This window comes from Ovis canadensis, chromosome 3 (genome assembly GCF_042477335.2).
Source record: "Ovis canadensis isolate MfBH-ARS-UI-01 breed Bighorn chromosome 3, ARS-UI_OviCan_v2, whole genome shotgun sequence".
Classification (NCBI taxonomy): Eukaryota; Metazoa; Chordata; class Mammalia; order Artiodactyla; family Bovidae; genus Ovis; species Ovis canadensis.
The window spans coordinates 180,929,340-181,217,697 of NC_091247.1; the positions used below are offsets into that span (position 1 = coordinate 180,929,340).

A 288,358-nucleotide genomic window follows, 5' to 3' on the forward strand; every position below is an offset into this window, starting at 1 on the left:
ACCTCAATTGGAAAATGGACAGGAGTGGGTCCAGGAATCTGTGTTTACAAAGCACCCCCAACTGATTCTCATATACAGCCTTGTTTGGAATCCACTTGCCAATCCAGCTAACCTCTTCACTTTCCAGACCAGAAAACTGAGGCCCAGAGAGTTCTAGTATCATGCCCAAGGTAATCAGCCTGTTGGCAGCAGAGCCAAGCCTAAAACCCAGGGCTTGCAATATGGCGCTCCTGCAATCACATCATACATCCTAAATGAGGGATCTTTCTCTCCCACTGAATCAACAGATATGCATCACATTCACCCATCTCTAATCCAAACCCTTCAACTCAACTCAGCACAATTACACAAAATTTTGCTGAACACCTGCAGTGAGCTACACACAATCCTTGCTGCTAGGAATTCCCCAGTGAATAAGACTAACATGCACTCTTGCCTCCCTACAGCTGAAAATGCAGCCAAAAAGAACCATCTTTTGAAATATAACCAGCTTCCTGAATGAACTGAAATCAATCAAAAGCAATTCAATTTTCTCATCACTGCCTCCACAAACCTACTCCATCTTCCCATTCCTTGGAAATCTTAGGTGCTGTCAATTGATCCTATGTTTATTCTGGCCACTCTTAGGTATTAAAGAATAACTTCACATTTCAGGTAATTTATAAAGTCCCATTTAGTCTAATGGCAAATTTCCAATCTTTCATCCAATTAAAGATTTCTCCCCAAGCCTCATCTTGGGACCAACTCAGGCTGGGAAGATTCAGCAGGGAAGGGGAACGTCTGAACTCCTTTGCTGGGTTCTTGGGCTTCCCAGGTAGCACAGTGGTAAAAGAATCCACCTGCCAATGCAGGAGATGCAAGAGACTCGGGTTCGATACCTGGGTGGGAAAGATCCCTTGAGGGAGGAGGGCGATCTCCTCCAGTATTCTCGCCTGGGAAATCCCATGGACAGAGAAGAGTTAGACACAGCTGAGTGACTGAGCATGGACGCATGCATGCCCTTCTCTTCCACCCACTGCTTTGTTGGCAGGAAGGAGGGGTGAGAGAGGTAAGGAAGATGAGAAGATCTTAAGGAGCCAGGGTCACCTGTCTTGGTCAAATGTCCTCATTAATGCATATGTGCAAACACTTGTTTTTCCTCCTGGCCTTCTCTAATTCCCTGATATGGGCCATGCTTTCCCCAGCTGACCTCTCAATCCCTTACTTCCAGTCACCTGGACTTTCTAGTGGAGTCACAAGGGATCTCTTGGCTAGAGACCCTCTCAGCGTGACTCAAGTCTGGCTGCTTCTTCTCAGGCCCATACCCAGCTCCCATTGCCACTGGGAGGACTGTTTATACCAGTCCGGCATTGCCATTGGGAGGACTGTTTATACCAGTATGGTCCTTATACCTCTTTCTCATCAAGGTAGAAAGTCAGAGGAGAAAGTCAGACCTCCCAGGCATAGTTGTGCACCAGTCATAAGTCCCTTCAATGCCAGGGATTTTTCCAAGTGATTCTCTGAAGTGATTCTCCAAAGTGATTCTCCTCATCTGGTGTGGAGGAAGGAGAGAGAATCATTCACCCTCCTTCTCCCCACTCTGACTACTCACTCTCCAGTCTCTCCGGATTCATCCCCACTACCACCTCAGTGTTTGTCCTCCAAGTGTCTTAACTCATGTGGGTGATGTACTAAGAATCTTTTTTAATAAAAACTGATTTCACAATCCCTTAGCATGTACTACACAGATGGTCTCAACCTTGGGGACTTTGCCAAAACACCAAAAAGTCAAATTTCACATCCTGTTATATGAGAAATTACAGACTCAGGGTGCCAAGACAACATACAGCAAGGGCATTTGGAGCCAGCCCACTGTAGTTTACTAAGATTTTTCCCTCATAGCCCTCAGCTAAGGTACCAAGTCCCTCCTCTTCTAGGCTTCAAGAGAGACAGGCTTTCCAGGGAGCAAACAAGCAGGTCTTTGCTACAGCTCAGGATTCACCCTTTTCACTCCATCAAAATAATCGCTGCTTTGCATTATACAGTATATATGTAGCTTTATACAAGTGTGGACTTCTGTCCGTATCTTTAAAATCATCGATTGTAAATACTTATGAAAGTAGTACAGGACATCTCTAGAATGATGATGGTCATAAGGATGATGACAATAACCATGTCAGTTAACAATGATGATGACAATTAGGAATGAAGAGGCAAAGAGAAATGATTAGCTCCTACTTCCTATCTTTTCTAGCTATTAATATACTGTCCAGCCTTCCAGGTCCAACTCAGAAACCTACCATTTCATCAATACCATTCCAAAGATGTGAAATACCTCACCAAGTACTTCCTGTGTGTTGAAGAGCACACTGTAGCAGCCAGCCTCCAAGATCGTCCCCAGTGACCTTCAGCTTCTCTTATTCACACCTTTGCGCAGTTTTCATTCACACTGAATGGGACTGCCCTATGTTACCAAATGAATATTGGCAACTGTAGCCCCAGCTGACACTTTGGTTTTTAACCTCACGAGGGACCTTTAGCACCCAAGATGAATAACTCCTGAGTTCCTTACTTACAGAAACTGTGTGAGATAATAAATGTTCGCTGTTGTTTTAAGCTGACACATTTGGGGGTAATTTGTGACATAGCAATAGATAACTAATATATTATGATGGCTAAAAGCATGAGCATGCCTTCAAATCTTATCTCGATCACTGATTAGAGATAAGTCCAAGATACTGTGTGATCTTGGACAAGTTATTTAATGTCTCTGAATGCCAGGTTCCTCATCTGAAAAATGAGGAAACAAGAATACTTGCTTCAGAGATACAGAGAAGATTCGATGAAATGAAATGAGCCAGGAAGGCACTTAGCACAGGATCTGGCATAAAGAAGGCACCAAATAAATATTAGTTATTAGTGTTAAGCTTTGCAGAGGTTTTCCTGATGTCCCACATGAAATGATCTCTTCCTTCTCTGAATTCTGAGAATGTCCGCTATTATTCTGTGAAAACAGAAAGGGAACAGAGGACTTCCCTGGTAGTACAGTGGATCAGAATCTGCATGCCCATGCAGGGGACATGGGTTCAATCCCTGGCCCAGGAAGATCCCGCATGCCACGGGGCAACTAAGCCCATGCACCACACCTACTGAAGCCCTTGCTCTAGGGTTTGTGCTCCGCAACAAGAGAAACCACTCCAAGGAGACGCCTGTGCACTGCCACAAAAGCAGCCCCCACTCGCCACCACTAGAGAAAGCCCACGCGCAGGAATGAGGACCCAGTGAAACCAAAAATAAAACAGTCTTTTTTTAAAAAGAGCGGGAATGGAAATGGAGTTGACATCTGACCATTATGTATTATCACATCCGATCTTTGCATAGTCCTAGGAACGTGAGGGAGTTGCAGCCAAGTCATATAAGTCATGTTCAACCTACTGTGTTGACATGTGTGGCTTACTCAGCAGATTGATGGGACTAGCCTGCCAGAAATCGATTTGCATGAGGGACCAGGGAGCACCCTAGGAAATAGGCCACTTTAGGGATCAAAGATTTTTAACCTGGTGTGACAGGTGAAAGATGACCATAAGTTCTTTTACACTTCACCCATCAAGAGGCGGGTACTATTTCACCTCCCCTAAATCTGAGTTGGCCTGTGACTGTTTTGACAAATAGAATACAGTGAAAGTGACACCACGCCAATTTTTGGTCTAACCATCGACGAGGATGAGAGCTTCTTAGGTTCTTGGAGCCTCCTGACCAGAACAGTCAGCAGGCAAACGCCATGATTCTAGTTCACACCATGTGGAACAGCAGAATAAAAGTGTTGCTTTAAGCCACTAAGTTTTGAGGTAGCATAAGATATATCTGGGACATCCGGGGGCCACATATCCCAAATGCCTAAATAGAAGTCAGGGAGTACAAAAATCTGGAGAAGGAAAAAAAAATGCATCTTTATTTTTACTAACCTAGAACTGAAATATATTTTTCATTTAGAATGTAAGCAGCTAACCACAGTAACATTAGCTGTGTCTAATACTTTAGCTTTGATACTGAAAAGGGATTTATGGGCTTTTTCCAAACCACCCAAATGGGTTGGGGTGTGGGTGCATGTGAAAGTGTGCATGCACAGACATACACACACAGAGATACACACACACATAGCTTAAGGATAATGGAAGACAGTGAAAGCACAGCAGAGAGGGTCCAGGGCGACAGGCCAGTGTTATGCGGGGGGGAAGGTTGATTCTGAGCGTGAGGTCCTATCCCCGCATTGTCTCTGACTCATGCCTGAGCCCCGGAAACAAGGGGGCTATGTGGCACTAGTGGTAAAGAGCCCACGTGCCAGTGCAGGAGACCTAAGAGATGCAGGTTTGATCTCTGGGTTGGGAAGATCCCCTGGAGGAGGGCGTGGCAACCCACTTCAGTATCCTTGACTGAAGAATCCCATGGACAGAGGAGACTGGCGGGCTACAGTCCACAGGGTTGCAGAGTCAGACACGATTGAAGCATCTTAGCATCTACACAAAGAAGCTGTTTACTGACATAACTGCAAGACTGAAAGTCCACAGTGGGGACTTCCCTGGTGGTCCAGTGGTTAAAAATCTGCCTTGCAAGGCAAGGAATGAGGGCTCGATCCCTTGTTGGGGAACTAAGCACAGATGCTGCAACTCCTGAGCCCAGGTAACACAACGAGAGTCCAAGTTCTACAATAGAAGAGCCCGCATGCCGCAACTAAGACTGGAGGCAGCCAAATACATTCATAATTTAAAAAAAAAAAGAGCCTCTGGTGGCATTTAATACAGCAGCGCAAACAGAAACAGACAGTCCAACAAGAGCCAGAAAGAAAAGGAGAATGCAGCCAACGTCTCCACTTGGCTGCAAGGAAGCTGTGAACACAGGCTTGCTCTGGGGGCAGTTATTTGGAAATCATGGAGGAGAACTCTAAACTGGTCTGTAGTTTCACAAAATAAAAAGGGGAAAGAATAGACAGTGATTCTTTGGGACAGTTCAGGGACACCTTTTTTCTCTCATGTGCTGTATGACACAGGCAAAAGCATTACCCTTTTGCAGGGGCCCTAAAAGTTTCCATCATTTAGCAGAGAGCATCCAGGCAGGAAGCGGCAGAATCAGGATTCGAACTCAGGTCTGCCTGGCTCCAGCATGCACATTATTTCCACAAAATTGGCCCAGCCTCGCCTCCTCTGATTCCAAATCTTGGTCTTCTTAGACACACCCTGAGTTCCCAAACATTTGTGTCTTTGCTCATGTTGTTCCCTTTACTGAGGATTCTTCCTCTGTCCCTCCTACCCTGACTCCCGCCCCTGAAAATCCCCTTTCACATGAAACTTTCTTGATCCATCAGAACTTATTGTTCTCAATATTTCCATAAGTCTTCCCTGGTGGCTCAGTGGTAAAGAATCCACTTGCAAGTCAGGAGATGCTGGTTCGATCCCTGGGTAAGAAAGATCCCCTGGAAAAGGAAATGGCAACTCACTCTAGTATTCTTGCCTGGAGAATCCTCTGGACAGAGAAGACTGGCTGGCCACAATCCATGGGGTCTCAAAAGAGTCAAACATGACTTAGTGACTACACCATCACCACCATGTTTCCATAACCCTTCATTCTAGACTGTATCACATTATGAGATTTGGCCTATTTGTCTCCCTGGTTAGGTTAACAACAGAATTATTATTAATAATAATAGGAATTTACTGAACACTTACTGGATACTATTCCAAAGACCTAACATTTAGGTCATTTAATAACAGCAACCCTATAAGATGGGGACTATTGTTATTCCTAGTTTACAGACACGGAAACTAAAATACCAAGTTGAATCAACGTGCCCAAGGTCAACTAGCTACAAGGAGACAGGTCTGGGATTTGAACCCCCCAGCTCATGTTCTTAACCACTAGGTTACAAGGTAAAGATTGCGTCTTATCAATCTCTGCTTTCCTTGCACCCAGCCCAGGGTCTGGCCCTCAGTGTACACTAAGTAAATAATCATTAAATGAATGACAGGAAAAATACATCATCTCTATTTGTACACTGCTGCACCCAGTTCCAGGTCTGGTGCCTGGACAAATGGAAGATGCCATGTGTTGATCTGATTGACTAAATAATTTCATTTTTAGCTGTGATGCCCTGTGATGGTGGGGTAGGAACACAGAAATAAAATCCACCTCCCAGATAAGAGCTGCCACAGCTTTTGATTCTGAAGCCGCTATTCTTTTCTGCAGCCATCACTTCCAGCACCTTTTTTTTCAGTGCTGCACAGTTTGCAGAGCCTTAGTTCCTTGACCAGGGATTAAATCTGGGCCCTTATGGCTCAGACAATAAAGAATCTGCCTGCAATTCAGAAGACCCGGGTTTGATCCCTGGGTCGGGAAGATCCCCTGGAGAAGGGAATGGCTACCCACTCCAGTATTCTGGCCTAGAGAATTCCATGGACAGAGGATCCTGCTGGGTTACAGTCCATGGGTTGCAAAGAGTCGGACACGGCTGAGTGACTAACACACATAGCAGTGAAAGCGCCAACTCCTAACCACTGAACCAACAGGGAATTCAACAGTGATTTTTAAAAGCCTTGTTGTTGTTCAATGTCTCAGTCGTGTCTGACTCTTTGTGACCCCATGGACTGCAGCACGCCAGGTTTCCCTGTCCTTCACCAACTCCTGGAGCTTGCTCAAACTCACGTTCATTGAGTCGGTGATGCCCTACAACCATCTTGTCCTCTGTCGTCCCCTTCTCCTCCTGCCCTCAATCTCCCCAGCATCAGGGTCTTCTCTAATAACAGAACCCAAGCCCCACCAAGTTCTTAGACTTACCCCTTCATACACTGGGGAGTTGTGTGAGCAGGTCCAGGAAGAACTGAGCACGTAGTCTGTGAAGTTCACGCTCAAGTTCCTTTCCAAGCCAGCCCCAGAGGCCTGACCTTGAAGCAAGCCAATGTTCATAAAGGACAGGCTTAGCATTCTCAAACCACTACTTCAATAAATCAATAATAATAGCGAGTTGAAAGAATAAGCACTCTAGGCCAGTACGTATGGACCTGTGGATCAGCCAGGCAGCTTCAGCACCAAAACTTCTAGGTGTCACGTGTGACAGGGAAGGATGAGGTGTGAATATAGAGAGAAAAGGGGGCCCATTCAGCCCTCTTGGTGTTGCCTTTTCTGATTTTGCCAGGGGCGCTGCTCTCAACCAGACCCATGTAACAGCCCACTTCTCCTAAGCTGGTTTTAATCAACCACAGGGGCCTCAGGAGCACCTTCTTACCTGCCAGGTGCACTACTAATGGGGGTGTAGAGAGAGGAAAGAGGAGGCCCAGAGGAAAAAGAATGCTGGGGTGTGCAACTTGGGATTATATGAAATAAAACAATAGAGACCATAAAGTTAAACAAACTAATAGGCCCAGCCCAGGACTGCATCAGATGAAATACTTGTAGGTGTGAGTTCCACTTCCTTCAGCTAATTACAAGGACAAGACGTTAGCCCTTGCAGTGCCTGTTCCCAGCACGTGCCTGTACTGCTAAAGCATATGATTCTCAGTGTCACATTCTCAGATTCTGCATTTAGCGTCCCAGTCAAGGCTGATATTCAGCCAAAGGTTCCCATGAGACTGTGCTGCTGCTGCTATGGTTAAGTCGCTTCAGTCGTATCCGACTCTGTGCGACCCCAGAGATGGCAGCCCACCAGGCTCCTCCACCCCTGGGATTCTCCAGGCAAGAACACTGGAGTGGGTTGCCATTTCCTTCTCCGATGCATGAAAGTGAAAAGTCAAAGTGAAGTCGCTCAGTCATGTCCGACTCTTAGCGACCCCATGGACTGCAGCCCACCAGGCTCCTCCGTCCATGGGATTTTCCAGGCAAGAGTACTGGAGTGGGGTGCCATCGCCTTCTCCTGACTGTACTGATAGTTTGTAACAAACATCCATCCCAAGTGGACCACACCTTTACTTTCTATTAATGACATATTTTGAATATGACATCCAGCTCTACATATTCATTTATTTAATATGCATGCATGCCTACTGTATGCCAGAAGCTGATCACACAGCAGTGAAATCCTGGACCAAAAAAAGAAACTGAAAATGCCCCCTCTCTTTAGGAAGCTTACATTCCAATGGGGGAGACCAGTACAGTAGCACCATATGTACATGGAGATACATGCCAAGCAGAAGACGGAGGAGAGGCAGCAAGTACAGGGGGACAAGTTCTGAACCTTTTTTTTCAATATTTATTTATTTAGCTGTTCCTGGTCTTAATCGTGGCAAGTGGGATCTTTTGTTGTGACGTGTGGTATCTAGCTCCCTGCCCAGGAATCAAACCCTAGCCCCCTCCATTGGGAGAATGGAGTCTTAGCTACTAGACCACCCGAGGGAAGTCCTAAGAACATGGGTTTTGAAGTCAGACAGACCAGATAGCGCATCCTAGCTTCACTGCTTTCTTGAATATATTTAAAGTCCCCTTCGCCTCGGTCTTCTTTGTTGTAGCATGGAGCTAATAGTTATCCCTACTGCATGGGGCTTTGCAAATGATTTTGTGAAGCTGGGCCTTTCATCATTTACCATAATCGTTGCACAAAGTGATACCCAACATATAATTTTTTAACCAATCCTTCCAGTGCCATCTGACCTGTCTCATTGCTTCCTCTTTAAGAAGGCTAAGATCTGCATGGCAAGGATCCCCCATCTACCCTCAAAAGTTCACTCTTAAATCCGAATACCGTGGTAAGACAGGAGTCCTAACTAGGATTTGAGTCACATCTCGGTCAGTGACAGGTTCTCTGACTCAAAGCAAGTCCCCTGTGTCCTCTGGGTCTCAACACATGACTTAAGGCAACTGCCTTTCTGAAACGCCTGTGACAGACAGAATAATGGTCCCCCCAAAGATCCCCACATCTTGATCCCTGAGGCCTGTGAATGTGCTACCCAGTGTAGCAAAAAGGACTTTGCAGAGGTGATTAGGTTCAAGATCTTGAGATGGGGAGTTTACTGGATCAGCTCAGTGAGTCCAGTGTAATTACAGGGGTCCTTAAAAGAGTCAGAGATGCTGTGATGAAGCAAGGTGTCAGAATGATGTTACATACATTTGAAGATGCTACATTGTTGGCTTTGAAAACAGATGGCAGGGCCATGAGCTTCTGTGAGCTGGAAAAGGCGAGGAAACAGAGGCTCCTCCAGAAAGGATACAGTCCTGCTGATACCTTGATTGCAACCCAGGGAAATCAATTTCACACTCCAATTTCCAGCACCATGAAAGAAGACACCGGTGTTGTTTTCAGGCACTACGTTTGCTGTCATTCATTAGAGCAGCCACGGGGAAGCAATATAAGGCCCCTCTGTGCATGTTCTCTAAAAGTGTCCCTGCCTGCCTGCTTTCCCATCCCTAACTCTCCACCGCTAACATCTAAGATATGTGACCTGGCAGGTCAGCAGGTAGTTGAAGCTCTCACAGAGGGGAGAAGCATAAACACTGAGCTTTATTACCCAGGAGCCAAGGGTCACTGAACCTCCGTCAGACCAGAGCCAGATGGCGCAGAAACTGAACCAGGAGCTTCAGAATCACCACTCCCAGAGCCCCAGAGCCCGGACAGGGCCAAGGAATTTATGATCTTTCCAACAAACACGTATTATGCGTTCCACCCTTACTCAGAACCAAAAGATTTTGCCCTGACCAGATCCATCCTGGTAAAAGACGGGACCGTCCACAGGAATGTAGCAGAGCCTGGCTCTTTTGCCTCCAACGTGAAAAGTACTAAAGGGGAAAAAAAAAGACAGCCTTCTTTCACCATCACTGACAAAGTCTCACTCACCCTCTATAATTACCCAGTGTCGTTGGTGGTTTCGTGTGGTTTTCTTTTTTCTCCATAAACAATGTCATTTGCTTTTGCTTTTGAGAATGCTCCTTCGAGAAAGTGAAAAAAAAAAAAAAAAAGTTTTTTGGGATCCCTCCTCGTGGTTTAAAACTGCCAGGTGCCAGATCAGATCTTTCTGAGGATAAGTTCCATAAACATTCTGCAACTCGGAGAACTCCCCCCTCGCAGTAGGAGCTGTGTTTTTAGCAGCCAGGCGGGTCACCAGGGGCACACCTGCTAACGGGAGCCCTCCTTGTACTTAGCCAGAGCTGAGGCGGATGGAAAGAGAGGGACGGGGCAGGGTAGATGGGCAGGACAGAAATGAGAGCTGGGGGCGGGGGCTGGGCTGGGGGCGTCCTGGCCTTAATAGGAAACAGTCTCCCAAGGGAGCCCTCGAGTCAGCCAGGCACTTTTTAAAAGACAGTTTTCCTGTGCTGGATCTTCATTGCTTTGCAGACCTCTTCTCTAGCTGTGGCGAGCAGGGTCTACCCTCTGGTTGTGGTGAAGCGAGGGGGTCTACTCGCCAGCGGCGGGGTGCAGGCTTCTCGCTGCAGTGGTTTCTCTCGTTGCGGAGCGTGGGCGCTAGGACATGCGTCTTCATTAGCTGGGGCTCCCAGGCTCAGCAGTTGTGGTGCATGGGCTTAGTGGCCCTGTGCCATGTAGGGTCTTCCTGGACCAGGGATCGAACTAGTGCATTGCATGGTGTATTCCTAACCACTGGACTACCAGGGAAGCCCCAGCCAGGCACTTTTTAAGACCATGTGCTTAAACACTACTGACTGAGAAACAGTGATGATAAAGAAAAAAAGAAAGTCTTGAATAAGGAGAAGAGAGGGCGTGCCGGTGGAAGTGGGTGGAGAAGGACAAGGAGTGGGAAAGAGAAACCATCACGGGAGGAAGGGAGGGTGGGAAGAAGGGAAGAGAGAAAACCACAAATACTGGGATATATGCATCATTTTTCAGGTTTGGACCTTAGTCGTGGCAGTGGGGAGCAGGAAAAGTTCTCGAGAAATGTTTAGAAAGATGTATCGGGGAGATCTGGTGACTGGATGAGAGAGTGGGAAAGAGGGGAGGTATAAGATTCATGCTTCTGACATGAGAAACCAGGGAGCTGAAGAAACCTTTACTCTGTTACGGCTCACTGGAGGAGGAAAGAGTTTCAAAGGAGTAGATCATTTGGGGCACAATGAATTCAGTAAGCTTGAACCTTCCATAGATCTTGGCTGCAGGCTCTCCCCTGGGTTGGAGAGATAGTTGGTGGCTCACTGGTGCATCTGAAAGGCTAGAGACCCAGTCACTGGAAACATTCAGACAAGAAGGAAGCAAAGTTCATGTGAAAACTGCACATTACGGATGCTGCCAGGGGCACTGTCACCCGTGGATGCTTGCTATCTCAACCCTGGATGATCAGTTTCTTCAGCAAAAGTGTAAATGACCTCTGATGATCTCTGCACCTCAAAGAGTCCAAGCTCTGGGCTGAGAGTTTGTGAATGGCTGAGAACTAGAAGAGAGAACAGCTTGTCTCATCTCCCCAAATAGAAACTGGGTTCCAAAGACAGATAGTCTGCTGCAAGGTCTTTAAACACCAAGCGTGCCCTTAACCAGAGCTGGCTTAGAACTCAGGAGAGAGTTCAAGGCTGGAGATGAAACTCTGGTGTCCTCAGCCTATGGAGGTGGTATGTTAAGCCCAGGAACAGAGGGCATCACCCAGGAAGAGAGGATAGAGCCAGGAGAGAGGATTGCCCATGGTCAAGCCCTTAGGTCTGATTGAGATGGCACATATCCCAAGAGGGAGTGGCCAGGGAAGTGAGAAGAAAACCAGCAGTGTGCGGTAAAGTGGACAGCAAGGGAGGGAGCAGGCATGGCTAGTGGACACAGACCAAGGGAAATGAGAATGGAAAGATCTCAGAAACCACTGGTGACTTCCGCAGGAACCGTGTGACCACACAGAGGGGAATTCAGATCACTGGACTGAGATAAGGTAGGGAGACAAGCACAGGTGACTCCGAGAAGGTGGCCTGTGGGCGGAGGCAAGAGGTAGGATAAGCACTGGAGGTTTTCTCTTCTGTTCTTTTCTTTCTGAATAGGAGAGAGAGGAGCGTGTTCCAGACTTGCCTGGGCAGACCCGAGGAGGAAGAGGCTGAAGAGAAAAGAGAGGAAGGGGAAGGATGGAGACGGTCCAGATGGCTGGGGTCAGTCATTCAGCAGATATCACCAAACACGTGGCAGGCTGCAGGCCTAGACATGATAGCATGGTCCAGAACACAGCTTCTAGAATGTTCAGCTCTTGATTATTCCCCTGACTGACTAGCTAAGTGACCTCAGCCAAGTCATGGAACCTCTCTGAGCCTCAATTTCCTTGGCAGTAACATGAGGCTAATAGTTTAACAGGCTTCACACACTTTTTGTGAGCAGGGAGTTGAAGCATGAAAACAATAACCACAGCAAACATTTAGTAAACACTTATTGTGTATTAGTATTTAGTTGTTTCAGACAGGTGAGCAAATCCAGTCCCTCTATCCACCTCAAGTAGAGACAGTGATTTTTAAATACGTTTTCTTCTGGGACTTTTTTCCTCTGCATCCATGAGTCTCTGCAATGTAGACCTGAATCTATATATTCCACAAATCTTTACCAAGTGCCTACCTATACTAAGTACTAGTAGTATAGGTGCTAAGTGCTTTCATCCTCATAGTATAAGTGCTAAGTACTTTCATCCTCACACATACTCTGTGAGGCAGGTACTATTATAATCACCCCCATTTTACAGGTGAGGAACCAAGGCAATGAGGAGTTAAGGAACTTGCCCTGAGTCACACACCCAGACAGCTGAGGTCCAGAGCCTGTGTTCCTAGCCCCTAGGCTATCCTGCCTCCACCAGCTCCAAGAAATTCAAGGGTAATAACAGGAAGTGAAGCAAGAGGTCCACAGCCAATGGATGTAGGAACAGGCTGGGAGATGGGAAGCTTGGTAAGAGGCTTCTGAACAAGGCACCCTGCCCAGAGTTTATGCTTTTGCAGCTGGCTTTTTAGTGAGTCTGGCAGAATTAGAGACCAATAGAGATGCATAACGGAGAAGGCAATGGCACCCCACTCCAGTACTCTTGCCTGGAAAATCCCATGGACGGAGGAGCCTGGTGGGCTGCAGTCCATGGGGTCACGAAGAGTCAGACACGGCTGAGTGACTTAACTTTCACTTTCCACTTTCATGCATTGGAGAAGGAAATGGCAACCCACTCCAATGTTATTGCCTGGAGAATCCCAGGGACAGCAGAGGCTGGTGGGCTGCCGTCTATGGGGTCACAAAGAGTCGGACACGACCAAAGCGACTTAGCAGCAGCAGCGATGCACAATAGGTGGAGCTAGTAGTAGAGAATCCACCTACCAATGCAGAAGACATAAGAGACACAGGTTTGTTCCTCTGGAGAAGGAAATGGCAACCCACTCCAGTATTCTTGCCAGGAGAATCCCATGAACAGAGCAGCTTGGCAGGCTACAATCCATAGGATCACAGAGTCAGATATGACTGTAGCAACTTAGCATGCACACAGGCTCCTAATGATAAGCTCTCCCTTGGTGCTCTCTTAAGATATAACTTCATTGTCTCTGACTTCTGAGAGCACCAATCAAATGACTTCAGTGGAAAATATCCCTGCCCCAAATCGTCAGGGTCTCACAGGCCTCCCATGGGGCTTCTAAATCCTAGCAAGCAAGGCAACTTCATGGAGCTGCTGAGCCAGAAAGGGTTTTGCCTACTGACTTCACTTTTTAACCTCTGCCAAGGGGCACCCTGAGGCCACTGCAGGCTCTGCATCAGCCATTATTTCTGGAAAGAATTTCCATCAAGAAAAAAATAGGCTCTGGCTATTACACAATGCAGAGATGGGAAAACCACCAGTGATGAGTGCTGTTTGTAACTGTAAATGTTTTTGGGGGGATTAAGCTTTGGCACCAACAAGGACAGGAGCAGGGCATGGTGATCCATTCCAGACTCCTTGGGGTGGTTTGATGGGGCCGCCCAACCTGAGCATGTGATCCTAAAAGAGCTGTTTTAAGGCTTTTTCCACCTGCTGCTTTCAGTAGAGAGGTTTTCAGGCATGCTCAGTCACTCAGTCATGTCCGATTCTTTGGGACCCCATAGACACCCAGGCTCCACTGCCCATGGAATTTTCCAAGTGAGAATACTGGAGTGAGTTGCCACTTCCTTCTCCAGGGGATCTTCCCAACTGAGGGATCAAACCCTTGTCTCTTGGGTCTTCTGCACTGGCAGGTGGATTCTTTACTGGGAAGCCCCATAGAGAGGTTTTGAATCCCCCACAAAAGAAACTTCTTAGCTGTGCACACCACCCCCCCATTTTTACCCCTCCCCCACTCCCCCCCCCCATTTCTGGTTTCTTACTTACATAAGCCAACTTGGAGTTCTTGGCTAGTTCATCCTATTCTCTCCTAATAGAACCGCAGAACCTTAAAGCTGAACATCAGGGAAAATGGGGCCAAGCTTATTGTGCAGGTCACTGCTACTTCCAAGCAGAGTCTGAACTAGAACCCTCCGCTCCAGGAATTTATCTCCTCTCAGTGCTCTACACTACACTGCCCCCTTCTGGCAGTGGAGGGAAATTGCCCTTTTGGTCTGCGTGTAGTTTTCAAGACTCTTGCTTTGACACCTCACAGGGCAGACTCTCTGCAGAGTGACTCCAGGGATTGGGGTTCTAGGTGGCGTTTCTCTTTACAAATTGTACTCACTTTTTCTAGCACCCCTTCTGACCTCTGGGAGCTAGTTCCTCCCTGAGAGGGACGGAGAAAAGTAGACATCTGTGGAAAGAGGTAAGGAAGGTGAAGCTAGAGCTGGGCCTAGTTCTTGGCTAGCAGAGCCCTTGTTCTTGGCAGGAGAAACCATGCTGCATGACAAGAGAACCCAAAGATCTCCAACATGAGGTTGCAGGCCTTAAAAGAGATTTACAAAGAGCCCAAAGTTTCCATTTCTCAGAGTGACAGTTTCCATTAGTTCATCTCATACACAGCAAGGATCAAAATCCCAAATACCTTTGAGAGCCAAACAAGGGTCCTAAATGGATATAGAAGCAGACTTGAGTGAATGGTGGGACTTTCAAGGATCTCAGAACACAGGCCCACCTGGAGATGTTCAGACTCAAAATTCTCAACATGCATTTTGCTGTCCAACTACAAGTCAGTTCATTTCGTAAGACTTATATTTTCAGATGACACCACCCTTAGGGCTGAAAGTGAAGAAGAATTAAAGAGCATCTTGATGAAAGTGAAAGAGGAGAGTGAAAAAGTTGGCTTAAAGCTCAACATTCAGAAAACTAAGATCATGGCATCCAGTCCCATCACTTCCTGGCAAATAGATGGGGAAACAGTGGAAACAGTGAGAGACTTTATTTTGGGGGGCTCCAAAATCACTGCAGATGGTGACTGCAGCCATGAAATTAAAAGACGCTTGCTCCTTGGAAGGAAATTTATGACCAACCTAGACAGCATATTGAAAAGCAGAGATGTTACTTTGCCAACAAAGGTCCATCTAGTCAAGGCTATTGTTTTTCCCGTGGTCATGTATGGATGTGAGAGTTGGACTGTGAAGAAGGCTGAGCGCCGAAGAATTGATGCTTTTGAACTGTGGTGTTGGAGAAGACTCTTGAGAGTCCCTTGGACTTCAAGGAGATCCAACCAGTCCCTCCTAAAGGAAATCAGTCCTGAATGTTCATTGGAAGGACTGATGTTGAAGCTGAAACTCCAATACATTGGCCACCTGATACGAAGAGCTGACTCATTTGAAAAGACCCTGATGCTAGGAAAGATTGGGGGCAGAAGGAGAAGGGGACGACACAGGATGAGATGGTTGGATGGCACCACCAACTCAATGGACATGAGTTTGAGGAAACTCCAGGAGTTGGTGATGGACAGGGAGGCCTGGCGTGCTACAGTTCATGGGATTGCAAAGAGTCGGATAAGACTGAGCAACTGAAATGAACTGAACTGAACTGATATTTTCAACTCCCTGCCTTACAGTCAATTTTGAAGTAATATTTACGGAGCACCATATTGTGTGAAGGGCACTGTTCTCAGCACCTGAGATGTAATGACTCTGTTAAGGGTCACACAACCCTATGAAGTAAGAATTCTTAGCATCATCCCAATTTATAATGGGAAATGGAGGCTCAGAGCCCATCAGTATCTTTCTCTATGTCCAACGGATCTAAACTCAGGTAATCTGGCTCCAGAACCCAGTTTCTAACCATCAGTATCATATACACCATACAAGTATGTAGAGTTGTATCCTTGGATTTGTTGTTGTTTTTCAGTTGCTAAGTCATGTCCAACTCTTTGTGACCCCCTGGACTGCAACACACCAGACTCACCTGTCCTTCACTATATCCAGGTGTTTGCTCAGATTCATATCCATTGAGTCGGTGATGCCATCCAACCATCTCATCCTCTGTCATCCCCTTCTCCTCTTGCCCTCAATCTTTCCCAGCATCAGGGTCTTTTCCCATGAGTTGGCTCTTTGCATCAGGTGGCCAAAGTGTTGGAGCTTCTGCTTTAGTCTCCGTCCTTCCAATGAATATTCAGGGTTGATTTTCTTTAGGATTGACTGGTTTGATCTCTTTGCTGTCCAAGGGACTCTCAGGTGTCTTTTCCAACACCACAGTTCAAAAGCATCATTTCTTCAGCACTCTGCCTTCTTTATGGTCCAACTCTCACAGCTGTACTTGACTACTGGAAAAACCATATCTTTGACTATACACGCCTTTGTTGGCAAAGTGTTGTCTGTGCTTTTTAATACACTGTCTAGGATTGTCGTAGCTTTCCCTCCAAGGAGCAAGTGTCTTTTAATTCTATGGCTGCAGTTTGTCTGCAGTGATTTTGGAGCCCAAGAAAATTATGGTTATTATGGGATGTCAATTGTATTATTTTGGCAAAAAAAATGTGATTTTTAGTACACAGAAAACAGTTGTTAGAGACAGACCAATGTGAGTCTGAATCCTCTCCCCAACAATTACTGTATAACGTGAAGGCAAATTAATGAAACTTTTTCAACAGCAGTGAATGATCAGCTAGTTAGAGACTGTCATTCTTACTCCCTAGGATAATCACCAGGATTGAGTGAGATAAGAAATGTGTTTTAATTAATGCATGACATAAAACTCAGATACTTATGTTAACAACTAAGCATGCTTTAAGGGTCAGTACCTGCCCTCTGAACTAGCTGGATGTGGGAAGGATAGAGCCTTAAGGACTTTCTAAGCTTCTGCTAACAAAAGACTCCTGTTAACAAAGCCCTTTATTGTTATCTCAGTTTTCAGAGGGAGCTAAGTAGGGGGAGAATATACATATTACAATAATGTTCATGTCACATGTAAATACGTTCATGAGTCTTTTAAATAGTGGGTTTTCTTGGTATATTTTAATTGGCACAACTGGATTTATCACTCCTTTATGAAACAGAATACCTAGAAAAATGAAGAAATCATTCCTGTGATCCCCAGTTCAGACACTCGGTCTGTTCAGTCGTTCAGTCATGTCTGACTCTTTGTGACCCCATGGACTGCAGCACGCCAGGCCTCCCTGTCCATCACCAACTCCCGGAACTTGCTCAAACTCATGTCCATCGAGTCAGTGATGCCATCCAACCATCCCATCCTCTGTCCTCCCCTTCTCCTCCTGCCTTCAATCTTTCCCAGCATCAGGGTCTTTTCCTATGAATCAGTTCTTCTCATCAGGTGGCCAAAGTATTGGAGTTTCAGCTTCAATGCTGAAGCTGAAATTCAGACACTAGATGGCGCTAAATTCTCACTTCAAGTGGCATCTCTGCTTCTTACAGCCTTCAGCCTCACAGGTTTGGGGTTACACCTCCGCGGAAACAGTTCAAGAGAGTGAGCTACTTTGGATTTGCTCCTGGTGCATCAGGGAGTCTTCTAAGTAAACAGACTTCGGATGAAATTACCCACTATGTCAGGCTAGTCTAGCAGCTACTGCCAATAGCAAAACTGACAAGTCACTATCTCCACCTTGGGAAGAGAAAGTATTTGTGCACCTACTTTATGCCAGACACAAATGAGAGCTAGGAATACAGCCTTGGTTAACACAGAAGTCGTATCTGCCCTTCAGGGATTTGCCCACGCTCAAGTTCTTTTTCCCTCAGCTCTCCTACTACCCACAATATGCTCCCAAAGAATCATGTAAGATGATGAAGTCAAGGGAAGCTGGAGCTGGAAGAAAACTTGGAGATCATTTTATCACCCTCCTCACTTTACAGACAGGAGGGCAGACAGGGGTCCAGAGAGAGAAGATGAATTATCCAAAGAAAAACAGGCCAGCAGATGGAACTAAACCAACTTTCTGATCCCTAGGTCCTTTTCCTCCCTGCCTCCAGTCCTTAAAATTTCAGCTGGGTAGAATTCCCTGGCAGTTCAGTGGTACGGACTCCACATTTCCACCACAGGGGGCATGAGTTTGATCCCTGGTGGAGGAACTAAGATTTGGCACGACCAAAAAAATAAAACTTCAACTGGGAACCTCCCAAGGAGAATAAACCAGGACAATCCAGTGCATGAGAAATGTAGACCTATGTTCCTGAGTTTCTAAGAGTGACTCTGTAGGACAGTAAGGATCTTAACTGGTGGTTCAGTGGAAAAGAATCTGCTTGTCAATGTTGGAGACACAGGTTTGATCCCTGGTCTGGGAAGATCTCCTAGAGAAGGAAACGGCTACCCATTCCAGTCTTCTTAACTGGGAAGACTTCTATGGGCAGAGAAGCCTGGCGGGCTGTAGTCTGAGCGAGTGAGCTCAGTGACTTCAGTCATGTCTGACTCTTTGCAACCATAGGGACTGTAGCCTGCCAGGCTCCTCTGTCCATGGGACTCTCCAGGCAAGAATCCTGGAGTGGGTTGCCATGTCATCCTACTGGGGGGTCTTCCTGACCCAAGGATCAAATCCATGTCTCCTGTGGCTTCAGCTTTGCAAGTGGATTTTTTTTTTTTTTTTACCACTGAGCCACTGGGGAAGCCTGGGCTACAGTGCGTAAGTGGGGTCTCAAAGAGTTGGACACAATGGTAACTAAACAATAACAACAAAAGCACCATCACACTGGGCAACTACACCCAATTAATAACAGGCATGTCAACACTATCAGGTATTTACACACAGACAGGCTGAGGTTTCCCCACAGCCCATTGCCCAACAGGTATTGCTCTTGGCTGCTCAGGACCAATACGCTGAGCACCAGCCAAGGGGCCACTCCCCTTCCTGCCAGAATGCAGTTCCTGCTTGCAAGGACTCAGCTTTGCTTGTCTCTGGACATTTCAGACATTTGCTTAGGCCTAGGGTGGAGCCCAAACAAATAGAGAGAAGAGAAGAAACTAGCTCTGTCTCCTTAACAATTAGTTTCTGAACTTGGGGAGCAAGTTCCTCTCCCTGAGTCTCAGTACCCCTGCCCTTGGTCTGTAAAATAAGGGAGGTCAGGAATACTTTTTTAGCCTGAGCTCTCCAAGGCCTGCCATGTGGCTATTTAGCTTGACTATCATGAAAAGTAATTAATCATCTTTAAATATAGCTCCTCATGAAACATACGGAGATGGTCATTTGTTTTCCTATCTCACACTCTCACATCATTCTGATAGTCAGAATGGCTATCATCAAAAAGACAAGAAACAACAAGTGGCAGAAATGTGGAGCAAAGGGGAGCCCTTCCACTGTGGGTGGGAACATAAAGTGGTGCAGCCTCAGTGAAAAATAGTATTGAGGTTCCTCAAAAAATAAAATAAAAACCAGAGCTCCCAGGTGATCCAGCAGCTCCACTTCTTGGTGTTTACCCAAGGGAAACAAAAACGCTAAGTTGAAAAGATATGTGCACGCGTATGTTTAGTGCAGCATTATTTTCAGTGGGCAAGAAATGGAAGCAACCTGTCTATCAATAGATGAATGGATAAAGAAGACGTGGCATGTATATGCAATGAAGTATATGAAATACCCTATGATCTCACTTAGTTGTGGAATCTAGAAAGCAAAACAAAATAAAACAGTCACAGATGCAGAGAACAAACTGGTGGTTACCAGAGTGACAGGGGACGGAGGGAAGAGATGGAATAGGTAAACGGGAATAGGAGGCACAAACTTTCAATTATTAAATAAGTAAATCATGGGAATGTAATGCACAACATTGTGTGTGTGTGTGTGTGTGTGTGTGCGCGTGCATGCTCAGTTGTGTCCCACTCTTCAAGACCCCATGGACTATAACCCACCAGGCTCCTCTGTCCATGGGATTTTCCAAGCAAGAATATTGGAGTGGGCTGCCATTCCCTACTCCAGGAAATCTTCCTGACCCAGGGATTGAACCCACATCTCTTGCGTCTCCTGCATTGGCAGGCAAGTTCTTTACCACTAATGCGACCTGGGAAGCCATATAGCATACGGAATATAGTCAATAAAATTGTAACCACTTTGGGCAGTGACAAATGGTTATTAGACTTCTTGTGGTAATCATTTCATAATGTATAAAAATATCAAATCACTGTAACACCCGAAACTAATATAGTGTTTTCTGTTAGTTATAATTCAATTTTTTTAAAGTATGAATGTTTCCCTTGGTGTTTCTTCCTTTTTAAAAAATTTTCATTGCGAAACATTTCTGACATACAAAAAACTATCAAGAATACTGAGAGACTGAGAGCTTCCTGAGGGCCAAGTGGTTAGCAAAGAGTCGGACACAACTGAGATGACTTGGCATGCATGCACGCGTGGGAAATATATGTGATAGTAAAATATTCATTGTAGTATCTCAGTAGTAAAAGTATGAGTGTTCACTGGACAATTCTTTCCATTTTTTGTTTAAATTTTCATAATAAATTGTTAAGAGAAGAAGAAAGATATTAAGAACAATATAATGAATGCCCAGGTAATCCCCACTTACCCTAAGAAACCAATCTGAATTTGGATAGTCAGTATCCTAGCTACTTTTTGATCCTTGTACTATAATATAAAGTATTATTTTGTATGCGTTCTTAATTTTATTTACAAGTTCTTATACTATGTATTTTCTTTTCTTTTTTTTTTCCCCACTCAGCATTTAGTTAAGAGATCCATTCACATTGATACACAGGTTCTGATTTATTCATTTTTATTATTGTTTTGGAGTACATTGGTTGAACAAGGGATAAAGTAGTCATTGATTAGGTTACCAGACTTTTTAGGTATTTACAGTCTTTTACTTATTTGCTTGTTTTGCTTATTTAACTTATATGCAGAGTACATCATGAGAAATTCTGGGCTGGATGAAGCACAAGCTGAAGTCAAGATTGCTGGGTAAAATATCAATAACCTCAGATATGCATATGGCACCACCCTTATGCCAGAAAGTGAAGAACTAAAGAGCCTCTTGATGAAAGTGAAAGAGGAGAGTGAAAAGGTTGGCTTAAAACTCAACATTCAGAAAGCTAAGATCATGGCATCCAGTCCCATCACTTCATGACAGATAGATGGGGAAACAATGGAAACAGTGAGAGACTTTATTTTCTTGGGCTCCAAAATCACTGCAGATGGTGATTGCAGCCATGAAATTAAAAGACACTTGCTCCTTGGAAGAAAAGCTATGACCAATCTAGACAGCATATTAAAATCAGAGGCATTATTTTGCCAGCAAAGGTCCCTATAGTTAAAGCTATGGTTTTTCCAGTAGTCATGTATGGATGTGAGAGTTGGACTATAAAGAAAGCTGAGCACCAAAGAACTGATGCATTTGAGCTGTGGTGTTGAAGAAGACTCTTGAGAGTCCATTGGACTGCCAGGAGATCCAACCAGTCCATCCTAAAGGAAATCAGTCCAGAATACTCATTGGAAGGACTGATGCTGAAGCTGAAAGTCCAATTCTTTGGCCACCTGATGCTAAGAACAGACTCACTGGAAAAGACCCTGATGCTGGGCAAGACTGAAGGCAGGAGGAGAAGGGGACGACAGAGGATGAGATGGTTGGATGGCATCACCAACTTGATGGGCATGAGTTTGAGTGAGCTCCGAGAGTTGGTGATGGACAGGGAAGCTTGGTGTGCTGCACTCCATGGGGTGGCAAAGAGTCAGACACGACTGAGCAACTGAACCATGTTTTACAGGGATTCCCTCCCTAGTGGCTCAATGGTAAAGAGTCCATCTACCAAAGAAGAAGTAGGTTCGATCCCTGGGTCAGGAAGATTCCCCTGGAGAAGGAAATGGCAACTCACTCCAATATTCTTACCAGGAAAATCCCATGGACAGAGGAGCCTGGCACAGTCAATCCACGGAGGTCACAAAAGTGTCAGTCATGACTTAGTGACTATTATGCTCATCATTTGCATGGCTCCACGTCACTTTGTGTCCATGTGAAAGTTGGCATTGCTTAGTCACTAACTTGTGTCAGACTCTTTGTGACCCCATGAACTGTAGCCCACCAGGCTCCTCTACCCATGGGAGTCTTCAGTCAAGAATACTGGAATGGGTTACCATTTCCTTCTCCAAGGGATCATCCTGACGTAGGGATTGAACCCAAGTCTCTTGCACTGCAGGCAGATACGTTACCACTGGCCACCAGGGAAACCAAAAGTTGGCAAAATGGTATACGATTCCATGTAGTAAAGAACGTGGCTTCTGGAGCTTTGGGGCACAGCTGGATCCAGGTTCTCATTCTATGTCATCAGGAACCAGTTACTGCCATCCCTTGGATTTGCTCTCCTCTATGCCAGCTTCATTCTCAGTGATCTCTCCACATAAGATGGCCCCTAGCAGCTGTAAGCTTATATCCAGCCAGTGGACAAAGGGCACCCCTTTCTAGAAAGTTCCAGCAGCAATGGGTGAGATTGGGACATGTGTTTGTCAACTACAAATTGACACTTGCCAAGAGCATTTGCCAGCCACTGAACAACAACAAGGGCCTTTGCCATCGGCCTCTGTGGAGACTGAGCCCTGTGCTGCTGCAGCTGCCAACCTTCAGCACCCTCTGAGCGGAATTCAGGGTCGGGAGCGAGGCACTCTGTGCTCCAGGGAAACTGGTAGAACAGGTCTTTAGACAGATATTTTCAGGAATTGATTTCATGATCCCAATCCTCTCATCTCTTCATATCTAGAAAATCACCAAATCCCTTCGTGGTGACATCAGTTCCTTATGACTAGGAGAAAATCATTTATAAAACAAGCACTTGATTGCATTAAGCTCCCCCTTCACCAAAATCTTATATGTCGACCCTCCCCCATTGCCTCTTTGGAGCAGTCTCTCGGAGCTGTCCATCTGAGGTGCTGTCTCTGGGCTGCAGTCCTCATTTCGCCCCAGATGAAATTTAACTCTCATGTTGGGTAGGGCTTCCCTGGTGGCTCAGATGGTAAAAAATCTGCCTGCAATGCAGGAGACCCCAGATTGATTCCTGGGTCAGGAAGATCTTTGTGTATCTTTTTAGTGTAGTCCTTGGGGGTCTACATGAGTAGTATTTCTTTGTGTATCTTTTCAGTCGGCTTGTTCATCTCGAACAAGTGAAACCAGGAGAATGGGATCTCTCACTGGCCAATCCTGGGTCATGTGTTTATCACGGTCAGTCTCATCAAATGGCAGTGGACTGAGAATGGGAAAGGGTGATTCTGTGAATAAAAACAGAAGAGCTGTTGCCAAACACGGGAGGACTGATGCTGGGCAGGCAACAACAGAGGTCCAGGGCCTCATCTGTCCCTCCTGTGTGCAACCCTTTACCATTGCATGCCGTACTACATGTGATCCTGCATACATGTGTGGGAATCTCTCAAGGAAAGGAGACCTCAGCCTTCATCTTGTCTCCCAGAGTGAATACAGTTCTGCCCTGTTCATAATAAACGGCGGCCTGTGGAATCCAGTCTTGACCAGATGCAGCCGGCGGAGGAGGACAGGCAGTCAAAGCCCCTGCCTCTGTGGTTTTCACTTCCTCCCCTCTGGACCCAGCCTGAGAGGGGAGTGGTTGCTACCACTCTTCACACTTCTTTGTCCTCTCAGAGTTGTTGACTAGCAAGATGGAGACCCTAAAATTTTTTGTCCAGTTCAAAAAACCTTATGAATGCAAACAGATGCTGTTTATTGAACACCTACTATGCGCATTTTTTTAAAAGTATGTGACAGGGGCAAGATTTAGCAAATAAGAGTGTCTTCAGCTTTCTGTAAATGTACTAAGAGCAATTGTATGTTTTAATAAATTTTGTACTGTGTGAATTATATCTCAATGAAGTTTTTTTTTTTTTTTAAGGAATTCCAGGTCTTATGTGGTATGATTCAATCTATATAAAAGTCAAGAATGGACTAAAGTAATCTATGGTGATGGGAGTCAGCAGAGTGGTTACCTTGGGAACAGATGACTATGGGGCATAGGAAGCTTGTGAGGTACTGGAAACGTCTGTCTCGATCTGGTGGTTAGCACGTGGTGTGTCATGTGTAAAAATCCAATCAGCTGTGTATTTCTGATGTGTATGCCTTAAAGCTCACATGTTACACTTCAATAAAAGTAAACTCAAGAAGTACTGGGTATTTTTCAGTGAAGAAATCAGTTCTAGAGTAATTCAGAGCACAAGATTTTCCTCTGTTTATTTTTGTTTTTTCCATTTTTTAAATTGAGATGAAATTCACATAACAAAGGTAAACATTTTAAAGTGAATCATTCAGTGGAGTTTAGTATGACCACAGTGTCGTGTAACAACCACCACTATTATGGTATCATTTTCATCACCCCAAAAGAAACCCGGTGCCTGTTAAGCAGATGCTCTCCACAACTCCTTCCCCCTCCCTCTGCCCCCACAACCATCAGCTTGCCTTCAGTCGCTGTAGATTTATTCTAGATATTTCATATATGTGGAATCATACAGTATGTGACCTGTTGTGTCTGTAAGAGCACAGGTTTTTAACTGGGATATTCTTCTGAAGCCAAAGGGAAGACACTGAAGGATTAAGTGGGGGAAAGGACACAGGCTGACTTTTGAGACATTCTCTTTCTCAAAGCTTCTGAGAAACATCACACCAGTTACCCACTGGGGATTTCCTGAATGGGAACCAGGCTGGGGACAAAGAGGCCAATTGGGAGCTTCACATCCCTCAAGAAAGGGACTGCAGTTTGTACAGGTAGCTCTGTTTCTTTCCACGTGTACTGCCTCCCCAGAGCTGGACTGTAAACCTCATGAAGGCAGGACCCACATGTCTCGTTCCTCGTCATCTCTTTGTTCCACAAAAAGCAGTGCTCTCCAAGCAGTGAATGAACAGTGAGTGCACAAACCAGGTTTCTGTATTAATAGGCAGAGGGTGCAGTCAGCGGTTGCTGCTGGAATTCAGGGACCATCCAGTGATGGAGTAAAGGCTGGGGGATGTGGGACAGAGTGGCTGTGTCTAGGCTTCTATCCAAGAGGATGTGGAAGGACAGGAAAAGGGAGAGTTGAGAAGACAGGAGGGATCCTTGAGCTTCAGTTCAAGCAACGAGGGAGCAGTGGTTACACTGATTCCAGGGAAAAACAATGACTTTAGTTTTGAACCCTGTGAGATGGCGGGGGGTGGGGTGGGTGGAGGTGGGGGTGCAGTGTGTCCCGATGTTACTGGATATTTAGATCCATAGCTCAGAATCATGCTTTGAAGAAAACATTTTCTTGTTGCTCAGTCATGTCTGACTCTTTGTGACCCCATGAACTGCAGCCTGCCAGGCTTCCCTGTCCTTCATGATCTCCCAGAGTTTGCTCAAATGCATGCCCATTGAGTTGGTGATGCCATCCAACCATCTCATCCTCTTGATGCCCCTTCTCCTCCTGACCTCAATCGTTCCCAGCATCAGGGTCTTTTCCAGGGTCTTTTCCACAGGCTCTTGTGGAAAACATAGGGTGATTTCTAAATATTTAACCACTGTCAAAGCATGCGTGCACAGTCATCAGAATTAATGCTGGCCGTGAGGCTGAAGCACTGTCCTAGAGGTTCCAGAACATCCATATTTTAGCCAGTTGCCAGACTGTAGGAAGGTTAGTGGTCCCAAAAGAAGGCACTCGGGGCCACAGGTGTTTACCAAGCAGCACAGAAGTATTTCAATCTTTCACCCTCTGGTGTGGCTGCACATGAATGAGCCCTGGAGTTCTTGCTATAGCCAGATGCTGTGTTAACCTAAACCCTCTCCACCCATGGCCCCTGGCAACCCTCACAGTCATCCTGTTAGGTATCATCATCACCCTCACCATCATCACCATGCTAAGTGCCATGCGACATGGTAGCACTTTCCTTACCAGCATGCTGCCAGTCTTGCCTGGGGAATTTCACTGCAGTCGATTATCCTGGTGCTGGGTCGTCCACAGTTTTTTATGTTTTTTAGTATTTATTCTTATTTATTTGGCTGCATCGGGGCTTAACTGCAGCATGCAAGATCTTTGATCTTCGTTATGGCATTCGGGATCTTTTTAGTTGTGGCATGTGGAATCTAGTTCCCTGACCAGGGATCAAACCCGGGCACCCTGCACTGGGAGTATGGAGTCTTGGCCACCTGACCACCAGGGAAGTCCCTGAATCACCCACAGTTTAATCAAGGCCTTCAATAACTTTTGCCTATCCCCTGTTCAAAGGGTGGGGCAGCCTCATGTTTCCTGAGTGTTCCCATTATTCACGGACACATTCCAATTGATTTCCCGCAGGCCTCTGCAAGTCTATTCTAACCACCCTAGCCCAACTCTCGCAGAACTTGCCACTCTCTCTTCTGTACTCCATTAGACCTGGCTATAGCACCTGTGAGTCCTTATGCCATCTACCAGCTTTTAGGACTGTTACTCCCATTCCACTCAGCTATAGGTCCTTGAAAGACAAGGATCTTGTCAGGTGCATCTTGCATTCACTGATATTTGGCAAAATGTTTGGCTATGGGCTCAACAAATGTCCATTGAATGAATAAGTGAGCAGACACATGAATAAGACTGAATTGTGATTGTTATTTGGGGAAAGATCTCATAGTGCATTCCTTTTATCTTTACCACTTGAATTTATATCTAATTACTTCTCTGACCCTAGTAGATGTTTTCAACTATGAATATTAAATGAGAATATATTAAACTACTCCACAGTCGGAGATTAAGGACTGCAGAAACGAAGGTAAAAGAGCAAGAAATTGCCTGATGCAACCAATCGACCTGAGAAAGAATCAGAATTTGCTCCAAACGTGCGGGTTTACCTTGCTCAGCACCCTCCCCAAAGAGGGCAAAATGAGTTGTTAAAACATACATATCAACTCTTTGACTTTTAAAATAAAAATAGATGCGATAGCTAACACTAATAAAGGGCCCATCTTGATGTGCAAACTGCTTTGGAAAAAAATAAGAGTCGTGAAGGCTTAGGGATGTGGACCCCAGGATGCAGAATGACTGACGGAGAAGTTCAGAGATGAGGGGCCCTCCAGTCAGAGCGGAAGCTTGAAGCTCCGTATGCACTCAGGTCTTGGTCTCCCCCGCATCCTCTCTCCCTTTGGGAGAGAAAAGAGCTAATGCAGTCTCTGAACCAACAGACAGCAGGTGTTGCACAGGTCAGTGCAGCCCTGCCCTTGTGCTAGTGGAAGGTGGAGGATGCTGTTACAGTTAAGAGCAGGGACTGGGTTCAAACCTCAGCCCTGCCCTTTCCTAGCTAACGACTGTACGTTGTGCTTGTTTATAAGCCTGTTGTTCCTTTATAAAACTGGAAATGATAGTGCCTACCTCCGGGGAGTACTAGAGGGAATAAAGAGGCCTATGAAGTGCTAAGCACCATGCCTGGCAGACAGGTACTCAATTCAATAAACAGTATCCTTTGTTATAGAGTGGTAGGTATATGGCAACCTGAGAAGTCAACATTCCTAGGTTTGCACAGGGGCCAAAGGTCACACAGATGAATCAACACACTGGTTCTCAAACCTGGCTGCACATTAGAATCATCTAGGGAGCCTTTAGTGATTTTTTTTAACATTTATTTTTCCTTATTTGGCTGCACCAGGCTTCCCTGGTGGCTCAGAGGTTAAAGCGTCTGCCTCCAATACAGGAGACCTGGGTTCGATCCCTGGGTCAGGAAGATCCCCTGGAGAAGGAAATGTTAACCTACTCCATTATTCTTGCCTGCAGAATCCCATGGACGGAGAAGCCTGGTAGGCTACAGTCTATGGGGTCGCAAAAGAGTTGGACACGACTGAGCGACTTCACTCACTTCAGGTCTTAGCTGTGGCCTTCAAGCTCTTTTAACTCTGGCATTTGGGATCTAACTCCCTGACCAGGGATTGAAACTGGGTCCCCTGCACTGGGAGTGGACAATCTTAGCCACTGGACCATCAGGGAAGTCCCTCAGCTAGGAGGCCTTTAAAATGCTAGCGCCACGGTGATGACCCAGAGAGATGTTACAGGGAGGGAGGTGGGAGGGGGGGGTTCATGTTTGGGAACGCATGTACACCCATGGTGGATTCATGTCAATGTATGGCAAAACCAATACAGTATTGTAAAGTAAAATACAGTAAAAATAAAAATTTAAAAAAAAAGGGTTGTAACCCTCTGCTATAGTTAAGCACTGGGATCAAGCAATGACCTATAAAGAAAACTGCTAATAGTCAAATCAGAACTAGGTGCCCAGTCCTAACAGGGAGGACATCTTGATTGAATAATTAAAAAAAAAAAAAAAGCTTACAATTGAAAACTACCCATCTTTCTAATTCTGAATACTGCACATTAATACATCGTTAGAAGTTATCAAATTCTCAGAAAACCACCACTCTGGAAAAGTCATAACAAAGCTCAAGTGTTTATTAAGAATTAAAAATACTGTAAATAAGCCATACAGTTCATTTCACAGTAAACTAAACAAACCTTTTTTTTCTTTTTCCTTTTTTTTTCTTTTTTTCTTTTTTCTTTTTTAAAGGGCAAGACAGCCATTAAAGAACAGTACAGCTCAAAGGGGGAAGGGAAACAGCAAAAGGCTACAGAAAATGCACACGTTCCTCACTGATGGACGGGGTCTGCTAACAGCAAACCTCTTCACGAACATTGTGATAAAAGAGAGACAGTGGCCTCCATTCCCTGGGGAGGCAGTCTATGCCTTTATGAGCAGCTCTCGTAATACATTTCCTGAAGGAATCCAAGGACTCTCAGGGATTCTAAACCCTTATTCTGAACACACTATTTGGGGCCTTATCAAGAGGTGACACAGGTCAGCCACAGGGGACTCTGGGGGGGGTTGTGCCTTCACATTCAGAACCGTCTGAATTCTTTGCATAGTTACCACTGAGATCGTGAAATGGTTCAGGAATGGAAAAGACACCTTTCCCCACAGAAGGCGACCATCAAGCAGCTGATGCAACTAAAAATGGAGGGCTTGTCCCCCTCTCAATTCAGAGTTGACCTTAATGAACTGTAACCAGTTTGAAGTGGAAGACAAGGAGTGACATCTCATGAACCTCGGCCAGAAGTACTAAAATAAAATAAAATAAAATAAAATAAAATGAATTTTCCTTAAAGACAATTAGAAAGAAAAGTTCCTCCCCCCACATTTTGCTTGAAATCTGCCAGCCAGGCAGGATTTTTGAGGTTAATCTGCTTCTGTTAATCCTCAACTGCAGCCACTACAGTTCTTCCCTGACACTAGGGAGAGACATCCCTTCTAGAAGGTGCCTCTGAGGCACAGAAGCCGTGCCTTCAGGAAACCCCCGGCCCCAAAGCTGAAGCAGAAGACTTCTGCACAACCGGTGGCGCGTGATAACCATCATAAATAAGTTAACCGGGCACAAAAATGTGGAAGGCCCGGGAGGTCCTGGTGGTGTGGGTCGTGGAGGGACCTGGCTGTGGGGGGAGAGGTAAGGGGGAGGTCATCAACATTTTTTTTTTTGGTCATGAAAAACTGCACTGGCCATCCGTGCCCTGCACACGCAATCCATTTAGACTTTCTCGTGAATCTTTTCCACTTTCACAAACAACCTATCCAGGTCATTCCTCAGGTCCTCTAGCAAGCCCTTGGCCGACTCCAAGTTGTTCTCGTTGGTCTCGATCTTCACCGAGTACGCGACCAAACTGTCCACAGCAGTCCTGAGCATTTTCAAGTCCGACTCCACCTGGCCCACAGAGGCTCTGAGGTTGTCGAGAGAGGAGAGTCTGTCCAGCAGGTCCTGGGGGGGCGCGGCGGTGGCCTCGCGGCCCAGCAGCGTGTGGACCTGCTCCTGTACCTTCTGCAGAGCCTCCACAGCGCCAGGGAGCTCGGCCATGCGGCGCTTCAGCTCGTCCACATCACCGGCCAGAGAGAGCTGGGCCTCACCGAGGCCACGCACTGTGCTTGCCAGGCCTCCCTCGGCGTCGGCGGCGGGGCCCAGGTCGGCCACGCGCTCCTGCAGCTCCGCCAGGCGCCGTGCCTGCTCCTCGCTCTGCATGCGCAGAGCCTCCAGGCTCTCACCCTGGCGCGCCCAGGCTGCCCGCGCCGCCTGCACCCCATCTTCCACGCTCTGCAACCGCGAGTCCAAGCCTTGGCTCTCCTTTTGGAGCGTTTCAAAGGCCTCGGAGGGTCTGAAGGCCCCATCTTCTTCTGGCCGGAGGGCTGCGGCCTTGAGCTGGCCAAGCTCCTCCTCGAGTCTCCTGATCTCCTTGGGGAGGTGGGCGGCAGATTCCTCAGCCCGGAGGATCTTCTCCGTGAGCGCCTGAAGGGTGTGATGTTCTGAATCAGCTGCCTCCTTGAACCTCTGCTGCTCCTGCTTGAGGCTCACCAGTTCTTTGACCTCCGTGTAGACATCCGACTCCATGGTCTGGATGGTGCTTCTCAGGGCCTCCATGTCCTTCTCTTTGGACTTCACCGAGGTTTGTATTTCCTTAACCACTTCCTTCAAGGCTTTCAGATCCTGCTTATATCCCTCCAAGTCTTCTAGAGAGGCGACCTTGGCCTTCACGTCATTGATTTCCTTCTGGCTCCTCTTCTGGACATCTGTGAAGATGGCGATGTTGTCATTGATGGACTTGGTGAGCTCCGTCAGCCTTTCCTCTACTGTGTTCTCCAGGGAGGTGAAGTCCCGCTCCCTGGCATCCTTGACCACGTGGATCCCATCAGAGAGGTCTTTGAGGATCTCATTCTGGAGTTTTTGTAAAACTTCACTGATGCGGTTGATCTCGCTCTCCCCCTGCTTCACGGCTTTCTCTGTGAGATCATGTTTATGTTGGGAGCTTCTCACGAGGGACTCAAAAGTACCGAACGTGGCTTGTAGGGACTGCACCTGTAACCAAAATCCAGATGTTAACCACAGAGAACTGCTGAAGGGTTTTATCCGATTCAGCTATATTTCTTTTGATCTGCCCAGCTTAAAAGTCCCTCCGCCAACAGAACAGCACCATAATTCTCCTTTGGGGAACCATCCTTAAACACAGCCCATATGGTTTGGGGGACCAACCCAAAGGCGCCAGTGCAAGCCCTCTAGGCCTGACCAATCAATGCTTTCCATCCACCCACTTCCCCACCCAGGCCTGGAACTACAGTGATTAGGGGATGGGCATGTGGCCTAAACCAGGCCAGCAAGTCAATTGCATAACTTCTCTTAAAACTACTGGGAAAAGAAAGCTCTTTCTACTGGAACTGCTAGCTATAGGATGAAGGAAGCCTGGAACAGCTAAGACCAATGATCAATGCCTGCCTACAGATAAGCCAGCACAGAAGGAAGCAGAACTCAGCGAGGGCAAGATCAAGTTCTGAAGATACAATTTAAATCCCTGGAGACAGCCATACTGAAGGCATTTACTCTGGAAGGAATCTACTCTGGAACTGGTAAATTTGAGCCAATAAATTATCTCTCTTCCTCCCTCCATCTTTCTTTAGGGCAGTTTTAGCTGAATTTTTAGCTCTTGCAACTGAAAGGTCTCAAGTTTTCATAGAAACAAAGCTGAGGCACATGGGAGACACTGAGCAGGAAGGCAGGAGACCAGGTTCAGGTCTCTGCTTGGTAGTTCTCACTCTTTGGCTCTGAACAAGTTACGTCCTCAACTGAAAATGTGATCAGTGGACCAGTGGCCCTCAGCAATTTCTGGCTTCTGAACACATTATGACACTGATTGCCACTATACATTCATTCTAAATAAATTCTACCCTAAACAGGGTCTGACCTGGGAACCACTCCAGGGAGCAGGTTTCATGTCCTGAGAGGCTGAGAGTATGATGATTAACGGCCTGCCATAACAGTCAGAACTGCTGAGCAGAACTAAGCACAACAAAATGAGAGGAGGAAGGGGTGGTGAACGGATTAAATAAAATAGCAAAAAATTGATGATTATCGGAGGTAGGGTTCACTATATTGATCTCTTCTTTTCTTAATGCTTGAACATTTCCATAATGAAGGGCTTAAAAAGAAATAGCATGGGTTCTAGAATGGGACCACCTATGCTCAAATCCTAGCTTGGACACTTCCTAGCTGTGTGGTCATGGGGGAGTAATTTAGCTTATCTATGCCTTGGTTTCCTTAGCCACAGGATGGAAACAAAGATAGTATCTAACTTGTTAGTTTGTTTTGTGAGAATAAAGTGAGTTAATATATATAAAGCACTTAAATTGGGCCTAACACATAGCTGTGCCTAGTCACTCAGACTCTTTGCGACCCCATGGACTGTAGCCCTCAAAGCTCCTCTGTCTATGGGAATTTCCAGGCAAGAATACTAGAGCCATTTCCTCCTCCAGGGGATCTTCCTGACCCAGGGATCAAATCCACATCTGCTGCGTCTCCTGCATGAGCAGGTAGATTCTTCACCACCATGCCACCTGTAAACAGTAACTGTCACCTTCATTACCACTGCATCTTTCTGGAGTAGCTCAGCCGTCTGCAGATTCCTAGCCCACCCCTGGCCCAATGACAAAGGGCAAACACTACAGGACTATGAACAGTACCCTGGGCTCTAGTTCCAGTCCCACCAATAACCAGCTCTGTGAGCACAAGGAAGTCACACTCAAACTCCAAGTCCCAAGTTCTTCATCTATTAACAAATTGGTTGCTAAAGTCCTTTTTTGCTTCTACCAGTCTGTGATTTTAAAGCAGATTAGAATAAGGTTCTCAGACTCCAGAATACTAGACAATTTGCCTGCTCAACCAAATATAACCTGAGTCATTAAAGGACACCTTGAGAAGGTACCAGAGACAGCTCTCCTCTGAAACTAGGTTATTCAGTCACAGAATCTGCCTGTTCTAAGCACAGATTTCAGAACAGAGGTGTCAACAGGTAGGCACAGTACCTGAAACATGGTAGGTGTTCATCAGTGTTTTCTGAATGAATCAAAAAATGAATGAATTTACAGAGCAAGGCCTGATGAAGACTAGGCTGGTCCACTTCCCCCAACCTGTCTGTCACTCCTAACCTGGACTGGCTCTTTACAGATGGCTAGGAAGGGGACTAGATCAGAAACGACAGATGAAACCAATGAAAAGAGCACAGAAAGTGTCTCCCTGCGTTGGTACTGTTCATCTTCTGAGCTGTTCATCTTCACATGCAAAACCCCATTATAATCAATATGCAGTGATATTATGTTTCCCTAACATATGTGGGATTGCCCACTAAGTGGTGGACAAGATGCCCGAGCAGAGTGACACTAAGACAGGATCCCTGCCCCCTAGGAGCTCACAGCAGAGGCAGGGGTAAGAGACTAGTTAGCGGTGGCTGATATTCAACAGGAATCTGATGTAAATAATTATGCAAATGTAAGAGATATCATCTCAATCCACCCTCATAATAATCTCATGGCAGCTCCTATTGATCCCCATTTTACAAAGCAGGAGCCTGGGAAGTGGTAGAGCTGACCATCAGAATCCAAGAATATCTGAGTTTAGAAACTGCACTCTTGGCCTCCAGTGATACACCCGGGCAGAAGCATGTTCAAAGTGCACTCAGTGCCAAGAAATGCTGCTCAGCCTCAAGCCATGACTCCTAGCCCAGAGCAAGATGAGAGAACAAAGAAATACGACCAGAGAACTCACTCGCCCACAAACAGCTCTTAGCCTCATTCAACTGACCCCACCGGCCTTAAGCCCACTCCTAAAATCACTGTATGCCACCCTGGATCTGCCAAGGCAACCCAAGCCCTTCAGAGGGCCTAGAGCAGAACCAGGGTTTCTGAAGCTCTGCGCCCATTTGTGCCTGCTGAATCTTCAGGCTAAGAACAGGCCAGCCTCTCAGCCCATTCAGCAGACCTGGGCCATGCCCCAGAACTGAGAGAGCATCTGAGAACGAGATCAGGTGGGCACCCAAAAGGGCAGTGGAGTAGCATGCTTCAAAGTCACACTGCTCTGATTCCAACCCCAGCTCCACCACTGAGGGTCTGCATGTGACCCTGAATGAGTAACACAACTGCTCCAGACTCAGCTGGCCTATCTGTGCAATGGTGCTCATGTCTCAGAGGGGAACTGGGAACACCTGGCCCTCAGTGAAGACTAATTATGAATAATAATAATACAGTAAGAATACGTCTCTGAGAAGAACCAAACCCTCATCCTCAGAGGAATAAGGTGCTCAAACTTAGTCTGTCAGAGGACCATCCATCACTACTCACTCCTTAAGGCAAAGTAAAATCTACTGGCCACCCTGGAGATCCAGAGAGAAGTGATCACATGCAATGGAAGTTCCAAGTCAATGAAATGAACATTAATTGAGCACCTACTAAGTACTAAGCAAGGCATGGGAAAGATGGCAAAATGAATAGGTAAGTGGTGAACCGTGTTCCAGGAGTTCACTGCAGTTTGAATCCTAGCACTGCTGCTTGCTGGTTGTGTAACCATGTAGAGTTACTCAGCCTCCTGCTGTTCACTCTTCCGGTCTGTGGAAAGGGGATCATATCAGTACTTATCAGTACCTGCTGGCACCGTGAGAGTCAGATGAATGCACAATAAACATGAGGCATCAGATATGAGCCTGACTACACTACTAAAAAAGAAAGGTCGTAATTTCAATGGTTTACAGCCAGGAGGATTCTTGAAAACCTGGAAAGAGTCCTCCCCTTACTGTGGAGATGGGAGAACTGAGTACCCAAAGAGGAAAGGGAATCTGTACAAAGCTGAGATGGAGCAAGAATGGGAACCAGATGGAAGAATAAGGGAGGGGCAGGGAGGAAGCAGAGAGAATAAACCTCAATTTCTCCTGCCTCAACTCAAGACCTCCAACATCTGGGCCTCAACTTCAGCCTCCTCTCTCACAGCCTCCTAAATGTTACTCTGCTGTGGGCAGGATGGCCATGTAGTGTCCACCAAACAAGCCTGTGTGTTCCTCATGCCGTCTCTCAACAGTTATCCACCACCATACAGAGTCTAGACTGGTACCATGCTGGCCACTGGGTCACAGGCCTGGGCAAACTCCACCTTCTCTCTCTTCTGAACTCACACAGCAGTTACCCTCAACCAAAACCTACCTGCGGGCTGCTTCACAAATAGGATTTGTCCTTTGCACCCTCGCACCCTCCACAGGGCCTACCAGGAGCCATGTCACTATCACCAAATATTATGATTGATTGGTAAGTGGGTGGATCAAGAGAGGAAACAGAGAGCCTACTGATGATACTTCAGCAGTATGTCTATTTTTTAAGAATGATTTGACATTCCAGATAGGCAAAGCAGCGCTGCCTACTTAGTTCCCTTCAAAAAGTCACCTCCCTTGGCCTGCAGCATGGAGCAAAATGACTCACTCCAGTTGCTCCGCCAGTCTTAAGAGGAAATTCCTAGTCCTGCATATTCTACACAGTCAATAGAAACTTGGCAGGGCCGGCAGCATGCTGGGAAAAGGAGGCAGCAATTCCGGGCTCAGAAGTGGTGGCGGGATTTTTTGTTTCAATCATGCAACCAAGTTTCATTGAGCAATGACATGAGGACGGAGGAGAGGGAATGAGGCTGAAGGAGCTGCGCTTGGTGTAAAAAGAAAAATCAGAAAAGGCAGACCCTAAGCAGCTTCCTGTTGAAAGGTGGGTCCATCCAAACCTGAAACAGGCCCCAGTGGCCTCAAGGCTGTCATGCAAACTGCCACTCACCAGTTGCAGTCTTTATCAATTAAGCTCTAAATCTCAATTTTCTGGTCTGGAAAACAGAGTCAAAACTGCCCGTCCTCTCTCCTTCCCTCCCTCCCAAGGTTGCTATGAGGATTAGATAATAAGTGAGTAAGCCCTCTAAACACCATATAAATGTACCTCTGTATTATTCACCAGTGTGACCTAGTATCTTTGGCCGTTCCTCTCCTCTAAGGCTGAAATATGCTATCATATACTTCCAAGGCCCACTTAGGTACACTGGTCTAATAAAGCGCAGGGGGCCTAACGAGATGAAATATTTCATCAGAACTATACAAATGAGTAACAATACTAGCTTCTCTTTCCCCGGGCTCTGGGTCTATTAAAATCTGGCTCAGATGTCTCCCACGGGGAGAGCAGAGGTGCGGCCTTGCCCGAGGCTTCCAGGGATGCGCTGGTTTCCCTTCCAAGCTCCTCTCCAGGCAACTCTGCCCATTCAGCGGTTCCTAATCCAAAAAGAATGAGCTCCCCAGAGCCTGCCGGCTTCCTTACAGGTCACCGCTAATGTCCTGTGACAGGCCCTTGGCCCACCCTCCCAGGCGGCCGGAACATCCTCGAAGCGGTCCATCCCTCGGGGCGATTCCTCAGCGGCCATTAACAAAGAGGGTCTGGGGGCTGCCTCGGAGCCAAGGGCCGGGGCGAGGGGACCCCGGGCAGCTGGCAGAGGACACCCGGCCTGGGCCGGCGAGGGCCCCCGCCGGGAGGGCACGAGGGGGCCTGGCTGTGGGTGCGGGGGCCGCCGCCGCCGGGAGCACGGCGGTTGGGGGGCCTTGGTACCCACCTTCTGCTCGACGCCCTGCAAGCCCTGACCCAACTCCTCCCGCTGCCGAGAGAAGTCCTGGTGGCTGCGCCGGACGTGCTGGACCTCCTCCAGGACGTGGTGGACACACCAGCCCGAGAAGGCGGCCGCCGCCACCAGGGCGAGGTAGAAGAGAAAGTTGAGCACCCGGCCGAGCCTGCGCGAGCAGGACGCGGAGGACGAGGCGGCGGCAGCGGCGGCGGAGGAGGAGGACTTGCCGCCGCGGTGGCCGCCCTTGCCGTGCGCCTGGTTCTGCGGATGCTGCGGCGGGTGCTGCTGCTGCGGGTGCGGCGCGGGCGGCGGCGGGTGCTGCTGCGGCGCCGGCGGCGGCTTCTTCGCCACGTCATCCGCGCCGCCCGACGGGTGGGCGCCCTTCTCCGAGGGGCTCGCGGCGCCGTGGCCGCCCTTGGAGCCCCTTTGTTTGGCCGAGGGCATGGCGGGCGCGGCGGCGGCTGAGGCCGCGGGCTGCGAGGCGAGCGAGTGGGGCGCGCGGCCGGGGAAACTTCCTCGGGCTCCCCCGGGGCTGGGCGAGCAGCACGCGGGCGCTGTTGGCGTCGGAGCGGCCGAGAGCGAGAGAGCGAGAGCGGGCGGGCGGGCACGGAAGGAGGCCGGGCGAGGGAGGAAGGAGGAGGGGGCCTGCCTCCGCCGCCGCCGCCGCGCGCCGACCCCGCCTCCCGGGAAGGGAGGCCGGCAGAGCCGAGCCCGGCGCGCCTGCCACGCACGCTGGGGCCGGCGGGCGGCCCCTCCCCTTGCCGCCACGACCCCAAAGAGGGAGGGCCGAGCGGGGGGCGGCCCCGCGGGGTCTACGGAGGCTGGGATAGGGCGAGGGGAGTTGGGGGAAGGCGGCGGCCCAGCCTGGCCTACGGGAGCCGGGGTGGGAGGAGGGTGGCTGAGGAAGAGGGGCGGCCCAGCAGAAAGGTCCGGGGCTTGGGGGTTCGGCGGAGGGGAGGGTGGTGGCCGAGCAGGGTCTCCTGGGGCACGGTGGGGGCGGGGGGCGACGATGGTGTCCCAGCCGGGTCAGTGGAGGTCAGGGCAGGCGGCTGTAGGGGGCGAGGTGGGGGGCGGCCAGGCCCGGTCTAAGGAAGCGGGAAGCGGCTGCCGAGGTGGCCACAGGGAGGGGGCGAAGGGCTGGGTCAACTGGGACCCGGACTGGCGACTGAGCTGGGGCCCCGGGTGCCCCGGGGAAAGGCGGCCGGGCGGGTCGGAAGTGGAGGAGCCGGGCAAAATCTGGTGTTGAGGACTCAGCGCGAGCCCCACTCCCTTCTGGACCCTTGCGAAGAGAGGAAATGATGGGGGGCCCCCAGGAGCCGTACTCCTGGGAGTGGGAGTAAAGGGGCAGGAAGGGACCCCCATTCCTTTTCCCGGGGAGCTGGGGAAACCCCCAATCCCCCTCACTCTTCCCCGATCCCACCCTCTACGCCTCCGGGGGTTGGACCTTTTCTCTTTTGGGGGGTTTGAAGGCGAGGCAGAAAGGGCTTTCTGAAAACCAGTTGGCCCCAAAGGCATGTTTAGGAAAAGTTAGCAGATATTCTCGGGCTGCGTGGACTGTTCAAGGGAAGAGTCATGAGCGGCCCAATTTAGCCCAGCCAGTTCGCTGTCGACACTGTTGACTTTTTTCTGAAGCCCGTTCAACTCCATTTTCTCTTTACCTCCCCCGCCCCGCACTGTGTCCACTGCCCCCACTAAGGACAGGCTCTGTGCTGCGTGCTGGCGACCGGCAGCGGCCGCAGTGAGAGGACGGCAGATCAGGGCTTCCACGCCTACTTTGGTGGAAGGAAATAAACTAATGCCAGGCTCTGTGCTCCGCAATTTACATATATGTTCTACCAAACCTCACTGATATCTTCTAATACAGAAATTATTTTACCTGCTTAATGGGAGACAAACTGAGCTTGAGCCCCACCCCAACTGATTGTCCCAAGATCTCCCATAACCGTAATTTGAACTTTGATCTGCTTCTTCCGGAGCCTGTGCGGCTTAGTATTGTTTAGTCCCTAAGTCGCAGTCTGACACTTTGCGACCCGGTGGACTGTAGCCCACCAGGCTTCTCTGTCCATGAGGTTTCCCAGACAAGAATACTGGAGTGGGTTGCTATTTCCTTCTCCAGGGGATCTTAGGCCATGGAGAAATTAAGCCGTTTGTTCACGCTCAATAAAGCCAGTTAATACTGGGGCAGGTGCTGAGCTCCACTTTACAAGCTCCTTTCCCCCTAATCTTGGTGTCTGTGTGTGTGCTTGTGAGTTAGCAACCCTGTTTCTTTTCCCTGGAAACGTCTCTCAATTACTTCTTTAAAAAAACACTCCCTATCCTTAAGGCCTAGTTCAAATACTCTTTCTTGAAACCTTCCCTGTAAACCACATGATACCTCTCATGAAACTTAGACACAGAAGACAATTGCAAACCATTGTGTACGTTAGTTCAACATAGCAAACCTTTGTTGAGGGTCTGCTATATACAAGGTCAATATTTGCAAAGTACTAGAGTCTCCTGTCTTTGAGGATAGGAAGCAACCATAGCCTATGTCTCTATGAATCTCACTTTATAAGATACTTTAAAAAATCTCTAGTGAATGAATGAACCCGTGTGCTGGCCCTCAAAGGGCCTGCATTCCATTTGGAGAAATGTGTAGAAACATTTTGACGGCTAAATTGTGTCATCCAGACTTATAAATGGAAAACAAACTTGGAAAGCAAACCACTGGGCTGCACCTGGGGAAGTCTGAGGTACAAAGTTCTTGAACAAAGGCTTGAAGAATAGATTTGCATAGAGGGAGAGCAGGGAGAATATTTCTGTGGCGGAAATGGGGGTGAACCCAGGACACCTGTCTGACATCAAGGGTGTGAGCTGCAATTAGGAAAGAGAGAGATGAGCTGGGTGGAGTGGGTCCAGGTTGCAGAGGTTCACAGAAGCTGGCCAGGCCGGCACAGGAGTTGCTATTAGTGTGGGAGGCCAAAGTAGATTAAAGCAGGTTCTGGACTAGAAATACAATCATTTGCCCCAGAATGTCCCCACTCCACCTAAATACTAGGAGCTCTGATAGAAAACTCCCTGCTCAACAAGGCCTATGACTCTGACCTAGGAGGGGAGAGAGGAGATGGCATAAGAAAGCAGAAGACTAATATCAGAAGATACTAGAAGAACATTGTTTAAAAACTTCCGCAGATTGTGTTTCAAATTTCTAGTGCACAAAAAAGTAACCATCCTTCAAGCAATCATCCATGTTAGGGCAGAGGTAATAATAATTTGCAAAGCGGCTTTGGGGGCTCAGCCAAGCTCTGGCCTAGGAGGCAGGAGCTCTGCTTTTTAGCCTTACTTCTGCCACCAAACTCTGTGACCTTGAGAAGTATACTTCTCTTCTCTGGATTTCAAGGTTACCATTTCTGTATCTCTAAAGGCCTTTCTTATTATTAATCTATTTCTTATAGAAAATAGTCATCTGATTTTTTTCAATCAATTATATTTCCTTTTTTATTTTTTTTTAAATTTATTTTACTGTCCCAGTTCTTAGTTGCAGCATGAGGGATCTTTAGTTGCTAACACTTAGTCATAGCACGTGGGGTCTAGTATCCTGACCAGAGGTTGAATCCCAGGCACCCTGAACTGGGAACTCAGGGCCTTAGCCACTGGACCACCAGGGAATTCCCAGTAGTCTGATTATCATGAGAAATAATTGCATTTTTAAAATTTTAAAAGTTGATTGAAAACATAGGCCTGCTTTAAAAATGACAGATTTCTTAACTTTCTGCCTCCACCGAGCCCTGGAAGAATGAAAGGATGGGAGATGGGACTGTTATTAGTGTGTACCTGTCACCCTTTTCCTTTTGGGAGGTAGTGAAGTATAATGGTTAAGACACAGGCTCTGGAATAGACTAATTCGAGTTCAAATTCAGCTCCATGACTGATGGGGGAATGTGAACTCTCTGAACCTCTGTATCTTCAGAGGTAATAAAAAACTGCTTCACCTGGTTGTTGTGAGGGTTAAAGGAGAGACACTGTATGATCCTGGGCCCATGGCAGGACTCAGTGAATAAAGAGTAGGTAGAGTCACTGAAAGTCTAGCTGCACACAGAACTTCTATGTCTAGATTTCAACATTTTTCTTTCATCATTATTTCTTGGAGCTCCCAGCACCATTTGTGGCTTATAGACCACAGGCTCTGATGGGTTTAACTGGAAAAAGCAGCACTGTTTCCCTCTGGATTGTGGTTCCACCATGGTGTTCGGATATACCCAGAGGAGGAGGTTGGTAAGTAGTCGTGGAAGCACACCTTCTAGGACAAGAAGACTCCAGCGGTTCTTGGGGATTTCCATTCTTTTATCCTGTTTTCTTTGTCAACACAACAAGCATTTAGAGGAAGTTTCCCATCTCCTCCTGATTTCTTCTCTGAGCCTTTTTCATTTCACCCTCCATAAAGTATGTTCGATGGTCAGGAATGTAGGTAGGAAAGAGGAGGAGCTAAAGACATCTCTTCCTTTCCCCCAGCTTGTGCAAAGATGCTTCTGAACACCCTGAACTACAAGGATCTTCAACTACCTAGAGCTCTGTAAGCCTTCAGCCCTTTGGTTTTCTGCATTTCAGTTAGAATGGCTGAATAGAAAGCCCCTATTACTTCGATTGCTTCTTCTCTATTCCAAATTGACAAGAGGCCAAGGCATGAGGCTCAATGCCCCTCAAACAGGGTGTCTGTTAATCTCAGTGGTCCCCAGTCCCAGGAGCTCCCCAGCTCCAAAGCCTGAGCTCCATGCAGTAGGGGAATTATTTCTTGGAACTCCCAGCACCATATGAGGCTTCACTTCACTGAGTCCTAGTTTTTATGGAAGAAAACCATAATCCCGACCTCACAGAGGCAATATGAATACTCATTTGATCTTGTCCACTCATGGTCTTCCTCGTCCCAGCACGTGTCAGTAACATCCGTCCAGTTGCTCAGGAATCATCCTTGACTCCTCTGCTCTCACCCATCCCCCCACACCCAGTGCAATATATTAGCAAATTTTATCTAGCATCTCTGTCTTCTTGTGACCTGCACCATTATCCCATGGATCCAAGTCACCATCCAACATACACTTGGGTTATTGAAATACCCTCCTACTGGACTCCTTGCTTAAGCACTTGCTGCTTCCCTGTGGTCTTTTTTCAATATAAAAGCCAGAGCAGTCCCTCAAAATATAAGTCAGACCCTCTCACACCTCTTTCCAAAACCCTGCGATGACTTTTAAAGACACTTGGAGCCAAAGGCAGTTCTTACAATGACCTCCAAGGGTCCCTGTGTCCTGGCCCCCTGCTCCCTCTCATTCCTTCTTAATTGCCCCCTCATTACTGCCATCCAGCCACACTGGCCTCCTATTGCTCCTCAATATGCCAAGTTATCTTCCTATTTTGTGGGCCTTTGTAATTTTGTCCCCTGTGCCAAGCAAACTTCAGCCCCAGGTATCCACCAGGTGGTGGCCTTCCTCTCCTCAATTCAAATGTCACCTCTAGGCCAGCTCTTCCTGACCATCTGATATAAAATAACAACTGCCCAATCTGAGACACTGCCTATCCCTCTTTCCCTGGTTTATTTTTCTCTGATATACTATATATATGCTTATTGAATCATTGCTGTATGTCTCTTCTCATTAGTAAGTGCCATGATTGGGAATTTCACTTAGCTCATTCTCATATTCTCAGTACTCAAGACGATGTCTGACACATAACAGGAACTCAGTGAATATGATGAATCTCGTTATTTAAAATTTATCTACGTAGGGCCTTCTCTTTCATAAGATAACCACAGTGTCTTAAGAAAGGAAGGACAGTGGAGGGGAGGAACCCAGTGAGAAATGACTTCCTAGAACTTCAGCATCAAGAAGATGGAGATGATGAAGGTGTTGATGATGATGATGGTAACAGTGATGGGAATGGGCATGACAAAGACAGGATGGTTGCTAACACTGGGAGGCTCAGAGGTGCTGCAGTATTCTGTTAGCTGACATTTACTGCTCGCTCATCCCACGGCACCGTGCCAGGAGCTTCACTTGCTTTACCTCCTTTCATGCTCAGTGAGCCTTTGATGTAGGCACCATGGTGGTACTGATCCAGGTTGCTGAAGAGGGTGAACAGCTCTTATACAAGGTGACATAGCTTGAGAATGGTGGGTGTCGTTTGGGCTAAAGACCAGGCAATTGATCCTGAGCTCATACCCTCAACCAGCACATGCGTGTGTAGACCAATAAGAAGACAAAGCTTAGCAGGATGAGGTAATTGACCCAAGGCTAGTCAGACTTCTGAAGAAATCTAGACTCTTAGTAAGCACCATGAATCTCAAACTGGGAAGGGCAAGGGAGGGCTGTATTTCAACCTGACACAGGCGATTTACCTGCACAACTGTTCCCTCTCACCGTGCTGCTGATGGACCTACTTTTCATCCCTCTGGAGTGTTGTAGGAAAAAAAGAATTCTGAGAACCAGTGCCTTAGCATGACGTTACAAACCCTTCATAATCTGGCCCCTACTTCTCTCTCTCTCCACCTTCCCTTCTTCCTCAAATCTCTTCTTACCCTCTGTTTAGCCAGGCTAAGCTTTCCTAGAGTTGCCCTAATTTGCCATATTCTCTTAGGTACTCAGCGTCCTTTTCCTGCCCCACCCCCAGCCTGGAGAAGATGTCCCTCCCTGGTGCTGTCCCAGCTCCCAGATGGGTCATAGCACTTACTGTGTGTGATGTGCTAGAATTGCCCGTTTGCTTACTGTCATTCACGCTGAGGCTTTCAGGGCAGAGACTGTCATCCATTCCTTTTCTCAGCCCTAGTCCCAGGCAGTTTGCCTGGATTGTAGGAGGCACTCAGTCCACGATGGACTCATTGGATGGATATGACAGTCTGTCGCCGAGGATGCTAGACCTCTGATTCTCAGCATTCCCCTTTCAGGGTACTTACTCTTAGTGGATGGGGGTGTTAGGAAAGAAAGTTTTGAAAGCTTAGAGGTGGAAATGTGGAAATGCAATGTCTTATAATAGATTTAGATAATTTGCTAATTTAACCAAAAAAGCTGAAGAGATGTGTAGACGAGATGTATTCTTCAGTGAATGGGATGGAGAGGTAGCTGCAAAAACTGTTCTTCAGAGACCATTTTCATCCTGCCCCTGGCTCAAGAATCTCCCATGTCTCCTTGTTAGAGTCAGACTACAATGACCAGGAGTGTGTCAGGGGATGGGAGGTTGAGAACAATGCCTCCTCACTCACCTAGGATTCTACTCAGCCCACCTCTCCCTGACTTACAGCCACCTGCAAGCTTTTATTTTCTATTCAAGGTCTTCTCCTCAGCCCTTCAGCCTGGAAGTCCCAACTGCCTCCTTCACTAGCAAAATCTAGTCCCTGACTACCCCATACCCCAGTTAGTCCCTCCATCATTTGGGTTGTTCAGAATGAGGAAGAGTGGTGAGGATACAGACTGGGTTTGATGCTATCTGGTAGGGTCCCTCCAGCTAGTTGTTTAACTTCTCTAGTCCTCTTTCACAGAGCAGGGCAAATACATCACAAGATTCATGGGAAGTAATGAGTATGAAAAAAAGACCATTTTAACTAAGTTACACAGAGATAGGGCTTCCCTGGTGGCTCAAATGCTAAAAAATTCACCTGCCAATGCAGGAGACACAGATTTGATCCCTGGGTTGGGAAGATGCCCCCATAGAAGGAAATGGCAACCACTCCAGTCTTCTTGCCTGGGAAATCCCATGGACAGAGAAGCCTGGTGGGCTACAATCCATGGGGTCCCAAAAGAGTCAGACACAACTTAGCAACTAAACAACAGAACATATAAGTGATTATCATTGATATATGCCAACTAGATAAATCCAGCCTTTCTGTAATTCAGAGCCTATCTGTGTATTTTCAGCTAGAAAATAAAAACTAAAATAGCATCCATAAACTGTGACTTATAGTACCAACGACCTAAGGTTGCGGTGAGATTTCAGTGAAATAATATCAGTAAAGCACCTGCTATGCCATATTTCAGCAAGATGGAGATTTTATTGTGTAATTAGTGTGATATCTTATCCCCACCAGGCCATACTCTTCTGGAGCAGTGATTGCCAACCTTTTTGGCACCAGGAACCAGTTTTGTGGAAGACAGTTTTTTTCATAGACCTGGGGGTGGGGATGGTTTCAGGATGATTCAAGCACATTACATTTATTGTGTACTTTATTATTATTATTATTATTATTACATCAGCTCCACCTCAGATCCATAGGCATTAGATCCCAGAGGTTGGGGACCTCTGCTTCAGAGGTCTCCAGTATTCTTGCCTGCAGAATCCCATAGACAGAGAAGCCTGGCAGGCTGTGGTCCACAGGGTTACTAAGAGTTGGACATGAGTGAAGCGACTTGGCACACACACACGCTTTAGAGGGCAAAAACTGTTGTCTGACTCATTCATTGCACTATCCTTAGTACTTACTGTTGGGTGGATAATTGATACTAAGAAAGCATTTCATTTGATTCATGCATTGGGCAGATTTGAGCATCTGACCTCGGCGTGGGGGCAAGAGCAGTGAACAAAGCTGCCCAAAGTCCCTGTGCTCATGGAGCTCTTATGCCAGCAGGGAGACCAGGCAGTAACACACTAGAAAAGGCCCTGATGCTGGGAAAGATTGAAGGCAGGAGGAGAAGGGGAAGACAGAGGACAAAATGGTTGGATGGCATCACCAACTGAATGGACATGAGTTTGAGCAAGGTCCGGGAGATGGTAAAGGACAGGGAAGCCTGGCATGCTTCAGTCCATGGGGTGGCAAAAAGTCAGACATAACTGAGTGACTAAACAACAACAAACAGCATGCTGGATAGTGCTAAGGGCAAAGAGGAAAGAGAGAAAAGGACCAGGATGGCCCTGAGATTGAGAGGGTGGTTGCAATTTTAGGTTAGGTGGTCAGGGAGACCTCACTGAGAAGGTGACATTGGAGTCAAGATGTGAAAGAGTTGAGGGGATCACTCATGCAAACGTCTGGAAGAAGAGCCTTCCAAATAGAGAAAAGAGCAATGCAAAGGCCCTGAGGTGCATCTGAGGAACAGAGAAGAGCCCAGTGTAACTGGGGCAAGTGAATAGTTCATTCAACAAGTATTTATGGAGCCCCTACTATCTATGAATAAATGAACAAATGAACCCAGTGCCTGGGGTACGGCCAACTCTTTGCACATGTTTATTATCACTGTCATCACCAATCTTGTTGGGTCTCTCCCACCTCCACCCAGTACCCAACCCAAGACCCAGCGCCTAGTAAGAGGTCAGTGAACTGAATCCCACTATGTCCCTAACCATTAACACCTGGTTATCCCTTGAAGTTTAGCTGCATTGGAGACTTGCTTCCTTACAGTTGGCCTTATGCTCTGAAAATTAAGTCTTAAAGTGCTACCAGAATTGTATGTAAGTGCAATATTGTATCACTTGGGTTGAACTCGTCAACCTTTAGAAAGGTAGACAAGGGAGTCTATAGTTCAGAGTCTGTGACTTCTGGTCAGTCTCAGCCCCTCATTTTCTAGGAACAGTTAGTGTCTGGGCTCAGAGCACAGCATCTCCACTGGCTTTGGGACATCTCCTGGAACCCAGCAGCCAGAGTTAGCAACCTGCTGTCTGTAACTCTGAATTAGCCTCTGAAAAGTTCTCTGCTGGGAGGAGGGTAGATCAGAGTGAGGAAACTAGGAGCTTACCATGAAACTTTCAAACACAATGATCCTCACGGTGATTTGGTAGGCTTGTCCAGTGATGTAGAAGAGCTTGAGAATCACTAATGAACGAACAAACTCCTCTGAGTCTCCGCCAGCCAGGAGATTCCAAGTCACTCAGGAAAGAGACTCCTTGGTGAGCTAGGATAATCTTGTACTTTTCTTATAGTGAGGAAGTCAGTATTACTATCTAATTTAAGCCCCTCTTGCTTCAATAAGCCTAGGCTCCCTTGTTCTTTCAAGTTAAAAAAAAAATAAAAAACCATCCCTCTCTTGCTCTGTTTCTCTGACACCCAATGAAGGTGATGCAGATAAGAACTCTACTCATAGGAAGCTTTCAATTCAGTTATAATATCAGTCTTAGTGCATTTATCCCCCTGTAGCTCAAAGCCCCTCCATCAACAGGGACTTCCCAGCCACCTGTCCTAAAGTGGGCTGTGACCAGGGGGCAGAAGGGCCTATCTTTTGCTCTCCCAATGTTATCTCTCCTTGTTCCCAAACACACCCACCTTGTAGGCGGTTGGGCTCTTTCTCTCTCCTCTCTGGTACCACACAAGTTCCTGTCTTCTAGAATGAATGAGCTCTTTCCTCCACTTCACCCAAGAAAATGCTGTACTTCTAAGAAGAGAGCACTGGCTTTAGAGTAAGAAAGTCAGTCTCATTTTAGAGAAAAATAAGGCTGGATCTCAGAGTGTTTTTGAGATTGGCCTAAAGTCACACAGCTCATCCCTAAAGACAGAGTCAAGGTTTGAACCATGTGTGTCTGATTCCAGGCCCCCCTCCTTTCCACCAGGCCCCACGGCCTTTTGGATGAATGACCTCCAAGGAATACTGATTAGCACCCAATCCCAAGGTAAATATTTGGTGTTGATTTGAAATGCAGGGAGGCATGGAAAACTAGTTGTAAATGAGCCCTATGTAGAGGCCAGTTCCAAAGTAGTTGTCAAACAGAAATGATATCAATAAATATTTGTCAAGTCACCAAATGAATATCAATGAAATGAAGTTAAGGCAGGTAGATCTTCTGAGAAGGAAGGGCATTTTCCATCCTTGAGAAAGGAGATTCTTTGCACTGTCAACAGATTTGTATTAGGATTTTCTTTTTTTTTTTAATAAAATGACTACGCCTGTGTTGTTTTCACAACAGCTGTCCTTGGTTTACAGGCTAAGCTGCCCAGGGGCTGGGATTATCTGCGCTGCTGAGTAGAGGTGGCCTCTAGTGGAGCCAGATTTTGTCTTTGCCTAGTTTACGAAGGCAAGGCCTTGGTGAAGTTCAAAACATCTCTCCATTTCTCTAAGGAAGAAAGGTTCCTCTCCTAAAAGGTACAGGCTCTTTGAAGGTTTTTGGAATTTCTGGGCTTAAAGGACAACCTGGACCTCTTTCTGTTTCTCATCCTGACACGTATTTGCATGTTTTCTCTGGCAATGCCTTACATCAGTTTATCCCGAAGCAGCCCTGTGTGGGCCAAAGATTCATTCAAGAGGAAGAGGGGCGAATTAATGTGTCAGGTGCTGAGCCAGGCATTTTATGCTTAATTTCCCATTGAATCATCCCAACCCTATTAGGTAAATGTTATTAAGTCTGCTTAGGGCCGGAAAAGAAGACTCAGTGCAGACCAGTGATCTGCCCAGATAACAGTCTGTCTGCAAGTGGCAAAAATAGGATTGAAACCTATATCGGCTGGAATCCAGAGTCCACCATATTCTTTCTACTCTTTCCCCAGAGGCTTCCTGGGCCTGCAACTGCATTCAACTTGGCATTGACAGTTCTCTCAATCTGCTCCCTAGTTATCGAACTAGCTTTATTCTTCACAATTTTCTACATCATCAGTGCCTGTTGTTCAGTCGCTGAGTCACATCCGACTCTGCAGCCCCATGGACTGCAGCACGCCAGGTTTCCCTGTCCTTCACTATCTCCTGGAGTTTGCTCAAACTCACGTGCACTGAGTCAGTGATGCCATCCAACCATCTCATCTTCTGTTGTCCTCTTCTCTTCCTGCCCTCAATCTTTCCCAGGATGGGGGAGTTTTTTTAAAGATACGTGAACCCTGACCCACTGTGTAAACTGCTAATGGTCAGCACATTAATCTTGGACTTCTTAGCCTCCAAAACTGTGAAGAATTTCTGTTTATAAAACATCCTCAGATTATGGTATTCTGTTATCACGTCTACAGTAGACATACTATTATTTTTGAAAGTCACTCAGTCGTGTCTGACTCTTTGCGACCCCATGGATATGGAATTCTCCAAGCCAGAAATACTGGTGTGGGTAGCTGTTCTCTTCTCCAAGGAATCTTCCCAATCCAGGGATTGAACCCACGTCTCTCACATTGCAGGTGGATTCTTTACCAACTGAGCCACAAGGGAAGTCCAAGTATTGAGTAGACTAAGGCACTCTTCAAATTCTCCCTCTATTGTCAAGAGAAAACATTTACTATTTGAAGGGAGATTTGCTCCAAATGTGCAGACATGTATCAAGATGTGGTTATGAGGTAGAAGAATTGATTTTCTCCACGTGCAGGGCAGAAAAAAACTATTCATTTCCAACTGCATCAACTTATTCCCCGAGTACAGCATTGCAACATGCAAGATTCAAGATTTCGATGCAAAGAGCTAGATTCAGAAACTCTCAATATTGCTCGCAAATACTTGAGAGTTGGAATATCAAGCATGGCAGTTCAAGGGTTTATGGTAGCAATATGAATGGTCCAATCAAGTTTGTCACTGTAAAGTAAGGGTTAGAATATTCGTGGTTTGCTGTATTGGTTGTATCATGGGGCAAAATCTTTGGGCAATGTGTTTTGAATTAACACAGTAGAGAAGAAAGAAGCTGACCTGTTGAAGGTTAGTAAAAATTAATTTTTTTAATGTCTCCATTTCTTTGTTTCTTAAAAAAAAAAATCATCAACAGCAACAAAAACCCCTGCTAATGGTAGGGCCCAGGCATGAGTACTTCTTTAAATCTCTAGTCAATAGGTATGTCCATCCCTGGTTAGGTATCACTACAATATATGAACCCTTAATTCCAAACAACCCTCCCCATTAATGCCTTATATGTTCCCCTCTTCCTCAACATTTCCCATACGAGTTCCCTAAACTGAGCAATTCCAACTGTCCTTCAATATCCCCTATCTCACCTCTCCATTAATCACAGTTCTGTCATTTTTAGAAATCAGTAAAGAAGAATTAGTGTTAAATGTTTGGAAAAAGTGATCAATTTTGGCGTTCAGCTCACCCACACACTTGTGACAAGTTACAAATGAAATTAGTCATTAAATACAAAAGTTTCAACTTTAGACAAGTAGAAAAGAAAGTGAATCATATCTTTAAAATTTTGGTGAGGAAATGGAGTTTAAACATAGAAGAAAAAGATTTTATTAAAACGGGAAAGTGGATCAGATTTAACTACATAAAATATAAAAGTACTATATTAAAAAATAAAAAAATATAGGAAAATATTTCTTGTAAATATGGCAAGCAAATGTTAGTATATTATTATCTAAAAAGGTCGTGCAAATAGAGTAAGTGCTCTGAAGACCAGAACACTATCTTGTTTGCTATTGTATTTCCTAAGTCTATAGATCAGTAAATACTTGTTGAATGAAGACATTTAAATAAAAAAACTTAAAACCTCAGGAGATAAGTGAGAAAATGACATGAAAATAATTCACAAAAGAAGAAATGCAATTATTCAATATGTAGAAACCTATTGCTAACCTCACTTGTGATATAAGAAATAGAAGTATTTAAAATGCCAATGGGTTATTATTTTGTCTATAAAATTAGCTGAGTTTTTTGTGTTTTTTTAACCATGGCATATAATGACAAGGCAGGCTCCTTCATGCTGTCATTGATTCGCCCACCTTGGAGGCCACTGGGACAGGTTCTGATGGTACTGAGATGGTCACTGTTACAGGAATCATGGGTTATATCTGACCAGCATCCCTCCATCCCCCTTTCTGACACACCCATGATGCTCAGGCAGTGCACTTACCTTCTGAGCCATGAGGGAAGGACACAATGAAAGGCTGCTTAGCCCTTTGCTGGTAATTTCAAACCAGCGCTGGCTGGAAGATAAGCCCTTTCTTTTCTCTGGTTGTAATTCAGTAAAGATGTGACTCTGGAAGCTGCCAGCAGTCATGTCTGTTGAAGCATGCAGAGAGTATGTCTGTACTAGGCCAAAAAAAAAAAAAAAAAGAAAAAAGGCTAGTTTGCAGAAAGGATCTGATTGGCACTAGATTCCCCAGTTCCCATCATTCCTGAGGTCATTTTCTGTGTCCCTGCCCTCCCAATGTGTCAATGACATGAGCCAATCAACCCTCTTCCTTAGTTTACACCAGAGTGGGGCTACTCTGACTTGCAAGAGCCTATTAAATTGTTAGGAATTTTATGAATGAGTTGTTAGAGTTAAAACTTGAAATCAGCCCAGATAGCAGTATTAACTCTACAGCCACAGGGGCATTTTCAGCCCATCCAAATTTGCAAACACTGTGAATCAGGGCTGATTTTTTTTTTTCCCCCTAAAGAGCCAGTTATTAAACATTTACTAGCGTGCCACTGTCTGTAAGCTACCCAGGCTGGATTTCTCTAGCAACCCAGAGAACTTCCTGCAATGCAGCCAGAGATGCTGAATCCCACCTGAAACTTTTATTATCCTCCCTTTACAACGGAAGAAATCTCCCCAAGGGGTCCCCAAAGGAGGGAAAACTCCAAGGGTGAGTTTTATTTTTAGCTGGGCTTTTGTCTCTGCACCTCAAAGCAGGATTCTGATGCATGAAACTGTTCAGCAAGGTCACAGCCAGACACCTAAGGGGCAGTCCTCTCCCCTGACCTGAATATCAGGTCAGACCTTTGCGAGGAAGGGAGATTCAATGCCCATCCATCAGTGCTGGGTGAGATGGAGACACAGAGAAAGAGATTGCAACAAATCTTCGTGTTTGCCTCTGACCCCAGCAAGGAGGGTCTCAGGCCCGCTTGCCACAGGAGAGTTTTGAGAGCAAAGGAAATTCCCAGGCATCCTTTGGGAGTTCATGCTCTGGGTCGCCTGGTCTCTGAGACTGCATTCAACAGATTGGCAGCAAAAAGAGAAACTGTGTCCATCGCCAGACTTCTTCTGGCACAGATGACCCAGGGAGTGCCTGGGCATCTGGTTAATCACTTCCCTCCTTTTCCTCCTGCTTTTGGAAAAGAGACAAGAAAGAGGACTATAAAGGAAGAATCAGGAAATAGGACCTTCCCTCCAGATACCCTCAGAAGTCTCTTGACAAGTAGGAGCATTAAAACTATCTGTACCTTCTACAGCAGGAATTTCATTTTAAGGAATCATTTCTAAAGAAACAATACAAAATAAAGGAAATGATTTATGCCCAGATTTGTTTATTAATGAACTATTTTGAATAGGGGAAAAATCTGGAATCCACACAAATATCTAACAATAGGAAAATGATTAGGTGAATTACAATACATCAATTTAAAACTACAATACAGTCATTTAACATGTTTTGAAGAGATTATAAAAGATGGGAAAAAATTCTTCAGTTAACTAAATAAAAATTAGGGTTTAAATTTTACATTTAGAATGACCAGCACTACAAAAAGAAAAAAAGGTAAACTAAACTAAGTAATAACTGAAAACTGGAATGGTGTACTCTCAAATCTTCTTAACTGTGGTTTTCTCCTTTGGGTGGTGGAACTATTGATGGTTTTCAGTTCTGCTTTCCCATGTATTTTCCAAATTGCATTCAATAAACATACTTAAAAATGGATATTACATATGGAGTATTCCTGAATATTTATCTTGTGCCAGGCCCTATGCTAAGTACTTTTATAGATTAATTTATTTAAATCTCCCAGCAAACCTATGAGGTGGGTACTTTTAGTGTCTCCAGTTTACAAACTGAGGCTCAGAGAGCTTAAGTAACTTGCCCAGAATCACACAGCTGATAGCCAGGAGGTAGAGCTCGGCCTGTTTGACTTCAGAACCAAAGCCCACAGTGTACCCCACCCTCCCCAATAAGAGAAGAAAATAAATAAATAAATATATTTAATATATATGAAATAAGCTTCTTTTAAGCAGCAGATCCAGGTTTCAAGGCTGGTTCAGGCTTACCTCTCTCGTGAGAATTTCTGCACCTGTCCCATGTCCGTAACTCTGGGACTGATGTCCACTCGCTTCTTTGGCTCTTACACAGCTGCCTATCTTTTCTCCTTCTCTTTCTCTTTCCTTCTTTTCATCCTTTCCTTCCTTCTGCATCCTAGATGTCGGCTGCAATCTCTCTGCACCGTAAGATAAAATGAGCCAGATGCTCCCAAATTCATGTCCTAAGAGAAGTTTAAAAGCCTTACCCAAGATTTCTGCAAATTCCCTGGGAGCTTTCTTTCTTAAGATTACTTTCTTAAGGCGGTTTCTGCCTCCAGCTCCTGACTCCACTGAACTAGTTCATTCAGGAAATGGTCTCACCTTTCCGTCCCTGACCCAGATGGAAACTCAGCTCCTTCCTTGGTTTCTACAGAAAACCTGCTCTACCAGGTGATCTGAACATGGGTAGACTTTATGAAAAGTATTGGAGAGCTTTCCACAGCTGAACTCAAGCAACTTCAATAGTAATAGTTAACATTCCTGTGAAAACAGAACAGGACACAACACTCCGCTCATAGGCCCTGGAAATGTATTATTTATTGGCTGCTATGCTCTGTGAGTATCCTACTGGATCCTGTCTCCCCCCACCCCCTTGCCACTTCCATTTGCTTTCCTGCCCTGCCCTCACCTCACCCCCAACCCCAAACCCTTCCCTCCAGTGTGTATAGTACATTCAAGCCCCAACCTCCAAACTCAACTCCTGACCCTTCCAGGCGCCCAGCTGAACAAAATGACCTGTAATCAAAGTTGAATCCACTTTTCTTACAAGGCAGTTGTATTGCTGCTGCTGCTGCTGCTAAGTCGCTTCAGTCGTGTCCGACTCAGTGCGACCCCATAGACAGAAGCCCACCAGGCTCCCCTGTCCCTGGGATTCTGGATTGGGTTGCCATTTCCTTCTCCAATGCATGAAAGTGAAAAGTGAAAGTGAAGTCGCTCAGTCATGTCCGACTCTTAGCAACCCCATGGACTGCAGCACACCAGGCTCCTCCATCCATGGGATTTTCCAGGCAGGAGTACTAGAGTGGAGTGCCATTGCTTTCTCCGCAAGAGTAATGGGAGAAGTATAAAAAGTTTGCTATCCACTAATACAATTGCCTCGGAGAAGGCAATGGCAACCCACTCCAGTACTCTTGCCTGGAAAATCGCATGGATGGAGGAGCCTGGTGTGCTGCAGTCCATGGGGTCGGTAAGAGTCGGACATGACTGAGCGACTTCACTTTGACTTTTCACTTTCATGCATTGGAGAAGGAAATGGCAACCCACTCCAGTGTTCTTGCCTGGAGAATCCCAGGGACAGGGGAGCCTGGTGGGCTGCCGTCTATGGGGTCGCACAGAGTCGGACACGACTGAAGTGACTTAGCAGCAGCAGCATTACTCTTGACTATGTAAACAGAATTGAGACCATGCTTTGTGCCAGATGCTGGAGATATAAAAAACTGGAAAAATGCACAAGTGACAATTCTTAAGAGATTAGTTATTAAGTTCCTTAGGCTTCACAGCTTACTGAACAAGTAATCCCCATACTCAGCTTCCCTGGTGGCTCACTGGTAAAGAATCTGCCTGCAAAGTAGGAGACGCAGGTTCTATCCCTGGATCGGGAAGATCCCATGGAGAACGACATGACAACCCACTCCAGTATTCTTGACTGGGAAATTCCATGGACAGGGAGCCTGGCGGGGTACATACAGTGCATGGGATCACAAGAGTTGGACATGACTTAGCAATGAAGCCATTACCACCACCAATCCCCATACCAGGGGGATTATAACAAATATAATAATAATCCTAATAACAAAGGTGCTAATAACAAACAATGAGGCAAAGTGTCCTGGGACTTTAAGGATGGAGCAACCTGTAGATTGGGGCCCCTTAGAGTTTCAAAGGTGAGATCCACAGGAATCCTCAGTTCTGAGTTCCTTTCTATAGTCATGTGTTCAGCTTGTGTTGACATATTTCTCTTCTAAAACCTTCTCTTTGACTGTGGCTGCCAAGGTTCTTTCCATTGCATTACACAAAGTACAGCATTTATGATGGACATTAACCTCAATAACATGATCTTGAGAATCACCCTGACGTGAAGAACATTAGGTCTGCTCTAGCACTGCACCAACCTGCAGGGCAACGTGAACGTCTGTCTACAAGACCATTTGGTGGGTTGAGGAACAGAGGATATTGAGGGCTCTCCAAGGAAGTCAACATCTGCTAAAATACTCAATAAAGTCCATTTTCAACCTAAGTTTCCTGTTTCCTCTGTGTGTGTGTTTTCACCCTGCTTTCAAAACCAAGTGCAAACCAGAGCTCTTTTGTCAGATTCTTTCCAAACAAATGTGGGCAAGGGAGGGCTGATCTCTGTTATCACAAAGGATGTTGCCTATCTTGACACAGGTTTCAACAGCTCCTTTACAAAACCCTGTGACTGTGCTTTATTTAGTCCTAGCTTGAATTTTGAGCATGGACCCACTGGTGGTCAAGACATTCAAACTGCTTGTCATGGACGTTCTAATATTTGTGGAACAGGCTTCATGCTAGTCATTGTGTTAGATATAACATAATGTCAAATTCAATCCCCCCAAATCAGCCTATGAGGCAAAGGATATGTCAGAATTTTAAAAAGAAAAAAGGAAACGGAAGCTCTGAGAATTCGCCCCAAATCACACAGCTGATAAACAGGAGAGCTAGAATTTGAGGTCAGGTTCATTTGAGTCTAAACTCAGTTCAGTTAGTTCAGTTCAGTTGCTCAGTCACGTCTGACTCTGCGACCCCAAGGACTACAGCATGTCAGGCTTCCCTGACCACCACCAACTCCTGGAGTTTACTCAAACTCATGTCCATCCCGTCAGTGATGCCATCCAACCATCTCATCCTCTGTCATCCCCTTCTCCTCCTGCCTTCTCTTGCCCAGCATCAGAGTCTTTTCCAATGAGTCATTTCTTTGTATCAGGTGGCCAAAGTATTGGAGTTTCAGCTTCATCATCAGTCCTTCCAATGAATATTCAGGACTGATTTCCTTTAGGATTGACTGGTTTGATCTCCTTGCAGTCCAAGGGACTCTCAAGAATCTTTTCCAACACCATAGTTATAAACTAGTGGGATCTCTTAAAAGCAATAATCTAGTGAAATACAAATACTGGTTTTAACCTAGATGTCCATCAACAGATGAATGGATACAGAAACTGTGGTACATATATACAATGGAATATTACTCAGCTATATGACCCTGATTCGATTTCTGGATGAAGAAGATCCCCTGGAGAAGGGATGGGCTACCCACTCCAGTATTCTTGGGCTTCCCTTGTGGCTCAGCTGGTAAAAGAATCTGCCTGCAATGCCAGAGACCTGGGTTCAATCCTTGGGTTGGGAAGATTCCCTGGAGAAGGGAAAGGCTACCCACTCCAGTATTCTGGCCTGGAGAATTCCATGGGGTCGCAAAGAGTCGGACACGACTGAGCCACTTTCACTTTCACATATGTATATGTAAAAAAAATGCACTGGAGTCAGTCCTAATGAGATGGATGAACCTAGAGCCTATCATACAAAGTGAAGTAAGTCAGAAAGAGAATACACAATATTGCGTATTAACAAATATACAAATATTGTGTATTAACACATGAGTATGGTATCTAGAAAGACAGTACTGATGAATTGATTTGCAGGGCAGCCATGGAGATGCAGGCATACAGAACAGACTTGCAGACACAGTAGAGGAAGGAGAGGGTGGGATGAATGGAGAGAGTAACATGGAAACATATATATTACCATATGTAAAATAGATAGCAAGTGGGGATTTGCTATGTGACACAGGGAGCTCAACCCAGTGTTCTGTAAAAACCTAGAGGGGTGAGATGGGGTGGGAGATGGATGAGGGGTTCAGGAGGGAGGGGACATATCTATACCTGTGACTGATTCATGTTGATGTGTGACAGAAACCAGCACAATATTGTAAAACACTTAGCCTCCAATTTGGAAAAAAAAAAAAAAAGAAAAAATATCAGCTTTGAGTTAATTTCCTAGTAATTTGAAATTGGAAACCAAATATTTTATTTAAAGATACAATCAGGATTTGCCTTCACTATCATCATATTCTACCATTAAGTTTGAAGTTCAGATTGCAATTATTACTGTACTCTGGATTGAGATCATTTAGTTTTATCATAAAAGAGATATGTGGTCATTGTAAAAATTTTTAATTTTATGAAATATAAAGTGAAATAAAAATGTCAATAGCCCCACAAAAAACTGAATGGATACTTCACCAAAGGAGATCTACTGATGGCAAATATGTATATGAAAAATGCACATTGTTAATCATAAATGAAAATTTAAACCACCCATTAGAAAAGCTAAAACGTCCAATCATGCCAGATACTGGCAAAGATAGAGAAACTGGAACATTCATACAGGGCTGTTGGTATATAAAATGAAGCAACCACTTTGAAAACCAATTTTGCAGTTTCTAAGGTTAAACATATACCTAACACATGATCTAGCTATTCCACTCCTAGGTATTTACACAAGAGAAATGAAAGCACATGTAACTACAAAGAGTGGTATGTGAATGCTCAAAGGAGCTTCATTTGTAATATCCCTAAACTATTAACACTCCAAATGTCAATCAAATGAATGTATAAGCAAGCTGTGGTACATCTATACAACAAAATGCTATCTAGCAATAAAAAGGAATTAATTACTGATACACTTTACAGATGAATCTTAATGTCTCTAAATGAAAGAAGCAAGACCAAAAATAAGACACATTATTTGATACCATTTATGTAAAATTTTAGAAAATGCAAACCTTTACTGACAAAAAGCAAATCAGTGGTTTCCTGGAGATGGGGGGCGGGTAGGGCAGGGAAGGATGGGAAACAGGTATTGGGAAAGGGAGTGTAGAAACTTTTGAGGGTGATGGATATGTTCCCTGTTGGGATTGCAGTGATGGTTTCATAGGGGCTTATACGTGTAAAACATTAAATTGCACATTTAAATATGTGCAGCTTATTGCATGCCAGTTATACCTCCTAGAACTGTTGCTGCTGCTGCTGCTGCTGCGTCGCTTCAGTCGTGTCCGACTCTGTGCGACCCCATAGACAGCAGCCTACCAGGCTCTGCCATCCCTGGGATTCTCCAGGCAAGAACACTGGAGTGGGTTACCATTTCCTTCCACACGCATATAAACACACACAAGCATACACATACACACAGTAAGCCCAAAACCTGCTCTCGAACTTACCTCTGATACCAATTTTACATTCATCTTTGGAGACATTTGCACAATCATATTATACACTACAACTTGGGGTCACATTATACACCCAATTTGTTTTTTTCACTGGGAGTCTTTTATTGTGGGTACACACAGTTCTGCCTCGTTCCTGTCAATAGCTTACTGGTAATCCAGTGTGTGAATGTTTTGTGATATGTAACGTGTCCTGTATTTGAGGACTTTTAACAGATTTTCAGTTTTTGCTGGATAATTTTTTCAAATCACTACAGTTCTTTTCTGAGTCATGGGCACCTGACTTAGAAGTTTTCTGTCCATGAAAACAAGCCCCTTGCTGGTGCCTTCTCCTGTTCTTTCTCCACGCACCCAGCCAGCAACCAAGCTGTTCTGGCTTACTTACTCCACCTGGTGGACAGTGTGGAAAATTGCCAAAGCTTTATTATTTTTCCAGTTGAGTGGGTCTTGTGGACCTGAGTTGGCCATTCTCAAATCCGTTTTGTCCCTGGATGCCAGAGTGATCTTTCTAAACATAAATCTTATCCTCTCACTCTCGGGATGAAAACTCATCACCTAAAATAAACCCAGAACTCCTTACTGGAACACACAAGGTATTAATACTCTGGCCTGTGCCCAACTCTCTGGCCTCAATTTTGGTAACTCCCATCCTGGCACTTTGTACTCCAGAAATACATGACCAATTATAATTCTCTAAACACACAGTGCTGCTTCCTACATCCGCATTTTTGTATCTGTTAGTTGCCCTCCCCAGAGTGTCATTCTGCATTTCCACATTTGCCTGGTAAACTATTTAGCCTTCACAACCCTACCAAAGAGTCCCCTCCTCTCTGCAGTGGGATTTGCTTTGCAGTTTACAGTCTTGTCCTTTTGGAGGCTACAAGGATACTATTTCAGCAAATGGAGAGTTTCTTGACTTTTTTCCCAGGGGAGAAATTGTGAAGTCCTTATGACTCTTCTTTTTTCCTCAGCAGTCCATGGGGTTGCAAAGAGGTGGACAGGACTGAGCGACTGAACTGAACTGGGATCCAAAGGAAGATATTTCATCCATTCACTCATTCACTCACTGTTCGAGGCACCAACATAGGCACTTAGGATACATAAGTGAATAAAACAATGATCCCTGCCCTCATGGAGCTTCATTCTGACAGAGGAAGAAAAACAGTACTAATACACATGTGTATGCAGGCTGTCACTCAATCGTGTCCGACTCTGCGACCCCATGGACTGTAGCCTGCCAGGATCCTCTGTTCATGGGATTCTCCAGGCAAGAATACTGGAGCGCATTGCTGTGCCCTCCTCAGGGGATCTTCCTGACTCAGGGATCAAACCATTGTCTCTTACCTCTCCTGCACTGGCAGACGGGTTCTTTAGGTTTTGTAGTATTCCAGAAGATGTTAGGGCAAAAACAGTCAAGCAAATCAGAGAGTTCTGTCTATAAAGATATACGTATCAAAATGTACAAGCAAACAGACTATCACTGCTATGGGAGATGATTTCCCTGCTGTTTAAGGCTCTTTGAATTGGATTTCTGCTCCTCGAAGCCAAAAACATCTGAACTAAACCAAGGCACTCGCCTTGGCGTGCCTTCCTTAAGAGCAATAGTTGATATCCTAGCTCCATCTGTTCCTTTCACAAGGAAAAATTAATTACAAGGAGATGCCACAGCCTCAGATTCCATTTGGGGATTTTCCTGAGGGCCTCTGATGACACTATGTTCTTATTCAAGCACCATTCAACTATTTCCACCCCAGGTAATCTCCTTCTCGATGTCAGACATGGAATTAAGAAAACTGCACCTCAAAGGGAACCGCCAGGTCAGGATTCCAAATGAGCATAACCAACCGCTATTCACTGATATGATCTGTGCAGAGGACCAGGCCACCAGCACAGTCCCAGGACAAGCGGCATCATCTCCAGCCTGAATCATTACCACAACTTCTCAACTCTTGCGCTGCTGGGCAGTTATCCTCACACAGCCAGGGTGATTCTTAAAAACATCTATCACATCCTGTCCCTTTTCTTCGATCACTGTTGATCACTTCCAGGCTCTCTGTGAGCTGGCCCTGGGTGACTTCCAACCTCGCATCCTGCCCCACTCCTCCACCGCAGTCCAGCCACACTTGCTTCCTTGCTGGTTTTTTACGTACGCAAATCTGCTTCCACCTCCTTTGCATTTTTCTCTAACATCTCTTTTTTTCTCTCCCTTTTTCTATACAATTAAAAAAGTAGATTGGTGAGTCTTAAAGATAAAACAACTAAATAATGTAGACTGTAGCCATTTGCTTCTTCTTCTTTTTTTTTTTAAATTTGTTTGGCTGTGCTGGGTCTTAGTTGTCAAAAGCAGGATCTTTAGTTGCTGCACAAGAACTTAGTTGTGGTATGTGGGATCTAGTTCCCTAAAGTGAAAAAATGAGAGTGTTAGTCACGCAGTCGTGTCCGACTTTTTGTGATCCCGTGGACTGTAGCCAGCCAGGTTCCTCTGTCCATGGGATTTTCCAGGCAAGAATGCTGGACTGGGTTGCCATTTCCTACTCCAGGGGATCTTCCTGACCCAGGCATCGAACCTGCATCTTCTGCACTGCAGGTGGATTCTTTACCATCTGTGTCACCAGGGAAGCTCCTGGCTAGTTCCCTAACCAGGGATCAAACTTGTGTTCCCTGCCCTGGGACAAGGAATCTTGGCCACTGGACCACCAGGGAAGTCCCTGCCCTTGCTTTTTAAGTCTGCACACATTCCAATTTCTCCCCTCTGTGCCTTTTGTCATGCTGCCCTCTTACCCAGAACACTGACTCCCTTCTTGCAGCTAACACACTCACTCCTGGACTCAGCCTTAGGGCAGTTCATTCATTCGACAAATATTTATGAGGAGGGGAATAATGCACCAGGCACTATACCCAGCACTGGAGAGACAGCCATGAAGAGTGAAGCAGCCCTTAGCTGCATGGGTTCCAGTGCGAGGAACAGATTTAACAGGATAGTTAATGAGACAGCCATGGCATCAGTTTCATCTGCATCCCCAAGAAAGTGACTGACAACTACTTCCATGTCCCCAAGAGAGATGTCAGACTCCTTACAAATGAGGGGGTCAAGATAAGTTTTGTGACTGGTGGCTTCTCATCCACTCAGAAGTAGAAAGACTTAAACTTAGAGAGTCCAGGGGAGACACAACATCTGAATAGTCAGGGACGCCATGGGAGCGTACGAGGGTGCCTGTGAAGAATTACGGGAAGGATGGGGACAAGAGGGACAAGAAGTTTAAGCTGATGGCCTAAGATGACATAGCTAGTAGGTAGTAAGGCTGGGATTCCAACCTAGAGTTATTTTAGTAAGCCCACTCTCTTTTATGTTAATTTAATTTCCACTAATTTCTCCCACTCCAGATGCCTTGTTGTTGTTTAGTCACTCAGTCATGTTTTTGCAACCCCATGGACTGTAGCCTGACCGGCTCCTCTATCCATGGGATTTTCCAGGTAAGAATACTGGAGTGGGTTGCCATTTCCTCCTCCAGGGGATCTTCCCAACCCAGGGATCAAACCTGCATCTCCTACATTGGCAGGTGGATTCTTTCCCACTCAGGCAACAGCAAGGCCCTCAAATTGGCTACTAACCTATGGAAAGGGTCAACTCTCCCTGGCCTATCAGGAGGTATCGGCCCGATGTGCTTGCTGTACCCATATTATCTCTGCTCTTTGTTCTTAATTAACTCACTCTTTTCTTCAATACTTTGTGTCTGGAAATTCTTTTCCAACCCATGTTCGGACTGCCATGACAGATAAGATATAAGTATCATAAGTGGTATAGATGAGCCTTCTGGTATGTATGAATCCAAGGCATTCCCCCTTTCCAGCAGAATACATTTGTTCTTCATAAAGAACTAGTTTGTACCTGAACTAATTTGCTCTTTGAAAACTTTGATCTACATACATACACTTGGAAATCATTTTTTAAATTTATACTCTATCACAATAGTCTTCTTTTAAATAACGAAGTCAGCTTGAGCATTAAAATTCTTTTGACCATATGTTTTACTCAGATTTCCAGGATTTGCTGATTATGTACTTAGAGGTATACTTGTATATACTTAAAACCCTGAAAGTTGAGAGTTGTTTTCTTGGGTGGGAAATTTTTAGGACTTCAAGCCTGGGAGACAGCATCTCAAGTAGCCCTGAGAAACTGCTCTGAGGAGGCAGGGGATGGAGTCAGGTTATATAGAAGTTTGCAACAAAGCAGGCAGATAGTCTGAACATCGAAGATTATTGTTAAGAAAACCAGATATCTCAAGTTTAGGAATTTAGCGCTCTCTAAGTATGGGAAGATGGACTCACTGAGCTCATTCCTTTCATACGCATCTCAGCTCTCTGGGGTCAGCATCCTTCATTTTCACATCTCCCCTACCACCTCCCATTGTTCTCCCTTTTGGGGGCCCTCACGTTTGGAGGGCTGGAATCACGGATGGCTGTGACATTCTTGTTTACAGACATGGCAGGAGACACTCCATCACACACTTGTAACGTGAACAATCTCTATCAGAGAATCAACCAGAAGCACTTTGCTGCTCTTCTTGTAGCAGAATTTACTTGTTTTTTGTTCTTTCTCTGACTGCTTCATACATACATATGAGAGACACATAGACAGCTTCATATTTTAGGAGAGTTGGCACCATTTCATTCTTTTTGCTATTTGGAAGGCACAGCCAGCCACCCCAGTACCTGGTCCAAGCAACCTTCCAGAATAATGGACTGTGATTATAAATACTTTGGGCACTTAGTTGATACAGTGCTGGTATGCTTGTTGACATGTTATGGAAGTTAGATAATTATGCCAATAGGTAATACCTTGCATGTCACTCTGTGTGTGTGTGTGTGTGTAGAGAAGCCATGAAATGAGTTTTGGTTTCTATTCTTGACCAGTTCAGTGAGTCACTGAATATCTTTTTGGTCAGTCATAAACCCTACAATACTTTCCACTAGAACCCCCTGGAACTTGGGTAAAAGCTGTTGTACCGACACTTAAATTTTCAGGGCTCTCAATTTTTTATCCTCAGAAATAGTCCAATTATTTAAGTTCCATACCACTTTGCTTTATTATCAAAGGGAAGAAACCCTTAAGTGGTTGTTGGTGGGGCAAACATCTTTAAAAGACAAAGTGAACTCCTTGCTCTTTGACTAAGAATTGGGCCTGAAGGAAACAAGTTGAGAAATAAATATTATTATTCCACCCCCACAGCATAAATAATTTTGACATACCTTACTGAAGGGCCTTTTGCAAATCTATTGCTTTCCATAGTTTACATAAAAAACTCCTTTTCTTATCATGACTTTAAAGAATATGAATACAAAGGAGATGGGAAGATTACTGTGTGGTGTTAATAGCCCTCCATCAGTAAGATAGGACATTCAATGATAAGAGCAGTATCACTGTGAGGCATGTGAAATTACATTAATAATGTATGAATGAATACATTCTCATTGTTAAAAAAAAAAGCGCCATTTGTATGCATGTAGAATAAATGAGAAACATCTACCAACTTGCTTCCTGAACAGTTGAGAGGCTAACTTTTCATCTCATTTCTATGCATTTCATATATACAAAATACTTATAGCCACCTTCTACTGACAGCTCTCATTCAAGTATAAATGGTATCACAACACAGTGACTGTTCTATAATTCATGCTTTTATGTTGAACACTATCTGAAGAGTCATGTTTCTTAATCTTTTCCTTGATGTCTTCTGGGCTTTGCCTTTATTTTTTTTAATTTTTAAAGATTTTTTTTTTTTACATGGACCATTTTTGAATTTGAATTTGTTACAAATATTGTTTCTGTTTTACGTTTTAGTTTTTTGGCCATGAGGCAAGTGGGAATTTTAGCTCCCCAACCAGGGATTGAACCAGCACTCCTTGCATTAGAAGGTGAAGTCTTAACCACTGGACTGCCAGGGAAGTTCCCTTCTATTTTAGAAGCCCTTTCCCCACTCCACTGGGTGCTTATTTTTCTATTTTTTATTTAAATATATTTTTAAAAATTTTACAATGGTGTTAGTTTCTGCCTAAATCTTCATCCATGGTTGAACAGGACTGGGAAGACATTTAGAAAACAGCTGCCTGCTGGCCTGGAGGTGGAGTAGAAGAGCAGGACCGTCTTGGCTGAGCCATCACCTCTTTGACCTCTCACAGGCCTCCTTCGAGCTTCAGCTCCCTTTGGCCCCTCCCACTTCCTGCCCAGAGTCGTCTTCTCTGTTGGCCCTCACAGTCTTTTTTGTTTTCCAGGAGAGGACTGTGTTTCCCAGGTAAGTGGAAAGGACTCATGGAGGAGGGTAAAGGAGAGTATTAAGGCTGGTTTTCTTTTTAGTATGCTATGTATGATGGTAGAGGCAACTGGAATGAGAAATAATCTCCAGTTTTACACCAACTCAATTCCGTGGAGTCAGGGGAAAAACTGGTTTTGGTGTTTTGGAAACTTGATCAAGAATCAACATTTTGTATGCCTATGGCTGATTCATATTGACGTATGGCAAAAACCATCACAATATTGTAATTACCTCTAATTAAAATAAATAACTTTTTTAAAAGAATCGATATTTTGATTCACTCTCAAAACCAATGATCTAAATCTGCCTTATATTCAAGACCAAAAGAATAAATAATGACAAAATCTGTCAAAAAGTTGTGGTTAAATTTTGAACATGCAGTGATCAATCATCTAATTCATATTTTAGCCAAATTATTTTCATCCCTTCTACTTTCTATTGCTTTTTTCCCCACTTTATCAATTTTTAGTGCTTCTTAGTACCTTAAAATGGACAAGTGAGAGAAAAAGAGATGAAATTCCATTCAATAAAGCTTTCTGTTTACTGCAGTCATATATTATGTGAGGGGTTAGGTTCTAAAGAGAGACCATAAGGTAAAAATCATGTAAAGTCAAAGTTATCCTTGAAAATTCCTCAAATGAACCATAAGACCTAGGAAACACCTTGTCTTGTTTTGTTTTGTCTCCAGAATTGAAGCTGATTTATGGGTTGGTTTGTTTGTTTTTGGCCACGCTTGTGGTCTGTGGGATCTTCCCTAATCTAGTGTCCAACCTGGGCCCAGGGAATCCCTGGAAGTCCAGTGGTTAGGACTCTGGGCTTCCACTACGAGGGACCTGGGTTTGGTCTCTGGTTAGAAAACTAGGTTCACACAAACCACTTGGTGCAACCAGAAAAACCCAAAACAACAACAACAGAAACAATATGATTTGGCTAGGGAGTGAAAAAAATGAGTCCTAAACACTGGGCAACGGGAATTCCTGGAAACGGATAAATGTTTCTTCACTTGAGCATTAGATAAAATAAGTGACTTGTATTGGGGGATGGATTAAAAGGAAAGATAAGTACCTTCAAACACTAGGCTCATATTCTGTATGGTGAAGTCAAGACCAGTGACACCATTTTCAAGGTCCCATGCAAAATGAAAATGCAGAGCTCCTTGTTCAAAAATGAGTGAGAATTTCAAGTAGGCAGCAGCAGAGCTTTAAATTAAGTATGAGGCTCCTCTAAGCATAGGGTCATGAGCCACTGCATGCCCAAGAAGCTAGCCTTGGATAAGGAGCTTGGACCCGTAATGAGAAACTTGGAAACTGACATCAACTCAGGAAGTGAAGCCTCACAACTCCCATAAAGAGAAGAAGGGGTTAACATCACTGCCGGGGTTTCAACCATGCTTTTGTGCTCCCTACTCCACATCTCATTGATGTCAGGTTGAAATTGCATTACGTTGATGCTGGGAAAGATTGAAGGCAGGAGGAGAAGGGGAAGACAGAGGAAGAGATGGTTGATGGCACCACCAACTCAATGGACATGAGTTTGAGTAAACTCTAGGAGTTGGTGATGGACAGGAAGGCTTGGTGTGCTGCAGCCCATGGGGTTGCAGAGTTGCACATGACTGAGTGACTGAACTGAACTGAGATCAGCACACGATGCAACCCCACTATAAACGTTAAGCTGCTAAGAGGTTGCAAATCCACATCAAAATTACATTTTTGGATCTTCTGATTTATTCAAGGATTCACTGTAACTTAAAACTCAGATTTAAGATGTGTCAAAAGAAGTCTTTAAAATTTTGCCGAGTAAAAATGTCGATCTGCCTTGAGTAATCCGCCAAAGGCAATAGATCAAATTTAATCTATTGTGTAATTTACAGGGAAAGCAAATTGCATTACCATGAGCTCTCGAAGTGCTTCAAAAAAGAAAAGTTAAAAAAATTAAGTGTGACAATATGTCTTCTTCACATAAACAGCTAATTATTTTACTTAGTAAAGAGGTTGCCTTTTCAGAGTTGTTTTTTTTTTGTTTGTTTGTTTTTCTGGAAGGTCATGAACTAATCTGTGCAAAGAGGATTTTATTTTATGACTGCCTGGGCTCTTTGGGTAAGAATATGATACAAGGCTCTCTCTGATATTTTAAGGAAGCTGCCTAATTTTTACAGGACTATATTTCTTCATAGTGCTTTTATATACAAGCCAGTCTAAGGGCAATTGGTCAGGAGGTTTCCTGACCAAGAGGTTAACTGACCAAGAGGTTTCCAGATAGCAAGTTATTTAATGTTGATGTAATAGATTATTTTCCCAGGAGATTTTTCTCTCTGGCATGGGTCTCTGATGTTACCCTACCTTTTATGCCTCAAAGTTCTCACCCCAGCAGATGCTGAAACTTGACTCATCTGTTTTGACAAAAATTGCTTCCTTGTGGCTTTGAGAATCACACATTTGAGCTTTAAAATATGTGCCATGCCCAGGATCAGGCAGCTGGTGACCCAGGTAGATTGGACAACTCTCCTGACTCATGCTTACCTGCTTCACATTATGTAATATGACAAAACCATACTTAACAAGCTCCTGCAAAGCTAACAAAGAAAGCAAAGCTGCCATGTGTCATTGTCACAGTGTCCAGAAGTTTGGGGGATATTTTTAGTTAATCTTTCTATTGTGGAGTCTCTAGGGTGGTGATAGCAGTTGTGTGGTGGTGGTTATTTGGCAAGAATTGAAATTAGAGGCTTCTGTCAACCTGACTTCTGATTCCAACAAACGGCATAAGCTAGGTTCATAGGAAAGAACCTGGGTGGCAATAGCATTTTCTCTTTAATCTCTTGATTTGTACCAAGTTGTGTATTTTAGGAGAAGGGAGGAAAGAGTGGCATTAGGAGACACAAATACAAATTTATTCAGATCACCAGCTAAGGTTGTTCAGAGTGGTTTGCCAAATAGTTTCAGCAACTCACACTGATTGAGTGCTTACTGTGTACAACCTTAAGCACTTTACATGCTTTATCTCATTCCATCTTCACAATAGCCCAGTTAGATGGTTATAATATTTTCTCACTGACCAAGATCTCATAGTAGTAAATGTAAGAGGGAGGGTTTGAACTCAAGATAGGGCCATTTTTAACACTGAATGATTCCATCTAGGTTAACTGACTTTCCATCTTCCTTTAAAATGTTGCCTTTTTTTTTTCTTTTCCTACTAATAGAACCAATTTTCCCTCCACCAAGTGAAGTGAAGTGAAGTGGCTCAGTCGTGTCCGACTCTTTGCGACCCCATGGACTATAGCCTACCAGGCTTCTCCATCCATGGGATTTTCCAGGCAAGAATACTGGAGTGGGTTGCTATTTCCTTCTCCAGGGGATCTTCCCGACCCAGGAATCAAACCTGGGTTTCCTGCATTGCAGGCAGACACTTTACCCTCTGAGCCACCAGGGAAGCCCTCCCTCCACCAAACCAGACATGATTTCAGCACTAAATGGAAGTATTTGAGCCTATACAAAAGTCACTTACATTCTTGCATGAAACTCTCTCTCAAATAACCCCCAATTTACACCTGGCAGAAGATGCAGTTTTCCTGTGTGCAGTTGGGGGAAGGGTGTTTCTGTAGACTCCGAAGCACACCCACAACAGAGCAGAACTGTAGGCCTGACCGCACAGAGCTCCTCTGGGACTGCTTATTTACATTAACCACTGTCGAAACTTCTGAAACTTCTCTCGGAGATAGGTGTTGCCAAGAACCCTAGGGGAAGTTAGATGCTTTATCTTTTGCGCGCACACGAAGTTTACGTCTTCAGAGATCCTGGGTGGGTGTGACTCCCAGGAGCTAATCGTCCTGTCCAGTCATATGCAAATCTGGACTCCTGTTTCTGTGGAGGTGCAGACACAAACATAGGTGACAATTTGGTTGCTGACGTGCGTGGGAATGCACTTGCCCAGTAGTGGGTTAGATTGTCTCTGTGTAGACCGTGTGATAGTGGGAACTTAATTTGGATCGCCTGGTCTAGATGAGGGGTGTTTGGGTCGTAAAAGTTCCACCTGCGGCAGCTTGCTGCATTGCTCACGATGGTGTGGGGCCCTATAGACCAGTGGGGTCAATCCAGGGCTTCACGGGACTGTCCGCGGGCGGCTCCGCCCCGCCCCCAGAATCCCGGCTCTGCTCTGTCCCCCAGCGCCCCGACTGGCCCCGCCCCCAGAGCCCCAACAGGCCCCGCCTCCAATACCGGGCGCTGGGGAGGCACGGCTGTCCCAGTTCCGTAAACACTCCTCTCCCCGCCCCTAGCAGTACCCGGACTGCACCACTCTCAGCCCACGGGGGGGAACCGTTCCCTCTGGCATCCAAAATACCCCCAATCCGAGCTCTCCAGGGTCTCTTTCATTCGAAGTTGAGGCAGATGTTTTCTATGAGGTCAGGTCTGTCAGAACTCTGACATCAAAGCTGAAGTGCCCTAGATTTACCCCGCTCCTTGATGCGGTCTTCCCCCCGCTCTCCGCTTACGTGGTGGCCACTCCGTGGCTGCCTCTCTAGAGTCCCTCCCGGCCCTTTAAATACCGCGTGGGGGGGCCGGGGAGGCTGAGGGTTGTTGGACTCGCGAGTTTCCCAGGTGTTTGTGCGGTCCTGGGCGAGGGAACACTCAAAGGCCCCTGACGAGGAGTCCCTCAGTCGCCGTTCTCCTCAGCCTGTGTTCGTGCCGGACTCGGTGCGTACCATCCCCGGGGAAGAGGTCGCGGGCTCTGAGGTGACGGGCCAGATTGGCAGAGGGGGACGCGTCACCCCAGTAGCCGCCCGACAGCCTCCCCCACTTCACCTCGGAGCTGCGTCCTGGGACCCGCGGCCAGGGGCGGTAGAGCCCGGCTTCTCACTTCCCCAACCCCCTCCCCATATCCCTTGTTTGACCTCGAACCGCCGTCCCACGTGGGAGCGGGGCGCGGGGACCGAGTGGCCGCGGCGGGTGTTGGGGTGGCCGCGGGCTTCGGGCCCTGGAGGGGCCGGGGTCGGGGTCGTAGCCGCTTGCCCTCTGTTTACCTCCCGCTGGACCCATGCCAGCGGCCGCGCCACGAGCGGCGTCCCACCATCCAGGCTCCGGGAGGGGGCACCTTGTAGCCTGCGACCGCTGGCCGGGCTGGGGTGGGTGAACCGAGCCGCGGTCAGGGCTGGGAGGGGCTCCGATCGTGTGTTTGGGGTTTGTTGCCGGGGTTTCCTCGGTACTCGCTTCGGCCTCCGCTGTCCCCTCCCCCAAGGGTTTGTTTTGACAGGAAACGTGCTGCTGAAGGGGAGGGGCGCCCCGGGGACGTGAGCGAGGGGTGTGTAGATACGTTCCCGCGACGGTACCCTCAGTTACCGGGAGGAGGCGGGACATGTGGGTCAACCCCAGGTTGGAACCCCTGAGGCCCTCCGGGGTGGCTTGTGCTTCCCAAGGCTGCTACTTTGGATGGTGCCACTCCAGGTCACAGCGATGATTTGGGGTGGCACGTGGACGAACGTGGTTAAGTGTTTTCATTAGTGTTAAGGAAAACTGTTCCGTTAAACCGAGCGATTTCACAGTGATACAAAGTTTCCTTTCAAAACAAATCTATTTAAATCCAAAAATCTCGTCCAGATAAAGAGAAGTGTTTGCTAGAGCACAGGTGAGGATGGAGATGTGGAAACAGTCGTGAAGAAAGGTCGTCAGGTGACTAAGTCTTGGGAAACATCTTCGATGGTTATCCTGTTATTGTCCCCAGTGGGCCCCTGGGCCCCCAAGATCCCCGTGGTCCCATGGTCTCCAGCCCAGTCAAAAACCTGGCTCTGTCCAACCTGCCAAATTTAATGAGGTTATGACAGTGGTTCCCATTTTAGGGGTGCCCAGCCTGCCTTTTCGTCCTGCCTTGGGGGATTTCATCTATCATCCTGGCAGCCCCTGGAGGTTGCCTGACTTAAAGTAACCCAGGGCTGAAGATACCCAGTCGTGTATGAAGCAGCTTCAGTGCCCTTTTGTGGAGGGTTGAGGGCCCAGAGGAGGAAACAGGTACTAAAACAGGTCAGCCAGAGGTGGGAGAAGTGTTTTCAAGTGTGCACAGTCCCTAGAAATCCTTTCCCTGATGCTGTAATGTTATGGGCGGCGTGAACATCTGCTTTTTTAGACAATGACTGGCTTTGTTGGCCTTTATCTAGCTCTTTGTTGGCTCTAATTTGATGAAGACCAGTATTCTGTAGCTGAATGGAGCAGACACCTACCTCTCTGTTCTGTTTTTTGCTTTGCTGCGTGTGGATAGCTCTTTAGCACTGCTAGTGTTTAGTAGTGGTTCTAAAGCAGCACTTTGCAGAAGATGAAGATTTCCCATATCATCTGCAGGGTTTTCTTCAAAGTCCAACCTGACTCCTGTGAGTCCCTACCCTTTACTATAGATATATGAATGCTTGTCCTTGCACCCAACCTTGATCAGGTCTTGAAGGATGATACCTGCTAGATGTTTCTTGAAATTTTCTTTTTCATGACTTAACCTTAATTGGCTGGGTTCCCATTCCTCAGAGCCCTGCTGGATAATCTGAGTAATTCACTTCAAAATGCTTCTGACTCATGCTAGCTGTAAGCAATTAACCCTTTTGATAATATTTGGGTTTTACAGAGGGATTTTGCCGTACATAAAGAAAGGCTCCCTGATGGAGGATTTTCAGTCACTCTGGTGTGGTGGGTGAGAATGATTTTGGTCAATGAACTCTTTCAGTGATGCCCTTTGTGGTATGGCACTGTAGCAGAAACCCTGGGGGAAGGTCAGCTTGTTATCACATGTGCAAGGGTCCATGTGGTAATGGATAGATCAGTTCAGCAGCGTGGGAGTGGAAAGAATGAATAGTTCTCTGCATTTTCTATAGGCATCCTAGAGTGGTAAAGAGCACAGGCTTTAGGGATCCACTGCCTGGATTAGAGTTGTGCCTCTGCCACTGCTTTGAACCCTAGAGCAAATTATTTAACCTCTCTGAGCCTCAGGTTCTTCCCTCTAAAAAGAGAACAATGATGAAGGTTATAATGAAGATTCCAGAAGATAAAACATCTTAAGGTCTAAAATGATTGAGGGGCTGAATCATAGTAAGTACTCAATAAATGTTACCTCCAATTGTTATTTTTTGCTACCAGTTTAGCATTAGGAAGGTGGAAAGTTACAATGTGAAAGTTTCCTTAAGCTCTGGGACTGTGAGTCTTTGCTAATTTGAATTATTGCTGCCTTGGAAATGTGTTGAAATAGGCACTGGAAATTGGAGGAAGAAGACATAGTTTCTTCCTGAAAGGAGTTTAAAATTTAGTGGGGAGACAGATTTGCAGACAATTATCTTTCAGTGACCGCATAATGGGAATATAAACAATGTGACTGAGGCAGAGGAGAAAGGTAACCCAAGTTGTCTTGTGAATAGTGTAACTTAATTTGTTTGTCAGTGATGCTCACTGAGCTCTTGCTCTATCCCAGGCAGCATTCTGAGCTCTAAGATGACTAATAAATGCAATGAGTAGGGAACTCAAGGAAGGTCACTTTGAAGTTGTAACATTTGCTTTCAAGTCTGAATGACAATAAGGCTCCAACCACGCAGTGATCAGGGAAAAGAACATCCCACTGGAAGGGAATAGCAGGTGCAAGTGCTCCAAAGAAGGAAGTTTGGCATGTCAGAGTAACCCAAAGAAAGCCATTATGTTCAGAATATGAAGAACTAGGGGGAGAACGGAAACAGAATAAAGGGTTACTGCTGCTGCTGCTAAGTCGCTTCAGTCGAGTCCGACTCTGTGCAACCCCATAGATGGAAGCCCACCAGGCTCCCCCGTCCCTGGGATTCTCCAGGCAAGAACACTGGAGTGGGTTGCCATTTCCTTCTCCAATGCATGAAAGTGAAAAGTGAAAGTAAAGTCGCTCAGTTGTGTCCACCTCTTTGCGACCCCATGGACTGCAGCCTACCAGGCTCCTCCATCCATGGGATTTTCCAGGCAAGAGTACTGGAGTGGGGTGCCATTGCCTTCTCCGAGAATAAAGGGTACAAAGGCCAAATCACAGAAGGATTATAAACCACTGCCAAGAGACCTTGTAGGAAAAGGGGACCCACCTGGAGAAGAACACTTAAAAGGGATTTCTTTTGCCTTTTCTGAAGGGTTCTGGACAATTTCTTGTTTTATTCATTAGGCACTGTTCAAGAAGGACATTGGGAAAGTTTGATTGTCTAGAAGAGTTTTGTAATAGAGTGCTATCTAAGCTAACATCACAGTGGGAACAATCAAGATCATAAAACTACAGGAGACTGGACTGTTCTGAATTAGACTCGAACTTTTGGTACACTACTTCTTCTTCTAACCTTTTACTTTGCAGTAATTTCAAACTTACAGAAAAAGTTGCAAGAATAGTACAAAGAACTCCCTATTATCTACCTTTTACTCATATTCACCTATTAGCATTTTCTTCCATAGGCTTCATTGTTTTCTCTTTTTCTCTCATTTGAATCATTGGAGAGAAAGTTGCATATATCATAGGCCTTTATTCCTCAATGGAATAAAGGACACTTTTTCCTTGTCCTGTGCAATGGAATAAGCACACTTATCAACTTCAGTAAATTTGACTTTATAATACAGACAGTAGATTCAAGTACTGTAACCGTGTTGTCAACTGATGCAATAATGTTTGTTATAGCATTTTTAAATTTGGTACAGGATACAATCTGGGATCATCTACTGTACTCAGTTGTCAAGTCCCCTTTCATTATCCTCAACCTTTCTTTGTTTTTTTATGACACTGACATGTTTTAAAAATTTATAATTTCTAATAAGAATAAAATAATATTTCATATCTGTCAAGCACTTAGTAGGAGTTTAAATACATAAACTATTTCAATTACAACAGTTCTATAAAGTAGATAATACTGCTGTCCCCAATTCACCTAAGGGTAAGTTCCCTGTCTCCAGTCTATAGGTATCACGAGTTGAGATAAAGAATCCAGTCCTCCTGGCTCCAGAGCCAATGTCCTTACTGCCTTGGAGACATGTGCATGGTGGCTGGTGCATCTTTGCAGTTCTGAACCAGTGCCAGATCATTTGCAGGTAGATCTTGCTGCAGAAAGAAAATAAGAAAGTAAAGTCAGTTATCTGGATGCAGCCTAAGGATCACTGGCAAATTAAAAACTGATTTCCCCCTTATATGTGGTGAAATGCAGGATGAGCCCCTTCAGGTCTCTGTAACTTGTTCCTTCTTCTCTAAAATGCCAGTGGTCATATAGTTATTTATTCCGCAATAAATATTTAAGTGCCTCCTGCCTCCCTGTCATTGACCTTGGAAGGAATGATTATACTGCCTTCATTATTACAAAATGTGGAACAGTACAATGAAAAATGTGATTATTCTCTTTGAATAGTGATACACCATAGTGCTCGAGGCTTTGTTTTGGTGTTACCTCCGCTCTTCACATTGACTTTACCTTTGGCCGTTGAGTAAATCCTACCATGTGGGATGAGATGTGGTGTTCCCAGAAAGTTGTCTAGTTTGTTTGTGAGTTACACTGGTGAAGGTTAAGTAGATCTAGTTTGTTGGTATTAGAAGCATTACATTTCTTAAAGAAACAACCTGCTTTTGTTGTCACTATTCTAAGAGAGAATCCAAAATTTAAAGGCAGTCTAATTACCCTTAATGCTTTTGAGCCAGTTAGCTTTGTCCCCACATGACCTATGTGGACACCTGAGACCAAGAAAGGTAAGAGCAAGTATGAAGGAACTTGCAGAAGACTGTTTATACCATGATGCGCCATTTGCTTTTGATTTTTGTATTTCAAACAAATGCAAGAGTTCTGTCCTCGGTCAACTCCCAGTCTTTGTTATCTGTAGGGGAACATGCTTTTATCACCACAGAATGAAACTATTCTTCCCTCCAGAGGTTCTAATGCCTAAAATGATGATAACAACAACTACCAAAGCAAATAACACTAACAACAGCAAACATCTGTATCCTGTTTACTCTGTATCAGACATTGTTCCAATATATACTGCCTGAATGAAATCTCTTACCAACCCTATGAATTAGGTATTATTAATTTGAGAATGCAGGCCATTTCTTTTGGCCTCAAAGAAAAGTTTCTGCTCAGATCCATGAAAACCCAGCTGTCATGTAGAGGCTTCTACCAATTAAACAGGATTTCTGAACATTTTGACGCTTTTACATTTTTTTTACATCCCCTATGCCAGAAACTCTACTTCCAGTGAATTGTTGAAAGAAAGCAAGCTGTGTATGTGCTATGCTCAATCACTTCAGTTGTGTCCAACTTTTTGCCACCCCATGGACTGTAGCCCACCAGGCTCCACTGTTCATGGGATTTTCCAGGCAAGAATACTGGAGTGGGGTGCCATTTCCTCCTCTAGGATATCTTCCCAACCCAGGAATTGAATGCTCGGTTCCTGCACCTCCTGCATTGCAGGCAGATTCTTTGCCCACTGAGCCAGCTGGGGAGCCTGGAAGAAACCATAGTTGCATGTTATTGAGCATGTCTGCCATGAAACATTTGATTTCTCAGAACTTCTAGGGATGTGATGCTTCACAGAACTCTGGGTTTATATAGCATTTTAGCACTTCCTCATAAAAGGCACCTGATATCTGGCCCAACCCCCTCAGAAAAATGAGGTGAAGAGAGCAGATGCATTGTGGGTGAAGTCATGCAGCAAATCAACTGCAGAGTCAGGCCTCACACCCGGGACTTCTACCTCCCAACCTTTTCATTTTTTTTTCCAAATCTTTGTACTTACCTGCCTCGTTAAACACAATTAAGAAACCTATGAGGTGTACCATTCAGCTGGAGTATAAAAATGAAATGGACAGTTTTAGCTATTAACCTAGTTCATAAATTCCAATGGATGAAAAGCTTTTATTCACTTTTACTTAGAAAAATAGCCAAAGTGAAGAGAAATGATCTCAGAGCATCATGGCACAGTTGTCACAGTTGAATGAATGAAAGAAATAATGAAGTGGAAGCAGAGCTTAAGGTATTCTAGTTTAAGAGTATGACAGGACCAGGGAATATTGAGTCCTAAAGCCTCAGAAGGCAGGTAGAGCTGGTAGGTTCTTTGCTCCAGGCCTTAATGTGTAACAGCAACAGGTCTGTAAATGTGGAATATCAGTTTGCGAATGTTCTGGTTGCAATTGTACCAGATGGGATTCGGGATTCCGATTCAGCTGATACCGAATGAATGCTTGTCACACACTTGACACTGATGGTGGACAAGACATAGTTTCTGCCTTAGTAAGGGGAGTCAGAAGTAGCCAGGGGAGGAAAATAACTATGAGGGTCTAAGTACTATTGGGCAGATACCAGAGATGTGCTGCAGGTAGACAGAGAAGAGTGCCCTTAGCTCTGGCCAGGCGTAGAGGGAGGGCTTCCTGGTTTCCTTTCCTTGAAAACCAGCATTTTCGAGAAATGCCATCCATGAGAAGTAAAACGCTGGCAAAGAGAGAAAGCCAGAGGGAAGGGCAAGCACTCCATTTTGGGACTTGGGGTTCGGTGGAATTGAAAGGATTAGAGTGGACCATTTTCTTCTTCCTCTAGCGCCAGCCACACCCACACCCCCTTCTATCAGATGGGAGTTAAAGCGCAAGGCTAGTTTGCCAGGGGTAAAGGAGGTAAGCCCACCACTGAGAATGCCAGGGGTCAGACCTTTTGTAGCCTGTGTCCAAGGTGTTTGGTATGGGGACTCTGGAAGTAGTGTCTCTATGGGGAAGCTTTCTGGCAGCTCCAGCACCACTCCACTCCCTCCCCTTCAGTCTGCAGAGGCAGCCTCTGAGTTGGTGATTTTCTGTTTGCGAAAGTGGAGGGCTGAGCAAGAGTGCATTTCTACAAGTGGCACGACTGTAGAGATTGCTTGGGTGAGGCCAGGGGCAAGTGCCCTTGACTTCTGACCTTCAGTAAGTCCCTCTTAGGCCCATCCATTTCTCTGTCATCACCCAGAGGATAAAAAAAAAATAGCCCTGTTTCTCTCAGCAAAGGCTCAATCCCTCCACTTGGACAGCTTGCCTGTCCTTTCTGTTGCTTCCTCAGCAGTGCCTTGGTGTCCCCTTCCTTGTCCTCCAGCATCTGACACACAGCTTTAGGTAACTGGACTTTAGAGCCACGAGAGGATGGCCTTGCATATTTTGTTCACTGTTACTTTTCCCTGGGCTTGGTGCACAGTAGGTGCTTAATACATTTGAAAGGGACCATTTGATGAAGGACAGAAATGGTATGGACCTAACAGAAGCAGAAGATATTAAGAAGAAGTGGCAAGAATACACAGAAGAACTGTACAAAAAGGATCTTCATGACCCAGATAATCACGATGGTGTGATCACTCACCTAGAGCCAGGCATCCTGGAATGTGAAATCAAGTGGGCCTTAGAAAGCATCACTACAAACAAAGCTAGAGGAGGTGATGGAATTCCAGTTGAGCTATTTCAAATCCTGAAAGATGATGCTGTGAAAGTGCTGCACTCAATATGCCAGCAAATTTGGAAAACTCAGCAGTGGCTCCAGGACTGGAAAAGGTCAGTTTTCATCTCAATCCCAAAGAAAGGCGATGCCAAAGAATGCTGAAACTACCACACAATTGCGCTCATCTCACATGCTAGTAAAATAATGCTCAAAATTCTCCAAGCCAGGCTTCAACAATACGTGAACTGTGAACTTCCTGATGTTCAAGCTGGTTTTAGAAAAGGCAGAGGAATCAGAGATCAAATTGCCGACATCCGCTGGATCATGGAAAAAGCCAGAGAGTTCCAGAAAAACATCTATTTCTGCTTTATTGACTATGCCAAAGCCTTTGACTGTGTGGATCACGATAAACTGTGGAAAATTCTGAAAGAGATCAGAATACCAGGCCACCCGACCTGCCTCTTGAGAAACCTGTATGCAGGTCAGGAAGCAACAGTTAGAACTGGACGTGGAACAACAGACTGGTTCCAAATAGGAAAAGGAGTACGTCAAGGCTGTATATTGTCACCCTGCTTATTTAACTTCTATGCAGAGTACATCATGAGAAACGCTAGGCTGGAAGAAGCACAAGCTGGAATCAAGATTGCCGGGAGAAATATCAATAACCTCAGATATGCAGATGACACCCCCCTTATGGCAGAAAGTGAAGAGGAACTAAAAAGCCTCTTGATGCAAGTGAAAGAGGAGTGAAAAAGTTGGCCTAAAGCTCAACATTTAGAAAACTAAGATCATGGCATCTGGTCCTATCACTTCATGGGAAATAGATGGGGAAACAGTGTCAGACTTTATTTTTGGGGGCTCCAAAATCACTGCAGATGGTGACTGCAGCCATGAAATTAAAAGATGCTTACTCCTTGGAAGAAAAGTTATGACTAACCTAGATAGCATATTCAAAAGCAGAGACATTACTTTGCCAACAAAGGTCCGTGTAGTCAAGGCTATGGTTTTTCCAGTAGTCATGTATGGATGTGAGAGTTCGATGGTGAAGAAAGCTGAGCGCCAAAGAATTGATGCTTTTGAACTGTGGTGTTGGAGAAGACTCTTGAGAGTCCCTTGGACTGCAAGGAGATCTAACCAGTCAATCCTAAAGGAAATCAGTCCTCGGTGCTCATTGGAAGGACTGATGCTGAAGCTGAAACTCCAGTACTTTGGCCGCCTCATGCGAAGAGTTGACTCATTGGAAAAGACTCTGATGCTGGAAGGGATTGGGGGCAGGAGGAGAAGGGGCTGACAGAGGATGAGATGGCTGGATGGCATCATGGACTTGATGGATATGAGTTTGAGTAAACTCCAGGAGTTGGTGGATAGGGAGGCCTGGCGTGGTGCTATTCATAGGGTCACAAACAGGTGGACACAGCTGAGCGACTGAACTGACTGATTGAAGGAACTTCAGGTATTTCCAGGCATTCTATGGGTAGTTGTGGTTTCATATTCCGACAGTTTTAAAAGCTCAGAGAACCTCATTGCTGGTTCAGGTTTAAAGACACTCGATGCACTCTTACTGTCATTACCATCTATTCAGGATTTGAGGTGCCTCTCTCCTCAGGCCTGGGTTTCCTCTTAGTGTCAGCTAGCACCACACTCATGTATCAGGGCCAGCTCCTTCACAGGCGTGGCTGAGGATCCTGAGTTCTGGCCTGAGCATCCTGCATACCCCAGGTCTCCTTTCCAGGGAGTGACTGGGCCCACTGCCCTGCCCTTCCCTGGGAAGCAATCTGATGTCCCAGAAACAGCCCTGGATGTTGAGTCCAGGGACTGGCTTTGTGGCACAGCAAGTCTCCCAGAGCCTGTTCTCCCCCACCCTGTGAACCAGCATCTTTGTGCCTGCTTGTTCATTGGGTGGCTGTGGGTACGTGGTAAATTATCAAGTACAAACCAAAGATTGGGCCTTATGCTTTATAGTGTGGCAGTTTGTGGCAAAATGGATGAGGAAAACCTATACACTTGCCAGCCAGAGCTGTTACTTAGTAGCTCCTCTTTCTCTAGGAGGCTCACAGACAACTAAAGAGACTAATTTCAAAAATATTTTATGTAAAACAAAGAGGAATAGTAATAGCTAACATGTGAATGCTGTGCTGAGCACTTTAATAAGATGAATCCTGTTTCATCTTCAACCAACCCCATGAGGTGAGTCTGTCAGCCCAGCTTTACTCCGGAGGGAGGAAGTTGAGTGACTTCTCCAAGGTCACCTGGCAAAAGGCAGAACCAGCTTCTAATCTGGAGCCCCACACTCTTAACTCTTACCCTCCCACGCTTCAGCAGCCCTCTGAGGAGAGAGCATGTGCTCTGTACATTGTTTTTAGAGGATCTGTTTTTGCTGGGAGCTGCTCCATGTTCACACTGAGTATGTCCCGTGGGAGCTCATACCTGTGCCTCTGGAGTCCCTTTCTGAAGGCAGTCTTGCAGGCCTAGTGACAAGGCTGGCCTGGGTGCCACAGGAGGAAGGAGGTAATCTGCTGGGGGCCTTTCCGGTGTTGTGTCACAGAGGACGTGGCTGTCTATGCTGGAGGAGGCACGGGCACCACTGGTGGAAGCACCATGCAAGGTTGACGCAGGGTCTATTTGTCTGTGCAGGTGCTGTCTCTACCCACACTCCCGCAACACAAAATGCCCTTCAATGGTGAGAAGCAGTGTGTGGGCGAGGACCAGCCAAGCGATTCTGACTCTTCCCGGTTTTCCGAGAGCATGGCTTCTCTCAGTGACTGCGAGTGCTCCAGGCAGAGCTTCACAAGCGACTCCTCCAGCAAATCCAGCTCTCCTGCCTGTAAGCCGACAGGGAGCAGAGCCTGGGGGGTGCTGGGCATGGTTCTAGACACACATGTTTGTTTTATCTTTTAATCAATATTTTAAAAAATATTTATTTATCTGGCTGGGCCAGGTCTCAGTTGCAGCCTGCAGGCCCTATTTTTAGTTGCAGCATGCAAACTCTTAGTTGTGGCATGTGGGATCTAGTTCCCTGACCAGGGATCGAACCCATGCCCCCTGCGTTGGGAACGTGGAGTCTTACCCACTGGACCACCAGGGAAGTCCCTAGATGCATGTTTGAGTGAGAGCAAAGTCCTGACTTCCCCTCCTTTCTAGACATACTGGAATGTCACTGGAAGGGCACCCCAGCTGTCTTGTACACACTCTCAGCAATAAATAGCCACTGAATATTAAAAAGCAGAGACATTACTTTGCCAACAAAGGTCCGTCTAGTCAAAGCTATGGTGTTTTTCAGTAGTCATGTATGGATGTGAGAGCTGGACCATAAAGAATGATGAGTACCAAAGAATTGATGATTTTGAACTGTGATGTTGGAGAAGACTCTTGAGAGTCCCTTGAACTACAAGGAGATCAAACCAGTCAATCCTAAAGGAAATCAGTCCTGTGTATTCATTGGAAAGGCTGATGCTAAAACTGAAACTCCAATACTTTGGCCATCTAATATGAAGAACAGACTCATTGGAAAAGACCCTGATGCTGGGCAATATTGAACGCAGCAGGAGAAGTGGATGACAGAGGATGAGATGGTTGGATGGCATCACTGACTCGATAAACATGAGTTTGAGTAAGCTCCGGGAGTTGATGATGGACAGGGAAGCCTGGCATGCTTCCCTATGAGGCCATAGGGTCTCAGAGTCAGACAGGACTGAGCAACTGAACTGAACTGAAGTTTACAGTCTGTCTGTTTTTATTTTCATCACAGTCTCTGATCTTTGGTTTGACTGTAAATCAGATCTTCCAACCCCACCCTGTCTTCTCTCTCACTTGGTGGAAAACTACTCCTCGAGATCTTTTTTTGAGTCACATTCAAGGCAGAATTCAAATCAGTCCTTTCTGATTTAAGTGGAAGGAAACTTGCCTCAACTCAAGGGTCAGGCAGGAAGTGAATCTAATGGGTTTCCTGCTGATTTCAAAAACTGTTGTGCAAATCACCCCAGAAAAGGGGTGCCCATGAGGAGAATTACTACACTAGGGATGTGAGAGTTAAAAGATGGCCATGGAGACATCTTTTCCCTTTTTTTGTGTGTGGATGCTAGAGATGTGCAAAGCAGTGTATTTGTCTTTTATTTATTTTTTTTAGCTTTTTAATTGACATTTTATATAGAAAATATAACCCCTTAAGTTGTCAGTGCAAATGCAGAGAGAAGCAACTAACATTAATATGATCAAATGCCCTCTTTGGAAAAAGCTTGTTCATCTGTATTTAAGTTAGTACATTCTCATTTTTTAAAACATGGAAAAGTAGATAGAAATGAAAATATTGCCTGTAACGTCACCCAAAGATGACAGCTGTGACAGTGTTTTGTCGTATTTTCATTTTTCACATAGACATACATGTGCACATGTACTCTTTTTGCCTACTATTTTAACTAAAACATTTACTCATGATAATGTTTTTTTAAACATTTTTATGACTACTTATTACTTTATCAAGTGAATATAACATCAGTTTATTTAACTTCTGTTTATCATTGGGCATTTAGTTCATTTCCTTTTTTTTTTTTTTTTGCTTTACAAATAGTGCCTTATGAACATTGTAGTGCATAAAGCCTTTTGAAGAATTCCTTTGTATTTAATTAGGTTCCTGGACTAAAGGGTACAGACATTTTCAAGGAGAATGTTGATGGGAAAGAGAATTGGCAAAAGAATTTGTTAGCAGCCACCCAGCTTTCAGTGCTTTCTCTCATTCTTTATACTATATACGGGGTTGACGTCTCCAGCAGGGCACCTGGGCGTCCTGAAAAAGGATTTTACTAATTGTGTACCACCATTCCTTCCATTCCTTCCTCTTCCTCTTCTTCCCCTTCCATCTCCCTCTTCTCCACCATCTCCTTGTCTGCTTCTCATTTCTGAAATTATTTTAGATAGCAAAGCACTGGTGGCAGTCAGCATTATTTAAAGCAGTGGTTTTTAATTAACAGAAGCTGAGAGTTCCAGGAATGATTTCAAAAAGACATGACTTAGTAGAATAATTTTTGAATAATATTTTTCAAATAACTGAAATAATTCTTTACTCCCTGTTTCCTACTGAGAAGTAGATGATCAACATATCAGATTTATTTTAATTATCTGCATTTATGGAATTTTTGCCACGTTCCTTACTTAAATTATCTTGTTTAATTACTTCAGGACAGTCCTTCGAGCAGGTTAAGTTATGCTTCAGTGAGGTCAAATGGTAACCACCAATTAGCAAAACTTATGCTATACTGCATAGTTTTAAAAAATCAGTTAGTTCATAGTGAGCCAGCTTAAATTAATGTTATGAATTACAGTATAAAAAGTAGTCATCAATTTCCTGTAGAGTACATGTAATAGATGCAGATAGTAGTATGTGCTGAAAAATGAAGTGATTTAATTTTTAAAAGTAACTTGTAATAGCCTATATTAATAAAAAATTTCTAAGAAACATTTGACAGTTTATTATCAATACAGTAACTGAAGCTATCAAAGGAATTTAAAAATTTTTTGAAGCCGTAAGTATCAAGCATGGGAATCTACCTGCTTTAGTATACATTCTTCTTACTTGTAAAACCTTGAAAATAATACGCTGGAGTAGCTTAAACCTTGTGTACATCAGAACGTATCACTAGTTGGCAATCCTCTTCCACAATTCCTTTGTTTTCTTTCCAGCAACGAGCCCTCCCAGGGTTGTGACATTTGACGAAGTGATGGCTGCAGCAAGGAACTTGTCAAACATGACTCTTGCTCACGAGATAGCTGTAAATGAGAACTTTCAACTGAAACGGGATGCCCTCCCTGAGAGCAGGTAACCTGGAGGCGTCTGTTGTGCATGAACTGTGCTGCATGCAGGCTCTGTGTGTGTGTATGCGTGTGTCCTGCAAACACAAATATTCACACTGATTCCTGGACAGTCTCATATAATATCTACTGGGAGTTAACAGTACAGTAAGCCCCTACATGTGAACCGTCAAGCTGCAAACTTTCAAAGATTCGAGTGTGCCCCTGTATGCCAGCTGTTGGACTGTGCTACTGTACTTTTAAAGGTACAATACTGTAAGATTAAAAATGTTTTATTTTTTGTGTGTGCTTATTTTTTGTGTATTACTTGTGTGAAAAATATTATAAAACTATTACAATATAGTACTCTCCAGCCAATTGTGTGAGTTGGGTACCTAGTCTAACTTTGTTGGTACAGGCATGCTAAGTCGCTTCAGTCATGTCTGACTCTTTGCAGTCTCATGGACTGTAGCCCACCAGGCTCCTCTGTCCATGGGATTCTCCAGGCAAGAATACTGGAGCGGGCTGCCATGCGAACAAATTGGACTTACAGACGTGCTCTCAGAATGGAACTCATTCATATATAGGGGACTTACTATATTTAGTTCTCTAACAAGGTCTTTTATTTGTTTTTGAAACCATTCTTCTAGGGAATATGTCACTCATAGAGTTTTAGAATTCAGTTTATATGTCACTTCCTGAGCGGAGCTTTTCCTGACATTCCTGAGCCCACTAGACTACAAGAAATCACCTTCTAAAGACTCCTATAGCCTCCTCTCCTTCTGTTAAGGTGTCTTATAATTGTTAAGGTGTCTTATAATTTTAGGTTCGATGTCTGTCTTTTCCACTGGACCCAAAGCCCTGTTAATGGAGAAACTATGTCTATATTGTTTGCTCTGTCCTTATTGCCCAGCACAGTGCCTGACACATTGTACATGCTCAAGAAATGTTTTCAGCCTGACTTATTAAAAACTGATATTCAGATTGTAAAAGACAAATGAATGCAGCTGAGCTGCCAGAATGATGCGTCTGTCTAGAAGCCTAGATAGGAGGTAGGAATCATGACAGCATAGGGACCCCCGGTTAACATCATGCCCAAGGGATCTCTAGTTAGAGCCATGTCCTTATACCCCACCTCAGTCTTTCCAGTTTTGGTGGTTCACAAGTCCCCTGGGACAAAGAGAAGAAAAGGCTTGAAGCCATGACTGCAGGTGAATAAGTTTTAGAGGCAAAATTGGCCCATGGATAACAACACTGAATCTGAAAGCTCACAGTGCCATTTATAAATCAGGAGGCATTCTGTCTATCAGTGAAGACAACATATAATATTTGATTCCATTCAGCAAGTTTTTGTTTTAAAGCAGGAAAAGAGTAAATATAGTAGTTTTCCTTTTTAAAATTATGGATCATAGTCCTCCTCCTGGGGATGTTGTTCATAATAATCATGAATACTTTTTAAGATTACTGGCCAAAGTAGGTGTATCTGTTTGGTTTTCTACAGTGACCGCATTTCACTACAATCCTTTTTATCAGCTCTGCTGCTCTACCCTCAGGCTAGGTCACCATCGTCTCTGACCTGGACTCTTTCTATCCTAGCTGGTTGTCCAGTCTTCATCCTTAGCTCCTGGAAGTCCATCCTCCACATACACAGTCAGCCACAGTTATCTTTCTAAAGGGTAAATCAGATTAAACCCTGATTTTGCTTAAAAACCTTCAGTGGTTCTATCACACTTAGAATAAATATTCCAACTCTATAGTATGACTAGCAAGGCCCTTCACCAACCGTGCCTCTTATTCCTTCCCTCCTGCTTGCTTCAGCCACACTGGCTTCCTTGGTGATCCTGCGGCACACCAGCTTGATCCTATCCCGAGGATTTTTTCCGTCTTCCTTCTTTTTTAATGTTTTTCCCATAGGTCTTTACCAGCTGCTTTCTTTTCCCCATTCGTGTCTTAGAGAAGCTTTCTTCTACCGCCCCATCGAATGGGCACCCTCTTCATCACTGTGGACCGCATTGTCTTCCTCTGCCTTCCTCATGGCTCTGAAATTGTCTTACTCACTGTCAATGTGTTTTTTGTCTTTCTGTTTCTGCCAACATATAAGCTTTTTGAGAGCACACTCTCTTTGAAACACCCCAGTGCCTGAAACAGGGCCTACCACATGTTGAATTTTGAATAAACATTTATTGACTAATAAAAATGAATTTTTAAATTTAAAATGAGTATGATTTTTGAAGTGCAGCAAAAGACAAATTGGGAATATTTGTGCTTTAAATTCATAAGTTGCAAATACAGACTGAATGAGGGCCCTTCAGAATCAGACAGACCTTGGGGTTTGACCTGGCTCTGCTGAGACTGTATCTGAGCCTCACATTCTCCACAATACTCACTCTGAATGCATGCTCCTGGGCATGTAAGTGCCTTGCACATGGGTATTTTGATACTGTGGAAGATAGGAATTCCCCTTTTCTTCATTTTCTGCCATGGCTAGAAAATGTGAGCAAGAGAAACAGCACACAGGATTCAGACACATTACCTTTGCTTAAAAGTGAAATAGCATAGCATTAGCTGTTGACCTTTCAGATGATTCTCCACAGTGGCTAAGTTGTTACTATTTTTTTTTCATCAAAGCATCATCCTTTATTACTTGTGACAAATGAGGAGACAGGCAATTGCTCTCAAAGCACTGTCTCCTTTACTGTTTAAAAAATGGCTGACTCTCATATTTTACCAAGTATTTTCTTGGGGAGAAACACTTGGTAAAATAAGTCAGATTTCTGATACTGGGTAGGAATACTTATAAATGATTTGACTGATCTCATCACTACCCACCCCAAATTAGAAATCTAAGAAGTTTGGAAAACTTAAACTCTGACATCCTTCAAGGAGCTATAAAGTTGTTTTAGCTCATTCCTGCTTGGTGCATTCAAGCCAAGTACCTGCGGCGTGTAAAGTCAAGAGCAAAAATCCATTCCTGCAATGTGTGCCTTTCTAATTGTTCTGTAATTGCTTGAAAGCGTTGCAGACATTGGGAATGGCATTTATGTTGAATAAATCTACTCAGGCAACTAGACCAAGTTTTAACATTTAAAGTGGCTGAGTAGAGTATAGTATTTGCAGTTACAAAAACAGTTTTAAGTCACGCTTCTCAGAAAGCTAGTTTTTATTTCTAACATTATTGTATATTTTAGCTATTTGAGCTTTAAAAAGAAAAATATAAGTGATATGCTCAACTGTCAAATTATCAATTCATTCACCATGCATTCAGTAAACCTTCAGTAAATACCAAGCACTATGCTAGGTGTGGTGGCAGGTACCTAGAAGAAGTGGCCTCTATCAGAGAGGCGCACAGCCCTGTGAGGGATAGAAACTTCAAGTGATTACAGTTCAGGGAAATATGTGCTTTTCTAAAAGCAGTTTCAAAATGGTATAGGAGTTCAGTGGGGATGTGTATTTTAACACGCACCTATTTTGGGACATTGACATTGACAGGATAAAGCAAGGTGGCCACCTATTCTATTGTGAAGCTTTCCTAGGAAGGCTCCTATTTCAGCAGTGTGGTCTGGCCAACTTTAAATGGGACATCTAAGCTGGAGCTGGCAGGCATTCAAATGCATGTCTCCTTGGGACCAATCTGTTCTGTTCCATGCCACGAAACGTCCGCTATTAAGGAAAGAACAACGTGGCCACCTCATCCTAAACACCTAGACCAGATCTGGAGATCTGTGTAGAAGACTAGCTGTGGGAACTTCCCTGGTGGTCTGGTGGTTGAGATTCTGCTGCCAATGCAGGGGTCACAGGTTTAATCCCTGGTCTGGGAATTAACATCCCACATGCTGTGCAGTGTGGCCAAAATATAAAAAAAAAAGGGGGGGGGGGCCGTGGATGGGTGAAATAAGGTATCTCCTTAGGATGGAATTTTATTTATTTTTATTTCTGGCTGCACCAGGTGTTGCTTTTACATGGGCTTTCTCTGGTTGCAGGGCATGGGCTTCTCTGGTTGTGGAGCGCAGGCTCTAGATGCGGGCTTCAGTAGTTGTGCACACAAGTTCAGTAGCTGTGGCTCCAGGCTTAGTTGCTCCATGGCATGTGGAATCTTCCCAGACCAGGGATCAAACCTGTGTCTGCTGCACTGACAGGCAGATTCTTATCCACTGTGCCACCAGGGAAGTCCTAGGACAGAATTTTATGAACTTGTTGAAAGCTATAGGAAGGAAGCACTTAAAAAATTTAGGGGAGACACTTAAGACAGAATATTAAATGAAATAAGTATATACTATTGTACAGACCACTACTATAAAAATTGTATTAAGACCATTCATTGAAATATGTCAAATATGTCAAAAGATTAATAATAGAATTATGAGCAGTTTTTATACTCTGTTTTTCTGCATTTCGTAAGATTTCTACAATGTGCATATTTCTTTTATAATTAGGAAAAATAGTGCTTATGTAAAAAAAAGTGATTCATTTCATTCCCATAGCTTGGCCGGTCGAGTGAGGCACATTGTCCATCAGGCCTTCTGGGATGTCTTGGAATCAGAACTGAATGCAGAGCCTCCCGAGTATGAACACGCCATCAAACTGTTTGAAGAAATCAGAGAGGCAAGTTGATGTTGTTTGTATTCATTAGTAATCCTCTGCCCCAGCCCCCAGGCTGTTTTTCTGTTCTCTAAAAAGTATTGGAGGCTTCTTTTGAAACACTGAGCCAGTTCAATCACTGGAAGAGTTTTTGCTTGCATCTCTGAGAGGAGGATGGAGATGGGGAAGAGGGCAGTGACAGGAACACAGGCCCGTGCTTAGCTGGTAGGCAGCGGCTATGGTGCTTCAGAGCACAGAGCCCAGATTAGACAGGTCTGCTTTAGTGATCTGCTTCTGCTTTCTCCTAAGTCTCAGTCTCCTGAGTGAGTGAAGTGAAAGTTGCTCAGTCGTGTCCAACTCTTTGAGACCCCATGAGCTATACAGCCCATGGAATTTTCTAGGCCAGAATACTGGAGTGGATAGCCTTTCCCTTCTCCAGGGGATCTTCCCAACCTAGGGATCAAACTCAGGTTTCTTGCCTTGCAGGCAGAGTCTTTACCATCTGAGACGCAAGGGAAGCCAAAGTCTCCTGAGTAGTGGCAAGAATTAAATCAGATGACAGTCATGGCTAACATTTCACAAGACACTTGCTCTGTGCTAAGCACTAGAGTATTCATTTATTCCTTTCCATAATGCTATGAGGTAGTTATGCCTGTTACTATTTTATATAAAGAAACTGAGTTCCCTGACTCATCCAAGGTCACATAGCTTTGAGGGGCAGAAGGTATTTGAACTGAGGCACTCCTGCTCAGAGATCATGCTCCTAACCACATGCTGTGTGTATAAGTACAGTGTCTACTGTGTTGTGAATAGGTTGCTCCCATAGTATATAATGTGCATGCATGCATGCTAAGTTGCTTTAGTTGTGTCCGACTCTTTACAACCGTATGGACTGTAACCCACCAGGCTCCTCTGTCCTTGAGATTATCCAGGCAAGAATACAGAAGTGGGTTGCCATGCCTCCCTCTAGGGATCTTTCCAACTCAGGGATCGAATCCCTGTCTCTTGCATCTCCTGCATTGTCAGGAGGGTTCTTCACCACTAGTGCCATCTGGGAAGCTGATAATATATATTTCACATATAAATATACTGTATTATACTAATGGGGCCCATGGGGGTGTTACTATTTGCCCTTCTTTAAAAGGTTCTTTTGGATCCCTGATCTGCAACTTTTTCTTTCTTTGCATGATTTCTCTGTAAACTTTTTAAAGTTCTTTCAATACTATTGCTTCCTTACCAGTTATTTTCATTATGATGGTGTTAGTAACTTCCCACAGGAGGGAAGGGAAGGCTTTCATTCAGAAGTGCCGGGGTCCAGCCCCAGTGGATCCAGGGTAATTCGAAGGGTGGACGGAATCGGCGAAGAAAAACTTACTTATTTAGAAATGTAAAGAGAGATTAGGGAAGAATAGTATAGTAGGAAAATTAGTGGAGAAAAGAGGCTGAATAACTTGGTTTATGCAGAGAGCTAATAAAACCTCAAGACAAGAGGTTTGCACCATCTACGTAGGGCACTGGCGCCCGCTTGAATAGCGGAGGGTAACCCGCCTTGGGCTCCCTCTCATGTGGGTCTTAGAAGCCAGGGCAAGTAAGTAGACATGGTGAGCCTACACGCCCCAGATGGGAATTCAGCCAGAAAAGAAGAGAAGGAGAAAAGACCACACGGGGGAAACCAGTCTTTCCAGTGACTGGCTCATCCTTTATTGTTCGGGAAAGCCTTTTATACTTTTGGTTGTACATAGAGATCAATGGATAATACAAAATTATGCAGCATCAGCAGCCCTGACTCTTATCGAGACCAGGCTTTCTCTCTGCATACCTAGCTGTATACACAAGTCTTAGGTGATTTACGTCATCTTCTGGCCAGGAGGCCAATTAACATTTTACGGCCCTTTTCTGATAAGGGTCTGTCAACCAGAAAACTTATTTGCCCTTAAAAGTGTTGTTCTTCCCAAAGTCTGGTGCCACTCTCAGAAAGCACTAATTAAGGTCACATTCTTACATAGCAAAGACACAACGATTTATAACAAAGAAAGAGGAGTACAGTGATTTATAACAAAGAGAAAGTTTACTAACTCAAAAGCCTAATGTTGCTAACATCAAAACTACTATATTCCTTTTTCTATATCCCAATTACATTGATTAATATCCTCCAGGTGCCTAAAAGATGAAGAATATGGAGGTCTGGCAGCAGTCATTGACTCAACAGTGAAACCCATCACCAGTATAATTTTTAGCTTTTTAGGAAAGGCTCTATATCTTTAAGATGCTTTAAGCTTCGTGCCTCTCGCAGTTGGGGGCCGTAAACAATCACAAGTGTAGTTAAACCTGTCAGGCAAGTTAGAGAGCCATCAAAGGGGTTTGAGCTGAAACACTCCTTTTATTTGCAGGAGACTGTCAATTGGAGCTCTAAGTTAACTTTTTCCAGAGAAAGGTGGTGGGGAATAGCCCCCTGTTATGTCAAAAGAGTGGAAAGCACAGTACAATAAAACAGGCAGACTCTGGTTTTGGGGGGTAGATGTTCAAGAAAATTCAGCGAGGCTCCCTTAAGGCCCGAATCACCTTTGCCTGTCGGACCCCTTAACCTCCTGACCTTTGCCATGGGCGGGACTCCTCATGCTGGCTCCCGGCACAGAAGATAGAGCTTTCTTTTTAGGATAGGACCCTGTCATGCTTCTCTGATCCACCACCGAGTCGGAGCAAACTTCTATGATATCCAGGGCATTCAAATACTGAGGGCAGGGAGCTTGGTCATCTAGACACTGAAATTTAAAAAATGACAGCCTTTCTTCATGTAATGATGCTGTTCATTCTCCCTGTGCAGATTCTCCTCTCTTTCCTGACTCCTGGTGGCAACAGGCTTCGCAACCAGATTTGTGAAGTTTTAGACACAGACCTCATTAGGCAGCAGGCTGAGCACAGTGCTGTTGACATCCAAGGCCTGGCCAACTATGTCATCAGTACCATGGGAAAGCTGTGCGCCCCTGTGCGAGATGACGACATCCGAGAGTTGAAGGCTACCAGCAACATCGTGGAGGTGCTGAGGTTAGTGCTGGCTGCTTGCATTTTCTTAAGTTACCTATGAGTGCATTCAGAAGGGAAATGTGGGAATTGAGGGGCACAGAATAGTAACTGGTCTCCCAAAGGAACTCTTAACCCTAGGGGAAAAACTGACTAAGCAAGGGGTCAATCATTTATTGTGTGTGTGGAACTTTCACATAGAATGAGCAAACAAGGGTGTTAGTTGGCAGTGCTGGGCCCTAGAGATGCAGTGATGAAAGGAGCAGATATGATCTCTGACCCCAGGGAGTTTACAATTTAATGAGGAGACAACCCTGAACAAGGAATTACAGTTGTGATAAAGCTCTGTGGGAAGGGAAGTAGAGAGGATTAATAGGGACCCCAGCAGAGGCACCTAATCTCGTCAAGGATACAGGAAGCTTTGATTAGGTAGGGTATTGGAGCTGCTTTGACACGTAAACCTTGAATTCTTAGTGATTTAACCACTAAAAGTTTGTTTCTCACTCATGCCACAGTCTGAGTCAGGGATTTTTGGTCAGGCAGCCTTCCAAGCACCAGTCAGGGACCCAGGCTCCTTCTCTCCTTGGCTCCACCCAGGTCTTTGGAGTCCTTTACATTCAGCTGGTGAATGGGGAAGAGATCATGAGGAAGGCATGCTGCTGCTGTTTAGTCGCTCAGCGGTGTCTGACTCTTCTGCGACCCCATGAACTGTAGCCCACCAGGCTGTTCTGTCCATGGGATTTTCCAGGCAAGATTACTGGAGTGGGTAGCCATTCCCTTCTCTAGGTGATCTTCCCAATCCAAGGATTGAACCCACTGAGCCGCCCGGGAAGCCCTGAGGAAGACCTATTAAATGTTTAACCACCTCGCCCCAGAAATGACATATTCCACTGACTGTGCCTAGTTCTGTGGTCCCACATAGATTGAAGTGGGTCTAGGCAATGTGATTGCTGTGTGGAATCACATTTCCCAGCCACACATCCACACTGCAGAAAGGGAAATGGACCTTTGGTGGTTGGTTAGCTAACTCTGCTACAGCTTCCCTAAGGAAGTGAGGTATACAGTAAGATCATAAAGACTCTAGTTTGGCTGTGATCCCAGAGGAAAGAGGAGTCTACAGTACTTTTTGCCACTGAGACAAATTCTCCTCCCCAACCCCTTTTGTGTGTGTGTGTGTGAATACAGCCACATAGAGAATTAAATTTCATGTAATAGTATTGGAAAGGGAAGGGGAGGAAACTGGTTTGCATATAGCAAGTTCCTTACTTTCTGACTTTGAGAAAGTTGACAATTTCTCAAGTCACACTTTCTTCATCTGTAAAATGGGTTGTAAATATCCTTAAGAGTTGTGCTCAGCTTTGGCAGGTTGAGATTCTTCAGCTATGGAATCCTTGCTTTGAATGATCTTATTACCCATGTGTGATAATCAAATCTGTGGCATTCATCTTGCTCATATATTGAGCACTTAGTGGTTGGTACTGTCCCTGCATTTCTAATATGCTATCTCATTGACTCTTCACAACATCTCTCCAAGGTTGATCTTGTCCCTTTCTTTCACAGGTGAGGAAACTAAGGCTCAGAGAGATTGAGTAACTTGTTCCTGGCCACAGAGCTGGTCAGTTGTGAAGCTCTAATTGAACACAGGGCTGCCCAACTCTGAAATGCAGTGTTTTCCCTGGTGCTTCACTGTCCTGTCCTTTTCTTTTTTCTTATTTCCTTAGGAATAGAAACAGGGTATACTATATTCAGACTCCTTAAAATTTCAGGGACTTTCAAATGAAAATTCCTTCTTGAATCTTTTTTTATCTCATTGTTAAGACTCATTGTTTATACTTCTTAGTGTCTGTCAGTCTATGGCTGAATGTAATGAATCAGTTGGAAGTATATTTGCTAAAGCAAATACTCTTGAGATCTCTGGAAGAATACATTTGGAATGCATGTGTAATGCCTTTTATGAAATGTGTCCTTGTCAAAGTGATTGGAATTTCAAAACCATTTTGGAGATGTTTATCTTTTCCAGCCTGTAAAATAAATAATAGTTAGTGAATTTCAGATGATTTTCTTGATTACCTGTGTAACTATTTTAACTCTGAAATTTTTAGACAAATATTTCATGTCCTGGACCTCATGAAAATGGACATGGTGAATTTTACAATTCGGAGTCTCAGACCACATCTTCAGCGCCAGTTGGTAGATTATGAGAGAACCAAGTTCCAAGAAATTTTAGAAGAAACTCCAAGTAAGTAAACTATGTGTGGATATATATTGAAATGGGGTGAAATATGGCATTTTGGTTTTTGATATCTTAAATAGTATTACTAAAGGCTTTTGGCATTTCTGTTCAACATTTTTTTGACTTCTAAAATTAATATCACAAACTTACAGCTGTTAACTTTGACCCCAGGAACTGCGCTAAGCACTACTCTTTATGCATTAAAAAAAAAAGAAACATTTATTAACCACCTGCTGTGTCCCAGATACATGTTGGGTGCTGTAGATATGAACAAAAATAAAGTTGCAGCTCCCAAGGAGATGGCCGAGTAGGCATGACAGAAAAGCGTATGTGGTCAGATGTGTTATTTAGTGCTATGAATAAAAGTAGGATAAAGAAACAGACAGTAATGGGGCAGGAGTGAGGGTAAGAGGTTATTTTTTTTTTTAGGTGAGGTGGACTGAGAGGCCTCTCAGAGAAGTAACATTTGAGCAGAGTTTGCAAAGGAATGAGGAAGGGCCATGTGAAGATGTGAGGGAAGAACATTCCAGCCAGAGAGAGCTGCAAGTACAAAGGCCTTGCAGTAGAAACTTGCTGTGTTTTGCACAAACACAGGGCAGACAGTGTGGCTGAAGTAAAGCAGGCAGGAAAGAGTGGTTACAGTTGAGGCCAAGAAGTAGACCGAGGCGGGTCCTATAGAGCCTTGTTAGGAAATAAGAGGAATTTGGATTTCAGTCCAAATGTGATGGGGAGTCATTGGAGAGCTTGAACAGGGACGCAGCATCTGCTTTTTATTTTTAAAACACACTCTGGCTCCTGGGTAGAGAATAAATCATATGGGAGCAAGAAGGGAAACAGGGACACCAATTAGGTGGTATCACAGATGGCGGATGGTCCAAATGGTGGTGGTAGAACGTAGTGAGAAGACATCAGGTTCTGGTTGTATTTTGAAAATGGAGTAACAAGATTTGCTGCAAGTTGGATAAGGGAAAAATGAGAATGGAAGATGACTGAGCAACTCGATGAATAGTGATGCCTATTAGTGAGATGGGAGAGACCCAGGAAAGGAGGGTGGGAGATGGGATGAAGTCAGAGTTCAGTTTTGGACCTGTGAACTTTGAGATCTTGTTTGACATCAATATGAAGATACCGGAAGGGATTTAGGAATGAGGTTGGAGTTTGGGGGAATGGTGAGCACTGGGAGTGTACATCTAAAGCCATGGAACTGGATAGTAGCTGACGCATATAGAATGCTTACCATATTCTACACACTTTACCTGTTTTAACTGATTTAATCTTTATAAAAACTTTAGGAAATTACTTCCTATTTATGGATGAGGAAACTGAGACATAGAGAGGCTCAATAACTTGCCACCATAATACAACTTCAGAGTTGTAGAGCTGAGACTCACCCCAGAAGTCTGACTCCACACTCCTGTCCACTCCATGCTCTTATCCCAGGGTTACCCTGGGTGAAATTACCTAGACGGTGAGTGTAGATACTGAGTGGGCCTGACCTGGGACTTTGGCACATCTAGAGCTTAAGAAAAGGAGAAAGATCCAACAACAGAGACTGTGTAGCCAGAGAGGGGAAGAAAGACAGGAGAGGGTGGTGTCCTGCAGAACAAGTGAAGAGAAAGTGTTCAGTGATCAGCTGTGACAAGCGCTAAGTGGTCAAGAAAGATGAAGACCAAGGCTTGATTGTGGTATGAGACCGTATGAGGCTCCTTGGTAACTGTGATGGGAGCAGTTTCAGTGGACTAGTGGACATTAAAACCAGACCAGAAGCGGAGAGGAGGAAGTATGACCTCACTGAATCCTCACAGTTCCTCAGTGGGGGAGGTACTGTTCTCCCTTCATTCCACAGGTGAGGAAACCGAGATGCCAGATGTTGGACAGTTAGCAAGAGGCTAGCTCACTGGTTCCCTTATTAGCAAACCCTTGACAGCAGCATCTGGGCTTCAGTTGCAACCACAGTCTAAGTCTGGGTTAGGTGATCCCCCCATGCCACCTTCCCCCTCGTGGACTGTGCTCTTCTGTCAAGATGGTCAATATGATAGCCTTATGTATACAGAGCCAAACACATGCCTCCTTTAGAGGGATTCCAGCAGACTGGAGCCTGTCCAGGGAAAAGGGCAGGGGCATGGAGGGTGACATGAGGAACAGTCAGTGAAGCTGGGCCCATAGTGCCTAGTACCAGGGAGACTCAGATGGGCCATGAGCACTGCCTGCCCTGTGGTTAGTGATTCAGGGCTTTGGTTAAGTTCTGAAGAGCAGACTAGGACCCATGGGAGGGAAGTAGCCAACAGCCAGTTTAGACTTTCCTAGCAGCTGGAGCTGCTCTTTTAACTTCAGAATGGACTTCCTGTCACTCATAGTAGCCCATGCTAGCTAACATTTTGTTTGCACACTTACTGTGTGCCAAGACCTTATTATGTGCCAAACACCTTACATTTATTAGCTTATAAACGCTTCACAAATCACCCTATGAGACTGTTATCACCTCCTGTTTATAAAGGAAGAAATTGAGGTTAAAGGAAGAGATTGCTAGTGGGTGGAAGAGCCTAGATAACTCAGGCGTGTCTCTGCCCCAAAGTGTATGCATTCAACCACTATGCAAAACTGACTCTCTCCAAACAGTCTACCAACTGCTTTCGGAGTATTTGCAGAGAAAGTTCTAGCATTGAGTGGCAGATATGACTAGATGATGTCTAAGGATCCTTCTGCAACAAAAATTCTCTTGACTTTGGGGTTACATTGTTTTGACTTCAAAGCCAGAGAGGGATTATGGGAAATAGAACCCTACATCAACCCTGGATCTGAAACCTGAACTATTAATATGATAACCATGTTCTTAGCAGCATTTTCCTGAGACTCACTGGTTGGTTTCATTTCTGTCCCTGTGTGTTCATATACATGTGTACAAATGTCTCCATGTCTTGAGTCAAGATGGGCCTGTAATCTTGAACAAAACCCTTAATGTAGGGTTGAACTACAGTTTTGTTCATCTCAAATGATTTGTTTCTCTCCTTGAAATCCAGACTTAGTCACTTGTATTTCACTTGTACCTTTCACATTGACTTGGATATTTCCAGAGATTTAAGAATAGAATGAATCCAGCTGTGCAAATAGGTCATTATTGCCCAGCTCTAAATATGTTCCCAGAGAAATCAGGAGTCCAGGAAGCAGAGTGTATGTCAGCTGTTAATTATATCCTCAAGTCACGCTGCCAAAAGTCGGCCACTGTGCCCTGCTATCAAAATAAAAGTCTTACAGTACTGCACAGAAGTACAAAAGTGTTGGATTTATTTGTGTACATGATTTTTGTAAATAATTATTTGAAAAATCAATATTTAGAAGTACTCTGGGTTTCCTAGTTGACTCCCCAAAAGATTGTATTTTGCCAACAGAGAGATTTTATGTCATCTCCCTATTTAAAATACACTCAAGAAATCCTTACGCAGTGATTGGGTATGTGTCTTAAATGTCAGCAAAATAACCACATTAAATCCAACAACTAAATTATCTGTGGAAAGAATGGCACATAACCCCTAGGCCACAAGTAATTTTTCAGATACTCAGAAAGAAAAGGTTTTATTTAGATCATCTCTTATATCTGATAAAATGTTCTCAGGAACTTCATTTCATGTGATTCAGAAATCCTCATGGGACATAAATATTTTTCAAAAAATAAATGAAATTGCATTATGATTGTCTTTACCTGGCACCCAAGGCATTCGGGAAATATTTATTGAACATTGTAGAGATGAGCAAGCTCATGCTCAGCAGCAACCTGCCCAAAGACAGAGGCGCACAGCCGAGAAACAGCAAAGCTGGGACTGGAAACTAGGTCTCCCCTGGCCAACCCAGGAGTAAACCAAGCTGCTGCCTTCATTCCTTTCTTTGGATTTTTCAATTTTGTGTTGTATCAGTTGAGTTATATCAGAGGCAACAGAAACTCACTGGCTGATTTAGCAGAAAAGGAAGTGAATGGAAGGAGAGGGCAGTTCACAGAAAAGCTAAAATTTCCTGAGACTGCACAAGGCCAGAAATCAGGATGGCATCAGGAATCTGGAGAGGAAAAAACAAGGGGAATTTCCTAGCTGCATCCTCAGATGGTTAATGTGCACTTCAACACGGACCATCCTTGAACGCTGTAATCATCATTCAGAGTCCCAGGAAAGAGTCTGATGGGCATATGACTCAGCCAGGCCAACTCCTGGGTAGGGAGGTTGCCTGGTCCTGGTCATGTGGCCTCTAATTAAATCCGCAAAAAGCACGGAGTGAAGGAAATGATTTCTCAAAATCAGTGCCAATAAAAGGGAAGGTGAGGTATAGCCAGGCATAAAAGAGTCGATGTCACGGATAAGCAGACTAGATTCTTCTAACTGAAAACTGGAATATTGGGTGTGAATATTTTCCAGAATATTGAAAATAGGGGCCAGGCTAGCTCTCGGTCTTTGCAATTCTGAACAGGCACCATTCAGTAAACCAGGAGAATGGTGCAGAATACATGAATGGGAGTCCCTGGCATTGTCCAAACCTTTAGATAACCCCTATTTTCAATATTCTGGAATTTCAAAAGTTGGACATGACTGAGCATCTGAACACACGCTCACATACACAGAGCTGGCCTCATATGTACAGTAGGAAGTGTTCCCTCCTCTTGCTTTCTGAAAGTTTGCAAAAAACACCTTATATCTTTTAGTTTGATTTGCATACACTGTGTATATCAGTAAAAGGGAATGCTATCTTCAGGTGTCAGGGATCAAATCAATTTGCCAATCTGAAGGAGACTATTTGAGTCAGTCCTTAAGCCCATGGTTAACTCCAGAGATAGGGAGTTAAAAAGGAAACCTGCCAGGTCTCATACTATATAGAGAGAGCAAAAGCTTTTTGAGAACCTACTAAGTGACAAGTACCACTGGGAAAATGTTTGATTAGTTTTCAAAGCAAGGTACAGTATTTAGTGTATGGTTGGTGCTCAGTTGTCTTTGAAGAAATTAATGGAGAGGCTTTTTTTCACATGGAAAACCAAGTACCAGTGCCTCCGAGGGTTGACCTTGCTCTTGGAGCCGCTCAGAGCAGTCAATATTCTTGCTTGTGGGAGTGAAATCTCAGCAGTGTGCGTGTGTGCTTAGCTGTGTCCAACTCTTTGGGGCCTGTGGACTGGGGCCCGCAAGGCTCTTCTGTCCATGGGATTATGCCAGCAAGAATGCTAGAGTGGGTTGCCATTTTTTCCTCTAGGGGATCTTCTCGACTCAGAGATAGAACCCATGTCTCCTGCTGCTCTTGCATTGGCAGGTGGATTTTCTTTACCACTGAGCCACCTGGGAAGCCCCTGAAATCTTAGCAGATCCCTTAGGGAAAATCCTTGTTTCCCTCTAAACTCTTGCTCTTTCTGCTTTACCAATTGTACTCATGCCTGGTTACATATAAGGATCACCTGGAGTGTTTAAACACAGATGCCTGAGCCCATCTCAGGCTGATTAAATCAAAATCTCCAAGAGCTGACACCCAAAATCTTTTTTTTTTTTTCTGTAAATTCCCAAGGTGATTGTACCATCAGCCAGGATTGAGAACCTCTGTGCTACATTGTTGCTTTTGTTTGAGATAACTAAATGGGCTTTTAAATGTGTCAGTTGTAAATGATTACACTTGTATATAAATGCTTATTACTGCCACATTGTAATTATACCCTGATGGTTTCCACTCTTACTCTCTGTTGGATCCCTTTTAAAGACTGTAAGTCTTTTATTTCTTTATAAACAAAACTGGGAAAACCAAGAACAACATTTGCCAACTGAAGAGAAGTAAAGTTGTGAAATTCTGGGGGTGGTATTGCTTTAGTATAGCAAATGGAGCTGTTCATAAATTACCCCTGTTTAAGGGTTGGGTCTGATGAATTTCAGGGTGACTGTTCTTTATTTCATTCTCTGGGTTTGTTTTTTTTTTAAATCTGCACCTATGTTCAGTCTGCATTTTTAAGCAATTGACACCTTATAAATTCTGCTGCTACTGCTAAGTCACTTCAGTCGTGTCCGACTCTGTGCGACCCTATAGACGGCAGCCCACCAGGCTCCCCCATCCCTGGGATTCTCCAGGCAAGAACACTGGAGTGGGGTGCCATTGCCTTCTCCAATGCATGAAAGTGAAAAGTGAAAGTGAAGTCACTCAGTCGTGTCTGACTCTTGGCGACCCCATGGACTGCAGCCTACCAGGCTCCTCCATCCATGGGATTTTCCAGGCAAGAGTACTGGAGTGGGGTGCCATTGCCTTCTCCTTATAAATTCTACCAAATGCATATTTTTTAAATAAGAAATGTAGTCTATGGCACCCCACTCAGTACTCTTGCCTGGAAAAGCCCACGGATGGAGGAGCCTGGTAGGCTGCAGTCCATGGGGTCGCCAAGAGTCGGACACGACTGAGTGACTTCAGTTTCACTTTTCACTTTCATGTATTGGAGAAGGAAATGGCAACCCACTCCAGTGTTCTTGCCTGGAGAATCCCAGGGATGGGGGAGCCTGGTGGGCTGCCGTCTATGGGGTCGCACAGAGTCGGACACGACTGAAGTGACTTAGCAGCAGTAGTCTAAAGAACAATTGATTTCTAGGGGTAAACCTTAGAACTGGGTCTGAAGTAAAAAAAAAAAAAAAAAAAGGTATTCATATTAGCATGTTGGGAAAGGCATACCTCTGATCAGATACTCCAAGGGGTCTGGAACCCAAAATGTCTAATCACCACTGCTTTTAATCTAGATAACTTCTCTGCACAAGACTCAAGGTCATGTGTGAGCTGGCCTGTCTGTCCATCTGATGCTATCTGCTGCAACTCTCTCCTCCCTTCCCCGCCTCTTTATGGACCAGCAGTACAGATTTGCTTGTAGCATCCAAACTGCCATGCTTTCCCATTATTCCGTCTCTCTGTGTGGCCTGTTCTCCTAGCCTGGAGTGACAGCTCTTCCCTCTATCTGCCTTGTGTCACTTATGGAGTTCTTCCTCTTAGAGTCCACCGTAGACTGCCTCCTCCCTCCACCCCACTGCGCCTTCGAGTACTCACTGTCTTCTGCTGTAACTGTGAGCTCACATGACTGTCTGCCCATCTGGACTGTAGGCCCCTTGAGGGCCGTGGCCATCTTACTGTTCATCGTGTGTGGAATGCACAAATGAAGGAGTCTATCAGCCGTAGGACAAGTGTGTGGCCTTTTCCCTTGCAGATGCTCTTGATCAAACTACAGAGTGGATAAAAGAATCTGTCCATGAAGAGTTACTTTCCCTTTCTGAGGCTACTTTAACGCCTGGGGCTGAAAACAACTCCAAGCCAAGCCTGAGCCCTACGTTGGTGCTAAATAATAGTTACTTGAAACTGTTACAGTGGGATTATCAGAAAAAAGAATTACCAGAGGTGAGTTTCCTCCCCCCACCCCCCCCCACCCCCGCCTTTGGCTTCCCTCAAGTTTTCAATATTCTAATTCTTAAGTTCAAACAGTGTATCAGCTGGTCTGTCTGTGTTGCATGTGGTTTAATGACCTTAACTGGAATCAGATGAAAAATAGGGATTTGGATGTAACACTGCTGAATTTACACGTTCATGGTACTGAGCTTCCCTTTCTATTTTTACATCTTAAATATGCTAGACACTCATGACAGATGGAGCACGTCTTCAGGAACTGACAGAAAAGCTGAATCAACTGAAAATGATTGCCTGCCTGGCCCTTATCACCAATAACATGGTGGGTGCTCTTACAGAAGGCCTACCTGAGCTTGCAGTCAGACTAAAAAGGATTTCAGCTGTTCTACTTGAAGGCATGAACAAAGAGTGAGTTCCAGCATTTTTATCTGCTCTCCCTTGTATTCCAGCTCTGCATGTGTTTCAGAGAACATGAATAACCTTGGAAAATCTGGATGTGGTATTCAGGACCATGCTTTAGAGAAGCCTAGCTCATGCCTTCTTTTCCTAGAGTTTCTTTTCATGTTTCTGAAGGCTTAGATGTCCCTCACCGGTAGGGAGAGGTCTTTTCCATAACAGGTGCCAGGGTGAGTGTAGTGTTTCCACTTAGGATGGATGTGTGTACAAGATCTCCTTTGACAATGTTGTGGAAAAAACAAACAATACCTAGAAATTTGTCATGCTCAGGGTCTATCAGAGAGGCTTTCTGATTCAGTTATTCTGACTCCATCATTTTTCTGCAACGAAATGTTTACCAGCTTCACAGATCCAGCCTCTGTGAAGCCTACAGAAGTAGTGACATCTCTGTCCTTCAGAGATGTTTTACAAGTCAGTGAAAATTTTGTCTTTGCCAAATTCATTTCTCAGTGTCAAACCATCATTGAATACTAGAATCTCATTTCAATTTTGCATTATTGGGAATCCTGTCCAAGTCAGAAAATTTCTAATCCTGGCCAATGACCAGGTGTTTCCATGGGTCTCCTATATGTCAGCTCCTCTTGCTGACTGTCCTCTCAGGTGCTTTCAGGGACTTTACACCCAATACATCCAACATCCCATCTTCCTGCTTGTTATTCAGAGAGCACATGCATGACTTGATAAAATCCTAGAATCTTAAAAGCCAAACTAGCCCCAGTGATTCTGGCAATCCAGAGTTCTCGTTTTGACCTAAAGCTCAGAGAGAATAGGATTTGCCTTGGGCTGTACTCCACGAAAAGGTCAAGCCAAGGCCTGAGCCCAAGCCTGACTGTCAAGTCCCTGCCCTTTCTACTGATCCTGGTGCTAACCTGCCAGGCTCTTTTCTTTCACATTCCAGAACCCAAGACCTATAAGGAAAAGAAACCTGCTCTGATTTTGCAGAAACCTGCTCTTGGCATTTCCCCACACTGGGTAACCATTATTTTCCAGGAATTCTAATTTATTAAGCCTTTAGTGAGTCCCCAGATACTGCTTAGTGTTAGCTGCTCAGTCGTGTCCAACTCTTTGCAACCCCATGGACTATAGCCCAACAGGCTCCTCTGTCCATTGAATTCTCCAGGCAAGATTACTGGAGTAGGTTGCCATTTTCTACTCCAGAAGATCTACCTAACCAGGGACTGAACCCGCATCTCTGCATTTCTTGTATTGGCAGGCAGATTCTTTACCACTGAGTCACCTGGGAAGCCCTCCAGTACTGCCTAAGTATTCATATGAAGCATATAGCAAAATGGTTACTAGAAGGACAGGCTTTTGGGTTAGACAAACCAGGGTTTAAATCCTAGCTGTGCTACTGACTTGTAATGTACCATTGAATAAGATCCTGAGTCGCTCTGAGTCTCATGGCCTCACTTGTAAGAAGGGATATAAAGATACCTACCTTAGAGTTATGGCAACTTAAGATGACATTTGAAAAGACCCTGATGCTGGGAGGGAATTGGGGGCAGGAGGAGAAGGGGATGACAGAGGATGAAATGGCGGGATGGCATCACTGACTCTATGGACATGAGTTTGGGTAAACTCCGGGAGCTGGTGATGGACAGGGAGGCTTAGTGTGCTATGGTTCATGGGGTCGAAAAGACTGAGCGACTGAACTGAACTGAAGATGACTCGTGTAGCATTTAGTGCAGGTGTGTGGCACGTGGAAAGTGCTTGATAAATGTTAGCTCTTAATAACTATTTAGTTGTTTGTTAAGTCATCTTCTCTATAGTTGTTCTGCTTATCTGATTATTTTGTGTTTTGTCTAATTCCTCTCACCACCATCCCCCCTTCTCTTACCTTTAATCCATTTTGCACAAAGTTGTCTTAAAGATCCTTTCTGAATAGCGAGATGCAATTTTCAATATCATTCACAATAGTGTGGACACAGCAAATGCTGCTTCCTATTATACCTTTTTCATTACCTATTAAATAACCACCACTAACTACTTTTTACATCTTTCTGGACTGTATATATTTGGAACTATTGATCAGGTACTTGAAAGTAACAGTGGGAAAGAGTCTCTCATTTTTCATCATGATAGGTCAAGAGTTTTAGGTAATTTGTCTTTATGGTGTTGGCCTCTGAATGTCTTTATTTCTTGTTTTTGGCTGGTGTTAAAGGTTTCCCGAATTGGCATGGATAAATGAATTGTTTCTATTTTGTTTTCTAAGCACATTAAAAACAAAATCTATGACTGAATCCACTCAGGCCAGACGGTTTATTCTGTAAATTAAACAAATATTTTCTATCCTTTTCTGATAGCCCTGCCTGAAAATGGGGTTGCATATTTATTTTTAGGGACCTCATTTTTCTGTCTGTGCTTTTCATATTTCCTACAGAATTGAGTGGTTTTAAGCATTTAAAAGTCTGATGCATATAAAGCTTGGTGGTTGGGAGGAGTTGCCTATTTTCTAAGGTCATCCTAATAGGGGTAATTTTTGTCTGTATAAGAGAAAACTGGTAGACATTTGAAACAAGCTGGTATATTTTTTAAACAAAACAAAAACCTGCTGAATAAAAGCTGTCTCTGGTGGAATTATTGTTTCATATTTTGTAGGACCTTTAACTTGAAGGAAGTCCTGAATTCTATTGGCATTCAGACTTGTGTTGAGGTTAACAAGACCCTAATGGAGAGAGGTTTACCAACTTTAAATGCTGAGGTTCAAGCTAACCTTGTAGGCCAATTCTCAAGCATTGAAGAAGAAGACAATCCTATCTGGTCTTTAATTGGTGAGTCCTTATATTTTTATTGGTTTCTGCTTCAATGTCAATATGCTTTACCACGCTGGCTTTGGCTAATGTTAAGTATCAGTCAAATTTTAGTCTTAAACAGATTACCTGCTTCTCTTGGTGAATAAATATTGAAAATATGAAGAAAGCATTAATATTTTCAAAGGTTTGGGACTCACTGCTGCTTATGTGTGTATATGTAGTGGAGTGGGGGGATGTTTCAGGGTCTTCTACCTTACTATACAGCTGATAGGGTTTTTGAAGAAAATAACATCATGCTGCCATCATTTTAAATTCCTAGATCAATACAGCAATCCAAACCAGATGGCAGTATGTTCACAGAAAGTAGACACATGCTCTGATGGAAGCTAACCTGTGTGAGCTGAGGCCCCTTGCTTGATCAGGCTTAGAAAGACTAAAAGTTAAAAGGCCCATAGAACTGAGAGGCATAGTGGGGGGATTTTTTTTCCCTGCTTGATTGCTAAGAAAATAAATATCTCAGGATCAAATTGTGTTGGTGAGTTGGGGAAATGCAGAATGTATCAGGACTTTTTCCTGTTACCTGTGACAGATAATTTAAAACTCTAAAGTGGCTTCCCAGGTGGCTCAGTGGTAAAGAATCCGCCTGTCAAGCAGGAGACCTGGGTTTGATCCCTGGTTCTGGGAGATTCCCTGGAGAAGGAAATGGCTATCCACTCCAGTATTCTTGCCTGGGAAATCCCATGGACAGAGTATCCTGACGGGCTACAGTCCATGGGGTCACAAAGAGTCAGACATGGCTTAGTGACTAAACAACAAGGTGGCTTAAGCAGGAAGGGACTGTATTTGCTCATATCACAGAAAAGAGCAGTTGGGGGGGTTTGGCTGCTGGTGCAGCTTAATCAGAGTTCAGGTGATGTCTTGGCACTGTTTCCCTCTTGTGGTCCCTCAGTGCTGCCTTCCTCTGGGATGGCTGTCTCTAAAATAGTCTCTTCCCAATATAACAAGATGACTTCCACTCCAGCCTGCATCTTTCCATATTTAAATCAAGGCCCCCCCCCCCCCCCAAAAAAATTCAGTTTCCCTCCCCTCTTAGCTCAAACTATGACCCTAGAATTGAATCCCATTAGCTCCAATTGGTGGTCACATCCCATTTTTGGTGGCCAGAGTGGAAGAAACTTAACCCTAAGACATGTGTTCAGCTCCTGGAAACAAAGTGAGTCAGCTTTACCTGAACACCTGATTTGAAACTAGGGAAGCAATTGTTTTCCCCAGACAGAATCAGGGTGCTGTGGCCATAAGAAGAGGATGGGGTGACGTGGGAGACAAAGCAAGTGTCAGCTGCAGTGGGAGAGGGACAGATGGAGGAAAGAGTGTGGAATTTGAATATCCAAACATTCCAGGAGGAATCTGCAAGTTTTCAAAGCACCGCACTGACTTCTCTAGGAACACAAACACTGGTTATTATTTAGCTGAGATTCTTAAAGGGTGTCTTTCAACCTGATCCCTGGGGACATGGGATGCTGGTAATCTAAGCCACCCAGGCCACTGAAGGGCTCTGGTGCGCAGCACGTGGGCTTCGAGGGGTGGCAGGGAGGACAGTCACACACACAGCCTAACCTCAGCTGCCTGTGGCCAAGCCCTGCCCGTCATGACCGTCACTGCTGACAAGCGTGTCACAGCCTGTCACCTCCGGCGGTACAGCCAGCACTTGGGCCATGGTGCTTCTCGGAGGAGGAGGGGCAGGCTGTCAGCCATCTCTGCCTCATACCAGGAGACCCTCGCTATTGCACGGGTCTCATGAGGAGGATGGGATGCATCTTTGCTCACAGCAATTTCCCCAGACCATGGGGGGTGGGGCCCAGAGATGACCTTTAATAGATATCTGAGGGGATGACAGAGGATGAGATGGCTGGATGGCATCACTGACTCGATGGACATGAGTCTGAGTGAACTCCGGGAGTTGGTGATGGACAGGGAGGTCTGGCATGCTGTGATTCATGGGGTCGCAAAGAGTTGGACACACCTGAGCGACTGAACTGAACTGAGGTGTCAATCACAGATTGGCACTTGCCATCTACCTAAGAATTAAATCATGTGCTGCTGCAGCTGCTCACCTCCAACACCCCCTGAAAGGAGTTCAGGATGGAGAATAGAAAAGAGGCACTCTGTGCTCGGGGGAAAACTGGCAGGATAGGTCTTCATGTAGTTAGATATTCTCCGGAGCTTTTTATGAGCCCAATTCACATATCTCCTCTTATCTGGGAAAACACTAAAATCCTTCGTAGTGATGACTGTTTCTCGTGACTAGCAGAAGCTTCACGAGACTAGCAGAAACCTTTTGTAAAATGTGTTTTTTATTGCATGTATTCTCCCTTCACCAAAATCACATATATACTGTCCCTTTCCCCTATGACTTTGGAACAGTCTCTCAGAGCTATCTGAGGTGCTGTCTCCCAGGCTGCAGTCCTCATATTGCCTCAAATAAAACTCAATTTGCAACTCTCACATTGTGCATTTTTTTTAAGTCAGCAGTGGAGTGGATGAATGAATGCATGGAGACTTGGAGCAGTCAAGTATCTCTCACCTGAGGCCATATAACCAGCAGGTCTCAGGGTAGGGAGTCTTCCTGTCTCACTCACCTTCTCATCTGCTCTGATGGGTACTCCAGTCAGAGCTGGAGCCCTGCTGCCCGTTGGCAGGCTGGCCAGAGCCTCGGGTGTTCTCTGTGCTCTTGCTTTAGATCAGGGAACTACTGGCAGCGCCAGAGAGAGAGGGGGAAGCTGGGGGCCAGGAGATGCCCCACTCTGAGGAGGCCTCTTAAAATCCAGTCAAGCCACTTTTTCCACCCAGCCCTCCCTATTCCAAGTTTCCTGTTCTTTTGCAAATTGAAAGTATTTTATAACCTTGTTCAAAGTATTGTTGCCTAGCAACTTGCATGACTCACTTGAGCGTCTCTCCCTAGGCTCTGGAAGCCAAGGCTTGTCTTTGGCAGGGGCTGGGTTTGGCTGCTCCTAAATGGACAGACGCTTCTATCACTTTAGTCTTGGCCTAAAAACTGACTCATCCACAGAAGAGACAGAACTCCTTGTCAGCATAATAACAGTTTTGAAAGACCTGCATTCTTTAAACAGTCTCACAGAAAAGTGTCCAGACCATAACTGTGACAAAAATAGACCCGGGCTCATGAGAGTCTAGCAGCCAGCCTAATGGAGAGTTTAGTGGACCATTTGCTCTGAATTCTCTGCCCACAGAGGAGCAAGAATATATTAGACCTTAGAGGCATCCCTGGGACAGAAGAAGGGCTCCAGCTTAGCCCTAGCTTTCCTCCTCTGTTGTTCATGGTACCCACAGTCTGCCTTCTTCGTTCTCAGTTGATGTGCTATTTATTTACAATAAAATCACAACTCCCACTGTGTTTGCATGCTAATGGCCACCGACATTTTTAAAAAGTAATTTTCAACTGTACAAATGATCCCTCCATGAATAATTTCCTCTTGTTGAAAAATTATGGATAAGGCTCAGGTCTTCTTCAGCCCCCATTCCTCTCTGGCTCCTTGCATTTTCAGTTTGGGGTTTATCTTCATAGACCTTTTTCATTCCATTCTCACTTCACTACAGTCAACATTTATGACATGCCTGTTGCCTGCCAGACCAGGGAAATAAAGGCTAAAAAAGTAGCCCTCACCCTCAGAAAGCCTAATGTCTTAGAAATGAGAGAGAGAAATTCTCAAGTAACAATAATAAGGGTTGAGTATATAATAAGGTTGAGTAATAATAAGGGTATAACAGATGGTAAGGAAAGCCACAGAAAGGAGGTGACTTTAGTATCAGTATGATGTTCTTGACTTTGGCAGAGATGAAGTGAGATGGAAGGGCATTCTAGTAACAGGAAATAGTCTGGGCTAAGATATGGACATGGGACACTGGGCACTTTGAGTTCCAGGTCAGATCTGGCTGAAATGTATGATTTGGGGTAGACGTGTTTGGATATAAGAATTTCAGTAATATTACAGCTGTCTGTATTAGATGAGTGTATTTAAATGGCAGCCCACTCCAGTATACTTGCCTGGAAAATCCCATGGATGGAGGAGCCTGGTGGATTGCAGTCCATGGGGTTGCAGAGAGTCAGGCACGACTGAGCAACTTCACTCACTCACTCATTTTCCTTAATAAATGTTTTTATTTGTGAGATTTCTGTTTCCAGAGCCAGAGAATGTCCTTGGAGCAGCCTGGGCTGGAGCAGGTCTGGCTTGTCCAGTGCCATTTGTCCAGGACACCACAGCTTCCCTTTTTTAAGCATTTGCATGCATTTGTGAAGTCTTCGCAAATGCAGATGCACCGAAGCAGGAAGAGTGGAGAAGGTGGCAGTGCTAGTTGGGGTGGTCCTTCCTCAGTGCCTCCAGATTCTTGCCCACATGGGGGATGGTCATACAATTTATTTTCTAACCCGGGACACTGTTGAAAGTGTTCTTTTTATTAAGACCAGGACAGCAGGTGTCAACTTCAATTATCCTGAGAAAACCTAGATGTATGTTCCCCTTTGCCTTGTGGCAGTTTGGGCTCCCAAGTTTGCCAGATCTGTAGATTTTTCAAGAAGAACCAAAAATTTGATTTTCTATGTGAACGCCCCTCATTTTAAATAGCTTCTGTTTTTTAGAAAAACACTGTCTGGGCTAAACTAGCAATCCTAGTTTATATATTCAGCTTTAGGATATATAACTAAAATTATGGACATTTGAATTTTTATAAAAGATTCCCCACTCTACCCTGAAAGTGCTGTGTATGTTTTATTAGTTAGCTATTACTGTGTAACAGATTTCCCTAAGACTCCATCTATCATTGCTCACCAGTCTGTGGGGCAACTAGGCAGTTCATTTGGTCTTGCTGGACTCAATGCATGCATTTATGGTAAGCAGCCTCATGGGTAGTTAGCTCTGTTGGTCTTGCCTGGGCTGTCTCAAGTGTTTGGGATTTGGTTGGCTACTGGTTGGTCTAGGATGGCCTAAGATGGAACAGCTGGGCTTCCCTCAACATGGGCTCTCATCTAGCTCAGGCTTGTTTACATAGTGGTGGCAGGCAGAAAGGGCAGATTCAAACCATGCCTCTTGAGCATGGAACTCACACACCATCACTCCGGCCACATTCTGCATGGGCCAAAGCAGGTCAGAAGGCCATCCCTGATCCAAGACCTGGGCACCCGGGCTCCAGCCCTGATGGGAAGAACTGCCAGGCTACCTTGGAAAGGGCATGAGTATAGGGAGGGGGTAAAGAATTGAGGATGTTGTTGCAATCCATCTACCACAATTACTATTCTCATGTTTAAAAAGTACATGCTTTAATAATAGGACAGATAAACCTATTTTCTTTTCCCCCAGATAAACGAATCCAGCTATACATGAAGAGCCTGCTTTGTCTGCCAAGCCCTCCAAGATGCATGCCTCCCGTGCCAGGAGGCCTTGCTGTCGTTCAGCAAGAGCTGGAGTCGCTAGGCTCGCAATACGCAAACATCGTGAATCTCAACAAACAAGTGTATGGACCATTTTATGCAAATATACTCCGAAAGCTGCTGTTTGGTGAGGAAGCCACAGGGAAGGCAGAAGCTTCTTCATCTACTAACTAAAGAGGAAATGACACTGGAAAAGAGATTGGAAGCCCAGCACTTAGGTACCCAGTCTGTTTCCACCAGCGGCATTACAGATGGGGCACATTCTCGATCCTGTGTGAAGCAGTGTTAGCCCGAAGTTGTGTAACCCAGTAACATCAGCATTGCAGAGACATGCACATCACAATGCCCCCACACGTGCACCATTTTCGAGTCCTAAAGAGACTTTTTAACGAACAGAAAGCTATTTGTATTTAATTTTATTACCTATATAATACTTGTAAATGTTTTCTTAAGCATTTATATCTGGCTTATTCATTCAACCCTTAAGGAGTTGTATTTCCTCACCTGTTACTATCAGATCTAATGATTTTTTTTTTTTAAGCTTTGGTACAGCTTCTTAAAGGGTTGAAAGTTGTGATCATAACCAAGTGGACTGATGTTCTAAACAAATGATGTGAAGTAAGGATAATTGTATTTGAAATGTACAAATTAAATTTTACTCATATGTAATAGAAACTTACATAGTCCTCAAATTCTACAAATATACCTAATCACATTTGGTGATACCGATGGTCAGTATTTGTTTAGAATTTAAATGTATTAAATACATTTTTATGCTATGTACAAATTTTAGATAAAACCTCCCGTGATGATTTAATGGAAATAGAAACAAACCCCTTCTAAAATCTCATTCTAGAGGGTGGATTCTTCTTGCAACTTATGCTGCTCTCTGAGAGAAACACTTTTTGCACACATCTCTTTGTGAATGTCCTTGCATTTCTCAGGCCATTGCTAAGGTTTATATAAGATTTTAATATTTTTACATAAGGCAGGAGCGGTTTGAATTGGTAACTTGAATTTACTTGTAAGAAAAAGTTGATGAAATGGGACCCCCATTCTCAGTGAAATTCACATCTGAAAAAGAAACAGATGTACTTTGGATTATTTTTCTTCTTTAAGCATATAATGTGCTAGCAAATGCCTTCTCTGTGGATTTAATTCTTACCCCACCGTGACCAAGAAGCTCTTCTCAGTACCATTATCATTTGCCATTCTTGTGCATTAAACTTTGCCACGCTGGCACTGCTTGTCAGGATCCTAGAGAAATCTGCTTGTCTTTGAATTACATGCTTCTGAAGTGTTGAGGGAAACACTGCTGGATAATGCTTTATTTGCATAAAATGCATTTTTGATGGTTTGATTTTCTGAGGACTCCTTGAACTTTAGCGGTCTGGTGGAGAAGAGCAAGTAGGAAGAAAAAGATTAATCCTTCTTTCTTCTTTACCTCCTCTTCCTCACCATGACCTCTACCATTATGGTGCTACCTAGTGATTTGATGAAGACCTGGGAAATTATTGTGTGGATAACTTATCTCTGATCCTTATATTTTGGAGGGATCTGCCAAATTGAGGAAATGTTGAACATCAGCTTTTTTCTCCCAATGACCAATACATAAATCACCATTTTGTCCATTTGAGCAGCTATGTAGAAGTGGAATTTACTGAAGAGCACATCATTGGTCTTACCCATTTTTTCCCTCCTCCTGTATGTCCATTCTGCCTGTTTCCTGTGCTTAGAAATCATAAGGTGCTGTAGATTTTTATTTGCATTTTCTCTTAAGTTGAAATTGTTTTCAACTGTTCACTTTGGGGCCTGGATAGCACAGAGGGTCTGAAAGGTAGCGTGTAGTGTGATTTTTTGTCACTTTCCCGGTGAACTGTATATATAACTAGAAGACCAGGTGGTATACTTTTTTACTATCAGATTGGAATCTGGCTGGTATTCTTATATACTTGATTATACCATAGTTGCCAGCAGGGAAACAATGTGCAAACATTTTTTTTTTTTGATGCATTTTAAAATGAAGGGCATTCTGCTTTTTTTTTTTTAAGTGGCAAAGTAAATCTCAATGTCCCATCTGGATTTAAGCAAGTACATTTATTAGGATTTTAAAATCCTGTCCCTTAGCATGTTGTTTATTTGGTTTTTACTTAAATGTTTACTTCTACTTTTGAGAATTTTCTTAACATGGTCTTGTTTTGTAATGTCAATTTTCCTAAACACCATACACACATTTTCATTCTTCTGCTAAAACATGTATTGTGCACACTAGTTACATTTTAAAACATTAAAAGTTATTTCAAGATAGATGGTGTCTGTTTTCTAAACCACCTTTGGGTAGCTTGGGGCTGGAATATTGCACACTCTTTATTACAGTGGCTCTAGAAGGAATCTTCTACTTAATGTCAAAGCCTCACAGACATCAATCGTGTTCATTCATTCATTTAGTGAACAAATAGCTATTGAGCATCTACTATGTGTCAAGAAGTATCCTAGGTCTTTAATACACAGATGACTAGATAGACACTGTCCTGAGAAGTTTGTAACTTAGTGAGAAGGACAAAATTGTGAACAATAACAATAAAGTGTAATCCGGGCTATGCTTTTAAAACAAGTGCACATAGTACAGAAAGTGAAGAACTAAAGAACCGCTTGATGGAAATTTAACAAGAGAGTGAAAAAGTTGGCTTGAAACACAATATTAAAAAAACTAGGATCATGGCATCTGGTCCCATCACTTCATGGAAAATAGATGGGGAAACAATGGAAACGGTGACAGACTTTATTTTGGGGGGCTCCAAAATCACTGCAGATGGTGACTGCAGCCATGAAATTAAAAGATGCTTACTCCTTGGGAGAAAAGCGATGACCAACCTAGACAGCATATTACAAGGCAGAGACATTACTTTGCCAACAAAGGTCCATCTAGTCAAAGCTGTGGGTTTTCCAGTAGTCATGTATGGATGTGAGAATTGGACTATAAAAGAAGCTGAGTGCTGAAGAATTGATGCTTTTGAACTGGGATGTTGGAGAAGACTCTTGAGAGTCCCTTGGACTGCAAGATCAAACCAGTCAATCCTAAGGGAAATCAGTCCCGAATATTCATTGGAAGGATTGATGCTGAAGCTGAAACTCCAATACTTTGGCCACCTGATGTGAAGAACTGACTCCTTAGAAAAGAGCCTGATGCTGGGCAAGATTGAAGGCAGGAGGAGAAGTGGACAATAGAGGATGAGATGGCTGGATGGCATCACTGACTCGATGGACATGAGTTTGAGCAAGCTCTGGGAGTTGGTGATGGACAGGGAAGCCTGGCGTGCTGCAGTCCATGGGGTTGCAAAGAGTCGGATATGACTGAGCGACTGAACTGAACTGACACATAGTATTAGAGGAAAAATCACTGGACTCTTTCACGGATCACCCTTGAGCTAAAACATGAATGACAGGCAGGAACTTGCCAAGAGACCAGGAAAGGGAAAGGCGCAAGAGGCCAAGTGCACAGGAGGCACAGTCATGTGGAGAAATGGTGAGCCCAGGGAACAGCCTCCAAAAGAGGGGAAGTGACGGGAGGAAAAGCACGCAAGGGAAAAGGCTTCTGGGATGTCATGCTCATATGTGTGGGGTTTGTTCTGAAAGAGGTAAAGAATCAGGGAATCCTTTGAAAGTTGCAAACAATTATGTTTGGGAAAGAGTGCCCTGGCAAAGCACATTTGCCATTGGTGCTAGAATATTATGTGCTGTGTACGTATGTGTACATGCCCTTAAACCTGAACACGTGGCACAAGCAGCAGAAATGGACTCTAGCTAACAGGCAGAAAGAGAGTTTATTGGAGAGATTTACATACTTCACAGAATCTATTTTGTTTGGGGAATTAAGCTTGGCAAATGGGTAGGAACCGAGGCAATGCAAGTGCAGGGCCTCAGCCAAGCGGGATTCAGAGATTGATTTCTCAACTGTCCTTGCTGCTTTGCCTCATTTGCTCAAGATTTAAAGTCCTAGATATCAACATTCAGTGGGACGAATCTCTGTCAAGGGCAATGCTCTTAATTTGCATGGGATGGAATGAAATAGTGGCTGACACTTAGACTCCCATGTTCCTACCAATCACCCAACTAGTGATTTCTTTCAAATAGGAAAGGTGTCCGGAGGAGCAGAAAGAGAAAAACAAATCCACTATCCTTTACATTTATGAGGTCTTTTGAACTTGACTGGGAGAAATGTGTGAGGAGACCCCTCCCCCCATCCAGTATTGCCTCTAAGAATGACACTGTAAGATGATTCCAGGAAGGGCATAGTCAGTGAAATCAGCCTTTACTGTGTGCGTTGATGAACTGCTGAACACATAGCTCTCAAGTCACCATGGCCTCAGCATAGCCTTATTTCTCAAATTATAGTTCCAAGTTTAGGGAATGTTGGTGGATGTATCAAGGGCCTTAATCCAGCTACTCAGAAATCCAACTTCCATTCATCTTATAACTCAGCAGTCCTCAAAACCTTCAGCATCTCCTGAATCACTCAGAAGACGGGAAATAAATGGATTGCCCACTTCTATTCATGGTGCATTGGCCAGAACTCAAAATCATCTGGCTCCAAGTGCAAGCAAGTCAGGAAAATGTGCTCAGGAGAAAAGAGGTGGACATGGGTATTGGGTATTGGTAAGCATTAGCAGTTTCTACCTCAGATCCCGCCAGTTTCCTTGAATAAGCTCTATGAATCCTCTTTTCTATGAAAGTAAGTTTAAAGTCATATGTCTCCTCTGATCTTTTAGTATTAGCTCCCCAGAACACCGAGTTGAGAGGATTCTGAAGCCAAATCCAGGATAAGCAGTAAAGAATTCTATGGCTGATTGGCCAAGTATGCCATGAGTGTGGGGCCTGCCACATTTTGTGCAACATATATTTTTTCACTTGAATCCTCCTTAAAACTAAAATTCAATCTGTTCTTCCTCTGGGGATGTTAAGTACCAACAGCTCCCACTCGTTAGTCAGTAAAAGTGGCACAGGACCAAGAGTCAGGGGACTTGAGTTTGAATTCACTTATTTTTCATAGCTATTATGACCTCAAGTCAGCCTTCTAGTCTCGCCCTGAACATCAATTTCCTACCCTACCTGCCTGCCTCACAGAGCCCTAGCGAGAGTCAAATGAGATGTATTTGAAATTGTCTACAAACTTAAGCATAATGTGGCCAGGATACATTACAAAAGCTAATTTATTAGTCCTAAATCTCTTTCAAGCTTCAAGAGGTTTTAGTATTGTGAGATGTGGTGATCAAGTACTTAAGTACATAAGACCAAAAATTGTCAGCTCTCATCACAACCATGGTTCATTAAGCCCAATATTGTCATTGGCAGAGAAACTCAAGGGTATGTAGAGACTGCAGTTATTGTCCTTGATGTCGACTTCAAAGGATAGTGACACAACCCAACATGTTCCAATTTCGTTTAGTAAATCAGGTATGACTTTATCCTCCATGATTTAATCTAACCTTTTAGAAAGTACATTTGTACCAGCACCTGTGCCCTCTTGTTCTCTACTTTTCAAGTGAAACTTTATCTTTTCATGTCTAAGCTTGGTATGTTAGCCTTGTTCAGCTTTCAAAGGAAAGGAAAAACCTAGGGATTTATCGCAAGGCTTGAAGAAGAAGAAAGGAAACCTGGGAATCTGCCAGCAGTTGCACCTGCAGGCATGATAGAGAAGTTGAATATAATTTTTTTTCTTTCAGAATTTAGCAAAATAATTACTAACCACATGGACTAAGAATTTTATATAAATGGTCTCATGTAACTGCACAACCCGCTACAAGGCAGGTTCTATCATTATTTCCATTTGTGCAAAAAGAGACACAGAGAGGTTAAGTCACAGAGCTGATAATCAACTTGAACCCAAAGAGTCTAACCCTGGAACGTGTTAAACTACTCGCTATATTGGTTGCCTTAGGTCATCCAGTCAAAGGTATGTTTCACTGTTGTAATGCTACCAAATGCTGTTTACTTCTCTGCCTCTGTTTCCTGTTGCCCTTCCCTTTTGGTCTTCATTGAAAACCTCCCAGGAGAGAGAAAATGATTGGGTCCATTTGCCACTAGTCACTATGGATATCCTTCCCCGACTCTCTTGCCTTCGGTTGGGGGGGGGGGTGGGTCTCATAAGGAGCTCCATGCCCCGTCCCTGCCTCCTGCCTTAGGTGGCTGTCTTTAGCTGGTTGCTGGCCCTGTCAGTTTTGACAGGATGATGAGGTAACATGACACAAAGCAAGGCTTTTCAGAGAAAGACCTATGGGCCTGGCAGGCAACTAGAGGTTTTGGACCATCCAGTCTTGCTCAAAATGCAAAATGTTCTCTGATTACAGTAGAGACTTCTGTCCCGGCTTCTTCTTACCTTGCTGGCTGTGAAACAATAGACTTCCAGGATCTCCTTTGTTCTTGCCTTTTCAGATTGAAGAACCCTTATTCCTTCTCCAACATTGTTCTGGGCTTTCACTAGTTCTGCTGTAAATGTATTCAAATATAGAAATCAGGATTTTTTTTTTTCCCCAGTCTGAATGCACCAAGGTTTTCAAAGAGAGAGGGTCATCTTTTTCTTTTGTTTTCTAGTATCTTCAAGTTGAAGCCTCTCAAAATAAGTTCTAATTTCTTTAACATGGCATAAATGACAATTTCTGGTGTTATCTATAGACATGTCCCCCAACAAGCCCTGTGGGAGAACTACACTGAGCCGCCACACGTATTGATGGGATTATGTACTCTACAGCCCCCATGTTTTGCTCAGGCTGTCTTTTCTCTGCTTGATGTCTTCTACTGACCCATTCAGCTGGTGTCACAATACAGTGGTTTAAAACATGGGCTCTGGGGTCAGGTAAGTGCGGATTTAAATTCCAACCATGCTTGGCAAATTTCTCAAACCGCCTTAGTCTCCTCACTTGGCAAAATGGGGAGTATCATACTTCTCCCCCTTGATTATGAAATCAGAGAATGTACAAAAAGTGGTTATTCCAATGCCTGGCAAAGAGTAAACAGTCAACAGAAACACTCCCTAACATTCCAGGGCTCAGCTCTGACACCCCTGCTCTCCCCTTTCCCTTGCTCTTCTTTAACTGATACTCATGGTTCTCCTCCCATTGGTCACTTTCCCATCTGGGGACCACAACACTTCATACCTAGGTGATGGGATAGTATTCCAAGATGTCAACCATTTTTCTGCGATTTCCTTTCCCTAATTGCCCAGCCCTCTATTCAAACCACCAAGTCTTTTTTGTACTGATATTTCAGGAAAAGGACAGGAGAAAGCAGAAACCAGGAGACTGTTTCTGGTTTTTGAATTAAAAACTCCAACCCGTTAGGGCAGCAGTCCCCAAACATTTTGGCACGAGGGACCAGTTTTGTGGAAAACAATTTTTCCATGGACTGGGGTGGGGGTGGTTTCAGGATGTTTCAAGTGCATTACATTTATTGTGCATTTTGTTTCTATTGTTATTACATCATCTATACCTCAGATCATCAGGCATTAGATCCCGGAGGTTGGGAACCCTTGCCTTAGGGGATCAGAAAGACAATGGATCTGACCAGAGGATGCAAATACCCCTACCTCACGGACCAGACAGGTGTAAACAGGGTGGATACCACTTAGTGTCAGCCAATTGCTCCCACGTAGGACTCTGGGACCACTGCTACCAGATCTTCCTCCAGAGACACTTTAAAAAAATCAGAATTTTAAAAAGTATGACATGAAAAATTGAACTTATCACTCAACGCATGTTTTTTTCCCCCAAATCATTTATTCAACACAACTTTACTTAGGAACAAACAATGAGTTAGAACCTGAAAAGAGGAACACAAACAAGACAGTCCCTGTTCCAGGTGTTCCCTGTCAGAAGGAGAGGTAAACACATAAACAGGCTATGGGATCGAGTGATAAATCTTATGTTACATTACGTTACAGAGTGATTCTCAACTGTGATCACTGGGCCAGCAGCATCAGCATCATCACCTGGGAGCCTATTAGAAATGCAGATTTGCAGGCCCCAGCCCAAACCTACCAAATCGGAAAACTATGCTTATTTTAACAAAAAACAAAACGACGACAACAAAAAATTAGACTAGCCCAGTGCTAGGGTTGCATGCGTGCATGTCGCTTTAGTTGTCTTCGACTCTTTGCAACCCTATGAACCATAGCCTGCCAGGCTCCTCTGACCATGGGATTCTCCAGGCAAGAATACTAGAGTGGGGTGCTGTGCCCTCCTTCAGGGGATCTCCCTGACCCAGGGATTGAACCAGTGTCTCCCGCATTGGCAGGCTAGCTCTTTACCACTATCGCCACAAGGGTTAAACATTCAGAATGGCAAATGAATATTTATAAATTTTTGTAATTTACTATGGCAAAATATACTAAAATTTACCATTTCAAGTGCACAGTTCAGTGGTCTTATGTACACTCACACTGTTGTGAAACTATGATCATTATCCATTTCCAGAATTTTGCATCTTCCTGAACTAAAACTTTGTACATACTAAACAATTGTTGATTCTCTTTTGCCTTTACCCCCTCCAATGGGATTTTTTTTCCCTATTGATTCATGTAAGTTCATTTTAAATGAGGGATATCAATCCTTTCTCACCTGCCAACTTGTGTGTCTTGAAACCTATTCATGGAGATTTTTAACTGTCTCTTCAGAAAATTTTAAATTTTTCACGGAATCCTAAAACTATGGGTAGAATTTTATGATTCAATCTATGAATATTTTCCTTTATGATTTCTGTGTTGCCATGCTTGAAGGCAGTCACCATTCATTTTCATGAATTTGTTCACTTTATATTTCCTTGTAAGGTTGTTAACACTTAAATATCCAATCCCTATAGAATTTACATATTAAAAATATATATTTTTTCCTCTCAAAACAGCTAATCAGCAGCTCCAGCATCATTTTTTGGAAAAGCATCTTTCCAACTGACTTAAAATGTCACTTTTCATATTAAATTTCTGCTGACATTTACTCCTGGATCTTCTGCCTAGTTCTTTCAGAATGTAACTATCTTTATTGCTGTCCTGTTATGCTCTGCTCTCTGCTGCTAAGTCACTTCAGTTGTGTCCGACTCTGTGCGACCCTATAGATGGCAGCCCATCAGGCTCCCCCTTCCCTGGGATTCTCCAGGCAAGAACACTGGAGTGGGTTGCCATTTCCTTCTCCAATGCATGAAAGTGAAAAGTCAAAGTGAAGTCGCTAAGTCCTGTCTGACTCTTAGCGACCCCATGGACTGCAGCCTACCAGGCTCCTCCATCCATGGGATTTTCCAGGCAAGAGTACTGGAGTGTGGTGCCATTGCCTTCTCTCTAGGTAAAGTTAATTCCTCCTCATTTTGTGGTCGTTTTAATGGCTGTATAGTAGTCCACCACACACGTACCTTAAGTTTTTAAACCAATCCCCTCCTACCAGGTATTTGGTATATTTCCTACTTTTCCATAGTATACGTGTAGTTTGGGACTAAATTAAATGATTCCTATGCTTCTGTGGCTCAAGTTGTGCAAATTCTCCTTTTACCCTTTTCTGTGAAATATTTTTAAAACAATATGCTTTTTGGCCTCAATTATGGGATAACTGCGGAGAAGGCAATGGCACCCCACTCCAGTACTCTTGCCTGGAAAATCCCATGGATGGAGGAGCCTGGTGGGCTGCAGTCCATAGGGTCGCTGAGAGTTGGACACGACTCAGTGACTTCACTTTCCTTTTTCACTTTCATGCACTGGAGAAGGAAATGGCAACCCACTCCAATGTTCTTGCCTAGAGAATCCCAGGGACGGCGGAGCCTGGTGAGCTGCCCTCTCTGGGGTCGCACAGAGTCGGACACGACTGAAGCGACTTAGCAGCAGCAGCATGGGATAACTGGGGGCTCTCCAGGAAGTGAAGTGTAAAAAAAAAAAAAAAATTCGCCTGTCAATGCAAGAGAAGCAAGGGACACAGGTTCCACCTCTGGGTCGGGAAGATCCCCTGGGGGAGGGAAATGGCAACCTACTCTAGTATTTTGGGGGCTTCCCTGGTGGCTCAAACTGTAAAGAATCTGCCTGTAACGCAGGAGACCGGGGTTCCATTCCTGAGTCGGGAAGATCCTCTGGATTCCATGGACAGAAGAGCCTTGCGGGCTACGGTCCATAGGGTCACAAAGAGTCGACACGACTGAGCAACTAACAGTTTCTAGTATTCTTGCTAGGATAATCCCATAGCAAAGGAGTCTGGCGGGCTACAGTCCACGGGGTCCTAAAGAGTCGGACTGACTGAGATCGCAGGAACCGACAACCCTGCCTGGCTTTCAGATTACCCACGCGAGACTTCCGAAGGACACCAGAGGGCGCAGTTTCCTGGCGCCACCTCAGCCACATCCGGGTTCAACCGCAGGTTCCGACCGACAGCAGGCGGAACCTTTCTTCCTCCTTTAAGTTGTGCGGCGTACCCTTTAAGCCACCACGCACTGCTCTCCACAGGTACAGTGGATATCTTGACGCAGGGGAGGCACACGTGAGTATTCTGCTTACTGTCTGGTTCCTTGTGAGTAGCATGGACCTGCTTGCCGAAGAGTTTGGGAACCTGACCCCGGAGCAGCTGGCTGCGCCGATCCCAACTGTAGAGGTGAGTGCAGGGCAGATGGTGAGCGGAAGAGGCCGTGATGCGTCCCCGAGAGGCGTTGCCCCGAGAGTCCTGCTGTGGAGGGGGGCGGGCCGCGTCTTTTGCGCATGCTCAGGACTCAGCGCTGGCTCGGGGCTCGGCGAGTTCACTCCCTAGCGGACCGCTGGACCCACGTGCAATGGTTGAGCTGGGGGAGCTGGCAGGCGCCACGCTGGCCTAGCAGCCCCGCCCACGGCTCCGGCGTTGCACCCATTCTAGTGTGCGTGTGTTGTAAGGGGAGGACTGACTCTCACCCACCTTGGGGGACGTATTGCTTGCTTTCTTATAAAGGATGCTGAGGTCCAGGGAGCTTAGCGCTGGCTGTGGTGGTAAAACCAAATCGTCTGAATCCCAGGCTAGTAATTTCTCCTTTTCGCCGGGAACTCAAGTTGGGATTGCAAGAGTATTTTAAGTGCCCAGAAAATTTACTCCAAATTTTAAGTGTTTTCTCGGGGAGTACCCTGTAGCTTTCATCAGCTTCTCAGAAGTTAAGGATAACTATCCTACTCTGCGGAGAAGGCAGTGGCACTCCGTTCCAGTACTCCTGCCTGGAAAATCCCATGGATGGAGGAGCCTGGTAGGCTGCAGTCCATGGGGTCGCTAAGAGTCGGACATGACTGAGCGACTTCACTTTGACTTTTCACTTTCATGCATTGGAGAAGGAAATGGCAACCCACTCCAGTGTTCTTGCCTGGAGAATCTCAGGAACGGGGGAGCCTGATGGGCTGCCGTCTGTGGGGTCGCACAGAGTCGGACACGACTGAAGGGACTTAGCAGCATCCTACTCTGAGCTGCCTGATGAAGTTCAGCTGTTGATATAATTTTATTTTGTGGAAAGACATATAACTTCTCTGGGGCTCAAAATTTTAGTTTGCATCGGTTGGGGCCATAGAGAAATAGTCAAGGGAGAGATTGACGTAGCGGGAACAAGACACTTGAAACCTGGAGGCAAGGCCATCTGATATTTTTGAGAAATAAAAATAAATCCAGTAGTATTGGAGTGTGGAAAAGTAGAGGAGAGATTAAAGGTGACAGATAAGGGTCCTGGTTATGAAAGGTTTTGTTAGACATTTGTAGGAGGCCTGGGATGCTGTTGACAGGTTTAAGCAGGATGACTGACAAGATCAATGAATCAATTTCTTTATAATCATTCTGCAGATTACATTCTGACGAATTACAGTCAGTGTTAGATTCTGTGAGTGCCTTTGTACATGGTGATTTTCTTTAGGCAATACTGGATTTTTAAGTTTTTTTGTTTGTTTATTTTATATTGGAGTATAGTTGGTTTGAATTTTTAACTCTTGAACTGCTATTTAAGAGCCAGCATTTACTGAGCACTTATTATGTGCCAGCTGTGTTCAAACCTAGTGAGCATTATGTTATTTAATCCTCCGAAGCAAGTAATATTTTTGCCCCATTTTGCCAATGAAAATTTTAAAGACCCAGAGATGTTAAGTAAGTAACCCAGTGTCAGAAGGCCATTAAGTGACTGTTGGGGATTTTGGATTTCAGCAGTCAGACTCCAGAGCTCCTGACCTTAGCTGCTGACTGAACTGCTTTTCCAGAGAGCTGCAGGATTTCTGTTTCTTCTCTGAATCTGCACAGCAATGAAGGGACCAGAAACGTATTTTCAGTCTTCTGATTTAGAAATAAAAGTTCCTCTTTCTGACCCTCTGCATCCAGTCCACCATCCCATCTTAAGGGCCCCGACTACAAAATGTACTCAGTTCTGGCATTCCCCCTGTTCTCCAAGCCAGCCACTGTCATCTGTTACTTCCTTGGCTTCTTACTCGTCCCATTATTCTCTACTCTGTCACCAGGGCCATCAGTTTAAACATGCAGATATATTCATATTGCTCCATTGGTTAAAATTCTTCAGTCTGCCCATTGCTCTCAGGGCAAAAAAAAAAAATCTAATCTTTACCATATTGGTAAGGCTTTTCTCAATCTGGCTACCACTTACTTCTCTAGCTTGTTTCTTCCCACCTGCCCCCTCTCCACTCCAGCTCCTCAAGCTCTTTCTACTCTCCTCATGTAGTCCATTTTGGTCTGTCTTTCATTGTTTGTAGATTTACATCCAGTAAAATGCAGAAGTACTTAGTTAGTGTTCATTTACATTAGTTTTTACAGTTATGTATACCCAAGTAACTACCACCCCATACAGGATATGGAACATTTTCATCGTTGCAGAAAGTGCCCTTTTCAGTTTAAGCCCTACACCACCATTTGATTTCTGTCATCATAGATTAGTTTTGCTAGAGTCATTTCTTGTGTGTGTGTGTGTTGATGTTTGGTAGAAACCAGTAAAATTCTGTAAAAGCAGTTATCCTTCAATTAAAAAAATTTTTTTTTTCTTTAAAGATGACTTTTTTAAAGAGCAGTTTTAGGTTCAGAGCAAAATTGAGAGGAAGGTATAGAGATTTTCTATTTACCCCTGCCCCCACTTATCATTTCTTAAAAAATGTTTTTCCGTTTTCCAGATTGTCTGCCTCCCTCTCTGGCCACTCCTCGATCTCTCTTGCTCAGTGTGCTTTCTGCTGCTCCAAGTGTTGGAGTGTTTTTGATCTCAGCTTCATGGAGCTCCTCTCCACCTACACTCCGTAGATGGTCTTATCTGTTTCATGACTTCCACTCCTGTCCGTCTGCTGACTTCCCCTGACTTAGATCTCCAGGCCACTCTTCCCAAGTTCCAGACTCATTTGTTGTCTATTTGGCATCTCCACCTGCATGTCTAATGGATATCTCAAATTTAACATACCCCCAGCCAAACTCCTGGTCGCCCCTTCAGACTAAAGGGGCTGCCTCAGCAGCATCCCTGCCTCCTCATCTCCAGAAATGGCAGCACTAAGGTGTCAGTCTCCATTTGTCTTTCTCAGATTCCTGCATCTCATATACTATCAAGTCCTGTTGACTCTAACTTCACATCGTGTTTTCCTAGGCAACAGTTTCTCACTACCTGTATTGTTATCAGCCTAGAGTATTGCAGGAAACTCCTAAATGATCCCTCTGCTTCTAACCTTGTCTTTTCTCACCCCAGCAGCTGGAGTGATCAGTTAAAATGGACCACATCACCTTGTCACTCTTGCTCAAAACCTTCCAGCACTTCTCTGTTGCCCAAAGTCAAAAAAATTTTACAGTTTCTCACAAGGTCTTACATGATCCTTGGGCTCTTACTCAGAAACTGTGTTTTCTTACTTTAGACTCAGTTCTAACCATTTGTCAGATTTCCCATGAACAGATTAGATACCACTCATGAAGAGTTATATCATGATAGGCTGTTTACAACCTCAGGAAGGTGTGAAGAGCAGGCCTAAGAGCTGAACGTGGCAGTTAGTTCATAGCTGTTTAAATAGGTGAACACTGGGTAAATAGGTGAACACTGGGTGATATCTTTCTTCAGCCTGGGCTCTGACCAGGTGCTAGTTGAGAGAAAATAGGAGGGAGAAAGAACTCCCTTTGGGTTTAAACCAAACTCTCTGAAACTTACTGATACTTTCCCTTTCTCAAACTGGCAAACCCTGCTTACTCAGGAAGAGTCATGAGAATAAAATAAAGATGAAAAGTGCTTGAGTCATCAAATTGGGATTAAAGTATATTCTGTTTAAGAAATCTCTGGTTTATATATGCTTGTGTGTATGCATATGTTTGTATGCATGTACATGTACAGTACATATATGATTTCCATAAAAAGGTTACAATGTAAAAATTGTTCTTTCTGTTTCCACTTACTTTCTTTTGCTTACTGCGATAAAGTAAGTCACTTTTGTTACATTAAAATAACCTCATGAAAATATTGTGATCACTGACACAGAGTTCTGATACTTTTATTGTTCTGATTCACAGGAAAAATGGCGGCTGCTTCCAGCATTTTTAAAGGTAATTAATATCTAATAACAGTTATTTTTCCAATCAAGAGTCAAGAAATAAGCCTTTTTTAAAATTAAATTTTTATCACCAACATTTTTTGACTTTGTACAACTGTGCACTTTTCTAAGTTTTAGAAATATGAGAAATTATAAGGCAGTAACCCTGTCCATAATGTACTAGGTAGGGGATTGTAGTCTAATTTTAGAGGTAGGAAGTAGTTTACATTGTCACTTGGCATAGGAATAATACAAACCAAAGTGTACAAACCAAAGTGCTGCTGGCAGAAGATTGATGCCACAGGTGGTCAGAAAGGGCCTCCTAAAGGAGGTGAGACATAAACCACATCCTCAGAGGAGGGGAGGACTTCCCAGTTGGCTCAGTGGCCTGGCAGAGTGCAGTCCATGGGATTGCAAAAGAGTCAGATACAACTTAGCAAACTAAACAACAACAACAAGAGGAAAGGAATTTACCTAAGCCGAAAGGTAGGATGTGGGGAGCATGGCTTAATAAAAGACCTCAAGAGGAGGATCCATGGGGTCTGTTGAAAACAGAGTCCAGTCTGCTTGGCTGGAGTGGATGAGTGGTTCAGACAAAGGAAGTACAGATTATAAGGCTCCTGTTATCATTGAATTTCAGTTTTAAAGTGCTTATGCTAAATAGTAGCAGGTTCCACAATGAGAGACCACTTGACACCCAGTAGGATGGCTATAGTGAAGAAAGAAAGACAATAACAAATGTTGGTGGGGATGTGGAGCAATTGGAACCCTCACAGTCTACTGATGGAGATATAGCCGCTTTGGGAAACAGCCTGGCAGTTCATCAGATGGTTAAACATATAGTTACTGTATGATGCTGCAATTCTACTCCTAGGTATTTACTCAAGAGAAACAAAAACGTATGTCCATGCAAAAACTTGTACACAGATGTTCATAGCAGCATTATTTATAATAGCCAAAAATAGAAACAACTCGAATACCAAATGATGGATGGCTAAATGAAATATGATATATCCATACAATGCAATGTTTTTGGCAATAGAAAGTGCCAATACATGCTACAATGTGGATGCTCTTGGAAGCATTATGCTCAGTGAAAGAAAAGAGGGTTGAAAAATGAGTCAGGTTTTTTCCATCTTAGTTCTGTATTATTGGCAGAAGGGAGCATGCTGGCAGATGAGGCTGGGAATTGTCAAGGGCAGATTTCTGACCAGTTTTTACGGTCCATGGGCTGCTGAAGAGTCTGGAAAGCATGTCTGTGAGAAATAGTGGAAGAGCCTCTTCAGCCTGGAAGAGAGGACGTAAAAGAGATGTGATAACTAAATGGACTGTGGTGGAGAAGACATTTTCTCCAGAAAAGACATTAAGCCCATGGGGGGGAAACTGCAGGATGTTAGACTAGAGATCATTATCAGAGTGAATTTTTCCCCCAACAATCAGGACTATTTCAAAATGGGATAACTGCTTAGTAAGCCAGTGAGATCCCTCAAAAGAGGTGTAATTAAAGCAGAGGCCCTGTGATGCTTTCTGTTGAGTGTATTCTAGAAGTGTTGAACTAATTATGTTTGAACATTAATGTAAAAAGTTGAACACGTTACAGTCCTTTTAAATCCTAAGACTTTGGAATCTGTGTTTAGCCTTTCAGGGTTTTTCATAGCAGCACACAGCACTGTCTGTGTAGCTGTACTGACTTTTGAGATGAAAGGCAGTCACTGGAGCTGATCTGTTTGTTGGTCCCTGGGATTCACCTTGCTTTCAATTTTAAATGCATTTATTTTTGGTTTCCTTAATAGAGATCCTTATTTTTCCCCCTCATTCTTCTAAAAGTGATATGAAAGACCAGATATGGGGAAATCATAAAATCGCTTACATAGGAGCAAGAAAAAAAGAAAATAGGCATTGTTTGAGGGTTGGAGACATGATGCTTGATTGCTATATTTTTTTCTTGGATTTTCTTTCTTGCCTAATTTGTTAGCTCATGGGGAGTCATTAGGTATATATCTTGAATTCCAAACGTCAAGTTGTTTTTCAGGGAGGAAAGTTTGAGAGTGTTCTAGTAAGATGGAGGAGAAATGGAATGAGGACGTGAAAATAGAAAGTTTTGCCAAGTAAAATTTATGGATTTTTTGTGGTCACTTTGGTCTTGGGGAAAATTTATAGATCAGGTTAAGCCCTTTGTATAATCTGCTATTTTGTTGCTAACCTGCTTTTATTTTTTATCCATTTAGGTGAAAGGCCTTGTGAAACAGCATATAGATTCATTTAACTATTTTATTAATGTAGAGGTAAGCATCAGATCTTGGGAAAGGATATGATTACAAATGAACTGGAAGCCAGAGTCTTTCCTCATGTTACTCTTTCCATTGCAGATAAAGAAAATAATGAAAGCCAATGAAAAGGTTACAAGTGATGCTGACCCCATGTGGTACTTAAAGTAAGGAACCAACTACTCTTAGTTTGCTATTTTGATCATGTTTAACATTTTTGTGTGTCTATCTGACTTTTTTTAACAGTGATTGTAGTTGCTATCAAAATTCTTTTAATATAATTCTCCTTTTTTGTTTTGAATAGGAAGATAATTATCAAATGTTCAATTTTTAATTGGTAAGCTAATGATAACAAGTAGTTATGAGTGAAAAGTTACTGAAACTTAGGTTTAAGCCTTTTTTAAAAACAATTTTATAGACTTAAAGAATTACAAAAATAAGACAGAGTTCCAATGTTACCCTTCACCCAGTTTATGCTGATGTTAACATCTTATGTAGCCATAGCACAATTAGCCACACTGGGAAATCAGCACTGATACAGTACTGTCAACTAATCTTAGGTTTCCGGCAAATGTCCTTTACCTGGACTGGGATTCAATCCAGGACCTGCATTAGGTCCAGGTGGCATAGGTCTCCTTCGTCTTCTCCAACCTGTGCCAGTTGCTCAAGTTCTCTTAGTCGTGGTCTTGCACGTGACCTTGACATGTTTTTGACCTTGACACTTTTGAAGAATTCTGGTCAGTTGTTCTGTGAAAGGTCCTCACAGTTTGAGTGTGTGCGTTCGCTCATGGCTACATTGGTTTATGCCTTTTTGGCCTCAGAAGTGATGCTTTGTGTTGCTCTTACTGCACCATATCAGGTGGTATAGCTGTCAATCTGTTTTATTATTGGTGATTTTAACTTTGTTTATTTGGTTAAGGTGGTACCTTCCAGGTTTCTCCACAGTAAAGTTACTATCTTTCCTTTAGTAATCCATCACAGTCTTACAGGGTGATCCTTTGAGACTATGCAAGTGTCTTATTTGTCATACTATTTTACCCACTACTTTAGCATGCATTGGTGGTTTTTACCTTTAAAAGTGATTACTTCGGTGTTTATCTAGTGGCCAGTATCTTTTTCTATCATTCCTTCTACATTAATGTAAGAATTCTACTGTGAGAAGAGCTTTTTTTCTTCCCCTCAGTTTCTTTCTGTTCAGTTCAGTTTAGTTCAGTCCAGTCGCTGTCATGTCTGACTCTTTGCAACCCCATGGACTGCAGCACACCAGGCCTTCCTGTCCGTCACCAGCTCCCAGAGTTTACTCAAACTGTTGTCTATTGAGTCGGTGATGCCATCCAACCATCCCATCCTCTGTTGTTACCTTCTCCTCCCTCCTTTAATCTTTCCCAGCATCAGAGTCTTTTCATAAGTTAGTTCTTCACATCAGGTGGCCAAAGTATTGCAGTTTCAGCTTCAGCATCAGTCCTTCCAATGTATATTCAGGACCTGCTTTCCTTTAGAATGGACTGGTTGAAACTTCTTGCAGTTCAAGGGACTCTCAAGAGTCTTCTCCAACACCACAGTTCAAAAGCATCAATTCTTTGGTGCTCAGCCTTCTTTATAGTCCAACTCTCACATCCATACATGACTACTGGAAAAACCATAGCTTTGACTAGACAGACCTTTGTTGGCAAAGTAATGTCTCTGCTTTTTAATAAGCTGTCTAGGTTGGTTATAACTTTTCCTTCCAAGGAGCAACATCTTTTAATTTTATGGCTGCAGTCCCCATCTGCACTGATTTTGGAGCCCAAAAGGTAAAATCTGTCACTGTTTCCATTGCTTCCCCATCTATTTGTCATTAAGTGATGGGACCAGACCTTTTAGAACTAACACCCAAAACAGTTGTCCTTTACATTATAGGGGACTGGAATGCAAAAGTAGGAAGTCAAGAAACACCTGGAGTAACAGGCAAATTTGGCCTTGGAGTACGGAATGAAACAGGGCAAAGGCTAATAGAATTTTGTCAAGAGAACGTACTGGTCATAGCAAACACCCTCTTCCAACAACACAAAAGAAGACTCTACACATGGATATCACCAGATGATCAACACCAAAATTAGATTGATTATATTCTTTGCAGCCAAAGATGGAGAAGCTCTATACAGTCAGCGAAAACGAGACCAGGAGCTGACTGTGGCTCAGATCATGAACTCCTTATTGGCAGATTCAGACTTAAATTGAAGAAAGTAGGGAAAACCACTAGACCATTCAGGTATGACCTAAATCAAATCCCTTGTGATTATACAGTGGAAGTGAGAAATAGATTTAAGGGGCTAGATCTGATAGACAGAGTGCCTGATGAACTATGGAATGAGGTTCGTGACATTGTACAGAAGACAGGGATCAAGACCATCCCCATGGAAAAGAAATGCAGGAAAGCAAAATGGCTGTCTGGGGAGGCCTTACAAATAGCTGTGAAAAGAAGAGAGGGAAAAAGCAAAGGAGAAAAGGAAAGATATAAGCATCTAAACGCAGAGTTCCAAAGAATAGCAAGAAGAGATAAGAAAGCCTTCTTCAGCGATCAATGCAGAGAAATAGAGGAAAACAACAGAATGGGAAAGACTAGAGATCTCTTCAAGAAAATCAGAGATACAAAGGGAACATTTCATGGAAAGATAGCCTCGGTAAAGGACAGAAATGGTCTGGACCTAACAGAAGCAGAAGATATTAAGAAGAGGTGGCAAGAATACACAGAAGAACTGTACAAAAAAGATCTTCATGACCCAGATAATCATGATGGTGTGATCACTCACCTAGAGCCAGATATCCTGGAATGTGAAGTCAAGTGGGCCTTAGAAAGTATCACTATGAACAAAGCTAGTGGAGGTGATGGAATTCCAGCGGAGCTATTTCAAATCCTGAAAGATGATGCTGTGAAAGTGCTGCACTCAATATGCCAGCATATTTGGAAAACTCAGCAGTGACCACAGGACTGGAAAAGGTCAGTTTTCATTCCAATCTCAAAGAAAGGCAATGCCAAAGAATGCTCAAACTACCACACAATTACACTCATCTCACATGCTAGTAAAGAAATGCTTAAAATTCTCCAACCAGACTTCAGCAATACATGAACCGTGAACTTCCTGATGTTCAAGCTGGTTTTAGAAAAGGTAGAGGAACCAGAGATCAAATTGCCAACATCTGCTGGATCATCGAAAAAGGAAGAGAGTTCCAGAAAAACATCTATTTCTGCTTTATTGACTATGCCAAAGTCTTTGACTGTGTGGATCACAATCAACTGTGGAAACTTCTGAAAGAGATGGGAATACCAGACCACCTGACCTGCCTCATGAGAAACCTATATGCAGGTCAGGAAGCAAAAGTTAGAACTGGACATGGAACAACAGACTGGTTCCAAAAAGGAAAAGGAGTACATCAAGGCTGTATATTGTCACCCTGCTTATTTAACTTCTGTCCAGAGTACATCATGAGAAACGTTGGGCTGGAAGAAGCACAAGCTGGAATCAAGATTGCCAGGAGAAATAGCAATAACCTCAGATATGCAGATGACACCACCCTTATGGCAGAAAGTGAAGAGGAACTAAAAAGCCTCTTGATGAACATGAAAGAGGAAAGTGAAAAAGTTGGCTTAAAGCTCAACATTCAGAAAACTAAGATCATGGTATCTGGTCCCATCACTTTATGGGATGGGGAAATAACTGGAAACAGTGGCTGACTTTATTTTTCTGGGCTCCAAAATCACTACAGATGGTGACTGCAGCTATGAAATTAAAAGACGCTTACTCCTTGGAAGCAAAGTTATGACCAACCTAGACAGCATATTAAAAAGCAGAGACATTACTTTGTCAACAAAGGTCTGTCTCGTCAAGGCTATGGTTGTTCCAGTGGTCATGTATGGATATGAGAGTTGGACTATAAAGAAAGCTGAGCACCGAAGAATTTGATGCTTTTGAACTGTGGTGTTGGAGAAGACTCTTGAGAGTCCCTTGGACTGCAAGGAGATCCAACCAATCCATTCTGAAGGAGATCAGCCCTGGGATTTCTTTGGAAGGAATGATGCTGAAGCTGAAACTCCAGTACTTTGGCCACCTCATGCGAAGAGTTGACTCATTGGAAAAGACTCTGATGCTGGGGGGAATTGTGGGCAGGTGGAGAAGGGGACGACAGAGGATGAGATGGCTGGATGGCATCACGGACTCGATGGACGTGAGTCTGAGTGAACTCCGGGGGTTGGTGATGGACAGGGAGGCCTGACGTGCTGCGACTCATGGGGTCGAAAAGAGTTGGACACGACTGAGCAATTGAACTGAACTGAACTGAGTGTAGCACTTTCACAGCATCATCTTTTAGGATTTGAAATAGCTCAACTGGAATTCCATCACCTCCACTAGCTTTGTTCACACTGATACTTCCTAAGGCCCTCTTGACTTAGCATTCCCAGATGTTTGACTCTAGGGAAGTGATCACATCATCGTGATTATCTGGGTCATGAAGATCCTTTTTGTACAGTTCTTCTGTGTATTCTTGCCATCTCTTCTTAATATCTTCTGCTTCTGTTAGGTCCATACCATTTCTGTCCTTTATTGAGCCCATCTTTGTATGAAATGTTCCCTTGGTATCTCTAATTTTCTTGAGGAGATCTCTAGTCTTTCCTATTCTATTGTAATTTTATTTAAATCAATATGAACTCGTAGATAGTTATTTTATTATTTGCATCATAATCTAGTGCTGTCATTATTTTATTTCTCAAATAGTCCCAGATTCAACCACAGGAAGCTTCCATAGATTTGACCTTTTAACATGCCCCTGTTTTGGGCACTCCTTTGCTTTCTTTTACCATGAGATGTGGTTCATGTAGTATTTCCCTGTTCCAGCCTGGAATCAATCACTTCTCCAAGCATCCTTAGTCTCCTCTTTTGGAGAGTAGTATTTTAGACAGCAAGATTTGGGTACTGAAATCTCAGTAGACAGAGCTATACTTATTGTTCATTCAGTCCTAGGATATATAGAAAGTAGTTTCAGAATTGTTAATTCATCACTCTGTGAGAATAAAATTTACTAATATTTGTATGTTGCCTTTACAAGAATGGTAGCAAACTATAGATACTCTTGCATTTGCTTTTTTCCATAAGTATCATTTTTAGGGAGCTATAATTTCAGTATTTTTGTAGAGAGATTTACTGTATTTTTTTAAAAAGTCAGCTTGATGGTATTTCCTCTCTTTTGTAAACCGTGTGTTCTGTGACTTCAGGATCTCCAATTGTAATTTTTTAGTTTGCCATCCTCTGCAAAATAAGCATTTGTCAAAAGTGTAATGTCGTATTTAGAAGGAAAATAGCTTGATTGTTTATATGTTCTTTGAAGAAGTATAATTGATTCTGGAATAACTTGCCTTTCAGATATCTTAATATCTATGTCGGGCTCCCTGATGTTGAAGAAAGCTTCAACGTAACCAGACCAGTGTCCCCTCATGAGGTAATTACCAACCATAATTTAATTGGATTTGTTTGGCTCAATTGGAAGAGTCAATGCCCTTAAAATATCTTCTTAAAAAAATGATTTAAAGCTAGGGGAAAAATATATTCTCCGAAAAGGGAGAAGACAAAGAGTTCAAAGTAGTTCAAGAAGGCTGAGGCTGCAGCTGTCACAATAATTCCTCCTGACATTGAAGAAAACTCATGGGTGTTGCTGCAGTTAGAGAAAGAGGACACAAAGATTTCTTGGAGGGATTGTGACTCTTGGAGAGATGGGGAGCGTGGGCGAGCCGGGTGGGCAGGCAGTCATGGGGCCCAGCGAGGCTTGGGGTGCAGATATTGCAGGCTCTGCCGTACAGCTCTATTCCTGTTGGTAGCGGAGAGCGCCCGAGGGGCACAGGGGAGCCCTCAGGTAGTTTTGTGGCCCTGTCCAGTTTCGTTCCCATTAGAAGGGATTGTTAAGACCATGAATATCTGCCTATCATGGGTATTACTTTAGTTTTACTAAAAAAAGAAAACAAGATAATACTTATATAGTACGCTATACCAGCACCATTCTAAAATACATATTCATACTTTTAGGAATTAAAGTTACTCACATGACTGAGATACAGAAAGTTTATTTAAAACTTACTTGGTAGAGCCAGGATTTGAACACAGGCCAGAGTCCACACTAACCATCATGCCAGCCCACTTTCTGTCAGGCCTGAAGAAGGCTTGATCTAATTAAATGAATGGTGTAAGCAATGCTTACTGGTCAATAATAGGGCTTTACTGGTAGCTCAGACAGTGGAGAATCTGCCTGCAATGTGGGAGACCCGGGTTTCTGTCCCTGGGTTAGGAAGATCCCCTGGAGAAGGAAATGGCACTTAACTGGAGTGGGCACAACCCACTCCCGTGTTCTTGCATGGAGAATTTCATGGATAGAAGAACCTGGCGGGCTACAGTCCATGGGGTCACAAAGTATTGGACACAACTGAAGTGACTATTTGAAAACCCTAGGCACAATTAGGCTAGAAAAAAGTCTATATCTGTCTTTGGTTTAGTAAAAGCCCAAGAGAGAATTCAGCATCATGAATTATATGACTGAGGTTCAGAGGAATTCTCTTTTTGAGACCACAAGCCATCTGATGACCTTCAATATAATAGAGAAGTCTTCGGAAGATTCTGGTGGGTTTCCTGTGTCCAATCATGGCCCATGTGAGGGCATCACTTAGTGAGTCATGGCCATGTAAAAGTAAAGCTCGCACCAACCATTCCAAAAGTTCTGCAAGTGATTCAGAAACTGTTAGAATGATGAGTTTGAGTGATTCATGCTCTGACATGCCACTTGCAAAGGAATTTTATGATATAGTTTAGTTTATTTGAAGAAGACAAGGAGATACAGTTTAATTTTTTTAGTTTGTGTGTGTACATACTTCAATTATATGTGTGTGTTCAGTCACTGAACTGGTTGTTAACTGTTTTGAGTAAGCCACTGATGACTTTCCAAGGTCCCACTTTGTAAAGAAGGATCTAACGGCTTCAGAGATGTGGAAGGAGACTGGTGATAACATCAGGTCAGGGAGAAGAGACTCAGTCCAAGATTTATTGTCCCATTTCTGGGCTGTCAGAGGCAGGGATGCTGTGGCAATGTCTAGATCCATGATTGGCATTGTCCCCTCATGGAGAAGGTAAGGTCATAACTCCCAGTTCCCTTAAGGAAGCACGCGGGCAGCTGGGTATCATGGAGAGGTCAGAGTCCAGCATGGACCTTACTACTGCTTGAGATTGGCTCTTCGAGGCTGTTGGGACCCATTCTTTCCCCGGAGGAGGAGCAGTGATTGTGTGATTCTCTTCCAGTGCCGATTGCGGGACATGACGTACTCCGCTCCCATCACAGTGGATATCGAGTACACCCGAGGCAGCCAGAGGATCATCCGTAATGCCTTACCCATTGGCAGGTGAGGCCTGACGCTGCCTGTGTCGTGCCCTGTGAGGTGACCCCTGAGCAGTGCCGACACTCTCCTTACCCCATTCTCTCATCTGAAATGTGGGGGAATGGAGTCTCCTTCACTGGGTTGCTTTATGGGTCCAATGAGTCAGTATATGTAAAACACTTGGAGTAGCGTTCATCACGTTGTTGTGTTTCAATTGTGAGGTTAAGGAAACTGCTTCCATTTCCTCCTATAACTCCAGGCTGTTAGGGAAGCACTAGGTAAGATAGCATTTCATTCAACTCTCCTGGGCCAGTCTTCTTGATGGATTTTTACATATTTTGAGTTTTCTTGGAAGAATGAATGTTCATAGCAGTATTTAGGGAAGAAGTTATTTGCCCAGGACAAGTTTGGAAATGATAGCACCAGCTGGCATTTTTGCTGCCTGCTTTTCCTAATTAGGGAAGTGTATCCACTCTCCTGTAGAAATGGACCAGATCCGCAATATTGTGTGGTTAATAATGATGTTAGACTTTAAACACAATGCAAATAATTGCCACTCAAGTGTTGCCCCTTGCCTCAAAATAACTTAATAAACATGCATTTGTTTATTATTAAGCCAAGAGCTCAATAAACATCCATTTGTTCATCAAATATGCACCAGCTACCTGTTAGTGTCGTGTGCTATGCTGGTACCTCTATCAGGTAAATAGAAGATACTTAAGACATTGCTCACTTGGCTACATTCTCCTCATTCTTCACTTAGAAAAAGAAATCGGGATATTAAAAAAATATTAATCTTTGTTTTAGCACAACTTTTATCAGTGTTAGAAGAAATTCTCTTATAAATGGACCATATTTGTGTCCAGTTAAATCTTAGCTCTTTTTCAGAACCGCCTGGTTAGTTCTGAGTCTCTGGTTCCTTACACTTTGATTCATAGTGCTATTTCTACATGACTAAGGCGAGCCACTTTGTTTTCCACGAATGAAGACTTGCTGCCATTTGTTGACTGTCACTCAGGCTTGTCTGCAAAGTTGGAGGGAACCATGGATTTGGGTTTTTGATATCTGTACCAGAAAAACAGTGTGCCTGAGGACATAACTTCATTTCGCTCAGCTCTCTCCCGCAATACCATCCCTCTGCCTTTCTTCAAATGTCTGACAGGAATGCAGATCCCTCAGTGGTGTGTGCACTGGCCAGCTTGTGTTCTGTTCAGCCTTTTTGCCAGTGACCATCTGAATATATTTTCTTTTTGTTTTATTTTAAACAGAATGCCCATAATGCTGCGTAGTTCAAACTGTGTTCTTACAGGAAAAACACCAGCAGAATTTGCTAAACTGAATGAATGTCCTTTAGATCCAGGTAGGTGTGATTTCTTAGATTTCCCCTCCATTTCCTTCCTTTTTTTTTTTTTTAACTTTTGTTTTACTTTTGCTGTTGATTTACCATTTTTTCTCAGAAACAAGATCAGCCTTTCTTCTTTTAGTGAATTAGGATAAAATTTTGTTTGCAAAACATATAACAGTTTGGTTCCAACTTTATTCTGTTAGTCTGTATTTTTAAAGATATGTTGTTTCCTCTTTTATTTCAGGCTTAAAACTCTAACACCTCAGTTCAGTTCAGTTCAGTTGCTCAGTCACATCCGACTCTTTGCGACCCCATGAACTGCAGTACGCCAGGCCTCCCTGTCCCATCACCAACTCCTGGAATTCACCCAAACCCATGTCCATTGAGTCAGTGATGCCATCCAACCGTCTCATCCTCTGTCGTCCCCTTCTCCTCCTGCCCTCAATCTTTCCCAACATCAGGATCTTTTCAAATGAGTCGGCTCTTCGCATCAGGTGGCCAATATACTGGAGTTTCAGCTTCAACATCAGTCCTTCCAGTGAACACCCAGGACCTTCTGGTTTATTGCTGTGGTTTATCAGGCTGTCTCTTTGCTTGATGGTGTTTTTTGGTATGCTTAAAAATTCAAAAATAACCTCATGAAGTTCTTTGTCTTTCTCATCTGAAAAGACACAAGTAGCTCACTTCTGGCTGTTTTGAATGCCATATCTGGGCAAAAAATGAGTCTTCTGTTTAAATTTTTTAAAGTTATATTTTCGTACTTATTTCTAGGCAGTTTTTTTTAAGCTTCATGCTCAGCAGTTTACAGAATGTTCTTTTAATTCCTTAATTCATGTTTCACTTTGATTTAGTTAATGGTTAATCTAGTTCCTTTATAGTTGCATATATTGCATCCCTGATAGCTCAGTTGGTAAAGAATCTGCCTGCAATGCAGGAGACCCTGGTTCAATTCCTGGCTTGGGAAGATTCACTGGGGAGGGGCTAGGCCACCCACTCCAGTATTCTTAGGCTTCCTTTGTGGCTCAGCTGGTAAAGAATCCGCCTGCAGTGTGGGAGACCTGGGTTTGATCCCTGGGTTGGGAAGGGAAAGGCTACCCACTCCAATATTCCGGCCTGGAGAATTCCATGGACTGTATAGACCATGGGGTCACAAAAAGTTGGACATGACTGAACGACTGTTGTAGAATCCCAGAAGGTTTTAGAAAGAGGATAACACAGAATGTGGCTTTACTAGAGCAATAATAAGATGTTCCATAAATCAAATATATTGCCTTGTTTTTGCTTATATTCTGAAGGTAAAACAGTCTCACTTTATCCCATTCTGAATTGTGTGCAAAAAAGCATAACATAATGTTTTATGAGTTTTGTCAAGTATAGACTATATTTTGGAAACCTGATCTTAATCTGCCAGTGTCAATGATTTGTTAGAAAACTTGGAGCGAATGTTAATTTATATTGAAGATTGTCAGTTATTTCTGTGCTTATGAAATCTGAAGACTAATTTATTTGGCTTTTTTTTTTCACTCACTTCTCATATGTCAGGTCCTGATGATCCATAGACCAATAAGATGCATTCCTGTCCTCCAGAAATTTATCTTGTGGCTCATTTGTTTAAATCATGTGCTGAGACTGTTAACAATTTGTAAAACAATATTGACAAACCCCTTTAAATTAAGGAAATGGCAGCCTACTCCAGTATTCTTGTCTGGAGAATTCCATGGACAGAGGAGCCTGACAGGCTACAGTCCATGGGGTCGCAAAGAGTCAGACACTACTGGACTACTATCTCTCAGCACCATAAGGCGATGGTATTGAGTCGGCTGATAAGTTCATTTGGATTTTCCTCTAAGATGTTATAGAAAAATACAAATTAACCTTTTGGCCAACCCAGTAGAAAGACTAGGAGCTCACTGCCATTGCTCAGTCATGCTGTTGGAAAAACGGCTGGTGATGCTTTTCTTGTTTCCCTCTGGCAGGAGGCTACTTCATCGTTAAAGGAGTAGAAAAAGTTATTCTTATCCAAGAGCAACTGTCTAAGAACAGGATCATTGTGGAGGCCGACAGGAAAGGGGCTGTGGGTGCTTCAGTTACCAGGTATGGATGGCAGAGTTGTTGTTCTTGCAAAATATTGATCATCCCATTGGTGTCAGATGGTGATCACTGAATACAGAGGTAGCCCGTTATTTCTCTTCTATAACAGGGAGTGTGATATTTAAACTATCAAGCATTCAATTGATTGTGTAAGCCTGTGTCACAGAGTATGGATTTAAAATTTTCGGTAATGAAAAGTGCGAGACATTGTTCAAAAGGCCGTTAGTTATTTTATCCAAGTTGAACTTGGCTGCAGTCCATGGAGTCACAAAGAGTTGGACACTGAGTGACTAACACAGCGTTAAAGGAACTTTTTAAAAAAGTTAAAAGTTCTGGGAATAAAAGTTATGTGGCATGGGTAAGATGTCAGTATGAAATAGAGTTTCTCTTCTGATGACTTATAATGAACGGCTCAGCTTAGAGTTTCTGAATTTTTCTGTCTGGTGAAGAGACACCAACAATAGTGCCCATTTGTTGAACAGTTAGTAGGAGCCAGAGAGTGTATTAGGTGTGTTATATATATTCGTCACCTCTGCCCTCCAAGATAAGTGCTGTTATTTTCAGGTGAGTAACAGGCCTTGCTCACAGGGTGACATTGACCATCAGAGGAAGCCAGCATTTGGATCAAGATGTAATAATTCTGCAACCCACATCTTCCTGTTGTACGCAGCTTTTGAAGCCAGGGCAATCAGGATTTGAATCCCACAGTTGTTTACTAGCCGTGAGGCACTTGGGGGCGAAATTACAATATTTAACTTCTCTAAGCCTTGGTTTCTTTCATACATGATTTAGGGACAACACTGCAAAATAAGTGTTAGTGTGTAGGAGATTAGAGCCAATGTTCATAGAGTGAATAACAGTGCACAGTATGTAATAGGTGATCAGTATGTGTTGTTATTGTGGTGGGTTAAAGCTGGGAAATGTTTTTAAATCCATCAGAAGAGTTTCAGCTGAGATATCAATAGGAGAGTCCTTAGTTTCTTTTGGCTTCACTGTATACCGAAACTATAGTATGTTTTATTGAATTATTAATTTAAAAATTCATAGTATTCATTCATTTCCTTGTGGTTTTCCATTGTGGTATAGGCTCATTTTAAAGTTTTTCTTTTCAAATGTATGAAATTGATCAGAAATATATCCCATATTTGAACAAAGCAGTTCAGGTGGAATCAAAGTAAAGTAGGTTAAAATGAATTGGTGATTGTTGCTTATTCACCCACAGAACTTCTGTCATAATCTCACAGCTAAAGAAACAATTCTAGTGTTCTAAAATGTTCATGGAAGTGGCAGAGGAGGCTGGAGAGGAGTTGTGTGTCTTTAAAAGGTACATGTTTGGAAGGACCTTACTGATCGTTGCTGATCACGGGAATCTTATTGATTAGTAGTTATTGCTCTTGCATGTTACTAGCTCGAAACTAGGTGGGGATGTAGTTTAACCAACTGTGTTTTCTTACAGCTCTACTCATGAGAAAAAAAGCAGAACCAATATGGCTGTGAAACAAGGACGGTTTTATTTGAGACATAATACTTTGTCAGAAGATATACCCATTGTCATCATATTTAAGGCGAGTCTGCAAGTATCATTTGAAAATTATAAAGAATTCTTTTATACTTTTAGTTTTATATGTAGGTTAGAAAAATTGAGCCTGCAGATATCTTCTGAAAGTTATAAAGTTTTTATGGTTTATTTTCATATATAGGTAGAAAATTGAGCATAAGGAGTTGTAGGAATGTAAAGATCTGTGACATAGAGAAATTATCAGGCATGTAATATAAATTGAAAGCTAGTGAGGCTGGGGTTCGGGTATTTTTAAAAGTAGTGATCTATTCTTTAAAATGGAAACACAATAAGGAATTCCAAAGATACGAAAGGATGTATAGTAATGAGTAGGCCTCTCACCCACCTGTACCTAAAAACACAGTTGTCTTACCCAGGAACACTGGTTTCTGGTGCATCCCTGTAGAGCTAGTCTATGCATGTACAGCACCTGAGTATGTTGTAGGTTTCTTTTTTTGTTTTTACTTACATTGGAGAAGGAAACGGCAGCCTACTTCAGTACTGTTGCCTGGAAAATCCAATGGACAGAGGAGCCTGGTAGGCTACAGTCCCACGGGGTTGCAGAGAGTTGGACACGAGTGAGCGATTTCACTTTCTTTCACTTACATATACTGCACCCTATTTTGCACTTCGCTTTTTTTTTTTTTTTTTGGTAACTTACATCTTGAAGATAGAGTTTTATTAGTTCATATACAGCTAGTGTTTTTTTTAATGGTTCCATTTATAGGTATACCATTATTTAACCATTGTCTTATCAATGGACACACAGCTCTTGCTATTTCAAAGCTGCTGTAATATTTTATACAGGGCAAGGATATCTGTAGGCAGAGTTTCTAGAAGTGTAATTTTCTAGGTCAAAGAGGATAATCTGAGTCTTTTGTTCTTTTTTTATGGACTTTGGGATTCCTGTGAATTTTTTCATAGATAACGAATCTTTAAGCTAAATCTGATTTTTAAAATCTTCTCTGTGAATTGTTGACTTAGAACCCAAAAGACATTTTCCTGTAGAAATAATGTTTTAGTGGTATTTACTGTTCAGTCACTCAGTTATATCCAACTCTCTGCAACGCCATGGACTGCAGCACAGCAGGCTTCCCTGTCCATCACCATCTCCTGGAGCTTGCTCAAACTCATGTCCACTGAGAATTTTAAAATTTACTTCTTATTACCTTTCTTTGAAGTTTATGTTATTTGTAATTATAATTTTTGTAAAAGACAAAGTAATTCTGTCTTTTCTTGAAGGGAATCCCACATTGCCCAACGCAGTATCTTGTGTACAGAGTGAGGTTTAGTGGATAAATTTTACGTATGTGAAATTACATCTCCAGCAGAGGGCAGTATGTTACCATGCATCAGAAGGACTTTTATGGACAATTTCAGAGCTTATAAAGATGTGTAGTAGGACTGTTTTCCCTAGACCAGAAATTATAAGTTAATTATAATGCAGATACTGTTATGTCACTCATGTGGAAAATGGATCATTAGACACATGGATGCATTAAACCCAGGAAACTTTTAAATACTTTACTTGGGTAGATGACAAAAGTTTGGTGAGACAGTTTTTTTCTGTCAAATTTAATATTATGTTGTAAATGTATACATATATTCATAGCTGACTTAAATCCTTTCTAGAATGGGGCTATAAGTTAATAATGTGCATTTTTATGCAGCCAGTAGTTGAGATTTCCAGCTTTTCCCTTTCTGATTGTAAAATAGTCCTTACGTTGAATTGAGAAAGTTACTAAAAACTGTAACAACATTGGATAAAGTTTTTTAAGACCTTTTTTCCTTTGCTTTTGAAATATACACATTGATTTTATTTTACTTTTTTCACCTAGCAATGAATTTTGAATAACTTTCCTCATCTATAAATAAAATCCATATCATTATTTTTACTAGGTATTGCATAGAATCCATGTATATAATATAATCTACTTAAGCAAATTCCTATAGTGGGACATGTAGGTATCTTTTTCCCCTAAATTTTCACTCATGCACAGCACTGGGCGTCCTTATACATACATGTTTGTATGTGTTGCTGATTGTTTTGTGAGACTTAATTCCTGGGAGTGGGATTATATATATATTTAAAAACTTGTACACATTGTTTAATTTTTCCCCTAAATGTATTCATTGCATTTTAATCAGCAGTGTATACTAACTAAAATAAATATTTGAAAATTTTAGGTCAAATGAATACATTGGTCACACATAGTCACTTTTTTTAGGTCTCTCACTATAGAGTTGTTTTAATGAACTTGCTTATTAACCACTGTTAAGACCTTCCCATTTGGGAGGCAGCACAGAATGAATATTGGCAGATCCAGGTTGATTTCCAGTCTCTTCACTGACTAGTCTCTGTGGCCTTGGATAGATTTCCCAGTCTTCCTGAGTCTTGGATAACTCATCTGAAGTGAGCCTTTTACCTAAGGTGGGGTTCTTTAAAGAGCAAATGAGATAATATATTTTTTGCAAAGTAGACTGCGTAGAAAGACAATGGTTTCTTTTTAGTGAGTCCTCTACACATTTAATGTCAGAAGCCCAGGAAAATAAAGTAGGCTACCAGAAAAGTCACATCATTTCTCTTTTTGTGTTGTGTGGCCCTAACATAGACCTTGACAGTCATTAGAACTTGATGGTTGTTGATTGTAGCCAACAATTGGCTAAAAGTGACAGAAGCAGCAGGGTTTCCAGACTCCATGCTGAGTCTGAATATGATGGATAAAGCTTTTAAGACCTAGATCAGCCTTATTTATGGACTTGAATCACAACAAAGGTTCTGCTGCCCATGAATCTTCCCCACTTTTATTTTTTGTACGCCTCAGTATTCAGCAATTGTGCTGTGATGGCATCTGCAGCCTGAAGATTTTTATGGAAAAAAAGGACAGATATCAAGGGGGCTGGGCATTGCATAATTTTGAAATTTTTGGTCTTTAAAGAGAAAAAAATGTATACAGAGTTCAAGTGAGCGAATGCAGTTCTTTTGTTATCTGTGTGGACTGCTTCTGGTAATGATAGGTTGACTTCTGTCTAAAGAAAAATCTCTGGTTTCTGAATGTTAGATATTTTAAGAACTTACCGTTTTCCCTTCTTCACATGATATGTTGCAACATATCACCATTAGCTTGCGTATCATTCTCTTCTGCTCATTAGTATTCTTCTTTCTGTCTCTAAAAAACACTGAGTGGATATCCAAGGAGAAGACTTCCTGCCACTTTTTAAAGAGCATGTCCCCTTATTTTTGTTGTTATCGCTGATCGCCAGACTGGGTGACCTTCTGTGGAAACGTATTATCTCTGCTATTTTTTCATGAGATTATTGAATAGACTTCACTTTTGACTTATTCGTTAGGTGAAATGATTTCAGATATCTGGAGTACAGAGTTCCAGATAAAGCTGGTTTTCAGATGTCTAAATTATGTCTGTAGAGCAAAATGGTTGGGCATTTTGCTGTCGTTTCCATAGCAATATGTAATTTATTTGTAGCTGTGACTTCCGAAGGCTAAATAGTCATAAAGTCACTTCCATCTTTGGAGCTGGAGCACTATTGATGATGACCTGACTGAGTTATCACTGTGTGTTTCAGTGATCTGATATAGGAAGAGTTTAGGGCTTTTAGAGCTAAGCTCTGCCACAGATTCTTTCTGCATATATGGTGTCATTTACTGTGTGACATATCTTTGTTTCATAGCTTAAAAATATTTGGAAGGCCTAAGCAGTCTGTTTAGATTCATGTTAGGCTGCTCGAGAGTTTTGTGCAATTATAGACTTGCTCCTTAGATCAGCATCAGGGCAGCTTGAAGTGGCAGCTTCAAGGGAAGACTCTTTCATTATTATTAAACACCAAAAGAGACAATCAAGAACACTCTCTTTTTGGCTTGGAGATTACTGAGCTACAAAGTATTAAGGTGACGAACGGTGACCTTCATGTGGTTGAGGTGTTGTCTTGCTGAACGAAAGGGGACTGGCCCAGAATGCGTCTGCTGCTTCAGCGCTAGGATTCTGTTTGTTTCAGCGAAGCCTTTTCCTGCTGTATTGTTTTGCCTCCTTGGTTTGGTGCTTTTTCTACACAGATCTCATCTCCTTTAGTGTGGGGTTGTTTTTTGTTTGTTTGTTTGGTTGGTTTTCTTCAGTGTTTGGGCTTTCCCTGAGAAGTGAGACTCCTAAGGTACAAAGTTTTACATTCAAGATTTTAGAGAAAGATGACTGCAAACTATTTATTGCCTTAGTGTTGTTTTTGTAAAAATATGTTGATTTCATGAAACCCATTATTTTGAGAGATTAACAGGTAAAAATTAACATATTCTAACTGGTTTTTCATACAGAACTGTCATCTGTTATTTCTGAGTGGCTCCTTGGCAGACCACAAAGGGTAGATGGTACCAGATATATGCCATCACCACCAGAGTAGATGCAACTCTGTGTTTGGATAAAGGATAATCTAGGATGTTCTTTTTTTAAATTAGAGCTGATAATTTTTTAGAATTGTTCTTCTTTAATCCATGAAAGACTAAATGTGTGTGTGTTTTCTTTTTTTGACTGTACTGGGTCTTCATGGAGGCACACAGGCTTCTCTAGTTCACGTAGCCTTAGTAGCTCCATTGCACATGGGATCTTCGTTCCCTGACCAGGGATCAAACCCTTGTCCCCTGCATTGAAAGGTGGATTCTTAACCACTGGACCACAAGGGAAGTCCCAGGAAGACTGTGTTTTAATGAATTTGTGTAGTGTTTAGAGTTGCTGTCTAGTGTCCATTTGAATAAATGCATTGTATCAGAGATAAAAAAGACATGAAAACTGATGTGAAAATTAGCATATAAAAAAAAGGTTTGTATCCTCAAAACTTCTTCATTTTGTTCACGAAACAAAAAAATTTTTCAAAACAAGCTGTACGCTTAAAATATTAAGTTTAGTGGATTTAACCACCAAAGTTGGTTCATTAGTTATCTGTGCTGAGTAACAATCGCAGCAGAGTCTCTGTTGGTCAGGGCTTTGGGCCTTGCTAGACTTAGTCCTGGCTCAGGGTCTTTCATGAGGCGAGGTGTCAGCTAAGGCTTCAGTCATCTGAAGACTGGATTGGAGCTGGAGGTGGCTGACTGTCAGGGTAAGAGGCCTGGCTCCTCACTGCTGGCCCTTTCATGGGAGCTGGAGTGTCTCCATGACATGGCCACTGGTCCCCAGAGGAGCCAGCAAGAAGCTGCAGTACCTTTGTGACCCAGGCTCCAGAGTCATACGGTGGTTTCTACCTTTTATCTGTAGAAGTGAGTCATTAAGTTTAGCCTGTACCCAAGCAGAGGTGCATCTTGATGAGGGTGAAAGAAGAGAGTGAAAAAGTTGGCTTAAAACTCAACGTTCAAAAAACTAAGATCATGGCATCCGGTCCCATCACTTCATGGCAAATAGATGGGGAAGAAGTGGAAACAGTGACAGATTTTCTTTTCTTGGCTCCATAATCACTGTGGATGGTGACTGCAGCCACAAAACTAAAAGACATTTGCTCCTTGGAAGAAAAACTATGACAAACCTAGACAGCATATTAAAAAGCAGAGACATTACTTTGCTGGCAAAGGTCCATATGGTCCAAGCTATGCTTTTTCCAGTAGTCATGTATGGATGTGAGAGTTGGACTATAAAGAAGGCTGAGCACCAAAGAACTGATGCTTTCAAATCGTGGTGCTAGAGAAGACACTTGAGTCTGTTGGACTGCAAGGAGATCAAACCAGTCAATCCTGAAGGAAGGACTGATGCTGAAGCTGAAGCCTCAATACTTTGGCCACCTGATACAAAGAGCTGACTCACTGGAAAAGACCCTGATACTGGGAAAGACTGAAGGCTGGAGGAGAAGGGGACAACAGAGGATGAGATGGTTGGATGGCATCACGACTAAAAGGACATGAGTTTGAGCAAACTCTGGTAGATGGTGAAGGACAGGGGAGCTTGGTGTGCTGCAGTCCATGGGGTCGCAAAGAGTCGGACACCACTGAGCAACTGAACAACAGCAACTGTCCTAGCAAGCTTCGAAACTTTCAGTAAGCTTACATCTGATCCTAAGATATCCAAATTGAATTTGTATGATACAGACTATTAAAATTCAAATGCAGAGTGGTGGAATGTGGAGCTGCAAGGGACCTGGTTTGCCCTGTCATGACAGAAATGAAGAAAGTCAGGTGGAGGAGGTGATGTGCAGTAGCGGTCGTCAGGCCTGTTGACATTCTCTGTCAACTTTGAAGAGATGTCCCTTCCATTGTGCCCAGAGTGATGCTGTCCGTGTTCTGCATCACACTCAGAATTTGATTTACCCTGTCTTGTGTGTGGAAAAGAGCTAAGAACTAGACCGTCAAAGTTTAATAGATGAGTACCCCTGGTTCTCTTTTCTCTGCGTAGGTAAAGGAAGAATTTGAATACAAACGTAACTTTTCCCCTAACTGCTTAGAAGTGGATTACTTTTCTGCCAGGATAGGTTTAGTCAGATTATGCTCTTTTTCTTAATGTGGCAGAATGCCAGGCAAATGTGTGAAGGAGTGAGCCTTAGGACGACCATGTGGAATCTACAAAGACCTGCGTTGCTGGCTGCCACCTTGAAACACTTAAATGGGTTTTTAAAACCTAATGGTGTTCTTGGTTTTATAAAAATCTCATTAAAAACCTACAGAAAGTAGAGCTTGATATCTCTAGAATAGTGAGGTAAAACATCCTCTAGGAAAAATTCTTTGAGCCTAAAGGTGCATGATTTGACAGTTCTCAGAAAATCTTGGGGCAAAACTCTTTGAGGGTTCTGTTTATTTCCCGCCACGCATATTTTCTGATTTACTGCTTTTGTTTTGTTTTCTCTTTTTTCAGTTTGTCTTTGTAATTGTGACCAGGGTCTCCACTCTACCGCCCCACTTCCTTGGATACTTATAAATTGTAGGAGATAGTACACATGCAGAAAGTGCTTGAGAATGTTTGTTTTTCTTCTTCCTCATCAAAATTTCTGTTTCAGGTTCTTCTGCAGCTTGGGCTGTGACTGCCAATGCCAGATGGCACCGTTTCTGAGAAAAGAGCTAGCTTTTGCTTAGAAGTAATACCCACAAACAATGCCAAATTAGCATAAGCAAATGTCAGTGAGTTAACACAAAGCCCACACTCTTTCTATCTTTTTTTCCCTTCCTAGGCCATGGGTGTTGAGAGTGACCAGGAAATTGTGCAGATGATCGGAACAGAGGAGCACGTGATGGCTGCGTTTGGGCCCAGTCTGGAAGAGTGCCAGAAAGCTCAGATTTTCACACAGATGCAGGTGTGTCTTTTCACGTTGTCCTTCACTACGAAAAGGAATTAATTGGCGATTTAATACTGCTCGTCGCTAAAGCATCAGATGCAGTGACTTGGGGGTGGAGACTTGGGGTGGATGTTGGGGAGATGGGAGTAGTGGTCAAGGAGCTTCTTTGGCTCATTATTTGAGAGATTGGAGGAGTCTGCCTAGACAAATTATCAGCTTTGGTGTCCAACTTAGAAGCGGAGGGACCAAGAGGCTTTTGTTCTAATGTATAAATAGCAAGTACTCTTCTGTATTTGCCTGGTGACACAGTTTTTTAAACTACAGCACCTCTAGTGTAGAAAGCTTTTTTTTTTTTTTTACGTCTTTCTCTTTAGTATTCCTTTTTATTCCCTGCTTCGAGTTGCTTTCAGCATCCGGTTGTATGTGGTCTCTATCCCTTTTGCTGAATTTTCAATGTTTCCAGCAAGAAAGACCCAGGCTCAGAACCCATTTGCCACTGCAGAGCCTTCATTGCCCTGCCTTAAGCACTTCCAGCTGGAACCTGTGGATTTTAGGACCAAAGATGAAGATAGGGAACTGTATATATGCTTTGTTGTTGTTTAGTCACTAAGTCCTGTCTGACTCTGCAATCCATGGACTGTAGCCTCCAGGCTCCTCTGTCAGTAGGATTTCCCAGGCAAAATACTGAAGTGGGTTGCCATTTCCTTTTCCAGGGGATCTTCCTGAACCAGGGATCGAACCCACATCTCCTTCTTGGCAGGTGAATTCTTTACAAATGAGCCACCTTGGAAGCCCCTTTATATGTGCTAAACATAATCAAAATAATTAGACTTCCCTTCCCATGTCACAGGTAGCCCTCGTAGCCATACTCAGGATTTTTAGTTACATGTTAGTAAGGTGCTTTGCTAAGTATAAATCAGTAGTGACCTTCCTCATAGCCATCCTGGTGGGTAGGATTTCCCTACTATAGAGAAGCACAATGGGCAGTTCTTATTTATCCATGTATACATTGTCTATTCTGTTAGGTTGCTTAAATAAGGTATAAACTCCATGCTGCTTTTTTCTTGTCACCCAGGATGTTTTTAGAGATAGCATTTTCCTTATATCTGTTGTATATGTTCTGAAAAATCAAATGAGTCCTGATATTTTCATAGACTGAACCAAACATTTAGGAAGATTGATTGTCATATGTAAGTACACATAAATTCCAAAGCAGAAAATAGTAAGAATTATTCTTAGCACTGCCGCCTTCTTTTTCTGTAGTTAATTAACCAGTCAACTCTAGTTATCAGGCAGGCAGCATCAGGAGAAGTTTCAATTTCAGTTCAGTTCAGTCACTCAGTTGTGTCCGACTCTTTGTGACCCCATGGACTACAACATGCCAGGCCTCCCTGTCCATCACCAATTCCTGGAGTTTCCTCAAACTCACATCCATTGATTCGGTGATGCCATTCAATCATCTCATCCTCTGTCGTCCTCTTCTCCTACCTTCAATCTTTCCCAGCATCAGGATCTTCTCAGATGAGTCAGTTCCTCATATCAGATGGCCAAAGTATTGGAGTTTCAGCTTCAGCATCGGTCCTTCCAAAGAATATTCAGGACCGATTGCCTTTAGGATGGACTGGTTGGATCTCCTTGCTATCTGAGGGATTCTCAAGAGTCTTCTCCGACACTGCAGTTTAAAAGCATCAATTCGTTGGCGCTCAGCTTTCTTTATAGTCCAGCTCTCACATCCATACGTGACTGCTAGAAAAACCATAGCTTTGACTAGATGGACCTTGGTTGTCAATGTGTCTGCTTGTTATTCAGCTGTCTAGGTTTGTCATAATTTTTCTTCCAAGGAGTAAGTGTCTTTTAATTTAATGGCTGCAGTCACCATCTGCAGTGATTTTGGAACCCCCCAAAATAAAATCTATCACTGTTTCCACTGTTTCCCCATCTATTTGCCATGAAATGATGGGACCAGATGCCATAATCTTAGTTTTCTGAATGTTGAATTTTAAGCCAACTTTTTCACTCTCCTCTTTCACTTTTATCAAGAAGCTCTTTAGTTCTTCTTCACTTTCTGCCATAAGGGTGGATATCTGAGGTTATTGATATTTCTTCTGGCAGTCTTAATTCCAGCTTGTGCTTCTTCCAGTCCAGTGTTTCTCATGATGTACTCTGCATATAAGTTAAGTAACCAGGGTGACAATATACAGCCTTGATGTATTCATTTCCCTATTTGGAACCAATCTGTTGTTCTATGTCCAGTTCTAACTGTTGCTTCTTGACCTGCATACAGATTTCTCAGAAAGCAAGTCAGGTGGTCAGGTATTCCCATCTTTTTCAGAATTTTCCACAGTTGATTGTGATCCACAGAGTCAAAGGCTTTGGCATAGTCAATAAAGCAGAAATAGATGTTTTTCTGGAACTCTCTTGCTTTTTCGATGATCCAGTGAATGTTGGCAATTTGATCTCTGGTTCCTCTGTCTTTTCTAAATCCAGCTTGAACATCTGGAAGTTCACGGTTCACGTACTGTTGAAGCCTGGCTTGGAGAACTTGGAGCATTACTTTGCTAGTGTGTGAGATGAGTGCAATTGTACGGTAGTTTGAGCATTCTTTGGCATTGCCTTTCTTTGGGATTGAAATGAAAACTGACCTTTTCCAGTCCTGTGGCCACTGCTGAGTTTTCCAAATTTGCTGGCATATTGAGTGCAGCACTTTCACAGCATCATCTTTTAGGATTTGAAGTAGCTCAACAGGAATTCCATCACCTCCACTAGCTTTGTTCATAGTGATGCTTCCTAAGGTCCACTAGACTTCACATTCCATGATGTCTAGGTCTAGGTGAGTGAGCACACCGTCGTGAATTTTCACTGGGTCATGAAGATCTGTTTTGTATAGTTTTCTGTGTATTCTTGCCACCTCTTCTTAATATCTTCTGTTTCTGTTAGGTCCATATCATTTCTGTCCTTTATTGTGCCCATCTTTGCATGAAAAGTTCCCTTGGTATCTCTAATTTTCTTAAAGAGATCTCTAGTCTTTCTCATTCTATTGTTTTCCTCTATTTCTCTATTTCCTCTGTCTCTTTGTATTGAGGAAGGCTTTCTTATCTCTCCTTGCTATTCTGGGAACTCCGCATTCAAATAGGTATATCTTTCCTTTTCTCCTTTGATATTTGCTTGTCTTTTCATAGCTGTTTGTAAGGCCTCCTCACAGAACTATTTTGTCTTTTTGCGTTTCTTTTTCTTGGAGATGGTCTTGATCTCTGTTTCCTGTACAATGTCACGAACCTCGGCCCATAGTTTTTCAGGTACTCTATCAGATCTAATCCCTTGAATCTATTTGTCACTTCCAAATAGTGACAAATAGTTGTAAGAGATTTGATTTAGGTCATACCTGAATAGTCTAGTGGTTTTCCCTACTTTCTTTAATTTAAGTCTGAATTTGGCAATAAACATTTCATGATCTGAGCCACAGTCAGCTCCCAGTCTTGTTTTTGCTGACGTATAGGGCTTCTCCATCTTTGGCTGCAAAGAATATAATCAGTCTGATTTCAGTGTTGACCATCTGGTGATGTCCATGTGTAGAGTCTTCTCTTGTGTTGTTGGAAGAGGGTGTTTACTATGACCGGTGCCGGTACGTTCTCATGGCAAAATTCTGTTAGCCTTTGCCCTGTTCTATTTTTGGTCTTCACGGAAAGTGAACTATTTGGTGAACATGCATCTTCATTATAAACTGAAATTACATTGTAAATATGTGAAGGGAAAATGTCAAATACTTAGGAGTTGGCTACATTTGGGGAGATAACACTCTGTGCTTCAAAGCTGTGTAATGCCTGGAAGAACAATTTACCTTAATAATAGCCCAATGGATTTAGTGAGATCCAGTATTTATATTATTTTAAGCATCATCATTGCTGGTCAGATAACTCTTATCATTGTTAAGCTGTTTGAGCAGGAGTTAAACAGTGGGTTGGAAGATCATTCATTTATTCCTCTTAAATAGGTATGACAGAAAATATTGGCTAACTACAAGTTACTAAACTGGAGAAGTTCTTTTAAAAGATGAGAATATGTGATTAGCTAAGAAAGACAAACGTATCTCACATGAGACAAACAGGAAGTAGAAGTTTGAGATGGCTTGTTCTCTGTGCTGGATCAAAGCAAATATTAATTTTTGCAACTGATAAAAGGTTACAGAAGCACAGGTAGTCCAAAATGGTTGATGACTTGAACATATGAGTTAGGGCAACACAAATATTCTATGTTATTCTAAGTAAAAATGTATTACCTTACGTAGTGGAACTTTCGACATGGCACTTCAGTAGGTTGTTTAAAGTACATGTTTTGCTTTGCTTTTAATGCCTCCCTTTTTAGTGACTCCTCCAGTTATTCTGCTCATAAAGCCCTTTTGCTGCTACATTTGTCACAGATGTTTTACGTAATCATTGCCAGGGGCTCTGAAAAACGGAGAAGAAATTAGTTACTACCTTTTTGGAAGGAGAGGATACACCAAGGGTAGCATCTTGGCCTGTTTATAAAGCCAACTGGGCTCTTACCCCAGCCCTGACACTGTGTAGCCCTGGCAACTGTATCAGCTATTCTAAGGAAAAGTGACTTTGTGCTGCATCAGAAGGCACCCCTGTATTCCTATTTCTTCCTCAAGGAAGTGAGGAATCTTTAGTCTCTTTCCCAAGGGAATTGAAAGACCAAAGTAATAAAGACAGCTAAGTTTAGGGAAAACTGAAGTGCCTGTCTATTCCTTGTTCCTACTATCTGCTGACTTGCTTCAATCAGTTACTTAGTTACTACTTCTTGCTTTGTTACTGCAGCTTGTTTTAAAGGTCTTAGTTTGTCTTACTCTCTGATGGCCTTGTTGTTTTTTTTTTTTAAACCAGGAAGGTTGTAGATTTGATCTGCAATCTTAACAGAGATGTTCCATTCAGTTTCAGGGACTATTTTAGTTAGGAATTAAAAAAAAAAAAAAAAAAGATGAGAAAATGTCTAGTAAGCGAGACATACAGGTAAGTAGACAGAATACAGTGCGATATGAACACAAATGGAAGTACTCAGTTATTTATATGTACGGAATTAAACAGCAGAGAAAAAGAAGTGGGGTTAGGAAAGGCTTCAAAGAGGAAATGGTACCGGATCTAGGTTTTGAAACATGGAAAAGAAATTTTCCCAGGCAGGAAACTGGCAGCAGGTATTCCAGGATAAAGAATCAGGGATCCCAGTGCTTTCTTATGACTAAATGGAAACCAATGTTTTGGTATTTTTTTAAATGCATTCCTCTTACAAAATAATAAGAACCACATGACCTTTTCAGACTTTTCTTATGGAAAAATTTCTAGATATAAAAAGTATACAGAATAGTATTATGAACCCCCATGTGCCTGTCACCCAGCTTCAACATGAAAAGCACTTTGCCAGGGACTTCCCTGGTGGTCCAGTGGCTAAGACTCCATGCTCCCAATGCAGGAGACCTGGGTTTAATCCCTGTTCAGGAAACTTGATCCTGCATGTCACAACAAAGATGGAAGATTCTGTGTGGTGTGACTAAGACCTGGTGGAGCTAAATAAATAAATATTAAAAACAGAAAAACTTTGCTATTCTTGTTTCATGTAAAGCTCTGTCTCTGCCTCACCTATTCCTTGGTTAAGTTTTTAAAATTTCTTTTTATTTGGGGGAAAATTTGCTTTACAGCATTGTGTTGGTTCCTGCTGAACGGCAACACAAATCAGTCATACGGTTAGTTTTTAATATTTCACTTTTTAGGTAAAGTGTGTATAAACATAATATACACGTCTTAATTGTATACTTTTTAAGATACACAATATTTCCATGACCCCTGAAAATTCCCTCATGCCTCTTCTAATCAGTTTCCACCTCCATTCTCGTTTTTCCCCACTTTTGTTATTTTTTTTTTACCATAGATTAGTTTTGCCTATTCTAGAACTTTAGATAAGGAATTATGCAGTATATACTTCTTGTTTTGTCAGCTTCTTTTGTTGAACGTATTGACTTAGATTCATCTAAGTGTTTCCTCATTATGTCGTGTATCCATGTTCTTCATTCCTTTTAACTGTTGAGTAGTGTTCCACTGTATGAATATAACAGAGTTTGTTATCTTTTCCTGTTGACGGACATTTGGATTGTTTCACTCTTTGGCTGTTATGAATAAAACTGCCATAAACACTCCTGTCTAAGTCTCTGTCTAGACAGTTTGGCCTTTCTTGTAGATAAATACCTAAGAATAGAATTGCTGGATCAAAATGCAGTTGTGTGGAATAGTACTCAGCCGTTAGAAAGAATGAAATAATGCCATTTGCAGCAACATGGATGGACCTGGAGATTGTCATACTGACTGAAGTAAGTCAGACGGAGAAGGAGAAATATTGTATGGCACCCCTATACGTGGAATCTAAAGAGGAATGAATGATGCAAGTGGGCTTACAAAACAAAGACTCACAGACTTAGAGAACAAGCTTACAGTTGCTGATGGGGAGAAGGATCGGGGAAGAGATAGTTAGGGAGTTTGGGACTGACATGTACACACTGCTATATTTGCAATGGATAACCAGCAAGGTCCTGCTGTATAGTATGTGGAACTCTGCTCAATATTATGTGGCAGTCTGGTTGGGAGGGGAGTTTGGGGGAGAATGGCTACATGTATATGTATGGCTGAGTCCGTTTACTCTTCACCTGAAACTATCACAACAGTGTTAATTGGCTAAACCCCAGCCCAAAATAAAAAATTAAAAAAAAAAAAATCAGTTGTGTATGTAACTTTTATCAAGTCAGAACTGCCAGATGTGGCAGTACCATTTTGCAGAGCCTCTCAGTCCTCTCACCCCTGAGAGTTCTGGTTGCTTGATGTCCTCACCAACATTCATTATTGTTAGTCTTTGTAACTTTAGCTGTTCCATTTTGTTTTGGTGGTATTTCATTGTGATTTTGATCATGCACTTTCCAGATGACTAATAAGGTTGACTACTTTTTGTGTGCTTACTGTCTTCCTTTATAGTTGAAATCATGTAAATCTTCTGACTGTTTCAACATTGTTTTCAGCTATTCTCCAGTCAATTTGTGTTTGTTAACAAACCCGTCAGGAGTATAATTAACAATAAAAATACATCTTTTGGTCAATCTGGAGAGAATTTTAACAGCAAGCCATCTTTAACTATATTAAATGTTCTAGTCAATGAAAATAGCATAACCCTTAGTTTATTTAGGTTTTGTCTTCTCACAGCAATGCTTTGTAGATTTCAGGGTAGAAGTCATACATGGTGTGATTCCTTTTTGAGGAGAGAAAGTACTCCCCCTCCCCCCAAAAGAATACTCACCCAAAGTGTTAACTGTTGACAGGATTCTCTTTGGGTGGAGGATTGATGACCAAAATACTTATCTCCTTTGTATTTTCTAAACTTCCTACAATTGTCCTGTATCAATTTTATAGTAAGAAAACAAATTCTAAAAAGAGAACTATTTTGTCATTGGTTTATGACAATTTTTTTTTTTTAAACTAGGACCAATTCAGTTTTCTTTATAAAGGTCCTTGCCTTTTTTGCTTATAGTGTTGTGTATGGGTAGCTACTAATAAATTCTCTCTGATGTCATTCAAACATTATTGTAATATATTCTGTTTTCTAATAGGCATTAAAATATATAGGGAACAAAGTCAGAAGGCAAAGGATGTGGGGAGGTGGCCCAAAGAAAACCAAAATAGAAGAAGCAAGAGAGCTCCTGGCTTCTACCATTCTGACCCACGTACCAGTGAGTAAATCCTTTGCAGTTGTGAATACTGATCATTGTGGGATCCATGAACTTCTGTTTGAGTACAAGTTTACATTAATTGAAGTCTAGTTCCATAAGAAAAGAGAGAAGCCTAAAGAGGACTCTACTATGGACTGCCCTGGAAATAATCTTCCATTATCGACAGTTTATTTGTACTTAGAGAATGTTAGCTATATTATGTCGTCATCTGATCATGTTTATTGTCTTGATTTCTTCTTTCAATCCAAAATTTTAGTTTTTTCTTTGATATTCAAATATATATTAGCAATGCTGCTAGATTTCATTTCTGAAGGTCAGACATGGTGTCTTAGATATTTTTAAATAAATTAAAAACAAGCTTACAGTTTCTTGCCTATATGTGTAACTTTTTGGAAAATTGTGGTAAAACATACAAAAAATAGCATGTACTCTTTTTATGTGTATGTTTCTGTGGAGTTATGTACATTCTCACTGTTATGTTACCATCACTACCATAGATACTTATTAAAATATTAGATGGGCTTATCTTCTAGACCTTGAGCTCACATTGTCCAGTTTCCTTCACTTAGAATGCAGATGCTCAGGTCCAGAAAAGCTGGATGCTTTTCCTTGTCATCCAGCTGGTTAGTGGTCAGAGAGAGAGAGAGCTAAAATCTCATCTTCTGACCCTTGAAACAGGGCTTAATATTTATTTTTATTAACTTATTATTAAACAGAGTTCAGCCATATTGGCAAGAGTCATTCTTCCCCTACCCTCACTTAATACATATGTACTCTTTCTAAGTTATAAAATTGTTAGTCAGACTTATCTTGTTAACCAAATAGTCTGGTTTATGTTGACATTTAGCATGTGTATTATTCACAGATGATCTAATTTGAGAATTGCACACTTTACCTTCAGGGGCTGATTATGAATAATGAAAAGTTGAGGGAACAGTAGAAGTGAACTGTGACCACCTACACACATGAAGATACAACTTTCTTAGTTTGAAACACCTTGTTAGCCAAATAATGCGGGTCTATGACTTTGCCCTTTTGCTGCCATTTGTGTGTGCCCTTGATCTGATTCAGAGAATTAGGAAAGTAAAACAAATTTTATAATATGAATTCTTTATAAGCAAGCCTATGAAATATTCCTTAGAATTGACAGAAACTTAGACTACTCTCAGTACTCATTGTTTGGGATGTAGAGAAAGAATTTACCTACTTATCTAAGATTTTTGTCTGTCCAAATAAACCAGTGCAATGATTTCGCCAGTTTTGATTTAACTTACTGATTGGGCTAGATTCATTTATGTAGATTTCAGTTGTACAAGAGAAAATTGAATAGAACATTTGCAGCAATTTACTTATCAATCTGTTTATTTATTCTATAGATATTTGCTGAGTTCTGACAGTGTTTTAGTCCCATTCCTGTTATTTATCGTTGCACAGCAAATATTTCCAAAACTTAGTAGCTTGAGATAACTGTTTATTGCTCTCTCTCAGGATTCTCAGGTCTGAAGGGGCTCAGTGATAGGGAGGGAGGTTCTTTTTTATTTTTTTAAATTTTTATTTATTTAGCGGCATCAGGTCTTAGTTGTCGCACATAGCTCTAGAGCACGTGGGCCTAGTCGTTGTAGCTCACAGGCTTAATTGCATCACGTCATGTGGGATCTTAGTTCCCCAGCCAGAGATCAAACCTGTGTCCCCTGCATTGGAAGGAGGGTTCTTAACCACTGGACCACCAGGGAGGTCCCAGGAAGGAGGTTCTTGACATGAGTCTTATGAAGTTGCAGGCAGAATAGCAGCTGAGGGTGGAGTCATCCAAAGGCTTGACTGGGCTGAACATCAAAGATGTGTCATGAATCACATCTCTGACTCCTCACTGCCTTTCCCAGTGGCCCTTTTCTCCCCAGCAGAGTGTCCGAGACTTCTCATTTGGTGCTTCAGGACTCTTAAAAGGAAAGAAGTGGAAACTGCTAGTTTACAAGCCAACCCAAAGATGGTGATTAACTCTACCTCTTCATAAAGGAATGGCGTGAAACACATAGGGAGGGAAGGAGTTGATGGTGGTCATCTTTGAAGAAAAACTGCCACAAGTATTGAGTACAAAGATGGAAAGTCATCATCTCAGCTTTTAGAAAGTTTATAGACTGGTTGAGTTTTTTGAATAAGAAGAATTGTAACAATTCATTTTTCTCTTATTTAAATATTATAGCAGTGGTTATTTTCTTGAGGCACCTTAAATTTTAATGTGTAGAGTCTTAAACATTTTTCTCTAATTTCTGAATTACAGGTTAAAGAATTCAATTTCCGAGCCAAATGTATCTATACTGCAGTGATGGTGAGAAGAGTAATTCTGGCCCAAGGAGATAATAAAGTTGATGACAGAGATTATTATGGTAACAAGAGGTTGGAGTTGGCAGGACAGGTGATTTAACTATTTTATGTCAAATCTTATTTTCCTCAATAAAAGTTAATTTGCTATTCATTTTAGATAGGAGGAAGAAACAGTTGAATGGAATATAGGTTTGTATATTGGAATATAAACATTCATACGTGACTTACTATGTCTTTGACTTAAGAATTTCTTGAACTGTGAAAATTCTTAGCTCTTTAAATATGTTGGTAATGTTACCTATATCATATCTTTTTTGAGATGTTTATTTACTCTCATTGTGTTTAATGTAGAAAGTGATATATGATATTAAGTAGTATCATTTACTCAGTTAACAGATGTCTATTAAACTTCTACCATGTGCCAGGCATAGTTATACAAACTGGGTAGAGAGGAAAAATAAGGCAGACAAAGGTCCCTTTTCTATCTTGGGGCTTAAAAGAAGTGCCTTGATATGGTGGTCTCTGTTAATGTCCTACTTAGAGTTTACTAAATTCTTCAGTCTGTAAATTTATGTCTAACTAAATTTGAGACATTTTTGGAACTTATTTCTTCAAATATCTTTTTATATTCTCTCTTGTCCTTCTAACTCAGATTATCTTGTTTGAGCCTTTGATATTGAGGCTCTGTTAATTTCTTTCCCCAAGTTTAGCTCTCTTCTTCAGGTTGGATAATTTCTATTGATCTATTTTCACGTTCCCTAATTTTTCTTATGTTGTCTGTAACATGCTTATTACACTGATCCAATTAATTTTTTAGTTTAGATGTGGTTGTTTTCAGTTCTAGAAATTTCATTCTGGTACTTTTAGCTTCAGTTTTCTCTACTGAGATTTCTTATTGGTTTATTCATCACAACCATGTTTTCATTTACATCCCTGAACCTTAACAACTGTTTTAGAATTCTGGTCTCATTCCAACAACTCAGTCATCTTAGAATCAATCTCTTGATTAAATCAATCGCTTAATGAAATATCTCTTTGAAAAAGTGATATATATTTTAAGCTGAGCCCTCAGACATTCCAGCTGAGACTTGAGAGGAGAATCCAGTCTCACACAACCTCTGGAACTGCATTCTATTAAGAGACCTGCATGAGCAACATATGTCTTCAGGCAGTGCCCTTATTGGAGGAACTGGAAGAAGACCAGTGTTTCTGGAGTGTGAGGTGTGGGGGTGGTGAGAGAGGACATTGGAGAACTAGCATCACATGCCATGGGAAGGGGTTTGGATTTAATTCCTCCTGCAGTAGAGAATCACAAGAGGGTTATAATCAGGGAAGTGACACCATCAATTTCAGTTTAAAAGATCTTATTTGGATCTTTCTTGGAACCTGCCAAGAAAGTCCGGTTAGGAGACTGTGGCAGTATTCCAGATGAGTGATGGTGGCTGGGATCATAACCGCAGGTATTAATTACCACATCTAAAATGTAAAAAACTGGAATTATAATTGTATCAGTTTTTTCTGAGAAAAAAAATTAACACCTGGAATACTTGGGAAGTTGTTTGGTCAATGGCTAAAGGCTAACAGGTGGGCTCTTGGCCACCTTCAGATTGACCACAGTTCAGGGGATTGCTTGTGTGTATCCCCGTCACCAACAATCCCAATTTTTTTACAGATCTTTATAATTGGAAAAGAAATCTTGATGTTCAACTAGCCCTTTAAAAAAATGTTGGTTGTTTGGAGGAGTAAGGAATGGAGTTGAGAGGGGAGAGAAAAAGACTATCCTGTTGCTTAAAAAATTAGACTTAAAAAGAGGGTTCCCATATGCAAGAAAACACTGCTTTATAAACAGTGTAAAAACATAAAAGGCATTGTGTTGGCAAAAATGTGTAAAAACAATAGCTGCTAATTTCACACCCCATGGGATGAGGGAGTATGAATGTGCTTCAGCTTTAGATAACAGAGCTGTATCCACTGGCCAGGCGGGTTCACAGAGCCTTCCCTCAGTCTCACTGCCACCAGAGGGCTGGCCGGCTGGCCGCCAATAGAGGTATTAGCAAAACCTACCGGTTTCAGGCTTAATCTTTGCACCTACCTTTTCTCTTTCGGTAATGTGTTCATTATTTGCTGAGCATTACTCTATTCTTTGTCTGCAGATGTTTTTGTTTCTAATGCAGCTTGCTTTGTATGGGTGAGATATGGAACGGCACCAAAATCCGGCACCCTGGAAAGCCAGGGATTTCCACCCGGTGACAAAAGAATGCCGTCTTGACTTCAGAGATTGCCTAATCCCAGCTGTTCTGATAATGTAATTAAGGCTGCCTAATGTCTTTAATTTTGCAACCAGTTTGTGTGAAAAGGAGAATTTGGCACTCTGAAGGCTTAAACACTAAATAGCAATCTCAAGACGCCTAATTAGAATTCTCTGACATTAAGCTAATTGGTGAAACTGTATTTCAGCAGCTTAACTTCTTTATTAATTTTTTTTAGCATTTTCATTGAAAATCAATTGATGAGCTGTCAGCATTTTTTCTTAAATATAACTTGCTCTTTAGTGCTCCTGTCTTAGGCAGGCTGAAAGGCCTCATGCCAACAGTGAGAGGTATTGAATATTATAATATCACCAACATTCCATCCCTTTTCATCATTTTACTCTTGACCTAAATAATGTGGCTTATTGTGGGAACAGGCCTTGTAGCTTCTTACTGCTCTGTGAACTGGAGCACGTTATTTCTCATGAAGAAATTTGAAGGATGGAGAAATTTATTAATGAGGCTGTAGTTTTGTTGAGTGTACTCTTACTCTTTACTTGTTTAGTACTGGAGCATTTCCTTGTACTTGAATCAGGCTACACACAAATTCATCTGGGATCCCCAAGAAAACTTTGTTGCAATTTGAGACACAAAAGTCTTAAGTGTAAGGGACTAATTAAAACAGAGCTGAGCTTTTGTGGTTAAAGGTTAAGGGCATTTGCTTCTGTTCAGGATACTTATTCAAGTCCCTTTGCCAGTTTCCACAGGAAGTTGCTGAAATGGGCTTGTCCATCCCTCTCTTCCCCTGCACCTGCTTCCATTCCCATATTCTTTTTCATGAAGGAAACTGCTGGGTCTGAGTGGAAGAAAAGATTAAGCTCTCAGAGGAGGAAGTTTTCTTTTTAGAACACTTCTGACATGGTAAATCAAGGACCCTGGCTTTCCCATCTGCAAAGTTGATTTTGTAGAAAAGTGGAAGGATGTGTCTCTCTTAAGGGAGAAGAGTGTAAAACCACATTCTACCTAGGAAATGCTTTCTTCAACAGTGGCTGGAAGAGAAGATTCATTGGCTTTCATATCTTCTAAATTATGAATCAAAAAACTACCTGTGGGTTGTAAACATTCAAGAATACAGTGTGGAATTTGGAAAATCTTTAGCTTATAAGATTTCCCTGAACTTCAGAATTCCTAAAGTTCAGAATTCCTGAATTATGTAAGGAGTGCATATATAATGTCCTCCGATACTACATTACTATTGTGCTAGGTAGCTTAAATTACATACATATCCAACTGTTTTATTCCTCTATAAAGGAATAAAAAACAAATGTAATTGATTTTTCAGGGGAATTTAAGTAGTTGTAATTTTATATTTGATTATTGAAGAAGTATGCCTATTATTTTTTGGTCATAAGCCACTTACTTAGTTTTGTGAACTGTCTATAAGCAGTGTTCTGGTTTTGTCTGTTGCTGCATTGTATGGTATCTATTGCAAAACTGAAGACAACCACCATTGTCTTAAGTGGCTTAAGACAGCCACCATTCTGTTATATCTGACGATTTTGTGGGTCAGGAATTCAGGCAAGATCCAGCTGTGTAACTCTTCTGTATCACATGGAGCTCGATTGGTAGTGTTCTGCTGGAGGTGGTGGGATTCCCAGAAGGCTGGGCTCAGCTCCGTCTTGACCATGCCAGCACTATGACATCAGAGTGGCTCAGGACTCAAGTGAGTTTCCCATGCACAGGAGAATCTGCGTGACCTTAGTGAGTTCGTCTTAAAAGTCACATCTTCACTAACTTTATTGAAAAAAAGCAGTCACAGCCCTTGCCTGAATTGGGGCAGTAGGAGGCATCGCAAGCAGAGATTTGGGCAAAGTTTATTTACATAATCCTGGGGTTTTCTCTCAAGATTAAGTGGGTAGTGGATTTGAGGATGTAAATTTTATTTGTGGTTATCTCCTTTCTGTGACTTTCCCCTCACTTTCCAGCTACTGTGGTGGCTGGTATCTTCTCCCTCTGATCCTTCAATCCAGTAAGACTGTGGGTCTTTCTCTGAGTTTTAGCTTCTAATGTCACCTGGACCCTTTTTGCTAATGTATTCTACTCTTAGTTGAAAAGCCTTCAAAATGGAAATGCATTTTTGATAAGTATCAAGTTTCCTCCAGTTTCTATCTGTATTTACTCTCCAGTGCTGTCAAATAGTTTTAATATTTTGTCCAGAGTTTATAATTTTTATCAACAAATGAGTCTGGTAGGAGCTGCTTCCATCAATTCTGAAACAGAACCGTTCTAGTCTATTTTTATGACTTTCCGTTCCCCATCCTACTGATTTGTTTTCCATGGTTAACATGGTTTAATGTCATTTATTTTCTAATTTTTAACATAAAGAGTAAAAGCAAAAATGTCACATATATGTAAGTTATGAAGGTGACAGATCACCTCAAATCCACTACCAGTTTAAGTAATTCTTAATAATTGACCACCAGTTGCCATTTCATTTACTTATATATTTTTTCCATACTCTGTCCTTCTCTTTCTCCTACTATCCTGAATTTGTGTATTTATTGTTTTCTTTTTTATTCTATCATTTATTTAAAAATTTAAAAATATTTATTACAGTGTACATTTTGCTTTTTTTTTATTGAAGTATAGTTTATTTAGTGTTGCATTTAAGATGTACAGCAAAGTGATTTAGTTTACGTGTGTGTGTGTGAGTATACTATATTTATATTCCTTTTCAGATTATTTTCCATTTTAGGTTATTACAAGATACCAAATATAATTCCCTGTGCTATACAGCAGGTCCTTGTTGTTTATCTATTTTATATATTGAGTATGTATCTGTTAATCCTAACTCCTAATTTATCCTCTCCCCACTCTTTCCTTTTTGGTAACCATAAGTTTGTTCTCTGCATCTGTGAGTATATTTCTGTTTTGTAAATAGGTTCATTTGTACCATTATTTTAGATTCCACATGTATCATACGGAGTGAAGTAAGTCAGGCAGAGAAAAACAACTGTCGTATGATATCACTTATGTTTAGAATGTTTTAATTTCATTCTTTTACATGTAGCTGTCCTCTTTTCCCAGCACAACTTATTGAAAAGACTGTTTTTTCTCCATTCAGTTCAGTTCAGTGGCTCAGTCGTGTCCGACTCTGCAACCCCATGAATCGCAGCACGCCAGGCCTCCCTGTCCATCACCAACTCCTGGAGTTCACTCAGACTCACATCCATAGAGTCAGTGATGCCATCCAGCCATCTCATTCTCTGTCGTCCCCTTCTTCTCCTGCCCCCAATCCCTCCCAACATCAGAGTCTTTTCCAATGAGTCAACTCTTCGCATGAGGTGGCCAAAGTACTGGAGCTTCAGCTTTAGCATCATTCCTTCCAAAGAAATCCCAGGGCTGATCTCCTTCAGAATGGATTGGTTGGATCTCCTTGCAGTCCAAGGGACTCTCAAGAGTCTTCTGCAACACCATAGTTCAGAAGCATCAATTCTTCAAGCTCAGCTTTCTCACAGTCCAACTCTCGCATACATACATGACCACAGGAAAAACCATAGCCTTGACTAGATGGACCTTAGTCGGCAAAGTAATGTCTCTGCTTTTGAATATGCTGTCTAGGTTGGTCATAACTTTTCTTCCAAGGAGTAAGTGTCTTTTAATTTCATGGCTACAGTCACCATCTGCAGTGATTTTGGAGCCCCCCAAAATTGTCTGACACTGTTTCCACTGTTTCCCCATCTGTTTCCCATGAAGTGATGGGACCTGATGCCATTGTGTGTTCTTAAATATGTTTGGCTGCACTGCATGACGTGTGGGATCTTAGTGCCCCCACCAGGGATCAAACCCACACCCCTTGCACTGGAAGTCTGGAATCATAACCACTGGACTGCCAAAGAAGTTCCCCTATTGTGTATTCTTGCTTCCTTTGTCATAAATTAATTGACCATAAGTGTGTGGGTTTATTTCTGGGCTTTCTGTCCTATTCCAATGATCTCTGTTTTTTATGCTAGTGCCATACTGTTTTGATTATTGTAGCTTTGTAGTATAGTCTGAATTCAGGGAGTCTGATCCCTTCAGCTCTGTTCTTCTTTCTCAACATTATTTTTTTATTAAAACAGTTCAAAACTTGGCCTTCTCATCAATGTGGTTTCTCTTGTTGTGGAGTATGGAGTCTAGATGTGTGGGCTTGGTTGCTCCTCAGCATGTGGGATCTTCTGGACCAGGGATTGAGCCCATGCCCCCTGCATTCTCAGGTGAATTCTTAACCGCTGGACCACCAGGGAAGTTCCCTTAGGATTGTTTTGGCTATTTGGGATCTTGTTTCCATACAAGTTTTTAAATTACTGGTTCTAGGTCTCTGAAAATTGCCATTGGTAATTTGATAGGGATTGCATTGAATCTGTAGTTTGCCTTGGGTAGTATGGTTGTTAACGGTTATTGATTCTTCCAGTCTAAGAGCTCAGTATTACTTTTGTATGTTTGAGTTTTATAAGAATAGATTCATATCATATACATTCTTTTGCAACTTTTTTCTTAACATTGTTTTAAAGATTCATCTATATTGTTTCACGTCACTGTATTTCACCTTCACATTCAATGTGTAAAGATATGATACATATGATAAATAACCCTTTATCCATCCTACTTATCAAGGCCATTGTATGACTTCTCTTTTTTAAAAACATTAACCTTCTTATTCATATCTTCTCTTGCCCATATGAAAGAGTTTCTGCAAATAGGATTGACCAGTCATGGAATCAAGTTAAGCCTTCAGCTTGACTGAAGAGTGTCAAACTAGCTTCCCAAGTATTTGTACATTGCATTGTATGTAAGACCTGATGGTCTCTATCCCGTGACTTAGTGTGAAAACTGAAAAATTTTTGTCTTGTCTAGCACTCTTGCCTGGAAAATCCCAAGGACAGAGGAGCCTGGTGGGCTGCAGTCCATGGGGTCGCTAAGAGTCGGACCTGACTGAGCGACTTCACTCTCACTTTTCACTTTCATGCATTGGAGAAGGAAATGGCAGCCCACTCCAGTGTTCTTGCCTGGAGAATCCCAGAGACGGGAGAACCTAGAGGGCTGCCGTCTCTGGAGTCTCACAGAGTCAGACACGACTGAAGCGACTTAGCAGCAGCAGCAGCAGTAGTGGGTGCAAAGTGCTATCTCCTTGTGGGCTTAATTTGCATTTCCTTCATTGCTAATGAAATTGAGTCTTTATGTTTCATATACTTATTGATCGTTTCTACTTTTTTCTTAAATATCTTTTGTGTTGTTTGTATTTTCCTTATTAATTTTAAGACTTTTTGGGTGTACTTTGGATCCAATTTTTTATGAGTTACATGTGTTGCTGGTATCTTCTTCCAGTCTGAATTATTTTTACTATTATGGGATCTTTTAATTATGGAAGTTTGTCATTTTAATTAACATTCAATTTTGTCAGTCCTTTCTTCTTTTCAGTTGTACTTCTTATACTTTAAACTTATGCCTTTGTTATTTGTTCTTTAGTACTCTTGCCTGGAGAATCCCTTGGACAGAGGAGCCTGGTAAGCTACAGTCCATGGGGTCGCTAAGAGTCGGACACGACTGAGCGACTTCACTTTCCCTTTTCACTTTCATGCATTGGAGAAGGAAATGGCAACCCACTCCAGTGTTCTTGCCTGGAGAATCCCAGGGACGGGGGAGCCTGGTGGGCTACGACTGACGCGACTTAGCAGCAGCAGCAGCAGTCTTATCTGGAATGGGTTTTTGTGTGTAGAGTGAAGTAAGGAAAGGAGTTTCATTTGTTTTTGAAATGAATAACTGATTTTCCTAGCATTATTTATTTGTAGTCTTTCATTTCCTTGCAGATCTAAAGTGCTAAATGCTAAAGTGTCTTTACCATATAACAGATATTAATATATGTGTTGTTTATTTCTGGACTTTTTGTTCTGTTCGTTGGTAAGTTTATACATAAATCAATTCACTTGCCTTATTTTTCAGGACTGTCTGTCTCCTCTAGAGTCTTAGCTTTTCCATATTAATTTTAGAGTTAGCCTCCGTTTTCATTAAAAACCTGGGGATTTTGATTAGAGTTGCATTGGAATTATAGATCAATTTGGGGAAAACTAGTAATCTTAAAATAGTATTTTCATCCATGAGTATTTTCTTCATTTATTTAGGTTTTCTTTGATGTCTTTCAATAAAGATTTGTAATTGTCTCCATGAAAGCTTTGCACCTCTTTTGTTAGACTTACTCGTTAGTATATTAGGGGTTTATTTTGCTAGATATTTGTAATATAAATATTAATAAGAAAAACCTCAAACCTATATAAAAATTAGCTTCCATGTTTTAATCACACAACTTTGGCTATCATTAATAGAAGTTAATCTGGTTTTATGTCCTCTTCAACTCTATTCCTACTCGCCCCATTCCACAAATTCAGTTGTTTAAACAAATCCAAACCATCAAATCGTTTTAGCATTTTAAATAATCAAATCACATTCTGTAAGTACTTAAAAATGTGTCTCTAAAATATACAATTTTAAAAAATTGTAACATCATTTTCACACATAAAATGTTTAAAGAATAATTGCTTAATGTCATTAAGCATCAATATCATCACTCATCAAATTTGAGTATTATGTATTCAGATTTCCCTGATTTCTTTATATTATTGTTTAAAGTAGGATTATTCAAATAGAATCCAAACATGTTTCACATATTTCATTCAGTTGATGTCTCTTAAATTCCTTTTGATCAGTATGTATTCTGTGTGTGTGTGTCTGTCTTTGAAAAAACTGGACCTTTTTTGGTTTTGCTTCTACCCTCTCTCAGTGTGAGTTACCTTTGCCTGGGATCCTCGGCAGAAGGGTTTCCTGCCTTTTCTCCAGTGACGTAAAGGGTTTCTTCTCATGTAAGAGGAAGTCTAGGGAAGTAGGTAGAGTTTTGTTGCTTGTTGCAACAAAGGGGTCATTCTCATGTCTTCTTTCTCCTTCCAGTCTTTCCTGAGCACTCATGGAATGAACTTCTAAGTATGGATCCTCTTGTGTCTGGAGCGCTGAAGAATTCTAAGCTTTCACGATAGCTCACATTTGGCATTCTAGCAGTCCTGAAAGTTTGAGCTAATTTCTTCTTTTACGGCACACTTCTGCTCTGTCATGTGTCCCATCTCTTGGAGAGGCTTGACACTTCTGCAGTTTAGTTCCCCTGGTTGCCTTACAACTTACCTCTTTGTTAGAGTCAAGAAATTTTATGATTTTGTAGATGATTCATCTTTTAAAAAAAAGATTATCAGGGTGGGAAGGATGTTGTCTTGTGGCTTTCTACATTCTGGGTAGAAGCAGAACTTGCAAAATCTTTCTTAAGCTTTCCCCTTCCCCTCCAAGGTGTAATCTCCAACCTGATTTTTATGGTGTTTGTGTCTTTCCTTTTCATTTTGCCTGCTAGTTATCCTTCCTAAACAATATAGCTGGTTATTGTGCTGAGTTTTGAACCCTATATAGAGTCACATCATATATATTCTTTTGGGCCTGGCTTCTCTCACTCAATATTATATTTTTAAGACTTAGCTGTGATTTTGTGGCCAGTTATTTTTTGTCCATTTTCAATGCTCTGTAGTATTCTGTTATATGAACATACTACAATTTGTCTAACTAAATAGTATTTGTGTGGTATCCAGTTTTTAACTGATACAAATAGTGCTGCTTTGAACATCTTGTACATGTACCATGATGTACATAAAGACATTTCTGTAGGGTAGTGATTCTCAAGCGTACCCTTCCCCCACCAGCAACAGTGGCATTCTTAGAAACTTGTTAGAAATCAAAACTTTGGGGTTCTACCATAGACTTATGGAATCAGATACCAGAGGGGTATGGCCAACAATTTGTGTTTTAATAATCCCTCAATGTGATTACGTGCAGGTTAAAGTTTGAGAACCATGGCTATAGAGGATGTACTTATGAGAGGAACTTTGGGGCCTAGGGATGGGCAGATAACTACAAGCTGATTGTTAGTGGTTATACAGTTCACATTTTTACCAGTGATGCAGGAAGGTTCAAATGGCACCCATCCTTGGTGCTGTCAGAATTTTTAACATTAATTCTTCTCCCCTGATCTTTTGTGGGTTTTAATAGTCTTTATTTGTAAAGTTAAAAATTAGGTCAGTGGAAACTTCGTCTGGGAGTAGCTGGTCTAAATGTCTTTGAATGCAGGGATTATGTCATAATCTTTGCTCATATTCTCAACACCAAGCATAGTGATAAGCACACAGATAAGTACATGTTTATCATGTTGAATTTTTTAAATGTGTTCTTCCCAGTTTTAAGCAGTTTTGCCATCAGTTTTTTTAAACAAAGTTTAATAAAGACCTAAAATTTAGTAAATAAGCTAGTGATGCATTTTGAAAGTTCACCATATACTTTTTTTTTTCTTTAGCTTTTATCTCTTCTTTTTGAAGATTTGTTCAAAAAATTTAATTCTGAAATGAAGAAGATTGCAGATCAGGTGATTCCTAAACAAAGAGCAGCCCAGTTTGACGTTGTGAAACATATGCGTCAGGACCAGATTACCAATGGCATGGTGAATGCCATTTCAACCGTAAGTCTTGATCCCTCGGGCACAGTTTTGTAACTTATTTGTACATCTGTTCAGTGGGAAATTTAAAGTATTTTGAGAATCTAGGTGGTGGGGGGGGAATTTATAATACACATATATATTTATTTGAGGATGCTACAAGTCATAGATTTTCTTCTTCGAAATAGTCTACAGTTGAAATCAGTAGAAATTTTGCTGCTATATGACTGTATTGCCAAATTATAGTTCCTGTTACAGTTTACTGAGGCAATAAGGAAATAGATACACTCTTCCATAAAGGAAAATATCTTTCAGTTTAACTGTTAATAACCATTCTTTGAATGGATACTTCCCCCCATTTTTTATGTAATAAAGCTGATATATTGCAAGTAGGTTTACTAATGACAGCTTTTGTCTGGAACATTGTAAAATGTTTCATTGCATTGTAGGTTCATAGTCTTCAAAGGGCTCTCAGCTGTTCTCATGTGAGCAGTGAATTCAGGCCTCAGCAGCTGCTGTGTATTCAGGGCCTCTGGCTGTTCATCAGGGGTTATCAGATAGGTTTTTGCTCCCTTTCTTAAAGCGTAACATCTATAGGTCTATCTGATAAAGTCTGGTTCACGTTTTGTATGCCAGACATAAAATTAGTTTTATGGATGGGATTTGGTCCCAACAAAAGAAGAGTATATCAGCAGCTGACTTGCCGCCCTGTCTGACTTGAGAAATGTGCAGCAGGTCTGTGTGAGCACCCCCGCCGTGACAGCTCCATCCAGACTGCAGGGGGCCCGGCTTCTGTGCCTCTCTGGGCCCGTCACAGTCATGGGGCCCAAACTTGTCTGGAAGTTGATTCCTGGATATTTGAAAAGAAGCCTTCAAAGAGCACTGAAACACACTTCTGTTAGAGTGACTTTTCCTTGCTTTCTGACGCTTTATTTTCAGGTCAGAATAGCTGTTTTGAGTAGTTCTGTTGCCCCCAGATGATACCTTATTAACTCTGGGAGCAGACTGCTTATTGGGAGAATCAGTAGTGGGCCTTGTTGTGGGTGCACGCCAATCTGTAGGCAACTGGAAAAAGATGGGTCAGTTGGTGAGACTTCATCTTCCAGTGCAGGGGGTATGGGTTCAATTCCTGGTCAGGGACCTAACATCCCACATGTCTAGTGGCCAAAAAGCCAAAAATATAGAACAGAAGCAATATTGTAACAAATTCAATAAAGACCTTAAAGGTGGTCCACATAAAAAAATCTTAAAAATTGTGAGTGTTGTCATATGTAGAATATTTTCAACAAATAAATTTTCTCAGAGGAGCAGTTTTAGACCCTTTGTCTGTTTGTCCTCTCTCCCTTTAAAAAAAAAGAATATTGGAAAAAATTATCTTGCTGAATGTTTTGACTTCATCCCCATCTATTTCTTCTTTGCCAGCAGCTGCTTAGTTCTGTGTTGAGTGTTTATCTTCCTTGCTCTTTTTGGTCTTGAATCAGTTTACTGGGTTCATTCTCATTCAGAGCATACAAGGACTTAACTGAATGAGCAGTATGAGGAGTTAACTTTTGAGATAAACATGTTTGCTGTTTCTCTGCTTTGTAATGCATTGTTTCTTCCCAGGTTTTAGCTTTTATCCACTCTATCAAAACTCAAGTTTTTGAAGTGATAGATCTTCGCTGTAATAGTGACTAAACCTTAGTTTGTGAGGAGCTCCTCTGAAGTCATGTATTTAAATTCAAACAGATGAATTTTTCTACTGGGAAGGATTTTAATCTGGGATCTGGGAATCCGCCCCTGAAATTGAATTAAAAATTTGTATTTGTGGTCCTGTGTGCATTTTTCTCACGAGAACAGTCATAGCCTTCATCAGATTATCAAAAGGAAAATGAAGAACCACTATTTAGCAGGTGTAATTTTCTTCCCTTTTGAATCAGAAATATTGAATCAATCATTTTTTGACATTTTATTTTCTACTTTGTTTTTTCTTTGCATACTATTTTCTGTTAATTCATGTTACCATGAGTTGAAAATTTGATTCCTAACCTTGATCTTTAAGTTATCCTTGAGAATATTTAATGTGTACAATTAATGCTTGTGTAAAATAATATATTTAATGTATTTCAGTTCTTCTAATGCATTTAAAGTAAATTTAAGGCTTCAGATTTATTTCACATAAATCTATTTTAAGATTGACATGATAACCAAAGAAGATATATTTATTAATGTGAATATGTGCAATTTTTAGCCTTGATTAATAAGCCTATACTTATTCATTTCCCCTGATAACTGCTATTAGAGACTTTTTTTTTCCTATTGCTATATTTTTCTCTAATTAAAACTAATTTTCAGTTCTAATGAGATGGATGAAACTGGAGCCGATTATACAGAGTGAAGTAAGCCAGAAAGAAAAACACCAATACAGTATACTAACACATATATATGGAATTTAGAAAGATGACAATGACGACCCTGTATGCAAGACAGCAAAAAAGACACAGATGTGTATAACAGACTTTTGGACTCAGAGGGAGAGGGAGAGGGTGGGATGATTTGGGAGAATGGCATTGTAACATGTATACTATCATGTAAGAATCGAATCGCCAGTCTATGTCCGACGCAGGATACAGCATGCTTGGGGCTAGTGCACGGTGATGACCCAGAGAGACGTTATGGGGAGGGAGGTGGGTGGGGGGTTCATGCTTGGGAACGCATGTACACCCGTGGTTGATTCATGTCAATGTATGGCAAAACCAATACAGTATTGTAAATTAAAATGAAGGAAAAAAAATTAAAAAAAAAAAACAAAACTAATTTTGGAAGGCATCCAAATAATGGCACATTCCAACATGAAATTATCTCTTTGATCTTCAGGCTCATTTTACCTTAAAATATGTGTAGAAATTGGTAGTTTTCTATTAGTTAGCTTATTGCTTCCAGTGAAAATCTCTGGTTGAACTGGCTTGTTTAGAATGTGATTAGTTCTTTAGAAAAATACCTGCTCTGATGTGATAATGTCAATCCATTGAAGCATTCTGAGGTGGTTGCTAGATATAGGTAATAATCACTAAATTCCTAGAAAACCCCAGTGAGTAACTTGGCTAGATTTTAATTGTGATTTTTGATTTCTGAATATATATCATGACTCTAATTTCACAAATAAGCAGTTCCTGTGCAGAGCCTCTCAGAATGACTGCAGGATGGCAGGTAGCACAAGCGGTCTGAGGTAGTCTCATGTCTCCCCTCTCTCTCCAGGGCAATTGGTCTCTAAAGAGATTTAAAATGGATCGCCAGGGCGTGACTCAGGTGCTGTCTCGCTTGTCATATATATCTGCACTGGGCATGATGACGAGAATCTCTTCCCAGTTCGAAAAAACAAGAAAAGTGAGCGGTCCTCGATCCCTCCAGCCATCGCAGTGGGGCATGCTGTGCCCTTCAGACACTCCTGAAGGAGAGGTAAGGTCCCTGAGGTTCTCCGCTGTGTCAGAGGTAATGGCTGTTCTGCTCCTGCCCTGTTCCCCCAGGCTGTATCCTCGCTGGGGTCAGCCATTTATCTGCCAGAGAAGTGTTGATGCAGCCTGTGAGAACATCAGTGTCATTCCCAAACAGTACCTCCAGAAGCCTTTGATTTACTATTAATAGCTCACCTAAAGAGGGGATTCCCTGGTGGCCCAGAGGTGAAGAATCTGCCTGCAATACAGGAGACCTAGGTTCAATCCTTGGGTTGGTAAGGTGTCCTGGAGAAGGGTATGGCCACCCACTGTAGTATTCTTGCCTGGAGAATTCCATGGACAGAGAAGCCTGGCAGGGTACAGTCCAGGGGTTGCAAAAGACTCAGACACGACTGAGTAACACTTTTACTTTCTTTTCTCACCTAAAGAGACATATGGGCCGAATTTTCTTGTTTGTTTTATTTTATCCCAAGAGTCAAACCACTCAATGACTAAGGGATAAGAATAGGAAGGAAAATTGGGAGACTCATCACCTTTGCTCATGAGGAGCTCTTTTTAAACAACTCCTTATTTTCCTTGACTCTTCTTAGAGGACATCAAAGTGACAACTGCAGCCATCCAGAAGCATACAGTCCAAGACTTAAAGTGGATTCCTGCTTACTTATATAGGAAACGTAAGCAGTTACGTGAACACTAAACCAAGGAGTTTAAATTGGTTTACAAGACACCAGCCACTTTCTGTGTCATGGCTCTTTCTCCTTGGGTTAGCTATCAGTGGTTTCACTTGATCTTATTCCTTCTAGCTTGTAAACTTCTGGTGGAAGGAACCATGTTAGGTTCACCACTGTATCCCAGGCTCCTTAGTCCAGAGCCTCATTCTGAGCAGAGGTCCCATAAATATATGCTGAATGAATAAATGACTTAATTAGGGCAAGTAAAAGATGTATGTTCCAAAGTATAGGAATTTGTTATGACTTGGGAGAGGTAAAAAATAGAAGTCCATACAGGGTTATAATTTTTGGAAATTACCATTTTTCTCGTAATTTATTTTAAACCATATGGAAAGTCATGCTAAAATTGTGCCGCTTATCAAATTTGCCTAGTCTATGCATCTTGAGCTTTGGGACACCAAGTTCCCCAGAGCTTGCTTCAGCTAATCTCATAAAGAAACTGTTTTGTGTATCACTACAGAAGATGGTTTTTAAGAATTAAAGATGTAATCTTTAAATATCACATGTGTCTCAAGTGGCTTTTTTTTTTCTTAATTTGTCATATTAAGTCCTTCTTTATGTTTGCTTTAAAATTTTTTCTTTGGTCGTATAGAAGTTTAAAAGAATTTTTTTTCATTTCCTTTTTACTTTGAAATAATTTTAGACATACCAAAAAAATTCCAAAAGTAGTGCAGAGAGTTAACATGATCGTTCACCTAGATTCCCTAAATGTGATGTCTTACATAACTATAGTACGTAATTATATTTATCAACCTCGTGAAATTAGCGTTGGTAACAGTATTGCAATTTCTGGACCTTATACAGATTTTGCCAATTGTCCTATACCTAGATTCCCTAAATGTGATCTTACGTAACTATAGTACATAATTAATATTTATCAATCTCATGAAATTAGCATTGGTAACAGTATTGCAGTTTCTAGACCTTATTCAGATTTTGCCAATTGTCCTATCATGTTTTTTCTGATCCCAAGATTGCACTTTCAGTAGTCAGGTTTCCTTAGTGTCTTAATTTGGAGCAGTTTGTTCAGTCTGTCTTTATTTTTTAAGACCAAGAAGCTTATAGAGTACTGGCCAGTTATTTTGCAGACTAACTCTTATTTCATGCCAGAAGTTTTATGTTCATGTATTCACAGTTATCAGTGTTTTTCTTTACTCTTTTTACACAACGTCGTCTTAATGACTATGATATGCTGTTGTTGGGAAATAACAGTTTAGGTAAATCAGTTTCTTTGGGGAGGGGACATTTATAATGCCATCATCATTTCCAGTTCAAATAGTCCTGAGCATTTCTGTGGCTAAATCTATATTTATATCCTCGCTTGTGACTTTAGTATCAGTTCCTCTGAAATAAAGGGTAGGTGCATCCTTCAGGCTTTGTATGAGCCTGCACAGTGTTCCCTGTGAGGCTGCACTACTGTGCCTTGTTGGCAGCAGAGTGGTGAGCTGTATTCAGACACAGAGCGTATTTTGTGTTGTTCATGTTCATTCTTAGACATGACTGTCTTTTGTCTTTTAGGCATGTGGTTTGGTTAAAAACTTGGCCCTTATGACGCACATCACGACTGACATGGAAGATGGACCCATTGTCAAATTAGCCAGTAACTTGGGAGTAGAAGATGTGAGCTTACTGTGTGGGGAAGAGCTCTCTTACCCAAACGTGTTCCTCGTCTTCCTCAATGGTGAGTCTGCTGGGGAGGCAGGTTGATCCTAAACAGTCTTGGGGGGAAGGGGAAGGAATTGACTATGTATTTAAAGCACAAATATACTTTTAATTCTGCAGTCAAATTCTCTGCCACTGACCTCTCAGTTCAGTTCAGTTCAGTCACTCAGTCGTGTCCGACTCTTTGCGACCCCTTGAATCGCAGCACGCCAGGCCTCCCTGTCCATCACCATCTCCCGGAGTTCACTCAGACTCATGTCCATCGAGTCGGTGATGCCATCCAGCCATCTCATCCTGGGTCGTCCCCTTCTCCTCCTGCCCCCAATCCCTCCCAGCATCAGAGTCTTTTCCAGTGAGTCAACTCTTCGCATGAGGTGGCCAAAGTACTGGAGCTTCAGCTTCAGCATCATTCCTTCCAAAGAAATCCCAGGGCTGATCCTCTTCAGAATGGACTGGTTGGATCTCCTTGCAGTCCAAGGGACCCTCAAGAGTCTTCTCCAACACCACAGTTCAAACGCATCAATTCTTCAGTGCTCAGCCTTCTTCACAGTCCAACTCTCACATCCATACATGACCACAAGAAAAGCTATAGCCTTGACTAGGCGGACCTTAGTTGGCAAAGTAATGTCTCTGCTTTTGAATATACTATCTAGGTTGGTCATAACTTTTCTTCCAAGGAGTAAGCGTCCTTTAATTTCATGGCTGCAGTCACCATCTGCAGTGATTTTGGAGCCCCAAAAAATAAAGTCTGACACTGTTTCTACTGTTTCCCCATCTATTTCCCATGAAGTGATGGGACCAGATGCCATGATCTTCGTTTTCTGAATGTTGAGCTTTAAGCCAACTTTTTCACTCTCCTCTTTCACTGTCATCAAGAGGCTTTTTAGCTCCTCTTCACTTTCTGCCATAAGGGTGGTGTCATCTGCATATCTGAGGTTATTGATATTTCTCCCGGCAATCTTGATTCCAGCTTGTGTTTCTTCCAGTCCAGCGTTTCTCATGATGTACTCTGCATATAAGTTAAATAAGCCTCTACTCCCTAAATATACTTTAGTTCCGGACCCAGGTTGACCTTAACTGAAAGGTAGAAAAAAATGGTAACAAACACTTCTTCCATTGACTGGGTCACCCAGGTTCTGAGATGATTTGGCTGTCAGAGCTAAAGGTAAAGGTGCAGAGACCCTGTGGCAGCTGCCAGTGTGTCCTCAGTGGAACAAGTTTCAACACAATAACCTTAAGTTCAAGTTAAATATGTGAGGCATTCTGCAGAAATAATCAGGTCAGCCCTTAGAGTGAGATGACCTGTCTTCAGCCACTGAGTGAGTGAGTGTCGGCAGGCTCTGCAGGAGGGTCCCTTTCCTTCTGCTCCAGCTCCATGTGCTGCTGTCTCACACCCCTCCCCATCCTCTCAGGGTCCTCCAGAGACGCTGCCGCAGGTGTGGCTTGGTGGCCTGAGTGTCTGTCCCCTGCCTGGGGTGCTGCACGTGCTTGTCCTTATCTCAGCCCCCACATCTTCTCCCCGTCCTTCCTGCTCTGGGGAGGCTTCACCATCTACTGTGAAGGCTAGTAGGAAGGAAAAGGGGCTGTTCACTGCCTGCCTGGTCAGTGAATTCTGGCAGCTCACACTGAATGTGACCTTACCCTGCACATTCACCCAGTACCTCCCTGAATCCTCCCACTCACCCTGGGAGCCCAAGTCTGTCTGCTTCATCTCTCAGATAATGACAACAATAGCAGCTTCATGATAGCAATTACTCAGTGCTGTGTCCAGTTCTAAGTGCTTTACAGGAGATCAGCTCATTTAATCCTCACATCACCACAGTGGAAGTGATAGAGCCAGGGTTCAACTCCAGGGCTCTGGAGCCCAAGTTCATGGCCCTGCACAGTGCTGACAGATAAGGAGACAGACTGACTTCACCAGCGATATGCAGTCAGCATGTGGTAGGGCCAACTCTGGATTTGAGTCTCCTGGGCTGCCCTTGACCCCTCTTGCTCCCTCCAGCCTTGTGGACTGGCTGCAGGCTTAGTAACAGTATTTCAAAATGACTGCTTACTGCTGGTTATTGTTTTTATTGAGTAGATATTTTAAGTCCATTAGATGTATTTTTTATTTCAATCTTGAACATTCTTATTTCTTTCTGCTTAGGTAACATCCTGGGTGTCATTCGAGATCACAAGAAGCTGGTGAATACATTTCGACTGATGCGAAGAGCAGGCTATATCAATGAGTTTGTTTCCATCTCAACAAATCTGACAGATCGATGTGTCTATATTTCCTCTGATGGAGGGAGGCTGTGCAGGTAGTGTGTGGCTGGAAATAGTTAAGATCTCTTTATTTACTTTTGAAAGAAATGGACTTGTTTTTATTTTAGAAGTTGCTTTAACCTCTTTCATTGTTAAGATAAATTTAATTCAGTTAGCAAACACCTCATGAATATGCATATTGGCTACTGGGGATTCAGAGATTAATGGGAGTCAGTCTCTGCCCTCAGAGAAATCAGTCTGCTGGGAAAGGCAGAAATAATTAGTAATAACAACCAACTGTGAAGAAAGCTGAGCACCAAAGAATTGATGCTTTTGAACTGTGGTTTTGGAGAAGACTCTTGAGAGTCCCTTGGACTGCAAGGAGATCCAACCAGTCCATCCTAAAGGAGATCAGACTTGGGTGTTCATTGGAAAGACTGATGCTAAAGCTGAAACTCCAGTACTTTGGCCACCTCATGCAAAGAGTTGACTCATTAGAAAAGACTCTGTTGCTGGGAGGGATTGCGGGCAGGAGGAGAACGGGACGACAGAGGATGAGATGGCTGGACGGCATCACCAACTTGATGGACATGAGTTTGGGTGAACTCTGGGAGTTGGTGTGGACAGGGAGGCCTGGCATGCTGTGGTTCATGGGGTCGCAAAGAGTCAGACACAACTGAGTGACTGAGCTGAACTGATGCGAGTAGTAAGTGCTCGCCATTATGTGTTATCTTAATAGGTGCTCTGTCTGTAAGGCTTTAACCACATTCAACCCTATGAGGTTGGATTATTATTTTCATTTAACAAATGAGGTACTGGGATTTGGTGAGACTAAGTAAATTACCCAAAGCCAGATAGTGGTGGAGTCTGTTTTTTACTGGAAAGTTCTTAGAATTCATTTTACTCCAGTAATCCTGATTTTACCGACTATTCTGGTGCTCTGATCTGAGCTTTAAAGGATGCATACAGACATCCCTGGTGGTCCAGTGGCTAAGACTTGGAGCTCTCAATGCAGGAGGCCCGGGTTTGATCCCTGGTCAGGGACTAGTTCCTGCATGCTGCAACTAGGATCCAGTGCAGCCAAATAAATAAATAATGAAGAAAAGCCCAAATTCTTCGGGGAAACAAAGAGGCGGGAGTTGAGTACCGTTGCTTTAAAGGATAAAGGAGAAAAGGAAAAAGGCTAAGGAATGGCAAGAAAGAAAACGTGGCAGCACAAAGAGATGACACCACGTTAGACCCTTAGAAGAGCAGGTGCCTTGTATTCACTCGGAAGATGTTTAGGGCCCGTTTTGTTCAGCTGTGTCAGAGACAGGGACACAGAGACCAATATGACATGGTGTCTGGTGCTTTGGGGGACCTCGGCTGAGGATGTCACCTTGTTTCCCAGGCCTTCACTCAGTTCACCTGAGTCTCTCTTTGGGGATCTCAGATGGTGTGAGGGCATGAGTCGCCGAGCTCGCAGTGGTTGGGGAGGAGGCAGGAGCTGCGAAGTCTGACAGCTGGGAACCTGGACTGCCTTTACCTATGTCTGTCCAGCCTCCCTTTCTCCTTCCAGTCGCTCTCCTTGTTTTCCTTAGGATTGCCCTTCCCTACTGGCAGTCTTCTTGGGTTGGTCAGTCAGGTGCTGTCTCTTGCTCAGCCAAAGATCAGGCATATGACCCAAGCCAGGCCAGTCAGGCTTTCTTCAGAGAGCTTGAATCCCAAGGAGAATAACTGAGAGCAAGACGTGGTCAGAACAGATTCATCCTGGCAGCAGTGCATGCAAGAGACTGCCCGCTCCCCCTGCCTTTCTGGATCTTTGGGACTGTTCTGGCTCCTTTTCTTTCTGAGGCTGAGCCTTGCACTTTTTCTTTCATTCTTATTTTTCTAGTACGTTTTGAGCCTGTTAGTAAATTCTTTAAAATTTTCTTCTTCTTAGTTTTTAGTAAATTCCGTCTTTGCTTAAATTGGCCAGCATTGGTTCCTGTTCTCTGCAATCAAAAAGCCCTAATTGAAGCTTATACCCATGTTTGAATCCTAATGTTCCACTTACTGACTCATGTGACTCTTGAGTTTATTACTTAAGTCTGTGGGCCTTGATTACAGTGCCTTCCTAGGATTGATACAAGGTGTGGTAAGTGCCTTGTAGGGTGCTGGGCAAACACAGAGTACTTACTTACAGCCACTTACATGGTCCAGTTAAGGGTGGGGAAAACACTGACATTTTCTCAATTACTCTTTTCTACGATGTTTCACTACACCCAATATAATATGGCATAGCCTAAAAAGAAAACTAGTTCTTTTTTTAGAAGTGATTTTATAATGACCCAACATAGATCTGGCAAGAAGAATTAGTAGAATTTATGGAATAAAGTGAGAGGTAACTGAGGTGGCTAAGTGCAGTCCCTTCCCTCGCCTGTGCCTGCTGTCCCCACTCCTCAGTCCCTTGTCCTGAGCTAAAGTGCAGCCCCACCTGGGGCAGGGTGGGGCTCCTGCTTCCCTGGTGAGAGGAGCAGCCAGGACTGCAAGGTGCATCCAGGCATCTTCAGCACCTTGTTTCCCCTTTTGTAATCGTGCCAGTCCTCCTCTTAACTGTCTCCAGGTGCTCCTTAGTCCCGAAGGGCGCGGGGACCTGAGGGTGGGGCGCACAAGTGCATGCTGCGTAGTGGCTCCTCTCTGCAAGAACCGCTTGTCTAAATAGCAACAGCCCTAGACGTTCCAAGCCATGCGCCGTCCTTTGTGTAGTCGTTTCTCGCACAAGGGGAGCCCTCAGAGGCAGGTTCCCACTGCATTTACAGGTGAATCTATCAGAACGTGTGGACCGAGGCTCTCTGCCTTACTTAAACCCACGATATCAGTAAAAATCACAAAGTGAGGAAGCTTTATTTTCTGTCAGCTCATACTCACTCTTTGGTTGTACGTAGCTTCAAGTACCCTGCTAATGTCGTCCAGTGAGGTTTATCCTGAAGCAAAAGCACTGTAGACAGCTGACAGTCATCAGACCTTCACTAAAAATGCCACTGTTTTTCTCAGTGACTGGTCTCTCTGACTGCTGACTTCTCCATATTCCCAGTATGAAATCAGAAGACATTTTTGGTATGATGGGTGCATTTACAAAAACATATGATATTTAAGGTATTAAAGTGTGGGGTTTTTTTTTGCTAGACTTTATCAGGTATTATTTCACATTGCTTTCTCATTCAGAACCAAATATTTCCAAAGATACTTGGACGAAGTAACCCTGTGTGTAAACATGTGCTTGTGTATGTGAAAGAGAAAATAGGCCCCTGTGCTCTCACACTTGTAAAAAATACCTGGTGTCCTCAAACAATCCAGAAACATGTCTATAGCTTCCCTCACTTCACTGTAGTGAATTTATTGGTTTTATTCTTCTGTTGAGCTATTGCTATCAAGCTGTTCTTTTCTCTTCCAGACCCTATATAATTGTAAAGAAACAGAAACCTGCAGTCACAAATAAACATATGGAAGAGCTGGCTCAGGGGTATAGGTAAGTAGCCGAAAGCAAAACTTCTCAGTCTCCTTAAGACTCATTTATATGACCTAAACGGAAGTAACGGTGTTTGAGCTGAGCTTTTACGAAAAGCATATTTTCAGTTTTAGTCTCTTAATTCCTCTCTACCGAATATAACAACCTGTTAAAAACCTCTTCTCTATGTGAGCTTGCTTGGACATAGTAAAAATGTTTATCAGTTCAGATAATGCAGGTTATAGATTGTTGGTGTAAATCAGCACAGATGAAGTAGTAGGAGAAAGTTATGTTAATGTAGATATTGGGTATCTCATCATATAGGACTTTTTAAATCAGAGAAGGTATTTTTAAAAGCAGGACCAGATTAACAAGAATCACAGATTTTTCTAATGTTTTGGTGATTTGTGATAACTGTGGTCTAAGAATAACATGTTTCAAGTATCCCAATGTATTGGTACTTTCTGGGAGAGAAGAATGCTTTGAGGCTAAATGAAAGCACATATCTTCCATTATTGCATATAAAATATGGCAGTAAAATGCTTTTTAAGTGTCCATTTCACCAATATTTTCTCAGGAATTTTGAAGATTTTTTACATGAGAGTCTGGTTGAATACTTAGATGTGAATGAAGAAAATGACTGTAACATCGCACTCTATGAACATACAATTAATAAGTAAGTAGGGTCCATAACAGCCGTAATTAAAACCTGTTCTGATGCTAGACGCAGCCTCCTTTTCTCATTTCATCTTCAGTTCTGTTACACAACAGAACTTCTTAGTAGGAACTGTTAGGAGTATTCTGTTTTATAATGAAGCATAATCCATTGCTTATCCAAAGAGTATCACAGAACTGCTAACAAATAATCTTGAGATTTAATTATCCTTCCTTTTCATTTTACACATAGTGTGTATTTCTTAAAAGAAATTGCTTCTCTGACTTCGATTACTGACAAAACTTGAACTAGTGAGTCAGGCTATGTAATGGTGTGTTTATCTCTCAGGGTTGATTTTGTCAGTGGATATCTGAATTCCTGTTGTCAGTGCAGAAATTCCCTATGTTGTTTTGCTGTAAAGATATCTCTAAACTTATGTGCAGTATTGACATGAAATGTTAATGTGTCCACAGTGTTTCTTCTAGAACAATGATATTTTTAGAAATATCTGTGTTCCATTTGAAATACATTAAAAGACATTTATATCACTTGCTGTCAGATGCTTGTGGCTAAGGTACCACTTTGGGCTTGCCTGATAGCTTAGTTGGTAAAGAATCTGCCTTCAATACAGAAGACCAGGATTTGATCCCTTGGTTGGAAAGATCCCCTGGAGAAGGAAATGGCAATCCACTCCAGTATTCTTGCCTGAGAAAATCCCATGGACAGAGGAGCCTGGCAAGCTACAGTCCATGGGATTGCAAGAGTCAGACGTGACTTAGAAACTAAACCGCCAAGATACTAGTTACCTAAAATGAGAATTTTTGCAGTTATATTGTTAAATGGTTAATACTGCCACCTGATAACTATTTATGTCTTCAATCAGGAAAGTGCTTTTCTGCTTTCTGCTGCCAGATGAAATGTACCATTTTATTTTTGTCTTACTATAATTTAGTAAATAATGCTTTTCAGTCAGTTTTTCATTCTTAAATGTATGGCTCTCTCAAAGTACAGTTTTTATACCCCTCATTTCAAGATTGACTGAGTGTAAAGGAGAAGTGTTATATGGTGGAGGTGGTTTAGTCACTAAGCCATGTCTGACTCTTGCGATCCCACAGACTGTATCCCACCAGGCTCCTCTGTCCATGAGATGTTCCAGGCAAGAATATTGGAGTGGGTTGCCATTTCCTTTTCCAGGGGAATCTTCCTAAACCAGGGATCAAACCCATGTCTCCTACAGGGGCAGGCAGGTTTTTTACCCCTGAGCTGCCAAGGAAGCTTCCATCATGGTTACTCAAGCCCAAACCTCAGTTTCAGCTTTGCCTTCTCTTCTGCCCTGCACCTAACATCTAATCACTTAACACACCATGTGGGCTTTCCAGGTATACTCAGAATTTGAGCTCTCATTCACATACTCCCCCATTGGAGGCCACTGCCATTGCTTGTCTGGACCGTTGCAAAAGGCATCTGACTAGGTTTGCACCTGTTCTTACATAGTCTATTCTTCAAGGATCAGAATGCTCTCATCACTGCTCTTCTCAACCCCCTCCCCCACCACCACCTCCCAGTGGCTTCCCCCCCTCCCTCTGCAGTCGTTGCAGAGGCCTTCACGTTCCTACACGGAATCTGCCGCTGTGTTATCTCCTCCCTCACTCTGCTTTGACCACGCTGGCCTCGTCTTCACGTTCCTGCCCCAAGCCCTCTGCCTGAAATGCTCTCACCTACTTGCATGGCTCACTCCTTCACATTCTCCAGGTCTTCACTCAGGCACCACCTTCTCAGGGAGTTTTCCTGACCACCCTATTTAAAGTAGAAGCCCTTCCTTGGTCCACCCCGTTCACAACTTTATTTTTCTAGTGCTTAAATCTTAAAATCTGTAAAATGTGCATTTTATTGATGCATCTGTGTGTTGTCTATCTCCCTCCAGTAGAAGCTTCATGAAGGCAGGGATTTTGTCTGTTTTGCTTACTGCTACAAGTTCAGTTCACTTGCTTAGTCGTGTCCAACTCTTTGTGACTCCATGGACTGCAGCGTGCCAGGCCTCCCTGTCCATCACCAACTCCTGGAGTTTACTCAAACTCATGTCCATTGAGTTGGTGATGCCATCTAACCATTTCATCCTCTGTCGTCCCCTTTCTCCTCCCACCTTCAATATTTCCCAGCATCAGGGTCTTTTCCAATGAGTCAGTTCTTCACATCAGGTGGCCAAAGTATTAAGAGTTTCAGCTTCAGCATCAGTTGGAATATTCATTTGTTTTGGAATATTCATTCCAATGAATATTCAGGACTGATTTCCTTTAGGATGGGCTGATTGGATCTCCTTGAAGTCCAAAGGACTCTCAAGAGTCTTCTCCAACACCACAGTTCAAAAGCATCAATTCTTCGGCACTCAGCTTTCTTTATAGTCCAACTCTCACACCCATACATGATTACTGGAAAAACCATAGCTTTGACTAGACGGACTTTGTCGGCAAAGTAATGTCTCTGCTTTTCAATAAGCTGTCTAGTTTGGTCATAATTTTTCTTCCAAGGAGCGAGTGTCTTTTCATTTCATGGCTGCATCACCATCTGCAGTGATTTTGGAGCCCCAAAAAGTAAAGTCTGTCACTGTTTCCGCTATTTCCCCATCTGTTTGCCATGAAGTGATGGGACCAAATGCCATGATCTTAGTTTTCTGAATGTTGAGTTTTAGACCGTTTTCACTCTCCTCTTTCACTTTCATCAAGAGACTCTTTAGTTCTTCTTTGCTTTCTGCCAGAAGTGTGATATCGTCTACATATGTGAGGTTATTGATATTTCTCCTGGCAATCTTGATGCCAGCTTGTGTTTCATCCAGCCCAGCATTTCTCATGATATATTCTGCATATAAGTTAAATAAAGCAGGGTGACAATATACAGCCTTGACATACTCCTTTCCCGATTTAGAACCAGTCTGTTGTTCCATGTCCAGTTCTAACTGTTGCTTCTTGACTTGCATACAGATTTCTTAGGAGGCATGTAGGTCAGGTGGTCTGGTATTCCCGTCTCTTGAAGAATTTTCCAACAGTTGGTTGTGATCCCCACAGTCAAAGGCTTTGATGTAGTTAATAAAGCAGAAATAGATGTTTTTCTGGAACTCTCTTGCTTTTTCGATGATCCAGTGGATATTGACAATTTGATCGCTGGTTCCTCTGCCTTTTCTAAATCCAGCTTGAACATCTGGAAGTTCATGGTTCACATACTGTTGAATCCTGGCTTGGAGAATTTTGAGCATTACTTTGCTAGCTTGTGAGATGAATGCAGTTGTGCAGTAGTTGGAGCATTGTTTGGCATTGCCTCTCTTTGGGATTGGAATGAAAACTGACCTTTTCCAGTCCTGTGGCCACTGCTGAGTTTTCCATATTTGCTGGCATATTGAATGCAGCACTTTCACAGTATCATCTTTTAGGATTTGAAATAGCTCAACTGGAATTCCATCACCTCCACTAGCTTTGTTCATAGTGATGCTTCCTAAGGCCCACTTAACTTTGCATTCCAGGATGTCTGGCTCTAGATGAGTGATCACACCATCATGGTTACCTGGGTCGTGAAGCTCTGTTTTGTACAGTTCTTCTGTGTATTCCTCTGCTTAATATCTTCTGTTCTGTCCACACCATTTCTGTCCTTCATTGTGCCCATCTTTGCATGAAAAGTTCCCTTGGTATCTCTAATTTTCTTGAAGAGATCTCTAGTCTTTCCCATTCTGTTATTTTCCTTTATTTCTTTTCATTGATCCCAGAGGAAGGCTTTCTTATCTCTCCTTGCTGTTCTTTGGAACTCTGCATTCAAATCTTTTCTTTCCCCCTTTGCCTTTGGCTTCTCTTCATTTCATAGCTGTAAGGCCTCCTCAGACAACCATTTTACCTTTTGCATTTCTTTTTCTTGGGGATGGTCTTGATCACTGCCTCCTATACAGTGTCACAAATCTCCCTCTGCAAAGGAAAATGATTATCAGTATCACCCAACACCAAGTTATCCCATACATCAAGTTAATTTTACTTTAAAAATAAGAAAAAAAGTGGTAGTAATTCATATTTAGGATATTTATTAAAATGTAGAAATGCATAAAGTAATTCCCCATTCCACCAAACTCCACCCTCCAGAAGTAGCCAGTGCTAAAGGTTTAATATGTACTCTTCTAGATTTTTTTTTAGGTAAATGCAAACATACATGCATGGTTACAATTATTTTCAGCATCTTGATATTTTTGTGTGTGTGTGTGAAAACAGGTACAAAGTTTATTTTTTTTTCTTTTTTTTAAATTTATTTATTTTAATTGGAGGCTAATTACTTTACAATATTGTATTGCTTTTGCCATACATCAACATGAATCTGCCATGAGTGTACACGTATTCCCAATCCTGAACCCCCCATCCCACCTCCCTCCCCATACCATCCCTCTGGGTCATCCCAGTGCACCAGCCCCAAGCATCCTGTATCCTGCATCGAACCTGGACTGGCAATTCATTTCTTATATGATATTATACATGTTTCAGTGCCATTCTCCCAAATCATCCCACCCTCTTCCTCTCCCACAGAGTCCAAAAGACTGTTCTGTACATCTGTGTTTCTTTTGCTGTCTTGCATACAGGGTTATTGTTACCATCTTTCTAAATTCTATATATATGCGTTAGTATACTGTATTGGTGTTTTTCTTTCTGGCTTACTTCACTCTGTATAATAGGCTCCAGTTTCATCCACCTCATTAGAACTGATTCAAATGTATTCTTTTTAATGGCTGAGTAATACTCCATCTTGATTTTTTAACTCAATGCTATTAACATTATCATCCTGGATATTTTTCCACATGAATGTATGTGTATATATTTATACATATAAATATTTTAATTGCTTTCGATTATGTTGTCTATACATAAATACCTTATTTAATTTGTTCCACTATTGATGACAATTTAGGCTATTTCTAATTTTTTTGCTATTGCAAGCAACAGGTCAGTTATTCTTAATTTGAGCTAAATTTAATGCCCTTATGCACGGTGAACAGGAAGTCTCCTATTTCCTGTTTAGTATAGAAGCTTAGAGTGGTTTTAATTTTGAATAATATTGAATGATAAGGTGTTACACAAAAACCCAAGTAAATTTTTGGCCAATCCTATAAAATTCCTTTCTGTTTTGTAAAATTCAAATCCAGACTGAAAGTTTGGACTTTCATATAATCTTATATATGTTCTTGTCATGAAAAAAGAGGAAACTCAGATCTTTACCTTCTTCATTTTCAGCTTATCCCAATTTTTACATAAGAAAAAAAAAGTTTTTTGGATTGGTCAAATTGGCCATCATATTAAATATAAACAGAACAGTACCTTTTAACAAACTGTTTCATTCTTGGTTTTAAAATTTTTCTATAAGCTGTTTTTCTATCCAAAAAAAAAAACAGAAAGAAAACAAAGCCTAGAGCCATTTTCCTTTCTGCTGACAAAGACCTAAAGTGTCTGAGAGGATTGGGGTTCTGCGAGGTCGTGAGGTCAGAAGTGTATTCTTCAAAACCAAAGACTGCATAGAAAGCATGCTCTCTAACCAAATGAGGGACAAAATTCAGTACACATTTTTTGAAAAATAAATAGATGGATAACTGGATAAGTGGGAGATCTTTGCCATGTACATTGCAATTAATTCTCCATGATGTGTTGGGTTATCTTGGAAATCACTTCTCTTCAGAAGTACTGTAAACTATTGAAATTACAGTTAAGGTTGTGCTTCAGAAACACTCAAGGGAGGGATAGAGGGTCATTGGAGACCACAGATCCTGGATGTGAGATGTTTCATCAAGACCTGAAAACAGTCTGGCTACCCTTTCCCATTGCAGTATCTCAGTTGCCTTATCATTTAACCAAAACTGAGTTTTATGCAAAATTATATTGTGAAAGTAATCAAGATTCTGACATCTACTAGGCAAAGTCTTACTTTGTGGCCAGTATCTAGAACTGAGCTATCCAGTAAAAATATAATGCAAGTCACCATATAACTTTAAGTTTTCTCATAGCCACATTAAAGAAGTAAAAAAGAAACAGATGAAATTAATTTTAATAATTTTACTTAACCCAGTGTATCTGAAAGATTATCATGTCAACATGTAATCATTATAAAAATATTGAGATAATTTACATTTTTTTTCCTACTAAGTCTCATCTGGTGTGTAGTTATACCATATCTCAATTTGGATGCTAAATTTTCATTGGAAATACTTGATCTGATTTCATAACATTTACAATTGAAAAGGTAGATTAATACATTTAAGTGATTACAAGCATAACTGAAAGATTTAAAATAACTGATTAAAAATTCAGCTTCTCAGCTACACTATTCTAACTTTTCAAGTGCTCAACAGCCATGTTTAGCTAGTGGTTACAGTATTGATACCGTGGTGGCTCAGACGGTAAAGAATCTGCCAGCAGTGCAGGAGACCCAGGTTCAATCCCGAGTCAGGAAGATCCCCTGGAGAAGGGCATGGCAGCCCACTACAGTATTCTTGCCTGGAGAATTCCATGGTCAGAGGAGCCTGCTGGGAGTACAGTCCATGGGGCCGCAGAGACTCCTAGATGACTGAGTGACTAACACTTTAACTTTTCACTTCAGGTCTTAGTAATTGTTCTTAAAGGGGACACATTCCTCTCTCTAAGATGATAATACAACTTTTTCATTGATATAAGTTAGAAAAGTGGGAGAAAGCAGGCCACTCATCCACAGAGATCTATTTTTAAAATTTTTTAAAAAACTTATTGAAGTATGTGTGTCAGTTGCTCAGTTGTGTCCGACTCTTTGTGACACCATGGACTGTTGCCCACCAGGCTCCTCTGTCCATGGAATTCTCCAGGCAAGAATACCAGAATGGGTTGCCATTTCCTTCTGCAACTGAAGTATAGTTGATGTACAATGTTGTGCCATGTAGATATTCTTGATACTGCGTTTCTATATGCTATATATAGTAATTTCTTTAAAACTGTTAGTTATTGTTATTATTAGTTAGGATGTAATAATGTTTTATTTTTTATATAGGCATTCTATATTGTCTCCCTGTATTGCTTCATATAATAAAGTTGCATGTTTTAGTTTCACTGAAAAAAATAATTTGCTTTATTATATTTTATTTATGTGTGGATTTTTTCCTATCAGCTTTACTAGCATCAAATTTTATTATGAGGTTTTATTATTATATATGTTTTATATATAGATTTTTATATATATTTATGTAAACTTAAATTTTATTGTCTAGATCCCTCTGGGGCCTGGATAGTAATATTTTTTATATCCTTAAAGAGATATTTATTTTGTACTTGGTGCCTGAGACGTCTGATTCTTAATTAACTTGATAGAGATACCACCCACTTGGAGATTGAACCTTTCACTCTCCTTGGAGTCTGTGCTGGCCTGATCCCGTACCCTCATCACAACCAGTCCCCGAGAAATACATATCAGTGTGCCATGGGGAAACAAGCCATGGGTAAGAATTCCTTCTTGAACTTGGTTCTGAACACTTGGATGAATACTTATATCTTGATTCATGTTTCACCAGTATTGCATGTTTGGCCGAGTCAGATGTTGCTGACACACCTGCGTGTTACCAAACCCAGGAGGTTGTGGAATTCTGCAGTGCTTGCAAGTTCCCCTGTCCTGTCTCAAGCCTAAACAAAAATGGAGAAAACCTCTCTGAACTTGTTCCCTTGGCCAAACAAAAGGATACATAATAACTATCACAGAATTACAAGGTAGTAAATGTAAAGAGAACAGCCCTATATGAATGTAAGTTATTAACCAGGAGAGCTGGAAGAAAGAGCAGTGGAAACTGGAGGTAGAAGGAGGAGAGTGGAAGGCGATAGGGATAAGAGCTACAGTATTGATTAGGATGTACTTAGTCCTTGTCTGGATGACGATCACTGAGCCCGTTATATCCATATAGTTGCTCCTGTAGCTCCTGAAACATTCGGTATGTGTCACAGTTTCCTGAATTTGTGTTTCTTTCTTTCTTCTTTTCTTTCCTTTCATTCGTTCGTTGATTTTTTTGTCATCCATAACATTTATTGAGCATCAAATTTAAGCCAGACAGGAGTACTGGAACCTGAAAATACAGAGATGACAGAGTCCTGCCCTCAGTGAGTTCACAGTCTAGTAGGAGAGAACAGTAAATATACCAGGAATTGGATATAGTCTGATAAGCGCTGTGGTAGACTGATAGCTAGCGTCTAAGGAAGTAGGAGCAGAAAGAACACCTAAGGTTAGAGAGTGGGCTGTTTCTGGAGACTAGAACTGAATTGAGTCTTGAGGACTCTTGAGTATTTCTCACAGGTATGAGAATGTAAGCAAGCAGTGTGTGGGGAAGTCTTGGTATATACTCTGATACAGCTGTTCTGTATCGTGTTTGCTATATAGCATGGGCAGAGAGGCATGCTGGAGAGATGCCATATGTGTAGGAGTTTGGATTTTTGTCTTGAAGAGGATATAGAGGATACTGGCAAAAAAAAAAGTTTTGCTTATAAGCTTTTTTTTTTTTAATATTTTTAAAAACTCATTTAAATCCTAGTAAGTTTAATACATTTTCTTTTCATCTGTGTCTATGACATCAATATGATTTGTCATCTCTGATTTAAAGTATGCTACAAGGAGGTTCATAAAGAAACCGTAAAAGGTTTTTGCATTGCCTTTGGGTAACAACTGGAATGCAGTTAGCCTTTCAGTTACTGATAATTAGCTTGACAATTAAGGAATTCTGTTTCTCCTATGGATAAAGAGTATGCATGTCTTTTTGAGTTTTTATATTGCCCTTTGGTTGGCCACAAAGAAATAAGAAGCATGTTGTCCTGCTACCATTTACCTGAATGATGTAATGCCTGGACAGTTGAGAATAATTCCCAGTGGGAAAATCTAAACAGCGGCTCATCAATTTAGAGTTTCCCATTCATCCTCCACAGCAGTGTAGGCTGAGTTCTCGCTTGTGCTTCTGACTTGCTAACAAGTTGAAATATACAGTACTGAATCCTGTGTGTCCTGAAAGGGCTATCACTTCTATTGGGTTTACCAAACCATTTTGTTTCATGATGTGAATCCCAGCTGAAACAATACACCTTTTGTGTAGAACCTTCAGCAGAATTAACGGAAGACTAATCACTTCATCACGAATGCCACTCTTTAGTGTGTTTGAAGATTGAAACAGAAAGGGTTGTATCTCTCACCACTTGGCAAATCTTTTTGTTTTTGTAAATAAGTGACTCGAATGAAAGAAATAATATTTTTATTTTTGTAACTTCTCTTCCTACCAAAAAAGAAAAAAAAAAGCCTTTATTTTGTAGCCCTGAGTACCTAAAACGTTTGGCCAGTTACCACACACAGTTAAGCAGGATCAGTGTGTACAGAAAGCCAATTCAGTGTCTGTAGAGTTCTTTTGTAGTTTTCTGTGTGAAGGTTTTTTTTCTTGTTTTGTTTTGAGTGTCATTTGCAATTCATTGTCTGTGTTTTCTGAGGTTGGTGTATTCAGCTGCTCTGACCCTGGGTCCTGCACATTTAGCTCCTTGGATACAATCCTCTGACGTGACTGCTGACGCTAGGAAGACAAAAGCCGCTGAATATCTTAAGTAATAATAATAATAATAAAAAGCCTTTGTCACTGTTTGTTATTATAAAACACCTGACTGGAAAGAAAAGCCATGAGATAAAAGTAATATTAAAAGTTGGCACATGAGAAGGCCACCTTGCGCTGTGGGCACTGAAATAGCTGCAGAAGTATTGAGCGAGGTCTATAGGAAAACTGGCAAAAGGAGAGAGGGCAGCAGAGGGAGACCAGAGCAGAGACCCAGGTCTGAAGCAAACCCAGCTCTTGGAGTGGGACTTCTCGGAGTCATTTTAATTCCATGCTGTCTTGACCACTAGTAACTAAAATCACACTATCCCATTTTAGGTATCAGCCATTGCTTAAGACTATATACAGCTCAGAGATTCTGTGTGGATTTTCTTTTCTTTTTTTTTTTTCGGATGAAAAATTATACAGTCACTTTTTGTGATTCCTTATATATCCTCCCAGTTTCTGTGTGGATTTTATAACAAAATATTTTAGTTGCTCTTCGTCTATTAGTCCATGTGGAAAGTGAAAGACAGTATCCCAGAATTAATTCACTAAATACTCTAACTAACCTGGAAGTTGACTATATGCAATTTACCACCAACCCCTCCCATTCAACAGTGAGAAAATAAGTCATTTTCTGTCACTATGAAGGAGACCAAGACAGCACAGACCAGAGACACTTGAGAGCCTTACCTTGTGTATAAGACAGGGCTGACTTGAATGCAGCCTGAAACACCAGCAGAGGGTGTTTCTTAAATCTAAGGCTTTATTCATGAAGTTCAGGGCTCCACACAGCGTGTTACTGAGCTACTGGGAGGCCTCCCTGCCATGCCTGTGGCTCTGTTGTGACGTGGTTCAGAGCGCGAAGGCAGGTCGGCGTGTGTGGAGGTGGCAGGGTCTTCAGGTCACCCAGTGCTGCAAGTGAAGGCTGTCTGAGGGGGCCGCGTTGTCTGCTCCCCCTGGCACCCGACGCCAAGTTCACATGAGTCACGCTTTCATATCCTGCCCATTTTATTAGTTGGCACGCCTCTAGTGGAACCCTTTCTCCCGTTTAAAAGGACCTTTTGGTCACTGTCAGCTTAATTAATGAATATGCATCACATCCCTCCTGCAGCCCCTGCTGCTTCTCACCACCCCTTCCTCCTTCAGCTCCAAACTGCTTGGACTTTTTTAAAGTTCGGTGTTAACGCAGCTTCTGTTTTGGTTTTTGTCTGAGTCTGCTCTTAAGTGGGTAGTTCCTTCTTTTGTATCCCCCACTTTACAGTAGGATGGGATGTACTAGAAATGCGCTGGAGGATTTCAAAATACTAGAAACACATCATATACACATAGAAACTCATAAAATGTGGCTTCATTCTACATCTCTTCTCTCATTTTCTGTTTGAATTTTTTTTTAAGACAATTTTTTTTAATCCATTGGGGATACAAAGTGAAAAGATGTCTTGACCAAATTATCCATGGTAATTCTCTTTTAGAATTCTGTTGGTTAAAAAAGACATACTCATTTTACCTATTGTAAGTGTAAGCTTGTGTGACAGTTCCTGAGACTAGAATGTTTATAATGAGGAACAGTTCCAAATGTAGGGTTAGAGTTGGAGGTAGAATGAGCAGTCTTGCAGGATGATGAGTGTGTATTTTTACTGCTAATATTGTTAATATTAGTCATAATGAATATTGCCACTCATTGAATATCAACTGATTTAGGTACATTTCTTCATTTAACATATTAATAATAATAGTCCTGTCAGATATAATACATACCTGTTTGTTTCTGACAAGGAAACTGAATTCCAGTTTGGTTGAGTAACTCTTAAGAGATTACTTTATGTCTTCTATACAGTGATCTTTGTAAAACTTACTAAAATTTTTCTCAGCTAAAACTAACTTCTTTCCTCACTTTTCTGGTTCACCATGGATCATGATGAAGGTAGACTGTAAATTATAAGCTCCCTTGAGGACAGGCGCTACGTCTGCTATTTATCACTGTATCTCTGGGGCCTAGCCAGGTGCCAGCTTAGTAGGTACTTTATGTCTCAACAGCAAATGAATCTCTGAGGACATTAAAATTGTTAAGAAATCAGATGCAGATTTTTAAAACAATATTTGAAACGAAGAACTACGTTGGAGGACTTTACAAGCCAGTACTTAGACTTACCATAAAGCCATAGTAAGGAAGACAGCGTGATGTTGACATAAGGGTAGGCATGTAGATCAGTGGAACAGAATCCAGAAACAGAGCCACACTTTTATGAGCAATTGATTTTTGATGACTATATCAGGGCAATTCAGAGGAAAGAAAAATCTTTTCAACAAAATAAAATATCTGAGTATCTATATAGAAAAAAATGAATGTCAGCTCCTACCTCATACTGTACAAAAAGTTAATACAAAATGAATCACACCCCTAAATGTAAGAGCTGAAACTGTAAAACTTATAGAAGGAAACTTCAGCAAAAATCTTTGTGACCTCAAATGATGTAAGAGTTCTTAGAACACAAAAAGGACAAACTATAAAAAATGAAAATTTTAGCATATTGGATTTTCTCAAGTTATATTTCTTCTCTTTGAAGGTTGCTGTTAAGAATATGAAAGACAGGGCTTCCCTGGTGGTCCCGTGGTTAAGACTTAGCACTTCCACTGCAGGGAGCATGGGTTCAGTCCCTGGTGGGAATGAAGGTCCTGCATGCTGCTAGGTGTGACCAAAAAAATATATATATATATGAAAGACAGCATTAAGCCACAGAATGGACAGAAGTATTTTCAGTATATCTGATAGAGGATTTGTGTCCAGAATACATACAAAGAACTCTTGGGTAATAAGACAACTCAATTAGAAGATGGGGGCCAGAGGAAAACTCAGACGTTTCTCAAAGAGTAATAGGAATAACCAATACGCTCATGAAAATATGTTCAACGTTATTAGTCATCAGGTAAATGTAAATTTCTGTAAGATGTGACTGCACACTCATTAGAACGATGCAGATGAAAAAGATTTGACATTTGTGGAGCAGCCAAAATGCTCACACATTGCTGGTGAAAATGTAAAACAGTAAAATCACTTTGGAAAACGCTAAAATTATTCTATAAAGTTAATTGTACTCTTAGCAAACAACACAGAAACTCCACTCCTGTGTATTTATCCAAGAGAAATGAGTAACAAAGATGTGTGCATCAGTGTTCATAACAACTGTATTCACAGTAGCCCCAAACTGGAAACATCTCAAATATCCATCAGCAGGTGAATGGATAGACAAAATGTATATTCTTATGATGGAATAGTACTCAGCAATAAAAAGAATGAATTCTGTTACACACAGACATGTGGATGCGTCTCAGAATCATGCTAAGTGAAAGAAGCAACTCAAAGAGTACACTTACTATATGATTTCATTTATATATGAAATTCTAGAAAATGCAAATTGAAACTGTACTGATAAATAGATCTTTGGTTGCCTGAGGCCAGGGACAGGATCATCTGGAAGTACTGGAAATGTTCTGGATCTTAATTGTGGTAGTGGTTTCACAGATTCATGTATCTGTCAGAAGTCATCAACTTGTACACTTTAAATGGGTGAAATTTATTATAATTCCATAATATATACAATTAAATAAAAAGAGCTTGGGTGAAGGAAGATGGAAAAATTAGTTAAATATATAATTTATTTTTCTCAATATACCTTTTCTAAGTTGTGTTCATCCTTTTTTTCCTTTTATCTTAAAAAAACATTTTCACTGTTTTAACCTACATATACATACCATGTTATGCCAATTTGTGACTCCTTAAGAAAGTTTTGATCAAGAAAATAAGACTTTGTAAGAAAGATTATGTCCTGGGTAGTGAGCAGATAAATTCATTGGAGATTGTTTTTACAGCAGAATGGGCCAGTAGAAGGAGAATTCAGCTTATAGACATTCTATTAGTTATTATATACATGCTGTGCCCTTCTTAAGGAAGCTGACAATACTAAATAGCCGTCCTAGTTTGAGTATATGCCTCACCCTGGGCTAATGTTAAAATTTCTACATGACATTTTCTCCAAAAAGCTTACTTATTGATAAAAGTAGCTAGTCAGTCATTCATAATTTATATAAAAATTATGGGGTATGGTGGCATTTGAGAATTTTATAACATAGAAGTCATAGTTTATAAATCATATTTTAACCTATGCACCCATTGCCAGTGCTGCTAGAGATGTGTATACATGTATTGGCCTACAAGTTCTTTCAAAAGTCTTTAAGGAACATTTTCCGATGAGGTCATAAACCCCAAACTTTTGCTAAACTATTTAGCTGCTCCTCCAGTTCATAGTGGGTTGTGATGCCCAAGAATTATGCTCTGGGCCGAGTAGCACAATTTTATAGCAGGATGCCATCTCTGTCACCCTTGTTTAGAAGTGCAGCTGGCTCTGTGTCTCTGCTGCATGGTAACACTCGGCTCAGGTCTCAGAGGGCACGTTTGGCAGCCTGGTGGGACTTTGCCTGAACCCTTGTCTCCAGCGGGTGAAGTATACAGTTGAAGCTGAAATCTCAACATAAATTTGAATTGATTTCATGTAAAAGGATGAACTTACTGTCATGAACTTTACTGTAGTCTGAGCAGCAGCAATTTTATTTCTAAGGCCATAAGTGATCTATTATCAGGTATCCTGCCCAGTCTATTAGTTGGCACTAAAATAACAGTAATTGGGGATTTTTAGTGTCAACTTGAGAAAAAGTTCATGCAGTTCAGTTTAGCTATTGGTTTTCAGCTGAATCTTGATAAATTTTCTAGAGATTTAAGCACAAGTATGTACCTTCATAAAATGTATATTGAAATTCTTCCATTTCATTTACTTGACATTTATTGAGCATTGGTAATAAGCCTAGCAATGTACTAGGCACTTGTTTCTTTAGTGTCCTACAGATTTCATTAAAGCCCAACCATCAAGGAGTACTATATCATTTTTGCTGCCTGAATAGGTTGTTTTCATCTCTAAATTGAAATCACCATTGATTTAATGACATGAGTAAGAGAAAAAGGGAAAGGAAACAAATAATTGAGTTTTATATCTGCTCACATTAAAGCTTAACTCCATTAAATGACGTGTCAGCACCTTGGACGTGTGTGGGTATTGCAGATGTGCCACTACAGGACAAAGAAGAGATACTTGGGGAGAGTTAAAGAGGTCCAGAAACCTGCACTCAAGCTCAACAGTAGGGCAAACGTGGGTTTCCCGGTTTTAAGGTCTCTGAGTAGGAGCAATTGTGTGTTCACAAGCCCCGGAGACTGAAAGCCTTTTTGTGGAATCAATCTTTGAACTTTAATGCACCCAATGGGGAAAAAGAAGGGTAGGTAACATTCTAGCTTCACTTTCGGTTGACAGTGATACTCTTCCAAGGTCCAATCAGGTGGAAAGGCTGATTGCTAAGGAGAGAAAAGCCCATCCCTGACTGGACAGGGCCCTGGATTCCCTAGGGGAAAGGACCCTGCCTTTCTCCATTGTATCTCCAGTGCTGGGCCCCAAGTAGGTGCTTATTAACTGCTTAATAAGTGAATAGTTAGTTTTTCCTCCCTTTTTAAAATTTTTTCATGTTAAACATTTGGAATTGTTGGTTTCTTTATTTGTCCTATTGTCCAAGCTTTCTGCCGTCAGCACTGTGGGGTATTTTCTAATTGCAGCTGTAAATATGCCTGGAACATAGTAGAACCAAATGCAGAATTGTTGACATGTATGATTAACCAGCAGAGACAAAAGCTCTCCAAATGGGATCAATTTTATAAATCCAAAAGTTGAAATTATTCAGATTAGTATACCTTGAGTGTGATTTTTCTTCTTTGTAGGATTTTTGACATAACTGAGAAAAATTGTTTTTGAAAGTCATTAATCACTATGAGATATTGCTCTTTAAATATTTGAAAATTTTCTTCATTTTAACTATTAAAGTGAATGTTTCTCTCTATATTCATTGCTGCTTAATTATTTGATCTAATAGAATGCTGCATTTTGTTTTCTCCAATGCCAATGAAGGTACCATTGGATACAACCAGAGGAACAGAATTGATACTCTCATGTATCTCCTAGCATATCCACAAAAACCCATGGTTAAAACAAAGACAATTGAGTTGATAGAATTTGAGAAACTGCCAGCCGGACAGAACGCGACAGTTGCCGTGATGAGTTATAGTGGCTATGATATCGAAGATGCTCTTGTTTTAAACAAGGCTTCCTTGGACAGAGGTAAGTGAATTTTCAAAGCACGAGCACCAAAGGTACCTTTGTGCAGATTCAGATACAAGCGTGATCAATGTGAAAGTCACTTGACGTCAGAATGTTAAGGTCAGTTTCAAGTGATTTGATTTTTATAATATACAGCCAGGAAGTGGTTATGTATGGTGTTGACATTTTTAAAATGAATATTATATAGAGGTATTAATAACTGTTACTAAGGAACCTTTTCTTTTCTTTGTTATTTAATTTATTGGTGACTTGAGACAGTTCAACAGAAAACAAAAATTGAAATGTAAGAATTTGATTATTTCCTAGCAGGAATTACAATAAATGAAATACCATTAAAAAAAAAACCATCAAGTTGTATATTTAATTACAAACCTGTTGAAAGGGCAATAGCAATAGTTGTATATAAAAGACTTTTTATTATATATCTCAACTTCATAATGCTATACCTTTTTGTTAGCAAAATGATAAAAGTATACATGCACAAACCCTGATTCATCATTTTACCTTTTTCTTTCCCAGTTTTTTGATGGCTTACTTTTGCAGGTCCCCACCTGGGGGCTTGTTAGCCATCACCTGATCTGCGGTGTGACTTCTGTCTTCATCATCCATTTCTCTCCTCTCTCCCTGGCAGACCCGCCCTGCCTTCCCCTTCACTCTTTGCAGTTGCTAGGCAGCCATAATAGTACTCCTAGACATGTGTCTTTGGCGTTAATGTTGGCTGCACTTAATTTATGCCGCTTTTTTTCCTCCAAATGACAACAGCCATGCTTTAAAGCTAGATGTTTTCCTTTCTGATTAACTGGTAACGTTTATGTGGAAATCTGAAGACTTTGTGATATCTTTCAGAAACTCCGCAACACAATTTAATGATCTGAGTTTACTGTCCTCTTGCTTTTAAGCTCCCACCTGTAAATAAAATGTCTATTTATACTCAGAAGAAAACGCTTCTGATTCCATGCAGTTCAGATTCACACTGCACTCCAGCATGTTGCACTTAATGGCCATTGTATGAAATTTCAAGATCATGTAAGGTTTTCAAAGCAGCTTGCTCTCTGAGGCGAGTTTATTATGGCCATACACAATTTACCAGCAGCCACAACAACGAAGACTGTTAATCAAAGACACACAGATGTCTTCATCTACTGTCCAGATGTAGAAATGCGTTGTTTCATCCCATGGTCACCTTCATATTTAAAAAATGACATTAGAGCACTGAGATTTTATTTAGAAATCCACTCTTCCCCGATTAATTTCCTGAACTCAAATTCTTAGATTTCTTGAAAGAGTTCTGCTTTGGGTGGAGAATCATAAGCAAAGGATTTTACAGCCGTGCATTTATTTCTTCAGTAATAGCTGGCATTTAATCTGGAGACATTTTCCTATTTAAGCGAACTCTGACATGGCTCAGTATATCCTGGGGAGATCAGAGGGAGAATCCCATTTAAAATAACAGCTTGGCCAAAGAGGGAAGAAGAAAGAAATCTAGCCATAGCATCTTAGGAAATGTTACTTAGTGTGAAAGGATAGGCAGCTCTTTTGAGCAACTGACAAATCCTTCTGTGGATTTCAGTGGTTGAGTTTGCTCCATCTAAAGGCTATTTCTATTCATTTTGCTTACTTTTCTTAATGTTTAAGTTGTTAATCGGTCCCAGGACTTTTCCCTCCTCCACTAGATAAATGTAATATAAAAATGTAATCAAAGTAATCTCTAATCTTCAAGGCAAAGGTGAACTCTCTCTCCCATTAATATCATTTGATTGCTTCTTTTTATTCTCTCTTTTCTCTGGAGAAAGATTAATGTTCTTGTTTGCTTGTTTGAGACTTCCTCTAAATGCTAAAATCAGCATAAAGAAAACTTTCCAGAGAAGAGTAGCAAACGTTTTGCAATAAAATGATATGTGAGAAGAATGAGGGCTAATCAGTGAACTTGCTCTGTCTCAACTCAGCCACCATGTTGCTGAGTGACCTTGGCCACTTAATTTTTCTGCCCCTCACTTGTGGCACCTGTAAGACAGAGGGATTAAGCCAGGTGATCTTTAAGGCCCTTTCCAATTTTCACATGCTATGGCTCTGCACTCTTAAAGAATCACAGTGATATTCTTAGGTTTTTCTCACCTTCCTCCAACCTGACAAGGTATATTCTGTGCTGGAAAATGATTGTAGAGATTCCAGTGTTTATATGTTTATATGGTGGAGATCTTGAGCCAGTTCTTCAAGTCATCAGATTGCTATTTGGCTTGGCTACTCTCATAATCTAAATGTAGAGCACATTTGGGGTGTGTTTCTATGGGCTTCCCAGGTGGCTCAGATGGTAAAGAATCTGCCTGCAACACAGGAGACCTGGGTTTGATCCCTGGGTCAAGAAGATCCCCTGGAGAAGGGAATGGCAACCCACTCCAGTATTCTTGCCTGGTGAGTTCCATGGACAGAGGAGCCTGGTGGGCTACAGTCGATGGGATCACTGAGTTGGACATGACTGAGTGACAAACACTTCGGAGGGGAAGGGAGGTAGAGTGGGGTGGCTTGTTGAGTAACACAAATCTGTGACTTCATAGTTCCATATTGCTGGTGGTTCTGAACCCACTTTGGTTTCATTTTAGGTTTTGGGCGTTGCCTTGTATATAAAAATGCTAAATGCACCTTGAAACGATATACCAATCAGACTTTTGATAAAGTGATGGGGCCCATGTTGGATGCTGCTACAAGGAAACCCATCTGGCGACATGAGATTTTAGATGCAGATGGTATTTGTTCTCCAGGTAAAAGCCTTAAAATCATTTTTTTAATGTATATGCTTTTAAATTATGGAAAGTATTCAGCAGTATGTCTGAATGTTTGGTATACAGGGCAGAAAAAAAAATAACAACCTATAAAACTGTATCAACCGGGTGCTATGGCAGGGAAAACAAGTGCAGTGACAGCAGTGTAGTAGCTGGTGTCTGTGCTTACTGCAAATGCAGAGCACAGGTGAGGACAGCAGGAAAATCGAAGAAATACTTATAGTTTCTCATTGTCCACGTTTAAGTTGGTGGGGACTCATTACTAGCTGAAATCACTGTGACATGGCCCAAACCTATTCTAACACCCTAGGAGACATTTTAAAGTGGATGGATTTTCTGTCATTCATGTGGTCCCCTAAAGCAGCTTCTTAATTTTATACATGCTGTGATCTTAATCTATGTGGTGTTTTCAAATGGGCTTGCAGAGTTTCACACAAGCCCGTTGAACTCTGATTCCACCCATGTGGACTCTCTTTGTGACCTCTGCGTCTGAATTTCATGCACCAGGGGTTTCATGGGGTTTTATGCTCCAATAACCTTTGCCCTCCCCACGGATGATCGTGACTTGTCTGATGCTCTTCTCTCTCTCTCAGGTGAGAAAGTAGAAAACAAGCAAGTGCTTGTAAACAAGTCCATGCCCACAGTGACTCAGATTCCCCTGGAAGGAAGTAACGTGCCCCAGCAGCCGCAGTACAAAGATGTGCCCATCACGTATGTCCTGGTCATGCCTTGGAAATATTACATTGAAAGATTTTTAAAAAGAAGGGGTGGAGGAAATTAGAAGTTAGCTCCTTTGGCTGGTGACTGCCAGAGAGATGTCTGCCCAGTGTCAGCTCCGTACCCGCTCTTGGACAAAGGGGTCCCCAAACCCAGACCCAAACCGTCATCCTCCCCTCACCTACCCCAGCCTCAGACGTGCTTCCTCTGGGTCCGTTTCTCGGTGAGTAGTGCCGCCATCCAGCCAGTCGCCTACACATACACCTGACTCCTTTGCGTGGCCTGCTGCACGCCTTAGTTGGGTCGGGGCTGACAGTTCTGTCCCCTCAGAAGTCCTCTCACTCCCCAGTGGCAGGTGTGGCTCTCTGAGTTTGGCCCCCTTCTGCTGGATTCGCCGTTCCTGGAAGCTGCTCGTCTGCCTCCAGTCGTGCACCTCCCCACTCTTCTCAGGCTCCCTCTGTTACTGCCGGAGTGACTTATTTCTTCTCCTCAGTTACTCATCTGCTGCTCTTGCATAAATAGCATAAAACTTGAGTAGATAAAACTCCTAAGGACAATGTCGCCTGCATGATAAAGGCTGAACGAAATGATAATGTAATAAATACACGGCCATCCATGACTCTCGGCACATGTCTCTAGCCTCACCCTTTGGCACACCAGCCTTCATATTTCTAGTAAATTGTCTCTTATTCTCCAGACATTCCGTGTGACTTCTGTGCATTTACTCACGCTGCTCCCTCTGCCTGGAATTTCCTTCTGTCTGGCCAGGTCTCCACTCTAGGGTCTCCTCCTCCCGGAAGCAGTCCTTGATAGCTGGCCCCTCCCTGCCACCACTGTCACCACCACCGACCACTGGCGGGACCGACTGTCACCTCCTCAGGCCTTTCCCATGACCCCTCTTGCCGTCCCAGAAAACAAACTTTCTTGTGTCTCCCTTTCTCTCTCCCTTCGCTGTTTGTGAGTTTCTTGGGGGCAGCAGCTACGTCTTCTTAATCGTTGTATGTCCAGAGCCTGTAAGGATCTGACATAGGCAGACTCTGAATAAAGTTTGTTGAGTGAAAGACAGACGATGTGAAGTGTGTGAAAAGTTCCCAGTGGAAACGCTGAGTAGATTAAAGTAATATTTAAAAATTTCCAGTTGAGTAACGGGCTTCAGCATTTTAAATCCCAAGTCTGCTTTGTGTGAGTCATGTGTCCTGGGCAAGTTCTTAACCTTCCTAAGTTTTCCTCAGTTCTTATTTCCTATAAAGGAATAACAGTATGTGAATACCATGTGTGGTAATGATTAAATTGTATTGTGCCTGCCTCGTAATAAATGTTTAACCACTTTAAACTAGGACTGTCCAAGGGAAATTGTCACATTTTAAGTTATTCTTGAAAGAGAAAAGTCATTTTTCAGAACCTGAAATGGGAACATCAGAATATTCTGTGGTAGGTATTACATGAAATATGCCTGGAAGAGTAGGTTCACCCAGGGCGGCTTGAAAACTCTGCTATAGTGACTTTATCTTAATATTAGCTACAAAGGGGCAACAGACTCGTATATTGAGAAAGTGATGATATCTTCAAATGCCGAAGATGCTTTTCTGATCAAAATGCTGCTGAGACAGACAAGGCGTCCAGAGATTGGAGACAAATTCAGCAGTCGTCATGGGCAAAAAGGTAAGTTGTATCATTTCTCAGCTTTTTTATAAAGCTATAGTATTTATTAACCACATTATATAAGAACTACTTTATAATTCTCCCTGTTAGAAAAATTCAGTATGTTAGAAAAAGTATTACCATGTTATCAAAAGTATTCTTGTTTTATTTCCCAGATTAACCTGTTTATATTTTAATGGCATCTAACAGTATACCATGGAGAAGGCGATGGCACCCCACTCCAGTACTCTTGCCTGGAAAATCCCATGGATGAGGAGCCCGGTAGGCTGCAGTCCATGGGGTCACGAAGAGTCGGACATGACTGAGCGACTTCACTTTGACTTTTCACTTTCACGCATTGGAGAAGGAAATGGCAACCCACTCCAGTGTTCTTGCCTGGAGAATTCCAGGGATGGGGGAGCCTGGTGGGCTGCTGTCTATGGGGTCGCACAGAGTCAGACACGACTGAAGCGACTTAGCAGCAGCAGCAACAGCAGTGTACCATAGTGTTGCTTCTCTATACTATGTATTTCATTCTGCAACTGCTCAGCCCAAAATTTTAAATACATTCTAGATGACGTACCTGCTAAAGTACAAGTGGCTGTTCAGAAGTAAATAGTAATACCTATTTTTTATGAAAGGTGTGTATTTAAAATGCTGTTTATTCTTTTGGGTCATGTATCAGGATGTCAGCACCTCAGAGTCACCTGCCCCTTTGTTTAACACAAGAGAAAGTTCAGACCCTGCTCGGTAAGCAGCCTGTCATAGGCACCCAGCTCACTGCTGAGCTGGTGTTAGAACCGTGGTCTTCCCCACCTCCAGTGCAGTGCCTCATAGTGACCCTTCTCCTAGATGCTCCTTCTCCATCAGATCCCGTTGGCGAGCCTATTTCTGTTGATGGTCAGTGCTGGGTTTTCATTCATTGTTGGTTTTGCTTTGTTTTTATCTTCAAGGAACATGTGGTCCTGTGTCACTACTGATCAACTTATCAGTAGAGTCTCTTTTAGTCATTATATACCTAGAGTTTAAGTTTGTCCTGGTGTTTGAATTTTAGCTCTGTCTGCCATGCACTAGTATTCAGAACAACAGCAGCTAACACTTGGGTAGCACTCAGTGTGCCTGGCACATTGCTCATTTGTTTCTTCCACAGTCCCAGGAGGTAGGTCAATCTGCACTTTATAGGTGAGGAAGTCAAGGCACAGAGAACTTAGTCGGTTGCCCACGTCCCCAGTTGGTGGCAGAGCTGGTTTTTAAGCCCTAGCAGCCTAGCTCCAGAGTTCATGCTCTGTAACTAACCTGTTTGCTATCCTGACCGTTAAGCAGTTAGGATTGTGCTTGACACGTAGTAAGTGCTCAAGAAGTGAAAGCTGTGATTATTAATACTGGCTATTATTCATTCACTCTTCAACTTTGAATCTCATTTGTGCTTATAAATTGCTGGTGTGGAATCTTCCTGTTTTTGTTTGTTTTTTTTTTTCCCTCTCTCCTGAACCCCCCTCCTATCTCCTACCCCCATCCCATCTTCTTGTTTTTAATTTACTGGTTTGAAGATAATTATACATTAAATTCTTGATGATTCTGACTATTGCTTTGCCAGGCAAGTATATCAAATATTATAGTGTGTTTGGTCAAATGAATCTAGCCTTAGTTGTCATTCCATCAGTGGAACTGTTTCAGACTAAGGTACTAACTTTTTTATTGGAAGCATTTTTTAGTTCAATTAACAGACACAAGATTATTTCAGCCTATCAATATTTTATGAAACAGAGTTGGTTCCATCTGTAACTGTGAATTTGATACCTCTACTTCATACAGTTCCCTAAGATGCTGTCTTAACTCTTAAGTTTAAAACCTAACTTGAGGTTCTGTTATTTCCTACTGCTTACCAGTGAAAGTCAGATTCTCTGTATTGAGATTGTTTCTCCTTCTCTGTTGGTCTTGACACTTTCTGAGACACACTCCTAAGTCTTTCTGTGGGGTAACCATAGCCTCGTTAACAGCGTCTGTTTTACTTGACCTAGTTCCTGGACAAGAGCAAAGCTTGATACTCCTGTTATAAAATGTTGGCACTAAAAGTTTTACAAGCGTGCACACTGTAAGAGGATATCTCTATTCTGAATCAGTTTGCACACTTGAAGCCCAAATCCTGTGCTGTGTTCCATCAGAGTTACTGTGTAAAGAGTTGAAGGCTAGTGTACATTTCAGTAATTATCCACTGTGTTCACATTCCACTAAGCTTGAGGACAAGGACCATGTCCTTAGATTCTCATAAGAGCTTTTCTCAGAGTAGATATTTAGTAGGTAATTGATAACAGTTGATATATGAAGGAATTGAAGGTATGGGGAATATGAAAAGGAACAGATTCCCCACTCTTGATGGATTGATTTTCACCCAGATTTTAATCTGTACATTGTATGTGAGTGTGTGTATGTTACAGTAGAAACAAAGCAGTACTTTTGAATGAAAACCATGCTTGATTAGTAAGGTCCTGTGAATATAGACCTCGAGGTAAAATGTCATCAAGTCTGTGCTCTTGCATTTTTTCAGACTATTAATAAAATACAGATAGTGTTCATTGACGGAAGTGGTTTCCAACTTGCAGTGATCTGAAATGTAGCAGAGTTTAGAGATCTCTTCAGTCTTAGGGAGCTTTGACTAGAATATCTCTATACGAAACTGAAAGAAGTCCTCCTGGGTCTAAATGACCTTTCACTTGTAGTGAGGAGTTTATCTTGCTAGTTTTCTTTTTCCAGATGGCTTTTAATCCAAGGGTAAAACCTTCTGATTAGCCTAGATTCCCTTGATAGTCTCTTCTGTTACAACTTCGTTAGATTTATTGAAAAGATTGGGGGGGGAACAGCAAACAAACAAAAAATAGATAATGTAAGCTTTATCAGAGTATAAGGACCATTAACATAATTTTTATTTAAGTATAATTTTATGAAATAATAAATGCACATGGCTTAAAAAGGTCAAATAGTACCAAAAAAGAGTGCTGCTGCTGCTGCTGCTGCTGCTGCTAAGTCGCTGCAGTCGTGTCTGACTCTGTGCGACCCCATAGACGGCAGCCCACCAGGCTCCCCCGTCCCTGGGATTCTCCAGGCAAGAACAGTGGAGTGGGTTGCCAGAGTGCCTTGTACTAAAAAACATAGTTTTCCTTTCCTTTCCTTTCTTCTTCTTCTGCTTCCTGAAGCAGTTTCACCTCATTTTCATCTTAGTATTTCTAAATAATATTCTTAAGCAGCTCTGTGTTCATTCATCCGTTTGCAGACGGATTCACCAGCAGATGTTGCCTGCTGATATCGCCTTGTGATAGATAGGAGGACCTACACTTGGCTACCTCTGTTTCCTATTCCCAACTTCCATTCCCTGCGTAGATTTATCATAATTTTAAGTTACTTAATTATTTATGTTGCATTATCTGGGCCATAAATATTATTTGCTTCCAAATCAAGTGATTGTTGAGTACATTTCCTTGGTATATAACTTTATTTTTTCAGAAGTTAATCGGTATCTCATTTAAGAATTTTGCTTAATTTTCCTTATTTTTATTACCATTCTATACCATCAACAGACTCTCAGCATGGGCTCAGTTTTCCACATGATCGGTAGTCTGTTAGAACCATTTTTCCCCAGATGGTTTCTTTTATAGTGTCCCCACTCCTCTTTCTCCAAGGCATAGTGGTCCTTCTCTGAGCCGGACCTTCCCAGTAAAGTGTGAAGAATTGTAATAGGTAAACTGAGAAGTTAATCCTTGGAACTCTCAGGAGTGCCGGGCAGAGCCTGGGGAAGCCAAGGCCTTTACAGCTCATCTTATGTGCCTTAGACTTGTTTTTTAGAAAGGTTGGGAAGCACTCTGTATTAGTACACTTAGACTGCTAAAATAAAATGCCACAGACTTAGGTGACCTAAACAAGAGAAGTTATTGTCTCTCAGTTCTAGAGACCAGAAATTCAACATCAGTAATATAAATTTTAGGAGGGACCCAGCCCATGCACTGCAATCTAAGCCTGCTGAATGGTAATCACTTATGACAGCCTCCTTTGAGCCCTTGTTTCTTGGCTCTTCCTTGTCACTTCTCTCTCTACCCCACCTCCCACCCCTGTAGTGGGATAGTCCATCTATTAAATTGCTGAGAAAGTACACATGTAAAGTATATTTTTTGAGCTCGTGTATGTCTGAACATATTCTGTCCTCATACTTGAAATATACTTTGGTTGAGTAAAGAATTCTAGATTTTAAAATTGTTCTCCCTAAGGATTTTGATTCCATCGCTACATTATTGTCCAGATTCCGTCTTACTTACATGAATTGCAGCGTCATTCTTCAGATCTTTGTCTGTGCGCTGTTTCTCTCTGTTTTCCTCCTTCCATCCTTCCCTATTTCCACACCCCTGGAAGCTTTTACTGTTTCCTTTTCTTGAATTCTGAAATTCCATAGACAATTTTTTCATTTCTTGTCCTTGAACATCAGACACCCTCTTATTCTGGAAGTTCGAGTTCCTTCAATTCTTGGACATTTTCGTGTACTTGTTGTTGGTAATTTCCTTTTCCTCATTTTCCCCATGCCCTTTCTAGTTTTCCTGTTAGTTAGATTTCTTCCAGACTGATGCTCTAGCTTTGTTATCTCTTCTCTCCCTGCTCTCCATTCTTTTCTCTTATTTTTCTTTCTAGGAGATTGGATCAGTTTTATTTTCAAGATCCTTTTTAACCTATTTATATTTTTGATTTCCAATTATAATTTTAAATTTAATTTGTACTCCCCCATTTTATAACAACAGGTATGTATTTATATATTTTAAATTTTCTTTTAGTTTTTAGCTTTACTTTTTTGGTTATGTTTTCTTTTTTTGTTTGTTTTTTTTCTGTTTCTAATATAATCTCTGTTTCTTGAGAGCATTCTTTTCCTCGTGTGTGTTTTAGAGTCTGGTTGTTGTTGTTGGAAGCTTTCCTTTAATGTGCAGTGAAAGAATGGTTAGCAGGTCTGTGTATCAGGGATAGAACCTGTTGACTGGTGGAAGTCACTGTAGGTGATCAAGCAGTGAATCATATTTCTTGCAAGTGCCATTCGGTTCAATTTCAGGTTGCAGTTGGAAATGAGGGTGTGAGCAGTGCTTAAGGTTTATCTGTCAGCTGACCTTCTGGAAGCCAGACGGGGGCAGCAGGCTGTGAGCCCAGTGCACAGACTTTCACTTCATTCTTCTGTATCCTCGCCCAACCCTCTGCTGTGTCATCACCCCACACTGGGTCATGGGTCATTCTGGTTCATTTTCTTGGGTAAGTCTTTGGGAATAGAAGGTAGTTTCTTGGCTGTATAGGGTAGAGAATAAAAACTGAGGTTCTGATGATTTCTTATACAGACATATACTTCTATAAAGACTTGGTTATGTGTCTCCTGAGTGTTCAGTACTATTCTAGGTCCTGCTGATATGCAGTGAACAGAACAGACAAGATCCCAGCCTGTGTGGAGCTTACATTCCTGCGGGCAAGAGAGATAATGCTAAGTGCTGAGATGAAAAAAACTAAGAGATAGGGGAGCAAAACAGGAAGCAGGTCAAGGGGGAGTGATTATTCGTGACATTGTAAGTAAAGTGGTTGAGGAGTAGTACCTTGCTGAGAAGATGACTGAGTAAAGTCCTGAGAGAAGGAAGGGAGCTCAAATGATGGAGGGAAATGGGAGGCCTGAGGCTGCGCTCAGCCTGGTGTACTGGAGGCCCAGCCAGGAGCCTGTGTGGCTGGAGCAGAGGCAGTCAGAGGTGAGGCCTCACTGGTCACTCCGTGAACTTCAGCTTTACCCTGAGGGAGAGAGGTGCCACTGGAGGGGTCTGAGCAAATGAGAAATATGATGGGACTTACTTTGGACCCCATGAAAACAAGACTGTATGGGGCAAGTGAGGGAGCCCTGATTCCAGTTCAAAGGCAGTTGTAACAGCCCCGGTGAGAGTTGGTGGTGAGTGGGGGAAGTGGTGGGCTTCACTGGTGGCTCAGACAGTAAAGAATCTGCCTGTGATATGGGAGACCCAGGTTCGATCCCTGGGTCAGGAAGATCCCCCGGAGGAGGAAATGGCAACCCGTTCCAGTATTCTTGCCTGGAGAATTCCGTGGACAGAGGAGCCTGGCAGGTACAATCCATGGAGTTGCAAAGAGTGAGACACATTTTAAATACAGAGCCCTCTGGGACTGCTGGTGGACAGGTAACCTATGAGTCAGTACTACTGCCCTCACCCCCACCGTTCACCCTGTTTCACAGCACTTTGAGCCTTCCCGGGAGTGGTGGAGAGATCTGAGTCAGTTCCCTCCCTTGTGCCTCCGTACAGGTTTAGTTCAGGTCAGTCACTCAGTTGTGTCCAACTCTGTGCAACCCCATGGACTACAGCATGCCAGGCCTGTCCATCACCAACTCCCAGAATTTGCTCAAACTCATGTCCATCAAGTCAGTGATGCTATCCAACCATCTAGTCCTTTATCATCCCCTTCTCCTCCCGCCTTCAATCTTTCCCAGCATCAGGCTCTTTTCCAGTGAGTCAACTCTTCGAGTCAGGTGGCCAAAGTATTGGAGTTTCAGCTTCAGCACCAGTTCTTCCAATGAATATTCAGGACTGATTTCCTTTAAGATGGACTGGTGGGATCTCCTTGCAGTCAAAGGGACTATCAAGAGTACCAACACCACAGTTCAAAAGCATCAATTCTTCAGTATTCAGCTTTCTTTAAGGTCTAACTCTCACATCTATACATGACTACTGGAAAAAAACATAGCTTTGACTAGACAGACCTTTGTCGGCAAAGTCTTACTCCTTTTCTTCCAAGGAGTAAGCGTCTTTTAATTATCATGGCTGCAGTCACCATCAGCAGTGATTTTGGAGCCCCCCAAAATAAAGTCTCTCATTGTTTCCCCATCTATTTACTATGAAGTGATGGGACCATATGTCATGATCTTAGTTTTCTGAATGTTGAATTTTAAGCCAGCTTTTTCAGTCTCCTCTTTCACTTTCATCAAGAGGCTCTTCATTTCCTCTTTGCTTTCTGCCATAAGGGTGGTGTCATCTGCATATCCGAGGTTATTGATATTTCTCCTGGCAATCTTAATTCCAGCTTGTGCTTCATCCAGCCCAGCATTTTGCATGATGTACTTTGCATAGAAGTTAAATAAGCAGTGTGACAATATACAGCCTTGATGGACTCCTTTCCCAATTTGGAACCAGTCCCTTGTGGCATGTCCGGTTCTAATTGTTGTTTCTTGACTTGTATATAGATTTCTCAGGAGGCAGGTCAGGTGGTCTGGTATTCCCATCTCTTTCAGAATTTTCCACAGTTTGTTGTCATCCACACAGTCAAAGGCTTTGGCATAGTCAATAAAACAGAAGTAAATGTGTTTTTGGAACCCTCTTGCTTTTTCTATGATCCAGCGGATGTTGGCAATTTGATCTCTGGTTCCTCTGCCTTTTCTGAACCCAGCTTGGACATCTGGAAGTTCACAATTCACATACTGTTGAAGCCTGGCTTGGAGAATTTTGAGCATTACTTTGCTAGCATGTGAGATGAGTGCAATTGTGTGGTAGTTTGAGCATCCTTTGGCATTGCCTTTCTTTGGGATTGGAATGAAAAACCTTTTCCAGGTGTAATTTTCTCCTCTTAAGCCACTTACTGTTCTTTCCTCTGTTCATCAGCTTTCAAAATTGTATAGTTCTCTCTTGCCCATTCTTTTTCCTTATAGGCTTATACCTTAATTTTGTCAACTCTCTTGTTAGTGAGGTTCAGAGAAGGAGTAGAGATAGACATGTTTCTTCTTCCCTGTTTCCTGGAAATCCGTGTATCTATTATTCGAGAATGTTCAACACAAGAATGCTAAGTGTGTGAGTTTTTTTCCCTGCAGCATATAGAACTGAAATTAAAGTTATTTTAGTAAAAGGTGAGAAGAGTTTTTAGAACACCTTTTATCTGCTAATCAGAGCCTTTCTTCCAAGGTGCCTTGTTTTTGTTGGCTGTTGTAAGCATTTCTGAGATTGAAAACTAACTTAAAAACGGTTTAAAGTTCATATAATCAGAATTATGACATAAATGCTAATGATTATCAGAAAGGTATTCATCACAGTTTGGCAACTCTTATCTGAGAATAGCATATCCTTTTCCTGAATCATTATTATAGCTAAAGTCTGCCATTTTTATCCTTTCTGTGAATGTCACCCTTCTGAAACCAGAGACATGACAATGACAGAAACCTATTTTTTCAGGTTTTTTTCATTTATAGTAAAATCATAAAGATTCAAAAATAATCATGGTTTTGTTAAACCACTTGTATATATTGTTAAAATCAGAACACTTTGTTGGGCTAACTTAAGTATGTTTTAGATTTATTGAGGATGGAAAACATGCCTTACTAATTTATTTAACTACCCCCACCCAGCATCCCGCACAGCACTTTACATATTATACAGTATCTGTTCAATGTGTCTGTGGAATAGTTTACTAAATAAAGTATCACAAACATACAGATATAATAAGCCAAAATCTACCCTCCTCAAATTAATATAACTTATTTGTCCCAGTAAATATCAGAAATGAAATGTCCCATTTATATCCAGATTGGTTCCAGGGTTTTCATCACCCTGGACTCATAGCTCCCCAGCCCTAACTTACGACAGAAGCCCGCTAAAGCTTTTCAACCAAGATAGCTAAATGCACACACACACCCGGAGATGCACTCTGAGCTTCAATAAAAATCTGCCTTGACAGCCCACAGAAATCTATTTGGTCATATTTAAATCCCTGCTGTGGGCTCAAAATCATGTTGGCTCTTTGGGAGGTAGCAAGGAAACTCAGCTCTTGGCTAGTGTCCCTGAGTAGTTGGCAAAAAGATGAATACAATGGATTGCATACAGTTCATACTAAACTAAATGGTGAAGACCATTCGTGATAGAGAAGTTGTGAGTTTGTTGTAGATAGGGATAACACTCAGCATTTGAAAATACTTTTAAGAAGTCTGGTCCAAATCCGTCTTCCCTAGTATAAGAATTTCTTAGATTATTTTTCACAGATGCTGTTCCTCTTTGCCTGTGACCTGTGAAGGGAGCCCCTTGCAGCTTTCTGAGGCTGCAGTTCTCTTATATGGAACCTGAGTGCACTTTCCTGTAATGTACACCCAGTACCCCTGCCCTGCCCTGTGGGCTTACTGAATGCACACTTCCCCTTTTCTTCGAGGTTACCTCTGTTCAGCATTTAAAGAAAGCCTTCAGGTTGAGAAAAAGTATAGCAAAGAGATAAAGGTCCTGAGTGCCGAGTGACCAGTTTTATCCCTTTGAAATGGAGACAGTTTCCTAGGAGTTGTTACCGGGATTAAACAGAATGATGTGTGTGAAGCAGGCAGTGCCTGGTCCATGGCCACAGTCAGTAGAGGTGACCGCTGGATGGTATGCTGTCACAGGCTGGGCAGGAAAGGGAGACAGGCCAGGTGGGGTTTGGACTTGGAGGGCTGTGATGAAGGTTTTGTTTTTCCTGTGAAAGAAAAAATGGGGAGCAGCAGTAAAGAGTGAAAACCTGTTGACCTACAGGTATAGAGCCAAGAAAAGGCAGGAGGCCATAGTGACTGGTTTTAAGCCTGGTAAAGGATGGCACAGATCACAAAGCAACTTTGTGTCTCATTGAACTTGGTATAATGGAGGATTATCTCAAGTGCTTATATTATTAATCGATCATTTCTCAAGCTCTCACTGTGTACCAACTGTTCTCAATATTAGAAATAACAGTGGTAAATACTGACAGAGTCTCTGCTTTCCTGGGATGTATGTTTTCTTGGGGAAGAAAACAGAAAAAAAGAAAACAAAAATACAAAGAGAATAATTTAAGGTAGTGATCACTATGACACAGGAAGACTAATGCAAAAGTGACTGGTTTTCAGGAAGAGGGGGCTGCCCTGTAGATCATGATCAAGGTCGGCCTCTTGGAGGAAGTGGACTTGAACTGAGACCTGGAGGATGAAAAGAATTAAGTTCACCAGCCCTGAGGCATGAGTGAGCTTGGTACAATCAGAGAAGACACACAAGGCCAGTCTGGCCAGACATGTGCCTGAGCAGGAACACGGTTTGAGATAGTGAGAGAAAACGGATGGGGCACAGCATACAGGGTCATGTGGCCAAAAGAAAGGGATTTAGACTTCATTCTAAATATACTGGGAACCAGCAGGCCTGTTGGGTAGTGACTATAAGCAAAGGAGTGACAAGATGGAATTACCGTTTTAAGAAATCACCCTGGGTTCCCCATGAAGAGTAGACTGGAGGGGAGCAGGCAGAGAAGCCCAGAGGTGGTGGCAGTGGTCCAGGCAGGAGGGGACAGTGGCTTGGACAAGGGCAGTAGTGGAGAACAGGAGAGAAGTGGTGCATTCTGAGTGTGCTCTGGAATTAGAGCCAGCAGGACTTGCTGATGGCTGAGATGCTGGAGAAGGAAAAGACCAGGACTGAGGGTGAGGTCTGTGGCCTGAGCCACTGGCAAGGTGGTCTATCAAGAAGGGGAGGACTGGGAAGGAACAGTTTTTTGGAGTTAGGCTGGGGCAGGAGTTGAATTCAGAGAAGGCAATGGCACCCCACTCCAGTACTCTTGCCTGGAAAACCCCATGGACGGAGGAGCCTGGTAGGCTGCCGTCCATGGGGTCGCACAGAGTCAGACATGACTGATGCGGCTTAGCAGCAGCAGCACACAGATCAGGAAATTGAGGGTCAGAGTCGTGATTGGCTTGCCTCCTACAGCTTAGTGCTGGCAGAGTCAGCTCGGACCCAGATTTCCGATTCCGAGTGCATTGCCCATTCTGTGCCAAGTAAGGTGTCCTCTCTTGATATCCCATTGCCACTCTGTCCCCAAGGCTGCCCAGTCTTTTACCTACTGAGCTCCGAGGGAAGCCTCGGCTTCCCAGGTGGCACAGTGCTAAAGAATCCGCCTGTAGTGCAGGAGCTGTGAGTTCGATCCCCGGGACAGGAAGATCCCCTGGAGAAGGAAATGGCAACCCGCTCCATTATTCTTGCCTGGGAAATCCTACAGAGAGAAGAGCCTGGTCAGCTATAGTCTGTGAGGTCACAGAGTCTGACACAGCTGAGCGACTACACCACCACCACTACCATCACCACACCTGGGAAGCCAAGGTTGCTATATTCCCTGGAATTTTCCCTTGAAGAAGATGCAGCCTTTTCCTGAGACAGAATTCTAATTTTTCTTAATATTATATTTAATATTACCTATTTAAATATTAATTCTAGTATTTCCTTGAGGAGATGGAAAATTCCCTTTCTTCCTGGATAAGCAGCTTTACATAGCACTCCTGTGCCACCAGTCCAAAGGAAATGCTATTCTCACATACCACATTCCCGAAATGCCTGACAATCCTCCACTTTAAGATATACTTCTGACACAGAGCTATGTTACCAGGTATTCCTGTCTTTTTAAAGTCAACTTATTGTAAAACTCACTGGCCCAGTAGCCTGGCCAGAAGACAGTGTTTGGTTAAAATTTCCAAATCTGTCAAGAGTTAGTATGTAGAAGAAAGACAAAGAAGATTTTTAATTTGCTTTGTCCACTCTCTTTGTCCCTCCACTTTGTCCACTCTCGTGGTTCGTCTGGCTCGATGTGGTGGCTAGAGCCAGGAGGGCCCTTGAGGGTAGTGACCTGGACAGGGCTGGAGGGAGCTGACTTGAATATTCGTGTGCAGTGGGCACAGCTGGTGGCATCTGTGTGGAGCCTTGCAAGCCATGCAGCCCTCAGCATGGGGCCCAGAGAGGAGCTGGACAAGGCCTGAGAGAATAGCCTGTGAATGGAACGGAGACTAGTCCACAGTGTCCACTATGCTGTCGCCGCTGTTGTGAGATGAGCCAACCGAACTTCCACAGTGTTGGGAGCTTTCGGGGCATTTCTTACGCGTGTCGTGCGGTGTCTCCTTCAATGATTTCCTTCTGTGTTGGTCTAGATGCACACCAGCATAAGAGAACTATTAGTTGAACTAAGCTTTTACTCTTGAAATGTAGAATTTTTTTGGAAGTATTTTTATTTTTATTTTTGGTAGCGTCTCCTGCAAGCTAACACAAGCGTGTTCTCTATGAGAAAATGTAAAGATTGTTTTGACGTAGATCATCTTTATGCCTACCTCTCTCACCCCCTCCATTTAGAGCATTAAATTTGTTAGTCTTGGCGTTTAAAAAGCAATGTGGCCCTGCAGATGGCCTGATTTTTGTCTTTTGGTGAAAGTTTACCTTGACAAAGTTGTTATTAGGAATTAGGAAGTCTTTTTTGTATACACATACTGTGTAGATGGCATTTCTGTACCTAATGCCTCTGAAAATATCCTCTCTAACAATTAAAGGAGACTTGAAAGTTTCACAGAACATGAGTGTCTATCCTGCTCCAGCCTGATCACTTCAAAGGTGGTGGGATAATTAGTAGCTAAACAAAACACAGCTAAAGAGGTAGCTAAACAGTGGTAGTTACAAGCTCTGTGTTATAAAAGCTCAAGAAGAAGGTTGAAGAGGCCACAGTACATGGGTGAACTGGGACAGAAAAATCAGTTCTGACTAGTTGGGTTCAACATCAGTGCTCTGTGATAAGCAAAGCTTGAATGCAATTGATTGGACAGAGAAGGCCCGCTGGAGAAGTGAAAGTATTTGATCAGTAGCTGTTTAAAATGTGGCAGACCCAGTCAGCAGCATCACTTCCTGTGACCTGGACCACAGAGGAGGACCAGGCAGAGAGAGCCAAGCGTGGAGGAGAGAGGAAGGATTCCGTAGGAGGAGGGAATTAACATGAAGCAGCCAGGATTCACTCACAGCACTCTCTTTATTTTTTTAAACTTTTTACTTTATATTGGAGTATAGCTGACTAACAATGCTGTAATAGTGTCAGGTGGACAGCAAAGGGACTCGGCCATACATATACATGTATCTGTTCTCCCCCTAAAATACACAACACACTTTTTAGATAAGGGAATTCCAATAGAGAAATTCAAAGACTTTTAATGAAGTACATCATCCTCTGGGTCTTTGTGAGGTTCATTGTGCATCTCATCAGTAAATGCATAGTGAATGAGCTCTCCCTCAAAGAAACTGGCCCTTGGTCAGAGATCTCTAGAACAGTTCATCCTTTTAGTAATATGCAAACTATTGGGGAAGGTGAGATGAGTTAGTAATAACTTGTATAGCAAAGTTATGAATTTGTTGTATGTTTATTTATGAAGGAAGGAAAGCTTACTTTAACTTTAAATTCTGGTGGTGATGGGAAAATATTAGAACCCCAAAGTCTTGATCTACTTTCCCAAGTGTTCTCAACATCCGGGTACTTCATAGTGAAGCTATGACCTGTATAATAGATGCATAATGATGCTCCACAGGGGAAAGTAGAGCAGACATGGGTCTGGAATGTTCTTCTTGTTTTCTCTTCACCTTCTTCCTTGATCAAATTTATAGATAAGAGTTAAAGACAGGAAGGGGCTTCCTGGTAGCTCAGATGGTAAAGGATCTGCCTGCGATATGGGAGACCTAGGTTTGATCCCTGGGTTGGGAAGATGCCGTGGAGGAGGGCATGGCAACCCACTACGATATTCTTGTCTGGAGAATCCCATGGACAGAGGAGCCTGGCGGGCTTCAGTCCATAGGGTCGCAGTGAGCCGGACATGACTGAGCGACTAAGCACAGCACACAAAGATAGGAAGGGGCATTCACATAGAGTGCTGATTGGAGTCATGTTTGGGACTAGAGTTTTTATTAAAGTCAAAATAATGTGTATAAGCCTCTTGAACTTTGGCATAAGTTCTGTATGAACAAGATTCATCAAGGGCAAACACTTGTATCTTGAGCCTTGCTTTCTATGATGCTCAGTGCATTTATTAGAAGGGTGAGCAGATTTCCTGCTCAGTTGGGTTTTTGTTTGCTTGTTTTATTGTTTAATCCTTTAACAAAAATTACCTGTCAGCCTAAGGAATTCCCAAGTTAAATTTCATTTCACTCCTCAGGAAACCAAATTATTATATTTCCAGATTTCCTCTGACTTTTGCTGCCATTCACAATGAGGGAGGAAAAAGTGGACTCCTTTGATGTGGGGGGAAAAAGCAATATATCACTTCTCTCAGAGGACATTTCTCAGTCTCTCATGTGAAAAAGGATTAGCACCTCCAACAAAGGTCCTGGAGATCACAGAATCGGCAGCAGCACCAAACAGTATTCCAAAGCAGAGGAAAAACTGTATTTGAGCAAGAGTGTTTGTCCTGGCAAACAGAAGATTTTTAATAACTGCAAATCTGAGATAATGGCATACCCTCCTCAGCATCGCCCCCTAAATCCTCAAACAGCCAGTTTAAGTGGAGTGAAGTCAACCTTTGTTTTAAAATAGAAATACAGTCTTATCAAAATGCAGTTTTTTTCCACAGGCTGATTCAGCTTATCTATCTTTGGTTCATAGGGATTACACATTTACGGATAACATCGTTTGGCAGATTCATCTTTGACCCTCTCTTGTTCAACAAAAGTTCCATGATAAGGTCACTTGCCTCCATTTTGCATTAATAAAAATTATTCAGCAACCTGCTAAATTAATTTATTAGATTTTAACTGAATGTCTATTAGAAGAAAAGAAAGTCTCCTCTGATTTCCCAACACATTAAAGAATCCGTATACAGTAAGCATGAAGAGGCAGTGGAAAGTAAGAAAATGTTAAATTTGCGTGTGGCAAAAAATCCAAGAGAAAAAGTTTGTTAAGCAAGGCTGGGCAAAAAGCTTTGCTTTTTCCAGACCTTCACTTGTTATTTCAGTTTTCTATCTTCATGTTTTCTAAAATTGAGAGAATGAAAAGGCTTTGACTTAGAGTAATAAAAATAATACCTTGTACTCATGTAACACTTGAAACCGTCTAAAATCCTCTCTGCTAGTCTGAAGCTTCAAAGTCTGGATGTCTTTGGCTCCCTACTTTGCTTGATCCTTTTGAATGAAAGACTCCAGTGGGAGGGGAGAAGGGGGCTGATGGAGTTAACAGCGTGAGCCCCAAGATAAGGTATACGACACCAGACAGTCCTTCAGAGTTTCCTTCCAAAAAGAAATCCTGGCAACTCTTTAACCTTTGAAATCAAGGTGATTTTTGTCCACATAAACACCTCAGGAAGATTTTATTTAATTTGCTTTTTGAAGAACAAATTTTGGTCTTCGGTAGCTAGCCGGTAACCCTCTGACCTTTTAGTAAATATCCAAGTAAAGCTTTGAAATTAGGGTTTTTAGTGTTTTATGGCCCAGAATAAAAATCTCCAATTCTGTTTCCAAATAGTGTAGCCTCAACACATTTTATTAAGCTCTCGACACATTCAGCCATGTGTATTTTGTAAAGTTCCTATGGTTATTGTTTTACAATAGCTGCTTCCAGAAGCATTGTAAGGGTTTCAATTAATCAGCCCTTTGTGTGCTTCAGACTATGCAAATTTATCACATCAAACCATTCAACTGCTCATGGGAAAGCCGTGTAAAAACTGCATTGTCTTCTAGCGCCTCCTCTCATTGAGAGTGATGTTTTAATAAGAAAGCTAATCAAGTTTTCTTATGCATTATTTATCTGTTAACATGTAAGGAAGAGCCGAATTAAAATTATGTCAACCGGGATATGGCAAGCGATGTGATAGATCTGGAAGTGATTCAACATCAGAACAAAGCTAATATGATTCAACAGTTTTTTTTCCTCCTCCCCTCCCCCTCGGGATTATTTAAGGTGGTGGTGTGGAGAATAAAAGAAGGTTAATTCAATAACTGGAAAGGGGGAAAGGAAGAAAGGAGTAACCACCTGTGTTAGCCTTCCCATTTCGACTTAGAGATTTACATTTCTGAATATGTAAAGGCTTATCGAGATGAGTTTGTTCAAAGTAGAAACATTTCTTATTGAACACGAACAGTTCGAACTTGAAAGCATTCCTGCTGCTTCTTCAGCCCCATTTAGCACCATATTCATCAGCGGTAAGCTACTCTGCCCTGGAAATCCGCAGCCCAGGTCCTGTGAAGTCCTAAGTTATTACAAGAGACACTGTCCTGATCGCGTGAAATGATCTGCATGGCCCAGTGGAGGGAGCTGCCTTTTAGCCTCTTAAGCCACAGTTAGTACCACTGCATCTGCCCCTTCCATCCATTCATTAAGTTGGTCTCCTTTGCCTTGCTAGTTTGCTTCCTGCTGAGAGTAATTAGGTTTCTTATATAATAATAATTCCTTGTGTTTAGCTGCCGCCTTTCTCTGAGGACCTGAAAGTACCTCTCAGACATTAGCTCATCTGTTTTTGTAATACGATTTCCTCATGAGATAGATGCTAATTATTCCCATTCCAAAGACCAAACAACTAAGGCTCCCTGGAACGTGGTGCTTTATTTACCCCCCAGGTAACAATATTGGTTGAATAGCACAGAGACAAAGTAAGATCTCCTGCTTCCTTGATGCCCTGCCCTATGCAGGTCTCATCCAAGGGGTGATGAGCCTTCTATGGATGGCACTCCTCCTGCCCCTGTGTCTGAACCTCATTAATACTGGGCTTTGCAGTGATCACACCTTCCCCGAACACCAAGCTTCTTCCTGCACTGTGACCAGTAGAGAAGCATGGCAGCATCATTTCACCTTCACTTAGTGCTCAGAGTATGAAACTGTGCAGAATAAATAGCCTTGTCTAACCAGTACCCACAGAGAGTACAAGTTGGCAGTGTAGACTCTGATCGGTGTTATTTCAGCAGGATCGGCTCTGCATCACTTAGAGCATTAGAATGTGGTAAGCTGAACCGGTCCAGGTGTTTTTGTGGTCAGCATTCAGCTGAGCTGCTCTGCTTGGGGCAGCTCTGAAGTGGACCCAAGTTCTTGAACCTCTTCATATTCCTACCTCTATCACAACACTTGTCACACAGCCTGTTAATTGAGGAAAATGATTCTCTCTTTTTTACTCAGAAAAGAAAGAGTAAAAATATGTAGCAACCTGAAAGTGGTAAATTTAATCCAAAAGTGTTTATACTTAGAAGGTAGACTTGCTGCATAAAATTTTTAAAAATTAAGAAGTGAAGCAGAATGTGATCTTAAGGGGAGACCAGGCTGTCAACAAAAGAGAAAAACCTTTTGCTAGTTGGTTCTTGGCACGTTAAAGTCACACCAAAAATAGTTGTCAGGTTAAAGATGTTATTTCAGTTTTTGTCTTTAGCCAGCTGTTATTTGCTTTTCTATCTCTGTGTGGTAATGTAATGCTTTAGTTTTTTTTTCCATATCTTTTTTCTCACTTTCTTACGTTTTCTTCCCCCCCCAACCCCCGTGTGGATTGAAATGGATCCATTACATTAAGACTAGTTTGTGTTTTTTTTTTAATCCACAAATGACTTTTGAACAACTGAGTTGCTGTTTATAATTAGAAATACTTTCTAAGAGTGATTTGTCAGATTAACTGGAATTTTGCTGGGTAAACCTATTCTTAAAATGATTTATGTGTTGTTCTGCAAGGCACAGAAATAGAAATACAAATTGGTGTAAGAGCCTCCACTATCTGGACCATGACACAGAGAGCTGTGACAGCAGGTCCCCAGACTTGCCTTTGCCGTGTGGCTGGGCAGTCAGACTTGTAGTTTCTTGAGACTCCGTAAGTTCTTCACCTTTACAACCTGATATTAAGATGGATGGTGACGGAATAATATTTTATTGACTGGGTATCCGTGGACTCTTTCTGCTCTAACTTTCTGTGTTCCAGTTTCTCCTTCTTGTCTGTTTCCATCTGTTAGAAGTTCTATAGTGTCATCTGTGGTCTAATTCTCACTTGGCCCTTGTGAGTGTGTTAAGTGTTCCAGGCCTGTTAAACTAGTGTATTTGTATTTCACTGCCAGGCAGTTGTGCTATAAACAATGGGGTTGAGACACCAGCATGAGCCAGGGGATGAAATTTTATTTTAAAATCTGAAATGCTGCGTAAGCATTTAAGGTATGAATCAGTAATTGTTTCACAACAGCTTCCATTAGATATGGTTTATTTGTAGTCCATCCTCTTTTCAAGGATCCAGGAGAGTGTTAACACACTGAAGCGTACGGCATATCATTTACATTTTTAAACTAGCATTAAAGGAGAGTAACTTTAAAGAGGTCTAAATATCGGAGGAGATTTTTATGCCAGTGTTCCTAAAGAAGCCAAAGTTTTAATTTTTCATTTGCAAAATAAGAGGAAAAAAAAAACCTTCCTGCTTTAATTAAAGATTTGAATAATTCTGAAACAGAAATACCTTAAAAAAAAAAAAAAGAAAGAAAAGTCTGGTTCTAAGATCGAACACTCTCTGCCCCACCCCCTAATGAATTCAGTAAAATACAAAGTTTAAAAAAATCATCTGTCTCATTTGAGATTCGAGATCATCAAATTCTGTCTAAATATTTTGTTTTAACTCCTAAGCTCATTATGGTTCCTTTGTGTTAACTTGTATTAAAATCTGTCAGCTATGACTGGTCTCATAAGCACAGTCAGCGGACCAGAATAAGTTAATTATTTACTTGTGTCACTAGTGCTCTTCATCTAATGAAATGCACAGCTGTGTTGGATCTGCAGTTGGATGTGTAGCGCGCATTGTTCCGCAAGTCAGCAGAGGGTAGAAGCCGCAATGATGGAGAGCCCTCAGTTCTTTCTGCTGTTCTGGCTTTCTGTGTCGATTTCATGGATCTTTTATCATTCACTTTCACACAAAACAAACAACACAGGCCTGTCTGCTATGGGAACCATCTTGGCATATAAAAGGGTTTTCAGAGCCTAAAGTAATTTTAAGTTAGCGAAGATTTAATTTTTGGCTTACAGGTGCCCTTGATTCAGATGTGGCCCCAGCAGTTCCTATTATGGAATGAAAAAAAAAAAAATCTGTAAGTGACTTACATAACCAATACTTTTTAAAATTGCAATGTCAGAAAAGGGCTGGTAAGAAAATTAACTTCCCAAGAAAGGAAGTTCTCTACCAAATATTAATCAGATCTCAAGCAGAGTTGTTGGAGATTCAGATTTAAGGGCGGGGAGCACTGCTTTCATTTTAATCACAAAATGAAGTTAAATTTGCTTGATAAAACGTGTCCACTAAGACTGGGAATACAGAATGCAAATCATGTCTTTCTTTACCCTCCACCAATCTGAGTGTGTCCAGCTTCCACCGGGGTTCCTGCACCTCCTGCTCCTCACTCCCACCTTCTCCTACCGGGCGAACAGGCAGCTTCCCCTAGAGCCGACGCCAGCATCCCCCTGTGAACTGCTGCGGAAGGGGGTGCTGAAGCTTTTCTTCAGTTTTGCTTTTAAGGGATGTAGCCAGCCCTTCACCTCCTCACCAGCCAAAGTGACATTCTCACCCAAGCACATCCTGGGACTGGCCTCTGCAGGAATTGCTGTTTTTAACATTTTGTTCACTGCTAAACAATGTTGTTGTCGGTTGCACCTAGATTTACAATTTGATCTCTTTCAGAGTAGATTTCCCAGTAGCCCCAGTGTTTTGTCGGATAATTTCAGTGTAGACAAGATGGATTTTTGGAGAGAAGAAAAGAGAGTCACAGACTCTGCTTGATTTAAATTCTAACACATTGTAGCTGAATTTGCAGTCAAGTGAACTGACTGTTTCTATGCTTGATGTAGGAAAGCATATGTTCTTTATGATAAACAATACAGTTTCAACCAAAAAGCCAAGTAAAGTACCTACATGCTCTAGAATTCAGCTTTATAAACCTAATTACCATTATTGTTGGCAGTGACTCGAAATCTGAGTATTGATAACTGATGTCAAATAGATAAATGGTGCTCTTTTTCTTTATACTTCAGGTCTTGGTGTTTATAACACGTCGCCAAAAAAAATCTCTTTTGAAATAGTTTGAGTAGTTATGTAGAAACCAAACTGAGGAAAGAAACGTTTCTTTGAGGACAGTTTCTTTTTAATAGATGCAGATGGTTGATAGCTTCATGTACAAAGGAAAATAAATTTCCTATTTTGAAATATTAAAGCACACCTGTGGCAGATTCATGTCAGTGTATGGCAAAACCAATACAGTATTGTAAAGTAAAATAAAAAATTTTAAAAAGCATTTTTTTTCTTGCTCCAATGCCATTGTACACTAGCTTTCTAATTCTGAATTTTGTAGATTGTGGTTAACAATCTAAATTGTACTCTTGTATTCCTCCTATCAACAAAGAAGTCAGAGGAATTTAAAATTATTTAAGTGGTAAGATTTTATAAGTTAGATTTTTAACTCTACAGGTTAGAATAATATTTAGGGAGTAATAAAGTACAACCAATTTAAGAGACTATCAGTAGAGTGCAGAGAGTGGGTGGGGTTTTGTTTTGTTTTCATGCTTAGAATTTCATGTTGAACTCTAGCCTTTTCTTCCAAGAATAATTTGGCATTTAATTTTCTTGTTCAACTTCACACTTCAATCTGAGGTCCCTTTTCTGATGCGCTGTCAACTATAGGAATTACAATTCCTTAGGGCAGCTTAGGGAAAGCCAGGGGAGCTGGGGCAGAAACTGGCCCCCCAAGCCAAGGGCTCAGCAGCCAGTGGGTAGGCCCGTCAGCACATCGGCCACGCACAAGTACTCCTTGTCCAAGGTTTCAAAACCACAATTTAAACACACCCCTCGCTCAGTCAGCTCTCTGTGTTTGGTGGTCAGAGAACTCACATTCCTGGGACCTGGGTACGGCACATCAGAAGCTGGGTGACGCAGAGCGAGGCCGCTGCTGACCTGCAGCTTCAGGGCTCCTGACGGGGCCAGGACTGCTCTCCCCTCTCCATAGCTGGAGAGGCTGGGCCGGCAGCCGATGGCACGCTGTGTGTTGTGCCAGCAGGCCAGTCCGCAGGCTGCAGGGCCTTCCCGCCAGAACAGTTGTTTCGAACCGTTTGTCTAGCAGGGCGTTTGGAAATTGCTTTTGTTAACTCCTGATAGAGACCACGGAGAAGGTTTGAGAGCAGCAGAGATAGAAATGGCAATGAGGAGATCCCGGTTCAGTTCTGTGCTCTTCCTTCCTGCCGACTGGCTGTATGCGGCCCAAAATCTTCTCTCCCCTAGGTGTCTGCGGCTTGATCGTCCCTCAGGAAGACATGCCATTCTGTGACTCTGGCATTTGTCCGGACATCATCATGAATCCCCATGGCTTCCCATCTCGAATGACGGTCAGTCCGTTTTTCAGAGATGCTGCTTTTAAGGAAGAGGGCAAGGCAGTTGGAGGAGACGGGACCCTGAAATTGATTTTTAGAAAGGGCCCTTTGAGCAAAAATAGGTTCCTGACCAGGTGGGCTGATCTAACAAGGGGAGGCGGAGAGGTCTGGGCTGTTCTTCAATAGCAGTCTTCGGAGTGATGAAGTTACTCCCCAGCAAAAGACTCCGTCATGTCAAACCTAATGCATCTGCCTCTCTGTGGTTGTCATTGGTTAGCCTGGCTCCACTACTGACCAGCCTTGGGACTTCAAAGTCACTTAACCCCTTGTTCTTCAGTTTCCTTGTGTGCAAACAGGGAGATAATAGTATCTATCCCATTGGGGTTTTGGAGGCATAAACTTAGGTCACAGTAAGAGAGGGTAAATATTTGCTGCTCTTAATTTGTCACTCTTATTAAGAGTAATAGTCTCATAATCTTTGGGGGGAAGTAAGGCCAGAGCTAAATAAACCAACAGAATTCCTGCACCACAGGAAGATGCTTACTTAAATCTTTTTACATCACGCAGGTGGGAAAGCTAATCGAGCTGTTGGCAGGCAAGGCCGGCGTGTTAGATGGCAGATTCCACTACGGCACCGCATTTGGAGGCAGTAAAGTGAAGGATGTGTGTGAGGACCTCGTCCGCCACGGTTATAACTACTTAGGGAAAGACTACGTTACATCTGGCATCACAGGGTGAGTGTGTGTTTAGACATCTTAAAGGAAAAGTATGATTTTATTAAAATAAAAGTCTGATAAGACTTAAGAGCCCTTAAAATATACAGCTGGACTTTTTTAAGAAATCTGAAACAAGAAAATCCAGGTTGGTGGTGGATGTGGCAGCTCAGCTCTGGTGGTCATGCATGACTTTGCAGCATGTGTGTCTCACATCAGCACTCTGTATACTGTTCCTGATGCTGTATGTGAATTATATCCCAGGTAAACTGGGGAAGCGGAGAGAAGAAAAGTCCGAATTTTGAAAACTAGGGCTTCCTGGGTGGCTCAGTGGTAAAGAATTTGCCTGCCAATGCAAGAGACACAGATTTGATCCCAGATCAGGGAAGATCCCACATGCCTCGGAGCAACTAAGCCCGCGCGTGCTGCAGCTATTGAGCCCGTGCTCGAGGTCCCGGAAGCCGCAGCTGCTGAGCCCACGCGCCACATTCACTGAAGCCTGCTCACGTAGAGCCTGTGCTCTGCAACAAGAGAAGCCTGCCCGCTGCAGGAAAGAATAGCCCTGCCTGCTTGCTGCACTAGGGAAAAGCCTGCATAGCCGCACAGATCCAGCACAGCCAAAAATGTAAACAAATAAATAAGTGGTTTTTCATTAGAAAACTGATAAATTCAGGAATGCTGAGGAGGTTCTCATTTAAAAAGTAGAAAAGATCTTATTTACTAGGATTACTACACAACTTTTAAAGAACACATCAATTGTGTATAATACAAAATCTCTTAACTGTTGGCCTTTCTCTGTACTTCTATGATGAATTTCAGGTATTTTTGTGCTCTGACAGATAGCCTGAGGCCTAACGTTTGCACATTCATTCACCAACAGCGTGTTAAACACCTAAGTATATAACAATGAACAGAATAGACATGGTCCCTGACCTGTGCATCTGACCATTGAGATTTGTTACTAGACATTGAAAGATATAGATTACTTTCTCAGATGATCGACCCAGACTGTAGTAATGTGAATTTCTTTAGGTGTATCATGGTTGAGCTATTATAGAAAATCACATTACAGGAAAAGAGTGATGGTCCGTTTCAAAAATGATTCAGTGAAATAGCTAAGGTCCATTTCAAAAGAAAAGTTGTCGTTGCTCAACTGATCATTTTACTCTTTGCTCCTCATCCAGAAATAATGCAGTAGTTGACCAGAAGGTGTGCAGAACTGGTGACTCAATTTGGCAGACCTCCTGAACATAATTTTACTGGAAGATTTGAATGGGTTGTGCTCTGCTTCCTGTGAACAAAACTGTAGACTGTGTCTACACCACCTTCTCCAGTGCCTCCAGCCAAGCCATTCATCTCAGTGGCAAAGTTTGCAAAACACTGTTTTAGCTTGTTAGGTTCCACACAGGACTTAGAAACATATTCACCCACCAGCTTTCATCTCTTGTCACATTTCTGAGCATAGTTAGGAGGAAAAATTGCATATGGCTTTATTCAGTTAATGATAGAATGGCATTAGGTGCCAGAGTTCCAGAAATTCTACCATGAAGAGCCATACTATGTAGAAATAGAATCATTTATTATTAAAATCTGGAAAGAAAGGGGGTCAGTGTGACCCTCTTGTACAACTAAGAAAACTGAGATAGAGAGATCATGCAATTACTTTGTGACAGGCCTAGGATGAGAATAGTGTCTCCTGACACCCTGTCCATTGAGCCTTTCACTCTACTGTGTCTTCAAGAATCTGGCTGTACTTAAGCCAGCAGAATGGCTTGATAGATGCAAAAGTCTTTGCTAGTGATGCTGAAAGCATTGTAAGATGTGTACCACGCAAGCAAGGGCAGGTGCTTTTGTGTCCTCTCTGCTGTGTCTGTTGCTTTCTTTGTCTTTCCACTCTTGCATCAGGCTGTGGCCCAAAATTTACTTAGTAGGGAAAGCTCTGGATTTGAGTCACTGTACCACTCACCAGCTCTTATTTAGCCCTCTATGCCCATTTCTTCATCTTAAACATAGGGAAGACAGTCTCTCCCTCCGTGGACTGAGTTATGGATGAAGTCATGAGTTAGATGGCGCATACTAGATGCTTCCTTTCTTTTGAGGAAGAAGTTCTGGGGCAGTTAAACATGTTTTTAAAGGCATCTTTATGGCTGCTCTTGCTCCAAACTGAAGAAAAAAGCTTTCTATTGCCAAAGCATTTAAATATTCACTCTCTTTTGAAACTTTTAGTACACCTTTTCTAAAGGCTCATGAGTCAGCTATGTGACAGCTATTGACCAAGTACCAGTTGTGTGCCAGGCAGAGTCATTAGTGCGGGGACCACAGTGACAAGGAGATGAAGTGTTTATCCTGCAGAGTTTACTTCTCCTGGGGAAAAGAGGCAATAATCGAGAAATAACAAATGTGTATTTTAATACCAAACAGTGACAAATACTCTGAACAAAATATAACCTAAGTGAGAGCTGAGACAGTGCACTGGCACTGTGACGCTGGGGTGCGAGGGGGACCCCATCAGGGTGCATCTCTCTGAAGAGGTGGCGTATTTGACAGAGCCACATGAATGCCTGCTGAAAGAGTGTTTCAGGCAGAGGGGACAGTGAGTGCCAAGGCCCTGAAGCAGACTGGCATGCTACATTTGAGGAGCAGTGAAGAAGCCAGTGTTGCTGAAGTAGAGTTGCGTGGTGGGGAGAGGGAATAGAAAATGAGTCAGGTGGACAGGAACCAGCTTGTGTTAGACCTTGTGGCCATGATACACAGAATCTGGGTGATACAGATTCTGAATGTAATGGGAGACCACTGGGAATTTAGAGCAGAAGGGGGACCTGCTGTGAGCTCTGTTTTAGGAGGAACCATTCTGACTTACTCTGAAAAGAATAGGTTCTTAAGAGACAAGAGTAGGAGCAGAGAGACAGATCAGAGGATTGTCTGCAGTGGTCCAGGCCAGAAAGGAGGGTGACTTGATGAGGGTGGCAACGGTGAGAGAGGGGTTGTCCTATATACACTCTTTCACAACCTGTTTACATTTTTTCACTATTATTTTCAATTGAATGGAAGGCTCTTTTAATTTTACAGTGCTTTATGATTTTCAAAAGTTTCACACATGGTTTCATCAGTCAGTTCAGTCGCTTAGTCGTGTCCGACTCTTTGCGACCCCATGAATCACAGCACGCCAAGCCTCCCTGTCCATCACCATCTCCCGGAGTTTACTCAGATTCACGTCCATCGAGTCGGTGATGCCGTCCAGCCATCTCATCCTCTGTCGTCCCCTTCTCCTCCTGCCCTCAATCCCTCCCAGCATCAGAGTCTTTTCCAATGAGTCAACTCTTCACATGAGGTGGCCAAAGTTCTGGAGTTTCAGCTTCAACATCAGTCCTTCCAAAGAAATCCCAGGGTTGATTTCCTTCAGAATGGATTGGTTGGATCTCCCTGCAGTCCAAGGGACTCTCAAGAGTCTTCTCCAGCACCACACTTCAAAGCGTCAATTCTTCAGTGCTCAGCTTTCTCCACAGTCCAACTCTCACATCCATACATGACCACTGGAAAAACCATAGCCTTGACTAGACAGACCTTTGTTGGCAAAGCAATGTCTCTGCTTTTGAATATGCCATCTAGGTTGGTCATAACTTTTCTTCCAAGGAGTAAGCATCTTTTAATTTCATGGCTGCAGTCACCATCTGCAGTGATTTTGGAGCCCCAAAAAATTAAGTCTGACACTGTTTCCACTGTTTCCCATGAAGTGATGGGACCAGATGCCATGATCTTCGTTTTCTTAATGTTGAGGTTTAAGCCAACTTTTTCACTCTCATCTTTCATGTTCATCAAGAGGCTTTTTAGTTCCTCTTCACTTTCTCCCGTAAGGGTGGTGTCATCTGCATATCTGAGGTTGTTGATACTTCTCCCGGCAATCTTGATTCCATCTTATGCTTACCCAGCCCAGTGTTTCTCATGATGTATTCTGCATAGAAGTTAAATAAGCAGGGTGACAATATATAGCCTTGACGTACTCCTTTTCCTATTTGGAACCAGTCTGTTGTTCCATGTCCAGTTCTAACTTTTGCTTCCTGACCTGCATATAGGTTTCTCAAGAGGCAGGTCAGGTGGTCTGGTATTCCCATCTCTTTCAGAATTTTCCACAGTTCCTTGTGATCCACACAGTCAAAGGCTTTGGCATAGTCAATAAAGCAGAAATAGATGTTTTTCTGGAACTCTCTAGCTTTTTCGATGACCCAGCAGATGTTGGCAATTGGATCTCTGGTTCCTCTGCCTTTTCTAAAACCAACATGGTTTCATATAATCCCATAATAACCCTTTTTCTCCTACCCCTATACTGCCCCTCTCTCTTCCCTCTCCCCACTGGTAACTAATAGTTTGTTCTTTATGAGTCTGGTTCTTTTTTGTTTTATTTACTAATTTGCTATAATTTTTAGATTCCACGTATAAGTGATATCATCTGGTATTAGACTTTCTCTGGCTTTTTCACGTAGCACAAGGCCCTGCAAGTACACCTGTGTTGCTGCAAATGGAAAAATGTCATTCTTCTTTATGCCTGAGTAGTGTTCCATCAGATAGATATGCCACATCTTTATCCACTCATCTGTTGATGGACACTTAGATTGCTTCCATACCTTGTGATTGTAAATAGTTTTAAAATGTTGTATAGAAGCACAGAAGACGCCAAAGACCCAAAACAATCTTGAGAAAGAAGAGTAGAGCTGGAGGAATCACTCTCCCTAACTTCAGACTGTACTACAAAGCTATAGTAATCAAAACAGTGTGGTACTGGCATAAAAACAAAAAGATCAATGGAACAGGATAGAAATCCCAGAAATAAGCCCACACACTATGGTTAATTAATCTGTGACAAAGGAGGCAAGAATATACAGTGGAGAAAAGACAGTCTTTTCAATAAGTGGTGCTGGGAAAACTGGACAGCTACTTGTAAAAGAATGAAATTAGAACAAACTCTAATACCATATACAAAAACAAAGTTAAAATGGATGAAAGACTTAAATGCAGGACTAGATACTATAAAACTTCAAGAGAAAAACGTAGGCAGAATACTCTTTGACATAAATTGCAGCAATATTTTTTTAATCCATCTCCTAAAGCAAAGGCTACAAAACCAAAAATAAGCAAATGGGACCTAATTAAACTGAAAAGCTTTTGCACAGCCAAAGAAACATCAATAAAACAAAAAGATAATCTAATGAATGGGAGAAGATATTTGCAAATGATAAGGCTGATAAGTGGACGGGGTTAATATCCAATACATAAAAACAGCTCATATGGCTCAACATTAAAAAAACAAAAACCTAATTAAAAACTGGATAGAAGAACTGAATAGACTTTCTCCAAGGAGGACATGCAGATGGCCAATAGGCACATGAAAAGATACTCAGCATTGCTAGTTATTGGCAAATGCAGATCAAAACCACAATGAGATACCACCTCACACCTGTCAGAATGGCTGTCATCAAAAAGAACAAAAATAACAAATGTTGGAGAGGATGTGGAGAAAAGGGAGCCCTTGTACACCATTGGTGGGAATGTAAATTTGTACAGCCACTGTAAAAACAGTATGGAGATTTCTGAAAAAGCAAAAAATAAAAACTACCATATGACTCAGGAATTCCATTCCAGGTTGTATATCCAAAACAACCAAAAACACTAATTTGAAAAGATACATGCACACAGTACTCATAAATTTTTATTTCTAATTGAACAGTATATCTTTTATTGTATCTGTGGTACTTTTATATTTTCAATTCTAGCATTTTGTTTTCTGCAGTCTGAAAGTCACTCTCTTGCCCATTCATTCAGTCATAAACTCATTCAAAAAACAGATTAGGACCTGCCAGTGATGAGTCCTAAAAAAGGTTGTCTCTTGTTATCCCAAACTTAGTTCCTTAACCTGAAACTCTGACCTTTCTTGCAGTGAGCCCTTGGAAGCATACATCTATTTTGGCCCTGTGTACTATCAGAAACTGAAACACATGGTGCTTGATAAGATGCACGCCCGGGCTCGGGGGCCGCGAGCCGTCCTCACCAGGTAAGAGAAGAGCGTTTATAATGTAGTCAAGTCTACATTGCATTTCTCAGATGTAGCAGTAGGCAGATGTCAAAATTTAGGGTGTTAGGTAGGCATCAACAAAAATCACATGTCTGATTAACATGAGAAAATAGCCACCAATTGAAAATCAATTCATAGGTAAGCAAACCCATGGAAGGTCTTGCCAGTAGTCTCCTAACAAAGACATTTATCCTGCACCAGTTGGGACTTGGGTCCCTAACCTTTTAAAGTGTTCTCAACCCCAGCAGATACGTAAACCACAGGGAGTCCATTTAGGGGGCCAGTAGGGGGCCAGTTCTCATACAAGAAGGAACAGCCTGAGTGGGACACACAGAACCTTCCCAGTCTCTGGGGAACCTCCCATGTGGCTCAGGAACTCCATCCTTCCAGGGGATTACTGATCTATTCCAAATTTTGTAGAAAACTCTCTTTGCTTCTTCCCATGTTTAATTTATATCTTAACAGTAAAGCTCCTCTCTGGAGCCCTGGCAATAGCTATTGGGGACCCAGGTTAAGTTTTTCTATTTTTAAATAACAGAGAACTGAGACATCTTTGAAAATACTCAAAAGACTTTCTCCCCTGGTTTAAGGACTATACTGTGCTGATAATGATGATAGTGATGGTGATAGTAATGCTAGCAGTGCTGTTTTATGTGATTATATGTTAACTTACTGTTATATCACAGAAGATTGTGTAATTATTATTTCCATCTAATAATAATATTAGCAGCCACTCAGGTTACATCTCTTCTCATTGAAGGCTCTTTGGGCTAGGTTGTCTCACATGCATTTTTACAAATGAGACTGAGAGGCTGAGCAGCGTGCTTTTGGTCACTGTCTACAAGCAGTTTGACAAATACCATACAATATCACTTACGTGTGGAATCTAGGAAAGTGGTATAGATGGGCTTATTTACAAAGCAGAAGCAGAGTCATAGATGTAGAGAACAAATTTATGGATACCAAGGAAGGAGATGGAGAAGGCAACGGCACCCCACTCCAGTACTCTTGCCTGGAAAATCCCATGGATGGAGGAGCCTGGTAGGCTGCAGTCCATGGGGTCTGCAAAGAGTCAGACAAGACTGAGCGACTTCACTTTCACTTTTCACTTTCATGCATTGAAGGAAATGGTAACCCACTCCAGTATTCTTGCCTGGCGAATCCCAGGGATGGCGGAGCCTGGTAGGCTGCCGTCTGTGGGGTCGCACAGAGTTGGACACGACTGAAGCGACTTAGCAGCAGCAGGAAGGAGAGGGTGGGATGAATTGGGAGATTGGGATTGACATATATACACTACCATGTATGAAATAGATAACTGATGAGAACCTACTGTATCACACAAGGATCTCTGTTCAGTGATCTGTGGTGACCTAACTGGGAAGGAAATCCGAAAAAAAGTGGGTGTAGGTATATATATAGCGGATTCACTTTGCTGTACAGCAGAAACTAACACAACTATACACCAATAGGAAATTAATTTTAGGAAATAGAAGCAGTTTGAGTCCAGGTGAGCCCTGCTCTATAGCCTTGTGCTTTTAGCCAGCATGTGACGCTGCCTCTTTGTTTAGTACAAACACATTTGTCTGACTTGTTCCAAAGGCAGCCCACTGAAGGTCGATCTCGCGATGGTGGTTTGCGTCTTGGAGAAATGGAACGTGACTGTTTAATCGGCTATGGAGCCAGTATGCTTTTACTAGAGAGACTAATGATTTCAAGTGATGCCTTTGAGGTTGATGTCTGTGGGCAGTGCGGACTTCTGGGGTACTCCGGCTGGTAAGTGGATACCACATGTCTCTCGCACCACATCCCTCACCTCTTAAATCACAGCTCAGTGTTTCACCCTGCATCGTCCCCACAATATTCTCCAGCCTTCCCTATCCAGGCATTCTGGAATTCAGGATTCTGTATGTACATGCTTAGTTTGTCTGCCCAGTGTTCTGCTCTCTACGACCTCTACAGTTTAAACTCCCAAGGAGACTTTGTCTTCTTTTTAATGTTATCTCAAGTACCTTTTATAACACTATTGTTATAAATTGTTATAAATACCTTATATAAATACCTTATATAACACTATTGTTATAATATCTGTAAATACCAGCAGATTCAGAATTATAGCATATTTTAACTAGTATCCTTCAATAGAAGACCGTGTCAAATGCCCTTGTTTAACCTCAAACCCAAGGAACCAGGTATGTTGCCCCAGCTCTTATAGCAAGTTGGTGAGAGAGCCGGGACCTTGTCTGTACCCTCTCTGCTTTACATTTGGCCTGTGAATTCCCTGAAGTCAGAAACCACGTCTATCTCAGTTTTTCACTCAACAGACATGGAGTAAGAATCAGCTACATGCCAGACACTGTTCTAGGCCCCAGAGGTATAGTGTGAATCAGATGAATGGCTGCTCATAGGGAGCTTGTCTTCTAGCTCATTCTAACTCTGTCTCGTCTACCTCTGCTTCTCCAGCCTGGGACCTTTCTGATGCTAAATAAAATATAATTGCTTAGGATTATTCATAGATAAATTGCATAGTTCATAAACTTTGTAGTTTCTGTGTCGAGTTCAGTACACAGGCCAGTTAAAAGATGATACTCCATATTTTTTGTTTGTGCTTGTTTTCCTCCTTGTACTGGTTCTACTCTACCACTGAAGAGCAGCTGCTCTCCTTAGGTTAGTCGTGATCCAGAGCCCTGAAATACCCCTGTAGGCAGGAGGGCCAGCAGTTTCCTGGTGTTTACTCACTCTTCTGCCAGAGATGAGGTCTAGCAAGGTATAAGGCCAATGCTGTGGGACAGGAAATAGCCTCAACTCCCTCACCCGCCCTCCCAGAGTCCCTTTCCCCACTGAGTCCCCCTTCAGAGCCTCCTTCCAGAAAGAGCCCCAACTTTTTGCCATCTGTCACTGCCAGTTTCTTGGTGAATGAAAGCAAATCAAGAGTTGGAATGAGTGAACTTCTTTGAACACAGTGTATATACCTTGCTAGTTACACGACAAAACCCTTTAGCCAATCATTTTGATTTTTTTTTTTTTTTTTTGGTGTAAAATAGTTGAGGAGTCATCTGTTTCTTCTTATCTGTGAAGAAATGGCTTCATACTAAAAACCCAACACAAGAGGTGGCTGTTTGCACTTTGTTCCTTCCACACGATGGCAGAGAGGAGGCGACAGTATTCTGAGCATAAGCCTGGCGTTGCTCTGTCAGTGACATGGGAGGGGGTGTTTCCATCCTGGGATGTCTACTTGTCTTTTGAAATGCATATTGAGTGTGCTTTTTATTGTTCTGGCTGTGTAACATACCACAAAATGTGTAATAGCGAGATGCCTGGAACTAGTTTCACTATGGTTAAGTCTTCTAATTTGGTGCGAGGATCTTTTTTTTTTTAAAGCTTAAACTACAAGCATGTATTTCTCACATATATGGAGGCAGGGAAGTTCAAGATCAAGGTATCAGTAGATGTGCTGTCTGGAGAAGGCCTACCTCCTGGTTCGTAGACAGCCATCCTCTGGCACAAGGATCTCAAAGTAATTTTTTTTGAACAGATGGTACAGAGGAATCATTTTATTAAGAACAGGGATCATGAGACTTCAGAGTTTCCTTTTCTTCTCCATTCTCCCCACATTCCCTCCTGTGCTTCCCACTCAAAGAAGAAAGAGAGAGTGTGTGTGTGACAGGGAAGAGAGAGAGCAGAAAAGAACGGAAGCAGTAGATGAGCTTCATTCACATACTTTGAAAACCTTCCGCTAAATACTCAGGGAAACTCACAAGCTGTGGTTGATCTCCTCGTTCTTCTGTTAAATTCTCTTCTCCTTTGCTGCTGATCGTTTGATGGCAGTGCCTGATTTTGAAGCTTATGTGTTCAATGTGTATTGTATTTGAAATCCCTTGAAAGAGGACAACTCAGGTTATACAGTTTAAGGGTCTTTACTGTAATTAAACAGACATGGATATGCCATAGGTCTGATTTTGAGTGGCCTGCTTACAGGCCATTCAACCCCTTGTTGCCAACATAAAAAAATAAAATCTTCACCCACTCTGGGAGTCTGGCACCCTCCTTGCGCTGCTTCCTAGCAGAGGGGCCTAATGATGCTGTCATTTTCCCGTCCTTACCTGATCAGGCGAGCAGGGTTGTGTGGGAGGGAGCACAGGCATTTGTTGGAGGAAGTCGCTCTTTAATGAACAGCACAATGGAGGCTGAGTAATTAGAGCAGTTCAGAACCTTGAAACTGGCCTTTTGTCAGTGATTTGCACATTAGTAAGGCATTGCTATGGGGATGTTTACAGCAAGACTGTTGTTCTGCAGAAGACACGAGGGCGTAAGTCACAAAAGAGAGGAAAACTGCCGAGAAAAGAAAATCCCTATTCGGATAATTAGCTCGTAGAGGATATTTTACTGGACAGTCATTCCTCATGTGGAGCCACAGCCTCCTTCTTCCACTGCCTTCGCCTTAAAAAATCAGTTTCTTTTCTTGTTGTTTGGGTCAAGTCTCTTCCTTTGGAACTCTTTCAGAAATAGGGTAAAACATTATATATTTTTATTTATGTGTATTTTATCTGTATATATGTGCATGTTTTATCTGTATATATTTATGCATGTATATATGTGCACTGGAACATCTTAAATGATGAGAAATATTTAATAGAGATTAGTGGACTTTCTGGATTATGAATCAGCACATATGGAAACTAAACAGATGAGCTTGGATTGAAGTCACAGGGTAATGTACTGGTCAGGAGAATCAGTAAGACATTCCCCCAGTTAAATCCATTTCTCCAGTTTAATTAAAGCATGAACATGATTCCTGAATAAATTAGATCAACCCAAGCACATTTAAAAACATAATTCATAAACTATAATACATTAGTGAGGTCTTTAGGTAGTCTTTTAGGAAAAAGTCATCCATAATGTTCCTACTATTAGTGTTGATGGAATCAGATCTCCACAGTGCTTGTTAAGGTCTCTGCAGGTCCCCTGGTGGGGACCCAGGCATGGGTCTATCATGGCTTGTCCTTTTTCCCTCCACCTCTCCTTGGAAAGTTCATACCTGCATAGTCACCCACCATCTCGTTCAAATTCTCAGCCTTAATGCTTTGCTTTTCTAAAATTAATAAAGCTTTATTTTACTGATGGCAAAAATGACTCCTGAATATTTTTATTATATTCAGTTATAAAAAATACATATATATAGAAAAAATAGATTGTCATGTTTGTGACAATACAAATTCCTGCCACCCACAGATGACCACTAATTTCAGTGACCCTTTGGGGACATTTCTGTTTGCCAGTCATTCTGTGCTTTAGTTGCTAACTCGTGTCCAACTCATGGACTGTAGCCCACCAGGCTCCTCTGTCCATGGGATTCTCTAGGCAAGAATACTGGAGTGGGTTGCCATTTCCTTCTCCAAATAGTCTGTGCCCTTTTTTACTTTAAATCATGAACCCCTTGGAGATTCTGATAATAGCATAAAAATAAAATTATATACACCAGAAAATCTGGTTACAGATGATTTTGGAAGCTTCATACATTTCCTGAAACCCGTCTGAGAACTGCCCATGTAATCAGGCTGTTGAGTAGACTGCTCTTTCACTCCACATTGTGTCCTGGACACCTTTACATTTCACTTATCTGGGTCTGGCTGCACAGGGTTCTTCTGCATAAATGTCCTGTGATCACAGAACCAGTAATTTATTGGACATGTGAGTTCTAGCTTTATGCTGTTAAAACCAGTTTGACCGTGAACATTCTTGTGCCACTTTTGTGGTTGCTCAGTGAAATGACACACACCTCTACATGTCTAACACAGGTGTCTTACTGCTCTGGTCTGCCGATCACTAAGGGGTCTCCCTCCAGCCCCCAGTCAGCACTGACTCTTCTAAGCCATGGTTGCTGTCCCTGCCACATTCATTGTGCACCCTGTTACCTGGGAGGGTCCAGTCTTCTACCTGTTAAGTTTCAGGATATATACCAGAAATCTATTGTCCCAGGTACCCCAGACCCTTGAGATATAGGGTGAGGTCCTATTTTGGTCTGAAACCTAAGAGAATAATTCAGCTTCTCCTCTGGGACCCTTCTTCCGTTGTAGCCATTGATTAAGATCTAGGTTCAGTTCACTGGCTTTTCCTGAAGGAAGAGAAAAGAAAACTAATTGAAAGAGCAGATACGTTGGCTCAGACTGGGTGCTGTTGTGAGGATAAAATGGGAATACGTGAACACACACAGGAATCAGTGCATTGTGAGTGCAGTGGCCTCCAGGACTAAGGGAAATATCTATGCTTGAAGAGCACTGGAAAAATAAGTAGCATTTGACTGGATACCACCTTCCTGTATGAAAGTCTTCTCTTGCCCATCACACTTCAAGCATTTCAGTGACAGAAAGCAAATTGAGCATCTTGTCTAGAATTGTATAGAGCAGTGGTAGCTTTTCAACTACAGGGATAGGGACTAAATTGTTTTGAAATTCTTTCAACAACAAAGACTAAATCTGAGTAACTTTCAGATAGTTCAGATTTCTAGGCCTCATTCAAAACAACTATATAGGCAGATATTTTGCATTTTAAAGAGAAAGGTCTAGAAGTGTGGCAGCAACTGATTGAAAGTACGTGCTTTTAAAACTGGAGGAGTAGTATTTGGTTTGTTTTTTTCTTTTCCTGCCTTGGATGCTTCTTTTTATTCCTGGGGTGCATACATACATATTTGGAGAAGGAAATGGCAACCCACTCAAGTATTCTTGCCCAGAGAATTTCATGGATAGAGGAGCCTGGTGGGCTACAGCCCATGGGGTCACAGAGAGTCGGACACCACCGAGTGGCTCACACTTTCACTTTCATACATACATATCTGATAGTGTGGATGAACACTGAGGACTGGGAAACGCGTGAACTCAATGGAATGGTCGTGGAATGGTGCAGAGCGCATCTTCCCTTCCTTCACGCTGCCTCCGCCCCTGTTGCTGTCCCTCTAACGCAGCTGACTTGGGTTTCAGGTGCCACTTCTGCAAGTCGTCCTGCCACGTGTCCTCCCTGCGCATCCCGTACGCCTGCAAGCTGCTCTTCCAGGAACTGCAGTCCATGAACATCATCCCCAGACTGAAACTGTCCAAATACAATGAGTAAGGATGGAGCAGATGGTTATTTGAAGAGAACGGTCAATATGTCCAACGCAGTGGAAAGCGGAAGAGATGAGGACCATCTCTACTCTGGAGAGTTCAGACATCCTTTGAATTGTTCTCTCTCTCAAAAAAAACAAACCGCATAATTGATGGAGAGGATTTTTATACATTGGGAGACTTAGCTAAGCAACCTCCATCAACGAGCCTCATGCCACAGGAGAGGTGCCAACGATACAGACTCTAATGAAGTCTCTTGTCCATATACCAAATGTGATTCACAGGTGGATGTGAACTGAAAGATAAACTTTTATTTATGGCCTGGTATCTTGAAATTTACCCATTAGAAAGACCTTCCTCCTTAAGAAAATAATGTTTAGGGTCAAAGAAAACTCAAGATTCTTAGGAGCAGGAACAGTCTGTTTGAGTTGGTTGACTCCTTTGTCTGGGAGGCTGTTCTGAGCTGTGTCTATAGGAAAGACGACAGCAGGAAGCTGAGAGGATAAGCGGGGTCTTTCTTGTCTGGTGCAGTGAGGGGATAAATTTCCCCAATAATTGAATCTTGTCTTTATACACCCAACTTTTTAATTCTGTTAATAAATGTCTTCCTACCCTCTTAAGTTTACCAAGGATGTCACCTTTTCTTAAGGACTAACTGCTACTCTTGTGAACTGCCATGATCATATGCAATAACATTTGTTGAGTGTCTGAAAATAATTCCATGGATGCTTTGTTAAGTTTTACATCCCTTCCACTCCTGCCAGGATGTTTAGCTGTTCATTTGGTTTTTAATCAGACAGCACTCTTTATCTGATTCTGTAATAGGTTGTTCTTAATTGCTCTGCCCTGAAGCCAGATAAATATTTTGTGTTAGGGATTGTTTGTAAGTCAGAAAAGCTTTGAGTAATGGTCTAAGGCCAGGTCCCCAGCATGTCAACATTCAACCTGTGCCACAGAATATTATTAGGTGTTCTAGAATCAAGGTCCAGTGTCAAATAAGGTTGAGAAACAGGGTATATCCACGTTAAACTACCGCAGACTTGTTCAGAGGCTTTACCAAGCTACCTTGCTGGGACCTCTGAAAGAGGGAGCCAGGCTAGTCACTGACATGGGAAGCCAAGCTCGACAGTCTCACTCACGTCCTGGAGGTTTCTCAGGATGGACTGCAGGGGAGCAGACCTTCTCCAGCCATCTCCACGTCTCTGTTCCCTTCAGGGACTGGATAGGATTCACAAAGGCAGAGGGGTTTGCATACCCAGATCGCTTGCTTCAGCTGGTAGTTCCTTCTTTGCCTCTGGCTTTGTTGTTCTCAAGAGTGTTGGTGCCTGAAGATGACTCTACCAGACTGAATGTGTATGCATTTCGTGGGCTGTTTAAGGAGCTTTGTACAGTAACTCTGACTATTTCCTGTTACATGACAACTCACTATCAACTCTGCTAAAGATGCCGTAGCCCTGCCCTGTGAGGCACAACAGTGACCCCCGGGAGGAGCTGCCAGCGTGCAGGGTGCTGGCCTGAGGGCTCCACCACATCCCCATTGTGAGACCCTGTACTGAGGATAGAAGGGGCAGGACACAACTGCTGCCCCAAGGGGCTCAGAGCCCAGTGGGGGACACTGCCCATCAGCCAGTGCTGAGGCTTAACCCGGTAGCGCTGAGGGTTAGCTGTGCTCTGAAGTTTCTGAAACAGCCCAAGAAGCTGAGGCTCCAAGTGGCTGACTCACCCTGCGCCCCACCACTGATGGGGAACAGCAGGGGCCTGGAGACCAGGGTTCCTGATTTGGAGGGCTCACTTTGGGTTTCATCCATGATTCTTATTTTTCTGGGTTTTTTTTTTTTTTTTGAAATTTTTTTATTGTGAAATTCACATAAAACGTGCTATTTTAACCAATAACTGTACAGTTCAGGGGCACTAAGTACATTCACACTGTGCAACTCTGACCATCATCCACAGGATTCTATTCTTCAGTCACTAAATGTGACAGTTTTTTGTTTTCTTTTTTTTAATCCAGGTGCCACTGAGTATTTGAATTCTTAAACTTCTTTTTTCAAAAACAATACAGTCAGTTCTGAAGGGAATTGGCTAGGAAGTTCCCAGCTCTCCAAGTTACCAAAGATCTGGAAAGTGTGGGTTCCAAACTGAGACCTCCTTAGAGCAAAAAATTGTGTCAGGTCGGTAATTTCGAAAACCAGCAGATAGGCCATTTGAATAACTAGTTGACTGAATAGTATTTTGATGGAAAGAACCCAGAATTGATATGAGCTCCACGACAGCTTTATTTGTAAGTTCCTTATTTTAAAAAATGACCATTTAGATTTCCATTTCCAGGAATGATAAATAACCTTTTGCAGGCCACCCTCAAAGTGCCTTTTTCCCTCTGGGCTTTGCCAGGCTGAAATTGGCTCTAGGATGAGAGGCTAAAAAGCCAGGCCAAAGCCACTGCAAGACTGCACCCCTTTCCTGAGCTTTGGTGAGTCCAAGGGCTGGGAAGACAAAACTGTGGGATCGGTGTGGACAAGAGGACAGGCCTAGAAAGGCCAAGATCCCAAATAGAAAGCAAGCTCCCTGAGGCGAACCCAGCTTCTCCACTGCTTTTCCCCTCGTAGTAGTCTGCTCTGGACGCCGCAGCCGGATGCCGCAGACTGGGCGGTTACACAAGAGACATTTATTTTCTCACAGTTCTGGAGACTCAGAGTCCAGGACCAAGGTGCTGACAGGTTTGGTCTCTGGTGCGGACTCTTGTTTCTCCCTGGCTGCAGACAGCCACCTCTCACTGTGTCCTCACATGGCCTTTCTTCTGTGTGTGTTAGGAGAATGAGTGAGCTCTGCTCCTCCTCTGTTTCAAAGAATACCTGTGACGTCATTTAACGTTAATCACTTCCTTAAAGGCCCTGTCTGCAAATAAAGCCACATTGGGAGATGGGGCTTCAACACAGGAATTTTGGAGAGGCACCGTTCAGTCCATCATACCCGTCGAGGTATTTGCCAGCTCCTAACAGCACTGGCTGGCCTGCTCACAGTGTCTTTTAAAGCTGAACGTGCTCAGCAGTCCCGTTCCTGGATGTGTGTGCCCATCAGAAATGTGTGTGTCTGTCTTATCAGTAGGCAGGAGCAGAAATGTTTCTAATAGCACTGATGTAGTAGCCCTGACTTATTAATAACCCCTGCCTATTAACAATGTGGTATAGAAGGAAATGACAGCCCACTCCAGTATACTTGCCCTGGGAAATCCCATGGACAGAGGAGCCTGGCGGGCTACAGCCCATGGGGTCAAAAAGAGTCAGACATAACTGAGCAACTACTACTACTACTATTAATGATGAAATAGATCTGTTATAGCGTGTTTGCAAGTGCAACACTATATAGTGATGAAAAAACTCACACCAATCACAGATAATCTCACAGCGGTAATAGTGGGTTTAAAAAAAAAATGCTAAATACAAAAGAATGCATACTGTGTTGATTCCATTTAAATTCAGAAATAAGCAAAACTAATCTATGATCTAAGAAAGCTTGATAACAGATCCTGTGCAGAGTGAGGTGGCTGGTGACTGTGTAGTACATGAAGGGGCTTCTAGGGTGCTGGCTGTGTTTGTTTTTTGGGTTTTTTTTTTTGTACCTAAGTTGGTTATATGGATGTTTCTGAAAATACACTGAGCTACAGACACAGGATTTTTCACTTTTCTGAATACACATTATACTTCAACAAGTTTTTAAAAAGAACATAGACTCTAAACCTGTTGTTTAGCCTCTTCATCTAATGGCTTTGTCACCCCAACTATCATGTTATCTTTGCTTTAGTTTATCCATTTTCAAAATGGGAAAAAGTAACAAAACTGACACCCAGGGCCACTTTTAAAGGTTAAATGAGATAATATGTCTACATGACTCAGCACAGTGCCTGGCGCGTGACAGGCACACAGTGACAGAGTGTTCAGACTCCACACTTAGATCGCTGCCAGGACTGGCCTCGTCAGGAAAGGATCAGGAAAAGTAAGCCCCTGGTTTCCTTTGGAAGAAAGAGTATAGGAACCAGGGCCAAGGGCAGAGACTGCAGGGTTCTACCAAAGCTGTTTGTGAGAGCTGCCCTGGTTCACAGTGATGAGGGGGAAGGAGGGTGGTGGGATTAAAGAACACACTTCCCTGGAACAACCATTTTATCACTGACATCAAAGTGAGGCCTGTCGTCGGCGCGGGAGCCCACAGAACCAGATCTCAAAACACTTCCATGTGGGGAGAGTCTAGTCAAGGCGGGGAGGGGCTTGATTGGGTGCTATATATTAGGATAGTTTTCAGCTGCTTCAGAGCGTTTGGGGCCAACACCTTCATTTGCCATAATGAGTCACATGAGAGAGCACAGGAGGGCTGGTGGCTGAGCCCATCCGCAGCTCGCCCAGCTGAGGAATAGAGAAGCCAGGTTCCCAGAGACCTGTAAGTAATTCCTTTGTGAGACGGATGTTCAGAAAAGTGACTGTAAAAGTAGCACCTCCTTACCGTCCATATTTACTCCATATGTGTCTTGAAAACAGTTTAGTTCATTTGCTGACTAAAAGTTGGACTTTTACTACATCAGCCCCACGGGGCCAAGGCTGGTGGGAAATTACTGTCAAGCCTTTAAAGAGGCCATTTCAAATGGAAGGAAGAAAATCAGCGGTGGCAATCCAGAAGTATATATACTCTCTGTTATCGAGGCCAAGCTACCAATTTGGATTTCAGACATGGGCTCCAGAAGCAATTAAGAGATTTGCTGCAGCAAATCAGATTTATTGTGATCAGGATATCATGGCAGACATTCTCAGGACAACCTGAAACTCACATTCTTTATTCAGGTCTAAAATCTCAGACCAAAGTCTAAGGACTTGTGTTTTTCAAGTCCAGGTAATAGATCCCATTCCATACATAATAAATTTTAAGTCTGGTAACTTCCGATCATCCATGTTAATGAAGACAAGGAGTATTGTGAATTAATTAAAACAGATGATGGATCCAAAATCTTTTGTATGGGATGCTGGAGTGACGTTTACATTTGCATTTTTCATACAGTTTTTTTGGAGATTAGGTACATTTACTATGTGTTAAATAGGGACTGCTATGAACACTGTCTTTGAAGACACTGGAATAATAATAATGATAATACCATTTATGGTTAAGTAATGATAACTGCTGTTTGGAGTGGGGCAGGTAGCCTGACTCTAAGTGTGGTCTGGACCAGTAGAGGCATCAGTGTCACCTGGGAACTTGTTAGGAATTTGGGTGTAACACAGAGGTCTGTGGGGCTTCCCAGGTGGGGCTAGTGACAACCTGCTTGCTGATACAGGAGATGTAAGAGACACGAGTTCGATCCCTGGGTCAGGGAGATGCCCTGGAGAAGGGCATGGCAATCCACTCCAGTATTCTTGCCTGGAGAATCCCATAGACAGAGGAGCCTGGTGGGCTACAGTGCATGGGGTTGCAAGGAGTCAGACATGACTGAAACGACTTAGCACGCATGCACAGCAGTCTATAGATTGATGAACAAGCCCTCTATGTGGTTCCAGTGCAGTCTAAACGTTGAGACCCACTGTTGTAAGCTGTGTGAAGAGCTTTGGATTCCATCCTCTCTTAGAACCAGCCTTTGGATTTTTAGGGGTGCCAAAGAAGGCACACATTGAAAACTAGCCCCCCACTCTCTCTGCTGTGGTGTGACTTCCCCTTAAGAAGAAGATTGGCTGGGCCACTCCTCCCACAGGGCTCCAGCCCTACCTTCCCACCCTCCTGTGCCACCTCCCCACCCCCTGCTGGTGGAGAGGAAATTGCTCATTAAAGGCCAGATTTATGCAGGAAAAAACAACTCTCCAGCAACCTAGGACGCTGCTGTCACTTGTGCTGACCGATTTCTGACTCTCCAGCCCTGAGGTTCCCCTTTCTCCTCCTGCAGCTTCTTTCCACTCAGTCCAGATCTGCCTTCCAGCCCCACAGACACATCCCATGTCGAAGGTGGCTGTTTTCTCTCCAGAATACTCCAGTTTCTGTCTCTATCCCTGCTGGGCATTTCAGTGTACTGTCCAGGTCCTCCCGGGGTACTACAGTGTCACCTCTCCCAAAGCAAAGCTCAAAGTCAGCAGAGATGCGCTGGGTGCCCCACAGCTTCTGTGGGCCCCGCAGGGCTAGTTTGGAGCTGTGATTTTCCTATTCTTTCCAGGTGCTGAGCCTGTAGGCCTGGGGGAGGGAGCACCAGAGCCACTAACCTTGGAGCTCCTGCCTGAACAGGCATTGGCAGTGGCGTTACCAACAAGGAGGGAGAGAGCAAGCGGAGCGCTCTGTCCTTCCTGCACTATGCGTGTGAGCACAGCAGAGGCGACGCCCTGCCCTGCGCTTCTCGTCTGTCTCATAGAGTAACCTACCTGCCTGCCTACCTCCTCCACCCGACCCGGCCTTGGTTCAGGAGTGAGAATAGTGCCTACCGCACAGGTTTGGGGTGAGATGAATGAATTCAGTTGAACAGCGCCTGAAAGTGAAAGGGTTAGTCGCTCAGTCGTGTCCTACTACTCTTTGTGACCCCATGGACTGTATAGCCCGCCAGGCTTCTCTGTCCATGGAATTCTCCAGGTAAGAATACTGGAGTGGGTAACCATTCCCTTCTGGAGATCTTCCTGACCCAAGGATCGAACCGGAGTCTCCTGCATCGTGGGCAAATTCTTTACCTCCTGAGCCACCAAGGAAGTCCCTCCTGCCCCCCTGGTAAACACTCAATAGCGGTTAGCTTTCCTCTCCCCATATGTGTAAACATCAAACTAGATCAGTTTCTCAACCTCTGCACTACTGACATTTTGAGCCAAATAATTTTCTGTGTGTGTGGGCGGGGTGCTGACCTGTGCACTGTAGGGCATTGAGCAGCACCTCTGGCTTCTACCCACTAGATGCCAGTAGCTTCCCCCTAGTCTTGATGATCAAGAATGTCTCCAGACAGGGCAGAGGAAAGCGGTTTTCATGACAAAGCAGACGAAAACAGTTTCAGACTGCAGTTGTATGGATTGGTCCTCAGATGGGCAACTCATACGCCTCTGGATGATGGAGTGACTATACTAACAAATGTTAACCCGAACCACAAAGCCCTTGTCTTGTCTTCAGTGTACCCGTCATAAATGACATCAGATAAAACACGTCAATCATGTTGGTCATTAAATTAATTGTTTCATTCCTATTGTAAAACGTGCTTTTATATATCTGATGATAATATTACAGATACCAAAAAAATAAGATTAGTTATAATCTACATTTCTATTCACATCTGCCCACAGCCTGACATTTTAGATTTCGCCTATTTTTTGTTTTTGTCAAAGATGGGTGCTGATTCTCATCTTTTACCCAAGCAAACCTGAGCTTTGCATCTGCTTGCCATGTGGCAGGGACTCTTTAGCCCCCCATCTACTCCAAAGCCAAAGACTGCCCTTCCTTTGTATAGTCCTGTGGGAGTAAACAGGGTCGTAGCCATCCCAGCAAGCCAGAGTCCCGCCTGCACTGTAAGGTGGCAGCCCTGGGGCGAGGGCTCTGGAATCTCAGCAGCAGCAGCTGTCTTTCTAAGTTCCTGGACATTTTTCTGAGTTCCTAGAAATTTTCCTTCATTGTTACTCTGGGTCTTGCACATCCCATGTAGGTCTCCAATCTTTCAGAAACTGAAATTTATCAACATCAGGCCAGAAAATGAAACAGGAGGCTCTTTGTGATCTGTTACTTGCTCTCCCTACAGGCAGAGTTACTCTAATTACCTTCCTCAGTGTCAGATGTTACAAAAATCTAGGAGTGAATATTTGCAGAGATTGAGACAGGCATGGTTCTGATAGCACAGATGTAAGACCTTTCTCTTTTCAGTAAAATCAGGGATGCAAGTACCACCCATGTGCTTCTTTTCTGTGTCTGCATCCCTTTGGCAGCTCTCTGATTAATCATGGCAGTCCACCCTGCTAAACCTGAATTTGGCCTCAGACCTACAGAGCTCAGACCGCCAGCCCCCAGTGGTTGGGAGGCCAGGACCATGGTTGGGAGCTAGGATGCTGCAGTCACACTGCTTGCCTTCAAATCCTGGCCCACCACCTACTAGCTGATCTTGGGCAAACTATTTTGCCCCAACTTCCTCATCTGCAAAATGAGGTGAAAGTGGCTCAGTTGTGTCCGACCCTTTGTGACCCCATGGACTGTACAGTCCGTGGAATTCTCCAGGCCAGAATACTGGAGCAGGTAGCCTTTCCCTTCTCCAGAGGATCTTCCCAACCCAGGGATCGAACCCAGATCTCCCACATCGCAGGCAGATTCTTTACCAGCTGAGCCACAGGGAAGCCCAAGAATACTGGAGTGGGTAGCCTATCCCTTCTCCAGTGGGTCTTCCTGATCCAGGAATCGAACCGGGTCTCCTACATTGCAGGCAGATTCTTTACCAACTGCGCTATCAATGAGGTAAGAATATTCAGTTTATGTGGCCCACATAAATGAGTGCTCAATAAATATCAGCTCTCATTATGATTGATTGGAAGTGGCTTCCGTATGGAACCTATTTGCCTTTCCTGTGTAATAACATCTCTCCTCTTTCTGAATCAAGTCCAGTTCAGCTGTGTGATTTGTTACCTTCACGCAGCAGCCTATAATACCGATAAAGCAAGCATTTGATCTTGGTTGGAGCGGGAAGTTCAAATTGCCCCTCACTTCTATTCAGACACTCCCAAATATGTGCCTTGGTTACAGTGGAGGCTGGGTCAGAGGATGTGGTTGACTGAAAATAAAGCCATTTCCACTCTTGGAAGCAAACAGCTTCAAGTATTTTAACCCTAACCCTAATACTGGCTTAGGAGTGCCATCTTTGCATGTGAAAGAAATTCAGGACATGCCCATAATGTGCTGGTCTTCCCATCCAGCATCCTGACACCCTCAGTGACTAGGTTTTATATGTTTATATGCATATATATGTATTCATTTTCAGCTGTGTGCATTGAACTCCACATTAATGTCTCCCACACAAGAATCTGATGACCTGCATAAGAAAGAATTTGTGTCTGAAAGAATCTTTGGCTTATGTGCAAAGGAAAAAGTCTCCCCTGGAAAAATGCAGGCCTTACACATTTAACAGACCCTCGTGTCCACAGAAACAGTCATTGGCAATTAGGCGGCTGCCCAAAGATCAGAGGCAGGGGCCCGCACATGAAATAGGGGCCGCGTGCGGAGATCGCCGCCTTCTATCTCTGAGTTATGGGCGGCCCAGGCTGCTTCCCCCTGGGCCCAATCTACTCTGAGCTTTTCCTGCTGTGGACGGAGGCCCCAGGGACTTTTACGCACCCCAGTTTTCTTGCAGCTCGCTGATCCCTTTTCACATGAATGAAAACCGCCTTTGATTTTGAACACTCACGTCTGTTTTGTGTAACACTTAACTGATGTGCCAGAATCACTCTGTACCTTAAAGGGGGTCTCACACTGGGTTATTAAAATCAGTCCTTCTGTGAAGAGTCACTTTGCTCACTTAAAGGATAACTGCTCTGCCTCTCTTAATGATGCTCATCTCGTTAAACCTGGATTAGGGAAAAGAGGGACAAGCAGACCAGCAGTTGGAACATGGCCAGAGCCTATCAATGGGTTGGTCCAGCCACCGGAGAGGCTTCAGAGAGATGTTATCTGCTGATCAGCTGATCTGGAGCCCTCCCTGCCTTTCAATCCTGCTCCTCTGTGGGAACCCTGCTTCAGAGCATTAATTGCAGTTAGAATCCTGGGAAGGCAATAGAGACCTTGAGCCAGTGGATCTACTTCATTTGTTCAGATGACATAATGGGCTGTTTCATTGTCTATGGAATTCCGCATCCCTGGAGAGGTCCAGGAAGTTAAACCATCAGTTCATTCAACCAACATTCTCTGTTTCTTCTAAGTGGAGGGCTTTCTCCTAAGTCCTGGGAATATAGTCATGAGTTAGATTCTCAAACTGCGAGGGAAGACAGTGAAGATACAGGCTTCCCCAGTGGCTCAGCGGTAAAGAATCTGCCTGTAATAGAGGAGCTGCAGGAGATGCAGGTTTGATCCCTGGGTCAGGAAGATCCCCTGGAAGAGGTCTTGGCAACTCACTCCAGTATTCTTGCCTGGAGAGGAGCCTGGCGGGCTACAGTCCATAAAGTCGCAAAGAGTCAGACACGACTGAAGTGACTTAACACACTCACATGCGCAGAGAAGCTATAACACAAGGAGCAGGGAGGCTGCCCTTTACATACATAACTTGGGCAAATTCAACCACAATGCTCAGCATTGGAAAAGAGAGGGAAGGATAGTATTGAAACAAGGCAGACAATTCTGCTGCCACCTCCCCCTCATCTAGATTAAATGAAACATAACCTGCCATCTCCTGTGCCCCTCACTGTGTGAATCTCTGCTCTGGTGTGAGTTTCTAGAATTAAAATTGTAGGTGACTTTCTTTTTTTTTTTTTTTTTTGGTACATTCTGGGCCCTGAATTTATTAGGTGGTCAACCAAAGAAATAGCCAGTTGTTCCAATGCTGAGGAGTCTATGTTGTCTTCAGGAGTAATTTTAACTTTTTTCCCCCTTCCTTGCTCACTGTAGAAGCTAATTCCCTAGTGAGACTGGGTTCCTCCATCAGACTTCAGAGGGGAAAGCCAGCCTGTAACATCACAAAGTGGGATCTTCCAAGTAAGTTTCCCAGAGGATGAGACTCCCAGAAGTGATTTTTGATGAGTGAATGGACATTGGCCAATGGAAGAATAGTCTGGGTTGGGACTGGGGGTGAGAAGGAAGAGGAGGGTGGGAGGAGAGAATAAGGAAGTATAATTGATGTTGTAGGAGGTGAGAGAGGGAGAACGGAATCAATAAGAAACTCAGGAGTAGGGGCTTGGAAAGGCAACTGGGTAGTGAGCCACCAAGATGAGGAGTGGCTGGCAGAAAGCTAGTGGTGGGGGAAGTGGGTGATGATACGTTTCACTGGGAACGCACTGAGCTGGGTGCCTATGAGCATCTGAGTCAGCGGCCCTTCCCGAGATGAGAGGCTGGGTTGCCAAGGTAGACCTGGAAGTCACTGGGGATCAAGGTTTCCACTGACAATGTGCAAAGTTAGATTCATTGGAATTTGGTTTTTAAGACTTTTATTTAATTTTGTTTTATATTAAGTCTAGTTCCTATCCCTGTCTTCTCCACCTTATGTACTTCCTTCTCTAGGTAGCCACTTAAATGTTACACGTCTGTGTATATATTTTTAACTGTATACATATATCCTCCTCCTTGAAAAACAAACAACTACATATACTTCTCCACCTTGATTTTTTTTTCATTTAACACTGTATCCATGAGACCTCTCCATGGTAGTGTATAGAATAAATGGGTCTCTGTCAGTTGGATCAGATATTACACACTACTTTGTAGGCTGCCTTTCATCACCTAATACCCCAGATGCCTCCTGCCCTCTTCCTTTCCTGCTTTGGAAATAGTCAGATGCACACCACCTTTGTGGGAGGATCCCCAAGACAGTACTTCTCAGGATTTCATTTTCATCCATCAGCTAACAACTACACATATGCAGCCCATCAGTTTTACGTCAGATAATACCTAGACTTTCAACATGTTTTGTAAACAATAAAAACAATGTTTTAAAATTATTTCCAATTTAAATCTGTGAAAGAGATTATATTTGCCTTTTTTTTTTTTAACCCAGGTTTTATATGCAGCTTGATGATGAATGGCTAGAGACCTAGGTGAAGGTCTCCATCAATCTTGTTTTTTTCTCAACTATTACTTTTTACTCAATTAGAAAATCCTAACTCACAAGTCATAAGTGGTTCTGATAGGTAGTTCTGATATTCATTGTGGAAAATGTTTCTATTGCCACCTTGAACCACCTCAGAACTCAGCAGCTTAAAGCAACAGTTTATTTCTCATGATTCTGTGGGTCAGCAATGTGTGCAGGGCTCAGCCACGTGGTTCTTCAGCTCCCTGCCATGTCAGCAGGCATCTCTAGACTGTGTTCAGCTCTGTCTGGTCCAGGAAGGCCTCACTCACATGTCTGGGGCCTCAGCTGGAGTGTTTAGAATGACTGATAGCCTTTCCCACCATGTGGCTTCCCAGCAAGTGTCCAGTTTACAAAGGCAGATGGGCTCTAAGGCTGAGTGTTCCAAAGGGACAGCCCAGGTACTGCTCAAAGACAGCTTATTTGTTCATATCCTGTTGGTCAAAACAAGTCACATAGCCAAGTCCAGGGTTAATGTGGGAAGGACCACAAAGTGTGTGAACCCTAGGAGGCATAACTGGGAGCCAACAACGTAACAGTATACACTGGAGACTTTCTCCTTTCAGCCTCCTTTTAGCACTGGGTGAAACTAGCTTCCAAATGTTTCCTGCCCAACAGCTGGAAGAGTCACTGTTTCAACTTGGGATGTAGTGATAAGTGCACCCTTTGTGGCAATCTTGGGATTTCGCCCTTGAAAGTATTTCCTTTCCATTGTAGCACTGGGGTGTGGTGATTTTGTTTTTGTTTTTGTTTGTTTTGTGCATGGCATGTAGGATCTACCAGGGATCAAACCCGTGCCCCTGTAGTGGAGGTACTGGAAATGCAGAGTCTTAACCACCACACTGCCAGGGAAGTCCTTGAATGTGCTTTTTTTTTTTTTTTTTTTTCATATAAAGATGCCCTGATTTATTCTGACGAGTAAAGGAAAAAGGGACTTCCCTGGTGGTCCAGTGGTTAAGAATTCGCCTGCCATGCAGGGCACATGGGTTCTATCCCTGGTTCAGGAAGATCCCATATGCCAACTGAGCCTATGTGCCACAACTGCTGAGCCCACATGCTGCAACTGCTGAAGCCCACGCCCCCTGGGCCCCTGCTCTGCAACAACAGAAGCCACTCCAGTGAGATGCCCAAGTACGGCAACTAGAGAATAGTCCCTGCTCGCTGCAACCAGAGAAAGTCCATGCATCTCAACAAAGACCCAGCACAAAAAAAAAAAAAAAAACAGTGGGGGAGGGGACTGGAAAAGATTCACACTTAGCATTTAAGTCATCTGCACCAGTTTGTCCTTCTTAAGAAGTCTTGATACCGGCTCCTCTTAGAAAAACTCATGGAATCCTAGCCCTGAAAAGACAAGCTCTGGCTACACAAAAGTAGTTCCTGTTTCACTGAGGTGCCCTTGAGCAAGACACCTGTAAATCATCCAAACAGTCCTTATTGGCTTTGTCAGCATCATAAAAAATGTTTTATCTCATCCCTCACTTTAAAAACTCATGATAGTGATTACTTCCAGGGCAAGAGGTAGGATCAGGGATGGTCCTTAGCGATCTTTAGCTTTATCTGTCCTTTCTGGTTTTCTGTAATCAGGTACTATTTGTATAATTAAAGATCCAATTAACAGAGAAGAGGCAATTTGCATGAACACTTTCACCTCCACAGCCAGCACACTTCACTGTGGAAAAAGACAAAAAATGTTCAAACTACCACACAATTGCACTCATCTTACACGCTAGTAAAGTAATGCTCAAAATTCTCCAAGCCAGGCTTCAGCAATACATAAACCATGAACTTCCAGATGTTCAAGCTGGTTTTAGAAAAGGTAGAGGAACCAGAGATCAAATTGCCAACATCCGCTGGATCATCAAAAAAGCTGGAGAGTTCCAGAAAAACATCTATTTCTGCTTTATTGACTATGCCAAAGCCTTTGACTCTGGATCACAATAAACTAGAAAATTCTGAAAGAGATGGGAATACCAGACCACCTGACCTGCCTCTTGAGAAACGTGTATGCAGGTCAAGAAGCAACAGTTAGAACTGGACATGGAACAACAGGCTGGTTCCAAATAGGAAAAAGAGTACATCAAGGCTGTATATTGTCTCTGCTTATTGGGCTGGAAGAAGCACAAGATGGAATCAAGATTGCCAGGAGAAATATCAATAACCTCAGATATGCAGACGATACCACCCTTATGGCAGACAGTGAATAAGAATAAAGAGCCTCTTGATGAACATGAAAGAGGAGAGTGAAAAAGTTGGCTTAAAGCTCAACATTCAGAAAACGAAGATCATGGCATCTGGTCCCATCACTTCATGGGAAATAGATGGGGAAACAGTGGAAACAGTGGCTGACTTTATTTTTCTGGGCTCCAAAATCACTGCAGATGGTGATTGCAGCCATGAAATTAACAGATGCTTACTCCTTGGAAGGAAAGTTATGACCAACCTAGACAGCATATTAAAAAGCAGAGATATTACTTTGCCAACAAAGGTCCGTCTCATCAAGGCTATGGTTTTTTCCAGTGGTCATGTATGGATGCGAGAGTTGGACTGTGGAGAAAGCTGAGCACCGAAGAATTGATGCTTTTGAACTGTGGTGTTGGAGAAGACTCTTGAGAGTCCCTTGAACTGCAAGGAGATCCAACCAGTCCATCCTAAAGGAGATCAGTTCTGGGTGTTCACTGGAAGGACTGATGTTAAAGCTGAAACTCCAGTACTTTGGCCACCTCATGTGAAGAACTGACTCATTTAAAAAGACCCTGATGCTGGGGAAAATTGAAGGCAGGAGGAGAAGGGGACGACAGAGGATGAGATGGTTGGATGGCATCACCGACTCAATGGACGTAGGTTTGGGTGGGCTCCGGGAGTTGGTGATGGACAGAGAGGCCTGGTGTGCTGCGGTTCATGGGGTCACAAAGAGTTGGATGCTACTGAACTGAACTGAACTGAACTGGGCTTATATTTCATATGGGTCCTGAGATTGGGCCCTATTCAGCTTTCACTATTTCCCTCAATGCTGAGTCTAGATTCAGAAGCTTATTATCACACTGTTTTCTGTAATTCCGGTGCTGTGTGTTGGCTTTTATGGGCAGCTCCTTGTTAGAATATATTTCTCTTAACCTTTTTGTCACTTCTAGTCCCTGCATACCTTATCCTATCCACACCACCTCAGATAGAAGTAACAATTAATCAAGTAGGTAAAACATCTTGTTTCTCGTGTCAGTTTTCACTAATACGAAAACCCACTTTCAATATGCAGTACATGTTTGTCTCTGTACTGTGATACACTGTGAGCAGGACCATGATCTGTGATGTTAGAGGTTTTATCCAGCTGTGTGCACATCCACCCAAGGACTGGTCCATGTTGTGCATCACTGATAATATCTACACCCTTCAGGTCATTTAAGAAAGGAAAACTGCCAGATGATCACACCACTCTTTTTTAGAAGATAATCTTTTTTTTTTTTTTTGACTGCATCCTGTGGCATGTGGGATCTTAGTTCCTGACTAGGGATTGAACCCATGCCCCCCTGCATTGGAAGTATGGAGTCTTAACCACTGGACCACCAAGAAAGTCCTTCATGCATGCCAAGAAAGTGCGTGCATGCTCAGTTGCTAAGTCACGTCTGACTCTTTGCAACCCCATGGACTGTAGCCTGCCAGTCCCTTCAAGCATAATCTTAATAGTGAAGTTGGTTTCAGGTAGAGCGACCTGTGCTGAGGGCAGTTGAGGAGGAACTGCAGAATAAAGCTTCAGGAGGCCAGAGGACCTTGATTCGAAACCCAGTTCTGCCACTTTACTAGCTACACACATGGACCATTGGATAGGTGCCCAAGGTCAACCAGTTAGTAGGCCCCATTTTGAGAACTACTGCCTGAAGCATAACATCGTGTAAGAGTCCTTGGAACAGCTCATGGTGGTGAGGAGTGAGGCTGAGTCCCAACATTCATACACTTCTCAGAGGTGTTTGTGACCATAAAACCTTTAATCATGTAAAGAAAGAATGCTGTTTACATTCTTACCTGGCCAGCAGGAAGAGAGGCCTCAAGAAAGAAGAAACCAAAGATGATATAAACAGAAGTTAAAATTGGGTATTTTGTGACCAAAAAGGCAAGAGCAACGATGTGTCCCCATTTCCTAAGTCAAGGTGCTAGACCCTCTTCACAGAATGTGCTGAGATTATGCAACCATCCCATCAGCAGCAGGAATCGTCCGTGTCTAGCCTACAGAAGGAAGGGGTGGAAGAGGCCAGAGGGAGAGGGTTTCTTTGGAGAGAGGAACTGGATTGTTGTGGCATTTCCCCTTCCCCTCACCTATGAAAGCCAGTGAGATAGGGGGGTTCCTCCTTCCTGTCAACCCCAAAGAGAGGGACTTCAAGGGGACAGTTTGAAGGCTCTACAGAGGTCCAGTCTGAATCTTGATACATGCCCAAGAAAGCAGAAAGTGAGAGACTGTGGCCATGGGGCTGAGGGAGCAGAGGAGAGGGGCAGGGCTCTGCACTTTCACTGATGACAAGGACAAGGAAATGGTGAGTTTTCCCAAGGGCTGAATGGACCCACAGGAAGAAGGCTGCCTAGTAATACTGTCACAGGGATGGCAGCTATGAGGCCTGTTTCTAGAACTGATGCAGGGGCTTCCCTGGTGGCTCAGTGGTAAAGAATCCACCTGCCAGTGCAGGAGATGTGGTTCGATTGTTGGCTGGGGAAGACCCCACATGCTGCAGAGCAACTAAGCCTGTGCATCACAACTATTGACCCCGTACTCTAGAGTCCGGGAACTGCAACTATTGAGCCCACACTACTGAAGCCTGGGCACCCTAGAGCCCAAGCTTTGCAACAAGAGAACCCATTGCAATGAAAAGCCCATGCACTGCAATGAAGAGTAACCCCCACTAGCCACAACTAGAGAAAAGCCCGAGCAGCAAACCCACTCCAGTACTCTTGCCTGGAAAATCCCATGGACGGAGGAGCCTGGTAGGCTGCAGTTCATGGGGTCGCTAGGAGTCGGACACAACTGAGCGACTTCACTTTCACTTTTCACTTTCACTTTTCACTTTCATGCATTGGAGAAGGAAATAGCAACCCACTCCAGTATTCTTGCCTGGAGAATCCCAGGGACGGGGGAGCCTAGTGGGCTGCCGTCTATGGGGTCTCACAGAGTCGGACACGACTGAAGCGACTTAGCAGCAGCAGCAGCAGCAGCAAAGAAAACCAATAATAAACTAATTAATTTAAAAAAGTTTTTTAAGAGTTGATGCAGCTCTGAGAGAGTCAGAGTAGGAAAGCATAAGGTAAGATTTGTTTTGCTGCAAGTGAGGACAAATTAACAATGGCAGCACTTAAACAAAAAGGAAGTTAATTTCTATCAAGTAAGTATAAGCAAATGAGGGCCAATACGGTGGTTCCAAAATCATAAGGGGTCCAGGATACTTCTGTCTTGTTGCCTTGCTATACTCAATACATGGCTTGCACCAAAGGACCCAACATGGCTGTTCTGGCTCCATCCATTACTTCTGCATTACAGACAGCCAGAATAAAGGAGAAAAGCAGCCTTTTTGCATTTGAGGACAATTCCCAGAAATTGCAAATATGACTTTCATTTACAAATCATTGGATCGAACATGGTTATAGGCCACAGACAGCTACAAGGGAGGCTGGAAAATGATACTATTCCAAGATTCCATGTGCTCAGCTAGTTAGGGTTCCTGAGTAAAAAGGGTAAAACGGATATTGGGAAATAATTGGTAGACTCTATTGCATTGGTAGACTGCCCATGAGTAAGAATTGAGATATAGGAGTCTAGGCATATGAAAGGCATTACCCAGGTCAAAAAAAAATTGCAGGAAGCTTCCATCAAAAGCATTGCCAAGGGCTTCCATGGTGGCTCAATGGTTAAAGAAAACAATCTGCCTGCCAATGCAGGGGACATGAGCTCGATCCCTGATCTGGGAAGATCCCGCATGCCATGGAGCAATTAAGCCCATGTGCCACAACTATTGAGCCTGTGCTCTAGAGCCTGGGAGTCACAGATGCTGAAGCCCATTTACCCGAGAGCCCATGCACCCGAGAGCCCATGCTCTGCAACAAGAGAAGCCACTGCAGTGAGGAGCCTGTGCACTGCAGCTAGAGGAGCCCCTGTTCCCCGCAACCAGAGAAAGACCTCGCAGCTACAAAGACCCAGAACAGCCAGAAATAAATAACTTAAGGTAAACAGGCATCGCCAAACACATTCTCAAAAGCACTGCTCAGTGGGGGAAGGAGAGGATGGGATGATTTGAGAGAATAGCACTGAAACATATATGTTACCATATGTAAAACAGATGACCAGCGCAAGTTTGGTGTATGATGCAGGGCACCTAAAGCCGGTGCTCTAGGACAACATAGAGGAATAGGGTGGTGAGGGAGGTGGGAAGGGGGTTCCAGACGGAGGGGACACATGTATCAGTTCAGTTCAGTTCAATTCAGTTCAGTCACTCAGTCATGTCTGACTTCTTGCGACCCCATGAATCTCAGCACACCAGGCCTCCCTGTCCATCACCATCTCCCGGAGTTCACTCAAACTCACGTCCATCGAGTTGGTGATGCCATCCAGCCATCTCATCCTTGGTCGTCCCCTTCTCCTCCTGCCCCCAATCCCTCCCAGCATCAGAGTCTTTTCCAATGAATCAACTCTTTGCATCAGGTGGCCAAAGTACTGGAGTTTCAGCTTCAGCATCAGTCTTTCCAAAGAACACCCAGGGCTGATCTCCTTCAGAATGGACTGGTTGGATCTCCTTGCAGTCCAAAGGACTCTCAAGAGTCTTCTCCAACACCACACTTCAAAAGCATCAATTCTTCGGCACTCAGCTTTCTTCACAGTCCAACTCTCACATCCATACATGACCACTGGGAAAAACCATAGCCTTGACTGTGGACCTTTGTTGGCAAAGTAATGTCTCTGCTTTTGTTTGTTTGTTTGTTTGTTTGTTTTGTCTCTGCTTTTTTTTTTTTAGTTTTTTATTTTTTAAATTTTAAAATCTTTAATTCTTACATGCGTTCCCAAACATGAACCCCCCTCCCACCTCCCTCCCCATAACATCTCTCTGGGTCATCCCCATGCACCAGCCCCAAGCATGCTGCATCCTGCGTCAGACATAGACTGGCGATTGAATTCTTACATGATAGTATACATGTTAGAATGTCATTCTCCCAAATCATCCCACCCTCTCCCTCTCCCTCTGAGTCCAAAACTCCGTTATACACATCTGTGTCTCTTTCCCTGTCTTGCATACAGGGTCGTCATTGCCATCTTCCTAAATTCCATATATATGTGTTAGTATACTGTATTGGTGTTTTTCTTTCTGGCTTACTTCACTGTGTATAATCGGCTCCAGTTTCATCCATCTCATCAGAACTGATTCAAATGAATTCTTTTTTACGGCTGAGTAATACTCCATTGTGTATATGTACCACAGCTTTCTTATCCATTCATCTGCTGATGGACATCTAGGTTGTTTCTATGTCCTGGCTATTATAAACAGTGCTGCGATGAACATTGGGATACATGTGTCTCTTTCAATTCTGGTTTCCTCGGTGTGTATGCCCAGAAGTGGGATTGCTGGGTCATAAGGTAGTTCTATTTGCAATTTTTTAAGGAATCTCCACATTGTTCTCCATAGTGGCTGTACTAGTTTGCATTCCCACCAACAGTGTAGGAGGGTCCCCTTTTCTCCACACCCTCTCCAGCATTTATTGCTTGCAGATTTTTGGATCGCAGCCATTCTGACTGGTGTGAAGTGGTACCTCATTGTGGTTTTGATTTGCATTTCTCTAATAATGAGTGATGTTGAGCATCTTTTCATGTGTTTGTTAGCCATCCATATGTCTTCTTTGGAGAAATGTCTATTTAGTTCTTTGGCCCATTTTTTGATTGGGTCATTTATTTTTCTGGAATTGAGCTGCATAAGTTGCTTGTATATTTTTGAGATTAGTTGTTAGTTGCTTCATTTGCTATTATTTTATCCCATTCAGAAGGCTGTCTTTTCACCTTGCTTATATTTTCCTTTGTTGTGCAGAAGCTTTTAATTTTAATTAGATCCCATTTGTTTATTTTTGCTTTTATTTCCAGAATTCTGGGAGGTGGATCATAGAGGATCCTGCTGTGATTTATGTCTGAGAGTGTTTTGCCTATGTTCTCCTCTAGGAGTTTTATAGTTTCTGATCTTACATTTAGATCTTTAATCCATTTTGAGTTTATTTTTGTGTGCGGTGTTAGGAAGTGATCTAGTTTCATTCTTTTACAAGTGGTTGACCAGTTTTCCCAGCACCACTTGTTAAAGAGATTGTCTTTACTCCATTGTATATTCTTGCCTCCTTTGTCAAAGATAAGGTGTCCATATGTGTGTGGATTTATCTCTGGGCTTTCTATTTTGTTCCATTGATCTATATGTCTGTCTTTGTGCCAGTACCATACTGTCTTGATGACTGTGGCTTTGTAGTAGAGCCTGAAGTCAGGCAAGTTGATTCCTCCAGTTCCATTCTTCTTTCTCAAGATTGCTTTGGCTATTCGAGGTTTTTTGTATTTCCATACAAATCTTGAAATTATTTGTTCTAGTTCTGTGAAAAATGTGGCTGATAGCTTGATAGGGATTGCATTGAATTTGTAAATTGCTTTGGGTAGTATACTCATTTTCACTATATTGATTCTTCCGATCCATGAACATGGTATATTTCTCCATCTATTAGTGTCCTCTTTGATTTCTTTCATCAGTGTTTTATAGTTTTCTATATATAGGTCTTTAGTTTCTTTAGGTAGATATATTCCTAAGTATTTTATTCTTTTCGTTGCAATGGTGAATGGAATTGTTTCCTTAATTTCCTTTTTCTACTTTCTCATTATTCATGTATAGGAATGCAAGGGATTTCTGTGTGTTGATTTTATATCCTGCAACTTTACTATATTCATTGATTAGCTCTAGTAATTTTCTGGTGGAGTCTTTAGGGTTTTCCATGTAGAGGATCATGTCATCTGCAAACAGTGAGAGTTTTACTTCTTCTTTTCCAATTTGGATTCCTTTTATTTCTTTTTCTGCTCTGATTGCTTGTCTCTGCTTTTGAATATGCTATCTAGGTTGGTCATAACTTTCCTTCCAAGGAGTAAGCATCTGTTAATTTCATGGCTGCAATCACCATCTGCAGTGATTTTGGAGCCCAGAAAAATAAAGTCAGCCACTGTTTCCACTGTTTTCCCATCTATTTGCCATGAAGTGATGGGACCAGATGCCATGATCTTCGTTTTCTTAATGTTGAGGTTTAAGCCAACTTTTTCACTCTCCTCTTTCATGTTCATCAAGAGGCTTTTTAGGTCCTCTTCACTTTCTGCCATAAGGGTGGTGTCATCTGCATATCTGAGGTTATTGATATTTCTCCCGGCAATCTTGATTCTAGCTTGTGCTTGTTCCAGCCCAGCGTTTCCCATGATGTACTCTGCATATAAGTTAAATAAGCAGGGTGACAATATACAGCCTTGACGTACTCCTTTTCCTCTTTGGAACCAGTCTGTTGTTCCATGTCCAGTTCTAACTGTTGCTTCCTGAGCTACATACAGGTTTCTCAAGAGGCAGGTCAGGTGGTCTACCTATGGCCAATTCATACTGATGTATGGCAAAAATCATCACAATATTATAAAATAATTAACTTCCAATTAAAAAAAAGTCTGAAGTCTGAGCGCCGAAGAAATCGATGCTTTTGAACTGTGGTGCTGTAAAAGATTCTTGAGAGTCCCTTGGACTGTAAGGAGATCAAATCAGTTAATCCTAAAGGAAATCAACCCTGAATATTCAAATACCCAACAATTCTGCTCCTAGGTATACACCCAAAAGAACTGAAAACATAACCACACAGAAACTTGTCTGTGAATGTTCCTAGCAGCATTATTAATAATAACTAAGAATTCTGAACAACACAAATGTACATCAACTGATGAACGGACAAACAAAATATGGTATATATCCAGACAATGGAATATTGTTCAGCCACAAAAGAAATAAAGTACTGATGAAATTTGAAAACATGCTAAGTGAAAAAAACAGACACAAAAGTCCATGTATTGTATGACCCAATTTACATAAAATATCCAGAATAGGCAAATCCATAGAGATAGAATGTTGATTAGTGGTTGCCAGGGACTAGGGGGAGAAGAAAGTGGAGAGTGACAGCTATGGGTATGGATTTTCTTTTTGAACTGATGAAAATGTTCTGGAATTGGTTGTGATTCATTGTAAAACTTTGTGAATATATTAGAAACCACTGAATTGTACACTTTAAGAGGGTACATTTTATGGCATTTGAATTTTCAAAGTTTAATATATAATACTAGACAGGAAGTTATTAATCCTGCCTGAGACTTCATTCAGAGCTGGGGAAAGAATGAGCCCACAGGCATATCTAAGGGAACAGTGGGAGAAAAGTTGTTTTTGAATTGTACTCAATAGAACCCATTATACTGAAAGGTCAGTATAATGGTTACATCTGTGAGAGCTCATCTAGGATCTTTTATATTAAACAGAAGTGATCAAAGTTTTATAAAGATCACTTGTAATTAGAGATTTCAAATTAAAACAATGAGATGCCACTATGTACATATGGAATGGCAAAACTCAAAAAAAGACTGACACTACAAATTGCTGGTGAGGATATGGAGCAGGAGGACTTCTCATTCATTGCTGGTAAAAAAGCAAAATGGACAGCCACATTGGATGACAGTTTGGCAGTTTCTAACAAAAGTATACATTGCCTTACCATATAATCTAGCAATCATGAGGCTAAGAATTAATCCAACTGATTTGAAAACTTATGCAGAAAGGAAAGTCTGCATAGGTATGTTTATAGCAGCTTTATTCATAATTCCTAGAAGAAGGGAAGCAATCAAGGTGTCCTTCAAATCAAACTGTGGTACATACATACAATGGGATATTATTAAGCAATACAAGCGAGCAATCAAGCCACTAAAAGATATGGTTTAATCTTAATTTTATATTGCTAAGTGAGATTATCTGGAAAAGGCAAAATTTTATAAAAATGAGCTGGAAAAAATATTATTGATTGTCAGGTGATTGGAGATAAAGAAAGAGGTGGAATAGGTTATATGAAGCACAGATATTTTTAGGGTAGATAAATTATTATATGTAATACTGTAATTGTGACTACACTGACATTAGGCACTTGTCAAAATACGTAGAACTTTATAGCATACAGTGTGAATCTTAATGTTTGCAAAGTTAAAACATTATTTATGAGGTTAGATGGGGTATAAATGTGACTAAACAATCTCCTTTACAGATGAATGAAGCAACTTTATTGAAAGGAGTGGGTAGGAAAGGTACTGTCTCAAGTTACTTTGGAAATCAGTGGTCTGTAAGACCTAGGCCCTGGTTAACAAATTCAGTGCCACAGTACAATACTAGAATTGAACAGTTAAGAAAATGATGGTATATGGTGAGAGCCAGATTTCTCACTGTTGGAGATGGAGGGGCAAGAGGGAGCCAGGAGGACCCTAAGGAGACATGATTACCAAATGTAATGTGTATTTTGGATGGGATTCTGAAATAAGAACAGGACATTAGATCAACACTGAAGAAATGTGGATAAAGGGCTGACTAGTTAATAATCATGAGTCAATATTGGTTCACTAGTTAACAAGTATATTATACCAGTGTGAGATGTTGACAAGGGAAAATGGGGTGTGGGGTTTATGTGAACTCTCTCTATGACCTTCAGAACTGTCCTGTAAATTTAAATTCTTCTAAATAAAAAGGTTTTTGGAAAAAGCATTGTAGAAAGTAAGAGTTCCTCAGAATTGTAATTAGAATGATCTAAACTGATGTTTAATCTATTTATGGCAGTATAACAATAAATGAAACAATACTGAGTGCTAAAATTTTAAAGAATTAGAGAAAACACAATGAAATACCAATAAGCCATTAGGATGACTAAGAATGTTTAAATTTGACAAAGTCAAGTGATGATCTGAAGATGTGGAGACACTGGAACTCTCATACTGATGGGACTGCCCCATGCTACACATGCTTTGGGAAACTATTTGACAGTGTTCTCATAAGTTAAACATGCACCAATCCTATGGCCCAACAATTTAATTTCTAGGTGTTTCCCCAAGAGATATGAAAGCATATACATACACAAAGACTTATTGTGAATGTTCGTACAAGTCGTACTCATACTTGCCCAAATTGGTGACTGACTAAACAAAATGTGGTATTTTTATGTAATGGAGTACTATTCAGAATTAAAAAGGAACAAACTATTGTATATGCAACAAAGTGGATCAATATAAAAAACATTATACTGAGTGTAAGAAGCCAGACAGAAAAAGACTACGTACTATATAATTCCATTCTGATGAGACTCGAGGAGAGTCAAATCTAATCTATAGTGACGAAAAGTAGATCAGTGGTTGCTTAAGGCTGAAGATGGGAGGTAGAAACTGAAAAGAGGCAAAAGGGAACAAATGATGACAATAAGACTCAGGCAAAAAGTATTAAATGTGAGTAAATAAAGGCAATTTAGAATAAAGGGCAAGCTGCACAATGCAGACCTTACATTTATATTTATTTATTGACCTAACAGAAGCAGAAGATACTAAGAAGAGGTGGCAAGAATACATGGAAGAATTGTACAAACAGGATCTTCATGACCTGGATAGTCACGATGGTGTGATCACTCATCTAGAGCCAGACGTCCTGGAATGTGAAGTCAAGTGGGCCTTAGAAAGCATCACTACAAACAAAGCTAGTGGAGGTGATGGAATTCCAGTTGAGCTATTTCAAATCCTGAAAGATGATGCTGTGAAAGTGCTGCACTCAACATGCCAACAAATTTGGAAAACTCAGCAGTGGCCACAGGACTGGAAAAAGTCAGTTTTCATTCCAATCCCAAAGAAAGGCAATGCCAAAGAATGCTCAAACTACCACACAATTGCACTCATCTCACACTCTAGAAAAGTAATGCTCAAAATTCTCCAAGCCAGGCTTCAGCAATACGTGAACCGTGAATTTCTAGATGTTCAAGCTGGTTTTGGAAAAGGCAGAGGAACCAGAGATCAAATTACCAACATCTGCTGGATCATCGAAAAAGCTAGAGAGTTCTAGAAAAACATCTATTTCTGCTTTATTTACTGTGTGGATCACAATAAACTGTGGAAAATTCTGAAAGAGATGGGAATACCAGACCACCTGACCTGCCTCTTGAGAAATCTGTATGCAGGCCGCGAAGCAACAGTTAAAACTGGACATGAAACAACAGACTGGTTCCAAATAGGAAAAGGAGTACATCAAGGCTGTATATTGTCACCCTGCTTGTTTAACTTCTATGCAGAGTACATCATGAGAAATGCTGGCCTGGAAGAAACACAAGCTGGAATCAAGATTGCTGGGAGAAATATCAATAACCTCAGATATGCAGATGACACCACCTTTATGGCAGAAAGTGAAGAGGAACTAAAGAGCCTTTTGATGAAAGTGAAAGAGGAGAGTGAAAAAGTTGGCTTAAAGCTCAACATTCAGAAAACGAAGATCATGGCATCTGGTCCCATCACTTCGTGGGAAATAGATGGGGAAGCAGTGGAAACAGTGTCAGACTTTATCTTTTTGGGCTCCAAAAATCACTGCAGATGGTGACTGCAGCCATGAAATTAAAAGACGCTTGCTCCTTGAAAGGAAAGTTATGAGCAACCTAGACAGCATATTCAAAAGCAGAGACATTACTTTGCCGACTAAGGTCCATCTAGTCAAGGCTGTGGTTTTTCCAGTGGTCATGTATGGATGTGAGAGTTTGACTGTGAAGAAGGCTGAGCATCGAAGAATTGATGCTTTTGAACTGTGGTGTTGGAGAAGACTCATGAGAGTCCCTTGGACTGCAAGGAGATCCAACCGTTCCATCCTAAAGGAGATAAGCCCTGGGATTTCTTTGGAAGGAATGATGCTAAAGCTGAAACTCTAGTACTTTGGCCACCTCATGCGAAGAGTTGACTCATTGGAAAAGACTCTGATGCTGGGAGGGATTGGGGGCAGGAGGAGAAGGGGACGACCCAGGATGAGATGGCTGGATAGCATCACGGACTCGATGGACGTGAGTCTGAGTGAACTGCAGTAGTTGGTGATGGACAAGGAGGCCTGGCATGCTGTGATTCATGGGGTCACAAAGAGTCGGACACGACTGAGCGACTGAACTGAACTGAACTGAACTGATACACCAATTATAATATTCTAATTCATAGAGCAAAAATATTAAAAAATAGAAGAGAGAAATAGAAGTAAGATTCTTCATCTCTTTTAGCCTAAGAGATAAAGTTCACAAAATAATAAATAAGCTAAGTAAAACACATACAATAAACTTAGAACTGTACACAACCAAAGCAAATAATTGTCAGTTTCTCAAGAATCATGCAACATATGACATTCTCTAGTCCTAACGCAAGAAAACTAAAAATCAATAGCAAAACTAGGAGACACAGAAAAACAAACAAACAAAAAAAAATCACCGACTGTTGAATCAAAGAAAAAAAATCAAAAAGAAATTAGAGAATATTGAAAAAATAACAGTAATGAAAACATATTTAAGTTGATGGTCTAGAGAGAAAAAGATTTATATATTATAAATATTTATAGATAGTTTTTAAATGTTAATAATCTAACTCAAGAAATTAGAAAAAATAGAATAAATATAAGAGGAACAGAAGGAAAATCTAACTTAAAAATAGAATTTAATGTATTAGAAAGTGAAAAAGGTATAAGTAAATAAGTAAAAGGGGTTATTTAGAAAGAAAAAAACCCAAGAATCTAATCAAGAGGAAAAGGAGAAAGCACACACACACACACACACACACACACACACACACACCAAAAAAATACACAAAATGTTAAAGAAGAAGGATAAAGATAATCTTAGAGTGAACTAAAATAATTATGTCTAATTTGTTTGTTTCAAAATAAAATTATTTTCCAGGGAAGCATGAATGTCTAATAGAAACTTTAGAAAAGAAAAAAAATCTGATAAAACCACTAGATAGAAAAAAGTTAAATTTTAAAGATTTAGTCAGCTTTCACCAAAAAAAAAAAAAAGAAGACCCACATGGTTTCCCAGGGGGAACTGAACTAAAATTTTAAGGAATTGCAATGTTTTAAATTTTCTTCTGGAAAATTAAAGAGTATTATTCTATATATTTATGCATTGGGGGACTCCTTTTTCCCCCCCAGAGATAGCAACAATGGACAAACTACTCAAACAAAAATTAAACAAACAGCCAGATTCAAAGACAAATCAAATATGTCTTTGCAATGGGAAATGGGACAGTGACATGAAATGCAAACCTCAACTAAAGAAACTAGCAAACTGGACTCAGAACCTGCCATGGCAGCTGAGAGTTTATCCTTTGCAGGGTTAACTGGGTCTAAACGTAATCATATGTAGACAAGGTCATCACCAGAAACCAGAGGCTGTACCAGGGTTCCCCCATCTGTGTCATGAGACTGAAAAATAATTGCCAACTGCTGCCTTACAAGGCTTGCATGAAGCTGTGGTCCTGGGCAGGCACAGCTTATGACCAGGAATTAAACCAAGCTTTCCACCAACAGCTTGGCAGCATATTTGCCATTGCTTCAATATCACCATGTGGTAGGAACCCTGCATTGCTAAATAAGACCTGATTCAGGACCAAGACGATAGGATAGAACCACTAGTCTGGCTGGCAAGAGAGTAAAGAAAGGGGAGGGTGTGATAGGGAATGATGCCAAAACAGACATTTTCCAACATGCAAATATTAAAAGAGTGTTAGTTAGTTCAGTCACTCAGTCGTGTCTGACTCTTTGCGACCCCATGAATCACAGCCCACCAGACCCCCTGTCCACCAACTCCCGGAGTTCACCCAAACTCATGTCCATCGAGTCGGTGATGCCATCCAGCCATCTCATCCTCTGCCATTCCCTTCTCCTACTGCCTTCAGTCTTTCCCAGCATCAGGGTCTTTTCAAATGAGTCAGCTCTTCACATCAGGTGGCCGAAGTATTGGAGTTTCAGCTTCAACATCAGTCCTTCTAATGAACACTCAGGACTGATCACCTTTAGGATGGACTGGTTGGATCTCCTTGCAGCCCAGGGGACTCTAAATAGTCTTCTCCAACACCACAGTTCAAAAGCATCAATTCTTCGGTGCTCAGCTTTCTTCACAGTCCAACTCTCACATCCATACATGACCACTGGAAAAAACCATAGCCTTGACTAGATGGAACTTCGTTGGCAAAGTAATATCTCTGCTTTTGAATATGCTATCTAGGTTGGTCATAACTTTCCTTCCAAGGAGTGTCTTTTAATATCATGGCTGCAGTCACCATCTGCAGTGATTTTGGAGCCCAAAAATATAAAGTCTGACACTGTTTCCACTGTTTCCCCATCTATTTGCCATGAAGTGATGGGACCAGATGCCATGATCTTTGTTTTCTGAATGTTGAGCTTTAAGCCAACTTTTTTACTCTCCTCTTTCACTTTCATCAAGAGGCTTTTTAGTTCCTCTTCACTTTCTCCCATAAGGGTGGTGTCATCTGCATATCTGAGGTTATTGATATTTCTCCCGGCAATCTTGATTCCAGCTTGTGCTTCTTCCAGCCCAACATTTCTCATGATGTACTCCGCATAGAAGTTAAATAGGCAGGGTGACAATATACACCCTTGATGTACTCCTTTTCCTATTTGGGACTAGTCTGTTGTTCCATTTCCAGTTCTAACTGTTGCTTCCTGACCTGCATATAGGTTTCTCAAGAGGCAGGTCAGGTGGTCTGGTATTCCCATCTCTTTCAGAATTTTCCACAGTTTATTGTGATCCACACAGTCAAAGGCTTTGGCAGTCAATAAAGCAGAAATAGATGTTTTTCTGGAACTCTCTTGCTTTTTCAATGATCCAGCAGATGTTGGCAATTTGATCTCTGGTTCCTCTTCCTTTTCTAAAACCAGCTTGAACATCAGGAAGTTCATGGTTCACGTATTGCTGAAGCCTTGGCTTGGAGAAATTTGAGCATTACTTTACTAGAATGTGAGATGAGTGCAACTGTGCAGTAGTTTGAGCATTCTTTGGCATTGCCTTTCTTTGGGATTAGAATGAAAACTGACTTTTTCCAGTCCTGTGGCCACTGCTGAGTTTTCCAAATTTGCTGCCATATTGAGTGCAACACTTTCACAGCATCATCTTTCAGGATTTGAAATAGCTCAACTGGAATTCCATCACCTCCACTAGCTTTGTTCGTAGTGATGCTTTCTAAGGGCCACTTGACTTCACATTCCAGTGTGTTACCCATTAAATATGTTCTTTGTCTGTGCTGTCCTTAGTCACTCAGTTGTGACCAACTCTTTGCAGCCCCATGGACTATAGACCACCATGGGGATTTTTCCGTCAAGAATACTGGAGTGGTTTGCCGTGCTCTCCTTCAGGGGATCTTCCCAACCTAGGGATTGAGCCAGGTCTCCTGCAATGCATGCAGGTTCTTTACAGTCTGAGCCACCAGGGAAGCCCAAGGATACTGGAGTGGATAGCCTATCCCTTCTCCAGGGGGCTTCCCCATCCGGTAATTGAACCAGGGTGTCCTGCGTTTCAGGTGGGTTCTTTACCAGCTGAGCTACCTAACAAGAAGAAAGCTGTGGGATTCAAGAAACAATGGTGAACATAGAAATTAATAAATGTGTGGATAAACTTATTAACTCTAGACTATAAAATTCATTAACATTCTGTGTATGGAAAAATGAAACATTATGGGAATCAATATTAGGTGGGGTTACATTCAGTGGGCAGTTAGCATGTTAAGATTCTTGTTTTATTTGTGACTCTGGGATTTTTATAAGAAAATTGATTAAATATATTTGCTAACACATTAAGGGGCAACCATTAGAAGAAGAGAAATACAATCAGCACAGAGGGAGTAAAAGAATATAGAAAGTCTTATTTGTTATGCCATAACAAATTACCACAAACTCAGTAAGTTAAAACAATTGAAGTTTATTCTCTCTGGGTTCTTGAGGCCAGAAGTCCACCATCAAGGTATCAGTTGGGCCGTGCTCCTTCTGAAGTGTCTAGGAGAGAAAGCTTCCTTGCACCTTCCAGCTTCTTGTGGCTTTGGGAGCCCCTTTGGCTTGCAGCTACATAGCTCCAGCCTCTGCCTCCTTCACATGACCTTCTCTTTTCTCTGTGTCTCTCTCCTGTGTGTCTCTCTCCTGTGTGTCTCCTATAAAGACACTTGTCATCAGGTTTAGAGTGCCTCTGGATAATCCTAGCTGGTCTCATTTCAAGACTCTAGACTTGTTTATATCTGCAAAGATCCTTTGTCCAAATTAGGTCACATTCACAGACTGTGAGGGTCAGGAAGTGGTCATTCTTTTGGGAAGTTACCTTTCAACCTACTATAAAGGCTACTTTGTTGTTCAGTCTCTCAGTTGTGCTGACTCTTTGTGACCCCATGGACTGCTGCATGCCAGGCTTCCCTGTCCTTCACCATCTCCTGGAGCTTGCTCAAACTTATGTCCATTGAGTCAGTGATGCCATCCAACTATCTCATCCTCTGTCATCCCTTTCTCCTCCTGCCTTCAATCTTTCGCAGCATCAGGGTCTTTTCTAATAAGTTGGCTCCGGCCAAAATACTGGAGCTTCAGTTTCAGCATCAGTCCTTCCAATGAATATTCAGGACTGATTTCCTTTAGGATTGACTGGTTGGATCTCCTTGCAGTCCAAGGGACTCTCAAGAGTCTCCTCCAGCAGCACAGTTCAAAAGCATCAATTCTTCAGCACTCAGCTTTCTTTATGGTCCAACTCTCACATCCATACACGACTACTGGAAAAACCATAGCTTTGACTAGATGGACCTTTGCTGGAAAAGTAATGTCTCTGCTTTTTAATATGCTGTCTAGGTTTGTCAGAGGTTCAGTTCAGTTCAGTTCAGTCGCTCAGTCATGTCTGACTCTTTGTGACCCCGTGAATCACACCACACCAGGCCTCCCTATCCATCACCATCTCCTGGAGTTCACTCAGACTCACGTCCATCGAGTCAGTGATGCCATCCAGCCATCTCATCCTCAGTCGTCCCCTTCTCCTCCTGCCCCCAATCCCTCCCAACATCAGAGTCTTTTCCAATGAGTCAACTCTTCGCATGAGGTGGCCAAAGTACTGGAGTTTCAGCTTTAGCATCATTCCTTCCAAAGAAATCCCAGGGCTGATCTCCTTCAGAATGGATTGGTTGGATCTCCTTGCAGTCCAAGGGACTCTCAAGAGTCTTCTCCAACACCACACTTCAAAAGCATCAATTCTTTGGTGCTCAGCCTTCTTCACAGTCCAACTCTCACATCCATACATGACCACAAGAAAAACCATAGCCTTGACTAGATGGACCTTAGTCGGCAAAGTAATGTCTCTGCTTTTGAATATGCTGTCTAGGTTGGTCATAACTTTTCTTCCAAGGAGTAAGCGTCTTTTAATTTCATGGCTACAGTCACCATCTGCAGTGATTTTGGAGCCCAAAAAAAATAAAGTCTGACACTGATTCCACTGTTTCCCTATCTATTTCCCATGAAGTGATGGGACCAGATGCCATGATCTTCGTCTATTAACAAAAAGAGAAACTATCAAATTGGATTTTTATAATATAGCTATACACCAAGTATGAATCACATATAATGACCAAAAAGCAAGGGATTTTTGTATCCTGGTTCCTGGTTCACCTTAGACCATTCATTCTTTGATGACTCATTTCAACTCTGTATTAGTTCCTCATTGTTCCATCGAAGTTGAACCCTCAGTTTTCATATAGCGACATTAATGCTCAGTTTAAAAACTAGAGTTTTTAACCTCCCTTGTAGCTAAGAATTGTCATATAACAGTTCTGGGTAATAGGAGGTAAGCAGAAGCATATGGCAACTTATAGGAAACTTCTGTGGTTGTTAACCTCCAAAGATGGCCCCCAATAATTCTTCCTCTCCTGTATAATACCACTCTTCACATCAAGAGGTGGAATGTGTCCACTACCACCCTCTTCTTTGGGCTTGTCCTGTGACTGCTTTGACCAGTAGAATGCAGAGAATGGACATTCAGTCACCTCAAAATTTAGGCTTTAAGAGAATTGGAGCTTTCATTTTCTTCCTCTTCGGATATCCATGCTTGGAGTGATTTTTTTTTAAGTGCTATTCATTTTCCAAAAAATAAATTATTTATCTGGCTGCATCATGTCTTAGTTGTGGCATGTGGGGGCCTTTCATTGTTGTGCACAGGTTTCTGTCTAGTTGTGCCGTGCAGGCTCAGTAGTTATTGTATGTGGGCTTAGTTGCCCCACTACAGCTTGTAGGATCTTAGTTCCCTAACTAGGGATTGAACCTGTGTTCCTTGCATTGGAAAATGAATTCTTAACCACAACCACTGGACCACCAGGGAAGTCCCTGGAATGATACATTTTGAATGCAACTTCCATGCTGTGAGGGACCCCAAGCACCTTGAGGAAAAATCCTCATGAAGGAGAATTGAGGCTTCAGGCAATGGCCCCAGTGAGCTTCTAGATAAAAGCCAGTGATTGACATCACCTTGGATCTATCATTTGTCCCTGAATGCTGGCCAAGAACAGGTGAGGCAGAACTGTGGTAGTCTACTCACAGAATCATGATGAAGAATAACTTAATAAATCATTGCTGTGTTAAGCCACCAAGTTTTGAGGTGGCTTGTTATGCTTCAGTAGAAAACAAAAACACTTTCCTTAAAATATCAGTTCAGTTCAGTCGCTCAGTTGTGTCCAACTTTTTGCGACCCCATGTATCACAGCACGCCAGGCCTCCCTGTCCATCACCAACTCCGGGAGTTTACTCAGACTCACGTCCATCGAGTCAGTGATATCATCCAGCTATCTTCCCCTGTCATCCCCTTCTCCTCCTGCCCGCAATCCCTCCCAGCATCAGATTCTTTTCCAATGAGTCAACTCTTTGCATGAGGTGGCCAAAGTACTGGAGTTTCAGCTTTAGCATCATTCCTTCCAAAGAACACCTAGGGCTGATCTTCTTTAGAATGGACTGGTTGGATCTCCTTGCAGTCCAAGGGACTCTCAAGAGTCTTCTCCTACACCACAGTTCAAAAGCATCATGGTTATCCTCAAAAAGTTGACAGTCTACAACTTGGAAAAGGACAGTGACAAGAACAAAACAATGCTGGCACAGGGATCTCATACCTCCAGCCTTCAGAACTGTGACAAATAAATTTCTGTTGTTTATAAGCCTATAGATAGATAGATAGATAGATAGATAGATAGATAGATATAGATATAGATATATGGTTATCATATGCTCTTTACCTCTTTTTTTCCCTTTATCCTTCATGTATATAGGAATATATACATGATAAATAGAGTTGAAGCAGCCATGCTAGCTATGAGGTAATCTTAGGAATGTAGGTGATGCAAGGAAAAATAACTTGAAGTATCTCTACTACATAAAAGAAGCTTCTGTCTTGAATAAGCCACTCTTATTTTGCGTTTCCATTCAAGTTGAACCTAATTCTAACTATATTGACTCATCCTTAGGCACTGCTCAAATGATAACATTTGCACATCCCCTCAGTTTTTTTCAATTTGCTTCTTCTTCTGTTTATTTTTAAATTAAATTTTTTTTATCAAAATACATGTGTATCAGTTCAGTTCAGTCTCTCAGTTGTGTCTGACTCTTTGTGATCCCATGAATCACAGCACGCCAGTCCTCCCTGTCCATCACAATCTCCTGGAGTTCACTCAGACTCACGTCCATCGAGTCAGTGATGCCATCCAGCCATCTCATCCTCTGTCGTCCCCTTCTCCTCCTGCCCCCAATCCCTCCCAACATCAGAGTCTTTTCCAATGAGTCAACTTTTCGCAAGAGGTGGCTAAAGTACTGGAGTTTCAGTTTTAGCATCATTCCTTCCAAAGAAATCCCAGGGCTGATCTCCTTCAGAATGGACTGGCTGGATCTCCTTGCAGTCCAAGGGACTCTCAAGAGTCTTCTCCAACACCACAGTTCAAAAGCATCAATTCTTCGATGCTCAGCCTTCTTCACAGTCCAACTCTCACATCCATACATGACCACTGGAACAACCATAGCCTTGACGAGACGGACCTTTGTTGACAAAGTAATGTCTCTGCTTTTTAATATGCTATCTAGGTTGGTCATAACTTTTCTTCCAAGGAGTAAGCGTCTTTTAATTTCATGGCTGCAGTCACCATCTGCAGTGATTTTGGAGCCCAGAAAAATGAAGTCAGCCACTGTTTCCACTGTTTCCCCATCCCATGAAGTGATGGAACCGGATACCATGATATTAGTTTTCTAAATGTTGAGCTTTAGGCCAACTTTTTCACTCTTCTCTTTCATGTTCATCAAGAGGCTTTTTAGTTCCTCTTCACTTTCTGTCATAAGGGTGGTGTCATCTGCATATCTGAGGTGATTGATATTTCTCCCAGCAATCTTGATTCCAGCTTGTGTTTCTTCCAGTCCAGAGTTTCTCATGATGTACTCTGCATAGAAGTTAAATAAGCAGGGTGACAATATACAGCCTTGACATACTCCTTTTCCTATTTGGAACTAGTCTGTTGTTCCATGTCCAGTTCTAACGGTTGCTTCCTGACCTGCATATAGGTTTCTCAAGAGGCAGGTCAGGTGGTCTGGTATTCCCATCTCTTTCAGAATTTTCCTCAGTAGTGTCCAACTCTTTGTGACCCCATGAACCCCAGCATACCAGGCCTCCCTGTCCATCACCAACTGCCGGAGTCCACCCAAACCCATGTCCGTTGAGTCGGTGATGCCATCCAATCATCTCATCCTCCGTTGTCCCCTCCTCTTCCTCCCCTCAATCTTTCCCAGCATCAGGGTCTTTTCAAATGAGTCAGCTCTTTGCATCAGGTGACCAAAATATTGGAGTTTCAGCTTCAACATTAGTCCTTCCAATGAACACCCAGGACTGATCTCCTTTAGGATGGACTGGTTGGATCTCCTTGCAGTCCAAGGGTCTTCTCCACATCACAGTTCAAAAGCATCAATTCTTCGGCACTCAGCCTTCTTTATAGTCCAACTCTCATATCCATACATGACCACGGGAACAACCATAGCCTTGACTAGACAGACCTTTGTTGACAAAGTAATGTCTCTGCTTTTTAGTATGCTGTCTAGGTTGCTCATAACTTTCCTTCCAAGGAGTAAGCGTCTTTTAATTTCATAGCTGCAGTCACCATCTGTAGTGATTTTGGAGCCCAGAAAAATAAAGTCAGCCACTGTTTCCAGTATTTCCCCATCCCATGAAGTGATGGGACCAGATACCATGATCTTAGTTTTCTAAATGTTGAGTTTTAAGGCAACTTTTTCACTCTCCTCTTCCATGTTCATCAAGAGGCTTTTTAGGTCCTCTTCACTTTCTGTCATAAGGGTGGTGTCATCTGCATATCTGAGGTTATTGATATTTCTCCCAGCAATCTTGATTCCAGCTTGTGCTTGTTTCAGCCCAACGTTTCTCATGATGTACTCTGCATAGAAGTTAAATAATCAGGGTGACAATATACAGCCTTGATGTACTCCTTTTCCTATTTGGAACCAGTCTGTTGTTCCATGTCCAGTTCTAACGGTTGCTTCCTGACCTGCATATAGGTTTCTCAAGAGGCAGGTCAGGTGGTCTGGTATTCCCATCTCTTTCAGAATTTTCCACAGTTTATTGTGATCCACACAGTCAAAGACTTTGGCATAGTCAATAAAGCAGAAATAGATGTTTTTCTGGAACTCTCTTCCTTTTTCCATGATCCAGCAGATGTTGGCAATTTGATCTCTGGTTCCTCTGCCTTTTCTAAAACCAGCTTGAACATCAGGAAGTTCACGGTTCACGTATTGCTGAAGCCTGGCTTGGAGAATTTTAAGCATTACTTTACTAGAGTGTGAGATTAGTACAATTGTGCAGTAGTTTGAGCATTCTTTGGCATTGCCTTTCTTTGGGATTGGAATGAAAACTGACTTTTTCCAGTCCTGTGGGCACTGCTGAGTTTTCCAAATTTGCTGGCATATTGAATGCAGCACTTTCACAGCATCATCTTTCAGGATTTGAAATAGTTCAACTGGAATTCCATCACCTCCACTAGCTTCATTCATAGCAATGCTTCCTAATGCCCACTTGAATTCACATTCTAGGATGTCTAGCTCTAGGTAGTAATCACACCATCGTGATTGTCTGGGTCGTGAAGATCTTTTTTGTTTAGTTCTTCTGTGTTTTCTTGTCACCTCTTCTTAATATCTTCTGCTTCTGTTAGGTCCCTACCATTTCTGTCCTTAATTGTGCCCATCTTTGCATAAAATGTTCCCTTGGTATCTCTAATTTTCTTGAAGAGATCTCTAGTCTTTCCCATTCTCTTGTTTTCCTCTATTTCTTTGCATTGATCACTGAGGAAGGCTTTCTTATCTCTCCTTGCTATTCTTTGGAACTCTGCATTCAAATGGGTATATCTTTCCTTTTCTCCTTTGATTTTCACTCCCCTTCTTTTCACAGCTATTTATAAGGCCTCTTCAGACAGCCATTTTCCTTTTTTGCATTTCTTTTTCTTGGGGATGGTCTTGATTCCTATCTCCTGTACAATGTCATGAACCTCCCTCCATAGTTCATCAGGCACTCTGTCTATCAGATCTAGTCCATTAAATCTATTTCTCACTTCTGCTGTATAGTCATAAGGAGACTGGAATGCAAAAGTAGGAAGTCAAGAAACACCTGGAGTAACAGGCAAATTTGGCCTTGGAGTACAGAATGAAGCAGGGCAAAGGCTAATAGAGTTCTGCCAAGAGAATGCACTGGTCATAGCAAACACCCTCTTCCAACAACACAAGAGAAGACTCTACACATGGACATCATCAGATGGTCAACACCGAAATCAGATTGATTATATTTTTTGCAGCCAAAAATGGAGAAGCTCTATATAGTCAACAAAAACAAGATGGGGAGCTGACTGTGGCTCAGATCATGAACTCTTTATTGCCAAATTCAGACTGAAATTGAAGAAAGTGGACAAAATCACTAGACCATTCAGGTATGACCTAAATCAAATAGCTTATGACTAACTTGATTGTGGGGGGAAAGAATGAAGTGACACTCCACAACTTGTGCTGAATTCCATTCATTAGAAATGAGTCAATAGGTCCAGCACACACTCAAGGAGAGAGAATTACAGGAGTGTCTGAATTCCAGAGGTGGGGATTTAAATGTTGCTTAACAGGATAGAAACAAGCAATCCACATGGGACAAAACATTACCATCTAGTCAATACAAGAAATGGTGCTGAACCTCACTAGTTAAAACAGCAATTATTCACCATTTTTGCTCCCCATTTGGCTAAAAACATTTTTTAAGTAATAACATTTAGCACAAGCAAGGGCATGCATGTATTTTCATTCACTGGTGGTAGAAGTGTGAACTGTTAAACTTCTGAGGAAAGCAGTTCATCGAGGTCATTCAAATATTAAATGACCTAGCATTCCTGTTCATGGCAATCTATTTGATAGAGTACTTACGTACCAGTACTTAAGAACATAAGTGCAGGGAGGCCTGTTGTAACATTATTCATGATGGCAAAAAAATAACAGCAAAAAACCCCCCAAACTGGAAAGGTCCCTAAAAACCTTCAATGAAAGAAACACTGGTGAAATTATAATACATCTACACTATGAAATATTCTTACCCAGTTAATTTGTTTCTGTTTGAGCTTGGAAAAAGGTGTAGAATCACATAAACTATTAATATATGTTATCACAATAGAATTATGGGGGAGAGAGTGTATTAATTTTTAATACATGCTTATATATAATTTGAGTTTTTATTAAAAACATATTACTGTTGTTATTTGCTTTGTTGCCTAGTCACTAAGTCATGTCTGAATCTTTGTGACCCCCATGGACTATAGCCTGCCAGGCTCCTCTGTCCATGGGATTTCCCAGCCAAGAACACTGGAGTGGGTTGCTATTTCCTTCTCTAGGGGATTTTCCTGACCCAGAAATCTAACCTGCGTCTCCTGCATTGACAGGCGGATTCTTTACCGCTGAGCCACCAGGGAAGCCCTTTTGTTATTTAGCAAAAATGAAAAATCATTTTTAAATCACCAGTCTATGTCCAATGCAGGATACAGCATGCTTGGGGCTGGTGCACAGGGATGACCCAGAGGGATGTTGTGGGGAGGGAGGTGGGAGGGGGGCTCATGTTTGGGATCGCATGTACACCCGTGGTGGATTCATGTCAATGTATGACAAAACCAATACAGTATTGTAAAGTAAAATAAAGTAAAAATACATATTTAAAGTATAAAAAAAGAGATAAATTTACATTTCCAGATGAATTAAAATCACTTTGGCATTTCTTTTAGAATTGAATTGAAATGCATAAATTATTTTCTACCAATCACTTATGCATTTTTAAAGCTTTACATAGTCCAAGTCTGACCTGTCTACTATATGTAGAAGGACCCACCATGAGTAAAGCATTTCATAGTGGTAAATCAGTTCTTCTGATGAATAACAACAGGGAGAGAGATTTTTCAGGACTTGGGACGTGGGTCTTCTTTGCACCTGTCAAACCAAACCGAGGAACTGAGTTTTGAAGATTCTATCTTGAAAAACGGGTGGAGCACAAAGCTTTGTGCCATTCTCAGTGAATATCTTTTCTGACAAATGAACTGTTGATGGGAATCAAACAGGAGAGTGTTGGAGGTCATGTGCTCCAGCAAGGCAAAGACCCGGAGGAAAGGAATTCATGGACAAGATGTATGTTTTGTTAGTTGAGTAAAGGGCCCTTCCCACTACCCAGCATGAAGTTATGCAAGGCTGATCCTCTTTTAAATGGTGTGGTAGACACTATTGCCTCCCTACCCATTCCTCTCCTTCTTCCTTGGTAACTGAACACAGATTCGGCTCATGTATCTGGTGTTTGTGTATTTCAGAGGAAGATGGACCCCTTTCTAGCCCCAGGGGAGAATTTTGGTTCATCTTAGACTATTATGGTATTTATATTATTTGCCCTTTGTCTTTCATTGGTTAAGCAATGAACAGGCAAATCAATTGCCCAATGGGACAGGAGGAAAAATCTTTGAAAATGTTTTTGAGAAAGTTTTCCTACTTTTAAGAAAAGACAAAGGAAGAGAGATATCCTCTTTTCTCCTTCCTGTCTCGGCAAGAGGTTATTTATCTTGTAATTCTCTTTATTGGCAGTTCATTCCTCTCTCCTTTCCTTTCAAACTTTCCAAAGTTAATGACGAATACCAAATCACAGACCCAGGAAGCTCAGAAAACATCAAGCAGAATTTTTAAAACAAATCAGAAAACCAACCTACACATAGGCATATCATACCCTAAATGCAGAAAACTGAAGATAAGGAAAAGTCTTGAAAAAAGTCAAAGGGGAAAATAAAAACACCTTACCTAGAGAGGAGCAAGGGGAGGAATTACAATGACCTTCTCATCGATACCATGCAGATAAGAAGGGGATGGACTGATACATTTAAAGTTGGTTTTGCTTTTTCCTTTTAAAGAACACCAACTTGGAATTCTGTATCTAACAAAATTATCCTTCAAAGTGAAGAGATAAAGACATTGTCTGACAGGCAAAAACTGAGGAAATTCTTTGCAATAAATATAAAAAGAAGTTTTTCAGAGAGAAACAAAAAAAAATCAGAAACTTTGATCTGTGTATAAAATGTAAGAGCATTGGAGGAGGAAGAAATAAAGGCAAAATTAAAATCTTTTATTTTCCTTATTCTTAATTGATCGAAAAGCTCACAGTTATTTAAAGGAATAATCGTAACAACGTAATATTAATGATACCAATAAATGAAATAAATGCCAGCCACACATAAGGGATGGGCAGGAAGAATCGGGACTACTCTGTTTTAAGGTGGGCTTCCCTGGGGGCTCAGCTGGTAAAGAATCCGCCTGCAATGCGGGAGACCTGAGTTCGATCCCTGGGTTGGGAAGATTCCCTGAAGAACCTTCACTGCGTGTGAAACAGAATAGTGATATTTGAAGGCAGACTTAGATTGGTTAGAAATGTATATTTAAAACTCTAGAGCAGTTACCAAAAAAAAATGTTTAAGGTATAATTTACTAAGAGAGGAGATAAAATGCTTAATTAAAACTTAAAAATGAAAGAAGGCAGCAAAAGAAGTTTCTGGCAATAAACAGAAAACAGTTAAAAACATAATGTTTGGTTGATGTCAACCCAAGTACATTAATGATCACTTTAATATAAATATTGAAACATGCAAAGTAAAAGACAGACATTGCCACAGTATATTAAAAACGAGACTCAACTATATATTGTCTACTGAAACACACTTTAAACACTCTGATAGGTTGACAATAGAGGGATAGAGAAAGATATAAGCACTGTGCTAACACTAATCAAAAGAAAGCTGGAATAACTATTAATTTCAGACAAAGCTGACTTCAGAATAATAGAAATTATTAGAAGGGTACAACTTAATAATAAAAAGATAAATTGTCTAAGAAGCTATAACAAATGAATAAAGCTATAACAAATGACAGCTTATCTACAGATACTCTTCCCAAGGAAATTTAAAACAATTATTTGTACAATCCTTGAAAAATATACCCTAATAACCAAATGCACCAAAAGATCTTAAATGACATTCACTAAGCACACTGTTGATATCGATATTCTGAAACTATCACACACATGCACACAACGGTAAAGAGCACTGTCCAGTCATGCAGGGGCTTGGGACCAAGTGCAAGAGACAGACATAAAAGCTATTAATCATGAACGTGATAAGTAACATAGGATGTGAAAAAGATGCTGGGGTGACAGCCAGGAGGAAACACAGGTTTGCATAATAAGGTCAGGAAAAACTTCCTAGAAGAAGTAACAACTGAACCATTATTTTTCCTTAGGGGTTGAAAAATATATTATTTAATTCTGTCATTCCTGCTGCATGTATTAACTGGAATTCTCAATTTAAAATGTTTCCATCAGCTATTTTGTTGCCTTGAGATAGATTTCATATAGGAATATCAGGACAGATGTTTGACTTTCCCCCTTTACTTACCAGTATTTAAAATAATACTTCTATTCCCTAGGTTGCTCCAAAGGTTAATCTCTTAGGGTATTTTATTGTAGAAGTGTTATGACCTCATAGCATTAACACATTTCATATGCTTCAACCAATTGTGGTGGTTTAGTAGTTAAATCGTGTCTGACTTTTGCGACCCTATGGACTGTTGCCCGCCAGGCTTCTCTGTCCATAGGATTGTCCAGGAAGAAATACTAGAGCGGGTTGCCATTTCCCTCTCCAGGGGATCTTCCCAATCCAGGTATCAAACACAGGTCTCCTGCACTGCAGGCAGATTCTTTACTGATTGAGCTACCAGGGAAGCCTGCGTCAACCCATTAAGTTATTTTCAAAGCTAAAATTGTCCCATTTTTAAGTTGGCCTCTGCACTTTTTGACATCAGTTCAGTTCAGTTCAGTCGCTCACTCATGTCCGACTCTTTGCGACCCCATGAATTGCAGCACGCCAAGCCTCCCTGTCTATCACCAACTCCCAGAGTTCACTCAAACTCACGTCCATCGAGTCAGTGATGCCATCCAGCCATCTCATCCTCTGTCGTCCCCTTCTCCTCCTGCCCCCAATCCCTCCCAGCATCAGAGTCTTTTCCAATGAGTCAACTCTGCATGAGGTGGCCAAAGTACTGGAGCTTCAGCTTTAGCATCATTCCTTCCAAAGAACACCCAGGACTGATCTCCTTTAGGATGGACTGGTTGGATCTCCTTGCAGTCCAAGGGACTCTCAAGAGTCTTCTCCAACACCACAGTTCAAAAGCATCAATTCTTCTGCACTCAGCTTTCTTCACAGTCCAACTCTCACATCCATACATGACCCTTGTGTTTTTCCCCTATCTTTTTTTTAAAGTCTTTTTTGAATTTGTTACAATATTGCTCCTGCTTTATATTTTGGTTTTTTGACCCTAAGACATGTGGGATCTTAGGGACCAGGATCAAACCTACCTCCTGCATTGGAAGGCAAAGTTTTAACCACTGGACTGCCAGGGAAGTCCCAACCCTTGTGGTTTTCATAGCTTCCTTTCTCTTTGGCATGACCAAATGATCCAGAATCATCTTATACATTTCTTGCCCCACACATGGAATCAATCATTTCTCTAAGGAACTTTGGTTCCTTCAATGGGAAGTGGTATTTAGAGCATTTCGTAAGCTTTTTAAATGGCAGTCTCCTATGTCTAGTTTCCCTCTCTTTGAAAGCATTCGCCATCCTTTATGCCACTGTCTGATGATCTTTCTCTAACACAAATTATGTCCCATACCTGATGATAATTGTCCATGCTGCATCATCCTCCACAGCTTCAAATCTCAGCCCCTTAGACTGGCACACAGGACCCTTTTTTTGTCTATCTTTGTGGTTTAATTTCTTTTTTTTTTTTTTTGAAAAAATTTTATTTTATTTATTTATTTTTTTGTTTTTTGTTTTTTTTTTTAGTTTTTTATTTTTTAAATTTTAAAATCTTTAATTCTTACATGCATTCCCAAACATGAACCCCCCTCCCACCTCCCTCCCCATAACATCTTTCTGGGTCATCCCCATGCACCAGCCCCAAGCATGCTGCATCCTGCGTCAGACATAGACTGGCGATTCAATTCACATGATAGTATACATGTTAGAATGTCATTCTCCCAAATCATCCCACCCTCTCCCTCTCCCTCTGAGTCCAAAACTCCGTTATACACATCTGTGTCTCTTTCCCTGTCTTGCATACAGGGTCGTCATTGCCATCTTCCTAAATTCCATATATATGTGTTAGTATACTGTATTGGTGTTTTTCTTTCTGGCTTACTTCACTCTGTATAATCGGCTCCAGTTTCATCCATCTCATCAGAACTGATTCAAATGAATTCTTTTTAACGGCTGAGTAATACTCCATTGTGTATATGTACCACAGCTTTCTTATCCATTCATCTGCTGATGGACATCTAGGTTGTTTCCATGTCCTGGCTATTATAAACAGTGCTGCGATGAACATTGGGGTACATGTGTCTCTTTCAATTCTGGTTTCCTTGGTGTGTATGCCCAGAAGTGGGATTGCTGGGTCATAAGGTAGTTCTATTTGCAATTTTTTAAGGAATCTCCACACTGTTCTCCATAGTGGCTGTACTAGTTTGCATTCCCACCAACAGTGTAGGAGGGTTCCCTTTTCTCCACACCCTCTCCAGCATTTATTGCTTGCAGATTTTTGGATCGCAGCCATTCTGACTGGTGTGAAGTGGTACCTCATTGTGGTTTTGATTTGCATTTCTCTAATAATGAGTGATGTTGAGCATCTTTTCATGTGTTTGTTAGCCATCCGTATGTCTTCTTTGGAGAAATGTCTATTTAGTTCTTTGGCCCATTTTTTGATTGGGTTGTTTATTTTTCTGGAGTTGAGCTGCAGAAGTTGCTTGTATATTTTTGAGATTAGTTGTTTGTCAGTTGCTTCATTTGCTATTATTTTCTCCCATTCAGAAGGCTGTCTTTTCACCTTGCTTATAGTTTCCTTTGTTGTGCAGAAGCTTTTAATTTTAATTAGATCCCATTTGTTTATTTTTGCTTTTATTTCCAGAATTCTGGGAGGTGGATCATAGAGGATCCTGCTGTGATTTATGTCTGAGAGTGTTTTGCCTATGTTCTCCTCTAGGAGTTTTATAGTTTCTGATCTTACATTTAGATCTTTAATCCATTTTGAGTTTATTTTTGTGTGCGGTGTTAGAAAGTGATCTAGTTTCATTCTTTTACAAGTGGTTGACCAGTTTTCCCAGCACCACTTGTTAAAGAGATTGTCTTTACTCCATTGTATATTCTTGCCTCCTTTGTCAAAGATAAGGTGTCCGTATGTGTGTGGATTTATCTTTGGGCTTTCTATTTTGTTCCATTGATCTATATGTCTGTCTTTGTGCCAGTACCATACTGTCTTGATGACTGTGGCTTTGTAGTAGAGCCTGAAGTCAGGCAAGTTGATTCCTCCAGTTCCATTCTTCTTTCTCAAGATTGCTTTGGCTATTCGAGGTTTTTTGTATTTCCATACAAATCTTGAAATTATTTGTTCTAGTTCTGTGAAAAATGTGGCTGGTAGCTTGATAGGGATTGCATTGAATTTGTAAATTGCTTTGGGTAGTATACTCATTTTCACTATATTGATTCTTCCAATCCATGAACATGGTATATTTCTCCATCTATTAGTATCCTCTTTGATTTCTTTCATCAGTGTTTTATAGTTTTCTATATATAGGTCTTTAGTTTCTTTAGGTAGATATATTCCTAAGTATTTTATTCTTTTCGTTGCAATGGTGAATGGAATTGTTTCCTTAATTTCTTTTTCTACTTTCTCATTATTCGTGTATAGGAATGCAAGGGATTTCTGTGTGTTGATTTTATATCCTGCAACTTTACTATATTCATTGATTAGCTCTAGTAATTTTCTGGTGGAGTCTTTAGGGTTTTCCATGTAGAGGATCATGTCATCTGCAAACAGTGAGAGTTTTACTTCTTCTTTTCCAATTTGGATTCCTTTTATTTCTTTTTCTGCTCTGATTGCTGTGGCCAAAACTTCCAGAACTATGTTGAATAGTAGCGGTGAAAGTGGACACCCTTGTCTTGTTCCTGACTTTAGGGGAAATGCTTTCAATTTTTCACCATTGAGGATAATGTTTGCTGTGGGTTTGTCATAGATAGCTTTTATTATGTTGAGATATGTTCCTTCTATTCCTGCTTTCTGGAGAGTTTTTATCATAAATGGATGTTGAATTTTGTCAAAGGCCTTCTCTGCATCTATTGAGATAATCATATGGTTTTTATTTTTCAATTTGTTAATGTGGTGAATTACATTGATTGATTTGCGGATATTGAAGAATCCTTGCATCCCTGGGATAAAGCCCACTTGGTCATGGTGTATGATCTTTTTAATGTGTTGTTGGATTCTGATTGCTAGAATTTTGTTGAGGATTTTTGCATCTATGTTCATCAGAGATATTGGCCTGTAGTTTTCTTTTTTTGTGACATCTTTGTCAGGTTTTGGTATTAGGGTGATGGTGGCCTCATAGAATGAGTTTGGAAGTTTACCTTCCTCTGCAATTTTCTGGAAGAGTTTGAGGAGGATAGGTGTTAGCTCTTCTCGAAATTTTTGGTAGAATTCAGCTGTGAAGCCATCTGGACCTGGGCTTTTGTTTGCTGGAAGATTTCTGATTACCGTATCAATTTCCGTGCTTGTGATGGGTCTGTTAAGATTTTCGATTTCTTCCTGGTTCAGTTTTGGAAAATTGTACTTTTCTAAGAATTTGTCCATTTCTTCCACGTTGTCCATTTTATTGGCATACAACTGCTGATAGTAGTCTCTTATGATCCTCTGTATTTCTGTGTTGTCTGTTGTGATCTCTCCATTTTCATTTCTAATTTTATTGATTTGATTTTTCTCTCTTTGCTTCTTGATGAGTCTGGCTAATGGTTTGTCAATTTTATTTATCCTTTCAAAGAACCAGCTTTTGGCTTTGTTGATTTTTGCTATGGTCTCTTTTGTTTCTTTTGCATTTATTTCTGCCCTAATTTTTAAGATTTCTTTCCTTCTACTAACTCTGGGGTTCTCCAACTCTTCCTTTTCTAGTTGCTTTAGTTGTAGAGTTAGGTTATTTATTTGACTTTTTTCTTGTTTCTTGAGGTATGCCTGTATTGCTATGAACTTTCCTCTTAGCACTGCTTTTATAGTGTCCCACAGGTTTTGGGTTGTTGTGTTTTCATTTTCATTAGTTTCTATGCATATTTTGATTTCTTTTTTGATTTCTTCTGTGATTTGTTGGTTATTCAAAAGTGTGTTGTTCAACCTCCATATGTTGGAATTTTTAATAGTTTTTCTCCTGTAATTGAGATCTAATCTTAATGCATTATGGTCAGAAAAGATGCTTGGAATGATTTCGATTTTTTTGAATTTATCAAGTTTAGATTTATGGCCCAGGATGTGATCTATCCTGGAGAAGGTTCCATGAGCACTTGAAAAAAAGGTGAAATTCGTTGTTTTGGGGTGAAATGTCCTATAGATATCAATTAGGTCTAACTGATCTAATGTATCATTTAAAGTTTGCGTTTCTTTGTTAATTTTCTGTTTAGTTGATCTGTCCATAGGTGTGAGTGGGGTATTAAAGTCTCCCACTATTATTGTGTTATTGTTGATTTCCCCTTTCATACTTGTTAGCATTTGTCTTACATATTGTGGTGCTCCTATATTGGGTGCATATATATTTATAACTGTTATATCTTCTTCTTGGATTGTTCCTTTGATCATTATGTAGTGGCCTTCTTTGTCTCTTTTCACAGCCTTTGTTTTAAAGTCTATTTTATCGGATATGAGTATTGCCACTCCTGCTTTCTTTTGGTCTCTATTCGCGTGGTATATCTTTTTCCAGCCCTTCACTTTCAGTCTGTATGTGTCCCTTGTTTTGAGGTGGGTCTCTTGTAAGCAGCATATAGAGGGGTCTTGTTTTTGTATCCATTCGGCCAGTCTTTGTCTTTTGGTTGGGGCGTTCAACCCATTTACGTTTAAGGTAATTATTGATAAGTATGATCCCGTTGCCATTTACTTTATTGTTTTGGGTTCGGGTTTATACACCCTTTTCGTGTTTCCTGTCTAGAGGATATCCTTTAGAATTTGTTGGAGAGCTGGTTTGGTGGTGCTGAATTCTCTCAGCTTTTGCTTGTCTGTAAAGCTTTTGATTTCTCCTTCGTATTTGAATGAGATCCTTGCTGGGTACAGTAATCTGGGCTGTAGGTTATTGTCTTTCATCACTTTAAGTATGTCTTGCCATTCCCTCCTGGCCTGAAGAGTTTCTATTGACAGATCAGCTGTTATCCTTATGGGAATCCCCTTGTGTGTTATTTGTTGTTTTTCCCTTGCTGCTTTTAATATTTGTTCTTTGTGTTTGATCTTTGTTAATTTGATTAATATGTGTCTTGGGGTGTTTCGCCTTGGGTTTATCCTATTTGGGACTCTCTGTGTTTCTTGGACTTGGGTGATTATTTCCTTCCCCATTTTAGGGAAGTTTTCAACTATTATCTCCTCAAGGATTTTCTCATGATCTTTCTTTCTGTCTTCTTCTTCTGGGACTCCTATAATTCGAATGTTGGAGCGTTTCATATTGTCCTGGAGGTCTCTGAGATTGTCCTCGTTTCTTTTAATTCGTTTTTCTTGTTTCCTCTCTGATTCATTTCTACCATTCTATCTTCTATTTCACTAATCCTATCTTCTGCCTCCGTTATTCTACTATTTGTTGCCTCCAGAGTGTTTCTGATCTCATTTATTGTGTTATTCATTATATTTTGACTCTTTTTTATTTCTTCTAGGTCCTTGTTAAACCTTTCTTGCATCTTCTCAATCCTTGTCTCTAGGCTATTTATCTGTGTTTCCATTTTGATTTCAAGATTTTGGATCATTTTCACTATCACTATTTGGAATTCCTTCTCCGGTAGACTCCCTACTTCTTCCTCTTTTGTTTGGTTTGGTGGGCAACTCTCCTGTTCCTTTACCTGCTGAGTATTCCTCTGTCTCTTCATCTTGGTTATATTGCTGCGTTTGGGGTGGCCTTTTTATATTCTGATAATTTGTGGAGTTCTCTTTATTATGGAGCTTCCTCACTTTGGGTGGGGTTCTATCAGTGGCTTGTCAAGGTTTCCTGGTTAGGGAGGCTTGTGTTGGAGTTTTGGTGGGTGGAGCTGGGTTTCTTCTCTCTGGAGTGCAGTGGAGTGACCCGTAATGGGTTATGAGACATCAAAGGTTTTGGGATAATTTTGAGCTGCCTGTATATTGAGGCTCAGGGGAGTGTTCCTGTGTTGCTGGAGAATTTGCGTGGTATGTTTTGTTTTGGAACTTGTTGGCCCTTGGGTGGAGCTTGGTTTCAGTGTAGGTATGAAGGCTTTTGATGAGCTCCTATTGCTTAATGTTCCCTGAATTCAAGAGTTCTCTAATGTTTTCAGGCTTTGGGTTTAAGCTTCCTGCTTCTGGTTTTCAGTTTTATTTTCACAGTAGCCTCTAGACTTCTCCATCTATACAGCACCGATGATAAAACATCTAGGTTAAAGATGAAAAGTTTCTCCACCTTGAGGGACACTCAGAGAGGTTCACTGAGTTACAAGGAGAAGAGAAGATGGAGGGGGTAGTTAGAGGTAACTGGAATGAGATGCGGTGAGATCAAGAGAGGAGAGAGCAAGCTAGCCAGTAGTCACTTCCTTATGTGCGCTCTATAGTCTGGACCACTCAGAGGTGTTTACAGAGTTATACGGGGAAGAGGAGAGGGAGGAAGTAGACAGAGGTGACCAGGAGGATAAGAGAGAGGAATGAGTAGGAGAGAGACAAATCCTGCCAGTAACCAGTTCCTTAGGTGTTCTCTACCGTCTGGAACACACAGAGATTCACAGAGTTGGATAGAGAAGAGATGGGGGAGAAAAGAGACAGAGGCCACCTGGTGGAGAAAAAGGAGAGGCCAGAGGAGGAGAGAGTGGACAAGCCAGTAATCTCGCTCTCAGGTAAACTTGGGTAGTGAAGTTTGGGTTTTTAAATGTACAAAATTGACAACAAAGATTAAAAATCTGGAGTAGAGGTTGGATTTTCAAAGATACAATATTAAAGAAAAGCAGAAGGAAAAAGGAAGAAAGAAAAAAAAAGAATTATTAAAAAACAAACAAACAAAAAAAAAACAAAACAAAACACCAACAACCATCCAAAGAGTATATATGGTGTTTGCCTTAAAAAAAAAAAAAAAAAAAGTCTTTTTTTTTAAAAAAAAAATAGTAATACTAGGTTATAGAAATAAAAATTAGAGGAGAAATAGAAGACTTAACAATTAAAAAAAAGCTCGGAAAAAAAAGAAAAAAAAAGCAAAAGGCAAAAAAAAAAAGAATGATTTTAAAAATATTAAAAAATTAAAAATATATCTGGCTCTTCTCTGATGTTATGGGCCGTGTGGGCTCACTTCCAAGGTGGTTCCCTCTGTTTAACTTCTTCTGTTTGCTGGTTTTTAGGCTCACTAGTTCAGTCGCGCTGTGGGGAGGGGGGATGCTGTTTTTGAAGACAATGGTCTGCTTTTCTGGTTGCCTGATGTCCTCTGCCAGCCTACAGAAGTTGTTTTGTGGAGTTTGCTCGGCGTTGAAATGTTCTTTTGAGGAATTTGTGAGGGAGAACGTGATCTTCCCGTCCTATTCCTCCGCCATCTTTCCCTCCGACCTATGTGGTTTAATTTCTATCTACCTTTTTAGTCTACTTTCCTGGGCACACTCTGTCTTTGCTGCAAAAGTATTTTGCAGCTTTCCAACCGAGATGTACATTTTTTTCTTTACAATTACATGCTTGTAACTGTTTCCTATTCAGTGCCAGAAAATTCTGTTTCTACCTTCTTTGGTTTTCATTGATTGTTTTCTGACTATTGATGACAACTGTAGACAGAAATCAATTTAGCCCTCATGCAGTTCCAGAGAGTGAGCTAGGGTGTCCCTTCCTCCCATAGCAGCTACAGGCCCCCTCCTTGTAGATTACTAATCCTGCTGTTTTATTGTTCTTCTTGACTCACCTTCACTGAAACTAGACAATGTAAGATAAACACACTCTCACTGGATTACTTATCCCACCTTGCAGAGGTGTGTAGAAGGTACCCCAGCAGTGTTTGCTGAAGTGATTACTTACCTATGTCAATAACAAATGAAACATTAACAAACATTAAGTTTGGGCTCGTATCTTTACTACAAGATCCACAAAAACAGGGATATTGTTTATCATTTGTTTATCATCAGACCTCCTAACAGTATGTAAACTCCAGGAGGTGCAAGGGAAGGGAAGAAATTTCTATCCTGTTCATCTCTGAACCTCTACCTAGAACAAGACTGATACTTCATGTATTGGCTGAAATAAAGAAAGAAAAGATGGAAGGCAGAGTCAAGGGAGGGAGCGAGGAAGGCATGGGAAGGGAAGGAAGAATGAATCTTGTTTAGCAGAGGTTTATCTACTGAAGGTGATCCAGGCCTATAGCCACCCATAATGCGACTCTAAGATATAAATGTGCAATTGGAGATGCTGATAGAGGAGATATCGTCTTGCAGATTTAATTTTTAGAGTCGGTTGCACACAGGGACTTCCTGGTGATCCAGGGGCTAAGATTTTGCACTCTCAATGCAGGGGGCCCATGTTTGATCCCTGGTCAGGGAACTAGATTCCAGTTGCTGCACCTGAGAGTTCACATGCCACAACTAAAGGTCACACATGCTGCAATGAAGATCAAAGATCCCGTGTGCTGCCACCAAATAAATAAATACATTTTAAAAATAGTTGCACAGGGCTCTGATTTACACTTAGAGTGTTTCAGTGCTGTGCAAAGTGTGAAACTCGTGTCCCGTGACTTCACTGCACAAGGCAACTCCATTATCCCATGCTCTCGTGAGTCTGTGTCACCTGCAACCAGTTAGACCATTGAATGGATGGACCATTCATAGGGATCAATAAATGCTGTCCAGAGAGAGGAATGACAGCAGTGAGCAAGAGGGACAGAGTTCCAGCCCTCCTAAGGCTTGTGTTCTAGAGTGGAGAGGCATACAATGAAGAAGGAAACAAAACAATCTTAGATGGGGGTAAGTTCTGTAGAGAAAGTAAAACATCAGACAAGTAGTTACAATAAAGTGAGTGTTAGGATTGGGAAGTACAAGGCCCTATGATGACTATAGCAGTGGAGGCAGAGCATTCCAGAGCATTCCAGATGATCTCAGAGGGATCCACCCTGCCCTTCCTTTTCTGTGCTGCTCCTTCCTCCGTTCCAGGGGCTTCAGCAGCCACCCAGGTTTACATATCAGTGCCAACTCCACACTTTTGTGGGGCTGCCTGCCTGTCATTGCTACCAGGCTGCTGGGAAATTTTACGAACTCTTCAAGTCACCTTTCTGTTGCTGCCAGATCCTCCCTCCTCCTGCCAGCCCCTCCTACAACTGGACAGTCTCTGTGAATTGTGTCAATAGACCAAGTCAGAGACCTGGACATCACTTCACCCTACACCTCACCTGGACATCACTTCACCCTACACCTCACTGGGCACATCGTCCAGTCAACACCAAGGCTGATAAATTCAACCTTCTCAGTGTCTCCTGAATTCAGTCATGCCTTCCTGCCCCTACTGCCATGTCCATATTTCAGGTCATCAGGATTCCCCGCACCCCACCCTCAGTGACCACCACCTCTAGCCCCCTCGTTTCACACTGTGGCCACACTGGTATCTGCAAAATATGAATGTAGAGCTGACTCACTGGGAAAGACCCTGATGCTGGGAAAGATTGAGGGCATGAGAAGAAGGGGACGACAGAAGATGAGATGGTTGGATGGCATCATCGACTCAATGGACATGAGTTTGAGCAAACTCCAGGAGATAGTGAAGGACAGGGAAGCCTGACATGCTGCAGTCCATGGGATCGCAAAGAGTTAGATGTGACTTAGTGACTAAACAGCAACAAGTCCTGTATGCTCAGATCCCTTCCAGGATAGGATTAGCATGACCCTCCTGATCTGATTCCCCACCTATCTCCCAAAGAAATCACCTGTTATTCCTTCCTTCCATTCTATGTGCAGCCACACCAGGCTCCAAATATACCCCCAAATATACCACATACTCTCCTCAATATATATACTCTCCTTAGTATATTACACCCTCAATCCCCCTGCCTGCTGAATCCACTTCCTGACTTAGTCATCACTTCCTAGAGGAGGTTGCCTTGACATCCGCCTCTCGGGCTCAGCTTCACTCCCCACTCTTGGTTCCCACAGTACCCACACTTTCTCCACTGCCCCATCCGCACACCGCCCCCTCCCCCCTGCCCGCCATGTGTTTGTTTTGGAGGATAGGAGCTGTGTGACTCACTGTGTTCACAGTGCCTGTCAAGGGCAGGAGAGCTATACACTGCACCCAAGTTGTCCTCCTCTCTAAAAGTGGGGGCAACAATAATACTTACATGTTAGCTATATTGTGAGGGTTAAATGAGATAATGAGTAGAAAATACCTATCACAGTTAATACATAACAGTAAAGGATAGCTATTATTAGTAGATGATATTGCTCACACTGAATTTAAACAAGCATTGAAGTTTGAAATGCATTCAGGAAAATGCATAAAATTACATGTGTACAGAGCTCAATGAATTTTCACAAATGAATGCACTCTTGTCATCAGCCCCCAGATAGCACTATTTTATTTTTTATTGAAGTATAGTTGATTTACAATGATATGATAGTTTCAGGTGTACAGCAAAGTGATTCAGTATTTGATGTTGCTCAGTTGCTCAGTCGTGTCCAACTCTTTGAGACCCCCATGGACTGCAGCACGCCAGGCTTCCCTATCACCATCTCCCGGAGTTGGCTCAAAACTCATGTCCATTGAGTTGGTAATGCTATCCAACCATTTCATCCTCTGTCATCCCCTTCTCCTCCTGCCTTCAATCTTTCCCAGCATCAGGGTCTTTTCCAATGAGTCAGCTCTTCGCATCAGGTGGCCAAAGTATTGGAGCTTCAACTTCAACATCAGTCTTTCCAACAAACATTCAGGACTTATTTCCTTTAGGATTGACTTGTTTGATCTCCTTGCTGTTCAAAGGACTCTCAAGATTCTACTTTATATATACTAGTGTGTATCTATTTATCCCAAGCTCCTAATATCCCTCACCCCTTCCCCTTTTAGTAACCATAAGTTGGTTTTCTGTGAGTCCGTTTCTGTTTCTGATTGGTAAGTTTATTTGTATCTCTTTTTGAGACTCCACATATAAGTGATATCATGTAATATTTGTCTTTGTCTGACTTACTTCATTTAGTATGATGATCTCTAGGTCCATCCATGTTTCTGCAAATAGGCATTATTTCATTATTTTTTATGGCTAGTACTTCATTGTGTATATGTGCCACATTTTTTTTTAATCCATTCATCTGTTGATGGACATATAGGTTGCTTCCACTTTTTGGTTATTGTAAATAGTGCTGCTATCAATATTGGGGTGCATGTATCTTTTCAAATTAGAGTTTTCATCTTTTCAGGATATATGCCCAAGAGTAGGATTGCTGGACCATATGTTAACTGTATTTTTAGTTTTTCAAGGAACCTCCATAGTGACTACACCAATTTACATTACCACCAACAGCAGATAGCACTTTTTTTAAGGTTCAAAGGTTACCTTCTCACAGAGGCCCTCCCTTATGTCTCGCCCCCTACATAGAACTCATCATCAGACATCCTGAAAATTTAACTATATATTTTATACATTATCTCTCTCACCTGACTCCAACATAAACTGCAGAAGAACAGGATTTTTTTTTTTTTTTGGTCTATTTTGTTCACTGCTGTATCCTCAGCTCCTGGAACAGCACTCGACACAGTAGGTATGCATTCAGAGTGAAAACATAAATGCTTATATTCATTTCTTTAAGCTCCCTGGTTCTGCTGGCACTGTCATGTCTGAGAAACAGTGCTCTCCCAGGTTAGACAGCACAGGGCAGGGACTGGATGCTCCTAAACTGCACAGAGGAACCAGAGATCAAATTGCCAACATCTGCTGGATCATGGAAAAAGGAAGAGAGTTCCAGAAAAACATCTATTTCTGCTTTATTGACTATGCCAAAGCCTTTGACTGTGCGGATCATAATAAACTGTGGAAAATTCTGAAAGAGATGGAAATACCAGACTACCTGACCTGCCTCTTGAGAAACCTATATGCAGGTCAGGAAGCAACCGTTAGAACTGGACATGGAACAACAGACTGGTTCCAAATAGGAAAAGGAGTACATCAAGGCTGTATATTGTCACCCTGCTTATTTAATTTCTATGCAGAGTACATCATGAGAAACACTGGGCTGGAAGAAGCACAAGCTGGAATTAAGATTGCCGGGAAAAATATCAATAACCTCAGATATGCAGATGACACCATCCTTATGGCAGAAAGTGAAGAGGACCTAAAAAGCCTCTTGATGAAAGTGAAAGAGGAGAGTGAAAAAGTTGGCTTAAAACTCCACATTTAGAAAACTAAGATCATGGCATCTGGTCCCATCACTTCATGGCAAATAGATGGGGAAACAGTGGAAACAGTGGCTAACTTTATTTTTCTGGGCTCCAAAATCACTGCAAATGGTGACTGCAGCCATGAAATTAAAAGACACTTACTCCTTGGAAGGAAAGTTATGACCAACCTAGACAGCATATTCAAAAGCAGAGACATTACTCTGCCAACAAAGGTCTGTCTAGTCAAGGCTATGGTTTTTCCGGTGGTCATGTATGGATGTGAGAGTCGGACTGTGAAGAAAGCTGAGCACCGAAAAATTGATGCTTTTGAAGTGTGGTGTTGGAGAAGACTCTTGAGAGTCCCTTGGACTGCAAGGAGATCCAACCAATCCATTCTAAAGGAGATCAGTCCTGGATGTTCTTTGGAAGGAATGATGCTAAAGCTGAAACTCCAGTACTTTGGCCACCTCATGTGAAGAGTTGACTCATTGGAGAAGACTCTGATGCTGGGAGGGATTGGGGGCACGAGTGAGCGACTGAACTAAACTGAACTGAAACTGCGCAGGGCACACATCCCATCCTGCGTGGTCCACAAATGAGTTCTTTATCCTCACTCCTCCCTGGAGAGCCTGGTCCACCCTGCCCCAGTTTTGAGTGCCTAATAATTAAAATAAGAGTAATATCTACAGCCATCATAATAATCTGGTCCGCCGTCCAGAGACTACCGGCCTGGTATCCCTCAAGGGTTTTCCCCGAGGCCTGAAGCACTCCGGGTGGTGTTGCCTCTGCCACCTCCGCAATGCACTTGGTCAATCTCCCAGCCAAGTGTTTTGCCTTCTGATGAGTTGCTCAGCTGGCTGATGGAGAGTTTTATCATTCACCCCATTTCGTCGGGGAAGAAGCTGAGGCTGAGAAAGCACCCGGCCACTGGGATCTTCTGGCTCCGAATCCCGCGGTCTTTGCCACCACGCCCACCACGACCAAGTGC

The 288,358-nt window shown here is 42.3% G+C and overlaps 3 protein-coding genes and 1 long non-coding RNA gene across 6 annotated transcripts; 2 read left to right on the forward strand and 2 right to left on the reverse strand.

Moving 5' to 3' along the window:
• Positions 1 to 28,578: 28,578 nt before the first annotated feature.
• Positions 28,579 to 37,386, reverse strand: CKAP4 (cytoskeleton associated protein 4). The gene is made up of 2 exons (XM_069585243.1): positions 36,633 to 37,386; positions 28,579 to 31,043 (listed from the first exon to the last, which is right to left on the reverse strand). Exons 1-2 carry the CDS (start codon positions 37,083 to 37,085, stop codon positions 29,727 to 29,729), a joined length of 1,770 nt encoding a protein of 589 aa, XP_069441344.1. The 5' UTR covers positions 37,086 to 37,386; the 3' UTR covers positions 28,579 to 29,726.
• Positions 37,387 to 68,514: 31,128 nt separating this feature from the next.
• Positions 68,515 to 110,389, forward strand: TCP11L2 (t-complex 11 like 2). Of its 2 annotated transcripts, XM_069585246.1 has the most exons (10): positions 68,515 to 68,722; positions 79,057 to 79,246; positions 82,099 to 82,234; positions 86,688 to 86,808; positions 89,609 to 89,829; positions 91,908 to 92,044; positions 99,234 to 99,421; positions 99,654 to 99,835; positions 102,482 to 102,654; positions 108,012 to 110,389. In XM_069585246.1, exons 2-10 carry the CDS (start codon positions 79,090 to 79,092, stop codon positions 108,254 to 108,256), a joined length of 1,560 nt encoding a protein of 519 aa, XP_069441347.1. In that variant the 5' UTR covers positions 68,515 to 68,722; positions 79,057 to 79,089; the 3' UTR covers positions 108,257 to 110,389. The 2 variants fall into 2 exon arrangements, with proteins under 2 accessions (XP_069441347.1, XP_069441348.1); XM_069585247.1 differs by lacking the exon at positions 79,057 to 79,246.
• Positions 109,001 to 118,784, reverse strand: LOC138437626 (uncharacterized). The gene is made up of 4 exons (XR_011256043.1): positions 118,605 to 118,784; positions 115,665 to 115,770; positions 114,459 to 114,568; positions 109,001 to 109,156 (listed from the first exon to the last, which is right to left on the reverse strand). It is a non-coding gene; the product is annotated as an uncharacterized lncRNA (long non-coding RNA).
• Positions 118,442 to 234,160, forward strand: POLR3B (RNA polymerase III subunit B). 2 transcript variants are annotated; one of them, XM_069585244.1, is made up of 28 exons: positions 118,442 to 118,698; positions 122,578 to 122,610; positions 124,826 to 124,882; positions 124,967 to 125,031; positions 130,264 to 130,339; positions 132,181 to 132,281; positions 133,526 to 133,617; positions 135,579 to 135,696; positions 137,150 to 137,258; positions 144,404 to 144,526; positions 152,151 to 152,270; positions 154,549 to 154,683; positions 165,261 to 165,422; positions 168,636 to 168,836; positions 171,082 to 171,244; positions 173,372 to 173,525; positions 176,885 to 176,959; positions 177,516 to 177,614; positions 184,943 to 185,070; positions 193,191 to 193,400; positions 196,001 to 196,159; positions 196,774 to 196,891; positions 198,417 to 198,559; positions 219,570 to 219,673; positions 220,226 to 220,392; positions 226,304 to 226,417; positions 228,038 to 228,211; positions 233,413 to 234,160. In XM_069585244.1, the coding sequence occupies exons 1-28, from the start codon at positions 118,627 to 118,629 to the stop codon at positions 233,540 to 233,542; spliced, it is 3,402 nt and encodes a 1,133-aa protein (XP_069441345.1). In that variant the 5' UTR covers positions 118,442 to 118,626; the 3' UTR covers positions 233,543 to 234,160. The 2 variants fall into 2 exon arrangements, with proteins under 2 accessions (XP_069441345.1, XP_069441346.1); XM_069585245.1 differs by lacking the exons at positions 219,570 to 219,673; positions 220,226 to 220,392; positions 226,304 to 226,417; positions 228,038 to 228,211; positions 233,413 to 234,160 and adding an exon at positions 217,331 to 218,486.
• Positions 234,161 to 288,358: the final 54,198 nt, after the last annotated feature.

Excerpts from the sequence above, each read along its gene's own strand:
- TCP11L2 (XM_069585246.1), top strand. The coding sequence starts at position 79,090 with ATGCCCTTCAATGGTGAGAAGCAGTGTGTGGGCGAGGACCAGCCAAGC. Across the intron at positions 89,830-91,907 it reads AACATCGTGGAGGTGCTGAG|ACAAATATTTCATGTCCTGG; the intron begins GTTAGTGCTGGC and ends TGAAATTTTTAG. Across the intron at positions 99,836-102,481 it reads CTTGAAGGCATGAACAAAGA|GACCTTTAACTTGAAGGAAG; the intron begins GTGAGTTCCAGC and ends CATATTTTGTAG.
- CKAP4 (XM_069585243.1), bottom strand. The coding sequence starts at position 37,085 with ATGCCCTCGGCCAAACAAAGGGGCTCCAAGGGCGGCCACGGCGCCGCG. Across the intron at positions 31,044-36,632 it reads TGCAGGGCGTCGAGCAGAAG|GTGCAGTCCCTACAAGCCAC; the intron begins GTGGGTACCAAG and ends TTTTGGTTACAG.
- POLR3B (XM_069585244.1), top strand. The coding sequence starts at position 118,627 with ATGGACCTGCTTGCCGAAGAGTTTGGGAACCTGACCCCGGAGCAGCTG. Across the intron at positions 122,611-124,825 it reads TGCTTCCAGCATTTTTAAAG|GTGAAAGGCCTTGTGAAACA; the intron begins GTAATTAATATC and ends TTATCCATTTAG. Across the intron at positions 173,526-176,884 it reads GATGGAGGGAGGCTGTGCAG|ACCCTATATAATTGTAAAGA; the intron begins GTAGTGTGTGGC and ends TTTCTCTTCCAG.